This window comes from Sturnus vulgaris, chromosome 1 (assembly GCF_052056855.1).
Source record: "Sturnus vulgaris isolate bStuVul1 chromosome 1, bStuVul1.hap1, whole genome shotgun sequence".
Classification (NCBI taxonomy): Eukaryota; Metazoa; Chordata; class Aves; order Passeriformes; family Sturnidae; genus Sturnus; species Sturnus vulgaris.
In genome coordinates, this window is record NC_142243.1 from 5889949 (window position 1) to 6178287 (window position 288339).

The window sequence follows — 288339 nt, forward strand, 5'->3', positions numbered from 1 at the left end:
ATGCCCACAGCTGATAAAAGGTTCATCTACCAGCACTGAAGCTCCTGAGTATCTCACACTATTCCAGCACTAATTACATTTCATAAAGCTACCAAATATACCATAACTAACATTTATTGGCCAATGAAATGTTGCTCTAAGTTAATAATTACAGATATATGTAGACAATAAAAAGTGAAGCATCAGCCTGGACGCAGGAGGGGAGATTAAATGCTTCTGTGCTTTTACTGAGTGTTGCTGAGAGGCCAAATTTAAGACCACAGGCGACAGTACCCCAGGAAAGCCTGCAGGAATAGAGGAAAAAAACCTTAACTGGGAAATCCTGCAGGAGAGGAATATTTATTGCACCCATATCAAATTTTCCCAAACACTCTGATACTCTGGATCCCTTTTTTACTTCTGAAAAAAAAGCTCAAATAGACGTACTGAGAATTCTGCTTACACCCACAGAGAAACTCCTGCAGCCCCAACGACTGCAAGCACATAACCCCAAACTCTTTCCAGAGCACTCAGGTCTGCACAGAGTTTGTGCACGGCACAAACTTCTCTCTCCTGCATTCCCAGTGCTTCCCTGCCACCTCTACTGGTTGCATGGGGATGGGTGGTCTCCTGTCTCAGGGCAGGTTGGGAATGGAAAGCCAAGCAGAGCTGCCATTCCTCCTGTAAGAGAAGAAGATGTTAGACCTGCTGCAAATTTTGCCAGGAGCCAAACCAGCCTTCAGCAGTTCCCCAACAGAATCCAGGAGGTCACCTCCTCTCTGGTATCCCACCAAGACAAGGATGAATCTTCTTCTCAAAGCTCGTTCAGGAAAAAGCCCAGGAGTTGGAGTCTGATTGTTATATTAGTTTTCTTCACCCAGATGAATTGGAAAAAGTCTGATTAAACCAAAAGAGAAGCAAAGGGAAGAATCAGCCTCATTCTAAGTCTTTTTGTCACTTGGCTGCCAGGTCACATCTTCACTCCCATTGATTCCCATGTAGCCAATAACCAGATACTGGGGGTTTTCACCCTACAGTGCTCAGAGCTTTGTCTGAGCTGGCCTGCTTGGGTACAGATTCTCCCTCTAAGGCTCTTACTTTCTTATGTAATGAGATTAAAGCAGACTTAAAAGAGCAGTAAGGAGATGGGGAAGGTCAAAAATGCCATTTACTATAAATAAATGCTCTGTCAGTTTGAAGGCACAGCATCATCATGGTTTGGGCAAACCTTCACCTGGCTGAAGATGTAATGCTGAGCAGCTGTCACTCCTTGCAGACATGTCACTGTGGATGGGAGGGAAGGCTGGGAGCAGAGGGAGAGATCTACAGGGTACAAATAGTGTAGGATGATGCTTTCCTGCTCTAGCAGCTTTCTGCAAGTAAAGAGAGGATTTCTGAGTAGCAGACCAGGCTTGATAATTACACCTGCAGTCTTCATTGTTTTGAATAGAGAGGATGAACATTCTTACCACCTTCTATCACTAGAGAACCAACAAGTTCCAGCCAAAGGCAATTTGGATGGTGTATGCCAACATACCTGCTGCAACATACCATGGCAATTCAAACATAAAATTCATGGGCATATTCAGGCTTAAAGAGACACATCCATGAGCCTAGTGACCCAAATGAGTTTTTCAGGGACAAAAATGAACTCAGGAGAACACACAAAAAAAAATTAGATTCAAAAATATTTTGGGAACACATCTTAAGAATTATAGGAAACCACCCTATTTTCACCAACACTGTTAGAACAGCAGATTGTTCAGGCCTCTGTCTAGAGCTGCAGTGATGATGTTGAAAGGATACAAAGTGAGTTCTGAGTTCTTAAAAAACTGAACCATTGCACAATTATAATTGAACACCTACATATGCCTAATAGGAGAGATATTGGGTACATCCACACCATCAGCCTGACTGAGGCTGGGCCAAGGCTTTTTCTGCCACCTGCTTTGTGGGGGACACTCTACAGGAGAATGAATGCAAGTCTCCATCCTGGATGTGTTTCTCCTAGGTAACAGCAGGATGGTCCAGACTCAAGACAAAATAAAAACCATGTGTAACCACTCTGGGGCACAAATAAATTCCAACTGCAGAGCCAAGCAATTATGGTTGCAGGAGCAATGTGAGAGCAGATCCACCAAGTCCTCCTCTTACACTGTGTCTCAGGGTGTGCAGACAGCAATCTTCTGCCCAGTTGCACCTCATTTTTTCCCACTGTGGTCACAAGGATTGTTTTGCTTCTGTCCAACTGCCTGTCCAGAGTGAATGAAGCTACAAAACCTCAGGACTCCTGGGGAAAGGAAGACATTGGTCACTGATTTGTATTTTTCTTGCTCATAGCATGGACATGTTCATACCTTCTTGGTGGGGCAGTTCCATTATCCACAACCCACACTTCCTTCAGCAAGGAGGAGGGCACACAGGGATGATTCGTTGTGAGAAGGCTCCCATCCTTTTCAGATCCTACCCTACCACTGCTGAGGCAAGTAAAGTCCCTTCAGAGGCTTCCAGCTTAGTGCATTCTTGAATTCCCAAAGTGGCAAGATTAGAGACTGTTCCATGAGCTGAGAAATGCAACAGCATAAAGCATGACCTAATATCCAAACTAAGCTCTCCCCCCCCATTGGTTTTATCACATTACTCCTAATTAATCCCCTTTGCAGCAATTACTCTTCTTCCCTGGCATATATGATTGCTGATTGTTGCCACAGGACCAATTTCCTTTCACGTAAGGTTGGCATAAATCTATTCTATAGGAGTGTCAAAGAGTTTGAGAGGCTTTGTCTTATTTAAATTCCACGGGGAAAACATTGCAAAACTATCCAGAAGTTGCCCTATTAGCAGTGACAGAACAGAGATGTCCTGGACCAGACAAAGTCATTGTGTAAGGGAGAGGGAATCTCCAGTCCATGTGACCATGGCATCATTCCAGTGTCCTGGCATTCACTGCAGTCACTACAACCCCTACAATTTGCAGGTCATTTCAGTATCATAAATGATAAAACAAGATGTCAGGCATTGGGGAATAGCCTCCTGTGGATGTAAGCACATAACTCCCATTAATGTGAACAGGAGTTATGCACAGGCAATGTGCTGAGAATGTACTCTCTGCTCTGCAGAGCACACCCAGCAAGTCTGAGTAATCTGTGGTTGATTTTAGTTCTCTCCCCAGAGCTCCCAATGAAGGGGGAGGCATGAGAAAGCCGGTGTACAAGGCATTAGCATCAAGGCACAAGTGAAAGGACGCTCAATGGGATTATCAGTGCTTACCCAGCACAGTAATGGATGGTGTCCTATAGGAATACTTCACATTCAGGAGCCATGAGCCCAGCCTTCCTTTTCAGTGTAAATGAGGAGTAGTGGTTAAAGCAAAGGGGAACAAAACTGAGAGCAGAGGAAGAGCTTTTTTATTTCCCTTTTTGTGGCCAGGAGAGGCTGTGCTTTGCTCCTGTCTTCCATTACCTGAGGTTTAGCTACATGCTCTGAGCACTCACATCCTTTTCTGCTGACAAACCCCCCCATTCTGCTCCCTTGCTACCAATCCAACTCACCATCAGTGCTCCAAGAGGATCTGGTCTTGGAGAAACAAGAGACCCATGTGGCAAAGAAGGAGAGAACCACTGGAGATGAATCCTCACCTGTGTGGGATGAGCTGTCACAGCAGAGAATGATTGAAGCACTGAATCTACACTGGGACATTCAGGGAAATTAATTCATTTTCTGTTCACACTTTAAGTTAATTTGGATTATTTAATCCACATTAGGCTCCTTTATGCATACTCTCATTCAGAATTAGAGTGCCACTAATTCAGTTTACAAAGTAAATTAAGCTCAGCCAAATTATGCTATGTTAAACTTGAATGAGGGTCTATGAAGAGATTTAATGTGGTTTAATTACCCACTTTACATATCAAAAAATGCATAAAATAACACATTAAATGACAAAACCAGTCCCTGGAGCAGAAAGGAATGAAAGCTGGGGCTCCTCCTCCCATAAAAGGCCACTGGATGACAGTCAAATGCCTTCTCCTTGGCTTGGGATAGCTCCTCATTGAACAGGAAGAGTGGAAGCCTTTGAGCAGCTGGAATACAGAAGGTCAATTTCTTTCCCCTACCCCTTGTCATGACTGTGAGACAACTCTTCAGAGATGTGATGGATCAGTCTCCTGGATGCTGAGAATGAATTCTCTGTTTAGGATACAGACTGTGAATGTCTGCCCTGTGCATCTCCCGAGGATTTACACAGCAGGAGAAGAACATCCAGCAGCTCAGTGCTGAAGGACTGAGAAGAGACAAAGAAACCACAGCATTTCAGAAGTGAGGTAGAAGATCTCCAAGCCTTTGGCAGTGCCTATCCAGGGCTCCCAAAGAATGGTAGTGATTATGGGGAGCAGAAAAACAGCAAATATAGGAAGAAGAGAGAAAGAGAGAGAGAGAGGAAACACAATTTCTGTTTCCAAAAAAATACAAGCACAAGAATTTAAGATGTTTCTAAATATCTATGGGACACCCAGGAACACTGAGCAACACTCACATTTGGATTATTTTGCTTTTTAGATCAAATTATTTATAAACATCTGATTCACTTTGGCAGAGTGAATGGAAGAAGAGCAGTAGAGATCATACCTCAACTTCACCATTTTTTAACACTTTGTAACAAGGTACAGAAATATACTCTAGGTGAAACTGCTATTGAAGCATGCAAAATTATATGGGAAAAATGATAAATTAGTGTAATAGTAATCAGCAGCTCACTTGCAAGAAGGAGGTGCATATCAAGAAAAAATCTTCAAGGTTCTGACTGGGATGTCACATTACTCAATATTTTCCTTAACAACACAATCTTTATGTTTACATATTTACACACAACACCACGGAGGGAGGGGCTACCAGCACACACAGCTCAAAATCATCCTGGCAAATGACAGAAGAGGCCCGAAAAACCAGGATGCAAATGAGCTTTTGTCCTCAATAAATATCAGGATCAGAGAGGAACAACAACTGCATGACTACAAGCCAGCAACAACAGACTGAGGGGGGAGATCTGCAGAGAAGGACTGAAGGGTTGGGGTGGATCAGCAGCTAGATGTGAATCAACAGGGTTGTGCTGAAAACAGCAAACACCATGCTGAGGCATGCAAAGAGCACCATCATGTTTGAGATGTGTGAAGAAAGCCTTCTGCTCTGTTTGCTGCTGCTAAAGGCTTCACTGGAGAACTTTTTCATGTTTTGGTCGCTGTGTGTCAGGAGAAGTTGGATTAATGCAAGAGAGAGAGAGGAGATACAAATTTTAAATTAAAAAAAAATATATATAAAAAGAAAAGAAAACAAAATCCAAACCATTACAAGAAAGACAGATGCCATGATTTGTATAGAACAAGAACAGGGAAGACCAGAGAACAGAACATGGAAAATTAGCACCTGGCAGTGTTTGAAATTATTATCCCTGGAGTGTTTAAAAAATAATATACAAAAGGTTTTGTTTGAATTGAAGAAACATACGGACTGAGGAACTGATTAGATCACTGGTTGGGGTCTCTCAGAGTCTTTTTACACCAAGAGTTTTTGGGTTTGCTCCCATTTTGGTGGGACAATGTGACTTTGGTCAGATCACTATATTCCTCTACTTATCAATGTTCCCATATATTCTATAAATATACAGAAACAAAATTCTCATCCATTTCCAAGAAAACAAAAAAGTAACACAACTCGAAAATTTGTTTGTCATTGATCTGCCAGGATGGAGCTGACTTCCAAAAACAGGGGTTGATACTATGGATAGTGATAGTACAGATCAAGGTCCTTCAACTCATTTTGCATATCTGCAGTAATGAGAGAAGAAAGGTTTTGCAGTCTAAAGAGTGGTCTGGATTTCACCTTAAAGCCTCATTTCCTCCCAGAATGGTTGAACAAATCCAGTTCCTATAAAAATCCCACCCATTTGCAGCAAAGCAAGAACAATTTCAAGACCACAGGAGTGCAGAGCAGTCACCAAGGGTAGGCACCACTTTAACATTGGACCTACACCCGACTGTTTCTTGCTCAAAGGACAGGGAAAAAATGAGTGTAAACACAATGAAAGGGGTATTGTTTATGTGCCACCCTCATACTAGCAACCATGAACTCTGGCTGATTTTGCTTATCATCCATTAAGGGAAACAGCTATAGGTCATCTCTGTGATTACCTAACACTCAGGAGAAGCAATAAAACTCAGCTGGAGGTGTCACACTGCAGCAAAAAGTAAAGGCAGCCCAACTCTCTTTTTTGTTTTTCACTACATTACTTCAGTTAACATAGTGCACTGTTAACATTAACTCCTGGCCATATATTGCTTTATAGATAGACAATCAATACTGCAACTGAAATATGATTTTGTTAAAACATCTAGGGGGCTGTATGCATTTAGCTTTCACACTATTTTCAGAAAATGAACATCAATATAAAAATAATGAGCCTCATAAAATAAAGCCTTGTTCATATGGCTGAGCTGGCTTTTAAGAAAGAGGGCAGAGATTTATACTAAAGGCACCACAAAAGAAACAGCTTAGAACAACATTCAGCATCTCTATCAACCCCTCGAAGGACATTCAAGGCCAGCACTGAAACACAGTTTGCCTTTGCTCACTAGGGCATCCTCTGGGATGGCAACACTTGGCAGGAGAGTTGGAAACACCAGCAAGACAAAAGGGCAGCAGAGCCTTGGACAGGAATATAAAATTACCTCTATTTTCCAGATCATCATACTAAGTCATTGCCTCATTTTTTTAGTTAAGCTGATTTTGCTTACAAAATAACTCAAAAAGTTCAGGAGAGCCCAGCCTGGACACTGCAGGGCCAGCAAAGAGGAGAGGGAAGTCTGTGAGACTGCAAGGGTGCTGCAACCAGTGATGGCAAAAGAGTTCTCCTCCCCCTAAGTGAACCAGATTCTTGGGCAGTGGTAAACACTATTGTCTTATCATCTGCAATTTTGGTTTGATTTTTGCCGAGGACAAAACTAGCGAGGGTAGAGTTGGTTTTGAAATCTGAAAAAAAAGGAGTATTTTATCTTTTTGACAGACAAGTGATATAACATGAAACTTCACATGCTGCACCTCAAAAATTAAGGAATGTGGTCATGAAAGTGTGAGTGTCACATGCACAAGACAGTCTATGCTAAACTCCTTAAGACACAAGCTATACATCAAAGCCAAGAAGAATTAGGACATGTACATTGAAAGTGACATCCTCTTCTTCCCATCCTTGTAATTGTCAGGATTTCATACTACTACTTTTTTTAAATCTTTCTGAAACATTTGCAGTGAATGAAGAGGTGACAGCATTCCAGGAAGTAATGTTGAAAGGGAAGCCTGTAAAACAGCTGAATGACAGTAACCTGAATCAAATCAGATGGGGAACAGGTCCCTTTAGGATCAGATCCCTTTTAATTTATCTAAAGCAAGTCTCCCTCCATTCCATCAAGATCTTTTCAGAGGATGTCTTCATCCAGAATTGAAGGTTCCAAAATACTTTCTTAAGACATGAACAATCATCTACTCATGGCTTTCCCTTTCCACTCAGGGGAAATCCCAGGTTGAGATGTCCCCAAGGAAAAGATGATCAAATGTTCAGTTCAGTTCAGTTGTGCCATTTCCAAGTTTCACCTCCTCTAACTCTAACCAGCTAACTCTGACCAGCAGGAAGCACCACAAGAACCTCTGCTCAAGATCAAATCTGAATGGTTATCAGTCCATCAATGTTTCCCTGAGCAGCAAAACTGAGTTTAAACATGGGCCCATGCCAAAAATGAGCAGAAGAGCTTGAAGGAAACTGATCATATCTCGTATATTGTAGATGTTCACTTGAGTTTGGTTTGTCTTTTTTCTTCTTTTTATGTGGATGGCTGATACGAATTTATGGAAACTTTAATTTGTTTCACATGCAATAAGACATGCTGTGGTATTTAAAAAAACAATTAATCATCCTGGGTTTTCAATTAAGGATGTGCATAGACTGAACAACTTGCCACCCCAGCAAGGCAGGAGGAGATGATTAAAAACCTCCCGTTCTTTTCAGGTGTTGTACAGTACCAGCTGGTTTCTTCTTGCCTCAGGGAAAGTCCTTTCATCTATCACATGTTGTGTTATGGGTGGATTATGTCATATCAAAGCCAATTACCTCATGTGTTATGGAAGCTCCTGACATAATGTAACAGAAGGTTCTCTGGACGTGCAGCTCGATGCAGGAGGATGCAGATCTGTAACACCTAACAGGCACAGCATTGCCTGCACTGTGGGCTGGATTTGGGTGCCAAAACACCTCGTAGCTGCTCTCTTTCTCGTCTCCTTTGCAGCACACTCACTGCCCAGCCTCTGCATGGGCTCCAGAGCAGCTCTGAATAATCAAACATCATCCCCAAATCCATTTGGAGGGGAACTCTTAGCAGCAAAAGTCCCACTCCAAAATTTTCAATTTGCTGTTCAGGCACAAGGAGAAGCAGCGATGGGTTCAGAGATAAGGATGGAGGGAGGAAAAATGGGAGTAAGCCCAGGAGCACAGGCACAAACACCTCCTTCAGAAGGCAAGCCAAGCAACAGCCTGAAGCCTGATGAAATCTGGGAGGCTGCTCTGTCTGTTTAATATTTGTTTACATGTTTCCTTTCCTTGTTTCATTTGTCCCAGAAAGGCAAGCTCCCAGGCAAGGAATTTAATCACTGTCTTACTTAAGAGCATGTCAGGAAAAAAAAACCTCCTGAGAGGATGACAAAGTTTCTATCCTTTCCTGCTGTGAGCACAAGGAGTGGATTCTCTCTAATCCTCATTCCTGCACTGTGCTCTCCACCAGGTTCACAGGGGACCATGAAAGTGAATCTCAGCCTCTCTCTCCTTCCATAGGTCTGCCAGATCAAAATTACCTTTTCTTCCAGTCTGAAATCAGACTCTCTTCCTGTTTTTTCTCCACACAAAAAGGTGTTAACTAAGCAGGACTAAGAAGGACTAAGCAGGACTGCACAGACCTCAACCTGGTTCCAGTAGGATCCAACTCAACACTTACCTTCCATTTTTCCTCTTCAGCTCCCAGAGCTGGGTCCAGGGTGCAAGTCCCTGTCTCCTTCCTAGCTCAGAGAAGTCACTAGGTCCTGGCTAACCAATCTGCTTGTAGATTTGGGCATCACCAGAGTCTGTAGGACATCATCCTACAAACTTTGTGATCTTCATCCAAAGACTCAAGGGATCAGTTCCTGGCTTGGGTGAGTTTGCAACGGTAGGAGAGTGATACTCAAGGCAGGAGTAGGTTAGAAAAAGGCATCCACCATTCTGGAGTAATCACAGGGTACTTTATCTCCCCCCTTCTGTATTTTCCTTCAGCTCTTTGACTAATCTTATCTGAAAGGATCCTTCTGTTTTGGTCTGGAACCAGAGATAACATATTGGCTCCTTCTCATTGCCCTCACCAACGCCCATAAAGTAACTCTTATTCCCTTAAAAATTACTCAAAATTTCTTTAGGTTGTTCTGCCTGTGTAGGGAGCTGAGAAAAGAGCCCAGGGATTGGAAAATGTCATAGTTTGCCATGCAGGTTTTCCCTCCCAAGCCAGCAACCTTTGCCATTTTATGCAACCTACACATTTTATGAATTCCCCTGGGGCTGGTTCCACTTATTTGTGCAGTGCATAGCCCAACATGGTCCAATCGTTCCTGATTTATTCTGCAACATAAATATTAAGTAGTAATGTTATGACCTTTAGTTGATAACAACACCAGGATGATGAGGGTTCTGGCACAGGATGAGCAATATGTCCTGGGAGATTTTCATTATACCCTTGATATTTAAATCACTCTACAAATGGCCAGCTGAAGAAATCTGATCATTTTGAAGACCTGGACCCTTACCAAAGAAACTGAGTCTCCTTCCTCTATAACACATACCTTATACACTCATGTCCTCATGTCTTGTTCTGGCTGTTTTACAGCCACCACTGGCACAGCTCCAGGGAGGGAACTTAAGCCCCACAGAAAAGACTCAACTGTGCTGTCAAAGCCAATCTCTAATCCAGTGCTGCTGGGTAAAGTCTCACCAGGCAGAGGCTGGACTCTGCTGAGAACAGTAGAGACAGGAGAATAATAGTCTCTCTTGCTTAGTGAGTGATGTTAACATGCAAAGGTTAATAATAGAGCTTCTCCCCACAAGTAGAACAAAGACACACAAAGTTTCTGAAGTGCCTTGAGGTGTATCTTAGGTCCTATATATGATGCAAGGAAGATTTATGCACATGTTCAAGAACAATCCCTGGAAGAAGAACAGTGTAGGGAGGTTAGCATGATCATTAGCTGAGGGACAGGTAATGACTTTCTTCAACATACCTGACTCCCATTGTTGTCTACACAGGGACATGAGGAAATAGTCTGAGTGCAGAGATTCACAAGATTTACAATCCCATAAATCACATCCTCTATAGCATACATTGGTTTATTGAAGTTTTGGTATTTTTGGCCAGCAGGCTGCCAAAATGGGTGACTTTAGAGGGAAAGCTGAACTGGAGGTGGAGCACACCAAAAGCACACATAGGTTTTGGCAGGTCTAGGGATAATGGTGAGAATACAGCAAGCTCAGAAGATTTACAGATTTGGCCTGATATCCCAAACTCATCTGACCTTGCTAATCTTCTGCATTTCCACTATCACTTATGATAAAGGGGACCATGAATTAGATGGAATAGTTTTACACACCTTTCAGTCGAAAAAGGTTCTGTAATTTACGGAGTCTTTTCCCTCTAGTGGAACAGTAAGTGGCAAAACTATGGGGCCTTGACAGGTTCCATATAACATTAAAGCAAACAGTGAGATAATAGAAATCACATTTAACTGCCAATGAAGAAGAGAAAAGCCCAGCAGTTCTTATCTCAGTTTTATTGGTCCCTGTGCAATGCTGTTAGCTTTTACTGTTGTTGATACACCCAATGTCCAGTCTCATAATTTGTGCTGCATCACCCAAATGAGAACATGAGAGGAATTTAGGTGCACCTGAGGCACAGGAATTAAGGCAGATGGAGAGAGAGCATCACTGCATGCAAGCTCTTGCTGTGCATTTAGAGGTGGAGAAAAATCTAGTGATATGCTGACCTGGAAGGCAGAGTCCCTTGATCTTGATTTTGGGTACATATGTAAAAAATCCTCTGGTGAGCACTGACTGAGCCACCTCAGAGCCAGAAGCCAAAGCTGGACCATCAGGAGTGTGCTAAATAATCCTGCTGAGAAATGAGATTTGTTCGATTGGACACAGCACCACACCAAAATGCCCTTGAATGCCAGTCAGACCCCAAAGGTGCTCCAATTATTGAATCAACCTGCACATATCAGACCATGCTGTTCTGCTCGAAGGAAAAACTAAACCAGGTAAATGGGACAGGCAGAAAGAAAGAAGCAAATATATCTGCAATGGCAAGATGGTAAAGCCCTCTGTTCCTGAAGGGACACAAATACCACAGGGGCAAATGAAATAAGTTTTGAGTCCTCACATAACAAAACCAATTAAACCCACCACATTAGCAGGATGAGCAGGATATTTAGGATAAAGATAATCCTGCCCATCTGACACAGGGCTAACACATCTTCACAAGGCCATTTTTAACCTCTGCAGCAATTGGCATCGTTCAAACAGTAATCCTGCAATGGTCTCCTGAGCAGTCCCAGCTGATGGATTCATTTCCATTTAGATGCTGAAGCAGAAAAGCATCTATGAACTTCATAATCTTGATCAACTTCAGCCCAGGGAGCCAGAGACAATTGCTTCCACTCAAGCAAGAAAAACACTTGAAACACCAACATGGGGAAAACACTTAACTCTTTAAACTCCCAGCTGTCATGTTTTACACTCTCTATTTTTAGAAATGATAGGTTGAAAAGCACTTTTTACTGTAGGAACAACTGGAAGTGCTGAAGTAGTGAAACAAGAAACCTTTATTGTCATGCATATGGGACGTGGAAGAAAAACAGACAATAGCAGTGTTCACTTGACAGTCATTACAAAAAGCTCAAATAACCTCCCATGGTATGGAAATCTTTCTATGTCCCCACCTCTACTCAGATCGTGTGCCCAACTGTGTTGTGAGGTGGCACCAGCTTTAGTGCTTGCAGAAAATTCATGTGAAACCACACCATGTTTTGTATTCCATGCTGTGGATTACTTGTAGCATGGCTCATCAGCCATTATTAACAATGTGACTGAAGTTTCTGGAAACTTAATTAACTCCATACTTGGGATCCAGATGATTCTGACTTACCAGGAACTCCTCCAACCCACAGCCTTTAGCTAAACAGTCCCACTTTTTTTCATACAAATGAGAACTAAGGCAACTGTATAGCCATCCCTGAAGCCTGAATCCAGGATTAAAATCCCACCCATGCTCCTTCACCACAGGATCCTTTTCTCTGCCTGGCTCTCCTTTATCCACAGATGCTACAATCCAGCTAGTTCTGCTGGACTGTGAGACTCAATGTCCCACAATAGCATTTGGCTCAAGGATTCAGCCTTCTGGATTAGCAAAGAGCTGAGTGTGGGTGACCATACACAGACACCAGCACAGACCTGGAGTGTCATCCTTGGATAGTTTTTCTAGACACAGTTGTCAGACAAACTGTTAAAAGACTAAAAAGTCAATGTGGACAGCACCTACACACTCATTTTTGGTACTGATAAAAAGGGAGTTTGAAAATTCCCTTGAAAAGGGAGCTGTGCTGTCTCAACTCTCATTAGTGTTCAAGGCTTTGAAAATTCAAGTGAAAGTTGCAGGCATGCTTGAATAGCTGATTTCTGTCTCCAAGTTTGCACTCCAGGGTGCTTAGTTTTAGAAGTAGGTGTAGAGCTGGATTCATCACCATATGGCACTTTTGTAACATCTCAGCACCTCTTTGCCCTGCCCCTACACCCGTGACACCGTGCAACTCGTCGTCTAGAGCTGTGCCAAGACATTTGGAACAGCTCCCTACAGGTTAGCAGGAGTGTACCAGCTCTGTATTGATCACTTGTCAAATATCATGCACATGTATCTGCAGCTGGTTAAGAAGCATTTCCTCTAGAAGTCAATATTTATTCATTAACAACCTTTTAGCTGGTTAATTGAAAGTGACAGGATGCATTTTGCCTAACAGATTGCATTTTACTGAGTAATTTCTAATTTACAGTAAATATGATTGAAAATAAAACTTCATTTCTGGTATCAGTTTTAAAATGGTTTGTGCTTCCTACAATTGTACCACAGGGAATGGTTTGGATTTATTTGTGTGTGTGTGTGTGAGTGAGAGAGAAAGTGAGAGAGAGAGAGAGAGTCTTTTGAATTGCAGCAACTTAGTTGAGTTTCTCTTAATTTGGGGTATGAGAGCAAAGGGACCTTGTGGTGAAGGTGACAGCAAATTGTGTTAAGGAGTGATTAATCTGCTATTTCACCTTCTGGTCCTTTTTTAAGCAGGATTAGCTATTTTCTTTTTCCCTCTTTTCTCCCTGTGGCATCTCTTATCCATTTAAGAACCTAAGCACCTAGGGGTTAATGTGCTCCAGATAATAGTACAACAGAGATTTAGAAAACAAAAGTCAGATGCAGTGAACTCTGAACACTGCTTGTATTGTGGAAACACTTATAAATAGGCACAGAAAGGAATAGCTGGTGCAAAGAGTTTTTATTCCCTCAGTAACAAAGGCATGTGGCTTGTTACCATGCTGAGCTCCTGCCTTCCCCTCGGATCCTCTCACTCTGGCAGGTGAAGAGCATGATCCCTTTTGCTTGAAGTGAGCACTACAGAGCAGGAGAGAGACTGAAGCCTCCCAGGCTCTATTCCCAGATTCTTGTAGGGTGTGGGAGCTGCTCTGAAGAATGCCTGTGTCGGGGTACCCCCATGAACTCCATGTTATTGTCCTCCAACAAGGTTATGTGCTCCATTTCCAAATAAATGGAAAAGGAAGTGTCTCCTCTCCACCCTGTCACCTACCTTGCAATTTCATTTTCAGTTTTGGATGGCTTGTATATTGACAAACTACACCTGGTTGGATGGGGCTTTGAGGAATCTGATTTGGTGGGAGGTGACCCTGCTCATGGCAAAGGGGTTAGAACAAGATTATCTTTAAGGTCCATTCCAACCCAAACCATTCTATGATTTTATGATTCTATGAACAAGAAATTGTCCCAGCTTGAGCTCAGGAAACAAATCTGCTGAGGAGGCTGGCACCAGCCAAGAGGCTGCTCACCCTTCAGAGGGGGGCAGGGGAGTCCTGTGGCCCAATTGATCTGAAGGAACACGGCAGGGAGCAGCCCATCTACCCTAATTTAAGTATCCAAATGTCCAACTGAGACATACTCACCCTTGGCCTCATTTGCAGCCAACAGTGAGATAGGAAGTGATCTCATCCTAAAATAAGTATCTAAGAGAGGTCAGAAGAACCATCCTCTAGAAAGGGTCATTTTCCTCCAGCGAGAACATGTAAAAGGATCCTGGAGTGATTTTTCCATTGAATATAAAAAACACCCACAACTGCCAAATTTAAACTTCAGCACCACTAAACTTCGCCATTGAGAGTGTACCTAGAGCAGATGAGATGGCTCCTGCTTTTAATTGATCAATTATCCCATGGAAGTCCTTTAAACCTGAGCCTAAACCCACCAGGCAGCTCCCATGCCATGCTGAGCTGCAGAGGCAGCAGCTGCCCCCAGCTGAGGGAGGGGGCACATGAAGCTCTGATGGCAGGTAGTCAGCAGAGCAGCACAACAAAAACACTGCATTTTTTAATGGAGATATTCCTCAGAGTCAGAGCCATGCTTTTTAATCTCCGTAGCAATGGATAAATGAACTATGAAGATAATGCATGCACAACATTTAAGGACCAGGCAGAATTTGTATGCAATTCAATTAATCACTTTGTGAGGTGGGAGGGAAGATGCAATATAATTGCAACAGCCTTACATTTCAGCAGAGATTGATTAAAAATCACTTTTTTACACTCTTACTCATGCTAGGACAGCAAGCAGGGATGTACCAGGGAACTCGAGGGAGGTTGTCTATTACAGGACACCTCGTCACCTGTTTTTTGGACAGGTTTCTAGGAGTTCCCCTTCTTCCAAATGAAGAAGGTTCTGCTAAAAAATACCCTTTCATATCCCCATCACATGACCACTAATATCAGGAGTGTACCATAACAAATACCTTCAATGTGTCAGTCCTACAAAAGGGTAAAATTCTTCAAGTCAAGTTTCTTCTTCTTTATCCAGGTCCTACTAATTTTCACCATATACCCCACTGATTTTTATGGTGGATTTGTCAATAAGTGAATGATAAAAGCCAAGCTTTCTTTCTTTCTTTCTTTCTTTCTTTCTTTCTTTCTTTCTTTCTTTCTTTCTTTCTTTCTTTCTTTCTTTCTTTCTTTCTTTCTTTCTTTCTTTCTTTCTTTCTTTCTTTCTTTCTTTCTTTCTTTCTTTCTTTCTTTCTTTCTTTCTTTCTTTCTTTCTTTCTTTCTTTCTTTCTTTCTTTCTTTCTTTCTTTCTTTCTTTCTTTCTTTCTTTCTTTCTTTCTTTCTTTCTTTCTTTCTTTCTTTCTTTCTTTCTTCTTTCTTTCTTTCTTTCTCTCTTTCTTTGTCTCTTTCTCTCTCTTTTTTTTCTTTTTGCTCTTCCACAGACACCCAGAAGATACCTTCTGTAATTTTGCCAGCTCTGCCTATCCTAAGGTCAATACCCAGAGCTGTCCTGCCAGGCAGCATGGGATATATGTCAGCTTTTGGGGTTCAAAATGGGTGCCATGGGATTCTTTCCACTGTGTGAATCCTTGAGGTCAGCAAGGAAATCCTTCCCCCATCCTGGACATCCAACCTTCTCAATTCACCTCAACTTATGATCCTACCTGATGCACTGCTGAGACAGGAACAGGGAATATGTCAGCCCTTTAACCAATTTGTCAGCAGCTTTCCATGTCTTTTGCTTTGAAAATGAGAGGCTCTATTTCCACAATTTGCTTCCTGAATATCTCCCCTGAAGTCCTGGTAATGCTAAGAGCACAAGGCCCCACGTGGACCAATAACCTCACTCAAGGACACTGGTAGCTTGAATAGCTCGTCCAGTATCCTTTAGGGATCAGGAGCCCAGGAATGCCATCCGTGCAGTGTGACATTACAGAGAGGGCAGCAGTATGCTAAAACAGCACGTTGGGCTCAGTGGAGAGTAGTATTTCTGCCAAGTACCACAGCTCAGCCTGGAGACAGAGCGCTTTTGTTTTAAATCTCTCTGGCTGCACTTCCGTCGGGATGATGCAATCCTCAAAGCAAATTAGTGTACACAGGAATCTCCATTGCACTGGAATATGTCATTAGAAATAACTGGTTTTAATGATGTTTTATCAGGGCTATGACAGAGTCAGCGAGTCATCTGAATACAAGATGTAGCTCCTCTGCAGTAGCTCAGGCTGTGCCAGAAATCCAGACCCTGTGACTAGTCTTTGAGTCTTTGTTGTTCTTTAAATGTCCTCAATATGGAAGGGGAAAAGAAAGGGGGTGAGCTGGGAAAGGCTGTTCTGATTGCACACCAACTTGGGCTGAAGGTTAATATTATTTTTGCCTTGCCTATATTGGTCCCATTGTAGAAAAAAAAAAAAAACATCTTCCCAGCCTTTAAAGAGGTTTGAAGAATAGATAAGGTTTTGGGGTTTTTTTCTTGGAAATCTCTACATCTTCTCTCTCCAAGCCCTAGAGAAAAGACTAATGATAAACCACTGTTTAGGGCACAGGCTTGAACAGGGGAGAGCAGACTTCAGTTGTCACTGTCACAGATATCCTGAGTGATCTTTGGCAAGTAATTTAGGCTGGTTCTTTAAGGCTGATTTCAACAGGAGGACATGCCTGGAGACCTGAGCTTCAGCTCTTGTCTCAGCTGGTCATCTCCAAATGCCTTCTAATTCATCTGGCTGCAAAAAAAACCTACATTACAGTGCAAAAAAGTCATGTGGTGGTCCTCCCCAGGAATCTCAGCAGCCAAGTGAGAAGCAACCCCAGTGGGGATGCTCATAGCTCACACAGACTTTGAAAGAATCAGCATAAGAAAAATCTGTAGACATGTAAGTTGTCAGCTCATGAGAGAGGGTAATTCACTCTGGTTTGTGTCTCACAGACTCTCTCCAGAGTTTCTTTAAACAAGACAAACTGCTTCCCCTGCAAGCATCCAAAAAGGCTGGTTTTCCTCCTGACATTGATTAGTCTCTCTAGAGCTAGGAGAGGCACCATCATATCCAGAGGAAATTAGAGTGAGGTGGCAATGTGTTGTCAACAGAGCTGTAAGAAATTAGGAAAAACTGCCTGGGGAAAGAAGCTGACTTGTGTTTCTTCTTTGAAAGGTCATCAAGATTAGGAGTCTTGGGAAAGCTTCACTAAAGTCAGTAGAAAAAAATTACAAGTAGGGAAATGAATTTGGGCAGCAAGAAATTAAATACACAAAGAAACCTTGAACTTGATAAAAAAGGCTCCAAGAGGAAGATGCTGGTACTGCTAGCCCAGCTGCAGGGGTATGAGAACTCGGGCAAGGAAGGTCTCCATTTTGTGGAATAATGATGAGGAATAACATCTCTGTTGTGTGGCACGGCTACACAAGATTGCTTGGAAGCAGAGCTGCAGCAAGATGGTCAAGGTACAAATCATGCCAAGACCAACTCACTGATGAGCAGACACAGTGAAAGCCCCATGCTCAGACTGGTGAAAATATAAACATTTAACTTGGGAAACAACTGTCTGCACTGAATGATGAGGCAGGAGGTTGTTTAAAAGTCAGACAGAAATGCTGACTGACTTGCTCTGCTTTATCAAACAACTGAAAAAGCCAGAGGTTAGGATACTGAGCTTGTGACACCTCACAGCTCAGTACAGGGTCTTGAATGTAACCCTTGCACTTCCAAGCCAAGTGCTTTAAATGTATGACTTCTTGGCTGGCAGGGGTCAGTATCCACACATCACTTTCTTATTTTCTGTCATCCTTACCTTAAGAAACTCACTCTTCACAAGTCTCACTGAACTATATTTATTTTAGGGGAGAAATTTCTTTTGAACAATGGATATTTCCTGAGCAGTAATTTCTTTGGAAGATTCCTATTAAGATCTAATTATAACAGAAGTGGAGAAGAAACTGCATTTTCAAAGCACAGACTCACTGTGTGCTTTCAAAGAGAACTCTGGAAGACAGAAATTTCTCCAGGGTTTTCCCTGGACAAAGTGATCCAGGACACAAACCTTGGACCAATGCATCACTGCATGTTCCTAAGGGTCCATTCCAGCTGGACTTCAGCTTTGTTTCCTAAGCCTACAGTAGCTCCATTACCCTATGTGGAGCTTAAAGCAGCAAAAAACATAAGAATAGAAAATGACCTTAGGCTGTTCTGATCATTTTCTCAGGAGATTATCAGTTATAAATAGACCATCCCTACTAGGAAATACCAAAGTGGCCCTTTCTCCCCAAGAAGGACAGAAGAAGACTTTCTGCTCATCCCAGGGCAGTTCCAGGTTGGTGCAGGGTGACTGGCACTGCTGGAGCTGGATTATACCAGCCTGTGAGCCACAACCATGTGATGCTCTAAGAAAAGGCACAGGTCAGACGTCTCCTCTCTTTTCATCTTTCTGATTTCTATCACTACCTAAAAAAGAATTTGACACCAAAGAGGTGTGAGACAGCATGTCAGAGGAGAGGTTAATTTAGGACAATTTGGGGCAGATTTCTGCATATTCAGAAAAAAAAGAAAGAATAAAAAAAACTAAAAATAAAATAGTTGAACCTGGTCTGTTAAAGTTTATAGGTAGCTTTGTTCTAGCAGGAACTGTAAATCAGCCAGCACCCATGTACAGGGTGTGGAAAGCTCTGCCATCTCAACACCCTCTCCTCCACTCAGCAGGATCAAAGAGCCATGTGCTCTGTCACCTTCCATTTCCAGATCCATGTACCCAGAAATGAATGGGGCAAGCCTGGCAGAATAAACGAGAGGTCTCAACGTGCACAACAGACTTGATGCCTTCTTGTGAAGAGATGCCAGCTCTCTTCTGGGCAACTCAAATTACCTTCTCAAATGCTTTTTGCACACCATTGTCACCCATATGCATGGAAAAGGATGCCTAGGAGCACACACAATTGGGAGCAGGGAGCAGACACTAGAAGACTTTCCCTCCAGAGCTCAGGTATTGCAACATTTCTTTGGCCTGACTCCTACCTGCCCTGCACTCTCTGGCCAGCTCTTGCCTCTGTGTACGTGCAGGAAAGTTGCCAGCAGCTCCTCTATCTGCATAGCACCTTCAGCTCTGACCCAGGGCATGTACAAGGGACAGGAAGCTCCACTTTCTGTTGTTCAGGGCATTGAGAAACCCCCGCATGCAGAGCTGCGTGGCATGGTTACTTGCCAGTTTCTCCTCACAAGGCTGCTGTGTGCTACAGAGTGATTAGGGAGACAAAAGTACAGGTATCTTTGTTTCAAAAAAAGAGAACAAACAAGCAAAACTGTTTGCAAAAACTACTTTTGTCATCAAAGAGGAACATAATTAACATCCCTTTTATGTCTCACCAAATATGGAGAGTAAATGAGGACCCTCTGATCTCCAGACTTCTGTGTTTATTTCTCTATTTTGCTATTGCTGGGGGACAAAAGTTGCTTTTCCCAACAAGCAGGGCCTCTCACAATAGCAGGTAATTAGTCAGGGGGCCCGAAGGAATCGAATCTTGTCAAGGGAAACTCATTTATACAGTCAGGTGATTAAGGCACATGATTGCGGCTGAACACTGCAGTGGCCTATTGAGATACAATTGCACGCTTGTCACACGCAATCGGTAGCATTGGGAAATCACCATTTTCACACAGACATCCCCTCTCGCCTTCAGGGAACCAGAAAGTGCAGCAAATCCGTTTGTGGGGGTTGTGTGTGGTGTTTGGGGTGGGATGGGGAGCCTGGCCCTCTCCTGCTGCAGGGCAGAAATGTTGCATGGTCTGAGTGGGAAGAGGAAAGGATTTGGCAATGATGCTCCTTGTGATGGCTCTCAGAGTAATCACCATAATGTGTCTCACTTTGAGAGACCTTTTCCTGGGAAGACTGAGGGTCTGTTTATAAATATTACCTATAAATAAGTCATGCTACCCCATGTGAGCTGCCCACGAGCTATAATTAGGGCCGTGATGAATCCACATTGTTATGGACGTGCCTGACACCAAATATCAGGCCTTAAATTTCCATGAGTGCCAAATGCAAGCATGGCAGAGCAGACACCCTATCCCATTTGTTGAAAATAAATGTCTTATTTACGTTGCCCTGGTTGTAATCTCTATCCCCAAGCTGCTATTATTAACTACCACGAGTTTTCTTGCTGTGCTGCATCGGAGAGCCAAGCAGGAGACAAAGATCTTGAGGGAGGCAGGAATGTCATGGGAGAGGCAGGATTAGGAGCACGCTTTACTTAGAGAATTATTTTCAAAGCCTGTGGATGTTTAGGCCTTTATTATCTCCCTAAGAGCAGCATGGTTTCTCTCTGCCTCCAGACACCGAGGTGTAACTAGATGCTTTTGCAGCTTTAATTCCCCGTACACAGAAAGCCCAGGCAGTTTTTATGTGTTCAGAGATGACATTCTGCATGTTATATTGTGACTGATATTACTCTGTTCCCCCCCATGCTGTCCATCTCCACCACCTCTGAGCCCACCCTCCATCCAGGTTGTCCCAGCATCAATCTGGTTTCAACGCAGTCCTGCACCTCAGCTTTGCTCCAGAGAGTCTGGCAGGGAAAGAGAATGGACCCAAAACCCCATCCAGGCAGCCTGGACAAAGGAAACCCAAATTCAGCTCACCCTAAAAACCATGGGAGTGTTCAGCTTAAGTCACCTACCACTGCTGAAACAGCCAGAAGTTGGAGGACACAGGAGTGTTGTCACAGCTTGTATTGCCCATGGGTCCGAGCATTGTCTCACAATGCAGACACCAGGCCTGAGCTTTGCCCTGGGACACAAGTAAAGGTAATTTTGAGCATCCCCTAAAAGCCACCCTGAGCTTTTACCTGCTGACATTGGGAGCTGAAGCTGCAGCATCAAATGAGGAGTGAGAAATCATGCTGAAGGCACCTTCCCACCGTGTGCCAAAGAGGCTTTCCTCCGGGGTAATTTAAAACTCAGGGCTTATTATTCTTTGCTTAGGGAACCACCCCAATTAAAACAGTCTATCAACACAAGCTATGAGCTTGAATCTCTTCCATCAGGGAACATGGCATGAGTTCTTCCTTGCAAACATTGATCCCAGGGAAGCATTCCTGGCAAGGAGAGAGTACTGATAAGTAAAGTCATAAAGATGGAGAAATCCAGGGTTTGAACTTGCCTTCGCCCCTGTGTCTGCAAAACCTCTAACTGCATGCATAAGCACCTTGTTTGTGCAGGCAAATATGGGCTTAACATGCACAGCCAGGCACAATGAAGTAATTTTACAGTCAGTATGTACGTTCCAACCTCTGAAAATCTGTCCTCAAACATCCTTTAGATTCCAGAGTGCATCTGTCCAGAAGTCAAAGCAACTTTTGTATTTGCTCTTGCCATGAAAAGCCTCCTCAACAGAGATGATGCAGAACCATTTTTTGTCTTTCCCTTTCTATTTGGCTAGATTTGGAGAAGCTTAGGGCTGCAAGAGACGGCCACCCAGCATCTCTGAGCAGCCCTCCAGCACTGGGATGAAATGCTGCTCTAACACAGATGACAGATGAGTAGCTTTGAGAAGCTGACTTAAAACCTGCCTCGCCAGCCCGGGGCTCTGTCTGCTGCTGGAGGCATGCAGGTATTCCAGTGGGACGTGCAGAAATGTAGGGCATCACTGGACTGGGGTTGGCAGGTCAGGCTGAGGGCGTGGGGAAGGCTTTCTCCACAGCTCATTTTTAAAATCCCTTGTCATGCACAATCTTCCTGTAGCTGCCATAATAGGTCCCCAGAGGCCATGAGAGGTCAGGGCAGCAGGTGGGTGTTTAGGTTAAACCTATATGGCATGTTTTCATAAAGTCTGTACTTCTGCCTGTTCTCCCCTTTCCTTCCCACGGGCTTCCTCCTGCTCCCATCATCCTTCATCCTACTGCACTCACTGGAGAGGTTCAATAACTACAGCATTTATTTCCTCATCTCACCTCCTACCTTCCCAACCTCCTCAACGATTCACAGACAAAGAACCCCAAATGCAGCTCGAGCTGCCCTGAAGTAACACTGCTGAGCTAAAGGCAGCAGTCTCATGGTGGAGGCTCTCAGGCAACAAAAGCCCAGCCAGCCCTGGGGATCAGTGGGTCAGGTCATGGTTGCTGTAGTGCATCCCCACTGACTTCTGTGCAAGTCTTCAGCTTCTGTGCATGGTCTTCAATGCAAAAGTCACACAATACATGTATATTCTCCCATGCTCAAAAAGAAGAGAATGAAGAGACAGCAGATCTCATATTGATGACCAGTTATTGACCCTGAGACACTGACATCATCAGAGCATGTTATTCAGGATATTTGAGCTCCAGATAAGTAGCAAAAGGGATGGTAATAGTCCATTCTGAATTGATACAGTCTGTCTAGTCAATGCTAACTTAGAGCCAAATTCAATAAAGCTGCTTTCTTCAGCATGATTAAAGCTTACATCAGGCAAGATACTAAACACTGAGGAGTAAAACACCCAGGACACTAAGGGTAGATAAATTTGACTGTCCCGAGCTGTTACTTTGAGACACTGGGTATACTGCTCTGGATCTGCCATGGCTTCAGATCCCAGCTGAAGACCACAGTCAGACAAGGGGACAGAGTCAGGCAGCCCAGGGAAGTCCTCACCCCACTGTAGTCAGTGGCACGTGCACCATTAACACTGGTGGAGGCAGAATTTCACCCTTCTTCTACGGGTTGCACTAATTATTTACAACCAGCATTGGAAACCTCTTCATATAGATTTATTTCCTCAACTGCCAGAGTCAGAGCAATCCAGCCTGAAGCATTTAGAGATGTCTTGATATCCAGAAAGTGCAAAACACCTCTCCTGGGACAGGGCCTTTAGCAGACCCCCTAGAAATTACTAGATATCATGGACTGTATTTTCCATAACTCTGCTCAGATCAAGAACCCAATCTGCAGCAAATGGTCTGGCTCTGGAGGAAACCAGTCCATTTTTCTCCTTCCCCCATGGATCACGCAGTCTGTGCTCAAGCTGCGGCTGGTGGGAGTTTTCGCGTTTAAAAATACCCGTCCCCATCCTCTCTCACACAGGCACGGCTTGGTGTGATGATCATTTATTAAAGCTCCTCACTTGGAGGCGAGTGGCTGCTCCAGGCAGGCTGGTGATGGAGGAGTGAGCACATCAGAGCTGTCTGCAGAGCTGTGCCTGATGGGGGGGCTTCCTCTCCCTCCTGGGCTCCCATTCCTTGGAGCAGCAGCAAGAGGAACCTCACCAGGGTCCTGTGGTTGTCCTCACGTTCTCCCTCCCAGTCGTCATCTTGTTTGCTCGTGTTATTCTGCCTCTGAGTTAATGATGAGCCCTGACGTGGTTAAACACTGACCCAGACAGGGGTACTGACTACAGTGATATATTTTTACTATTTCCTTTGTACAGCGCTTCATTTACAGTGGTTCATATTATATCAGGAATCTGTTTTAAACACACTCCAGGGTCTCTTCTTCCTATTCAGTGCATCCTATTAATGCATCCTGAAAGGGATTCTCACATGCACACACTTGATGTGGTTGCTATTTTTTTCCCTTTCTTCCCTTTACCAATCTGCATCTCTCCATCCTGCCGGGGGATTAGGGCCATTGTTGCTATTTAAAACAGCTTCTCTTTGGTCTATGCTCTGAAGGCTGGATGCTGGCCTGTCACTTTCCCACCTGCTTGGATAGTCTCTGCTTGGGCCTGAAATCCCTCATTATGTCCTTCACTTCAATGACATGGATCTGCCATGGAATCAAGGCCATAAATAATAGGCATCCCGTGTGGTCCTGCCTCTGTAAGTACTAAATCAGCACAGCTTTTGAACTGATCCAGTTGGCCCACTGAAACTGAGAAATTAAGACTTTATCTTCACCAAGGTACAGAGGGTGGGCTTGGTTTCCTCTCTGACTTACAGCATCAGTCCTGAACCACATATGTACCAACAGATGCAACTCCATTGTTTGAGCCACATCTCCTCTTCCAGCTGTGCTCACCCTGCTGCAAGATCTGGCATGGGAATTCAGGGATTGAAAGCTAAGAAAACAGCAATCAAGGGAAAAGTTTAGGGCATCTTCTATATCTATATATCATACAGATATAAGATATGGGGAAGAAAACAGCTTCTGTGCAAGTTCAGCAAGTCTAAACCTCACCAGCTGTGACTCCTCTCGCATTCAGCTCCCTCCAGCCTGCACACGGAGGAGATGCAAATAGGGGCTGCCTCATCTTTATGCCACCTGAACATTAGGATGACAAGGCAAGCTCTGATTGCAAGACTAAAGCATTCCTCCATCTTTTTAGTGTTGTTGGAGCAGTTTATGAGACAGATCTGGGTGCTTGGGTCCAGCCCATTATGCTCAATGGAGCTGCATCCATTTGTAGCCGTGCTACATTTGACTCTTGTAAAACACATAGACACGGGGAATAAATGAGTTTATATAGGTCTTGGAGTTGTACACAAATGCACAATGATCTCAGATCCATCTGCTCCCCAAGGCCTGAGAGTGAAATCTGCTTCCAATCTTATGTTTTATGCTTATTGCTGTCATGCTGTTTATACCCCTGAATGCTGCACATTCTCGTTTTGTTTAACATAAACAACAACTATGCACCGTCTGCTGAAACTTTGTCAACTGCCTCGTCCTTCTGTCTGGATAATGAAAAGACAGAATCTAACAAATGCATCTTATTCTAACTGTTTGCTTCCAGACACAATGCATCAAGCCTGAAGGTAAGAAGCAAGGGAAGAAAATTAGATGGATTTGGTTTCAGTAGATGTAATTCAGCTTAGCTTCATGGAAGTCAGTAGAATAACACCAAGCAAGCATGAACCAACAACCTAGACCAGTGCTGTGCCCTTTTTAATCCCATTCCCCAGCCTGCCAGTATGCCAAGCAGAGAAGTTCACTCCTAGGTTTATAACTCCTGTACAGACATTGGATTCACCAGGAAAATGTTCACTTTTGAGAAGTTAAAGTAAGACCTACATGTAGATGTGGGGAAACCTTCCCACATCTGCAGTGTTAGACTTTACCCTGATATATCCTGCCCTCCAAAGTAGAAATACAGGATACTGTGAACCTTTAGCTATTGGATGTTTGAAGATGTGAATGCATGTGGTTTTTCTGCCCTGTGATATATCCAGTCAACACACCTGCAGTGGCCAGTACCTCTGGGGAAGCTGAAGTTTGTGTTTTTCAGAGCCTCTTTACATCCAAATGTGCCATGAGCCACCCTTTGTATTTTGCTCTGCCTAATTAGACTTAGGTGTGGAAATTCCTCCCTTAAATTTAATTTTCTTCTAAATAAATGCTCTTACGACCACAGCCAGGATTTGAGAAATGATGTGGAGGAAAAAAAACCTTGTCTGATTGTCATTTTCTCTTGGCCATCCAAACTGCAAGAATGTCAGTCCCATCCAAACAAAGTGTCATTGCTGTTGCCTCAACAAATTGACATCCAGTTCCTCGGCTGAGGCTGCAGAACTTTTTCATGAAGAGTAACAGCAAATACAGAGAACAAGAAAAGAGAGAAAGGAGAAGAGACATTGACAAACTGATTTTAAACTCACAATGTGAGCTATAGTTATAAAACATATGTATCATCTTAACTTCTGTCATGCTAACTGTGCCAAATTCACGGGGGAAAAAATATCTACTAAAAAGCTCAGCAAAGCCCCATCCAAAAATATAGAGCTTGAAAACTTTTGATTTGGCTTTTTTCCCTTTTCATAACTCACTTAGCTGTGTAGCTGCAACAAACCTAGTTGCCTAAAATGATTTCCACCCTGCATTTCTCCAGCTTCAATGGCTGAAATGAGGCAAAAGGACATGGATTTATTCAGGTCCCTTTACTTGTTTACCCACACCTTCTTTCTTGCAGGAGTTTCTCTGAAGTTGCCCTCTGTTGTCAACAACCATTCCTTAGGTCTCAGTTTCCCCCTGCTAGAGCCTGCCAATCAAGCTCTGCTGCATTTCTGAGTTTTAGCATCCCTAGCCCAAAAATCAGAGCATTTCTGTGACCAGATATTCACCTAAAGGACTTTTAAGGTGCTCCCTGGTAGCTAATCATCAGTCAAATGCACACTTCTACAGAGGCAGGGTAAGAGCAAGCAGCATATCCAGTGCCACCTCTGTGCAGGGATGTGGATTCCTGCTTTGCCAGTGCACTGCACAAACCTCTGTCTTTGGCTTGCCACAGCCTCTAGGCAGATTGCATCAGAGTTTAAAACACCCTTAATGGACAGAAAACAAACAGGAATGAGCTATCAAAGTGTTTTGCAAACTTAGAAAAACTCTGGAGTGATGGGGAAAGTAACAGCAGAAAAGAGTCATTATTACTGCTATTGATATCTACTAAATAATCAGTAGAATATAAAGCATTTACACATAGCTCTTGTCTCAGCTGTTTGATCATTTCATTTCCACTTTTGAATAAAGACAAGCTTGTTTTGCCATTTCAGCTCCTCAACCAATCCAAAACATATGCAGGGATGCCATACACACAAAATAAAACTAGCACACACATCCTCCACCAGAGACAACCCGACATTTTCAAACCTAAAAAAAAACCAAAATAAACTGTGAGTTTATCCTGAATGTGGGTGAGTTCTCATTTCACTGAGACAACTTTCTGGTGAAAACGGCTAAATAATCAGCTGGGAAACCAAAGAAATAAAGTCACTAAAAATCAGCCCACTGAAGGATTGCTGTCCCAAATTTGACATAATGCATAATTTTCCTGTGCATTTCACTGCACTAGTACATCTCTACAAGCCACATGTTCAGGGCAGGTATGGACATTTCAATAATAAGAATGATCTAGGTGAAGATGTCCCTGCTCATTGCAGGGGGGTTGGACTAGGTGACCTTTAAAAGTCCCTTGTAGCCCAAACTCTTCTATGATTCTATAAGCTGCAGGAGTAATAAAAACAAGGAGTTAAAAAAGCCATAGCAGGTCATCAGAGATATAAAACTCCTTGCTTGGAGGGATGAGGGAATGAGAAGAAAGAAAAACAAGGATTTTGTAGAAAAGTTTCTCTGTGATTAACTTGTTCTGTAACAGCAGGGTTTTTTGCATCTGCTCTGGATAAGGAGAACTGGTCAGGATGTGGGATGGGAATTAATCTGGACTGGAGGACAGTTCAGCTTGATGTCTTGTAAAAGAGAAAAGAAATGCAGCTTGAAGCCAGGAGCCTGACCCTCAGTCCTTCCGTTTCTATTTTCAGGTTTGTGTAAGACTGACCCTTATTTTGGCTAAAACCTGTGTCTGCTGAGACCACCCGGGAAGCTCGTGGTCCCTGGCACAGGACATTGGTTCAGGAGTGCAGGGACAGGCTGAGGAAAGGTTTCACACAGGATGAGCTCACCAGGCTGCCAAGGTTTCACAACAATTGGTGCTGTGCACGTTTGTGCCCCGTGCCCCAAATTTTGAGCTCAAAATCAGGAAACGATGAGGTCAGTTCCTGAGACAACACCACGGGGCTGGATAAGTGGCAAGAGCTGAGGTGATATTGTCATAAAAGCTCCTGCTGGGGGCTGTGTTTGCTGGCAGCAGCACAGTTGCATTGCTCATGTCTGGGAGTGTTGAGAATGAGAAATTTGCTGTAAGAAAAACCCAGCCAGAGCCAAGGTGCAGAAGGAAGAGAGAGGCTATAGGTCCAGTCTGGCAGCTGACCCACCTGGTGAAGACCTCAACTCAAAGCCAGAGGCCACAGAACAGAGTGTGGAATGTAATAATCAAGCCCCCACGAGACAAAAATAGAAGCATTTGTGGGGATGGATGCACTAAGACAATGCAGCTATGAAATAAAAGAGCCCAGCTCAATCTTTCCAAGGATCTTTCTTGTTCATTACAAGGAATAAGAGGCTGAGCAAGGTGAGCAGTGAGTGTGGAAGGAGGAAGGAAATGCATCGTGGGAGCCCCATGGAGTGAGCCAGAGTCAGTTTGTTACCTGGGGTGAAGCAATCGCTGGAAAGTCTCCTGTGTTTGTGGTATTTTGTCACAATGAATATTTTATTAGGCCAAGGCATGCCTGGCAGTTTGCAGACACATTCTCACTGCTCCACAGCCTCCATCGAGATGGGGGATGCCCAAGGGGGTCTCCAACCTCAGGCCACTTTTTCCACCCAGGTCACTCCTGTAGGCAGCTAAACCCTTGACCACTCCCTTAAAAACTTGACTTACAGATGAAGTACCAAGTGAGCAGCCAAAAAGAGAGTTTCCTTAAGCCTGAGCATTGCCAAGACTCAGAAATACCTTTTTTATTTTGTCTGAAACAAGGTGCCCATTCTAGCTGTGAATGTATGGGTCTAAGTATGAAGCTGGGTAAACTGCTTGCTCTTGAAGAAAACCCTTAAGAAGCTTCATCACACCAAAAAGCTCATTAATCCTTTTGATTCCACAGTGGGAAATGTGAAAACCCTGTGCAGAGGCAAGGTTAATGTCCTGCACAGCTAGATGTGGCTGTGGGGATCAAACCATCAATACTCCCAGTAATCAGAATTCAAATCTGGCCATGGAGACTGGTTTTGCCTCCAATATATTAATTCCAGCTTTTCACATTCACCAGCATTTTCAAATCAGGATCTTCAGAAACATGAGTGTCTCATTGTCCCCCTGCTGTCCTGAAACACATCCAGCCCTGAAGCACCCAGCACTGGCAAGAGCAAACAGCACACATCTGCATCCAGCAAAATGGCATCTGACAGCACCAAGGAGGCTGAGTCCTGTGCCAAGGGCAGCTCCAGCCTGGATTTCAAGACTTTGATGGGACATGAGCATTTTTCAGGCTTCCTGAGAAATTTATTCATGGCAAACACAGCAGTGCAGGATAAATAACTTCACTCTCAAGGGATCACTACCTTCAGACCAGCTCCCACAGAGGGGTAAATTTCCCTTTTACTTTCTCTTTTATCTCTCATCTCTTTTTCTCTTTTTATCACATTTTTGGTGTTAGAGGTGAAGGGAAATATCTTCTTAAGGAAAAAATGTATTAAAAATAGTCCTGATGTCGTTCTCTTGGGCTCTCATCTTTCCTGTGAGCATATATACCTCAATCATTCTGTCATTTTCATTGATCCCAACAAAAGGACAAATTAAAAACTGATCATTAACTCATGGACTCACTCAGTCCCTCTCTCAGAGAAACATTTGATTATTTATGTAAATATTCCCTTTTTTTGCCCCATCCCCCAACATGCCATTATGCCCCAGAAGTTTAAAAACAAAACCCCAAAATCTGGGGATTTTTCTTTTTTTAAACTACCTGGACTGCACCAGATCCTGTTGGAGGCCTCCCCTCAAACCACCCCATAATCACCATCCCAGTGAAGTCTCTACTTTTCCAAACACTCAGGCCTATCATGCCCCTTCATGCCAGTTTGGCTCAGTTTTGAATTCACAGCAGGTCTCTGAAGGACAAAATTAACCTTAAGACCCTTTAACATGTGTTTGCCTGTTACAGCCCATTGAGATTTAACTTATTTTTCGGTGGATGAGCCATTGGCTTGCAACCACCTCGTGCAAAACAGCTTCCCTGCAGCATTACACCAGGCAGAGAAGTTCTGAAAACTGCCTTTGCCCCAAACAATCAGCAGGGGAAGAGACCTTAGCCTAGCTGGGGCTTCAACAGATCCATGGATGTGCAATCACGATGAAACAACTCCCATAAATGTTTGCAGCAAGTGTGGATCCTGACACTGACAACAGCTCATGCTTCAAAATATCTTGCCACCTGTAGGCTAACTGCTTCCAAAGTCTTCCCTTGGCCAGCAAGGGGGAAGAAGGCTGAAGTGGGGAAAATTCCCCATTTGTTTAGCCTTGGAGGCTGCATTTGCCTGTGCACAGCCTCTCACATGCTCCAACACTCAGTCAAAATGCTGTCTGAACTCTTCCACCAATACTTCATCTGTCATCAGCTGGACTAACAAAGAGCATCTTCCCTCTCACCTCAGACCTCAAATCTCTGCTTGTCCCTCTGCTTTTGCATGGGTTTTCCAGGCAGAAATTATGGGGTATGTTAAAGACCCCAGAGCTGCAGCAGGAGGTGGTCAAATAAATGAGACAAAGTGACAGGAGAAGTCAGAAGAAGAGCAGCAAAGAGAGGCCATGGTCCATCTGAGGCCTCTCAGCCCTGTGCATTAACCACAGCAAGCCCTCCTCTTACATCTTGTTTTATCCTCTAAATGCTGGAGGCTGTTTAGTGTCCTTTTTTCTTCTTTTTTTTTCTTCTTTTTTTATTTTCTGTTCAAATATTTTACTAGCTGCACTGAAAAGACAGCTACAAACAGTAGGGGAGAATCTCTCATGGCCAGAATACAATGAAGCACATAAGTGTAGAGGATTGCTCCTTACAATGCTTCAATCAAAGATAAACATGAAAAGAGCTACCTCCTTAGAGCAAAAAACAGAGCAAGACACCATTCCCAAGGGGAGCAGTGATGTCCTTAAAAAATAAATCAGCCACCTTAGAGGTCAGAGCAATATGGGGAAGAATATTTTTTTCACCCAACATCTCACCTGAATTTCAAATCCAGGTAATTTGCTGGCAAATTGCATTTGAGAAAAACATTGGGGTAGCATTTGAGAAAAATATTGGGGTCTAGGACTCACTGCAGAAAAAGTCTCTCTTCCGAGGACCCCAAAACACTCCACAGTCCTTAAGTAAGGAAACGTCACAACACCCCTAATTACTGGCAGGGAAGCTCTTGCTCTTAAAATGATGTTGAGCCTGTTTTGGGCTGACAGAGCACTACAAGCCAACCCCTGGCACAGGGTGCTCCTCAGCCCCTGTTTCCCAGCCCAGAGCTGCTTTCCCTCTGGAACTCTTTGAGGCCACTGTGGCATCCAGCACTGGCTGTATCCCAGAGAAGTGAGCAGTCTCTTTCCCAAAAGCCAGGTACATCTGCCTTGGGTGCTTCCTGGCAAACCTCTGGAAGGCCCGAACATACCCTAAATACATAAAACATCCAATGTTATGAAATTAAGAGCCACAAAGACAAGAGCAGGCATTCTTAAATTATTAAGGCCAAAGACAAAGCTCCCTTGATGCCCTCCAAGGAACCCCATTGTCCCGTGTGGATGTTGCCAAAGCCTCCACAGCAGCACTGTGCAGCATCAGACTGACTCTCAATCCACTTCTACAAGCCCCATGAGCTCTTCCCTTCAACTGGGATCTGCATCAGCAGCCACAGGTCCCAGGGTCAGCGAGACAAAAGTCACCCTTCAGCCCTTGGGTTGGGGTGAATCTGTTCCTGGAGGGCATGGAGGGCTCCAGGAGGGGACTGCAGACCACAATCAGAGCTGCAAGAGGCTGAGATCATTGCTCCACTCGGATTTTCCAGCTAAGTTATCCAAGTGGTGAGGCACTGGCATGAGGAAAAAAGAAAAGTAAGCTTGAGATGTCCTCAAAATTAATTCGGTCTTCTTCTGCCCACCTGCAGGGAAGGAGCAGCATGTCTCACATAACTCTGCCAGAGAAACCCATGCAACATCCCAAAATATGGGAGCTTTTATTTGGTCAGGGGATAAAAGAGAAAGCATCATAATAAGGGTTAAACCCCAGGCTGAGAGGGAGTGGTACCACGTGAAAACCAGTGCAGTGTGCTGAAAGCTTCAGGATACTTTTGGAGCCCACCTTGTTCAATTGCTGCCCAGAGAAGATGGAGGGCTAATATTTACTGCCCTTTGAAAAGCTTCCCATCACCGACTGGTCCTTTTCACCATGTAAGGGCTCTGCCACCATCAGTTGTAGATGTCGAATTTTTTGACACTTACATCCAGTGCAGCTGCCCTCCAGCAGGGTCTAAACACAGGGGTTCTGCTGCTGCTTTCAGTAATTGTATTCTGGTGGGGGAATCACCATGGCAGAGGAGAGGCAGGGACAGACTGGCCAGGACAGACACTGGGGTGTGCTCAGGTGCTGCAGGTACAGCCCAGGCAGCACCAGCTCTTGGTGAAGAAAATGATGTTTTGGGGAAAAAAGGAAACAGAAACTATCAGAGATGAAGGAAGCATGAGAAATAAAACGAGTATGCATAGAGGACTGAAATCAAGCAGAGCTCCTTCCAATGGTATTCCCCTAGCACCCAGAGAGAGTCACAGTTGAGGGAAAATTGGGTGGTGGTGTCTTTCAGTGACTTATCCTTTGAGGGAGAAAATCAAATTGATGTATTTCCCAGGGAAAGGAGAAGCCTGCCATCAGCACTAGAGGAATTTGATCATAGGAGGGATAAGAGAACGCTTTTATTTTTTTACTTGATTTGAGGACATGTCTTTTCCTGACAAAGAGTAGGAGATCCTGTTGTTAAGTTACACCAAATGCTCTCCTGGAGTCCAGTAAAAGCCTTCTGCTGGCATCCATCACCTGAGTATGGGTCATTTGGGATGCATCACAGCCCAGGAGAGCTCCCTTGGCTGGGTATAGGCCAGACACATTTGGGTGCCCCATGGGACCCTTGTGCTTTACATTTTGAGTCTGAGAAGGCTCAGCCTGTGTGATTACTGGGCAGGGTTTTTTGGACAATTTGTTGTCTTTCTGTGGAAATGGAAACTTCATGTCTTGCTTCCAGAGTCAGAGCAGCCTTCACTCTTTGACACATCCCTGGTTGCCTTGGCACTTTTCTCAGAGCTCTGTCCTTGTGTGTGCTACAAATTACTGTTTATATTTCCTCTGATTTGTGTTGGACAAGGTGAGCAACACTCAGATTTCACCAAGGTGTGTAACACACTCCACTTAGCACAAGAAAACTCTGCTTTAGACAACAGCAAGAAAACATCTCGATTATATTTTCACCTGCCTCCAATTCCAGCTTTTCAAACACAAGGCAGACAGCAAAAGGTCTCTAGCAGAGGCTGGCCTGCATCAAAAACAACTCAGTTTCTACCAGCAGTGGAAGCTCCTTCTGAACCTTACTCTTTCAATATAGACAAGTAACACAACAGAAAGTTGAACCACCACTGAAACGTGGGAAAAGGACATTGAGTCTGTGGGAATGGCTGCAAAGATAATTTAGCCAAACCCCTTCTTCCCCCATGCTTCTTTACTCTCAAGATACATAGAAAGAAAGTTTAATCATATTCATGTCAGATTCATGGCTCTCATTAGATTTTTAGTAGCCCAACAGGCCAAACATGGGCAATTCTTACTCCATGGCTACAACAGAAAGATGCTGCAGGTCAGGCTGGCTTCCATGGAAGGGCTCTGCCGAGTTCGGTCCCCAAAAGGATTAAATTGCCTTTGTGCACTTTCCATGTGGATACACCCTGCTGGGATGGACGGAGACACTGGGCCAGAAGTTTTCATATTCTGCCTCGAAATCCAGTTTTGCTTAAATGGGTCCATTTTAGAGGCAACGTGGGACCGAGCACATGTCAGAGGCACATTTTTAGCAATGTCATTGTTTGCAAAGAGCACTGGGGAGGCTCAGCCACAAAACACACATTCACCCAACGTCAAGGATGCCCAACATTAAAAGCAAAAACATAAAAAGCAAAGCAGCTCCCAAAAGGCAGCAAACTCCTTTGCCTGAAGCCACCCATTGGGGCTGCTGCAGGCGGCCGGGTTCCCAAACCAGCAGAAAGGATTTTGCACGGTTCATGTGTCAGCCACGGCTCACAAAGGTCAATCAGTTTTTCAGGGGGAGCCGGAGGAGAGAGAAAACTGCAGCTGATTAGGAGGAAGGGGGGGAAGGGGAGAAGGAATCTGCGGCCGTGCCAAAACCTTTGTAAACAAACTTCGCTGCAATGTTGCAGATGAAAGAGCAGCGCCCGGCGAGCGGGATCCAGCTCCGAGGAATAAATCGGGAGCCGCTCCAGAGAAATGAAGGAAGTCACGCTGGCACAAGCGGGAGAAGAATCACCGCCTCCTGCTGCTAAACAATAGCCTTGGTTCCCCAGACACCATTCCCCATTCCCACACGGCAGCAGTGCTCTTGGGTGGCAGCACCGAGTGGCTGCGGCGTTGGAGTCCCCAAATTCCAGCCTGGGTTTGGGAAGCGAGGTTGCATCCATTGAGCCGCAGGCAGTTCAGCAGGAGGGGGATTTCCTTTGTTCCTCCTCTCACACAAATGCCCTGCACAGGCGGGGATAGGGACAGAGACAGGGAAAGGGCGGCCGTCCCGAAGGGAGGTGAGCAGCAGCACAGGCCGCGGCTCGCTGACAGCACGCTGAGCCGCCAGCCACTTCTTACACCCTTTCCAATAAATATTAGCTGGAGGGGGCTCTGCTTTTCCCACTCTCCTGCCAGCGTGGCCTCTTATTGTTTACTCTCCCCCAGCAGTCCAGGCGTTCTTGTTAATGTGCTGTGATTGAGTAGTTGGGCGAGGATGGGGTTCGGAGTCAGCTCCCGGCTCCCTTTGGAGCGCTGTTTACTCTTCGGCGGTGCCCATGGCCCGCTGAAGGCAGAGCTCCTTCCCTCACCCCTGCTGCGTCCATCTGCTTTGTCTGCCTGTTTTCCTGCTGCCACCGGCAGGCAGCTGGCCTGCGCATTTCAGCTGGCTGTTCCTAAACCCCTGGAGGAAAAAATAAAATTAACCCCGTAAAGAAGGGGGCTGGGAAGGATGGGAGGAAGGAGAGAGAGGAGCAGCTCTGCTGCTCCCCTTCCACAGCTGCCTGCAAGGACGGGCGCCAGCACAGGGCTGAGCCTCAGCTGGCATCAGGGTGCTGCTGGCACAGGTGAGGATTTGGCTGGGTTTTTTGTCTTGTTTTGCATTTTCTACCTCCAGCAGACAGCGTGCAAGTACAAGGTTTTAGCTCTTTGTGGGTCCTGATGCCCCTGTCTCATAGCAGAGGGTTTCAGACTCCATTTCTCCTGGCCTTGCTGCAGTGCTGTGGATCTCTGCTGATTTCCTGGCTGAAGACTGCCCTCAGTCACCCTGACAGCCCAGGTCAGCAGCAGGCACATTCCCCATCCTTCCCCCACAGGAGCCCAAAACAAGAACATGACAGGCAGACACCATGGAGCCAGGGCTGCTCCCACACATTGTCCCCTGCACTCTGCTGCTGTCAATGCCTTACCAAAATCCTTCACATTGGAGCAGCCAATGGTCCCTGGGAGCTCACATTTGGACTCAGGAACCCCAAAGATTTTTCAGGAGAGCTGTGACCAGAGTCAGTCAGTACAAGCCATAGGGTGGGAGTCTGTGAGAACAGAGACATCATGATTGATATTTTTTTTAAGTCTGTTTCTTCATCCCCCTGGAAACCAGACCCTTTGGAGTTCAAGTGAGGGCCAGGGTGTTGCTGTGGTTTGCAGCATCACTGGACACACCAGGGCTCTCCAGTTCCTCAAGGACTGTGCTCTGCCAGCAGCCTCAGAGGTCACCCTCTGACCCATGGGGACATTTTGTGGCAGAGCCAAGGATCACATGGAGTCACTGACTACATGCTGACCCGGCAGGGAAGGTAGGAGACATCTGGCATAAAGCTGTAGCAGTGCCTGGAGAGCCCAGTGAGGGTCCTGATATCTGAGTACCACGAGGGGCTGGGCTTTCAGCTTGTCTTTCATCAGAGCTCCTGCTACCAGAATATCCAAACCCTTTGGTCTATCCCAAAACCCTCTCAATCATGGCTCATTTCTGACATTCTGACCTGATCTGGGAAGTATTTAACCACTAAAAGGCATAGCTGATAAGCAAGCTAACATGAGAACCTGCTGGGTGCCCATAGGCAGATGCAAACACGTACCTGTGTCCAGGCTCCCACCAGGCAAACACAGCAGCTCTGGGCATAAATACACTTGTGGCACATATAGAAATCCCCACAGCACTGTCCAGCTGAGGGTTACCCAGACAGAGCTTTCCCCACATCTCCCTCCTCAAGCTCTGAGTGGCAATTGGGGCAATTCCTGGCTTGCCTTTGATCTCCCTCAGTTCTGCAGACATAAACGAGGTCTGCTCCTCTTTGCACACAACACTCCCAGCTAACAGGAAAGCAAGTGGAACCAGAAGTTAGCTACAGTTGTCAAGCCAATATCATATGCTGTGGAAACCAGCAGAAGTTGCAAATCTCCACTGAAAGCTGTAAGCCCCCTTGCACACAGACTCCTATGGATAAGTAGGTATCCAGGATCTAGCATGCCCCAGAGACCTCAGCTACTAAGTCTACTCCCTGGGGAGTCTTCAAAGCACATTTTCTTCTCCTTCACACCCTAAACCTCTGGAAGGAAGTGGTTTTAGTCCCTGCTCAGCCACACTCTGCTGCTCCAGGAGCCAGCCCTGGCAGGGGCTGTGCTTGGCACAGGTAAAGCAGATGCCAGGTGCACATCAGCAGGGAATCTCACCTCGGGATCTCACATGTGCTCACTGGAGCTGCAACCAAAACCCCCTGCAAGATGTGCTCTCCCACTCCCCACCCAGCTCTGCAGCAGCAGCTGGGAGAGCAAAGCTGCATTGCCTGTCTGGCACATATGCCCTCATATCCCTCTCTGCACGTGTGCACAGCATTTTTTAACATTAAAGAGAGACACTCCGATGCCTCCAACAGAAAATAGATACCCCTCATTGTTTGAGACTATATTCATAAAAGTCAAAGTCTCTGTAAATGATAATTTCATGGATGTTCTGCTGTTGGTCTGGCTCCATTAGAGACACTTCTTTTTCTTACCTTCATTTCCTCTCTGTTCTTCCAAGTAATAGGCTTTGCTGGTGCCGATTCCATGCTGCTGCCCCTTGAAAATAGCTGTAGGTGAGAGAGGATGAAGATGTTCACTCTCCAAAGCCTTTAACTCTACAGCAACGGGAGAAAATGCCACCTGCTACCTGATAGGGACTAATTTCCTGCTAGGAAAAATGGTTGCTAAACATCTGGCCTGACAGCTGGCTTCCAGCAGAGCTGTAGGAGGCAGCAGAATATGCTGGACTAGAGACCCTGGCCACAGTTCAGCAGTACCAGGCTGCCCACGGCGATAGCAACAACAACAAAAAACTGATTTATCTTAAGCCTCTCGTTACCAGAATCCTCTGCAAATAACATGCAGGAAGCACAACAGTGCCTGTATGCAGAGGAACACAGCACCACAATGAGGATTTTATGCAAGTCAGGACCTCAAGCAGATCTGATGGAGTTTAACCCCATCCCAATACCAGATGCAGATGCCTGGATCTTCCAATATTGCTCCATAGCTGACAAGATAACGGTCACTCATACCCTGACTGAGTGCAGTGACTCCTGACCTGAGGAGAAGGTGCCCTGAATTTTCTTTTTCTCTCCGGAGTCCTCTGAGTGCTAACAAGTTAGCAGTGTTACTGATTCCCTTCCAGGATGGGATTTGGGGTCCTACTTTCACCCCAGGCTCTATTCAGGCTGTTTCTGGGAGCCCTGGCCAGTCGTCTGATCCTAAATAGCAAAAGGCACCCAAGCAGCCCAGGATCTGTGAGCTGTGATACTGAAATAACCTAGAAAGAAAACACATCTTTTGCATTCTGGGGAGTCCACCACATTTGCAACAGTGAGTCCAAAACTTATCTATGGGAACTTTCACACAAGAGAGCTAGAAGTGGATGCTGGAATTCTTCTTTCCTGGAGGAAAGGAGAGACACTTCAGTTTTGAAATGGTGTGGAAATGTCCAGGGAGTAGAAGCACCAGCAGTGAAGGGAAAGCCTCAGGGTAGAACTATTGTGCAGGGCAGTCTGTACTTTGCAATGTGGGTTCACAATGTGGGTTGAGAAATTAATTATCTTGGATTATGAATCATTTCTGGTAAGCAGTGTGTAGCGAGGAGATACTTTAGGAGAGAGGGAAGATAAGGGAGCCCTTATCCTGGCCACAGAATAATGAGAGCAGGAGGACATCTTGGAGCTCAGCCTCCTGGTTTTGCTTCTTCTACAGCACACATCAGAACAAGAGACATAAACTCCATCCCAACTGCAGAGACTGAGCTGATTTTGCGCATTTCTTTGGCAGTTGGGTGAAACTGAATGAGCTTTTTTAGCAGTCTGACAACAGAGACTTGGCATTGTCATCATGAAGCATGAGAAAAGCCATGAGCCAGGTTTGGAAATTGTGAGATTGGCTTGAAAAGCAGAAGATCTTTTATTATTATTATTTTTGCATCTGTTTAGAAACAATGCACATTTTTTGTCTTCAGCTACAGTTCACTGAAATGTCGAGGTCTGGCTTTTAAGGAAATCTATCTTTTTCAGCCAGAAGGAATAAGAACATTTTTTTTCTCATTAGTGATTGTTGTGCTGTTGTATGACATTGAACTCCAGGCTTTGGGGTGGGGGCAGAAAGCTCTCAGTGCCTTTCACAGGGCTTGCTGTCAAATTAATCAGAGAATTGGCTGGTCATTGACATGCATATAAATGCAGGCCTGACTCGTGCTCCCACCGTGCATGTCCACTCATAGAGTTCACCTCCCATGCTGCACAACTACATGAGCCAAAAGCATCCCTTCAGCTGCCAGAACAAGAGGCAGCAGATGTAAAAATTGGGGTCTGCCTTCTCATTTGTCTTCAGCTCTCACTAGGTGAAGTTATCCCCCTGCCCACTCCAAATTTCTAAGGTTTGACTTGAGCCTTTGGACATAAGCACACAGCCAGGGTGCTCAAGTGTCAAACACTAGGTGGTAAAACCTTTCTGCTTTGATGTAAGTCCCATGGCTTAGAGTCCTCATGATGAAATGCAAAGATTTAACCCCAAACATTTATCTGCACGAGGAAAGCCTATTCCCTGATGCCTCTTCCTGCATGTCTGGTACAAGCAAGACCAGAATCAGTCCATTTATCAAAGAAATGGGCAGTTTCCCCCCAGTATTGCAGTGGAAAATGGCCATCAGTTTGCATTAAAAAGAAACCACAAACTTGGTACGAAGCACTCAGCCATGGAAACGTGCTTATGTGGCTCCCAGGATCCCTTTCTCTCCGTCAGAATTCACATGAAAAGCCCTCTCGCTGCTTTCCGTGTCAGCATTAACTCTTCCAAAATGATTGGCATCAAAGGTAGCAAACACTCCCTGCTGACAAAAGCCCCCCTCTGCCTGCCTGCAGCAGCCCCCCGCCCCACTCCCCAGCCCTGACAGGTCCCTTTGTGTCACTGTCCCACAGCAGCTGCACAGGCAACAAAGACATCAAGGCACAGGGGCTGGGGCTTGTTGGAGTTGTGGGAGGAAACACAAGCAAAGGAGAAAAGTGAGGCTGAAGGGAAGGGATCAACAGTTGGTGACTTACGAGCACGCTGGGAACACGTGAGAAGCAGCTAAAACCTAAAGGTTTTCTGCAAATGTACCTGCACAGGCATTTCTGCCTCTGATTATCCACTGCCCTGGCTTCCAACAGCACCAGAATCACTCAGCTAATTGCACTGTAAAGGTAACGGCCTATGAAATTTTTAATGGACCAGATTGCACTTATAAATTTTTTTTTCCTCTCTGTGGTTCAATATACTTCAATATCTTTTCTCTCTTCTAGCATTTGATTCAGGATAACAGTGGATTTATACAATTGCCATTCTCCTCACCATAAAGACTGAACTGCAAGATTGGTACTTATTCCAGCTGGATCCAGGCAGCTGAGGGCCACAGCTGGATGATCAGATGTTCTGAGGAACATTTGAAAACACATCCTCACCACCAAATCACCGATAGATGCGTGGAGCAATCACTTATCAGCAGTCACTGAGCTTGGGCATCCCTCTGCTGTGGCATAGCACAGGGTGAGGACAAAAGGCAGTGGTCCTTGCTCAGGAAGGCATGGCTGCTGGGCTTCTACTGCTCCTCCAGGGAAAATAGAACTGGAAAAGGGAAAAGGAGAAAATATTTGAAGAGGTAATGCCAGGGATGGAAGTAAAGCAGTATTTAAAGCAGGATGAGAGTAAAATCTAAAGGCAACGCAGACCACTGTGATAGCATGCAGTGGGGGCCAAACTCAAGAGAAGACTGCAGCATCTTTCTGTAGAGCATTTAGGTCCAAAACTGCCACATCTCAGAGCCACTGCCAGCCCCCAAAGCTGAAACAGGCTGGTGGGTGGCTGCACCCCTTGAGCAGAAATGAATTGTCCCGTGTTGATGCTGATGTCTAAGAGAGCAGGAGACATCCAGCTACAATCAGATCCTACAGACTCACTTTACCCTCCCTTGTCCTAAATCCCATGCAGTGCCACCTTCGTGGGATTGATGATATAAGCATCCATCTTCTTTGCAGGTTCATCACTCATCCACGATCCAGGCATCCCATTGCCTGAGTTGCTTGAGGGACACACTTGGGGTTCATTGCTTGCCTAATGACAAAAACTCCTGCACAAAGCACAGCCCTCAGGGTCACATGAGTACACAGACATGGCTGAAGGAGGAGAAGGAAAGGATGTGACATGTTGGAGCTCTGCGTATGGAGCAGGGGGTGCCAAGAAGCACAAGGATCTACAGATGTTTTTCATAAGACATCAAAATGAAACATCCTCTCAGCTGTTTCATTTCATTATAGTGAAATTCCTATTCCCTCAGAGATAACAAAATGGTTCATTTTCCACGCTGCCTTAAAAAATTCCTGGTTGAAAATTCCAGCTCCAGTCAGTCCTAAATATTAGCAGACAGGCTAGGAACTATCTACAGACCACAGCCCCACTGGGCTAGATCCTCCTAGAAGAGATGGAATCCCCTTAGGAGACTGTATCACATGAGAAAAAGACCATGGAGAAAGAACAAGCAGAAGAAATGGAGGAAGAAGCCCACACTCCAAAATTAACAAATACCCCAAGGTGCCATAAATAACTTGCTTTCCTGACTGAGCCCACCCTAAAAATGATCACCCATGGTCTGCACTGAGCAGATCATCATCAGATGAACAACCAGTGCTGCATAGATGCCACCCCCTCTCACGTCTGCGGAAAGTATCAATTTTAACAGTGTTAGTGGGAAGCTTTGCTTAGCATTGCTAACTCACACAAACACACACACGATTCAGATATATCCTAATAGACAGCTCTGGCCCATGACATTCCTGCAGGTCAAAATTAAAATAAAAGGCAGAGACTCGGCGTGCACCTCTGGTTAGACTGCTGGCTTGCTCAGCAGAGGCTGCCTGCAGTTAATCAGCCTTCTTTCTCCACTAACTGTCACTGCAAACAAAGGAATTAGCAGAAGGTCTTTAGGGAGCATTGAGATAATTTGGCTGGCTGAAGAAAAGAGAAAGAAAAGAAAAGCAAAACAAAATTACTGAGAAATTTACTTGCACTGACCTCTCCATAAATATTTAGATATAATCATCATTACCTTGGAGTAAATTAAGTTATAAACAGTCTCCACAATTGCACATGATGAATGCGTATCGGCATCAGAGAGCACTTTATTGCAAGTTAATGTGGAAACAGAACACCTCAATCAATCAGGATGCAGAAGAGCTGTCTGATGATATCAGCCCATCTCAACCTATTCATACAGGACACTGTATACTCGCTTACCCACACATGTCCACCCCCCCACCCCCCCCATTCTTATTATATTAACAAATGCATATGGAAGCCCAGAAGATGGTGAGATGCATGTCTGTGGAGCTGGAATAACGAGGGATGTACAGTACGTGTCCTCAGTCGTGGTGGTGGAATTATTTATATCACGGTAACATCCACGGTGGCTGAGGATACGGCCCCCCTGTGCTGAGCTCTGTGTACAAACACAGCCAAAAGCCATCTGGGGAGGATTCATCTGACTAGACACAGATATGCTCAACAGGGATGTTGAGCTAATCACCGTCAGCTCCTTTCACAGCCAGCCGAGGGAAATCGGCACTTCCCGAGCACAACTTTCCAGACCTATTTTAGACATCCAGTTTAAGAAGAGATGAATCATGCCCTGGACTCCTTCAGCTGCCTTGGCTCCGTCCCCGCAGACCCTCTGGGAGCCCCGGGTGACTGCTGCTGAAGTCAGCACTGACAATGCGGATGCCAGCTTGATGAGACGAGTCCCATCCGCTCCGACCGAGAGACTCGAGGGTTTAGGAAAAGCAGACAAACACACGGCGAAACGGAGTCACATCTCAGCTACATTTTTGGATGTGAAACCACGTAGCCTCCCAGGGCTGATGACTTCTCTGGCTGTAGAGATGGGCTGCTAAAGAGCAGAGCAGAAGGCAGAGCATGTTTCAGAGGCCTGTGCTGCTCACACCTCGCCTGCCCCTTCACTTTCAGAGTGAGAGCTGAGAGATGACAGTTCCTGAGCTTTGCCTTCCCTTCCAGCCACACAGGCTCATTCCCTGGCCCTGTCTGACCCTTCCTCTCCAGCTCCTGCCCACGCCAAGCTGGGGCAGTTGTGAGTGCAGAGAACATTATCCAGTGAGCTCTGCCACAGCACTGCCAAACAAGGACAGGCTTTAGAAATTGGCTTTTCATGTCACCTCCCCATCACACATTCTATTGCCACCTCTCAACACTCCAAATCCCACACAAGACTAATAAGGGGTTTCCATCCTGCAAAGAAGAAAGGGAGTTGGTCTAATGAGACAACTGATGATGAAAGCATTTCTCAGGAAAAGGAGCGTGATTAGAGATTATTATTAAGCCTCACAACTTCAGCAGGGTCTTCAGCAGCAAGAGGACAAAGATTTCAACTGGAGGGTGCATGTGCCTAAACCTCTTGAGAAAGTCACTGAAATAGGGCCTAACACTGCAAAGTGCTGGATTTAGGTCAATTCAAGACATCAGTGCATCATTCTGTGCCAGTGGTCTTAGGAAAAACTGGCTTCATCCAGTTTTCAGCATTTTCTCTTATGAGGAAAATTTTCATATGCATCTTCCAATCTGAACTGGGATATCCAGTTCAAGTGATGCTCAGCTTTTATCTGCCTTTACAAAACATCAGGAACAATAGACAGCTCAACAGGTGAAAAGTGCCAGACAGATAAAATAATTAAAATGCAAACCAAGTGGGCTGAGAAGATTCTTCTCGCAGGAAGGTATTTATAGCAAGAGGTGAAAGAGAGACTACATAGCACTGACTGTCTCTACGCTGTTGCAAGGCGAAATAAAAATAAATAAAAAAATTTCTCTTCTTATCCTCCTTCTTTATAGCCTAAATAGAGCAAAGTAAATGTCGTTCTGTAGCTGCCTTGTTCCCTACACTGTGGGACCTTTCAAAAAGAGGTATCACAGATGCCTTTGCTGCTTTTGCACCAGCCCTGCCAGATTCTTCTTGGGACAAGGCCCCTTCTTCTGTCAATGCCTTCCCTCAGTGCTACAACACTGCCCCTTAATCCGATAATTACCCAGCCCAGTAAATTATTGCAATTAAGCCCAGTTCCCAGCTGCAGCCGGGGACAGCCTCCCGGTGGGGCTCCCGACACAGCCCGGCAGAGCGGCCAAGCCCATTTTGCCAAACAGCATCTCATCCCTACTGAGACTTCGTCTGAAGGGAGAGAAGGAAATTGCTCAATCTTTCAGCACAAGGCCAAGATTTCTATAGATACCGAAAATCTATTGATGGGCTCAGATCAAGGGCTTTTTAATTGAGTGAAGAACGTTAATTAGTAAATTTACTGACTTCTAAACACAGCAAGACCTAGGGCTTCAAATTACCATTGTGCAAGGACAAAGCAGCTTTCAAGGTCTAGAGAGCTTTTTCCCTTTTCTGCCCTACCCTCAAACACTAGAAACTATCTCGGTTAATTGTGGAGATACATGGATGGTGCAGTGGCAATCAGACACTGCTTCTTTTTAGCTGAGAGAAGCATTCAAAGGAGTCATCAGGGATAGTTATCTCTGAAAGGTGAAGAGGTCTGAAAAAAACACAAGGTGTTGCTAGAAAACAGAAAGATCAAAGTTAAAAGCATTTGGATGGATAAAGTGGCTGCAAAGATTATTACTTCTTAATATATAAATTACTCAAATCATTCCCATTTGTCTGCCTTCATGACCATGTGAAAGAGGAGACCAAAGGCTTAAGTCCCAAGACGGTAAATCCTGAAAAATCCACCCATGTTTTTAAGTTGTAATACATGAAGCACTTTTCCTGGAAAAACTGTCTGCAGACCAGCAGCAAAGGCTTTAAAACGTGTTTGTTGTGGAATCAGAAAAAGAAGAGATCAAACCGCAGCAGCTCAGCAGAGAAGGATTGCTGGAAAAGCAGAAACTAAAAATGTAATAACGGGAAGATGCAGACGGGAGGAAACAGCTCACCAAAGGGAATGGCCTTGCCAGGGAAAGGCAGCAGAGTTTATGGCCCTGCTCTTTATTAGCTTAGGAAGTCAACGCACGCTTCTGGGGGGAAAAAAAATAGGAAAGGAAATAAAAAGGAGTTTAAGATTATTTTGATGGCTTGAGGCCAGATTCATAGCAGACCTGAGTTGTGTCTGGGGATCTCTCCTCTATTTCTAACGTTCCCTGATGTTTTCCCATGAAATGATGGCTGGGAGGCTGGCGAGCACCATGTTTATGGTGTGCCACTCTACATCCTTTCCTGTGCACCTGCCACCCCACAAGATCTATCCAGCAGCACTCAGTAAATGTCCAAACCATCCTCCACTTTCACAGTTCCTAACCCATTTTCCAGAGATGTGAGCAGCCCTTTCTCCAGCTAGTCACTGACACACTATGGCCACATTTGCCTGTCCAGAGACAACACTTTGGCCAAATTGTGGTGTCTTTGTGCAGCAGAGACAGTGCACCTTAGAAGCCAGCTGCAATTTTTGACCAGAAGTGCAAAACATGAGAAGGCTGGGAGTGTGCAAGGAGCCCAGGGAGGGAGAATAGGGGCTCAGCCAAAATGTCGCATGTACACCACCTAAACAGCTCCTTTCCTGGGAGCAACAGGATGATGTTTTGGAGAGGTTTTAGCACCCAGGGAAAGCTACAAATTACCCACCATCATTAGGCAGCTTTTGGACAAGCGCAGCAACATCCTGCTTTCCCAGTTTTCCCACATCTGGTCAGGAGAAGCCAGAATATCTTGACATGAAACTTGTGCAGGGATGTAGATACGTGGAGGCAGTGTTTCTAACTGTGTTAACATCTAACAGGATGGCAGCCTGAGAATCTGTAATGGCCTCAGACAGGGAGAAAAACTTTGCATTTCACTTCGTAGAGCAGTGACAGAGCCGGGCACTTAGAAAGATACTGCACATGTTTGCATATTTCTTTGCATGGCCACAACACATTATGCCCCTGGCCCCTGCAAGGTCAGCCTTTACAGAGCACAGTGAACAAGGTGACAGTCCCAAAGTGATACCTGTCCTACATGTAGTGCTTGCAGCCATCCATTTTTGCCTTGGCAAAGTGAAGCCCCAGGTGAGTCAAGATTCCTCCTAAGTTAGGGACAATTTTCAGCTTCTTATGGCAGGATGGCACATCACTAAGACACACAAGTTTTTTTTTTTATTTAAATCCCTCTTAATGGGGTTTATTGTGCCATACTGAAGGACGGACAGTGGTGCAGCAAAAGGTTCTGCTGGCCCACTTAGCATAACTTGGAGTTTAAATAGAGACGCAGCATTTCCTACCTCAGCTCACCGCTTCAAATCTCACCTGACTCCTGCATCATGTATGAGACATCTGTGCTGCACGCTGGTGGAACAAATCTGTCAGCACAACAAACGTGCAGGGACAAATCTACCCCTGTTCCAACAGCAACAGTGCAAACCCAGGGGACTCTTTTTGGCCTGCCAGAGTCAAATGGGACTCAGAGCAAGTAGGTCTCTATATGCACCTTGGAAGACAAATGAATGACTGAAATAGCATTAGTGGAAGCAGGAGTGCCTGTTCAGTGTGCTGAGATACACTGGCGTGGCCATGGCAGTCACACTGCATTTGGATTCAAATTACCACCAATCAGTTATGCCCTATACAAATCCATCCCTTAGTTTAAAAAAAACCCAGCAAAAACAAACCTTCTTAAAACCTATCTTGTGTTATGCCTTCAGGGCAAATTTGCTTTTATGAGCATGAATAATTCATGCATGTTCATTTATTATTAATTAATATTCCATGAACATGCATGGTTTATTCACCCAAACAAAGCACTGTGCCCCAACACTCCCTGCAGCCTGGCCTTAGCTACACACCACAGCCCAGCTGACCAAGGCTTTCAACCATTTATCACCTCTTTCTCCCTCGAATCCACCAAGAACATTTTGACCCTTCTTGCTAATCTCTGACTTTTTCCATGTACAGGGCTGGAATAGGACAATTCAGCTCTTCTGAGCTTAAGTATTGGGAGAAGATGAAAATGTGAGCAAGAGGGAGGCAAGAAGAGGAGTTTGAATTTTTTTTTTTTGGTGTGCTGTGGCAGACCATACCCATTTCCATTTTGGAGAAGCAATGTCAGGCAGGCCAGGTCATCATAGGGTCACTGGTCAGCTGGACTGTTTGGGAGGAATTATTCCTCATTCAGTGCTGTGTCACCAACAGCCACAGCAGCATTTCCCACATGGAACTGTCTTCTGACAGAGATATTTCATTGCTGATATGGCAGAGATGCCATAAGCCATATGCCCATGCCATCCACATTTTCCTGCTGTGCAGGCATTTTGCTGAGAGCACACAGGGATTGCCAGCAAAGCCAAGAAACTAATGAAAAGTCTCTTCCATTTCAATATAGATCCCCATGTGCATTGACTCTGGCACCAGTCTGCACCATGGGGGCCCAGCTGGATTTTTCTCCTCAGCATCCATCCTCTGAGGAGCCCACAGTTATTGGATTTTCTGCCAGTGCTGGATCTGCACCCCAACACATGAGCAAGGCCTGCAGAGCCAGCACGAATCATGATCCACTGCTGTCCAGAGGAATCCCTGCTGAGCCCTTCAAGCCTGGTCAGACCTGGCACTCATAACCCTCTGCAACCATCACCATCTACAGACTAGCAATCCACATTTTTATGGGGCAGGCAGAGCAGGACTACTAATGGCCTCATAAAAAATAACACCTGCAGATATCACCCCCACCACTGTCCTCATCATTGTCTCCACACCAGATCCAGGAGGACTTCAGGTGCAAGCAGACTCACTTGGGTCAAATCACCACCCAGATCTCCTTTGCCCTCCCAGACAGTGCCCACAAAACCCCCCACCAAGGGATGTTTAGTTCTTGAATCTTCACTTGATAGGAACAGCCCTGCCACAAAGCATTCCTGGAAGCTCTGATCATGTCCCAGGTCTCAAAACCACCACTACACCTGCATCCTCTGTGTTACAGCCATAAGAGTGCAGAATCAACAGCTGGATTTCCTTTATGTGGGCTAAATCATTACAATCTCTTTATATGGTCCTATGTGAGTCCTGATTTTCGAGCACAGGAATGCCGAGAGGAAATACTAAAAACCTCTGTGTTAGACACTGGAACAGCTTCAAATCAAGAGTTAGCTGAAACAAACAGAAGAGACATGATTTCAGGGTTTATTAAAAGCAGAAGTACAGCACAGAAAGAGGGAGAGGAGAAAGCTTTGCTTACAGGAGATGCTCACATGGTGCTCAGCATCATGGGGTACCATCCAGAACGATGGACAGTCCCTTGGTATTTCTGAAGTGGCATATGGAAGAAGATAGGAATTAAAAACAGCAATCTAATCAGTTTTAAATAGTGCTGGGTCCAAATCACATGTCTAAAGCATACAAACCCATCTTTGAGAGGCTGGAGCAGGGAGTGGAGAGCAGGCATGAAATACCTATTTTCCTTCCTTCTCTGTAATGGTTTGAAAAAAAGAACTGGGTCCATATTCCCCCAGTTGTGGCGTGTTTTAGACCTGGACATGAAGTGCTTGATTCTATGAATACCTCGGGCACTCTCCTATTGCCTCAGATTGTTTTACCAATAGAGATAAGTTCAGAAACACTCTGACAGTTACAGACAATTTAACACACAGGGGCTGCTCGGGGAAAAACTTAAAACTGTCATAATTCATCCTCCCCTTCCCCCGGTCCAGAAATGAAAGATTAAACCTAGGAAGATTTATTAAAGTGACATTTTAATAGAATTTTTAGACTTTCCATGTTAATAGTTTAAATATAATTGAATTCCATGAAAGGGAGGAATACAGGATGGAGCCAGTGTCCCCCAACAATAAGAATGTTTTAAACACTGGGGCATATCACTAATGCATAATTTAGCCCTATTTGCATGGCCCTTAGAACTGGGAGTAACGAAAACACAAATCTAATTAACAGAGTGAAAGAAATGCCTCCACCAGCAAACTTCATCACAAGCTTCACTACCACACACCCACCCTCTGCAAGTTACAAACATGAAACAGATGGCAAGGAGGAGGGAAAAAAAATAAAAGACATCACACATCAGCTCTTGGAGAGGAAGAGGGGGGAAAAAAAAGAGAGAGAAAGCAGAAGGAATAGGATGGATAACCATGCTACTTGACGATGCAGCAATTAACTTGCTGAGGGTGGAATAATTCTTGCAGTGCCTCTCTGGTTGAAGCACTCTCCCAACTTAGCTAAGTAGATGTACTGAGTGCAGTGGAGAGTAAACCAGTTTCCATAAATCCCAGCAGGAGTCGGTTTCACTTTATAAGATTCATGTGAAAAATTGAAAATTCAGGTTTTTCCAAATGCATCTGTAATCAGCAGGCTGAGCCCTGCAGGTCCCCAGAGGTAACTGATCACAGCACAAAGTAGGGTTTCACAATCACACAGATTCTCCACTGCATTTTCAAAGGTTAGACATTAATTCCTGATCAATACAAGGAACAGCAGGCTGCCCCCTACCCCCACTCCTAGAATTGTCTTACATTATTAACTGAGCCTTGGCTTTGTCCTGGAATTACTTAAAATCGCAACTCAGAGCTGTAAGACACAGAGTCCCTCCAGATCCAGAGCAGAGGGGGGCAAGAAAGACCTTCCCCAGTTCTTTCTTCCCCCATGCAGAGACAAATTCACCCTGTCCTAGGTCTGAGTCTGACAGTTGAAGGTAAACAAGATTTGTTGTGCTTAGCATGACACATTCAAAAATAAACACCAGAATCTGAAATGTCTCCAGGTCTAGTTGGACTCTGTAGAAACAGGTCAGTCCAAATTAATCTCTATGATCGAGTCTCCCTCCCTTAACAATGTGCCACACTTTTTTTGCTGGGTTTCTCTGTGCCATCACCATTACAGATTTCATTGACATCAAGACATCTCCCTTTAGAGCTGAAAACAAACGCAGTGTGTCCCAAGCACCAAGTTTTCCAACAGAATGAAAAACAAGGACCAAAAAAATAAAAATAAAATCCAGGCTACTCCACAGCTTTTGGTCATGGAAAATTTTCTGGTCTTTTCCAGACATGTTGGGCTGTCATTTACTTTCCATTCACGTGATAGGTGGTGGCTGCTGATTTTGGTGATGCAGTTTGACATGGGCTAGGTCAGGGGCAGGATGCAAGCTGGTCCATCAATCAGATTTAGAACCAGTTTTTGATTATTGATCATGCTGGTTCTTACCCTGTCTCTCTTTCCCTCTTGGTAACACTCCTGCAGATTTGGAGGCTTTAGCTGCTAACTATAAGAGATTCCTGGACTTCAGGCAGCATTTTGGGGAGGTTTTGGATACCTTCACAGTTAGGGAGGTTCATTAGCATGCACTCATGGTCTCATATTTTTTACTGCCTCTCTGCAGGGCTCATTTATTCCACTGAAATCAAATACAAGAATTCCCCCAAGGCATCCTTGTCAGATATGAAGTGACTGGGCTGCACAACACATTCTCTCCAGGTACTGCAGCAGGTACAGGGAGGCTTACAATGGTTTTTGGTGTCGTATCAATTCATTATCAAAGGGGAAATTGATGAATATCCACTTTTGCTGAGTTAGAACCTCCTGATGGCTAATGAGTGTGAATAAAACGTTATGCAAATTAGTGGCTGAGAAGGGAATTCAGAACTGAACTTGAATATGAAATAGGTCATTAGTACAACACATCTTTAACATCTGTTGATTGTTTCTAATGTTACATTTGTGACAAAACTGTCTGTGTTGAGATTTAGTGAGAAGAACTTAAGTCGACCTCGCACTCGTGCATGTACCCTCTGAACATTGTGCCACACTTGATGTCAGGAAGCAGGAGTGATTCTGGGCAAAAAAAAACAAAAAAAAAAACAACCAGGTTCCCACTCCTGGAGAAAAACCACAGTTTATGGCCTAGATTGCCATCTGATCACCTGCTCAGGACACCTCTGTATTATGTGTGCCTAGGTGGCTGCAGAGCATCTCATAAAATATGAATACTTCTTCCAGATACGATGGTGCTTAATGTGCATTTACTGTATGAACACTTATAGGTTTCTATTATTATTTATAAGTCTACAGTGTGAGAAGCTTTCCTCTAATGCTCAAGAAGTGACAGTTTCACTCTTGCCAAGGACAGGCAAAGAGGACACATCAAGAGAAAGGCAAACAGCAAACATTATGTGTAGACAAGGAAAACTAGATTTTCTCTAAGCTATACAGACCATCTAGATATTTAAAAGGAATTAAAATTTGAATGGATTTGAACTTTGTGTGCTTGGTAGTGTAATGTACAATTTGTGCCTTGTCCTTTTGGTACAATCCAGTTTGTCTGGGCTCGTTTAGGGCTTGGGGTTTTGTTCCAGGTTGAAGAAGGAGTGATGAAAGTCCTCAGGTAAAACAGGAAAAACTGACTTTCTTTGAAGATAAGCTGCCCCAAAGGGTCTCCAACACATTACAGGAGAGGAGTGACAAGTTAATGTTGGAGACAGTGTGTCAGTGGTCTTTAAAAATTAAAAACTAATCATGTGACAAAAAAACCCCAAAAAACAACAGTGTCAAAATAAAGGAATGAAGGAATGTTCCTCTGTGGGGAAAAGGCACTGGGATACACAGATGTACTCACGTCCCTCACCTTCCCTGGGGCAGGATGGAGACCTCCCGGGAGGGCTCCGTCTCATAGGAAATGGTGATCATTACACAGGGTGCTTTGAAATCTGGTTCTGCAAAGTAGAAACCTTCCAGTCTTGTGACATTCAAAGGGGAGATGGAAGGGGGGACAAAAAGAAGAAAATCTTTCCTACCTTCCTCCTGCTCAGTGGTTCTTCAGCTATCCATATGAAGTGGGAAAAGTGCAAGAGGGGAAAACAACCCATGTGCAAAAGCAATAAACTGTGAGCAAGGCAAGAAGTGCAGGATGCAGCAGAGTGAGTTTCAAGCCATGGCATTGGCATGAGGTTCAGTTTCTCATCTCTGGGGTGACCAGCAAACTCATCCCATCTTCAGGTACTCCACATGAGGGTATTTCTCTTTGGCCACAAATTCTGCCCATCCAACATCCATGACCTACTTTTGACAATCCTGCCAGAAGTTTCTACACAAATTCTGCATAGGACAGCAACAGGAACCCCTATTCAAATGAGGTCCATCCTCAGGAGAGGGAGCAGTAAAAAAGGTGGTTTGTTTCCTCATTATTGCTTTAAATCCAGCACTTCATTTGCAACCCCTGTTTATAAAAGAAAAAAAAAAAACAAATCCTCGTGGCAACAGATTGTCAAAGCTGACACAAGTGGCCCAGCCAAGCCATGGTCTGGAGTTTTGGTCAGCAGTAGGAGGGCAAAATACAAAGGTTACTTCTAGATGAGATGCATAACCAAGGAGAACAAAATCAGGGCATCAGTCCAAGCAAAGAACAGGCCATGCTTCTTCAGAAACAAAGGCATGGAATAGCAGGGAGAGAGGGGTACTGTCTAAAATTTCAGTGAGGATGGAGGTTATAGCACAGCTTCCTGTTGAAGGGTTCTACCCACCCCAGCCACTCTCTGTGTAGTGTCTGCACTTGCTTCTTAGGCCTGAAAAGTCACTCACTGCCTGATGTAGGAGGTTTGAAACAAGAGATTGGTGTCTCAGGATGTGCCAAAACCTGCTGTCTCACAAGACAGGGATCACAAAGCATGCCCTTTATCAGAGCAAGCCAAGGCAAAAAAGGAGCAATGCAAATACTCAGGGCTTTGAGTTCTCCAAGCAGAGAACTCACCTCATCAACATCCAGGGTGGTGATTTCAAAGACCTTGTTCTGGATCAGAGCCACCTCAATAGCAAGGGGCAAGGAAAGACATCAGGAATTTCCTGATCCAGCGTGCATTGAAACCCTCTGAACTGGAACTCAGAGCTGGTGTAAGAAATTACAAACCACAGTGGAGTAAAGAAACCTGGAAGCCTTGCAGCTTAACCTCAGCTCAGGGGCTGGAGGTGCCTAAATATCAGGATATCAAGAGTCATCAGATTTACTGAATGAGGACCCCCAGCCCTTACCCAGACACATGCCAAGCCCCTGCATCCCCCACTCATTGCCTACTCATAAGTGCTAAAATTCACCCAAGCATTTTCACCTCCCCTCTGCAAGCCACAGTGGTGGGCTACTACATTTATTATCCCATCACAATTAACCACTTCTGATTAGTTCAACTAATTACTGGGTGCTAGCAATTACTCACTGACAGGCCTCCTCAGAGTCTTTAATAGCTGTTCCCACAAGAGCAAACAGGTGAAGGCCAGAAGAAAAAAGCAAAACAACTAAACAAGGGGGAAATGAGGGAAAGAATTAAGAAATCCCTGGGCAGACCCAGGTCCTTTGAGATCCAGAGCAGCAAACAGCCCAGCTAATTAACATGCCTGTTGCATTGCCAGCATGCAGGGAAATTTTCCCTCCAGCCCTTTTTCTTGCAGAAGCTCATGGTTTGGGATTTGTCCACAATACAAGCACTAGACAGGATATGTTTGCACATTGTCGTTTCAACTCTGCAATGTCTCTCAAAAACACAAAGTCATGTCTGGGTAATTTTGTTTACAGGGTGAATTTTTGGATCCTAAACCACCAAGGGGGAGGCATTTTCTTTGTAGCTGACTGAAGACCTCTGACAACAGGAGGATTAGGGAAGACTGGAAAATATGACAAAAGGTTAGCCTTAACTGATTTGGAACACGCTTCTTTTATGGATAACAGAGGAAAAAATCCTTAGGCAGATGCTCTACATGTTGTAATAGCAACTGTGTTTTTTCTGTTTCAGACCTTGACAACAGAACTTAACAGAAAATAAGTTGTTAATGACACTCATAGAAGCAATCTTTTTATGTATTAAATTCTAAAGAATGCAGAAAAAAACATAGCTTTTTATCTGATGCTTAGAGAATGTTCTTGCTCCTATTGTCATTGGATTTTATGGGGTTTCCATAAACAGGAGAGCGTCCAAATTGTGTCTTTGTTTCCAGGTACTGCATGCTTCACCCCTGTGGCTGCAGCACCTGGAAGGTGTTTGCTTCCAGACATTCTACTCCAAACCCTTTTGAATTCAATAATACTGAGCTGACAAGCTTTAAAGGAGGATTTCAACGAGTCCATAAAGCACTTGTGTTGACTTCCAGGGGGCTTTTTAACCAGAAGCCAGTCAGCCACAGACAACATGACCACAGATCCTGAAGTATCTCAGCATCCCAGAGACAGTCTCCAAGCACAGCTGAGACCTTATCAGGAGGACTGTAATCCTGGGAAAGCTGCTGGAGAACAGACATTAAGCAGCCTGACAACAATAAGCCTGGTTCAGTGCCTTACCCCTCCCTTCCTCAAAACGTGATTTTCCAAAATGATGAATTATTGTTTTCCAAGTAATGGTTTTGCACTGGAAACACTCACTATTTCCCAAATTTCCCCTTCAGTCTGGAAAGGCTGCAGTGAACACAGGGGAAAGTATCCAACACTTTCAGCCTTGCTGTGCCACAGGTGATGATGGGGGACTGGGCATGGCTGTGTGGAGACTGGTGGAAAACATGATTCCCACAGTGGAAAAGTTTCCTGAGCACAGCACCTCGTCCCTAGGGTGTTGGGTATCTGTGTGGGGTGGGGTGAATCTCCCTCAAAGGCCACAGGTCCAGACAGGATCACCTGCAGACCACAGATGGAAGAAACACCTATCCCACATGTGCATGAAAATATTACCCAAGTGCATCTCCTGCTTAGCTGGAGAGGACAATGAGCATGGTCAGGAGACCTCTCCTGATCAACAGCATCTTGCAGGTCCTTTCCCCTTCCAAAGAAAAACAAGGCAGGGAAAAGGGGGAAGGCACAGCTGAAGTTAAATTGTGCCATAAAACTTTTTTATACAACGAACAGATTAATATCTGACTCTGCTGTAGAACTCAGTGCTAAAGGCTGCAAAACGCTGTCTGAAATGGCAATAAAAAAACAATGGTCACACAAAGCTTCCCGAGGCAGGAAGGGCCCCCAGACAGCCCCTGCCCAGCCCTGGAGTGCTGAAAAGGTGCAGGAAAGGTGTTTTGTTTCAACATGAAATCTTCCTGAAGGAAGTGTGCACTGCAGAAAGGCAAGGCACACCACAGCATCCCCTTGTACAGGAATTCCAAGAGCCCTTTGCTCATAAACCCAGCCCCAGGTTCTGCTTTCTGCACTCTCTGCTCTCAGCTCAGCCCAGGGATTCCCTCCTGTTTTGATTGTGTGGAGGTGGGAAACACATGAGATGTGTGCAGCTGGTCCCACAGCCACCTCCTGAGCTCAGCCAAGCTCTTGCATCTCCAGTTCTGCTGCATTTCTGCGGCTACATCCAAGGTATGCAACTTCCATTCTTCTGTGGTTCTGGATGAGTTTTCCAGACCTCAGGAGATTATCCTATGAGCTGCATAAGAAAAGACTTTCAACTCATGCTTTTGCTAATACATTCAGTGTTGTAAATCAGGTGAAGTTCAAGCAGCCATGAATATCTGTAAGGTTAGGTTTGATACTTCTAGTTAGCAATAATTTTTCCAGACACACGCACATAACAGTTGTTTTCCTTAGAAATCTTCACACATTTTCTTCACCTTTCTGTACTTTTCTGCCTGCTCTCTATGATTAGCGAGGACAGAACATCTCCCAAGAAGTCATTTGGAGACTTCAAGAGAGATGGAGTTCTTGGAGCAGCTCCAGTAGAGAGCCCCTACTTTGGTCAAGAGTCTGGACAATCTCTCTGATGATGGAAGGCTGAGGGAGCTGTTCAGTCTCCAGAAGAGGCAACTGAGAGAGTACCTCATAAATGTGCAACAAATACCTAAAGGCGTGCCAAGAAGATGGACCAGGCTTTTTTTGGTGGTGCCAGTAATAGGAAAAGAGCCAACAAGTGGAAACTGATACTGAGGAAGCTCCACCTGAACATGGGGAAGAGCTTCTTTACTACTCAGTGACCAAGCACTGGAACAACAGATTGACCAGAGGGAGTGTGGAGGCTTCCTCACTGGGAACCATCTGGACACAATCCTGTGCCCTGTGCTTTGGGATGACGTGGTTGAGCTGGGACATTGGACCAGATGACCACTGTGGTCCTTCCAACCTGACTTAATTCTGTGATTCTTTGGTTCTGTGGTCTTGCTCACTCTCCAAAGTACACCAAGTTTTGGTGTCCCAGGCTCAAAGATGTTTGACTATTGGACTTGATCCTAAAGATTTTTCCTACCTTATTGATTCTGATTCTATGAGCAGGGCTGGCATCCAGGAGCAGTGGGCCATGGTCTGGAAAAGGTGGGTGCAGGAATTTCCTGAGAGGCTGCTGTCAGAAAATCAACATCAGAAAGGAGCCTCTAGGAAGGGGAAAAGTCAGATCAGCTTGTCAGTCAGTGGGGAACAGCTGATGAAGACAAGGCTCCTGCCACATCTTACAGGGGCTTTATTTTTTACCTGCAAGAAGCAATTCTGGCTCCCCCACACTGAGGAGGAGGCATCTCCTACGAAGCATCTTCCACACTCCAGCAGGCAGCAAAACAGAGGTCAGGTGTGACCAGCCTTGCCAGGGCCACCAAAAACAGCCACCAGCCATCGTGGGCAGGTCAAGCAGTGCTGCACAGGGCCCAGCTTTGGGGCTGTGAGCCTGCAGAGGTGGGCTTTGTTCAGAAGGGAGATGTGCCCAAGGGAAGCCCAAATGCTCCTCTGCACCAGCCCTGAGGAGCAGGTGGCCACAGCGTGAACATCCATGCTGGTCTGGGATGTTTAATATCAAATCAAGAGGGAATTTAGGTGCTTGGGTCTGTGACTGTTTTACACAATTCTGGATGGTAAGAAAATGTAGCCCATTGGTTTTGCCTTTATGAGCAATACTTGGCTTGTGCTGTTCCTGAGCTTGTTTCCTGTGCAGTGTATTTCTTGTGCTGATAAATATTTATGCTCTGTGATTTTGATTTATACAAGGGGTTTAAATATTGTAAAGCTGGATATAACCAGCATAAAACAACATAAAACAAAGCACCAGTATCTAGAATGGGGTGAACTAAAAAGGGATGGCTCCTGCAGCAACCAAATTTTACCCCAGAAATTACCTATTCCCCTCCCAGGAGCAGCACAAATCAGCAGCATCCCCCTCTCTGCTTTACAATTGAGATTTCCAACCTGTGTGTATCAAACAGGAGAGCTGTTTGCAGTATTGCCAAGGTTACTAGAGTGAAAACATTGCAAATGGCATTTGCATGATTGTACTTTCAAATCCTAACTTGTAGCAGCAGTGCATTTTAAATGAAGGGGATTTATAACTCAAACCAGAACACTAATCATATTCTGGAGTAATAGGATTTATTTGTTGGTTGTTTGGTGGTTGTGGGGTTTTTTTAAGCTCAGAGACAACAAGCTATATTCATGAAAAGGGGGCTGGCTGGGCTTAAACCCTACTCCAACAAGATTTTGAAAGGATTAGGAAAGAAACATGAATGTGCTCCATTTTCAATATATGGTTTAGAGCCTGTGTAGTCTTTAATGCTTCCCTGCTATAAGAACATCCTAAATTGCTAAACAAGTTCAGACAATTACCATTTTAAATGTGAAACTCAGATCAGCACAAAAAAAAAGGAGTCGTCTGAGGATCAAGAATGGATGTTTAACAGCACCCAGATGTTCTCCAGCTATGAAATTCCTTACCCAAAGCACACTGGGCACATTCTGAAGCAATGCTCAGTCCTCCACCAAGGCTAGGATTTACAGCCCAATATCAAGACCAAGTAAAGCTGGAAACAGCTGTCATGTTCCCCACAACACTGGATTTCTGGGACAAGCTATTAAGGTTCTGGAGCACCTGACTTAAAGCCATGCAATATTTATGGGAGAAGGAGCTCATTTAGGCTGCAATTTAGGAGGTGCACTAAATCTCATGGCCCATATCCTTATGTGGAATAGGTGGATTAAGTCAATGTACACCACCCAAAGAGCTTGATTTTAATCTCCATGCCCTGCACACACCAGACTTACGGGAACAAAGGTGTTCCTACAGGGTTTGATGATTACCAGAAATAGCTCCAAAAAATTCCCTGGATTTTTGACAAAAAAGGAACTTTTCCAGACATTTCTGAAATATTTCTATAAAAAAAATGTTAAAGCCACCTTACAGTGTTTGTTTTAATATAAAAATTCTCAGTGGTGGGGTGTTAAGCTGCCCTGTCAGACATGGAAAACCAGGAGTGCTGTGTGGTCTGTTTCTGCAGCCATCTGAAGAGATAATAAACCTCATCTGACTACTGAGAACTTCACATAATATGTCACTTAAATTGCATGATCATATACTTGCTGGCAATTGATTTTAGGCTAGTCAAAGGGTGTCAATTTAGGCAGCTAAAACCACCACCTAAAATCTCCAGTTGTGCTTGGAAATTCCAGCCTTCTGTATATTCAGGCACACACTGATTTTATACAGTGTGTGTGTATATATATGTATAATTTCACACACACACATACATACATCTATGAATGAAAAAATTAATCTGAAATATGTCACCCCACAATCTGTCAAATAAAGCTGATATAATAAATATGTCACTTTATTTAACAACTGATGCTGAAGAGAACTAGGCAGAATGAAAGAAATGAAGACAGGGCTTAGTAGAAACACTGAGGAAGGCAGAAATTAAAGCAATCAATCACATTCTCATGGAATGTCTACACCACTCGAAATAATATTTTATTGTCTGCTATTGATTGGATGCCACTGAACAAAATTACAAACAATGAATCTGGTGTTATAAACAAGAATCACAATAAGAATAACTTATTTCAAAGCCTTGGCCGTACACTTTGTAGACTGCAGGACATCTGCTTCCTGTACCACCATAACCTGAGAGACATCCCTGCCCACTGGCTGTGGAGAGGCCAGGCTGCAAAGGTGCTGGAAAAAGGGAGCACTCCCATTTTGCCTTCCTTTGCATTTTAAGCATGAACGTTTAAAGCTTGCAAAATTCTGTAGGATTAGAGGACCCCACTAGGTAGGGGTGAACGAGAGAAGTGACCATGTTTTTTTCAAACAGTGAGATCTCAGTTTGGGAAGGAGAAGGAGAATACCTTGAATTTTATTCTGATGCAATCATAAGAAAAATTAAAGAAACTATGCTGAATCAGAGAGTAAAGTTGTGGTACCCAGCAGCCAGTCCCAGGCAATGTTTTGGAAAATGAAAGAAAATTCCTATGGGCCTTCCATCCCCAAATCTCTTGGCAGGTTCCCTGCCCTTGCTCCAGTGGGATGCTGCCACTCTGATCCATGCAGGGACAAGGGACATGGGTCAGGACACAAGCTGAGCCTGATGGAGAGAGCACAGGACATGTCACATCCTCTTGCTGCTCAGCAAGCCACAAGTTACTCATCAAACACCTTCAGTAACAGCACCAGGACAACCTGGGAAGAAAGGTGTTGTTTATGCTGAGCACTGGTCTGAAAGATTCACCTCCAGAGAGGATGAGCTGACACAGCAGTGAGAAATAGGATCCACAGCTGCCTCAAAAGCCCCTCTGAGCTTGGCTTAATGTAAGGAACACTGAATATGTGGCAGGGGGTTTTGAGTAGCTGGGAAGTCCTTTCTCACCCCTCTGAAGGTCAGAGGATGGTAAAACAGCATTATTAAAACCTCTAAAAAAATCAAATGAGATGTTTAGATAAGCCAGTCATTCCTGATACTATCCACACTCTAAAATAAAAGTGGTCAAATTTGAATGCAAAATGCTGGATAAAGGAGCAAGCAGAGAGGATGGGATAAAAGACACATCTCCCCTTCCTGCATTTTTCTGTGATGCCACTGGGTTGTCACACACTAGCCATTTACAGACACATGCAAATGGCATGAAAATACTGGGCCAAATCCATCCACAGTGGAAATTCATTAAGATCCAGCAGATCTACACAGGGTTCTAATTAGGCTTATTATGTATAACCAAACATAATTCTAATTGGCAGCTTTGATTACAACCCACATCAATTCTGCTCTAATTTACCCACATGGGCAAGAAAGAGGTAACACATAGGTCTGGCTCCAATGGTGACAGCAACAGGAGGAAGAGGCAAAGCCATCCCTTGAACTGTGCACAATGGAAAGGAATGGAGTTGGAGGTGTTCCCCACTAAAGAAACTTTTATCCTGCTGGTATGCAGGAATCAGGTTGTGTCTAATTTACCTTTTTGCAGCTTTACCTACCCAATAGTTTTCCACCCACCCCTGCAATATCCAACCTCTCTTATTAGAGATTTTATGGAGTGGAGTCCTTATAGGCATTTGGGGAGTTAAAATTCTGCTTGGAATGTGAAGAGTGTGTTTGTGCATGGGTGAGATTGCAATTCAAGGGATTTGAAGTTAATAATTATTTCCTCCCATCTGCCTCATATACTTCCCCTTCTTTTATAGACTCTACATGTCTCAAATTAGGAGACAATCTCAAGCCTACAGAGATCAGCAATTCCAGCCCCACTTTTCTGGGAAGGAGAAGTACTTGCAAGGGTCTTCCAGTTAATGTGGATGAGAGCTGTATACACTGAACACACCCATCAGCCAGTTTGGAAGGAAAAGCTGCTGTCCTCATGAATTATGGTCACTTCAGAAAGCTTGGCCTAGATCCCCACTAGGATGAGGTTGTCCTTGCAGGACAGGGACTGCTCAACAGAGTCCATAGGCAGATCCATGGATCTTGGCTAATTGATCTTGTGGATGCTTTGGGCCCAGAAAGATGATGGTCCCGGGCTGCAGAAAAGCTATGGAGGTAAAGGTACCAGTGGTTGGAAGACAAGATATAATTGATTAGTGGTGGCTCACTCCTAAACCTGCAGAGGTTTGCCCCAGGTCTGGGTCTGGCCAGCATCTTGATTTATGCCTTCAATGAAGAGTGGAGAACTTGCTTGTAAATGCCTGGTGGGATCAAGTCCTAACTGGTTAAAATTGTTCAAGAGGACAGGAGCAGAATTCAGACAGGCATCAGCCTGAAATGCATCTGAAAAGCAGCAAGAAGGAAATCCAGAGGGGTGAGTTCAACCTCCTGCCCTTGGTAGGGAGGCATCTCCAGAGCACAGGAACAACAAGAGGTGCTTGTTTATGGTCTGGGGGATAGAAAAAAGGGCCACAAAGAGCCAGCAATGAGAGCAGCATCCCATCAGAGCTATGATATATTGGCTGGAGGGGATCCACAGGGAAACACATGAACCTGCCATGGCATAATGGGCTTGGGATAACCCCCAACTTTCCTGTTGTGATTCCCTATCCAAGACCAGGGCAGCCTCTGGGCTCCCTACTGAAGACCAGGGATGCTTCCTGCTCTCAGGTCAATGCACACCCCACAATCAGACCACTTTGCTCTTTGACCACTGCTGAATTTCAAGATGCAGCTCTGTCTTTGGGACCAAGCCAGGCTGTGGAGAGGAAGACACCACATGTCCATGGCACGGTTTTGGGGGCAGCCAGTGCTGTACACCCAGTTAGCAGCAACGCTGTGTGCACACAAAGAGTATTTAGGGGGTGGAAGGAGCCTTCAAGATGCACAAAGCCAAACGTGCCCAAACGTGAGCGAGGGAAGGCAGCAGGGTGGAGGAAAGCCATCTGGCACCCTCTAGTGTGATGCTCTGAGAAAAGCTCGTCGCACCCAGCGCTGTTCCTCAGCTGTTCCTCTTTCTTTCCTCACCCCCACGCCGACCACCCGAGCCCGCAGGCTCCGTCTCATCAACCCCCGTTAATTACCATCCACTGTAGCGAGACACGAAACTCATTAGTGCGAGCTGTGATGAGCCTGGCGCGTCCCAAGACATCCGGAGCGTGTGAGCCCCATCAGAAGGAGATGCAAGCCCAGAGAGGCTTTAAAGGAGGTTTTCAAAGCTTTGGGGACCTGGCATGGCTGAGGGTAAAGAAATGCCAATGCCACCATCACTCCCAGCACCACATGTGCGGGGTTGGGCACGAAAACAGACGTGTCCCAGGGCACATGCTGGGAAATTAGAAATGTTGCTGTTGGACAGCATTAAGCTGGGAAAGAGCAGATTCAGCTGCCTGTGTGACATCTGGGGTGGGACATTTGTATTAAGAGAGTCTAAATTAAAAAAAACAAAACTGCCAAGGACAGGCCAGGGTGTCCCAGTCCAGCCTGTACCCAGCAGTGTAGGCACAGCTAGAGCCACCCAAGCACATTTCACTTTTACGATTTGGCTCTCAAGTCACTGGAAGAAAAACAACTTTCTTCCGTTCCTAATCACCTTCACCATCCTGCAGTGAACTTTTGGGTAATGTATGCTGTGTCATCAGAGCAGCACTGCTCCATGAATGGTAAACAGCCACCCATATATCTCTCAGGATGACAGTTCCCAACCAAGGAACCAACACAGAGCACAGGCAAGAGGAGACAAAACACTGAACCCAGAGAGCACCATCCCCTCTCAGGCACTGGGACCACTTCCACAAACACTCCTGGACAAAACGTCCTTCTCTCCCAGAGCTTTGAAAGCAAAAGGGTTTTGGGGTCAGGCCACGTGGCAATGTGACAGTGGTTGGTGGCCTGACCTTCAGCACCTGTGATGGTGTAGGTGGGATGTGGGTACCAGGAGCAACTGCAGCCATCAGGGACAGAACAGGGCCAAATCCCAAAAATGGCCTTTTGAGTAGTACTGCAACTATATTAATGTGAGTGTCCCTGCTGACCTTGAAGACCTGGCATGTAACCAACATTCTTGTCAGTGAAGGTCACCCCTGCCTGACACATCACTACTGGCATTTTGATGTGTTGGAGGTTTCTGTGATCTGCATAGAGTTCTGTGTTTGGTTTAGGGCCAGCTTGTCACCTCAAAACAGTTCTGTATCCTCATCCCTCATAGAATCATTTAGGCTGGAAAATACCTCTAAGATCAGCAAGCCTAAACCTCAACCCAGCACTGCCAGTTCCTCCACTGAACCATGTCCCTCAGTGCCCCATCTACACATCTTTTAAATCCCTCCCAGGATGGGGACTCCACCACTGCCCTGGGCAGCCTTTTCCAATCCTTGACAGCCCTTTCAGTAAAGAATTTTTTTACCAATATCCAATCTAAACCTCCCCTGGCACAAATTCCTCTGGTCCCCTCAAAGAGACCAACCCTTACCTCTCTAAAAGCTCATGCTCTTCCTTGTCCTGTTAGTCCAACACCAAAAGACTCTACTTGGGTAGGGGAAAACCAGGACCATGTGTCTCCTGCATCACCTCTTGCATCCTCACCACCCTCCTCTGTGTCCTGTGCTCCTCTGAACGAGGAGGATATTTCCCATGAAAACCAGCTGCCAGTAATGCAAGCCATGGATCTGGCTCAGCTCTGGGTAAAGCTGGATCCAATTTTACAAAACCCATCTCACAAGCAAGTTTATCTCATATAAATAAACAAAAAACCTGGAACGTTTGCCTGGTCCCTGAAACAAAAGGAATTTTGCTACACAGCTTAATTTTTTATTGTCAGTGTAAGGGAGCAGAAACACAAAAACAGGGGCTGAGCCAGGGTCTGTGCAAGCTCTCATAGGCTGATCAGCCAATGTATCCCCTTAATAACCTTTAAAATGCCTCTTGCTTGTCATGCTAAATTGCATGGCCATTTTATGATGTGGGCACGTATTCACAGAGCCCATCCATGGGACAGACTGATCTCAACTGATCAACATATTGAAAAAAACAGTGAGTTTCATCCTCTGCCTCCTAGGGGTGTAAGATTTCTTCTTAAAATCAACTATAATTTTCAAACCAGAGACTCACCAGAAATGATTATACTGAATTCAGCAAGCTAAAGGTATCAGAGGTGACTCAAGCCATGTTCAAGCCTTCAAAGTTATGACCAGATCACCAGCCCCCATCAGAAGCAGCAATTTTTTTGGGAGGCAGGGCAGGAGGAAAAACATTAAAATAACTCCCTTATATCAGCCCTTCCACTTGCAAAACACAGCTCCCTTGACATGTGATGCATGAATCTTTCTGGAAAACCACTGAAAGATAGTCTTGACATAGAAACTTGACAGATACAGTGCTTCAGAGGACATCACTTTGAAAACAGGTCTTGGTGGCTCTCTATCCTGCCTGCCACAGCAAGAACCTAAAGAAGAGTAGCAAACAGATAACTCCGTGTGTAAAATTGGATTGTATTTTCTAGTTATGCACTTAGAGAGATCACAAAAGAAGGAGAAATGGGGGTCCAAACCTGATACTTGATCTGTGTTAATGCAACATCACAGTGATCCACACCCACAGTTGTGCAGTAGGAGAATTAATGCAATGATACCCAAAGCAAATGGGATATCTTCACTCTTCCCCCTGCCCTCCACAAAAGTTTTGAATAAGAGCCATTAAAGGAAAGCTGGAGGGCAGGCCATTGCTCAAGGTCACTCAATGCATCTCCCTCACGGAAATTGCATCTGGCAAAGGCTTGGCCACAGGACCTGACATGGGCACAAAGGGGCTGTGCTGGTGAGAGCAGAGTGAAATCAGTGACGATGAGAGAAACTGCTTGAACTGTTGTAAAAGAGAGGTGCTGAAACCAGTGAATGGAAAGAGGAGAGGAGGGGAGAGGAGGGGAGAGGAGAGGAGGGGAGAGGAGAGGAGAGGAGAGGAGAGGAGAGGAGAGGAGAGGAGAGGAGAGGAGAGGAGAGGAGAGGAGAGGAGAGGAGAGGAGAGGAGAGGAGAGGAGAGGAGAGGAGAGGAGAGGAGAGGAGAGGAGAGGAGAGGAGAGGAGAGGAGAGGAGAGGAGAGGAGAGGAGAGGAGAGGAGAGGAGAGGAGAGGAGAGGAGAGGAGAGGAGAGGAGAGGAGAGGAGAGGAGAGGAGAAGAGAGGAGAGGAGAAGAGAAGAGAAGAGAAGAGAAGAGAAGAGAAGAGAAGAGAAGAGAAGAGAAGAGAAGAGAAGAGAAGAGAAGAGAAGAGAAGAGAAGAGAAGAGAAGAGAACTGTTTCAGTTGGAAAAGACATACAATGACCACTCAGTCCAACTCCGTGACCAGTTCAGGGCTGACCATGGAACTGTTCAAAAGCCTCTTAAACACTGACAGGCTTGGAGCATGGACAAATCTCTGGAAAGCCTGTTCCAGTGTTTGACCACCCTCTCAGTTAAGAAATGTTTTGTAATGTCCCATCTAACCTCCTCCAGTGCAGTTTTCAACCATTCCCACACAGTCACAGGATCCCAGAGAGAAGAGCTCAGTACCTCACTCTCCATTTCCCCTCCTCAGGAAGCTGTAGAGAGCAATGAGCTCTCCTCTCAGCCTCCTTTTCTCTGAACAAGACAAACCCAAAGGCCTCAGCAGATCCTCACAGGACATTCCCTCCTCTGCTTTGTTGCTCTCCTCCAGACACATTCAAAGATCCTTCAGACCCTTCTTAAATTGCAGGGCCCAGAACTGCCCACAGTGATCCAGATGAGGCCACGCCAACACTGAATAGAGCAGGACAATCACATCTTCTGGCCAGCTGGTCATGCTGTGTTTGAGGTACCACTGAATGGATTTTGTCTTTTTGGCTGTCCAGGCTCACTGCTGACTCGTAGCCCAAACAGCATCTCACTGTCCTCACCTCTCTGCAGGGACAAGAGAAGAGAGACAAGAGAGTTATTGCTCAAGCAATAACACTTATCTGTGTTTGTGCCATTAGGGAAAAAGCTTTAAATGCAGCACATTATTTCTTGGTTTCAATTACTAAAACAGAGATTTTTTTCTCAATTTCCCTATTATCTTATTCTTCTTGCTTTTTCTTTAGCCATTACTTAGTTCAACTCAAACTTACTGTTGAGTGTACTCCCATCAATGCTGGTCAACAAAGCATTTAGGCATGTGCTTAACTCAAAGCAGATAACTAAGGCACATTCAGCAAAACTCACCCATACACTTGACTTTTTTTTTTCTCTGAAAGGGGCCCTCTGTCATTTTAAAAGCTGTATTTCTTTGCAGCATAAAGTACCACAGCCACAAAAATCAATCCACTCTGCTCCATCAATGTGCATCTGTCACTCAGCTCCCAGCATGGGGTAAAGCAGAGGCACACACAGAAAACACTCACCCAGTCCCTTTCCTTTAAGAACAGCCAAGAGTAAAAAGATGCATAATGTAGCAGAATGGTTGTATTGGTGTATCAGGTTGTTGTAAACGTCAGCTGAGGTTATGTTCTTGTCTTCAGTTGCTGCTGGGTGTTGCTTCAAAGTCATTCTGAGTCACTGCTCTCCATCTTCATCTGCTGATGGGCCCCCAGGTAGTGATGGAAACATAACTTCCCTTGACATGGATAACCTCCAATAAAGGAGCGAGTTCCCTTTTGACACGCTGATTAGAATGAACGAGGGGAGGCGGAAGGGAAGAGGAAGGTGACTGCAGCTCTTGAAAAGCAAAGACAACGGGCCACATCCTGCTCCCTGAATCTGTGCCATCAGATTCGCTGCAAGTTATTTGCAAAACGGCAAGAAACTCATTAGATTGCTGCTAGGACTATTGATGGAAATGCAAATCTTTACCTACAGGACCTTATTCCACAGCAAATTAACAGCAGGCTGGGGAAAACCAAAAATCTTTAGTCTCAGAGCTGGGAGTCTGTCAGAACAAAGTATAATCTCTGTTTTTCAGATACCAGTCCAGAAAAAAAGTACAAGGTCTAACTTAATTCAGATTTTCCATTAGTTCTATCAACATTGACTTAAAATAAATTCTTCCATGCTTCCATGAGCCTGAATAAGGTGAGGATCAGAGCCTGAGAGTTCCATAAATTGGCCTGGCACAATATGAAAGTGCTGTGCTCTGAGAGATACAGCCTGGCTGGCAATTTACAAGACCAAGGGAAGTCTCCTCCGGAGTGGAGTTTTGTTTTGGCTTGACACGAGATTTTACCTGAGCCTTTAATTCTTTCTATTATCTTCCATGGGGTTTGGATTAGGCTCCTTAGTGAATTCAGCTTTGGCTGCCCAACGTGATACCTCAGGAGATCATCTAGCTGAAAAACCAGGCAGAAGGTTTCCAGGAAAAATTCTGCCCTGGTCTTTCAAGGGATCCTGCTGAGATGGCAACTGAGCCTTTGCATTGTTCCCAGCTACCTGCAAGAGGGTCACACAGCCAGGGGCTTCAGCTCTCTAAGAAACAGCATGAACACCCCCCACCTCGACCCCTCAGTAGGGCCTGTACTCGCTGTCACAAGCTCATTTTCCACAGAGAGCCAAACATTGTCATTTACACCAATAAAAAGCTGAATTCAGCACTCTTTCCATAAAACGGATCGTGAACCCTTAACACCACTTGCCTCTCCTTGGAATAATAAATTATGAGGACAAATGGCAGAATCATTATCAGTTTCAATATCCAGTCATAAATAGTCTTGTAAGAACACTCAAATGATGGTGTTTTATTGCATTAGATATCACTTGCCATTAATTACAGCATGAAACTTTTGTACTTTGATGAAAAGCATTTTAGCCAGCTCAGTTATAAATTTAAAACAGTCTTAAAACAAAAGTCACCCTAAGTTGTGGTGTGGGGTTTTTTTATCTATAGATCTGAACACAAAATAGCATTTTTGTCTTGGAATGACACAAAAGACAGGTTTTATAAAAGTTATTTTATTGCCCACTCATTCAGCTTCAGTGCTTAAAGCAAACTAACAGTAGCCATGACTATGTTTTACAATAACATTGTTGGAAGCCAGATTTCACTGCTACAGACACTTCATAGTTCAGTTGGTTTAGTGGGGATTTTCTTCCTAATGATCAAGTAGTGTCGTGAATCAACGTGATCTAGTTTCTGTTTCTGCTCTGTTTCTTTTGTTTGGATCATTTCTCCCTCCTTCTGTTGCCATAACTCACCATGCAGGACAGAATCACAGCTGGCTGTAGAGCAAGCCTGGCACCACCAGCAGCTGCTGGGTCAGTCCCCAGAAAATCTGGGATACACACAAAATCTCACAGAGAGAGAGAAATCTCACAACTTCAGCCTAAGAGCTAAATTTTCAAGCAATCGTGGTGTTTGCCTTCAAATTTCCAGTTCAGAGGGATTCAGGCTGAAGCAATTTACATTGCTGCTCCACGGCATTGATCACAATTTGCATTCGTTTGCAAAAGGGATTAAAGGGATTATCCCAACCCCACTCAGGGCATGACAACCTTGCAGCCACCACAGCCAAATTCCCCAGAGACCAGGATTCAGAGCCTCTGCTCAGGTGAACAACAGTTTATCTATTATAGCAACACCTCTGAATTCAAACAACCACACATGAGTGCACAGTCCCAAATCCAGGTGCAGTGCAGCAGTTGTACTGGATCCCATAAATGTCTCAGTCAATATGGAGAGGACACTTTGTTTTCCTTTCCCAGCCCTCTAGGAGGAAAGATGGGTTGCCCAGTATTGAAATTATTCTCATGAGACCTGGGAGACCAAGATTTGGCTCTTATCCTATCAAAGGTTCTCATTTTGCCCAGGGACACAGGAAAAACATCCAGTTTCTCAGAAGTATGGTGAGAATCTGCTCAAGTTTAAATGAGCCAAGCTTAGGAGTCAAAATCCTGTGACAGTCAATGGAGATCAGGTCCTTGCATTCTTCAGTGACTTCTTGCCCTTCCCATGCCTGGAAATGGTCCCCAAGGAGATTTGCTCTGTGACCTTCCTGGAGACAAAGGTGAAGCAGACCAGTCTGCAGTTTTCTTAGGCCCTTCTTGCTTGAGGATGACCTTGACATCAGCCTCTTGTCAGTCCCTGGGGATCTTCCATAATCACACCCACTTTCAGAGGTCACACTGAGCAGCCTTGCAGTGGCATCAACCATCTTCCTCAGCACCCTTGAACACATCCCACCTGGTCCCATGCACCCATGTTTACCCATTTTACTTCCCCAGTCCCTAAATTAATTCTCCCCTACGACAGGTGGCACCTGCCTCTCCTAAATCCTGCTACTAGGCACGAAAACAAAGAGGTTTGATAGCAGACCTTGCTAGTAATGACAAAGGCAAAGAACACCTCAGCTTTCCCCATGCCCTTTGTCACTAGGTTGGCCAACACAGTCAGCAGCAAATCAATATGTTCCCATTTTCTTTTTCCTGGTGATTTACTTATAGGAATCCTTATTCCTGCCTTTCACACCCTCACCAGTTTCATCTCACTTTTGGCTTTTTGAATTTCATCCATGTTAGAGCATATATGAGATCTGAGGACAAGTGACATTGGCCAAGACTCATCAGCACCTGTAAAAACAGATGTCATTGTTGCAACTTGACTGTTTCTTGAAAGGGCGACCATTTGCTTTTTGACACAAAAGTGAGAAATTGAAGAAAAACAGCGTAACTGCTCATTTAAGGCAGCCTGTTCTTTCCCTTCTGCTTAGCCAGTTAAAATCTCATTTGACAATCTGAGAGTTTAGCTCCCAGTGCTCTTGCTTAAAATATAACAGATGGCCTCTAATAAGTAAATTGAAAAGTGCAAATAAGGTTAAAACAATTTTTCTTTATTGAATATCATTAACTTCAAGGCTGTCCACTTTAAAATGCTAATTAAACCTCACTTCCTTTTGCAGGGTTCTAGTGAAGAAAGATTGCCGTGGGGTAAATTCCTTTTGTTTGTAGAGGACCAACCCAGCAAATGGATAGCAAACTGGGCTATTACATGTCCCAAGATTAGGAAATAGAGTTGGAAGCTTTCCATTATTTGTCCCTTCTTTACTTGTTCCTTCCACAAACACAGTCAAGAAGGAAGAGGTCAAGTGTGAAACCCTGCTCTGTCCACACAGCAAACAACAGTTTCTCTAGAGCTTACTGTTGGTCCAAACCAGTCTTCACACAGGATTTCTAACACCTTGTTACCACCCTAGAGCATGTTGTGCTGCAGGTGTGGGGCTCTGTATTCCTGGCACCAGGCACAGAGTACAAGAGGTCCTTAAGCACCTCACCCCCACCTTGCTCCTAATTTCCAGTGCAAATTTATTCCCAATCAGTATGTGTCACCTGCTCATGTGCCAACACTGTTCTTTGGCTTGAAGAGCTTTCTCCACCCCCAACCTGGAGGATTTTTACTGAATCACCCAGTAAATAATTTTTGAATAACCCAACTTCTTCGTGCTTCTAGCAAAGCAAGTTAAACTTTCAGCCTCCTCTCCTAGGACAGCCCTTCCCTTCCCCTCATCAAGGTACCAGCCTCTCCTTCACCTGTTCCAGTTTTAATTCTTCTTTCTTCAGTACAAGAGAGCAGATCTGGCTGGGTCTTACCAAAGTTCTGCATGAGGTGATGCTCCATCTCAACTGGAAAAGCATACAGGTAAAATTCAGGATAACATTCACCTTCTTCATGGCCAGGTCATACCCATGGTTTTTAGTCATCATGTAAAAAAAACTAGTATATTTTTTACCTTTCACCTCCTTTACTCCTGCTGAAGGCTGAACTCCCAGTCTGAGGCAGAGCCAAGAGGCACCAAAACTCAGCCCTCAAGGAGAGCCTCGTGTCCAACTGATGCCAAGCAGCCAGCTTTTTGGACAGCAGCCTCAGGACAGCAGCCTGTCACTGTGAGCAGGGAGCTCTGGGTGCTCCCCCTGCCTGGTGGATTTGACCCCAGCTTTGTAGGCCACCTTTGGTAGGTTGCAGGAAGCTCAGGGATGGAGAAATTTCCATGTCTGCTCTAAGCCTGAGCTGCTGTAGAGGAAAAAGTCAGGATGCATCAGGCCAGAAAAAAAGAGAGTCTCTTAGTGCCTGAGTCCCCTCACCAAGAATTCCTGGGTCCAGATGAACTCTAAACGTGATTCTCAATCATCTGGGCAAGTTAATTTACTTTGTCATTTAAAGATTCAGAGTGTAAATTACAAAATGCAGAACTTGATAGAAGTTGCCTGCCCAGTCTCACCTCAGTGATTTCTCATCCACACAATCTGGCTGAGCATTAGCATCCCTGACTTCCAACTATTCATACTATAGATAATCCAACACTGCCTGTCCAGTAAACCTGAGTTACAACAAAGTTTCTGGGCCAAGATGGAAGGGAAAAGAGCCTTGACATTTACTCTGCAGTTTATGGGAAGCCCTTGTCCCACAGAAGCTCGTGTTTCTTGCTGTGGAAGCCCATGAACAAGGAGGGTTGACAAAAGGCAGGGGCAGCTGTAGCAACACTTGTTTAACCAGTCCATTTATAAATCATGCCAAAACCATGCACAACACAGATCAAAACAAAAAATCTGTATTCACTGGACAAACAGCAAAACGAGCCTGTGCTGAAAGGTTTTTGGGAGAGTTTGCCAAACAGAATCACAGAATGGTTTGGGTAAGAGGGATCTTAAGATCATCTAGTTCCAATCCCTCTGCCATGGGCAGGGACACCTTTCACAAATGAAAAACAACAACTGTATTTTCTGAGCCAAGAATCACTCTGAGGAAAATAAAACACTTTCACAGCAAGGGAGGGCTTGAAATGCAGCTTATTTACTTATTCATTCAGTTGAGCTCTCTGATTAAGTCACATATTGGATTAGCTGCATTCAATGTCTTCTCTTTCTTCTGCTTGAAATGGTGTTCCTTCTAAGGGACAAAAATTGCAGAGACCCAAATAATTTAACTGAGAAATGGAAACTGGGAAAACATATCGTTGCCTTTCAACAACATCTTTCTTGATCAAAAGGGTGTTTCTGCTATATGCAACTGTCCTCAAGCAGGGCAGTAACCCAGCAAAGAAATTATTCCAGGAGTGACAGGGGAATGTCCCATCCTAACCCAGCAAGCTGTGACAGGCATGTGAAGAGATGCTCCCAGGTGGCATAAGCTGTGACATCAAAGTTGTGTGACTCCTTTGCCTCTCACTTGATTTCTGCAAGATGTTTTATTTTAAGATAAAAGTCCTCACCTAAGAAGTAGGTCCATTTCTGGTCCAGGTCCTTCTGTTACACAGCATGGCTTGGACTACTTTTTAAGGAGAATTCCATCTTCCAAAACACCAGTACTTATCAGACCTGGAAGGGAACTGAGGTTTCAGGAGGGTAGTGCATACATGTCAATCAGAGAGTGAATTGTGTCCTCAAACAGCAAGTTGAGCAGACCTTTGCTTTCCTGTGCAAAGCTTGTCTCAGTCTTAAGGGAGCTGTCTTCCACTGAACCAGGGTTCTGAGCTTGCAGGCATAACACCAATGCCTGAGAGAGTCCAGCCTGAAGGGATGAACACAAGCAAGGGCATGCAACTAAAGGACAAAAGAATGTGAGTAACAAAGCTCTCAGACTGTGTCTGCTGGGTACCTCCGTGCAGGTGTGTGGGGAGGCAGTCTGAGAGGAGTTGGGGAGGTCAGTCTCATGGATTTGACAGTAAAAACAGAGCAGTCCTGGAACAAGAAAGTTTTCCAGCTGTACAGTGGTAAAACTGGGGACAAATCTTGTCTCCAAAGTTGAGACAAGCTTTCAATCAAGTCTTCAGGAGTTTTGGCACAAGAAGAGAAATCGTCTTTTTCTATCCCCTTCTCCACACCACTGCCTTTCTACTCAGTAGGGAGAAACTGCTCACTCAGGAGACGAATCACCTGATCTGTTGTAGACATCTGCCACAAGGTAAGATGAACAACAGCCAGAAACTCCTCTCCCTCGTGGTCCTCTCCTTTGATTGCTGAAGGAACCCATGTGACAGCAGACAGAGATGTCTACACTGATCAGATGAATCCCACACCTGAGTGACCAGACTCGTGTTTGGCTGATGAGATGCTAAAAGGGGAACAACAACCAGACAGATGCATTACAGAGTGCTCTGCCAACAGATACCAAATAAAAGCTTCTTAAGAATGTGTCACAAATACCTGTCATCTAAAGATGTTACAGCAAAAAGCATCACACACAATTATTAATATCCCCAAAGTAGCCAGGCTGGTGATTGAACATCGTGTCTAATGGGCAGGCTGACACATCAGTGAATGAGGTAACTCAGTGAAAGACTGGAATCAGAGATCGTAGCAGTATCCACAGGCAGTGATAGCTGCTTCTTCACCCTTCCCCTCAGGGTATGTGCTTCAAGAACACTGAACCAAGTCACCGAGTTCCCACAGTGGTTGAGATGTTCCCAGAATCTGGGATTACCACAGAAACATTGTTCTGTTTGTAAAGGCCAACTTCTATAAGCAGCAGAGAAGCAAAGGAATAAGAAAAGCAAAATGACTCTTGGGGCTGGATTTCAGCAGTGTGTCAAATAAGAGAAGCTCTCAGCATCCCTTAGAAGTGGAAACAGCCAACAAGGTAAATCATCTACAAGAAAAGGTAGTTATCTGCTGCAAAAGAAGAAAAAACTGGTTCTAGGGTGTCCTGGGGTGACTTGATGATGCTTGTATCCCCAAATTGTCTGTTCTATTGGTGTTGGATATTGAGTTCTGCAGCTTTAAGACTGGTTTCAGGAGAGAAGGGGGAGAGCAGAGGTGCAGAGTTTGTTATCAGAGACTGCACTGGCTCCCCCACATCCTTCACACAGACTGTGCTGTCTGCAGTGGACAGCAGCAGAGAGCTCTCCTTTGCTTTTGGTTAGTTTTTGGATAGATGAGGCAGAGAAGTTCCTTGGATTGTGTTTTTTTCCTCTTTCTTAGAATTGTTTGAACCTGTTCTGGACTGAAAACCCAGAAGAGCACTGGGAGCTCACACCTGTAGCCCACTGAGGCCTGGCCTGGGCATTTCTCAATGCCAGAGGGACTGAGAACAGCCTGAGTGAGTCAGGCTGCAACCCCTGAAAGGGACATTCTAAATTTGTCATCTCTTCAAAGCAGCAAAAAGTTTTGTTATTTAGTATTGTTAATTTTTTGTGCTGGAGAGTGCCTTGCCTATTAAATAAACAATTTTTTTCCACTTCTCTCCGAGGAAATCTTTTCCCAAATCAGTTGGGGGTAAGGCCACCTGAATCTGCTTCCTAGAGGGACCCCATTTGAAAGTATCCTACCAAATTTGCCCTAAACTAAAACAAATACATAGGGGGAAAAATAATCAAAAAATATTATATTCTGGCAATGTAAGTCGTGATGGCTTGAAAAACAAAACCACTTGAACTAACCAACCAAAGAGGTTTGATCCAGACAGCAAAGTATGGAAGGTGAGCAGGGGTTACCCAAAGAATTCATTCAGACTTCTTTTGCCTTGCACATCACATACTGCTTTTGACCTGCACAAAATTAGCTTAAAGTAATAAAAGGTAAGATTCTTTGGTGCAGACATGATTTGTGCCCAATTTGCACAGGAGTATAAAATTTCAAGCCACATGGAATCAGGACTACAGTCACCTTCAGAGAAGCTGGTTAAGGAAATGTTTCTCACAGAACAGTGATGCCCTGGTATCAGATGAATGAATATTCTGCCAATTTTCCTTTGCCATTTGTTTGGAAATTTCAGCCCATTTTAACATGAGGGTAAAGATTTCACAAAAATCAAAATCGGAGAGGTTCTATGAAACATCATCAGCTGAGGAAAACAAAAATCCCAATTAGTCCCTTTCTCCTAAGGAGGAGGTTCTAAACTGGCCTTGCATTGATGACAACAAGACCAGACAGATTAGTTCTCTAAAATGTTGGTCTTTTTTTTTTTCCCTCAGTCCCTAACCTGCACACAGCAGTCTGGGGACCAAGGTAATAGAAATGAGGATAAAACAAATTATTTCTTCAAAGTCCTGCTTTGGCTTTTTGTGGCTTTAGATACACATCCTTCAGTGCACTGCTCTGTGATTGTGGTGGTAGCTCAACTCCAAAGGAAAAGCAAGCTGAAAAACAAACAGGTCCCCCTGGGATTGCACACGGTAGTATTCAGCTCAATTACTTATTAAAGCACCAACACAGCATAGATTTTTTTTTTTTTCAGTACATTACTTATTCAATCAGAGCTCCAACTCTCTCAGACTGATCCCTTAAGAAAAAGCAAACATCTTTCCCTGTTTGTTTCCAGCTGCATCACAAAAGACTTTAAAGACTTCAGGCTGCAAAGAAAACTGTTTGTGTTTGGGTTGTTGTACAGCAGGAGCTTGTGGGTGAATCCACTGAAGCTCTGATTGACTGGTGAGAGCACAGGGCCATCGAGCTAGGGAAGGTGCTTGGATTTTTCCATGTAACTCCATGACCCACCTCCAACCTAGAGCAGCTTTGCTTGTGCAGGACAGGAACTGCAGGAGAGACTGCAGTGAACAATCTCTTTGTGGCAATCGAGGGTTTGTATATTTTTTTACAGGAGGTGAGATCAATTTTCCATCAAGTTATCCTAGACTGGAATAATTCATCAGATATTTAAACAGAGAAGCTGAACTTTCATCTAGGCAAGATAGGAATGTCATGTTGCTCACCTTGAAGAGCAGTAAGATCCTCTGTGGAGGAGAGAGGGAATCAACTTCTATAAAATACTGAGACATAGAACCTATTGCCTTGCCTTTAGATTTCTCTTAGCTAAGCTGTTGACAAAATCACAGAATCACTGATCTTGGAAAACAGCTCCACAATCATCAAGTCCAGCTGACACCATAACACCACCTCTACTCTGGACAACCAGAGTACAATAAGGTAGACAAGCTGGAAAAAAGCCCACATGGTTTTGGAAATCAAAGGGCACCAGATCCTTCCATCACTTTTTTAAAGGGATGTGCACGAGAGCAAGAAGCCTGTATTTCCTTGGTGAACTAATGTGCATTCCTAGAAGGACAAAAATAAAAGAGTAGTAGAAGTCCTACAGCAGAATTTCTTCAAAGGACCTTTCAAGGGGGAGATTTATTGAGTCTTATTCTATCAGACACTAGTCAGTGAACATGTGCAACTTGGGTGAGCTGGAAAAAAAAAAAGAGCTTGTCTATAAATTCTTGTACTCCAGACACTGTTCCTCAGAGAACAGCCCTAATAAACCCATCACCACAGCAATACTATAATTCAGTGGTGGCTCACTCTTCGGAGCCCTGCATCTGTGTCTTTTCTCAGGGACTCCTGCAGCAAGCACACAGTGCATCAGCTGCCCTGAGGACACAGTGCTTTAATGCTAATTTGGGACATGTCAGAGAGCCCCAGCCCAGCCCAACAGACAAGGAAGTGTCTCCTCTCCCTATCCAGAGAAGAGCTCAGGCCCAGAAAGTAGTTAAATCATGCAGACAATATCCTGCTAGCACCACATAATACTTTGCTGGGAGCCAAGATATTAACTAGAAATGTTCTACAATGTGCTATGAGCTGGGAAATGTGAGTTTTAATCTTCCTCAGCAGAGTAAGAAACCTATCTTGAGCCTCCCATTTCACAAGCAAATAAAGCCAGGAAGCTACAAGAGACAATAATCATCTCACCCTGACAAAACAAATGAGCTACTCAAGAAATTGTCACCAAAACTGCACAAAGCTGAAAGAGGTAAAGAAGGCAGGATTATCAAGTGCCTTCCTTTCATCACTCTTCAGCAATAAGACCAACCCTCAGGAATCTCTGACCCAGGACACCAGGATAAATGTCAGGAGGAAGATGTTCCTTCGGGCATCAAGGGTCTGGAGAATCTCTCTTACAAGGGAAGGGTGAGAGAGCTGGGTCTGTTCAGCCTTGACACAGACCAGGCTTTCCTCAGTGGTGCCCAGCCATGGGACAGGCAGAGTGGGCAGAAATTGATGCCCAGAAAGTTCCACCTGAACATGAGGAAGAACCTCTTTATTGGGCAGTGACCAAGCAGTGGAACAGATCACTCAGAAGGGTGTGGAATCTCCCTCACTGGAGACATTCCAGAACCATCTGGACAATCCTGTGCCACGTGCTCTGGGATAACCCTCTTGGAGCAGGGATCAGATGTGGCCCCCTTCCAACCTGACCCACTCTGTGATTGTGACCTCTCCCAGCTCCTTCCCTGTGTGGTTAACTTTGACATCAAACCAGGAACCTGGCAGAACTTCAGGCTAATGATGATGGCAATGCTGCTTAAACTAGCAGGCATTGTTTAACTTGTATTAATTAGTCCTTCTGCATTTCTCTACAGCCTTGCTCAATGACAAAGCAATTGCTGACTGTGGAGGCCTGCAGGAAGTATTATATGTTTTAGCACTGTACCTTTTGGACCCAGAATAATAAGCACATAAAAGAGATAGATGTGTATTTCTAATGCCACCTTTTAAAAGCAATTGCTTAAAAGAAGCCTGCTTTAGCAACTCAGAAATGTAATTCTTGACCTTCCTGAGTAATCATGCTAATATCAGGAGAAGTTGTAATTATTCAGTTGTGAAAAAAAAGTACTGTCCGTACTCAAAAGTGAAGCACTTAAATATACAAGAGACCAAAGGAGGAATGTGAGTATTCCCTGGCCATTCCAGAGGTGAGCCATGGCAAGGGGTTCCCACTCTCAACCAAGATGGGGCAGGAACAGGAAGAGTGCTCCTGTGCCCCAAAATGTGAAGAATATGAGTTTGAGTCACCCAACTCCAGCAGGAGCACAATCCAGCTCTCAGTCAATAAAGAGATCCTCTACTCTCTACAATTCCCTGGCTTATTCCCAAGATAGATTGCAGCTTCTACAGGAAGGGAAGAAATGCTTCAGTCACTTTCATTAAACAATCTGCTTTATTCCCAGGAGAAATTTTATCCTAAGGGAAAGATACCAACTCCATAGAATGCAGTAAAGTGTTCCCACTTGCACAGGGATGTTCATTCAAATTCTGCAACTTCCACACACCTTTGCAGATCTCCTGGCTCACATTTTCTAAGATTTTCTCAGCTAGAGGTTACTTAATCTGGACTAAAACATTTGAAGTGAAACAGTAGCAACAGAGCAAGACAATCGAGCTGTTCTATTCAGGATCTCTAAGAAAGAAATTGGATATTGAGGGTGCAAGAAAAAAATTTACCTTCCTGCCCTGTTGAGAGCAGAGCACAACACAGAATTTCACAGCCATGAAAAGGAGAAGGAAAAAGAGTAACCCCAAGCTTGTGTGCAGAAGAACTAACTCTGCTTTTTGAAGCAGAAAGGAGATGTATGAAACTTCTCATGTTTGAGCTCTTATTTTCTTTTTTACAAAAATTATGTCAAGTAAAACATTGTGCAGTGGTGTCTGTACCACATAAGATCTCTGTGCTTTCCACAATCTATAAACCCCTGCCATATCATGTTTTATCACACAACAGGCTTTCCATAGTGTCATGTGACAAGAATTTCCCTTCTCAGAGGATCCCAGGGAGTCTTTAAAGACTTTAATCAGCCTCCTCCATGTATTAAAGAAAGATGGGATTAAGTCAGTGTGTTTATGCTTTCTGTGTAGGCAAAGATATAAACATCGCCAAGTTACAGATGAACAGACAGTCTCAAAACATTTAAGTAAGAGAAATTGAGGAATTAAGATACTTTGCTAGACAGGTATGCAGAGGCTGGCATGCCAAACACATGGAATCAAAGCTGGCAGAGATGAGAAGAGTGACTCACATACACAAAGAACTTGACTTTGTCACCCAGCTCTTCCAAAACAGCAAGCACAGTCTGAAAAGTACCTAAGAAAAATTGAGGCCACAAACACACAGAGCAATATGATGCTTTTTTAATCAGGTTTTCAATCACAATGTAATTTTTCCCCACCAACACACTCAAACACAGACATTTAAAAATTATTTGTCTACAAAGAGAAACAAAATGATTTAAACAGCTCCAGTAAATTCTGAGCAAATCTCTTCTGATCTTCTCCTTGGGAGCCCACTCAGCCAACATATAAATTTTGTTTGCTTCTATTTCACAAGACAAGAAGAGGCCGGGTTGTAGATAACCTTCTGTTCAAGCTCAGCATATCTTTTCAGAAGCGGACGATAGACCTAAAAAGAAAAAAAGAAATAAATATGCCTCGTTGAAAAATTAGATTTTTAAATTACACTGCAGTTAAAAAAGCATCTTCAGACATGAAAAATATGGCATCTTCACAGGTACCTGAAGGTTTGGGCTGGTTTTTCCCCAATTTGCTCATGAAAGTGCTGCAGAGTTTTTTCTCTTTAAATGTCACAGTCCTTTTTACCATCGTCTTTACAGCTTAATTTTATGACACGCACAGGTTGTTCTTATTGTGACTGCGTTCTTGCTATAAGCAGAAGTCATTACTTCCAGCAGAAGCAGCTCAGCTAAAGTCACCTCTCCCGGTGTGACATGTCCCCTCAGTAATAGCTGTGCTAATCACCCAGGCAGAACTCCTGTCCTTGCCTCCCTCCACTGCCCCAGGATGGATCACTGCCTGTGTCCCCTCCTCCTCTGCCTCGCTAATCACCCCACTGCCCCTCCAGCACAGCCAGACAGCTCCTCCTTGGCCAATGTGCTGACCAGGGCCTTCCAAAATGCTCTTCACACTCCCTCTCACACTCCTGTACCTGTTCGAGCTGCTTCTCTAGCACACATCTTTCCTATCCACAGTCTGCTCCATGGCCATGTTCCTCCCCGGGTTCACAGGGACAAATCAAATGCAGACCCAGCTTCTATCCACAACTATACCGAGTATCTGAGTAGCTTTTTTGTATTTTCCTAGCTAGAATTTTCCAGGAGTTTTTAGATACAGTATTGTTACAGCCATAAAAAGAAGAATCAAGACACAAATGCATTCAAAACCCCACACTCAGACACATCCTGCACTTTTGGATATGGGTGAGATCCATGACATGAGAAACCCTGAATTAATCTCTACTCTGGCTCCAACCAAAAATTGAACTTCACCTAGATCTTGGAGATGCACCTTCCTCCTTCTCTCCTCCCTCTGGAGTTAACTGTCCCTCTAATGAAATCACGACTGTGACAAGCCATACCAGGACAGCTTTGCACATTTGCTGGCTTGAGCACAAAGAAGGGACGGCCAGTGCAGGGTCTGGCACAGGCTCGAGCAGTCCTTAGGAGGATGCCATAAGGTCACTTCCCTGCCACAGTGAATCCTAGAGGCTGCCAGTCTGGTCTATGAGCCCTCTGCACTGACTCATAATCAGGGCAGCCTCGCTCCTGGCTCCAGGTTCAGAGAGGTTATAGAGCCATAATGAATCATCCCCAGCAAATTGAATTACTGCTCTCATCAGTAAGCAAGATCTAGCATTTCAATGCATTTTATCCTTTTCAGGACAGCCAATAACAGTGTGTACACGTATGAAAAATTCAAGAGGAAAAGGTTTCAGGTGTAAGCTATGGGGATGTAGGAGGAGACTGGCTTGTTCTTGTGCAGGTCTCTGTACAGTCCTGCAGCAGCCTCAGTGTCTGTAACAGCCACACCTTCCCAGATTAAAAAAAAAAAAAGAAATCACACAATTTTCTCATCTAGGAAATAAAAAATAGTGGGTTTTTGTTTTGTCTTTCAAACTGATAGCAAAATCAGTTTTTTATGTTTCCCTTCTCCTAAATGATAGTTTAAGCCTGACCAGTGAAAACTGGATTTCTCTCTTCATTCCCATTTCCACCCTCCACAACAGCAGGTGGAAGTGACTTAATGGACACGTTCTGAAGATGGATCTAGTTTTGATTAACTCCTTTTTAAAAACCAGATGTTACAGAAATTCAAGTTTCATTTCTACATTTCTATAGCAGATTAAGTAAATGAAGGGGTAGAAGAGAAGGAGCATCCACAGCAAGTGGAAAGAGACATCATAAAATTGTTTTTAAAAGCCATGTCACAGTGACTGAGTCTTACACTGTCTTCCACTGACCAAACAGAGAATCCTACTCACTCCTGCCTCTGAACAGACTCATTCAGTGACCCCAGGCCAGGCATTTAACATGTGTGTGCCCCAGCTCCTCTTCTCCACAGGACAGTGATACTGAGATCCTGGAGGTTTATGCAGATTTATGGGGTTAGAAAATAAAATGCACCACTATTATGAAATGTCACATTACTCAGCATGGTATTTTTAACTAACTACATGAGGGCCTGGAGGGCTCAGAGAAGTATATATACATATATCCTTTTCATGTTCCCAAAGAATATTATTGCTCCCATTTCTGGTAAATATGCACATCAGAGTAAACAAAACATTGAGCAGGCAACTATGGCTATATTGGGAGTAACAGTATTTCAAACAAAAGCAACTCTTCTATTCACTGAAGCATCTGTAATGAAGACTGGCTATTTCTTACTTCACTATTCTGTAAATTTGATAAACTCTAAGTGCTTCTCAGCAAAGATTCAGCACAGCAAAGCTGTATTGCTAAGTGAGCTCAGTCACTGAGAAAGCAGGCTCCATTACTTGCCCATCAGTATTTGTATTTGTACAAAATACACACAAGGCATTTACCAGAAGGCTGGGAAGTATTATTGTTAATACATCACTCTAAATTAAAATGTGTCAAAATAAATGAATAACCACATTTACTGACACAGTTTCTTTTCCTGTTTATTGGACTTAAGCACTTAGCTTGCTAATTGAGAAAATTCAGGCATTTGCAATAAGCTTCTCAGCCATTAATGTAAATGAATCCTGCATTATGGACCATATGAAAAAAAACTTGCAAACAAATAATTAAGAATATTTCCTGTACTCTACTCCTGTTCTTTGGGGTAAAAAGTGGCACAGCTCAGAGAGATAAGCAAAGCCTTAAATTCCTCCTCCTCAGGGAATTTGGCTGTAATACCACCAGTACATCATAGCTGATAAGTGCAGCAGTACCACAGGCTTTTCACAAGCAGCATTTTTCATGCCAGCTGAGGTTTGGGGCTGGAGCAGTGCAGCTCCCATGGAACACAGAGAATAGAAGCCAAACAGCAGCAACCCAGAGCATGTGCACTCAGGTGTGTCTGTGGAAGGTGATTCTCCACATTTGTCATGACTGAAGTGCCTCCACAGAACCTTGGGCAACTCCTCCTGTGCAATTCTGGGAGTGTCTTTCCTGAGGCAATTATATAGATGTATTTTTATAATTGAGGTCTAAAGGGAATAAAAGACTCTCAGTAATGCATAAAATCTCAAGGACATAAAATCCCTGTCTGCCATAGCCTCACATCTAATCTATCAAACTATGATATTTAACAAAAGTAATTACATGTATCAAACACAAACCTTATTATTGTCCATAATTTAATTGTCCTTGCTTAATTATGGCCTTTTCTCCAGTTTATCTTTATACCCTACTCCACAACATTGATAGTACTCTGACTGCTTCGTTTACAAACCCTAAACTTCTCTCCTGGGACAATTTGGTCACATTCTGACAGTCCCACAACTAAAGAAAATGCTAATGATAAATAATACATTATAACAGGGAAATATTTTAACCTGCCCTCTCTGAAAAATGCATTTGTACAATGCTACCTCGTTCTCTAGAACAAATGAAATGTGTTGTCCTGTTACTACATCTCACCACATTACCAGCCTATGTACTCTATAGGGCTTTCACTGTTCACATTGTCCCTGCCACCTTCTAAGAGCAAGAGCAGCTACAAATTATTACCACAAGTGACAATCCACATGGATCCTCCTATCTCCTGCAATGCTCTGTTAGCCAATCACTGGAGCAATTCAAAATTTTGAAATTACAAAGATGATGCTGATGATTAGATAATTTTAATCTACCCAAGTACATTTAATCTATCCTGAATAGATTAAAATTAATCAGTCTCTCACAAACACTTGCTACTTTTGATAGGTTCCTTTTTTTAAACCAAAGGCAAATTACTCATAGAAATTTGCCTAAGAAATCAAGAATTTCTTTATTTTTCCAATCATAGCGTTTGTTCACCTTTCTTAACAGAGAAAGAACACTCATAAAGCAGAAACAATAAAACAGTGTTCTGAAATACTCTGAAGACTTCTCCAAGGAACCACACCTGAAACAACTACACTCTTTACTTCAGATATCCATTCTGCAAGCCTATCTTAATCAGTTTAACAGGCTAAAAAATTATTGGCTACACAAATCACCTTAATCAAGCTTCTACCAATACCTACTATATTTTTGTGGTTGTATTATTACACACTTTGTATTAAATTACCAACCTAAACCAATTCTAGAAAACAACCTCCTCCCTCCAAAAGCTAACTCAACAAAATATAATTATTTTAAATCAATAAATAGGTCATTAGAATCTTCCTGGGTAATAGGGTCATTTCTATAAATCCACCCATTTTCAAGGCAATTCACCAAAGTCAAGAAAACCTGTTAGGTTTACATTTTCCCTTCCTGAATTTTTGCAAGATTAATACATCTCAGCAGAGTCAATAATGCAATCAAAAATCACACATGCAGAGGCAGTGAGCTGCTCTATGCCTTCTCCCTATAAAACCCCACAGGATAATATCACAACCAACCTGGCACTGTCACAGGCACAGGGTTTGTATAAACACAAGTGACCAACTCCCAGACAATCATGTTCTCTCTCATGTTTTATTTTTGCTTAATTAACCAACTAGTCAACCATCCCTGTTTTAATAGATGACTAAAATAGATCTGAATTCTAATGCTGAAATAACAGATTATTTCTGTCTGTTAACATATATTTATTGCTTTAGAACCTCCTGGTTATTTTTGTCGTGCTTAGTGGTTCTGATTAATTTTTTTCCTCAGGGAAGAGAGGAGGCCCCAACGAGGTGAGATGACTCTTTAATTTTTGCTACTCTGAAAAAAAAAAAGGAAGGAGGATTCATCAGATTAACCCACAGATGACTGACTTGAGCTAGTCTGGTTGAGTGAGTGACCAAGGACTATCAGCACAGTGCTTTCCACCAGAACACCTCATGACCCGTTTGGGTATTGACAGAATTAGAAACAAGCTCAGATTTATATCCCTATCCTACAAAAATACTGGGAAATCAGGTTCAGCTAAGAGACTTGGGGTCATACCCACAGAGAGGGATTCATCCTCTTTGAAATGCTCTCTGCAAGGCAGGATGGTCTGCTACAGGATAAAGTCACATTGTTGTCAGGCAAGTTGGAACTTTTGAGACTTCAGTTTCCACTAAGGACTGATTGATCGCCCACCACAAGCTCTATGTTCCCCTTCTTGTGACTTTATTCTGTTTTACCTGCCCATCAGTTTAATTGAACCAGAAGAGCTGCTTTGTGCACCCTGCCCTTGCTTTTTTGAATCACGTTCATTATCACAAATGATCCCTCAGAAATCAAAGAAACGCTTTTTGCATTTTTGGTTCCTGGAAACCCCTGCTGCGGGCACAGGCCTTGGCAATGAAGGGGAAGCTACATCAAACTGTCCCATTTGACCTCTGTCTACAGGAGGTTTTCCTCTCTCCAATGATCTAACACGTTGTCTCCAACCTATACCAGGAAGAAAGGATGAAAACCAGAGCAGATTGCTGTGTTGTGACCTGTTTTCTCTCCACCCTGCCAAGATCTAGCTGTAGCCGTCCAAAAAATGTAAAGAAGTGGTTGGGGGAATTTCACATTGGTAAGCCAGACTCTTTCAGAAGAGCTCCTCAGCAAGACAGGGCTTAACCTCAGGATGACTTTGAAGTTTATAAAAAGAACTATCATTTAAGTGAAAGGCTCTAACCTCAACAGAATGAAATTGGATGGACAGGGAGATGCAGCCCTGTGTAAAACAGAATCAAACTGACTCATTGCATTATGAATTTTTACTGCACTGTTCATGCTAACACACTGTATTACTGACAGGCCCTCTGGCTTTCTGCAGCTTCACAGCCATGAAACTAGCCAGGGAATCCACCATCAACTGCAAAATTACAAGGCAGGAAGAAAAAAGAAATGGTGTGGAATATGTAACTGTGAGAAGCTGATTTTAATGGAATGAAACTGGAAAGCTAAGCTAAGGAGCAGGAATGGTTATTCCTTTCCATGCTGTTTGGCCACTGCCTCCCTGTCATTCATTCCTATCTACTGGGGCAACAACTCTCTACTGTGGATCACTTAAAACCAATAACAAAGATGTGCAAGGAGAGCCAGGTCTAACCATGTGGAAAAGGAAAGTATTGGGAAGGAGATAATTAACTCTTTTAGCTTCCAGGCCATTTTATGCAGACAGCAAAATAGAAAAGAGGTATCTGAATTCTCCAGTGATCTCTCCAGTCAGGTTTGCTCGGCCCCTGCAGGGGTACAAGGTGCTTGCAAGGCAAGCAAGGTGAGTGACAGCTGTATTCTGTGCCCTTGAGTTTTATAGCTGAAGCAGCAGCAGGTCTCTGAGCACTCCCCACCTCCAGCCCAGCCAGGCTGGCAGCTTTTCAGCACACAGCATTTTGGGGGGGAACAGGGCAGCGATGTGAGGTTGGATCAGACACCAGGGAGCTGCTCCTGTGCTGTGCTCCCTGCAGAGAGCTTCAGCTGCAGCACACGTGGCACAGGCCACTGCTGTTAATTATTTTATCTTTTAAAATGAGGGGGGAAGGTTGAGTAAATGAGATCAGATCAATCAAGTTTAAATTATTCAATGTCTTAATATTTCTGAAGGGGACTTCTATTCGATTACTGAGCTCCTCCATCTCAGTTAATAATTAAATAATATGCTGGCAGGCACAATGCAGCATGATCATTTCTATTATTACTCATGATGATATCTGGTGCTCCTCTACACATGTAGCTGGGAGTTAGTAGTTTTGGCAGATCATTAATTTCCCAGTTTAAATAAAAGCTTTAAAACCTTGTTGCCTGTAGTTAGGCCACTTCCAAATCTCATAAATGGTAGAGTGTGTAAGGCTGTGCTGATGTAAAAAGTATTTGCACAGCTGAAGACCTTGGTGAGATTCACCTCTGTTATTTAAACATGTGTTCTCCAGGAATGTTGCTATATTGTATTGTTTATTTATTACTGTGCATTATATTTCCAAAGCTGTTGTAAACTAAAGCCTTTGGCTGGGAGTGAAACGTGCAGGGCTGCACTGGAGAGCCTGACACAATGATTCCTTCCTTGGTTTTACAAGGGCTGGAATCACATAGTTACCAACAATGACTATCCCTTCTGCTTTGTCTTTGTGGGCCATAAAGCACAAGCCTCACCTTCAGACGTGCCGAAATTCACAGGATGGGCACAGAACCAAAGACCTGTGCCTACTGCATCCTCCCAGCTGGCATGGTTTCCAAGTGGGAGCTACTAGTGATTATATACAATGTGCTGACCACTGTTTACAGACAGGAAGGATTTTTGGAGATGTTTTCCAAGAAGCCAAAAAGCACAGTCACCACCCTTTTTTCCATGATGCTTGCTGCAAACAAGTCCAGATTATTTTGTCAAGATTATCAGCTACAACCTGACTGAACTCTATCCAAATTCAACCTATTTTATAACTTTTTCTGTCCCTTAAGAGGTTTTGCTCTCTGATCATGCCTTGTTAGGAAAATTCATTCTCACAGACCAGGATGGTGGCATCAGATTATTGTATCATTACAACACCAAATATCTCTCAGAATCAAATCTCTCTTTACAACAAGGAATAAGAACTGTGTAACCAAGTGTTTCCTAAATTAATCTATTATACCAGAAGAATTAGCAAACCCCAACATTTTGAAGCAGACAGGGAATGAAGAGAAAAATGGTGTTCCCAAACTTGCTCACCTCCTCAGCCCCTGGGGTGGGTGTAACAGCCAATCTGGGCTCGGGTGCTAATTTCACAACATCAGCCAAGGACACATTCCTCTCAGCTACAAGTCCTGCAATGAGAACCACAATCCTGATCAATGCAAAAAAAACACCATGAGGGATGTGCCCTGACTCCCTAGCAAATTAATACATTATATTGATCTTCCCTGGTCAGGTCAGCATTCAGGATTGAAGGATAAATGGCAGAAGATCTTACATTCCTATGAGCTAGCCTGGGAAGTGGGGACTCTGTGATTGAGTTTTTGCCAATCACTCAATTCGTACCCTGGGGAACAGGTAAGCAGCAGAAATGCTACTCAACAATATCAGTAATTATTTATGGTTACAACAATACAGTAAACAGCAGTGAAAATACATGGAAGCAAGGGATTCAAGGACAAAATGTGACTAAACATAAAAATGAAGAGAAATGAAAACACTTTCAAGAAAATACGCCACAGATTATTAAATATATTTATGTGAAAAGAAGCAAAATAACAGGGGAGTTCTGCTATGACAGCATTTTGCTTTGTGAGCAAATCACATCATTTCAGGAGCTCCCTGCACACCTTCTAAGAACCCCAGGCTAACTGTGAAACACCCCAGATGCACATTGTAATATTATTGAAGAGCCCTTGCCATCAGTATTTCATTTATATTAGCAAGTCCTCACTTTCCCTCAATTCCTTTGCCTGGCCAAGAGTGAGGCAGCTGAAAGCATCAATCAAAAATGCCATTTAGGAACACACACAGCAAACCCCCTGGGGCTTGGCTGGCAGAGGATGTGAGCCAAGGAGTCCCTCCATCAGCACAGCATCCGAAATCCTCGCTCAAACGCTCTGTCAGCCAAGCCTCCACATCCCTCATGCCAAACTGGCAGAGGGAATACACAACTCTCACACACAAAATATCCTCACAAACTTTCACGATGGCTCCACACTTCAAAGGCATTCACAGACAAGGAATTTGCCTGCAGCATTAGGGGCTGGGAGGCTTCTGAAGCAGAAGGGAAAGTTTGAGTATAAAGGAAAACAGTTTGGAAACTCAACCCATGAGGTGCAAAAATGGTCCCATTGTGGCTTCAAATATACAGATAATCCAAGTGTTTCCACTGTCCTGCAAAAGTCTGACAGAATCCTTGTGCCTTTTCTGGAGATAAAGAGGAGAGCATGCTGTGTGCATTAAACACACCAATTCAGGTTTTGGTCATGCAATTTTCTGTGCTGTTTTCAAATGCAAGAGATCATGTAGTCTTTAGATGCTATAATGTGACAGCAGAATTTGTTTCTAAAATTAAAACTTGATTTCTTCTGATGGCTGATGTTATCTTTTCCATACTTGTTGCAATCCCATGGTCTTACATGAACTTGTAGAAAAGTTGCCCATGTCTTAAGGCCCAAATCCTAAAGATTCAAATCAGAAAAACTGAGGCTAGCTGAAGTTGACCTAAACAAGGACTTACAACTAAATAATTCAAGGAGTGTGGAAGATCTTAAAAACCACTTTAAAATACATGGATAAAAATTCATGGTTGGGATTCGAGTCTTAAATATCTGATGGCCCATCCTTAACACACATCCACATGCATTAATAGATATAAGTTAATTAACATGTAAATCCTGGGGCTTGGACTGTTGTATTAGAGTGAGTGACATAGTACAGCAAGCAAGATGACTGGTCAAGCTAAGAGTATCCCAAGATCCATGCTTTTACAAGACAAAGTGCATGGAGCCCAGGACACCTTGCATATCTTTCAATGTGATGCTTAAAAGCTGGAAGATAAATATAGGTTTAATACTGCCAGCAGCATTATAGGTCTTGTTGTCCCTGCCCTCATTGATCTTCTTTGCTAGGATCAGCCTTTTGTTTGGTTTGGCCATTTCAGCAACCCAGTTTACAGCCCAGATCACAAACTGGGGCAGCAGGCTGCACCAGCACCTTCAGCTGGGCTGTATTCTTCCACAGATGTAGCAACTCAACATGTGAAGGTCCTCAACCTTTCCTGGACAGTACCAACACTTCCCACACTCCATCCCTTGGTTGAGAAGCAGCCACCAGGCCTGGAATTACAATGTAAATTTTATTCTCTGGTCTAATCCAAGTGTACTGAGAGCAAAAATCCCTCTTTGACCTGTGTGACCTTCCAGTCAGATGTGCACAGCTTTACTCCCCCCTCATGCCCAGTAACATTAATCCCAAGGTATTAAGCAAGTGAAATTAAATTCCCTGACTGCTCACAAGCATGTCCTGGCAGCCTTACCATGGATTGCTCTGTAAGCACTTCCCAGACAAGCAGAGTTGGCCGTGTCGATGGTGAACACGGGCGCGTTGAACACGTCAGACAGGACCTGAGGAGCATCAAAGCATCCATGAAACACAAAGAAAAAAAGAAATCCTTCATCACTGCTCAAGGAAATAAGCAGCTGTCCCAAGCCCCAGCCAAACACTCAGGAAACTGTGGAAAGAAGCACTGCAGGCAACAATGAGGCATGAACTTGTCACACAACGGGATATTGGTAATTCTGAGCTACAGATGTAACTCTAGCCAGTAAATAAAGTCCCATTTCTCTCCAGATCTCTTGGTCACAAGCTCAGAGGAGCCCTGGTTCAAGCATCATCTCTCAAAAGCTCACACAATCAGCCCATGCTAAAGGCTGATGTCAGGGCAAGGAGACCTGCTCAGGAACTGGAGCTTGTTTTCTTCCATTGTGTTAAGGCTGGTTCAAGTAGGAAGGAAAGAGAGAAGAACCAGTCATGGCTCCTCAGTTCTAAACTGGGATAAAAATAAGCCTCCAGCAATACGAAGGCCTGCTAAACCTTTCTTCTTCATCTCCACCATTCCCATCCTATTAGGATCAGCAGGGAGAATGACACAGGAGCTGATTACATAGTCCCTAAATTTACCATTTTCCTGCTTTTAAGGGAACCTTAGCTATGAATATATATTGAGACACTTGGCTAGAATAATACAAATAAAATTTTACAGGCAAAGGATTGATTATGGTATCCAACAGATACTAAAGTTACTCAACTATACATCATTTTGCATTGAAATCAGCACCTCACATCCACTGAGTACATGTGCTCTTCCCCACAGTTTAAGGTTAGAAAAAAAATACAAAAGGAGGGCAATTAAGACCTATTTGTATAAGGACATAGGAGGTTCAATAACTCCTCTCCAAAAACATTGTTAGCACATGCTTTCTCTTTTGGTTTCATCACTTCTAGGACTGCAGGTGCCCCTCAGGCTGAGCAACAGGAGCAGAAAACAATTCAGATATAACCTGTGCTGAGTTTATTACTTTTGCCAAAGGGAGAAGTGTCTCACCTGACTCAAATCCATGCAATTGAGTCTAAAATAAAGCCAGAATGTCCAGCCTTCCAAACCATTTGGATTACTGCAAGGCAACCCTGATCCTGGAATTTATAACCCTGCTGTGGATGGACCCCAAGGCTTCATAAAAAATGACTAAGAAATGAAATCCATATCACTTATAGAAATATACAGGAAAATCCTTTACAAATTTAATGTACTTTCTCTGAAATTTTGTAGAGAATCTTCAAATCAAAGCCTTTGAAAATCACTGATTTTCACAATTTAAATGAAAGTGGCTGTTTGCTAACTAGAACCCAATGGAAGCCTGAGCTTATACACTTAAAACGCTCTTCTGGTAAGACAGAAGAGTCAGGATTGGCTAATTTCATTTGCAAGCAAGCATTGAGCAACACATGAGCCTCAATGCTAGAGAACAAATGAAAAATTAATCGTGGTTATCTATTAAAAAGTCCTCTGGAAATTTTAAGGTCACAGAGGTCTAGTCCCACTGCCCATCCTGCCAGCTAGTGCTACCACTTTGTTTCAATATATTCCTCATATGCATCTTCACCTCATCTCTAGTAGCCATTTCTTAAGTTTAAACTGTACAATCTTTTGGACAGCAATTTTTCGGTTTTTTGCATCTCTGAAGAGCCTCATACAATGCAGCTTTACTCCATAATGATTACTAAGAAGTGCTGTAATACTACAAATAACATTTTAACAATTTAACAAATAAAACTTTTTTACTACTATTATAAAATAAAAATTAAAGTTCATACATTTGGTAAGTCATTTGGAACTGTGGTATCTCTCACAAATAATTTAAAAATAAACTGTTAGAGGTTCTACTGGTAAAGATAATTCACTATGTTCCATGTGGTCATTAATCAAGCACCACATATGTTATAAAAAGCTTCCTGGAACTGTGGAGAAAGCTGCCCTACTAAATTTTTTTTAACAGGTTTTCCTAAGTTGTCGCCTTTGTGGTGTGAAATATAGGAGTTCCTGAACGTTGATTAATTAAATGATAGTCTTTCGTAGCCCTGGAACAAATTATCCAAAATTGACCATGATAAGGGTGGAAGCTGTTATTCTTTATGCAACTGATACGGTTTCTGAGGTTTTGATTAAATTAAAAAGAAAGATCCAATTAAGCAGTGATTGAATTAAGTGAATGACACTGTATTGATCATATTATTTTAAAGCACTTGTAATGAGTTTTAAAACTAGCTAGATTGTTATACGTGAAGAGTAGGCACCCCAGCCACCACTCTCCCAATCCCATGATTTTTCAGCTGTGTATCTTGCCAAATTACATATTTTAGGAACATTTGTTTCTCTGCTTCATTCCATAGCAAGGAGATCCTCCTGGCACCCAAACTAGAAATACAGCTTTAAAAACAAACTCATCTGTGAATGCAATCTTTCCTGATGTACCCTCAGCAGAATTAAACCTGTAAGGACCAATGTTTTAAGCAATTAACCAATCAGTTAATTTTCCAATGTCACATTCTTAGGCAAAGTAACCAAAGCAGATGAAGAGAAGTGACATCTGCAGGCAAAACATGCCAAATTTGCTGTTCCCCTATCAGCTGTACAAACAGCAACACACGTGGTTTAGATGCCTTAGCAGAAAACAGCTTTTTGCTTTTTTGCTCTTCAACCTCCATTTAAGCCAGCTCAGGTTTTGTGGAGCAGAGAATTGCCTGCAATTGTCAAAGAGAATGGTGTGCAGCTGAGGCTGGCCTCTGCTCTCTGGAGCTGATGGGAAGGGATTGGCATCCCAAAAAAACATTTCACCCTGTGTTCACTACCACCAGTAATAAGACCTGGCCCAAGATTAGGATTTGTGGTGTACATGTGTACTTCCAGGTCAGCGTTGGAGCCTGTGATTAAAAGGGAGCTTGTCAAGGCAGCCCTTGGAGCCCAGAAATCTCCTTGGATCACCCAGGAGGAGACATTTGCATTTGTTAAGTTACAATGCCATCCGTTTTCCTCTGCTCTGCAGCAGCCGGGATCTCCCCCGACTATGACAGGGTTGACAGATCGTGAGCAGACATCCCATCACAGACGGCTGGCTTTGGGCAGGATGAATCCCAATCCAGATGTCTCGCTCTGTGCTGTCACAAGCCAGGTGAGAGGCCTCTCGCCATTTGTGAGCCAGGCTTTGCCAAGTCTCAGTGGGCAGGAACAGAGAGCACACGGATCTCTGCTCTCCAGAGATGGATGAAGGATCTTACCCAGGCTGGATGTGCAGCAGCAGCAAAAGAGGAGCTTGGGAAGAGAGAGGAACGACCCTACAAAAGTGCAGCCTCCTCCCAGCAATTGATGTGATGCTAATAAGCACCACAAAGGCAGAGGGTTGAGGTTTGTATGAGGGTGTTTGTTCGTTGCTGGGTTTTCTCAGTGTTTAACACCAGCATAATTCCCCTTCAGTGTAAAGAAACCAGTGGTTTGACTTTGACCTGAACGACAGCAAAAAAAAAAATCTCAGGTATTATATACGAAATTTCTTTGTGATTTCTTTTCTGATTGATTTAAGTGATGAGACCTGGAAATCACCAGTGCTTCAGATACACACTCATAAAACCAGTCAAGTGTGAAAAAAATCTCTAAGTTCAATGTAAAATTAGCACTGGGCTAAAGGTTTTTGCACTAAATCTGAAGAAAAAGTCCAAAGAGCTGCAGCAGATTCACAATTCCATATCCACACCTTCCTGTGCAGCTGCAGTGACTTGGATTCAGTACAGCAAAATAAAAATGGAGATGTAACCGCAAGTTCAGTTCAGGATTTAATTTTCTACTTACCTGTAAGATCTTTTTATTGTGGGATGCGCCACCAGTAGCCAAAACCCTTGTTCTGGGCACTGCAATGCAAGAAAAAGTACAAATCAAACTGATAGTACATATGGTCAAGATTTGTGCTACTGAACCAAGTACAGTGAGAATAAGGAGGTGGGAGTCAGGGTTCTCTCTCTGTACCTTTAATTTACCTTCTGTAAAAAAGGAGATAACACTAATTACCCACTTTTCCAGGGCACATTAGAACATTTCCTTAGAAGAGGCAACATAAATATTGCAGATCTATTATTATTGTAGTGCTATCAATGTCAGGGAGATTTGCAAAGGAGATACAGAGTAAGAAAGGCAGTGTTATTATATTACAGCTCTGGTTTGAGGTCAGATTGGTTTGGCTCATAGCTGTATATATACAAACTGACAGATAACCTTTAAAATCAGCAGTATTTTCCAAACTTATCTCCTCATGACGTTCACAGTCAGAGTTCACTGAAACCTGGGCAATCCCTATGTGCTTGAATGACAAGGAAGTGTGTCAAAAGGCAATTAGAGATGGTCTAAATCACTTCACTAAAATTAAAAAAAAATCTGAATCTTCAACCAGTGCAAATGCACAGCTTTGGGGGAGATAACATATCCTGTGTTCTTTAGGCTTGAAGAAACCCATCCTTCCTTCTACATTCCTGAATGTCTGCCTCACCATTTATTTGTGTGCATGCTCCTCTGGAGCACGGCATGCAACAAGGCACATATCTATCCATAATCACAATTCAGCAAGGCATTACCAACATAAATAGTCCAAATGGTCTCACTGTCGTTCTTCAAAGGCTTAGAACAAAATAAATGCATAAACATTTTGATATCTTGAATTTTTTAAGAAAAACTAAACACTTAATTATCCTGATTTATGACAATAATAAGTGATACCATTATGTATACCCTCCCAAAAGGGAAACTTCACTGTAGTTATTGTTTTGTTATCTTAACTTCCTTTCTAATAAAAGCTAAAGATAATTTATTTCTCACAAGGCAATGTTGAGCAACTTACACTGATGCCCTAAATAACTTATTGTCATTTATCCTTTCAAGTATCTTAATGGCCTGAAGACAGAATTAGAAATTATCAGAAGATGCAGCTCATCACACCATTTCCAAACCCCCATCTGGGTGCTCAGGTGGAGCCCAAGACCCAGACAAAGCATTGCATGGGAGACCCTATTTTACTGATAAAATTAAATTTATTTTCCTCTTTGGAGGATATTCAGTGATGCACAAATTGGGTTTTAAAAGCCATTAGGATCTCTGTCAATGTCAGTAAACAAATAAAACAAACAGCAGAGTGATTCCTCAGGGAAAACAAGTTTCAATTATACCAACACAGAGTGACAGATTCCTGCCAAGATTATCACAACAACATAATAGCACAGAAACCAGTGAAAAATAACTAGTAAGCCTCTGTTCCTAGAAACCAAACCAAACTCTAAATTATTTGCCTGGTAGTCACAATTCTGTCTTGCTAAACCCTGTTGTGAATATAAATTCTTGCAGAACTACCACATCCAACATGAAAACACCACATTTCAGAGACAGACAGCAAGGCAGGATGAGAAACAAACACACTGGCTGCACTTCCCAGCAGCTCAAACCAAAGAATGAGTCAGGCTTGGTCTGCAGTGCCTCTGGAAAGGGGCTGAACCCACTGCTGGGCTCCCACCATCAGGGAAGGACAGTGGGCAACACAAACATGCCAAAGCCAAAGAGCAGCCACCCCTGTGAGAACAGCAAACACATCTCAGCTCAGCTGCCTCCTGCACTGCCAGCTCTCTGTCTCAGGGCTTCTGCTCCACAACTTCCCAAAAGTTTGCATTGGGAATCCAGGAATGGATGGGAGACTTACTCCTTGCTAGGTCAGAACCTTCAGGTTTTGGCTACATTATAAATTCATGCCATCACTGTAACTCAATAAGTTATCAGAAACATGGGGGTAAATTTACAGTGCATTTCCTATTTAATGCAGACCACACACAAGTAAGCATTTACCCCACTATCTGCTGAGTTAGGTGTCTTCCAAGAGGCCAAACCAGATCTCCTAAAATTGTCTAACATGCTGCTATCTGCACACCCACCTTAATCCAGACTAATTCTTTTGTAGCAAAATACGAATAATTATTTCAGCATATACTTAACCTACTTGATAAAAAAACCCTTATTTAATTTACACTGTACAATTTCTAACACTGGTTAGACAACTCACATTCTAAATTGGATCCACTCATGAGTACAAACACACACAGACACAGTAAAAGCACCCAAAAACCTATGCTGAAGCTACATGAAGGGCAAAACCATTCATTCTCCTCCTCTTTGAGTAAATAAGATGGCTCACTTCACTGAAACACATCCCAGCAGGTTAGAGCCCAGTGAGCTTCAGCCATCTCTGTGGGATGACAGACTCTGAGCTGCTGTACAGGTGGGACTGATCCACTCAGGCCACATGGAAGCAAAATCTCAGGTGAACGTGGGGCTCTGCAGCTGGCCAGAGCAGAGACAACATCATCCCTCGCTGAGTTCAGTCACTTCTTACACACAAAGATCAGCTCCCTAAAGAACTACTTGAATTTGCTGAATTCTAGATTTACTTCTTTCAGGGTCTCTCCAGCAAATGAGGAAAATACATTGATCACTGATTCCAGGGATTGTCTTCTTAATGCCAATATTGTGTGCTTTACTGAACAGTGGACATTTGCTCTGAGATGTGTAATTGGATACATCTTATAAATAAATAAAGCAAGCCCATCATTTATGTATAAAAGGCATTAACAGAGACATTGCTCATCCATCACCAGCAGTGTTCTCAGCCAGCTGTGTTTGAATCTGTCAGGAGCTACCATCCATCCCCTACAGCACTGCACAAAGAGAACTTCACAGTGTTACTAAAAAAACCTCAACAACAACTGTCGTAAACATAATTCATTAATTCAATTCTTTGACAGTTGAGAGAAACAGATTTCAAAAGATTTAAGCATATTTTAAATAAAAGCTCCCTGAATAGTACCTAACCAGCTAGTTTATTTCTTTCTTATTGAAAAACTGATTATGTTTTAGAGAGCTGATGCTGAATTTTAACCCTACCTAGAAAGTGTTTGGAGCTGCACAGGGCACAGTGCTGTTCTGCCATATGCACATTTTCTAGAGATCTGTTCTCTTCTATGGAACGTGGTGATTCATCTAACAAAATAGTTAAAATAATGGTTCCCACTGGACAGGAGGAGGGAAGAAGACCCAAGTAAAGAAGTTTATGTGGGACATCTGAGCAAAAGATATTTTCCCACACAAGGCTCAGACGGCAGCACACTCTGTGCATGTTACTATGCACAAAAAAACACTCAGTGTGCCTTCCACAGAGATCCAGCAAGACCTGAGTGATATTAAAGTTCATCTCCTGTCTCTTGCTTTCAGCCAAGATACTGCTTTTATTGAAAGGTACATAGGGAAAAGAAAAAAAATCTGTCACTGTGAATAGAGGGAAATTACAATGATACATGTTCAGCATTGTCAGTGGTCCCAAAAAGACTGCAGTCCTGCATCACTGTATATTAGTATGTAAGTGTATATAAGTGTTTGGACAATGTTCTTGGTCACATGGTGTGGCTTTTGGGGATCTCCTGTACAGGGCCAGGAGTTGGACTCGATGATCCTTGTGGGTCCCTTCCAACTGAGAGCATTCTGTGACTCTCTGATGATAAATGGAGATATTAAGAAAAATAATTATGTCAGCACACTCACACCAGTCAGAAGGGTAACACTAATAATTATCACTAAAAGTCTTCTGCCACATCATTCGTGCAGGGAGGCTGAGGTAGAAATTCAGCCTCCTGTTCCACCAGGAGAGGGTCAGATCAGACTGGTGCTGAAATTAGTGGGATGACTCCTGACCTCAGGGCTTTTGGACCTTGCTGTATTTCAGCTGGACAGAAACAGCAGGTCTGTGTCCCTGTGCCACTACAGAATTTTGCTGGTTCATGCACCTCAATCTGAAACCAAAAATTGACGTTCCATTTTGAGGCTGAAAATCCTTCAACTTTCTCATCTAAGTTTTCGGTGCTACTCAGTACCACTAGTCCTGGCTTTTACCCCAAACTCCAGGCACTCACTGACTTTCAAAACTCTTAAAAGACAATTGCAAGAACTCATCCAAACAGCTTCATAAGATCTTTCTCATCACAAGTGAATCCATAAATAAAACAGAACAATAGAACATGTATTCAAAAAGCAGCTGATTAGGCACATGAACCCATGCCAGTTATAAGCATGATTGCAAATAACTGCAATTTACAATTTGCAAGCAACAAGGAAAGCCCCTCCTTTATTTCTCTGATTAACTTCAAACACTGTAATTTTTTTTTAAGTATTTGCTAGCTTTCCATTCAACAAAACAAAAATATATGGTTATTTTGTCCCATTTATCAAATAAATATTCCAAAATCATCCTCCTCACTTATTAACTCTTCCAAAATTCATGCCCATTTTCTTTATTCATATAAAGACTCTGAAATTTAACTCCTGCTATGGTAAGAGATTTATCTTAACTACACCCTTTTAAATATGGCCTTTTATGTCCCTGAGACTTCTAGGACTGGGTCCTAAACATGAATGAGGCAAAAGTAATGGAAACTGGTTATATCCTTTTTCTCCTTTTTTTTTATTTAGACAAATTCAACTACCCAAGTAAAAGCCATTGAAAAACTATATTTTAGAAGTGTTTCTGACTTTCACTTTGAAGCATCAGCTAATTTATTACTGACAAAAGCAAGCCAGGTTTGCCATAGAGGATGGTCACTCTCTAACTGGCAAGTGAAGAAGTTTTCATATATTTTGTAACATACTTGAATTTCACTGAGGGTTGCTTGAATGCTTGTCAGGAATTTTCCAGACACAAAATTTAGTCTTACTTTTTAAATGTAGTGCCTAGGGAAGAAAAACAACTTTTACAGATAGAATTGATCATCAGCCTCTAAGGCCACTGTAGTAGAGCTACCATTAAATCAGCTGTAATTCAACAGAGGGGGGGGGAAAGCCTGGATTTTCTCATCAGCAATGATAAATATGCCTAATATTCTCAACACTTAGACTACTTACATAGATAAAGTCTCTACAATGATTAGATGGTGGGGGAGACCAGGCATGATTCTTCTTGCTCACAGTGCTGCAAGGCAAGAATAACACCACTAAAATGAGCAGAGGAGCAACAGCAAAGTTGAAACAGAGTAGGAAGAGTTTGGTAACCAAGGCTCATGTACCACTGATAGTCACAGGCCACCTTATGTTCTCAAGAAATTGTTCTTCATCAAGATGTCAAATTTGATTTTCCTAAGACCTTATTTCAATCAGGAAAAAACTTAGGATTTCAGAATCTGAAGCTTGAAGACACCAAATTACCTTATTGAAAACCATCCTAGCCTAGCTCAGCTCGGAGATTAATTTAAAATTTAATGTTGACTCAAAGCCTTTTCCTTCTTGATGGATTTGAGGAAGAAATAAAGAAAAACCATGCACATAAATTATCTCAATAGCAGTTTAAATTACTGCAGATCACCCCCCAAAAATAAAAAAAAACAAACCACAGAGCCCAAGAGGTACTACAGAGGAAACAAAATCAACTGAAGATGCAATTCAACTTCATTGACTGACTGCAGCAGAATTGTACTGCAGGGAAAACTTTGGTACATGAGTGGTAAAGACTTCTTTGGGAACAAGCAGATCAATAGTCATAACATTGTTATAACATATACATTGACATGCTCACAACAAGGCCTCTGAAATATTTGCAATTCTTGTAGAAATACTGCAGAGTTGCAATTGCTTATCAATTCACAGTGGGTTTTTTATTTATTTTTTTAGAGACAGATCTCTGCTTGACAGAATATTATGATGAAGCCTGGGACAAATTCCAAAGGTAAGGTATTAAAAACAATTTCACAACTCTGCGCTAGAGCTTATAGCAAAGGGGGGAAAAAACAGCAGATTCAGACAAATCATTTTTGTTGATAAAGGTTGAATATTTTGGAAAAATATTTCTCTGAAGCTTTTAAGGAAAGAGATGGAAGAAACAGCAGAGGGGTTGGAACTAGATGATCTTTAAGTTCACTCCCAGTCTTTCTGTGATTTTGTGAACACTTAAAATCTCTTTGGTCAACACTGAAAATTTACTGGGGGAAGTCCTCTCTTGAAGTCATTATTACTAGAAGCAATATAACGAATGAACTTTGTTATCTCTTCCTCATCTAATTTCTAGGTTCTGAATCAACTAATTAAAAAAAAAAGTAACATTTCATGAAGTAGTAAGATAAAAAGGATTAATGTACCAATGTGACTGTTTACAACAAGTTTAATTTTTTTTTTCAGCCACTCAACTTTCCTCTTTTGTTACCCAAAGTTTGGATATTATAAGAACTGTGTGTTTGGGGAAAATACTAATAACCTCAAACTATTCAGCAGTTATTCAAACATCTATAAAGTAGCCAAAGCTCCAATTAAAGGCTTAACCTAACAAAGAACAAGCTTTGATTTACCCTATGTTGCCACAATTATTCATAAGGCTCTTTGCAACACCTCTACCTTCATCTTCCACTTCAGAATTCCTGCTGTTCACCAAAGAAGCAAGAGATCTGGAACCAATGTAACAAATGAACTGATTCTCAAAAAATGCTCTGAATCAGGTGCTATCAATCTAAAAACAAAACCTAGAGGAGATGCAAATCAGGCATTTTAAATCTGGCCATCACATCCAGTTTTCCAATAACATCCCTGCAGACAGCTCCAAAATAAAAACAGATCAGAGTTGACCATTTGCTTAAATGAGATCACACAATTTCCACACAGTGATCCCAGAATCCAGATCTGTAATCACTGAACTACAGCGACCTTAGAAAGACATGGAACCTCAGCTAAAGTGACTGAGAATTTACTGTGTCTGTTTTCATGTTTAATATCTTTAAATAGTTGCACTTTTCCTGTAATTTATGTTTTTATTCTTTAAACTTTAGTCACTTGATCTTTGTGGCATTAGCCTTCCAGTTATTAAAATTAGGTTTCCCCTTCACATGTTGGCACTTTACAGACCACAATTAAATTACATCTTGTATTTCTTTTTTGGAAGCTAAGGATATTATGTTCTGCCACTCATTAAAAGGCATCATTTCAAGACCACAAACCACTGATGCTTAGTGCTGCTGGTGTAATACCATTGCCTTGCAGAAATGTCTTCACCTCTGAAACCACTGCAAAAAAAAAAAAAAAAAAAAAAAAGGCAGAGTTGGTAAGAGCACTAAAAAATGTCTGTCCCAGAAGTGTCTGACTGCATGTTGTCAGCTTGCCTATCCAGATATTTACCAGCTTATAAAAACTCCTGATAAATCACAGAGGATCTCGCACTGGAAAACTGCCTGGGAGAACATTTTGGAGGGAATGTTCCAGCTCTGAATGTCTGTAGCTCCAACATGCACATGCCCTGCAGAGCCAGGTGAGAGGAGGTCAGCTGTCCTGTGGTCCCCATCCCAGCGAGCCCAGGATTTTGGAGAGCTCTGCACTGAGCTACATTCCAGTGCCTCTGGCAACCCTGACCAACTCCTGCTGCTCAGTTCCCAGGCTAAGGTGAGACATCCATCCAGAGACAGACACGTGCAAGACATGCTCAAAAATTAGTTTTAATAAAAAGGTCACTGCTACCTTAGGCATTCTCCACTGACTAAAACCAATTTTTTTCAAATGTGCTCTGTAGGCAGCATTGCAGTACAGTATTCTGACACATGAGAAACTTGTGCTTGAAACTCAGCAAAATACACACCCTTCTATGCCTATCACAATTCTGATGTGTTTAAGTACCACATTTGGCTTTACAGATCATACATCAGTAAATAATGTTCATTACTGAGTTATTTAGGAAGACAAAAAATACAGTTTTTACCAAAGATTTGTCCTCATACACCAATACCCAGTCTTGCAAATCTTGTAAGAAAATTACATTGGCAAATCAACATATGACACCATCCATAGGAGGTTAAAATGAGAAAAGCAAGCAAGGAGATAAATGAGCCACCCAAGGTCACACAAAATCAGAAGAACAACCAAGAATAGAACAAAGGCCTCTTCAGTACTTAGATCACAAATGCATTCGATTCTGCATTAGTTAATCTGCAGACTATGAGCATCAGTAGCAAGACATGTCCACAGGAGAAAATATAATAATAATGAGCTGCAAGTTCAGCATTACCTAAAGCCACAAGATATAATTAAAAGGCACAGGGTGCAATGACCTGACCTTGAATGCCACTCAAGTGATGAGAAAAAAAGAACATGCTATCAAGTATTTTGATTCTAGAGAAACCGAAAGCACAACAAACCTGAGGGGAAAAAAACAGTGTGGAGTCTAGATTTGCAAAGCAGATCTCTACCAGATCTCAGGTCTGCTCTGCTTCCCTCCACACCAGCCTTTGTGTATTATCAACAACAGCAATAAAAGCCTCTGGAAATGCAACAAAACAGTCAAGCCCAAGCAATATTTTATTTTCGCAAAGGATAAGCGTGATAAAAAACAGAAAAGAATTCCCAAAACAAGGCAAATTGGGTGTGTTCTTTAAACATTTTTTCAAAAGAGTTATTATAACTGTTTTGTCATCCACAAATATTGCCTGTAGCCTTTCATCTCCTAGTCCAGGAAGACTGGTCTGTGTTCATTCAGTGCCTCATGAAGGATTTTTCTTCTTGATTTTCCTCTTTCATACCTCCTACTCCTCTCAATAGAAATAACCCACAGGTTGAAAAGTACTTCACAAGAATAAAATTAATTGATAGGAGAGTGAAACTGCTCACCAAACACTAGCAGAGGCAGCAGAAAATCTGTTTATTTTGTTTGTTCAGTAAGTTCCATATATCAAGAAGAGAAGAAAATAAATTGAGGCAGCAACATTTTTCTCCCTAAAAACTATACCAGACCTACTCACAGAAAAAAAAAAAAAAAAAAAAAAAAGAAATCACACTGACCTGCTCTATGTGACTGTGCTGAGTTACTTCACTCCCCTGAACTCATTCTTTCTGTACCTAAAGAACAGCACTGGGGACCACTTGTACCAGCTGGGTCTCTGAGCAGCACTAAAGCCTCCTGTTATTAATAAACCTCCTCCTTTCCAAGTGGATTATTTATAAATGAATTGTGTGACCCCTGGCAGGCACAGAATATGGTTTGTTCCCCTTTAACTGAAAAACAAAGGCTATGGAAAGATGAATAGAGAGGAGCAATTAATATTTCCTAATAATTGTCACTGTGAATGGGAGAAGTGCTACGTTTCTCAGGGTTTGTGCACAGAAAGGTTCCAGGTAACTATTCATTCACAGGGCTGGGTTCATGTAAATCAGATGTTGTTGCCAAGCAACTATAGGTGCTAAGGAATGAAATACAGTCTGCAGAAACCTAATAGCCTGGAGAGAAAAAGGACTACAATCAGAGATTTATGGCATATATAAAAGGAAAAGAGTCATTCTCCCACACACAAAGAACACAGATACTTTATTATAAATGTCCTTAGCATGTTTTTCTAAGGCATAATTAAGCAATAAAATTCCCACTACACCCCAAATCAAACAGGTAAATTTTTTTTTAATGTTCTGCTCATTAAGCTTTCTAGAAATAGATCTTGAGAAATTAGCTACCAAGACAAAAGGTAAAATTTAACCCAAAGACCTTTCTTTTGCCCAAGAAAAGTGTTAGGTATACAGACAACACTGCTACTGCCAATCAGCTTTAGACTTTACCTTCTTATGTTTTTATACCATGCTCATTAACATTGCATCTGATCATCAGAAATTCTCTTTAAGCTTATTAAGATTTTAAAATATTTTTAGCAAGTTAATTAGAATACATTAACAGAGCTCATCTGTGTTCACCCATCATGCATATTTTATTTCATTCAGGCAAATTGCTTTTAAATGAAATATTAGATCTAGGAAGGGTACACTGTTGGGTACTGAACAATACAACCCCTCAGTACAAACATACTCTCTCACACACCCTAATAGCTTCATGCCACTGAAAAGTGGGGACTTTCTGATGACAAAGGGTTTTAAAACTCCTGTTCTTATCACAAAGCCCTGCATTTTTGTTGTGCATACATGGACCTGGTGTATCATCCACCGTCCTCTCTTGCCCTCATGTTTCCATACTATAAAAGTCAAAGACTGAGTCCATTGCAATGGGAACCAAAGGTCCAGCTGAGGAGGAGGAGGAAAGAACATTTTCAGCTCCTCACTGTAACTCGAAGCCTTGTACAAATTCACGTTTGGTGGGTTTGTTGTTCTCCTGCTGATGGTGTTCAGGATATCACTTGTTCTAAAGGCAGGAGCCCAGTTGGAAGCTCAGGCTCGGTGTGGCACAGGTTTCTGACAGGCAGGGGTGCACATGGCTTTGGCACAGCTCACAAAGGATGAACCTGAAATAGCCTTTGCCTTAGCAGTCGTTGTAAATGCCTCCCTCTAATGTGCACTCAATGTCACCAAGTATAATTAAATAATCATTTCTGAGGAAAAAGGAGGCCACAAATTACCTTGGCATATATTTGGCATTCCACGTGCAGAATTTTACTCAAGTCAGGTGAAGTCCATCACTGGCCAGTGAAACTTAACTAAAATTCTACTACTACTACTACTAATAATACGTTCCTCAAGCTCCTGATATACCTTCACTCAATCCAGCCAAATAAGACATCTTTGAAATTATTACTTTATGGGCCAAATAGTTCCTATCTGAGGAAGGATGGAAAATGACAATTTCACCGACAATACTCAAGTTAAGTGGTTACTTTTAGAGATCTGCAAAAATAAAAGGATAAACAAAGTTTGCCAGCCTCATGCTTGATTCAGATTTTGCACTCTCACTGCATTTCAATTAACCTGCCACAGATTGAGAGCTGACATATTTGATTCAGATAGTAAAGAAAACACTCTTAAAAAAAACAACAGGTCTGAATCCTTTGATAAGTGATCATACAATCCATATCAAAATACACATTTAAGTCTCAGTCACCACACATTTCATGATCTGCATCATTAACACTGTCTGGTTTGAGGGATTTTGATAATCTCTTTGACAATCTATAGCAGTTCTTTATCTCCAAGGCACTGATGGCCTTTTAACCAATGATCATTATTTAGGTATGTTTTGTGCCTGTAGCCTTCCCTGAGATGTTCACCTCCATAATTCAAGAGGCTGCTCTTTTATAAGCTGCTGCCATACTCCTCATGTTTTCTCCCACTGATGAACCCCAAAATCAGGCATGTTTCATTTAGCATTTGGCTGAACACACCAGCCTCACTGACATGGGGATATTTTAAGCACAGCTGAGCAATCCTATGGAAAGTTCTTCCAAAGGCCCAGAGAAGAGAGCTGTACCAATGGATGGAATCCCTTTTCTCTGGATAAATCACTATTGATTGCACTGAGCCCAAACCCACTCTGCCATAACCTTTTCCTCCTATTTCTACATTTATTAACCGACTCACACATCAAAAGCATAAGCTGCAGTCTGCACTTGTTTCTCAAGCTTGACTAGACAGAAGTTTTATGTTTTAAGGGAATTCTCAGCCTTTGACAGCTGGAGAAGAGATTTCACCTTCCTGCCACAGAGTCCAGCAGCTGCCTTGGCTGCAGGGATCAGCTGGGATCTCTCCCCAGATCTCTCTGCATGCTGAGTAATGAGCCACACAATCCCAAAGACCTATTTGCTGGCATTAAAAAAAAAAAAATTGCCTTGGTTTATTTTGTAGCATTTAAGCAGAGACATGTCCTATCCTAAGGGAAAAAAAAAAAAAACAAACAAACCCACATAGAAATCAATATAAATTTCTAGTAGCACCCTAATTGCAAAGAGTAGGTCTTGAATGAGCAATGAAGGCAAACCAACATTTAAATGTCATTTAGAGTGACCAAAGACACTGAAATATGTTTACAATTAAGAGTATTCTCTAGATAAAGGAGGAGGTAAAGTAAAGCATGACTACCAGACAATAGTAAAATAAAATGCAATTTAGCAAAGCACATTTTGTCACTGTCCTACCCCGGTGCAAGCTCCTTGTTCCTACAATACAAACAGTGACTCATTTATCCAAGCCAGCACAATTTTAACAAATCCCTATAATATCACTGCTAGAGCTGCATCTGTAGCACAGCTATGCTCAAACACACCTGGCTCAGGATTTTAATGACAACCTGGAGCTCTCCAATGCTTTCAGAAATCTCCCTGTTAACCCAGCCTTCCCCAGAGCAGCTCAGAGTGTGTTATCCACCCCAACCCCCACCTGCCTCTGCCATCCCTCCAGAGAAGTCTCAGCTATCTTCATTAAAAATCTGAAAAACTCCTCCTGTCCATTCCCTCTCTCTCCCCTTCTCCCAAAAACACAGCATGAGGACTCAGGGCCAATTCTTTTATTTGAATTTTCTTCTGCAAAGGCCAAAATCTTCCACTACCTAAAACCCAGCCCCAGCTAAGTATGGGACATCACTGTGCTCACATGGGTGCTCAACATTTTCATTTCAAATGTAAAAGGATAAGGTTTTCCACTCTGGGTACATCCTCTGAGTACCTGAGATGTGGTTCACCAAAATCCAGCATACTCTGACTCCCTTTCACTACACCACATCCACTCCTCAAATAAAACAGCAGTCAACAAAAATGTAAAACATCTTTTCCCAATTCCTCACAGTTAACACATTAAGTGGCAATAAAGGGTGCAATGACTTTCCAAGGGCATGTACCTGTTTAATTATTCAAAAGAAAATTGACTCAGGCACCATGGTATGAAACACTAAAATATGCAAACGAAGTAAATTATGAGAGAAAGCAACAAAAGAGAAAAAAAAAAAGGATCATGGTGAGAGGAACATATGGGGGCAGATTCTGATCATCTTGTGTTTCTGAGTTTCTCTATATACATGTGTATAAGAAGGAAAGCTTGTGAAGTGACAGAGAAATTATTATTTACTCATCTCAGTACTCTGACCAGGGTTTTGAAACAATCTAACCATGCCTAGAATTTCCTAAGAGAGTGTTATTTTCACCTATATACATGAAGCAATTTCAGAAAAAGGAATGTTTACACCTTTCTAGGCAATCAAATCTTACTGCTGGGAAAACACTTGTTTCAGCACAGGCTGTATGGAATAGAAGAAAAGATGCAGGACTTGATCCGTGAGTAGATCTCATTTACTATAAATTAAGGGTCTGAAATAACTCACTAAAGTAATAAGACCAGGTTAACAGAAAGGTATCATAACACCAATTCTAGCTATTTTGTCCATAAAACATGAATATCCCATTAAAACAAAGAGCATTTGATTTTACCTTGGACCAGAGCAAATGTCTTTCCAATCAAGACATCCAGTGAATTGAATGTCTCTTGTAAGCAGGTGCTACTGTGTTATATTTTCATCCAAACTGCTGAGAATAAGCTAGAAGAAAATGACAAAGTAAATTGAACAAGAAAGTGTCTGATCTTGATGAATAATTCAATGATGCCATGCAACAAATACTGATTTTTTTTTTTCCTGGTAAAAGCAGTTTACAACTGTCCTTTGCTTAGAAAAATGACCTTCTGATGGTTATTATACTTTTGTCTTTAGGCACTGGATGACAGTCTTGGTAGTGTTCATGATTCCAGTTCACAGCTCTGCTGCTGATCTCAAAGCACTCCATTCCTGCTATACCATCTAATCCTTTTTTAATAACCTAATCCAGCTGCTGAAGAACTTAATATCAGGCACACTGGTCACTGACTGTTCTTTAAGTATTCTGGTCACTTTTCTGCAGTCCTAAAAGGCACCAGAGACCACAACCACCATTCCCATTGCCTGAGGAACTGCTTGACTGCACGGATAACAAGAGACAGAGAAAGCCATCACTGCCACAGCCAGCACAGACAGAAGGGAGCCTGGGAGTTGGACTTGTTGCAAGAAAAGGTTTTGATAAAGACATAGGAATAGGTGAACCACCATCCCCATTCCCTGAGGAGCTCCTTGACTGCCTGGATGACAATGGTGCAGACACAGAAAACCTTCACCCTGCCACAACAGAAGTCACAGGTCCAGAGCAACCATGGCCATACAGTTAAAGAAAACAGAATTCACCAGGAAAGGGCTGAGCTGGATGCCAGTCTCTGTTCCCAGATTACCAACAATTTAAAAAAGGCAAATAAGAATTCACCTGTAGCATCCAGAATAAAGACTATGTTGGAAGAGCTTCATCACTGGGGAGATGAGCTCAGCCTGATGATAAACACAGAAATCTTCCCCAGGCTGTGGTATAGCACAGCTTATTCAGGTCTTTCTGTTAGCTATTCTTCACATATCAATATTTAAAAGGGACTTATTCATTAGAAGATCATGACTGAGAAAGGCTCTTTTTGCATTTTCTCATTTATTCTTTGCTCATTGGGGTCCACATCTCTTCCCTGGTGCACAGTCTTATTATGACAAAAACATACAACAAATACAGTCTGCAGTAGGTTATCAATAGAGCCAGAAAATCAATAAAATTAAGAAAAAATTAACCCTACTAAAATCTGTCATAGTTTTGACATAACCAAGACTGTCTTAAATAAAAGTAAGGGCACAGGCACTCAGGTGGCTCTTTTCTGTCTCCTGCAATATTTCAGCATTTCTTGCTCATGAATACTCAGATTACACTTGGCAAGTTGGCAGCACTTCTTAACACCTAACAATCTAATAAAAATATGTTTTTCTCTGTGCTAGACAAATCTGCCCACCTTCAACCTCTGCTACACATAAAACAATTTATTCAAGTACCTTTACTCTGAACACAGTTAACCTTTGCAATGTACAAAAGCTTCTGTGCCTCATAAATGAACAAAGAGCTCCTAATGAACAAAAAATACTTTCCTGACTAAAAGTTAACATAAATTCTGGGAATACAAAGTATAATACTACTACCTATATATGGTACATAATACAGTATATGGCTCATGCATCTTTTTAAAGGTTTCTGGTTTCAAATTACCACTGTATACACCACAAGGATACTTCGGATTACTACAGATTTACACTGAGAATCAGAAAAAGAATGATCATGAAAAAGAAAAAGCCTGCTTGCACTAGTTAAAAAGCCAAGGGATGAATGTAAGAGGAAAACAAGATTAATTTTGTTTTCTTCATTTCAAGGTTAAACCTCAAGGAACCTTAACATCTCACACATGGCTGTAAGTTTTCAGTGCATGGTCCATGAACTCCTGGCAGCCCATAATGTAAGAGAAACACACTGGTTGCCAAGGAGACCTGAACTTACCATGCAAGAAGTCCAGTCCAATATTGAAAAATTTAGGTATCCTAGAAATTTTAAGTTTGAAAATCAATGATCAAGAGGAAAGAAAGTGGCATGAGAGCAGTTTTCATCCTCCTTTCTCCAGTTTCTTACAGGGATGAGGGATCAGAACTGGACTGAAAGACTTGAATTCACCAGTGCCACACTTCTCTGGGGAGACATTTTACATTAAAGCAAATGCTGGCTTTAGTTCTGTATTTTTAGCTGTATTTTAAATGAAAAACTGCACTGAATTTTGCAGTAACACAACTGTTGATCACACTCTGTTTTGTAACAGAAGTCCTGTCAGATATTTAGCCTTAGTTACTAAAAACTATCTTCAGGGAGAACAAACATTTCCCCTCTGGCATCCTGTCAGTCACAGCAAATCTGTAAATAAACTGTCAAACTCCATTCCAATCATTCCTGAATCTGCAAGGGAAAAAAAGTAGTAAGATTGGTGCAGCTGGTTGTAGTCCCTGTAGAGCAGGGCTGATTTCACAGCTTTAATATGGTTCACTACTTCACAGCCAGTCCAATCTGATATACAGCATGCAGAAATGAGTGACACCTTTGCTAATCATTTTCTTAAACTTATCACATGTGGAGGTAATAACAGATGCAATGACTTTTCAAGGGCATGGACTGGTTAATTTTTCAACAGCAAATCGACTCAAGTTCTGCAAAATTAAAAATCCACTAAGACACACTGTCAAGCTATCTAAATTATAGAAAATCACACAAAAAGGGAAAAAGCAAAAGTCTGGTCATAAGAAAGACAGTGTTAGACCCTCTCCTTATATAGTCTAATGCAAAGTAGGAATATAGCAGCAGCAAACAAGCCAAAAATCTAAAGAGAGGCACTGACTTCAGCAAAGGCTGACTAAAGAAAATGGGAAACCCTATGCACTATTACCTGGAACATATTAGAACCTTTGTTCTGTAATTCATAACTTATCAAATAATCCTGAAGGAGCTGGTCAAGAACTTTTTTGCCAGATACTGAAAAGTTTTTCAAGGCCACATTGGAAAATGTGCAAATGAAGAAAGATCAGAAAGACAGTAAATAAACACTATCACCTTGCTGCCTATGGACTCAGGACGTGAACCTCCTGATTTAGAGCAGGGACAGAACCTGAATTGGGATCTGCCTTATCCTGCAGAGTTTCCTTCACCATCAAGTTATACAAAGTCACACTGTCTCTCTGGATTAGTGAATATTTCATAAGAGGAAGAATAGCCCCAAGCAGAAGACAGACTGACTCAAAACCCAATAGCAAAGAGACTAGGTTTATTTGTGTTAAAGTTAGGTTCAAGACTCATTTCTGTTATCACTCAAAAAAGGGATCTCAGTCTCCTAAAGGAGATGCATCCTTCACGTTTGCTCACAAAAGCCCCCTAAAACATAACTTTAGCTATGAGACAGTTTGAACAGAAATTTTGAAAGGACATCATTTCTTATGAAACAAAACCACAATCATTTGATTGCAAATGCTCCCTCAGTCTCCCTGCTCAGAAAAGCAAACTCTTCATGCTGAAATGCACCATAGGAAAGCAAAGAGCACTCAGGTCACCATGATTGCATGAAGTTTGAAGGTGGAAAAAACTAACGTCACCCCCTTAATTAGGGATGCCATATGGTCAAGGTTTCTGCTTTCATGTTTCCTTTCTTAAGCACAAATTTTGACTGGCTGGAAAGGGAGGAGTACAAAATGCATCGAGGTTTTACCATATGGGCCCTGGTCTCCTGTGCACTACATGTGTCAAAGATCTGACATGTCAAAGACATCATGCTCACCATGCAAAGGCTACATGGCCTATCAGCTACTATTTCCTTCCACAAATTCCCAGAAGAAACCATGGGAGCCCTACCAAATATCCTCCATTTTCCTACCACACAGAAATCCAAACCATATGCTTCCAAGTTTGCAGAAGCAACAACTGCTGCTCTCCAGAACTGAGTGTCAACCTGGTTTATTCTCCTCTGCTTGTACACAAACATCTCATCCAAGCTGCAAATAACCCTCTGTGAACCTGAAAACGTCAGTGATCCAGGTCTGGACCTTTGTACATGTTGGTGTTCAGGGTCCTTAGCACAGCTTTCATCTGAGAATTAAGCACCAAAAAAAGAAATTGCTGGGTCTGAATCTCATTTCCCATTTAACAACTGAGGGAGTTGATAATCTCAGTGTAAAAATAGTCAATTCGTGCTCAGAACACCCTTAACAGCTAGGAATTATCAGCATCCTGATTTCAGATGTGAGAAAAATAGAAGATACTCATCTAGAACTAGGACTGCAGGCCAGGTCTCCTGAGGGTCAAAGCAGCACTGAAGTCACCCCACATTTTCACTGTGAACTGCAGCCATGACTCTGCTTGAAAATCAATGAGACACAAAAATCCAGCCTGTACCTTTCTTTCCATCTTCAAAAAGCAACATTATTTCAATTTCCAATAACAAAAAAAATGGTTTATTGGATTGTCCCTTCCAGTATTAAAAAAAAAAAATTACTTTGCATACAGAAGTTTCAGCCCTAGAAAAGTCCACGGTGAAATTCTGGCAGACAGCACAGCACAACACAGCAAGTCCTGACATTAAATGAACCCTGAGATAACACCTGACAAAAAGAGGACTTTAAGTAAAAAGAATGCAATTATTCCAATGGGAGTTGCTCCAGGGCACCTGTGTTAACCCCCCTGCCAAAAGTATTTTGAACTCTTTAACGGCTACAGATGATAAGAAAAGTTGTGATGAGAGAAAGTCTGTGAGGCAACACCTGCAAAGTGAAGTATTTTTAAGAAAAATGCTTCAGATACAGAGACGGAAGTAATTAAAAAGCCAAAGAAAAACGTGTGCTGCTGTCTTTGTTTTCACCCAAGCTGAACTTCCCCTGGAATTGAATCGCTGGCTCACTGGGGCAGCTGGCTGACATCCTGAGCCACCAACAGGAAAAGCTTGTCTGGGAAACCAGCACAAAACTTGGGCTTGTTTGTTTGGAAAGGAGCCCACAAGTAAACACACACACGGAGGCACAGACAGCTAGGGAATAGGACTGGGGGATAAAGGACCAAAACCCTCCATGTTGACTTGGCCTCAGTCTGATTTGCTTTCAGGAATAGCAGGTCCATGAGGCCAGGAGGGAAATCCAGAGCAGAGCAAACTCTCCATGGAACAGACCAGGTCAGGGAACATTTATATAATGAATATATTCTGTGAATGCACAGAAGCCCATGGGACCTCATGGGATACATCCCTGAATGCTGAGGCAGTTGGCTGATATGATTGTGAGACCACTCTTTTATCCTTGAAAGGTCAAGGCAATTCAGGGAGGCTCCTCAGGACTGGAGGAAAGCAAATATCACTTCTGTCTTCAATAATGGCAAAGAGGAGGACAGAGGAATTACAGGTCAGTCAGGTTCACCTTGATCCTTGGGAAGATGGAGCAAAACCTCCTGGAAACCATTTCCAAATATATGAAGGACAGACATGTGACTGGCATTAGTCAGCACAGCCTTCTAAGATGAGATGACTGGTTTGATGGGTGAGGAGAAAGCAGGGGATGTTGTTTATTTTAGCAAGCCTTTTGACACTGTCTCCCACAGGATCTTCACTGACAAGCTGAAGTACAGAGTAGATACATGGACAGTGAGGTGGACTGAAAATTGGCTGAACTGCTGGACTTAGAGGTTGTGAACAGTGGTACAAAGTCCAGCTGGAGGCAGCTCACAAGTGGTGTATCCCAAGGGCCAGCACTGGTCTGATACTGTTCAATATTAACAATCTAGGTGATGAGACAAAGTGCATCCTCAGCAAGTCTGCAGGTGACACAAAGCTGAGGGGAGTGCTGATACACAAGAGGGTTGTGCTGCCATCAGCAGGACCTCAGCAGGCTGGAGGAAGGGACCAGGAACCTCATCCAGTTGAATAAATGGAAGTGAAGAGTCCTGCAACCAGACAGGAAACACCCCATGCACCAACTGGCTGAAGATCAGCTGGGAAGCAGCTCTGCAGAAAAAGATCTGAGGATCCTGGAGAACAGCAAGGCAAACAAGATCCAGCCAGGTGTCCTTGCAGCAAAGGCAACCAACAGCATCCTGGGTGGCACTAGAAGGAACAAGAGCAGGAGGAGCTGCCCAGCACATGGGACACACATCAGCAGTGCTGGGTCCAGCCTGGGCAAGGGAGCAAGGACATGGACACATTGTAGTGAGCCCAGTGAAGGAATGTGCAGATGATTAAGGGACTTGAGCAATCTGGCATCCAAGGAAAGGCTGAGAGAGCTGGGACTGATGAACCTGGAGAAAAGAAGGAAATCTTACAGGGAATCTTATCAACAAGCATAAATACTTGATGAGAGAGTAGAGACGAGAGATTCTTCTCTGTACTACCCAGTGATAGAACAAGAGGCAAAGGGCACAAACTGAGATAGAAAAATCCTTTCAAACAAACTTTTTTTTTAATTGTACAGGTGATCAAATACTGCAGAAAGTTTCCCAGAGGGGGTCTAGAACCTCCACCCTTTGAGACAAAGGGTAGGTTTAGATCAGCTGTGAAAAGATGCTTTACTGTGAGGGTGTTAAGAAACCCTTTTTGCCCAGAAAACTTGTGAGTGCACCATCCCTGGAAGTGTTCAAGGCCAGGTTGGCTGGGACTTGGAGCAACCTGGAATAGTGGAAGGTGTCCCTGCCCATGGCAGGGGGGTGGAATGAGAGGACTCTTAAGACCCCTTCCAACCCAAACCATTCTGTGATTCAAACCCAAACTGGACACAGTCCTGGGCCATCTCCTCCAACTGGCCCTGCTCTGACTAGGTGAGCTCCAGAGATCATTTCCATCCTCTTCCACATTGTGATTTGAATTACTCTTAGTATAACACTATGTATAACTGCAAACAGTGCAAAATACCCTGAAAGGCTACTTTGCAAAATCAGTCTGGTGAGATATTATTGTACAAAGATACATTTTTCATCATCATATGCTTCAGACAAAAATACTAAGCTGCATGTAAGGATATACTTTGAAATATATAGAAACTAAATAGCTGTGGAGCAAGGAGTTAGAGCAAAACAGAAATGTGGTCATATGCCTCTAATTTAATGCATCTTCAGTAGACTTAATGAAATCAGGACAGAACAAGCTCAAGATGACAAAATTACTTAAGAAAGCACCATTATGAAGGTAATTTTTTTTGACTAGTAAGTAATGACACTCTTGAGGACATCACAGCTATTTTGGAGAGCAAAAGTTTGTAAAAGTAGCCATCTCTGCTTTGCAGGAGGCTTTGACTCCAACCAAACCAACTGATGTCAGTGGGAATTGGGTGGAACCACAGCAACACAGTGCAACTTTGCAAGCTGTGATGATCTAGTCCTAAACACTTCAGTAAGAACCAAACATGTTTAGAGCTGAAGACCTTGAAGATAGCTAATTTACATTTTGAGATAATACAGTTGAGCTAATTTTCTGTCCCCTATTATGCACAGGAAACTCTTCATAATTTTCAAGGTCCTCATACATTTCATCAGAAAAACAAGTGGTACATCCCAGCATGCATAATACTACAGTTTTTAAGTGAGTAAAAAGGACAGAATATGTATAAAGGACATGACTAAATTAATTTTCAGAACCTCCTGACTTCAAAGTGCCTGGTATTTAACACTGTGATAACTCCAGAGGGGAGAGTGGTCCATAACTTTGTAAGGAGAAACGAAAGGAAGTGCTTGGATGCTGCAGGGAGACAGACAGACGGACACACTTACTTGACACGGTCCCTAGAAGCCCTGCAGGTTCATCAGCTGTACTTGTAAGGCCTTTGAAGTGTGGCTGTTGCACAGCTTGTAAGTCCCTTCCTCTGGAGCTCAGGAGTTTGTGGTGTTATAAGCTACTTAAGCTCCTTAGTCCAGATCTAAGCAAACAGCTTGATGCACTTACAAGCTTCACTCCCTCTTATTCTGAAGATGTTAAGCTGCTTAGCTTACTGTCTTCAACTTTCAAATTCCTACAACCAAATCCTACCCATAGACCATGAATCTGCCTTTATTAGCCCAATTCTCCCCTCTGCTGAGGGTTCTGAATGCCTTTGCCAAGTCACCAGTAGAACAAAATGTTCTTTTATAGCTTAGTTCTTCCAAAATCATAGCCAACACCCGAATGCCCATTGCTTTGATTAACTACCACTCTGCATTTCCAGTGTCCACAGATCACTGTATATCAAACATATTCACTTGTTCTAACAAATCTCTATTAATAAAGTCTCTCAAATATTTCAGTGCGTATTTTTAAAAAAAACTCCGTACCACTGTAAGTCTCTCCTCACTTTTACTACAAACTCTTGTTTCAGTAGGAACTGCAGAAACTTTTGGAAGAAATTCTGCTTATACATAAAAAAAAGTTTTAATGCAAATCAAACTGGTACCAAACTACCAGCATTTACAATTAATAATCTTACAAGAGAATCCTTAAACTTAGAAGTACAGTAAGGCTGGCACAAATTGATATGATACATTTTCTAGGACTGAAATCATTAAAACTTTGTATCTATAAATGAAAGATAGGGCAGATATTAATAAATCTTAACAAGTAACCACAAAAGAGACACAATTCCATTTTAATCATAGCACAAAAATAAGCTCCTGAGCTAAGTGTGGAAGTGTTGTTATATTGACACTAGAAACGTAAAAAAATAAGATAGAAAGGCTTAAAAGGCCCGATTTTCACTGAGGATATCGATAGAAGCAACACACTGGTGAAAGGCAGGCAATCATTACATGCTGTAAAATAAAAGAACAAATTATATTGCAAAGATATAGGAAAAGCACAGCTGTGAGTGTTGCTATACACTAATGAAAACCTGAAGCCAGAGCAGACAAAGCAGTTATTTGTACCAACTTGTAACACGACCCATATGGTCTGAATGTCACATCAATACCAGGACCATACAACAGCCCCCTTGCCCAGGATGAAGGCAATGATCAAAACACCCACAAAGATCTCACAGAGTGCCTGGACAGGCAATTCAGGAACCAGGACACACTACAGTTATCTCTATATTAGGATAAACTAATAAATGTTAGGCTAAACATTATGCTCATAACTACTTTATGCTACAACTTCTCAAGAACCCCAGGAAAAAAGCCCCAAGCAACTCTTGACTAAAGGACAAAATCCATGGGTTCAGGATGTCAACAAAGGATGTTTAGAACAAATCATATGTTACCCATGCAAATTTGTGTACAAATAGAGAGCCCAATTATTATGTTACCTGTGGAAAATATAAATATTTTATACAAGCATAAACAAATTTCCAACAGGTAGTTAGATGAGGTCCTTCAAAGTTTCTTGTAGAAAGAAGGCTGCCACAGGATAAGAAAGAAAGTGGTCTCACAAAATGATGATCATCTTTTAAAAAGACAAGAAGTAGAAGTAAATGGTCAGTTTTCACAGCTGCTAGTGAAAGGTAATCTGGGAAAATGCAGAGAATTAGACAGCAAACCAAACACTGAAGAGACCTAAATTTTCACACCCAGCAGGCTCTGAAGTATTATCTTTGAGTAAAGCATGGTAAATTTTAAAAATTTCGTGAAAATACCAGGTCAATACTCAAAAAATGTGAAAAGCATGTACATTGAAAACTTTTATAAAAGGAATAAAGCCAGAAACAGCAGTATGCCACCAGTTAAATGAAAGTTAAGTCTCTGTTTGAATACTCAGTGCAGCACCACTCCTACATCTCAAAAAAGAACACAGCAGAAATGGAAACAATATAGAGAGACACAACAAGGCTGATCAAAGGTGGGACAGCTTCCAATGAAACATGAGTAAGTCCTGATTACAATTGTTCAGCCAAGAAAAGAAATGGCTAAGGGGATACCAGGAGGAGGCCAGCAGAGCACAGGAAGTCAGAGATGATAAATACAGAATAACTGTTCTGTTTCTCACAGTACAAATCCTACCAAGGTGCAAATGAAGTTATCAGGTGACATGCTTAGCATTAAAAAAAAATAGGGACATCTCACACAATGCACAGCTCAGGTGAAGCTCTCAGGTGACAAAAAACCCACATGCTTTTAACAAGCAATTAAAGAAATCATGGTGAAAAGTCCATCAAATGCTACATAAAAAGATCTGAGGTTTGGGAAGTTGCTAATCTGCAGACCAGGAGAATGTTCACGCCTGGCTTGTGTGTCAGACAATGGCCACTGTCAGAGGAAGACTTTGGCCCAGCTGGGCCTTCAGCCTGACTCAGGATAACCATTTTTGCCTTCACAAACAGCAGCAGAACTACTTCAGCTTTGAGCACTCTTGGAAGAGCCTTCCCTTAATTCTCTATTGAACAAAAGCCTGCAAATCAGGTCAAACCAGATGTGATCCAAAAGACTTTTCAGCTGGGAAGACACACCTTGAACAATTTTCCTTTCCCTATCACAAAATACATGAAAGTATTTTACATTGGGTGTTTAACAAATTCACTATAAAGCCAACAAATAAGGCACCCACAAATCTTGCAAAGATATATTTCATTCTGCTAGCCCCAAATGTCCAAGTACAGCCATTCCCTTCCTCAATGTGTTTGTTTCAAAAGTTATAAAAAGACAAAAGTCTTACAACCTTAATTACATTTATCATAATTCTGGAGATTGCAACAATCTTGACCTTTTTACCCACGTGCTAATGCAGCTTCACATTAATCTTCTCTGTTTAGCAGGAGTTATCAAATGCCATATAGCATGTAAACTACACCTTGATTGCTGAGAAAACATCTCTTTACCGAACATTATTTTGGCAGGCACTGAAGTTTCATCGACTTGAGAGGTACCTAAGCACCTTCTTGCATCAGAAATATCTAATCCTGACAGCACTGAGCCAACTGGAGCCAAAACTCTGGACTTCAACCCCAAAACTTCAGTCCATAATATCCCACCCAAAGGACGGCTGGTCGAGATGCTGCTTTGCTTTCTTCCACATGAAGGGTGTAACACAACACAGATAGAAGAGAAAGCATTCTCTGTTTGTCAGAAATAATTAAACTTGTCACTGACTTTCTGTAAAACTCAAGAGCCATCTGGGAAAAGAGCAGTATGTCTCCACATCCGTGTGAGTGACAAGGTCAGAGCACTCCTCACTTCCTTGGTTGCATCTCCATCACTGACTCTGCTCATCACGCTGTAAATTAATCCATAAAAATTTGGATGGAGTACCTACTGTAATTAGCTCTGTCCAAGGAAGGCAAAACTAGATGGGGTGGCAGCTGAGGGACCCAATAGGCTCATGGCTGCAGAGTGACAGAACTAGGTCAATACACCAGCTTTATTCAGAAGGCGGACAACATAAAATTAGCCTTGTCGTGTTACATTTCCCAGACAAGGTTGAGACCTTCAGTTAGCCAGAGCTCACTAATAAAATGTTTTATATCTATACTCCTCCCTGTGATCCTTTTTTATATATCCCATTAGGAACTCTCCTCTATCAATTTATGGACATTGTCTCACCTTTTTCTGCTGTGTACCTCAGATAAGAGCACCTCAACAAGCTGCCATTGGGCCTCCCTGAAGTTTCCTGTTCTTCAGGCTGAGCAAGCCCAGATCCTCCAGCCCCAAGGCATTTTGGTGGCTCCCCACTGCATTTGGTCCAGTTTGTCAATAAATTTCTTTTATTAAGAGGCCCCAAACCAAGCACAGCACTCCAGATGTCATCTGCTGGGCTGCTCAATAAAGGACAATAATTCTTCTCCCTCCACTGTCTGGCTGTGCTTCTGTTTGTACAGCCTGCATGTTCTCAGCCTTCCTTGCTGCAAGAACACACTGCTGGCACATTTTTGTTATACCTCCCATATCCTTTTCAGCTGAGTTTTCCCCCAGATTCCTATCAAGGCAGGGACTCTATGCATCCCAGGTGCAAGACTTGACATTTTTCCTTGTTGAATTTGATGAGGCTCCCAATGGACCATTCCTCTGTTTAACATGCAACTTACATGATTTATTCAAGTCACAAGCATGAGCTTCTCATCATCACAGCAGAGGATAAGCCTGGAGATAGAGCTGAATGTGTAAGACAGGATTAGGTGTACGCTGGATGGAGAAGTGTGTTGCACAGCTCACCTCTCTGGCCTCTTCTCATTATATCACGAGACCTCTCTCAGTGTTTATACTCACAGTGACTGATATACTGAGGGTCTGACTGCTGAAACTCCTCTGTTCTGAGAGACTCACACCCCTGTTTGAGGGATTTCTGCCAGGAATTGATAAGCACACACTGGCTCACATATGACACAACTCGGTTTTCTCAGTGGCTTTCAGGAGGAGGTGAGAAAGAGTTTGGAACCTAGGAAACTTCTTCAGAACATGCTGAAACTCAGGTAGCATCATTAGTATCAACAAGTCAATGAGATAATGATGTTTGTATTTAAATCTACTCTCACAGTAAAAACAAAAAAATGGTCAGACTGGGGATAAAGTCCATTTTTATAAAAATAGGTACATTTTCTTCTGAACGTGCTTCCTTAAGTCACAGCTGCAATTGAAGGGTAGGGAAGCTTTCACTGCTATTGGCTCCACAGAACCTATTCTGCAACTAAAGAAGAAACTGAAATTTCACCAACAATCCTGCAAAAAGTGTGTTCCCTCTTGGTTTTGCTTGCCTTCTACATTTTCTGTGAACTTCGAAAACATCTCAAAGTGGCTGTCTGAACTCACAGTGGCAAATAAAAGAATACAAGAGACCCACACAATTAAGTGTGAGAGAGAAGCTGCCACTACCCTGACAAGTCAAGAATTTAATGTATTTGTATTTATGTAAAGCCATGGATACTTATGGGTATCAACCAAATGTACCTCAAGGTAAAATAATTTCTGCCACTAAGAATAGCAGGACATCTGTGTAATTTTAAAAATGGTTTCAGAAGATTTAAAGATTGCCTTTTCACCAAAATACACATCCCTAAATAACTTCCAGGGACTGTTTAGTGAAATTATTGCTAATATTCATACACCTGGGCATTTCCTTTGCATCATTGTCAAGACTAACACATCAGATAACTGCTGTGCTTGCAACCTAGAAGCACTTGGGCATTTCATGCATGAGCAGCACCAGGTCAGGAAGAGGTTAACGTGTGGAAACACAAAATGGATTTGGCAAGAAGGAAGAAGAGGAAACAGTGCACTTCAGCAGAAGAATATGACATTTCAGCACTTGAAGATATTAAAACATCAGCTATTTTCTTTCTAGGCAACAAGGGATGTGCACCACTATATGCTCCATATCTTAGCAAACAGTGAGTGCCACAATTTTCAGAGAACATGGAAGGGAATATCAGAGTAATTTCTCAATACAGACTGGGATTTGGATGAGCTGGATTCACTAAAGATCTGGAAGTGTCCTTTTTATCTCTCAGTCACAAAAGAATTTGAAACATGGCGGGGAGGAAACAGTTATTCCCTTTCTGTTCTGTAGCTGAACCTAAATCAAGACCTGAAGTGTCAGTTTACCCTCTAGAATTTTTTGTTGCAGTTTAATTTACTTTTCCTCCAATGTAATCCTGGTGTCACCTTACTGTTTAATATTGAAAGCTATTGACAAAGAAAATGCTGATTCATGAAAGTGAGATTTTGCTCTAATGTATTCATGTGAAAACAAATGAGCCTCTACTGCTACATGGTTCTTCCTCTTGCTCACATTTCATTTCAGCCCTGATAGAATTTCAGATGGGGTGAGTGAATCCTTCAGAAAATGCTGCAGCGAGTTTTTCCTCAGCTGTGGGCAAACAAATAGAGCAGAGCACTGGAACAGCTGCCCAGGGAGGTCGTGGAGTCTCCCTGGAGACATTCCAAACCCACCTGGACACATTCCTGTGTCACCTGCTCCAGGTGACCCTGCCCTGGCAGGGGTGTTGGACTGGATGATCTCCAGAGGTCCCTTCCAACCCAAACAGTTCTGTGATTCTGTGAACAAATTTGATTTCAAAGAAAAGCCTCACATCCAGTGCAAAAATGATGCTCCTTGGAGTGTAAAAGGGCACAACCACTCACAGACTGAAGCAGAGCTGTGTCTGAACTTACAGAATCTGTTTACCTACCTTGTTCCCTATTCATACAGCACGTTCTGCTTCATGGATACATATTTGCTGAGGCTTAATCCTGATTAAGATTTATATTCTAATCCAGCACTACTCATCCTCATTATTCATAGCAGCTGCACTATTCATAACCCAGTGCTTTCATTGATACTGTTTTGCAGGAAGAAGCAGCACAGTCAAACCTTAAAGGTCAACACTAACCATGCTTCCTCTCTGCTAGTGCTTCCAGGGTTTCTCCATAACTGATTCCCATTTAACAGCATGCATTGAAAATAACCACTGTTTGCTCTGCCTGAGATCCTCATTCTTTGCAGGTTGCTGGTGCTACACCATTCAATTCAGTTCAAGTACAAGATAATGCCATTGCAACATGATCTCAGAAGGCCAGAGGATCACTCTGGAAGCCTAGTTATCCTCTCACAGCTGTGTGGCAAAAAGGCCCCTAAACCTGGAAGAAGTACCTGAAGACATCTGTGCAAGAACATATTCAAAAAATCTTCAAGAGGAATCGGCCAAGGAGCATCAGCCTCAAAACCACAAGACATCTCCTGGCAAGTAAAGATCTGTCTCAACCCAGAAACTCCTCTCTACACACCACCACTGTGAGGAGACACTCACTAGCTGCCAGCAAAACATCCTAAAGTTTTTAGCCAGCATGTCTCAGTTCTATTCCCAGCACAGATCAGGGATGACCATGGGAATGGAGTGGGGTGAACAGACTGCACTGACAGACAAAAGCATTTCAGAGATTCATTCTGCAGCCACACTCCAAGGATTTGTGCAATGAGGAGCACTGGAAGAAACCAACAAATGAAAGCATTTTTCTAATTGTATGGTAGCAGTTATTGAGCATTCAAATGCATGAAACAAAGCAACATGGCAAATATCCTTAAGGTCCTCATCATGATGCAGAAAACAGGGGATTTTTAATTCTTTCCAATAACAAAACATTATGGTTTCTTTCAATGCCTTCACAGAACCATTTTGAATGGCTCTGGATGCAGGATGATTCAGAATTCCAAGAAACTGAAACAAGAGGAAGAAGACAAACAGTATGGGAAAAGGATTGGATTTCAATATTTGGAGTACAATGGGCAAAAATTTCTCTGGTAACTGGGAAGAAGGCTCACAAAACATGCTGAGTGCTCAATGTCTTATCCTACTCTGCCACATGCTCCTAGTGTAGACATGAGCATTGCAAACCACTAAATTCCAGTATTGGAACCCCACTTCCCAAAGCCAACAAGGTTACATTAGCCATTCCCACCACATTAAGCTAAAATAGAGCAGCCACCACCACCTCACAAGTCTCTACCACATCAATTCCAACAGTTATTCTGCCAGAAAAAGGTTAAGCATGGACTGAAGCTGAATCAGTTGTACTCACATGATTATGGAGCTACTTGCACTGCTTACCTCATACACTGGGAGAAAAAAAAAAAAGAGATCTATATACAGAGAAACCAAAGCAACTGCTGCAAACATCAGCTGTCACCACTGCTCTGCCAGCATCCTGCCTGCATGGATTCCCAAATGCAACAGTGCTTTCCAGAAGGTTGAAACACAGTGATGAGGTCTCATGTTTTTTGTCTCTACACCCTGCTGTCAATGCAGAGCAGCCAGAGCAGAGACAGCTCCTCCACTTGGGCTGGACACATGCCTTGACACCACCAGAATAAATTGAACTGAGGAGCACGCTGAGCTGAAAGTATTTTTTTATCACTATACTGACAAGCTAAGAACGCTTCTGGATGGAGGCTCAACAAGACAGGCAAGTTCTTCCACAGTGTATAATAATGATTCCTCCTCTAGCAGCTTAAACAGGAGCTCTGGAGAGCACCTGAGGAGCCCCATCCCCTGATCCAGAGCCATGCAGCACCAGGATGGATGCAGAGGCACAGGCACAAGCCTGGCACAGCTCAGGAATGTTGGTCCCACCACGTGTGCCCAGCTTGCCCAGTCATGCAGCCAGACCCACCCCTGGCTATGGTGTCCTCTCTCTACATGGGACTGCCACAGGGAGGTTTGGCAGCTGGTGTGCTCCATTTCACCCTCCTGAGCTGCTTCTGAGGAAAACAGCAGCTTAAAAATGAAAAATGAGCTTTTACACAGGCGAGTACCTTGGCTCTGCACAAAGCAGGCAAGCCCAAAATGGCACACACATTTTCCCCTTTCCTCCCTGGATTTCTACTGATTCCAGTTACTGTTTTATAAATACAAAAACTATAAAAAAATATAAACCAAAGGATAAAGAACAACTTGGATCAATCCAGTTCTGATATGTGCAAGCACGCTTCATTTATTTTGGATGTTTTAATCATAGACAGAGATACATCATGTGAAACGAGCATTTTCCTTGCTAGCTACCAGTATTTAAAGTTAGCAAAACAGAAGCCACTGAACATTTATTCAGGTGAACTCATGTATGTAATGGAGTTGCCTTCAGCAACTCTCCCTCGCTCCTGGGCCTCCTGTGACTGTGCTACCTACATTTATCTTCCTCTGATGATCACAGCTGGGCAGCATTTTCCAACTTTAAACCAGAAAGCCTTGAAGCCTGCATTATACACAGTGCTAACAGCCCAAACAAAGAGGCAAAAGCAGCAAGAGGTTTATTGTAATACTGGTATTTTCCAAGCACTTATCGAACAAAGCATTTAATCTAATGTATTACACTTAATGAAGAGTCAGGAACTTGTACTGCAAATAACAGATCAGATATAATTGGAATTTGCTCCGCACCACTGGCCTACATATATCAATAAAAACAATAACCACATTGGATTTTGGGCTCACTTCATTTGCATTCCTTAATTTAGTGTTTAACTAATTTAACAATAGTAATGATTTAATTCAAATTACAATCTAAGGAAAATAATTTTAAAAAGCCATTAAAGATTTCATTAAGTTCCATCTAAATTAATATTAGCTTTCTTACTATTTTCAGTAAATGATTTTTTCTCTCACCACTGAAACAAACATGAAATTTCCGCTGTGCAGTGAAGCTTTAGACAAACCTTGTTAGATTTATTGGTATTATTTCAAGCAATTAATTAATATACATTAGAGTTATTTAGAGGAAAAGCACAAAAAAGGGCAGGAAAATGGATGAAGCTGTTTTTAAAACACTGCATTCAACTTAGGTAATTGTTCTTTGAGCCTTTTATGTGAAGCTCTTAAGTACACACCATCCATTAGATCACTTTTTTCATACTTTTGTGGCAGTGCTCCAAAGCATCAGATGCACATGATTATTAAAGGAGTTATTACTTGCAATTTACTTATAAACAGAGTTCCACACTTCCAAATAGATATGCCAGCAATTTCTTATTCTAATGTGTCATACTTAAAAACAATGGTTTCAGATGTTCACCTTCATTTCAGTGGGTACCAGGCCTTTATATTCACAAAATTAAGTACCCAATATGAGCTTTGTATCACTTTCTCTGCAGCAAAACTGTTCATTCACAGGTAACCTTAAGTCATTTAACTAGAAGTGCACTTAATTTGAAGAGATTAGTCAAGCAGCTCTTCACTTGTACATTTGTATTGCCATTATAATTAGACCTACTTCAAAATAACAAAGTTCATTTTTGACCAGAATAAACACAGGGAAAAAAAAAGATCAAGAGCACCTTAAGTGAAGAGAATGGATGCTTTTGAAAACATCCTTCAAAATCCCTCTGGCTCTGTGACCAGTGACCACTCCAGTGCTACTCACAGGGGCTGCTGCCACACAAGATAAAATACACAATATTTACAATATTTCTGTGCGTTTTAAGCTGGCCACCAAGAAAATGGCTACGTGCAGATAAATTCTGACATCTCCCCTGCTCAGTAAGAGACAGTGGCAATGGAAAGGGAAGCTGAGCTGAGTGACCCAATCCTGGAAACACAAAGAAGGCAGCCAGGGATGTGCTGAACCGAGTCCCCAGGAGCCTTCCCTCAGCACATGGATACCTCCAGGATACAAAGCCCTCTACCAACAAAGCCCATATTTGAAATGCAACAAAAGTGATACTAAGCTGGTTAAAGTAAAACATAAGAATGCCCTGAGGGAAGCTGCTAAATCATGGAATACCTTGGCAAGACAGACAAGTACACTGAAACTTTGGCTACTAACTTTAGAAACTGAAGGCGTTTAGTTAGTGTTACTGCAAAAGTAGAAATAGACAAGAGTTACATTTCAGAAAAATGCAGCCAATTTTTACAACCAAGAGATAATTGAACTTTCATCCACAAGAACATCTGAAAATGTCTAATAAATATGCATTTCAGAAGAATCCACAGAAATAGGTACAACCAGAGGTGAAACATTAAATGCTAAGCCACACTTTAGGAACATTTCAAATAAATATAAGTGCAGTTATCTGCATTAAAGGTATCCTCTAAATTCACTTTGAGACACTGTGAAAAATAAAACCATAACAAACCCATCCTTTGCTTGCATGTATATACATACTCCTATTTTTAATTTCAAATTTCCAGCTTTCAAAGATTTCTTGACATTTCTTAATAATCTTCAGATATTGTCAAATGGAACACAAATACTTTAAAACCAACAGAAGTGGTAGAGAAGTGGCCGTTTTTAAACTCACTTTCTACTTGAGTAGTAATTGATGTACAGTGCTCAGCAGGTACTCCTGAGTTTAGTTTTACTTTATCTGATGCTGTACAATCACTCTAACTGCAGTCAGAAAAAGAAAACTTCAGATTCAAGCAAACTTTCTTTGTGGCCTTTTATCCATTCTTTGGATTTTCCAGCTAGGAAAGTTATAGCACTGACAAGCTGGAGGTCACTGCAAGACACTGTCAAGTCCAGCCTTTTGAACATCAAAGAGAAAAATTATATCACTGTCCAGAAGCTGGGATCAGGAATTTCATGTCACCCATCACGTCATCAAGGGACTTAATTCTGTGGATGTGCTAATCTCACTCTTCCACACACCCAGTTTTCTTCCTTGGGTTGGTCCTGTCACTGATCCTGAATTCCAGACTCCAAGTGAAAAGTTAACACGTTTCTGTTCTTACCCCAGACAGACAACTGGAGAAGTATACACAATGCACTTGAAGATTGTTTTTCATTAACTTTCCACCTTGTGCCACCTTTACACATGGGCTAAACTGAGGCTGTGAAAGTTTTGGGGCTGAGACCTGTCATTTTACACGCCCCACACACACCTGTGCTAGTGCATAAGTTAGACACACCACATACAAGTTAAATAAAATTATAGTTTAAAGAATACCTTTCATGTGTGTTCTTGAAAACCATAGGCCAGAAATAAAAAAAAAAAAGTTTCCCCAAATTAATTCCTCATGTCTGAAGAGAATTCAAATTATGCAACTAGAAAGCAAAATAACTCTTGTCCACAACTATGTGAACTTTACTTGGGTCTTACTTAAACAAGAAATGTGGGAGGTGGTTGGTTATTTTTTTTCTTGAGATAAACTGGGTATGCGCTGAGTACCTGTCCTCTGGAAATCAAAGTCTTGGATGGAAACAAATCTTTAGATATCCAAAATGGTTTTTAATATTTAGGGAGTAATGTCTTTTTAAGTAAGGGAAAACTGCCTTGCCTAATTTAATGCAGCAAACAATCACAGCTAAAAATCACTGCATGTGCAGGTAAATGGAGGAAGCAGGGAAAGGATGACTTTTCTAGTGCTAACACTGAAAAACTCAGGTGTGGGTTGATGCAGCTGAAAGCATTAAGACAGTGCTCAGGAGTGAGGCACAATCTGAGATGAGTAAAAGAAGCTGAATAACCTTAAGCAAGAAAAAAATACAAGGAAAAACAGCTGGAAGGACTAGGGAAGTCTTGGGAGAGCTGATTAGAGTTCATTAACAGGACTGTCACATTTGAGCAACAAAAATGAAAATACAGGAACACACCAGGAGAAAGATTTTAAAGTAATAAATATGTAGCATTTCACTTAAGTGTCAACTAAATTAAACATAGCATTTTACAAGCAGAATGATTGTGAAAACAGGGCTTTATTTACAGGGATACCAGAAGCTGCTATGGGTGTAAATGATTACTACACAGCGATTTCATATAGCTGTGAATCAGATGAACTTCCTAGCAATGGCATTTCTTAGAGATTCCCATGTGTACAAGATAGAATGGACAATGCTCATCTTTTAAACTCACTCTTCTATAACATAAATGATCTCTTTAGACCAGAGCACCTAATTTTGGGGGGGGGGGGGGAATCTTGTTCTTAAAACTGCCAGTGCTAAAGAATTCACTATACCACTGTCAATTGCTGCAGTTTGATTTCAGTTTCTGTTAAAAATCTGCACCTTCCTTGTCATTTGAGGTTTGCCTGCTTTCAGCTTCCAGTTATTGAACCATAATGTTTCTGTCTGTAAGGCTCAAGAGTCCTATACTATCAAGTTTCCTTTCCCCAAGAAGGTACTTATAGGCTGCAGTCATGTCATTCCCTTGCTAATCTAATTGGATTTAAAACTGTAGATCAGTCTCAAAAAACAAGCAATAAAAGGAGATTTAGTAGATAACCCAAGCGATCTCCAGGTCCCCCAGCTTCCAGAGATCCACAAAGCTCTAACAAACCCAGCAAACTGACAGCTCGACTATTTTTCTGAGTACTGCCTGAACTGTACCTCCACTGACAGAGCCATAAACAATCTCTCCTAACATCAGGGCACAGGAATGGAACCATTTACATACTTAGTCTTTTGCTGACCAAACATTAAAAGTAATTGTTCAAACAACGACAACATTTTATCATTGTGTCAGAAAAGAAAGACAGATAGTACCCTTTCCAATCTTTTTATTAACTCTTCAGATTTTCTGTCTTCATTGTGTTTCCTGTATATGTATGACAACAATAAAGCAAAATAAAAGCAAGACAATAGCCACTGCATGAAAAATTCTAGAGCACGTAAGCAGCTTCCTCATAGCACATGAGGTCATTTCCTTCAGAGACATCTTATCTAACCCTTTAAAAAATTAGTAAAACTAATACTTTACTCTCCTGAGCCAAGTAATAATAAAAAGCCATTTTTTGTGAAATACTTGGTCAGGGAATTGGTAATGAGCTAACCAACCTTTCCAGATCACTGGCTTAAAACCAAGCCTTGCTTGATCGTGCCTTGAAGGCTCAGCTACATGATAAAAGCCTGATGCTCAGTGAAAAATAAAAGGGGATAGAGTCAAGTTCTTGGCAAGCTATTGCCCATCTCACACTGGCACTCTTATCAGCCAGAAGTTTCATCAGAAAATACAAATATCCTCTGCAGCAGAATGACTGGCTCATCTGGGAGGAAGAGATCCTGCCTCTGATGAATTTCAAAGTACTTCTTGTGCCAACACTCCTCCCTCAAAAATATAGGTTTAAGATGCAATGGCAAGGCATTTCTGAGGTCTGTTTGTTCTGCATGCCAAGCAGCACACTCTGCCCCATCTCTGTTCCACATGTTTCAATCTGGCTGTTATTCACTATTGTTTCAAGAAGAAAACTTCAACTTGTCACTGTCCTCTAATAATTTTTAAACTGTTTTCACAAGCTTGCTGAAGCAAAAGGCCCCTAACAAAGCCAGCACCCTCATGCTGCTGAAACACCATCAGCACTCTCAGCAGCAAACAGCAAGAGACAAAGCACGAAGCCAACACAACATTTTAGTATTGATTTCTCTAAGAAATTTAAATCCCGCAGGGCATCAACATCAATTTAATCTGTATGCAACTACAAAATGGCCTCAGTCCCAGTGTTCCTTATTTCAGCCAAAACACTGCTACAACTGGAGTAAACACACTCAGCAGTGCAGGCAAAGGCTGACAGAACAAGTATCCCCACGTTCCAAATAATTCACAAGAGTTTTGGAGAGCACAATTAAAAATACCAGACAGTCAAAGACAAGCAGCAGGAAAATCTGTCTCACAGCCAGACACAAAGGCATCCCTGGAGCATCCTGAGGAGCAGGGACATCCAGCCCTGCTCAGCAGGAAAGCCACTCCATCCTCCAATGAACCCAACACTTTGTTGTGAAGTAACAGCCTCACATCTCACCTTTGGGTTTCTGTGCCTCCACGTGACAACAGGAACAATGAGACAAAACTGCTCCATGTTGTACTAACTGAGAGTTTGGAACAGGCTCCCCCGGGAAGAGGTGGAGTCACTACCCCTGGAAGTGTTCAAATAACACGTAGGTGTGGCATTTCATGACATGTCTTAGTGGGCATGGTGGTGTTAGGTCAAATGTTGGATGTGATGATCTCTGAGGTCTTTTCCAACCTTAATGATTACTTGATTCTGTTTTCTGAGCATCCCTGACTCCATCAGACTGCCTTCCCTGCAGGCAAAGAGCCACACATTACTGCTACCTCCAGCCTGCTGACAAGAGCATCAGAAGAAAACACCACCTGAAGAAAAAGAAAATTTGTCACCTTGGAGTTTGCCCTCATTTAATCTTAAGCTGAGGTCTTCAGAAATGTAAGTCCCTCCTCTAATCACTGAGAAATCAGGCCCAGCATGCTCTTACATTCCTCTTTTTCTTCTTAGCACTGCAGGACCACTATTTTTTTTCATGAATGCACCCCATTGAAAAATCAGCTCATCCTTAGACCAATGCAAAGCCCCAGGCACGTCAGTGTCACCCTAGCTCAGCACTTAAGCACCAATACAATCACTAGAATTCAAGGCACCAACGTTATTTGTGAGTGATGGATTTATGTATGCAAGAAACTATAAATTACACAAACACGGGGTTTTATGGACAAAGCCTGCACTTGTAAAATTTGGCACCTCCTATCTACCTGCCCCTGCTGATGACACTTAGGTGGCAGAATCAGATTTCTAAAGATATAAAGGTGTCAGAACAGCACATTGGGCGAGTGGAGTATGGTGAACTCACTGATAGGTACAAAAATATGAAGACAAAGTCCTGTCCAGAGTTAACAGCTTCAACACAGACCCCACCCCAGATAATCAGCCTTCCTACATGGCAGCATTTATTAACTGCTGTTGCAGTCCCACAAAAGCTTACTTAACACACCTGACTCAACATGTATTGATTCATGGCTCAGATTACCATTGACATGAAGGTTCCTACACTCTAGAGCAGAATGTAATTTAAATATCTATTGACTACATGTGTGATCAGCACAGAACCTGTGTGCTGTTTTCCTTCAGCATATGTAACATACATCATGGCATATTTACTTCACCTATCACTAAGGGTGGGGGATGGATTTTGCTCCCAAAATTAATCAGTTCTGTGTGTCTTCACCAGGACAGCTTCACTAGGTCCAAGCAAGGATCATGGCCACATTCTCCAGTCAGTGTCAAAATTAGGATGAACTTTAGGATTGCTTGGTCGGGAATAGAAGCAACTCTGAAGTGCTCATCAAGATTGAGGTATACACTGGCAGATGAGTCTGTAGCACTGACAGCTTTACAGCTGCTCTGATCACCTGTGTCACTGAGCTGCAGACACTCATTTCTCCACAAAGTTACCATGGTTTTGACTTCAGAGAGCCCCCTAACCATGCAGCAAGACCGGTTCTAAGTTCAGCCTCTGAACTCCAGTTGTGAGCTTGGCTTTCCAAGGGGGATGGCTACAGGCAATAAAAGGAAGTGAAAAAATAGGTGTTTATGATACAATCAAAATTCAGGAAAATAAAGGCAGAACAGCAAACCTTCACCTTATCTTCACGAATCTCTGAATGGGAGGATGTAAACAACAGGGACAGACCAAACTTCACTTGTTTGTTTCTAGATTCAACACTCAGTCCACCCCTTAAGCACATAAGCAAAACAGGATACAGGGTGTTACTGAATGATTTCCTCTGAAACCTGATTGAGAAAGATTAGAGCAATTAGAACAGAGTGACACACACTTTGAAAGCCCTTAAATCACAATTAATATAAGGTTTAACCTTTCTCCTAAGGATCATCTGGCGACTGTGAACCATTTTCAGAACAAGGCTGACACGTCCCAGCCTCGGAGACAAAATTCATGAGACAGAATCCCCTGCCCTCTGCTGGCACCAAGGCTGCACTGAAATCTGAGCTCATGTCACAGGCAGCACAAACAGCACCCGAGGAGCTGTTCTAAGGGGCACTTTAAACTATTATTTGTAATTTATATCAGATCTATAATGTGCTGGACACATCCTACTGAGAACAAATAAAAAGCTCTTTCAGCATCACCGCACTCCTTCCCACAGCACCAGCTAGACTGAGGGTTCAAAAAACTGCTCCTTGAAAGATAATATATTCATTAACTGGAAGCTAATTCTAAGGGATTATCTAATGTTTGTCATGTTCACAGTGCATAACCAAGAACTCTATACAGCAGGTTTTTATTTCTTTATTTTTACAACATGCTCTCTCACGTACTCTGTTGCTTTTCTGATTACAGCCATCCAAAACTGCATTTGGCCCAGGAACAGAGAGGCAGGTTCACAGCTGCCAAAATCATTTTCCAGCACCTTGGTTCCAGAGCTAGGCAAATTCTTAGCCAGGTTTCTGACTCATATGCACCACTGTGACAGCACCACACAAACCTCAGGGCACCCCAGCAAGGCATTTGTTGTGACTGACCATGTCACATACATTTCTCTTACACATTGATTTAATAGGTACCATCATAGAACCTTCCAGATCTTGTGAGCACTTTTTACTGTATTCTCCCATTGGTGCAAACAACAGCAAAAGAAAAAAAAAAAAAAAAAAAAGCCAAGATTTACTCTGCTGTGATTATATTTCTGAATGTAAATCAGCTTGATTCCTGGAAATATCAAAGTAAATCCCCCATGTAGGCAAGGCCTGAAAGGAATTGAATAAACACAAGGGTCCTGACTGCATATTTAATCCAAAAAATAAATAAGCTTTTAAATCACATTAAAAGGAAGAAAGAAAAAAAATGCAGCCTGAAAAACAGCAGCTATTAAACTAGAGAAAATCTGGCACTGCTGGAGTGATTCCCACAATGCTCATTCGTACCCTGAGAACACACCCTGTTTTCAGAGCTGTCACACAACAAATGCAGATGTGAGCCTGCCATCACTACACAAACAGAGTATGACATTTAAATAATACCACTAAGGAGAAGTGGGAGATGCACACAGCCCACACTATGAACAGCAGTTCTTTTTTAAAGCAACTCATCTGTTAAGTTACCAAATAGCTAAAAGACCCTAGGGATGCAACAAAACAAAAATATATAATATTCCAAGGAATCCATGGGAATATAATCCACTCAACACCTATCTCCTTTTCATTGTAGGCATCGATAACATTTAAAAAAAAACCACTAATGAAGAATTCTTAAAGCTTATTAAGCCATATCCTAAAATTACTTGGATTTTTGGCTGTCCTATTCAGCCTTAGTTAACTTACAGATAATTTATCCCCATTTGTTCCTGTGTCAGGATTGTCTGATATCTCAAATAGTTTTTCTCACACTCTGATGCTTGTCTAACCCCTGACATTTACAGAGTGCAGAAATGTCCTCAGCCATGAGCTTTCTAGGCTATATAAGCCAAGATTTTGGTGCAGCAAAATCTAAGAATGAAGGATAAACAGGTATTTTAAATACAGTCTATTTGAAACCCTGCCTGTCTCCATAAATTACCTCCACAAATAAATACAGTTTCAACTCCATAAGAAAATATATAACACAAAAACCTTTACAGCGTAAATTTATGAGGTGGTGCTGTCAAGCCTTGTGATTTGTTCCAGAATCTCTGCATTTTCTCAACTTTCAGTTCCTGGAGTTCTCTCTTAAAAATAAACAATGAAAATATTCTGTCCTTCATGATTATTGATAAAAGCCTGGGGGCAGGAGTCAAGCAATGACTTGAGAAAGAGGTCAGGATGTAAATAAAAATAATATTTTTTTTTAAATAAAATATTTATTAAAAATCCTCCAGATGAGTTAATTCATTACGTTTAAGATACCACTGGCTGATACACTGACAGAAAACATCAATAAAAATCTCACAGGCTTGCCTGTATTATTTTTGCAGAATTGTACACCTAGTAATGATCTGAACCCACTTCTCTAGGTAAAATACTGGCTGGCTTTGCTGTTCCAATGTACTAAAAACTATTAATATCATAAATTCGAGGAAGCCAGATCTTTGGTTTCTTAAATCACAAGACAGAGAAAGGGCTTCTGCCTTAATTAACAGAAAGATGAGGTAAAGAGGTATGTGACCAGCTCATGGCAGAACTGAGAACTGAACATGGATTTCAGATTTTCTGAGTTACAATCTTGTGCTTCAGGCAGAAGGCTGGTCTTCTTTTCCCTTAACAAGCTATCAAAGGCCAAACTCTTATTTAAAAATGGACAATGCAGCTCAGAAACAATGAAACAGCAAGAATACTGGAAAAAGAAGTCTTCTTAAAGTTAAACCTCCTTGGTCCTAATGTTCATCTGCAAAAACTTGCACTCACCACCACCAATAATTTTTCGGAGAGACAAAATTCAGAATTCATACCAGTTTCTGCACCCATCAGGCAGGACAGGAATCACAGCACTGATATTACTGCCTTTGGCCTCTGGTGCCATTGGCTCCCATCATACTTACAGACTTTATATCCCAGCTTTTCAGCATGAATCCTCTTGGCCATGAACTGCCCTTCAATCAATGCTCGTATTTCTACCTCCTTTGGAAATCTTGAAACCTGTACCAAAGAGGGAATGAATTAACACCCCCTTACCCAGCACACAATGCCAAGCTGCAGAGTGGTTAAAAGCACAACACAGGTTTATAGGTGATTATCTTTTCCCAGCTTTTCACTCATACACACAAGATGGATCTAAAGATTCATGACAGAGAACACAACCCATACCCTCAATGCTGTTGGCAAATACATCCAACTTTAAGTTGATGCACAATGGAAAGAAGTTTAGGGCAAGTTGTATACTTTTTCCTAAGCATTTCCTATCACCAAGAGCTGCACAGGAAGAAATGCCTCAAAAATACAAAATTAAAGCAATTATATAAAATTCAGATGAATTAAGCAATGTCACAGACATTTAAATCTATTTTTGTCTGCCTAAAAGTAAAACCATGTAATCTTTTGATTAAGTTATTTAGTTTCTATCTATAACTTTTTTTCTGTCCTTTCATCAACAAGACAGGCAACAGAAGCAGGAGAATATTGAACTGCAAACAAATAGAAGGAATCCTTCACATGAAGTTGAGTCTCTCCATGCACTGCAGTAAGTGCCTACATTTGTGTAACAGCTAGAAGTGATTAAGCATTCATTTAGCAGCCAACACTTAAGAGAGTAGAGCTGCACTGCAAACACCAGATAGCATCAATCTGTGTTCATCTACGTGAGGTCTAATCGACTGGGAGTCATGATTGATCAAAGACATCTCCTGGGTTTCAGCACCACCCACAAAGCCAGGCATTTAAACATCTACTCCTCAAAAAAAAAAAAAAAAACAAACAACTAATAACTTCCCATAACTTAATTTCTATTTCATTTCTCTTGGACTTGAGTCTGTGCTTAATTACACACCACTATGTGGCTTGTAGGTTACTCCAAGTCATGCAGGACAGCAAAATGAGGTCTTCAGTTCACACACATATAGACAAAATATTAGAGCCCAAAGGTTCAACACACCCTTATCTATGTGTCCAAAACTTAAAAAGCAGGGACTAAGTACTCAGGAAGCTTAAAGTTAATCCTGTCTCAAAGATAGTATTGGTTTCAGTAAATCCCCATTTTCCAGTAAAGAAGGTACATCATTAAAAACACCATATAAATTCTAGTTCATACATTGCTCTGTAGATGCTTTCAAGCTTCAGACCAAATACTTCCTTATGAAAGTTATCCCAGAGACTTGCATCAGTAAACGAAACTTGAAAGCAGATATTTCAGACAGAAAGAAAAAAAAATATATATAATGGCAAAGATTAGAAGCCTTAACAGCTATCCTTCAAAGTTTGAGACATTAACCAGATTATTACTACCTTTTGGTTGTCTCTGTTGAATCTGTGAACCCCAACTGCTTCAGGAGTAATTTCCATCACATCAAAGTAGAAACCTGCATCAATGAACATTAAAGAGGGTCATGTTTGCTCCCAGGCCCAAAGTTGGAATCTTATTTCTGCACACAGCTAAAATGATAATAGATGTTTATCATGTATTTGGACATACTAGTCACCACACAGCCTGTTTCTTTACTAATTTCAGTCCTCATGTCAACTTCTTAACGTTGTGAGCCATGTGGTGAGATTCTTGGGGCTCTCCTGTGCTGAGCCAGGAGTTGGACTTTAATAATCCCTGTGGGCTCCTTCCAACTCAGGATATTCTGTAATTGTATGATTCTCTCACTTTATGAAATGTGGATCTTAACTACACTAAATGTCATAAATACCAAGCCTACAAAAGAGGATACTTGCAAATGTATGTATTGTGGTGGCTGTAACACAGATAACACATAACACATACTAGAAATAGTCTGAGTAGGTCATATGCAAGGGTGAAAGAAGAGGAAAAAAAAAACAGACACAGAAAAAATGGCAAATTGGTAAGAAGAGTACAGGAATATTGGAACATTTCATACCCTGGGTTTGATTTCATGAGCTTATTAGAGAACATCAGATATTTTAAGTCACGAAGCAGAGCTGGTCTCTGAATAGTTTTGATGAGATCTGAGGAAATGCTGTAATGCTTTGTAGAGAGCTAGACAAAGATTTCTTTGGGTTGGTCAGAAAAGATATTCAAGAAAGGAGACCAGAAAAAATGAGGACAGAAAAACTGAGCAGAATAGCTAAGAAACTAAGGAGAGAGTTTCTGAGTTTCTAACCTTGGAACAAAACTGCTCTGCCCTATCAGACCTGTGATTACTGGCAAAATAAAACCCAAAATAACAGAGTGCTTTAGCACACATAACCCTGCTGGTTAAACATTCTGCAGAGTTGCCAGGGTGTCACAGGTCTGCAGGCCCTGTCAGGGGAAGCACATCCCAAAATTCCAATTATGACCTCCAAACCTCAGCAGAGGCACCTCCCCACACAACAGGGAGCACAAGGAGCAAGGAATAAAAGGGGAGGTATTTACCCAGCTATGCCTTTTCTTTGCTTCCCCCAAGCACTCAAGTTATGGAGATTACTGCATTGTTACAGATATACCCAGAGGTTATTCTAGTATATAGGTTATTGAGGATTAATTCCTTGAAACACCCTTATTATAGAGGAGTGAGATATTCAAGTGAATATACTATAACACAAACTTGAAAACTTTAAGGCACTATCCTGGTTCAGTAACAATATTTTCATCAACTTCCAATTTTTTTAATATTGTCTAAACTGGCTGACTTTGGGGTTTTAGAATAATTTCTTCCCATTTTCTAAAACAGTAGAATTGATTTGTCTTTTAGTGAAAAAGAGATTCCTGGTCATTTTAATACCCCACAGAGACTGGATTTGACAGACAACATAACAGAGCTTCTAAAAATGAAAAATCTAATCTCATAGTGTCAAGAGGCTCTATCTTAAATTCACTTTGCTAAGAAGTGAAGTCTTCTATAGCTTAAATATCTACATTTTAAAACTTTGCTTGCTATAATTTTTACGTTAATTTTACCCATATCAACTCACACCTGAGATGATGGTGATGATTTCAAACCCTGCTCTGCAACTGGTCCAATTTTAATCTTGATTAGACATGTGCTCACTTTCCAACAGCTTATTTCAGAGCTACATATTAGACTTGTAAAATGTTAAACTGTGGGAAAGAAAATAATGTAAAACATCAAAACCATGGGTTTAACAGCATGTTTTAAATATTTCCATCATTGTAGTTTTGTTATATTTCATTCACTAACCATAACATGGGGGAAAAACAGATGAAATGATTCTATGACACGTATTGGGGGAAATGCAGGGAATCTGGGCATCCCTTGACATCATTTCTTTGTACACATGCATGAACAAGATTCTAGAGCAATGACTGAGAAAGAAATAAAATGGAGCTACTTAATTCAATTGGTTTGAATCTTCAGAAAAACTTTCATTAAAGCTTCCTTCAGAAATTACTGGTTTTAAGCATTCTACAGCTAAGATGTTACTGACATCCTTCCAACAACCAAAGGAGATCCATAAATACAATTTTCTTAGTCAGTGAACATTGAAGTGAAACAGTGTGATGACACTTAGACTGTCAACAGAGCATTTCCAAGTACACATCAGGAATTTCTCTTGCTCTAGTTAACTTAATTCTTGACCTTTATGATGACCCAAGGAAAAAGCAGGTACAACATCCACTGCAGTGTGTGTCTAAGCAAAACCTCAAAGTCCCAGCCCTGCTAAGGTTCATACCCAAGTTTCCACTGTTTCCAGCAACAGTTGAGGATAGGGCTTTGGAGAATTCATCCCAGGAGCCTGAGGCACAGTCATCTCTGATCTTCTCTCTCATCAGAGACCCATTCTTAAAACTGAAACACACAAACACACCATATGCATTTTCTAAAACGTTTAGCTCCAGATTTTTTAAAGCATTTTGTTCCTTTACTTGATGTTGTTTAGTTTCTCAGCTGAATAAAGCTGGGAAAGGTAAAAGATGTAATCACTTCATTATGGAAAGAGATAGAGAAGGAAGAACAAGATAAAACAACTTTTACAGGAGGTGCTGGGGAACAGTGCAGAGCTGGGGGTGTACATCCCTCAGTGAGTGGGGTTAGATCCAGGCTAGCTCTGAACAGCTGAGACATCTCAGAGAAGTGTCCTGCCACCACTCACTCTGAGATGACTGCAAGGAGCAGCAGGAGTGTCTCCACCTTGTATTTATGATTTCAGGAACGTGGTACCTGTATGGAACCAGCTCGGGTCCAACAAGACTTATGATGAGGTCTAGCTCTGTGCCAGCATCTGGCAAAGGAAACAAACCATGCAGTAAAGTATGCATCTCTTTTTTTTTTATGGTCTTTGCACACTTCATGCTGTCACCTTTCTGTATATCACATTCCTGCAAAATACTGCATCACTGGACTTGTATCCAGGGGAAAGCAGCTTGAGAACTCTCCAGCACAGAGTTATCAGAGCAACTCAGCAGGAGAGGCACAGAAATATCAGGAATAAGGGCAAGGAAATCATTGAACTTGCTCAGTAGCACCAGCTGAAGTTATTAGAGTTTTCTATACAAATACCCTGTCTGGTTGCTCAGGCATTCTTTTTCTACTGACAGTCCCCTATTAACTCTAATATTCTAGAAATAAAGAGGCCTTGATGCCAAAGGGGCAGTGTCAGCTCAGAAATGACTACACAGGAGGAACAGGAAGGATTAACTCAGCACTGCCAAGGCCACCACCAAACCACATGTTAAACTGCAGTGAAAGAACAGCAGTGTAACATTTATTCAGAAAAATGCCTCAGTATCTGCTTTCCTATTATGAACAGGTTGTTGATACAGCTCTTTTACACAGCAAAATAAAGAAAACATTGGGTAGAAGAAAAACTCAAATGTAAATTAAAAGCAAACAAACAAAAAAAACCACACAAAACAAAACCAAACCTGCTGGGAAATCACAAAACAAAACTCAGTAACTTGTAATTGACATCATGTTTTTGAACTTAACTTAGTGAACATTGTTCCCACTGTCATCTATTACTGTACAAGTGGGATTCAACCCTACAGGCTCCAGGGCAGACTTGAGCTTTGCTGAAGTTCTCAGTTGCAACCATCTACAATCCAGGGGATTTCAACACAAAATTTATCTGCATATTACTTGCAAATATTTGCCAAAACACTAGGACCTGGATTGGAAGTTTTAATCCAGAGTACAGTGGTTCAGTGAGGGCAAACACAGCTCCAGAACACCTTTCCACCTACTTGGCTGGCAAGGAGCCAGACAGCTCCCAAATCACAGCAGCCAAAAGCTACCATAAGGATGATCATCTCAGCTGGGTTTCTTGATATCTCAGTATTTTCCTCAAGCACAGCCCTAATACATCCCTGAACAGCACTGAAGATGCTCCTCCCTAAAGGGAATCTTCACCTACTCCATTATGACCTCGCTGGGCCACTAGAGGAGCACAGAAGTTACCCAGCCTGGTCAGGCTTCACACATTTCACATTCTAGCTCAGCAGATTTGTTATTCCTGTACATTAAATGCATTACCTGAGATGCACAGTGAACTCTCTCCGTACGCTGAAATAATTTCAGCTTTTATTGCCATGAGAATTTATCCTCCACAACTCTGCAGTTTCAGTTCCTCAAATTAAACAATAGGAATGCTATAACGTTGATGGAAATGTTTCAGCAGTAGATTGCCATATACCGTAGAGAATGCTGAATGTTCTATTCATTATCATTTCACAAAAGAAATAAAAAGCACTAACACAGAGAAAGAAATATATGTTATCGATCCCAGATGTAAAAAAATAAATGATATTACCATAACAGTGCCATATATGTTTGAGAATCAACAGGATTGCAGAGGATATGACCTTCTAAGGCAGGAGTTGGCTCTTGGATCCACAGGAACAATGTGTCACTTGTGCCAAGGCTAATCTGGAGAGGGAAAAAAGTAATTGAAGTCTTATCACAATGTGCATGGAAAGCAATACAGAAATTAAATTAAAACCATTTGTTATTACCACTAATTGTTTTTAAATTACACATTAAGTCAATTGGATTCGTGTTGAAGCTAACTCTGACTTAGGCTGTCATGCCAGTGAAATGCATACTAGATGGAGACTTAGGTTTTAATGTTTGGAGTATTAGTTAAAAATAGTCACAAGAGTTTACTTAAAATCTTTCAGGCAGCTTACAGATTGATAGAAATAGAACAAACATAAATCCAATAAGCAGCAAATCAACACTAGCAGGTATATTTAACTGGCAACCTGCAGTTATTTACATTTCAAATATTTCAAGCACCCAAGGACGTGGACAGTTTTCAGGAGAGTGTTTTGACTTACTGCAATGTCTCCTTCTTGAAGTCTCATCCCTGCCAGTGATGCTGAAAGCAAAAAGAATACCAGGTACAAAGGTGGCTCTGTGACTCAATTACAGCCTGTTGTCTGAGACATCATAGGACATTGTAAACCCCATCTCAAAAGTACAATGTAAATGGCAAATATGCTCCTGATGGCCTTGGGCTATACACCATAAAAAATGGGCAAAGTTTTTGGGTGACTCTTAATGAAATCAAAATGCTTAAGACAATACACTACAGAATAGCATGATTTTTCTAATGACTTATGTATTCAGGTTTTATATACAGGATCCTTGATTAACAACACATTTTAAAACACTTCCATCAGATAAATCACATTTATTGGACTACATTGAATTTGGGCCTTTAGAAGAAAAAATTGGACTTTTGGAAAATGCAGAATTTACCCAACTCCCAGAATAAGAATGTATATATCATGCTGAAGCTTCTATCATGATTCAAACCTGCATAAGCTACTACAATATGGAAAGTATTTTATTTCCACAGTCTTGAGAAACACAAACATTTGCTTTACACTGAAACAGTCTCCAGGGTTCAAAAAACTGACCATAAATTAACACCTTCCCTTGTGCTGAGATCTATCAGTCTGACAAAAGGACAGCTCTAATGCTTAGAGAAAGCCAACAAGGTCCATCTTCATCTTTTTGCTTGAAAATATACAGGAGCATCTTTTAAATACATATTTTCTAAGAAAAAAATGTTAGTAGTTCATAGCAGGGATAGTTTCTCATAGGCAGACAAACAAAAACTGAAATTATCAAGGAGAAAATGTATTCACTTGGCAAAAGAGAATAAATTTTTCATACACAGCCTACCCAAGATATCTCTATCTCAGAAGAATTGGTGATGGAAGGGTGTTGGAAAGAGGAATTAATGCCTGATAATTGAAGGCCAATATTCTTTCATTTTATAGGCAGCATCAGAGAGTCAGTAAGATAGATTTAGAAATTCAGTACATACATAATCATATCCACTGAATCTTGCACAGGTAATCATCTTACCTGGATTGTCTCCTGTAAATGCTACTACTTTACAGTCTGGGCTAAACCCATAACGCTGAGTATAATATGGAGAAATGGGCCCCTAAGGAAAGAAAGAGAGGGAAAAAAGCTCAAAAAAATGGAATGTAATCTTGCAATATATGACAATGTATTGTAACATAGAACTGAAAAACCCTAGAGCAGCTACAAGAATCATTTTTGAATATTTAAGGTATAAATGAATATTTAAAAAAATTTTTAATGCACTTTTTTCATTGTAGTTGTTGAGAACCTCACAGGAATACCCTCAGATTAGATTTGAAAACAGGCTAGTAAATAGCAGCATTTTAGCTTTGGGTCTTTCTTCAGTTATTCACATCAAGTAACAAACACATCTATCTGTTTTGCACATAAACATGAATATTAATAGCCAGAAATTAAAAATTCAATGCAAACATAAGAGAAAACACAACATTAATATACATCACAGCACCAAACACTGGAATATGACCCCCTATTATTTTAGAGGTCAAGAGCCATATTCTTTTAAGCCATAGAGAAAAAAAAAAACCAGAAGAAAACTACCATAAACACCAGGACATCTATAAGGATTTTTTTACATGTTCCTCTCCATTACAGATGAGCAGAGATTTCAGAGGGCTCGGGTGATGGGTATCTCCACTGCCTCACATGTGCACAGCTAAAGAATAGCTGGTTTTGTGCTGGATAGTAAGACTAAAGTCATTTACTCAGGGATGTAAGGCTTGATTTGATTTCACCATTATGCTACATGAACTGAGGAGCTTTAAATATCCCAAATTATTCACAAAGATTACCTCATTAACTACACAAACAGCTTAAAACAAGATCTCTGTTGAGAAATGCAAATGCTGGGTTCTGTTTCTGCAGCAATAAACACCCGTGCACAGCTCTGCAGTGACCAGCTGCTCTGGGACATGGGAGAGGACCCCAAAAAACTCTTATCATCAGAGCATCTACTAAAAAGCCTCTCACACAACCCAGGGCATGCAAGACTCCAAGGAGAGCAAAGCTATGATGGGTGCCAGTTTCCAAAGATATCTGTATTTTCTTTGAAAAACACCTTCACAACACAGCTGGAAATATCAAACCAGCAGCGTTGCACACACAAATACACCCCAAATGCCATCAGCAGAACCCCCAGCAAAGCCCCAGCTGTTGCTTACAACTCTCCTGGCCAGGCACATACCAGGACTGAGTGGGATGGTACAGGACATCCTAGCCTCTCCTCTAATCCAGGGGCACAAGCATCAAGGCAGGACTTTGACCATGCCTTTTCCCAAATCTGCAGCAAGTTCATTCCAGAACCTACAAGACAGATCAAAAGAGGAAGTGCATAGGATTAAGCAAAGACCAGAATATTTACAGATTTATGTTTACATTTAAAGAGAACAGTTTCAGCTCTTCCAAGAAGAAAGGACACTGATAACTTAGCCTCTGGAGAGCTTTCACCTGCAAAAGTAGCAGAAAATGCTTCTCTGATGTACAACACTCTAGGTAATTCAGTCATTCACAAATTATGAGTAAGACAAGAATATCAATGCCTTCCCATCAACTCCCCCCCAAATCTTCCACCTTAGACAAGGACTTTACACACGTAACTAAAAGTGATGGAGCAATGTCCCTTGAAGATGTGTCATACTCAGCAGAGACCTAAAAGTGAAGAAATTCCCCTCTTGGTGGAATGGCTTTACATTACTCCTACCTTTGAGCAGAGTATTCCATAAGCATCTAAATCCACACTGACTAATCTACCTTCATATCAATGTTTCCCTTTTCAATTTTTCAAACAAATCCTCGAATCCTGACGATAATTGGGTATCCAGTTTTGAAAATCAAAACCATGACTTTCAGGAATGGTGAGCAGCCCAACTGAAATCTGCAACACCTGCACTTGTGCAAACCTCATAAACCCAGATTCTGTGAAGTGATTGACAGGATGCAAAAAACGTAAATAACTGATTTGGTTACCTGTTTCCTCACTAGATCTGAGAAAGTCCTTTGCAGGTCTGTTTTGGTTTCTCACTGCTCTTTTCTGACTGTTTTATTGCTGGTTTAAAAGCTAATTGAAGTTGGTTGAAAAGTTAATTGAAGTTGGTTAGTGGCCAACTCCGTATAACATACTGAGCACTCCACACCCCTGGCTTATGATTCTAAGATGCCTTTAATTGAACATTTCATTAGACTTGAAAATCTGTATGTATTTCTGGTTAGTGCTGCTCAGGGACATAGTAGTCTTATTCTAGATTAATATCAATTTCATTTCAAAGACTATTTGGCCCACAACTTATTTCTCTCAGAAACACAGCCACATCCTCAGATGAGCACAGTGAAAAACCTGTGATTTCTGTTCAGTACATTTTTAAGCTTTTTAAATCGTAAAAATGGTGAGGTTGATGCCACATGCAGTACCTATGGAATAAGACTTTGCTTGCAGTGCTGGGATGCAGAGGAAGAAAAGGATTGAAGCCCCATCTCAGACAGCACATCACAAGGCTCCAGCAGTGCTTCTACTCTGAGAAAGAGCCTTCAACACACTCCACACACACTGTGCTGCTGGTTACACAAGCACAAATGAGCCCAACCCAATAACTCCCAGCAGACTTTTTCATACAGGCTTAAAAATGGGTTTAATAGCATTTTTCAACAAACTTTCTCTTTATCAGTACAATCCTAAGCACCACCAGCATGGTCTGGACCTAGTGCTCCACATGGTGTTGCAAACAGAAAGTGCTGCACACTTGAGCTGAGACACTGGAATAACCCAAGCCAAACAGCAGGATATTTGGATTATACTTAACAAAAAAAAATAGTTGTAACTTAGTAATAAAAATAATTTTGTACTTAATAACAAAGAAATAATTTTATCCAAATCAATCTCATTTCAGGCAAATTAAACAGATTTGAAATATTTGGCCTGTTATGAAACAGCAGGAATCTGACAGAGCACAAAGTGCAACAACCCTCCCACTGGCAAAGATTCCTTTTCTGCCATCAAAATCACTACTACAGACCTAGAAGAGGAAAGATGGCACGATTTACTCCAGTCTCAGTTCCCTAGGAGAAATCACTCAAACCCAGCCATCCCCTCCTCCCCAGGGTAAACTGTGTCCTGACAAGGTAAACTCAGCCCAGAGTCACCACCTGCACTTTTCAGAGGTAGAGGGTGTGAGCAGCCACGTGTTCCATGCTTTCTACAAGGAAATACACTAATCTATCAACTTTCCTGGAAAAGTCCATGATTTAAAAGGCCAAGAACTTCCTCGCTAAACTAAAGTGGTGAGGAACAGAATCTGTAAATAAATAGGAATTTTCTACAGACAGGTTAGCTGTTTTTTCTGGTTTTGTTTTTAATCCTTCTTTGTCCACACCCCACAAGCCTAGAGAAACACTTCACTAGAACCCTCCAATGCAATTTTACAAGAAATTAGGGCAGCCTTCAATCTTTCCTGCATAAAGCCTCTAATCTTTCTAACTGAATGTTTACATTATACAGAAACAACACTTCAGTTTATTGACTGGTAGATGCAGTGGCACAAAGACTTTCAAATGCCCTGAGTAAAAGAGTGGGGAAGCAATTTGCCACAACCTCAGAAATTCATTTAAAATGCAAAACAACTGTTTTAGAAGAACTATTCATCTGCTGGGCTGGATTCATCCTATCCAGCTGTGGGCATGGCAGTCTCTAGTCAGTGGAAAATAAAAAACAGAGCTGAAAGCACCTCTGATTTTACAAGGAGTGATGCACACCGAGTTCCTAACTCCAGCCCCTCTGCTCATGATCTACATCACCAAGTTTAACATACAAAATCAGGAATAATCTGAGCAGTAAGGGGAGAAAACCAAAACAAACAAAAATCAAAGGCAGACCCACCATCATCAGTGGAGGTCAACAGCCAAGGCCATGGCACAGTAACAACTGAGGAAAGGGTCAAAACACAGATTAATAGATTCCCATATTCCACTGCAAACATCACTGACTTTTGGCACAGAATGACCAGGAGCAAGTCAGGACTCGTTAATATTTACTACAAATACAAAAGTGTGAGTGCTTGAACGCTTGGGGGGGGGAAAGGGAAGAATACAAACACTTTCATTACAATGACCCAACAATGCAGACTAACTGGTTTTATTAATCAACAAAGTAAAGATCAATATTTGCATATGTTCATAAGCAGTTAAGTGCATCTGTCTCTGCATTACAACTCTCTGGTTGCCTTTTCAGTGAGCTAAAGCCATGAGAAGTTTAACTGCTGACCCCACACAAGCTACAGGAGGAGTAAATTCAGCCCACCACACTCCTTTTGAAAAGGCTTCAGTCCAACACATCCTTTTTTGACAGAACAACAAAAAAAGTATGCTAAGCTACAATTTGCCTAAGGCTCTTAGAAAAGCATTTCAAAAGATAAAGCTCCTCTAGGTCAAGAGCTGAAGTGCTGTTCTTTAAGGTGTCTTCTAAAACAAACAATGCCCCAAGTGTTCAACTTCTTCAGGTCCCAGATGTATCTTACTTTTAACATCTGCACAATATAAATAAAAATCATTCTTCATTCTACTAGAAGGTAATTTCATTTTCTTTAAATCAATCACTCACAGTGCTCAGCCATTCACAAGTGATTTGAACCTTAAAAGATTGGACCTTCAAGATGAAAAGGAAAAAATCCTGAAACTGAATAGCACATTTCCCACAATAACCTGCAAATTTAGAGAGATAACTTATTGTGTAGAGCTAAACAATTTGACAGGGTCTTTTAAAGACGACATGACCTGAAGTTAAACCTACAGAAATGAAGAATAGGTCTATTATCTGAATACTATTTTGAAAGATGCATTTTAAACTACAATACACAGGTGCTAAGTAAAAGATCAAGTGAATTGCAAGAAATTGTAAATGACAAGAAAGCAAGTTTTTTGGCTGCATCCAAATAACTACTGCATCCACTATACTTATATTTTATTACTGGAATTAGAATCCTCTCCTTATATTAAGAAAGGCATAAATGAAGCAAAATATAGCTTACAATGCCAAAAAATCCTTTGTGTTGTAAAGAGAATTGTAACATCCTGCTTAGTTCTCTTATCTTTTTTCACACAAAGATTTAATAATCTTACATGCTCTGAAGAGCACATAACATTTATTCAGGTTCTGTAAATATCCATAGGTGTAACAGGACAGGCTCTCCTGGAGCTGTTTGAAAAATGTGACTCATTTTCTAAGAAAATTTTCCAAATATGGAAATTTTAATTTTATTTGCTTTAAAATATTTTGTTTTCCAGCAGCTTTTCATGTTCTGAAATTGGAGAAGCATGGCTTTCCTCCACTTGTTTCCAAGAAATGTAAAGTAATATTATCAAAAAATAAAAAAAAATAAATAAAAAAAAACCTGGAGATATTTTTAATGCTTATAAGCATTTGAATCAAAATTAACACTTCACTTTCATTGAAAAATAAATCAAGATGTTTCTTTATCAGAAAAAGCACCTAAAGATCTCACTATCTCTCTTTGAAATACAGTAGGTGGCTGAGCAGGTCAAGTGCTCAGTATTTGGCCCTGATGAGGAGCAAAGTACAAATCTCCAAAGGGTTTTTGTTGCCAATAACACACAAAAAAAATAAAATAGGGTGAAATACTTGGCTTAAAGGACAGGACCAGAAAACAGATATAATAATGTCACAAGTGTTATGAAATAAGCATGGATTGCCTTGTAATTCCTAAGGTCTCGAGTATAACTGGAAGCTCTGATAGCAACTAAGTTGTCCATTAGCTAAAATTGAGGTGTCTGGTCTTTTCCTGTAAGATTTAATGGAATAACAAAGGAGAAAATATGAATTGGTCTTAACACATGGGTGTCAACCACATCTCTATAATGCAAAAATTCCATAGAGAGCCTACTTATCTAACCTTTCAGCTCTGAAATATATCTTCTTAGTTTCAGAGCAGAAATCAGAAATGCTTTTTAGAAATAACAGAGCTCCCAGGAAAATGCTTTCCTTTGTAATTGCCATTTAAAATTGTCATTTAAAAGCTGGATAACTCAGATAGCACAGAAAAGAGAAACAGTCTTGTCACTTTTTTGTATTTGTTATGATGAATAGAGAGATATGGAAGATTTTTTTTAACTGGTTTTAGTACATTTTGCTTTATTTATGCTTTTTTCCCTGGTTCATTTTGAAAATATACTTCTGTTGTAGATCCATACTCCTGCTAGGGGAAAAAAAAAAAATCATCACTATATACATCATGTTCACATCCTGTGCACTTCTGAGCTAAACCAGCAAATTTGAAGGAAAAATATCAGAACTCTGAAGTTTAAGATTCCACAACTTTCTGATCGTCCATCACTTCTTTCTACATCACAAAATAATAAGAAAAGCTATAATTACATTTAATAATAATTTCTGTGGATCTGTAGATTTGATAGAAGTGGGAATCAGTATGATGGGGATAGATAAACATAGCAAACAAACTGAAAGGAGTAACATAGTTTAAAATCTAATATACTTGTCATTAAAACTAAAAGATTGAAAACAAATACCAGAGACCTTGTCACCCATCTGTGTAATGAGGGGATGGGAAGGAAAATTTCCTGTTAAGCTGTTACTATGAAAAAATCCCACACTTACCATCACTGTAATCAATGGGTGCATAAGTTCCTAGGAAAAGGGAAGCTGCAAAGCTACTGACCAAAGAAATTCTCTGCAAAAAAAGGAGTGAGAAATAATGAGTCACATCAGCATTCACTTCAAAGAAATTAAGTGCAAAGCAAAGTAATTGGAAGCAAAGTAAATGTTAATGGATGCCTAAGGTTAGGCCCAGAAAGCACACAAAAATACACCTAGAAGGATTATTCAGTTCTGACCATCTCAGTAATACAGCACATATCAATGCAAAAGTAACCCCATGATAAAAGCTGTTAATAGCTCTGCCTTCTGAAACATGCAAAACACACCTAGCATGTTAGCATACTCTGTGTTAGCATGGATCCACAACCTCAGTCTAGCACAGAATCTCATTTCCAAAGAAAAACACTTTCTAAGGGAAAAAGAAAAAACCAAACCCACACACAAGTGAAAAAAAAACCACCACAAAACCACCTGTGTCCCGACGACAGGGGAAATGCTCAGAACCGTGCTCTGCCCCACCCACAGCCCAGGTCTGTAAGCTTTTAGAAGCTCTGGCAAAGCTCTGTGGGCACCTTTAGCACCTCTGCACGACCCTTTGCCTTCCTTCCAGCTGAGACCCCAGACCTCCCCAGGAGTTACTCCCAGGAACCTGCAATAATCAGCTTTGAACTGAGCCACTGCCTGCAGCTCTGCCTCAGGGCATGCTCCAGCTGCATGAAACCCAGCTGGAGGGCTGGCCAAAAAATGTCCCAGATGACACAAGACACTGATCCAGCATGAACCTGCTTCCTCTTCACATCTGCTGTGTGACCTGCCAGGTTAACCAGCCACCACCAGGCTCTCTACATGATCCAGCATTGTCTGTTCCCAAAAAGCTGGCACAAAAGCAGACAAATTCCTCATTCTGTGCTGTGACTTGCTCAGAAATACGGTTATCACCCAATAACTAAACAGAATCAAACCTCTACTGGTGGAGTGAGCCAGAAATGACAGGCTTTTTATTAATGATCACAAAACCTCTGCTTCACACAGCATTCAAGGGTAGCCTATAGCCAGAGCTCTAAGAGGTGGTTGTAATAGCCAGGAAATTTAATGATGCACTTGCTCTTCGTGCATCTCTCCCCAAGAATATATCACATTGTGCTCAGATAACAAAGGCCTACCTTCCACGGTGCCCCAGTGGGCACTAGCTGCCTGAAATGGAAGGAAAAAAAGGATGAAGTTAAACTGTGAATCAGCCAGCCAGTTTAGCAAGCTGACCTACAGAAGCAAAAACATCCACCTTCCACATGTCATTGAGACTGCCAAGCTGTTAAGTGCTCCTTGAGGGTCCCCAAGAGCAGCTCTGGCACAGAGATATTTTGTGCTTGAACACCTCTTGCATAAGCTTCATTGCTAAAAGTTGCCATCAGTTCAAACAGCCCTCAAAGTCTGAAATTGGTCTGACCAATTCATAGTTCCAGAGACCCACTTCCCCCCTTAATATAGCTTTCTCTAAATTTAGTCTTAAGCTTATGATCAGACTGTAGTGTTCTGTTTCATTTCATACCTACTGGTTATAATGAGAATGCAAAAGAAAAGGAAAAAAAAAATTAAGTGTACTCCAGCAAAATAGAGTCAGCTTTGCAACTCACTTTCTCATGAAATTAAACTGTTTCATACAGGAGTGAGATAAAAAAAAGTAAATTAAAGAAAATTAATGCTATCAAGAACTGAAGTAATGGAAAACCAGGTCTTCCTTACTTCCATTTGTAAAAATGAGGTCTATGTTTCTCCTTTTCCAGTCAGTCACACTTCTCAAATATGATGGACAGTGGATTAGCCACTTCACCCACCAGTTCCCTCAGGACCCATGGAAGCATCTCATGAGGTCCCATGGACTTGGGCAGCTTCAGATTCCTTAGATGGCCTTGAACTTCATCTTGTCCTGCACTGGGGGGTCCTTCATTGTCCCAGTCCCTGCCTTTACCTGTTGTGACTCAGGTGATGTGGCTGCAACTCTTGCCAGGCTAAGGCAAAAAAAGTCCTTGAGTACCTGGCCTTCTTCACAGCATGGGTGACCAGGTCTCCCATTTTCTTTTGGGGAGAACCTTCTTTTTAAGTCTTCCTTTTATCACCAACATACCTATAAATGCTTTTCTTGCTGCCCTTGATGTCCCTGACCAGATTTAATTCTATCAGGGCTTTAGTTTCCCCAACCTGATCCCTGACTGCTCAGACAAGCTCTCTGCATTCCTGCCAGGCTACTGCCTTTATTTCCACCTTCTGTAGGCTTCCTTTTTGTGTCTGAGTTTGTCCAGGAGCAATTTGTTCATCCACAGAGGCCTCCTGATGATTTTGCCTGACTTAATCTTAGTTGGGATGCATCACTTCAGAGCTTGAAGGAGGTGACCCTTGAATATTAACCAGTTGAGAAGAGCCTGTGACCTTCCATTCCAACATTCCAGGAGGGGTCTCATGTCTCCATGATGCCAGAAGGATCAGAACCCTCTAACTCCTGTTTATTCCCCATGCCACGTGTGCTTGCCCAGACAATCTGGTCTGCTAATGAAAGTGACTTTATTGGCTGTTTTGTCCTCCAGGTGCTCTCCTGCTGACCTGCCATACCTCTCCAGGTTCTGGGTATGTCTCTTTCTGTACTGGCACCAAACTGGCAGGAGTGGGATGGACTGAGGTTCTCCTCCCCCAACAACTTCAGCTTAAAGGTCTATTCACTAGCTTGAGAAATACAACACTCAAAGCAGAACTGATATCTGATTTTTATCTGCCTAACTACTAATAATTTAACAAAATTTTGAAACCGAAAAAAAAAAAAAAAAATCAGTTTTCATCTTAAATTCAAACAAGAATCAGAATAATCTTTAGGAGAAAGGTCTGCAAAAACATCTGGACAAAATTAATTTTAAAATATTTTCAACCATGTTTTCAAAAAAGAATTGAAGTTAAGCCAACCTCAGTTTGCTTGTAGACCTCGGGATTCTGGCTGTAAATCTTTGCTATCTGGTTTCCTGTAAAACGCTGGAAAAGAAATGCAAATGCTTAAAAACACAAACCCTAAATGGAGTCAATAATCATTAACTCTGTGTGATGAGTTCAGAACATTGCACTTTGGATATTTAATTTGCCTGATGCATGATGAAAGTCAGTGCACAGCAGGCAATCTGCACTAAACAGGGTATAACACATAGTCTCATTATGAGAATTTTGTTCACCTTTTGAAAAAAGGCATGTGGAAAAGCATTACTATCCATAATTTACATTTCAGAAATGACAGTTCAATGGAATGAATCACACTTATTCTCTACACAGGAACCAGCACAATTCAAATGCTGCCTTCAAATCCTTGAAAAGGTTTAAGCTATACAATCTATGTACCTGCCTGTGAGGCAGGTGAATTGAAATTAAAGCAGGAAGTTTCATACTCAAAGCAGAAACTCCAGCACAGGCTAAAAACTGCTGTAAGAGTATTTTTTCATCCATTTATTATGTCAAATAATAAAAAAAACCTTCTAGCACTGAAACCTTAACATTTAACAAGTAAAAAATAAACTGTTAGTGGTACATAAAGTCTGATTTCAACATCAGCTATAAACTTAGCATGATGAATCAGAAACAGAAATATCAGTTTGGGAGGTTAAAGCCTTATTTTTATTCAACCAAGAGTATGAGTAGCCAGGTGCTGAGATGCCTGGAGGGCAGCCCTGCTCCCACTCCATAACTCATTGTCACAGTTACAAGGAAGGAAAAGTCAGCAAAAGGAGACAAGTGACAATGTACCTCTGACAGTGTCCCATACTTCTGAAACAGTTCTTAGGTCAATAGCTGCTTGTTAGCCTCCAGGGAAAATTAAAAGGTCAATCTTTTACTTGCAGAAGTAACCTAGAGCATGATCCACAAATAAATGGATGGATTTACCCTAAATAAACCTGTATCACAAACTGGGTTTCCATGCCAATAGAAATGTGGGATGGAAATAGCTACACAAGATGCTCCCAGGGAAAAACCAGGCCCTGAGACTTCAAGCATGGCCACCAAACACTGTATTTGGTGACCACTGACCAAATGCTCACTCCAACTGCCTTCTGCAGCAAAATTTCCAACATTTTGTTCATTTCACTGTAAAATTCCCATATCTTTCTCCTTGAGACTAATGCAAAGCACAGTACAGTTGGAGTTTCTTCAAAAGCTCTGTCTTTCACAGTCAATGGCTGATGGTTGCCTGCTGCAGCTCCCTGTGTTGACAATTCCCAGCAGAATCCTGTGACAGAAACAATTCTTTCTCCCCATGCATCCCTTACCTCATAGGCTCGAGAGCCAGTGACCCTTGCCAGGTGCTGGGCTCCCCCCATGGCTTTCTCCAGCTCTCTGCACTGGGAGGTTGTGCTGGAATCCATCCAGATGGGACTGTCACTGACTGAAAAACAGCCCTGTCATGAAGAACATCCTTGATTAGGAAGCCTGATCTCTGAGAACTCCCTGCTAGAGTAATAAAAATACAGCAGCCATACATATCAGCCCACAGCTCAGTTTTCTGCTGTGCCTTCTGCCCTTCTCTCAGCAATTACAGGAAACAGATATTGGGTAAAACGTTGGCCAGTGATGAAAAGTTCAACCCAAACTTTGCATCAGAGGGAAGCAACATTCTTTTTCTGCTGCCACTTCATAGACCCTGCAGCATGATATCTCAGTCCACCTTCTGGTAGCCAAAACCCCAGCCCCTTTCAGAACTCCTCTGCAAACCATCAGATTATCTTCCCACAGCTCTGCCAATATATTTCTCTTTAATGCATGGCATAACCACGTGGAAATACAACTGAGGCTTAATATGCATTCATTCCAGAATTTTAGTGCCATTTCCATGAGTTTTGAACAGATGAGAGTTACAAAACAAATGATTTAACACATCAGTTACACTAAAGCCTCCCTTTCAACATATATCTGTCCTTTCTGACCCTAGAGTAAAGAGAGAAGGGTCTTCCAGAGGAAAGTGGAGTCCTCTCAATTTTTCTTTTTAAATAAAAGCTTGTCAAGTCTTTGTTCAAAGCTCACCAATCACACATGTACAAAATGTTGAGGTTCAACAAGGAACTTGGTTAGGATTTTAAGTCCACACAACATTACACTTATGTCCTTTCAGAGGTAAGAGTAAACTGGTCTTTTTTAAATATATTTATTTTCTTATTAAATCACTTGCACATCCTGCAAGGAAACTCAGGTACAGTGGTCTTCTTCACCCCAATTTTTTTTTGTTAATATAAATATATTAAAAATGTAAAATACTTACAGGTTGTTTACAAAAATATTACATTTTCTAGAAGAACAAAGAGGCTGTTAGTCTGATACAGAAAGATTCTGGGACACCCACTAGCACCTGTAAGCTTTTAAAGTAGAACATACTATCATTCAGGAGAAAATGAAATGCCAAAAGCCCTGCAACTGAAGGAATAACTACCACACTTCATTTATGCTGCAGGGGTTTGCAGCCCAGCCAAACAAGAGGAAGAAAAGCAAAGTGTAAGGATCAGAAAAAGGACAGTGTAGCCCTCCCTTCAGAGATTTTGTGCACCTTACCTTTAGTGATTGATGTAAAGGCAGTTCAGATGATGCATTCTTTAAAATCTGGATGCTTCCTTTTTTCCAGTACACACTCCCATGTTGCTGTAGGAAATACAGAAACAGGAGCTGGAGATGCCCTTCCAAATTTCAAAGTAATATATATCCTGATCTTAAACTCTAAGGAGCAAGAGAATTTTCTCCAATCTAGGACCAAAAAATGGCCCATCTCAAATCAAGGGTCTCATTAAAAACTCTTCTGTAACACTGAGCAGACCAGACACTAAACCAGAACACTATTTTGAATACAGAATTTTCTAGTGGGAACAATTATTGTACTGCTAATGGCATTAGATAATTATTTGAGGGTTCTTTGAGCTATAACCAGGGCTCCACAGTCAAGATTTATTTCTGTGCTATTTCAGCAAAGCCCCTTGTTCCATCAGTTACAACCCTGCTCCCCCTTGCTGGAAGGGGACAAAATAAAGGGAATATGGGCAGTCTGGAAATGCACTCCTTTTTTCCACTTGAGTAAGGTGGGGTTACTTGGCAGTCCCCAACCTGTGCTCCACTGAAGAATTCATAACAGAGCCTTGCTACCAGCTCTGATTTTCAGACACTTTGTTCAGATTTTCAACTGCAATCAATGAAACATGGAGATAAAAGCAAGGGTTTTGATTAATTAGTCCCAGATACATCAAGATGAATAACCTAAACCTCACACGTCAAAATTAGCTACTGCTTAGGTGCTGTCCTCACCCTGAATATCATCCGTGCAAGTTATAAAAGCTTCTGTTGATTCATTGAAGTACTAGGAGAGGACTGGCTAACTGACTAAATGTCAGGGTGGGTGTTATAAATCTCAAAAAAAAAAAAAAAAAAAGGCATTATGCACTACAGGCTAAATCACAGCAGCATTTTTGTAATTTTGGCATCATTTGGGTTTCATTGTTTCTGTGCTGATCTGTGTCCCAGACAACAAAAAACTGCTCAGGGGGTGTTACTGTGCTTTTAGCAAACTGTTCTCCTCGCTGTTTTTTCTACCCCATTTTCCACAAGCACCTGGATCAGCTGAAATTCAAAATGAACAAAGAATTAAAACAGTGTGAAGCCAAGCAGTTCTGCACTGATCTAAACAATTGCACTGCAAACCTCATCCTCCACTCCCACTATCTTCTAGTGACTGTTGTGTGCTTCCAGCGTCCTATTCCCCTGAGGGGCATCTGTGGATGCTTACGTAGAACTTTAGATCTTATTTTATGCCATTACACTCTTCTGCCATACAAGTGTTTAAATTTATCACTCTACCTTATATACTATCAAAGAAATACAGTAAAATTGAACTTTTCTGTATAAACCAACCTGGCCAGCACCAGACAAAGCTCTGACTTGAGAGAAGTTAAAGCCTGAAGACTTCATCTTTTCCAAGATCATATCCAGAGCCTACAACAACAAACAGAATCAGGAATGATGGTAACGAGCTATCAAATTATGCATACTCACAATCTGGAATTAAACAGTAAATTCATGTCATCACTGATAAGAGTTCATTGGCAGATAATGAAAAATTAGCTAATGACTATGGACGTCTCAAAAATCTGCATAAATTAATTTATTAAGTGAGAGTCCATAAAAGAAAATTTGAGTCACACAGTGGAAAAATAAGATCTTTAAAGCTGAATCACAAAGATCTGTTCTTTGAATCCTAAATAAGAGGCAAAAATTAAAGAATTCCAATTCATTTAAAAAGCACCTTTAGAGTGCTAGACACAAAGCAAGATTATCTTTTTCTGTTCTTACTTTTGAAAAATCTATGAAATCTTAATAGGTACATCCAGCACTCATCCTACAAGACATTGGGTAACCTCAATTCCAGTGCCCTCAGTGTCAATAAATTGACAGATTCTTCAACAGAAGGATAACTCAAGTGATTTTAGCATTTCAAGCACTGTAGTGGTTTTGGTAACCTGGGTAAATTTTATTCTTGACATATTCTCCTGAAGTTTAAAACCAAAAATGAATCTATCTTTAAATAGTTTAATTTAGATCAGCATTTCCCAGACTCTCTTGAAAAATGGACCACTGCAAGACATCCAAAGAAACATCATATATACCTATATCATCATATAATTAATTTAATAATTACAGCAGTTCCTCTTCATTTTGATTCAAAAAACCAACTGCAAGCAAATTTACCAAACCTTTGTCAGCTGCTGTGGATTACCAACTGGGGGTTCTGTGACCTTTCAAATATTTTAACTATCCAAATCCCTCTAGTAAGACAAATTTACATAGTACCATAGTAAGTGTTGCAGAATCTGCACAGAAGTAAGACAGGCCTTATTTTAAAATAGAAAAAATGTTATACTTCAAAATAATCAGTCAAAGTTACTGGGAACCAGTGAATAAATTGCCCTTTCACCACTCACCAGTTGCAACACCAATTGGCAAGCAAAGCTTATTCTTAAGCAAAATAGTTTAAACAACCTGGGTGCTACAAAAACGGATTTAAACAAGGCAAAGTGACAGCTGCCCCATTTGTATGTGAGAGAGAAAAAGAGTCTTTTTTTCAAATTAAGAAAGTCAGGAAGGAATTTCTCATACATAGAATGCTGTAATAGTAGAGAGTGAAGAAACAAACAAAAAACCTATCGAAATGTTAGCAATTTCTACTGTGTTTGTTGATAGCATTACTATTTGCATACCAAAGACACAGAATAAGACTTCAAAGAAACAGAATGTAAGCAAAAGCACTCTATCGATTTGAGTGATGGGTTTCACTATTTCTCACTATAAACTTTTATTTCTGTAACAGCAAGGAAAAAGTTGATCCATATGAAGTTTTGTTCATACCTTGACCCACATAAGCACTGGTGAAGTGACTGTCAGTCTGTCACTGTGAATATAGACTCCACCTTGAGTCCTAAAGAAAAACAGGATTTTTATCTCAGTAAATTCAGCAATTTTTTTTCTCTGCCAAGCAGAGTTCTTCAAGTTTATTAATGACCAAAAAGCATTTGCAATGCTTTTAAGTTAAGAGCAAGGATCAGTGTTTGAAACATGAAAAGGAAAAGCCAGCTCCTAGGAGGTGACATGTTTGACCCAATTGCAAAGTAAGTGATTTTCAAGGAAAGGTCCTGATCCTGAAGTAAGATCTGTTATAGAATCCATTGCTGATATTGCTCATTGGCTCCATGTAATTCAGTTATTTCTGTCACAATTAGTGACTTGAACCTCAAAAATGAGGTTTAATTTTTGTAGTTAAACCATCAAGTAAATAAATATATTTTATTGAAACTTGTGACTGGAGGACGACATTTGTCAATTCTAGTCTATTGTTTAAGTAAGCAAATACTGTCATCCTACATCTTCAAACTGAATTTATCTCCAAATGCCTTCCCTTCATGCAATCTACATGCTGTTCTGAGAGCATCCCACCCAGTCATGGCCACAAAGCTGAAGTTCCAAAATAAAAAGAATGGCTTATTTATGCACAATACTTTGGGGTATATTTTCCTAATTTATTTCCTGTTGGGAGCTCTTGTTATAGTCACATGCAAGGAAGGAAGAGCATACACTACCCTTGCAGAGAGGGAAACATGAACATGGCATGACTTTTTCTACATCTCCATATATATCAGTGAGACCAAATAGGGCAACAGTCCCCTCATCCCAATCTCCAAAGCTTTAAATTATATTATCCAAGTATAATATAAGATATAAAAAGTCTTACTTAAATTCCGGAAGGTCCTTATCAAAATGAACATTATCCTCATAAATGACCCTCAGTTGTTCATCAATAGCAATGACTTTCAACTAGAAGATATAAAACAGGAAGTTAACAGAATCTAGCAATAATTGAATGGCAGTGATGACTCATTTATAATCATTTACTTCCCACAGACAGAATTAAAAAAAAAAAAAACCACCCTAATCCATACAACTCACTGAAAGTATGGCATAATTTTACACTAAACAAGTTATTATGTGAATTTCCAGCATGCCATCTATTCAGCAACATGCGGGTTTATTTATATTTTCTTTCTCCTGTAATGCACAAGATCGGGCTACAGGCATGTACTAAAGAACAGCAAATACATTATTACCAGGTTCATAGCTTGCATCACTGCAGCCAGCTTTTCCAATTCCTCCAAAGAACATAGTATCTTAAAGATGTCATACACCTTCTCTTTTTTGCCTCCTCTTACCCATGAGCCTTACAGACCCTTTAGGGTACCTCGAACACCTTTCCTGCTCCCAGATGGTGAGCAAATCAAACTCTGCCCATTTGGCAAAGCTCAGAAAACTACATAGGTGTATTTTGAGCTACTGCAACAGAAAGCAACATCCCCAGCTCCATAAAGCAGAGCCTTATTGTAAGCACAAATTAGAAAGGTACCACAACCTTTCCTCATCTATCTTCACTTAAGTTCACCTAGTTCTGAAGAAAGACAGCAACAGCTGAGAAGAAAAGCAAGAAGAAGTTCACATTCCGTGCCTTTTTCAACCAGGGGGAGAGTGCAAACTGCTGCTAAAGTAACTGATTAAAAAAAAAAATCTACAAAGACTATCATCTCAAGGAGCTGCATTCAAATAACAAGGCCATCCCCATTTTTACCATAGCAGTGTAGAGCCATTATCTATGCCCTGGCACAACTCATTACCAACTTGCACTAGCTTAAAAATGGCTCTGACCCACTGCAGCCTAATTGGCTCTCTGCTTGCAGCATGTCCCTGTAAAATCACTTGATCAACCTAACCTGGATGTGTCTTTTCAAGCTCCCAAACTTCAGCACAACCATAATGGTGATTTATGCTCAAACACCTATTTTTAACATATTCAGGCCTCTGCACAACTTGGGCAGAGTTTCTATTTGCAGTGCAGCAGTACCCAGCTCTGCCAACAAATCACAATTTCAAGCAGAAAACTGAGCATCCAGAAGTCTTAATTCACACAAGGGAAGCTGGGTTTGGGTGCAAATCCCAGCTCCTAGAGCAGCAGGGTCTTGATACATATAGAGAAGGGCCACAGGATTCTTCTGTTGCCAGTGCTCCTTCCTCACACAGGGCACCCACTGATGATAGACTCACAACTGACACAAGCATCAGTCCTCTTTTTATCCTACAGTAAAACTTTCATACCTTCTCTCTGTAAACTTCCCAGGAGCAGCACAACACAACACTGACTTCTCTCCTTCAACCAGCCAGCTGCTTCCTAGCCTTTACATATCATGTAAAGTCTTCCTCCTCACAGCATGGACAGCAAACTCCAACTGCCTAACTCACTCTTTTATCATACCCATCCTTATTGGGCATAGCTGTGACTCATTAAGGGCAAGGCTGTTTCCACTCTTGGGTAATTAGTACAGCAGTTATTCATCAGGGGCGAGATTGCCTGCAGTGCTATCTCTATTCTCTTACAATCCATTCTCCCACACTGCTCTCCAGGATTTAGCCCATCCCTAGCAGGATAGGGAAGCAGGATACATTCGGACATACAACCCACTGCTTCAGGTGGGGCAAACAGAAAGGGATGAAGGTGAAGGGTATGTGTGAACAACCATGTACGTGCACCGTGTGCAGGCCATGGACATCTTAAAACACACAAACTGCTCAGAATTATTACGGCCATAAGCAAAAACACAGGAAGTTCCACTTCAAAATGAGGAAGAACTTTGTTACATTGACTGCGGCAGAACGCTGGAACAGGATGCCCAAGGGAGGACGTGGAATCTCTCTCTCTCTCTCTGGAGACATTCCAAACCCCCCTGAACATATTCCTGTGTCACCTGCTCCAGGTGACCCTGCCTTGGCAGGAGGTTTGAACTGGATGATCTCCAGAGGTCCCTTCCGCAGTCTCACAGAATCGCTCAGGCTGGAGGGACCATAGCGGATCATCCGGTCCAACCTGCCTGCTTTACTAGGCTCGTCCCTAAGCACACGGCACATGATTCAGTGCAGACATCTACTGATTATCTCCAGTGACAGAGACTCCACAACCTCTCTGGGCAACCAAGGATTGTGAGATTCCGTGAATAGTTTGGCATCAGCCGTGCTGAGCTGCAGCGGGTGCGAGCCCCGGGCAGGGAGCACCGCCCCGCTCCCCCAGTGCCGGGGCCAGCGAGCAGCCCCGCACGGCGGAGAGCGGGGAGGAAGGAGCGGGGAGGGGACGGAAGCGGCCAGCAGAAGGAAGGCCTGGCCCCGATCTTGCTCGGCAGCCGCGGTGGCGGCGGGGAGCGCCGAGCTCATCCCGCCGGGGCAGCTCCCCTTCTGCCGGGCCCCGGCTCGGAGCCGTCCCGGGCAGCGCAGCGCCCGGAGCGGCCCCGGCCCCGCCGCCCGGCCGGGGGACAGGAGGGGAGAGGAGGGGAAGGGAGGGGCGGGAGAGGCGGCGCGGTACCTGCTGCGTGCTGAAATCCCAGCCCAGGTAGCAGGGAGCGGCCATGGCACGGCACGGCACGGCCCTCAGCCGGGAGCCGGGGCAGGCACCGGGAAGGGGGTGGCTCTGCTGGCCCGGCCTCCCCGGGCAGGAGCCGCCGGCCCGGCCCAGCGTTAATGAGTGCTCAGGGAGAGGGGCGAACCCTCCATGCCTCGCACGGAGGGGCCGGGGACAGCTCGGGGGGTGATGCGGTGCTGGACCCAGGCCGTGGTGGGGCGATGCTGCGCTGGGATTGTCCCGTTCCCCCATTCACGCAGCGGGGCCAGGTGATGCTGAGCCTTCATCCCAGTCCGCGCAAAGAACAGAGCTGGGTGGTAACCCACAAAAGCCTGGTGCACTTTACACTGCGTATACATTTTAACAAAGGCGTCAGCTTTTCTTGGTTACAAATTACGTGACTTGTCCCTGCATTTGAGCCTGGGGTCCGTTTTGAGTAGGCGGTCCATGAGTTGATGGTCGCGATTACCCACTTCTGTAATCACTTTTCCCTCAATTGCTGCTCAGTTCTGCTGAATTCACTCTTGGTGGCTCTTGTCCAGCCCATTCATCTTGGGACTGTCTTCCCTTTTCCTTAAAACAACAGATTAGCCAAGCATACAGAATTCACAATGCAGTTGTTTAATCATAACTGTCCAGCTACATTTACTGGTTAGCAACTAAAAAAATAACACCTGCAAAGTTTGACACAAACCCTTGTTCAAATCTTCAGGGGCTTGGGATCAAGACGATGGGATGGTGGGTCACGCTGTGCCAGGGTGAGCATGGATAAGCACCCATACACAGGGATCCCCAGCAACAGCACCCAGGCCAGCGAGAGAACACCAGAGCTGCCATGCAGGAACCATCCAGGAACCAGAACCAAATCAAAACCAGCAACATCAAGCCACAGTCCCAAGGCATTAATTAAATTTTAATATCCCATTACTGCGATTAATATCCCACAGCCCTGTTGTGGTATCATACTCTAATCAGCACAAACACACTATTAAAAATATTCCATTAAAAAAACACAGTATTGTTACTTTGGCTGAAGTATTGTTTTCTAGTTTGCCTTTTTTCACTTTTTGCATTATCTGCCATAGCATGTGACAAGCAAAGTGGTATTCCTTAATCAAAAGAAGACTCATCTAAAATACACTTCCATTCTGCAATCAAGAAAGTATCTCAGCAGAGCCTTAATGAAGTCAAATAGGTTTTGCATGCCCAGGATCTTAAACTATTTTTACAGTACAAACACTTAATTTGAGATAGCTCAGTTGGTCAGAGCATGGTGCTAATAATGCCAAGGTTGTGGCCTTGATCCCTGTATGGGCCATTCACTTAAGAGTAGGACTGGATGATCCATGTGGGTCTCTTCCAACTCAGAACATTCTGTGATTCTGATTATAAAATATTATGAAATTTTGTCATAGACTGAACATTTAAAAATATATCCAGTGATTTCTCAAAGCCCTAACACCCACAGGTTTAAACTTTCAATATTTCTAGTTATTGTTGTGAAAAACAACCTTTAGAACAATGGCCAGCATGTAGTGGTGGAATTTGCTTGCCTATGAAGAGCTCATGCTGGATGAACCTGCCCTGAACAAAGGTCTCACTTAACCAGAGGCCGTGAAGGAAATAATGTTTCTGAAATGTTACCAAGAACTGTTTCCTCGGTGTAATTTATACCAGAAAACAAAGGATCAAATAACACACAGGGGCTGGGTTTTTTATTAATGCAGAATGTGGCTGGTGAGCCAGAGAGGAGAGGTTTGCTCAGCCCTTTCATTGGCTGCATAGTCCCTGTAAACAATAACATTCAAAGGCTGAGGCTTGAAGTGTTGCAATTTTCAAAAGATTTGGAAAAGCGAAAAGAAACTGAAGTCTGCAAGTCTGAATGTAAGAACGAGGAATGACTTCTGAAAACGAGAAAGTAGTGGATTTTAATTCTTTTAAAGTAGGTATTGGCTAATAGAAAGGGAACCACGGTTTATAAATAAAAAGAGCAATCTTGTGAGGATGTAAGAATCAGTTATATTCTTCAGCAATCAGGTCAGAATACTCTCAAAAAACAAGAAATTGCTTGACTTAAACAGCACAGAAAAGCTGGAGCCGGAATAACCTGCCTTTTATTATCAATCTCCTTAATTAGGAACAAGGGTCCAAGACAAGTCAGGAGGAAAATCCACTGTTGCTATTTACACTGCTCATGTTTCTCAAAAGAAAGTAAGGAAGCTTGGAGGATCAGTGCCTTGCCCAGTCCCTCTGTTGCCCATCTTTTCATCAAGGCAGCATTGTCTCAAATTTATTGTTTGAGTCTGGAAAATGTGCATTGCTGCTGTTCTTTCTGGACTCAAATTCATGCTTACAGATACTGCCATAGCCTCCAAAAATGTTTCCTGAAAGCAAAGAATGTTTAGCTGTGCATTTATCAGTGAAGTTGCATTCATGTACTAGTGATGTTTTAGCACTGACAAATCCCAAATTTCCAGAGGGGATGGACAAAATGCCGTTTATAATTGAAATGTCACCACTGCAGATTAACAGCTTGAGGCAAAGCACAGATTAATCACTCAAGACACATGGAGCAGAGTAAAGGGAAAAGCAAGTTTGTTCCCCTTTTCCTATTAACCAGTTTCTGACCTGATGGAGAAGCAACACTTCCATGCTTTCCTAGGCCCCTGGCTGTTTAGATAAGTTACAACTAGGACGTCAATTAAAGCTATTTTTTCTTACCCCACTGTCAAGTTAACTGCAACTGCACATTTCTATCAATTCATTGCAAAACATAAATTAACTGTATTCCACATTCCTACATACTGAGATTTTTCACTTTTTATTCTTCCTTCCAGTATCAAAACCTGCCTCTGATCTCAGCTGCTCTCTGATATGGACTTAGATTTAACTGCACTCTTCAGCTTTGCACAGGGGAACTCCTTCGAAAACAGTGATAGCCTAAATTCGAGGCTTCATTATCATCACATCATCTGAGACATGTCAAGCTAGAGAGCAGATAGACCAGACCTGTGCTATAAATTAGGGTGACTGTATTGACAGCAGTCCAGCTAACCTGATTTTTACCAGCTACATAATTTAATGGGATGTGGAAGGACTCACACTTTCACAGGAAGCCCATGGGCAACTACAAAGCTAACAATCCTCCTGCTCCCAGAAGTAGAATTTGGGCAGCTAACTAGTTATTTTAAGTAGCAGGGCTGCCAAGTGTTTCTAAGCCCCAAACAGGTATTCCATATTGGTGGAATAGCATAGGTAGGCCCAGCAGAAGTAATGGGACAGGTAAGAGTCACTGCAAATAGAGACTTAAATTATGAACATGCAATAACCACAGCAGCCCATGTTAGCACAGGCATTGTTAAGTCTGCCGGCATAATTATCCTCTTCCCAATAAGAAATCTTGTGGCTCTTTAATTAGCCTCAGAAACATTAAACAGTACCTGGGTGAGATGCAAGCCAGCCTTTTTGCCAAGTAACCCCAGTCACGGGCACTGCTGCTCATGAGGTGGGAGATGTTTACAATGTTAAGCTCCAAGTAACACAACAGTAACACATTAACACATCACTTTAAAAAAAGAAATAGTCTCAGCCTGAGCACTAGACCTACCTGCTAGAACAATACCTGAACAATGGCAATGTTCAAAAGGTCATTCCCTTTCTACTTGGCATTGCAAGTACTCTTATCATAAAATCTCCAGCAATGTTTAACCAGGTACTGAGAATATAAAATACCACAGTACCATAAATTAAAATATGAAGTTTCTGTTCTTTTTATTGAGATAACACCAAAAGTGTTTTTCTTTCCTTAAATGTGCGCTTATCTGTTGAAGTTATTTTTGCACATGATCTTGTGGTAGGTAACCATTATATTTGTCCATACCTCCAGATGGAGTGGAAAGTCTCATTTGTTCACTCTGTAAGAATCAGAGCTTGATGTTTAAAAACAATGGACTGAGTCGGCTGGTTTTTTTACTGACTATGAACACCTGAATGTGAGAAAGGGCTTTGCTGCTGTGCAGGCTGCCCAGAGTGGTTGTGTAGCTTTGGAGTCTCCCTCACTGGAGACATTCCAGGACCATCTGAACACAATTCTGTGCAATGTGCCCTAAGACAACCCTTGGCCAGGGATGTTGGCCCAAACCACCCACTGTGATGCCTTCCAGCCTGACCCTCTCTGTGATTCTATGGAGGCATGTACAAAGATCCAGCAAAATCCCTGTGAAGGAGTTTCACAAGAGGAAGCCCGGAGCACAGTTGTTGCATAGAGACTAAAAATGTAGATGATTTAAGTATAGTAATTACTCCACAAACTTACTGGCTGATTTAATTTTTTGACATGTGCATATTCAATATGCCAGGTGTGGTACTGCATTAACCAGTTAAGGCCCTTTAGAGAGAACTCATCAGGAATTGATGCAGGATTCCACATAAAAGCACACACAGGCATACAAATAATGGGTACAAGAAAAGAACTTAAAGATGGCTCAACTACACAATCTCGACAATACCATCAGTTTCATGGGTATTGGCAAATTTGCAGCTTTTATTTGATCATGTACATAAAATCCTCCAATTTCACTTCTATTGAATTCAGCAGAAGATGTTTTGACTTCAGTGGGTACTGAATCCGGCACTGTGGAATTGTATCTGCTTTTATATACTCTAGTTTTACAGATGTAATTTCCTTGACTCAATTAGGCTACCAGTGATTATGAAGTGCAGTACAAAGTCCTCATGAGATTTCTGCATGGAAGCAAAGTAAAGAATGCTTCTGAATAACAAATTATTTTAAGATACTTTCCTCCTCTGCACAGACTTCAAGTTCACGTTCATTCTCACAATAGTAACAATACTTAACCATCCTCTTTGGAGGACTATCCTAACTACAGCCATTTGCACGGCTTATTAAAGTTAGCTTATGCACCCAGCAGAGTTTCTTGAAGATGAATACCAAAGTGGTTTGTGTTCTAGTGCTCAAAAGCAAATATCTCAGAAGTAAGATGGTGTCATCCAGATAAAACTTTTCATTAACAACAGATTAACCAGTTCTTTCATGCTGTACTTGAATCTTATCAAACTTCACTTACAGATAAGTACATCCTACTGATTAAAAGCAATCAAAGATAAACTCATTCCTACTCAAACAATGCCTGAATTAGAAATTAATAAGGGACAAACCTTGCTCTTTTCAGCACCATCCTGCAAGGACCAAAAATCTTCTTGCAATCAAGAGTGAGTCAAAATCCTGTAGTTTTTAGGTGGAAAAATCAAGGCAGAAAAGTTATATAGCTTATACAATCTGTTTTAGATCCTGCTTGAAAGTCTCACAGAATTCCTATACGCCTATTATGTTCCTGGGAGAACAAATAACCACAGGGTGTTGTCACCTCCCAGAACTGTAGCCTTCATAACTCCATGGATAGGAAACAGTCAGAAAAGTAGTTGTTATAGAAGAGAAGGAGGCCAGGGGAACTATGAGGGAAGATGTCAAAAGTTCATTTGTTTAAAATCTCTAACTGGTAAATATGTTCAGTTTCCTCTTAGACTTGCCTCTGCACATTGTCACTTCTAGAAGGGAATTCCAGAAGTTCTTGGTGGGCAAGGATAGCAGAGCTGTAAAATTAACAGTTCCTGACCCTGGGTTTTGGAGGCTGATTGTTTGTCTAGGAGAGATTCCAGTCCTATCAATGAGGCAACCAACAGAGGGAGCAGCCTTCTAACAAAGTACATTTCAGCATTTGATTTTACTTTTTGTAGCAACTAACACTCCAAAGGAATTATTTAATCCTCAACAAATCAAGACAGAAGAACAGAGGTTTTTAAATGCTGCTTATGTCAGGCACAAAAAACACATACAGAACATCTGCTGCATTTAACTCCTCACGAACAGCACAACTGAATTTGACATGCAGGAATAGTTACTTCTGTTTGACCACATTTACCATCCACAAAAAGAAAAAAAAAAACAAAAAAGAATGTGTTTCTGCCTAGGAGACCGGATAGCACCAAACTCCTGACACCTGCAAAGCCAGATGAAGGAGCACTAAATGATAGAGTCACAGGATACCATGTTGGAAGGGACCTCAGTGATCAGCTGCTCCAACCTTTTTGGCAAAAGCATGTAAAGCACAAAATATTTGGTATGAAAACCTCAGTGCTAACTTGGTGTGCTTGATTTAAGCCTTTAGAGACACCCAGGCAGAGGGCATGACCAAAGATATTTGGTATACGCCTACCTATACACACACACTAACTCATTATATTTACCTAAAGGCACAAGGAATAAAATGAGTATTTAGAATCCTGTCAAGGAAATGTGAAGATTGACTACATGCAACCCAAGCTCCCCAAACCTTCAGAGGGACCTGAAGGGCAGCTGGTCCCTTCCTTTGACATATTTGAACCTTTAGGTCTGAAAGCACAGGAAAGATAAGATCAGAGGAAACATCTCAAGATCATTTTGAAAACTTCCATCATAGGATCCTTCACCCCATTAGCAAGGACACGAAGAGAGCACCAGAAATAATCTTGCACCATCAGAAAATCCTGTGCTCTACTCACAACACGCTGTAACAGGGCATGCTTTAAGGTTGTGCTTTCAAACAATAGAAATGTGTGTGCTCTTATCAAAAATCTCACTAAAAAGTAAACAGTTACTATTGATTCTACTAATACTGTCTGGAATCCAAATAATAGCAGCCACCTTGTTTTCATCTTCTTTTGGGTTATTACATTTTCTAACAATAAAATAGTCACTTTCTTCCACTTCAAGACTGCACTTAAATAAAAATTTAAAAAGCACTATAGAAAGCTAGAGAAAGGGGATTATCCAGTAACGTTGATTTTCCTTCTCGGTGCCAGTTAAAATCTACAGACATTTGCATTCTGTCTTTTTAACCTCCATGAACAGTGCTGAGCAAGTCTATAATTCAGCACACGAATACCATGAATAATATACCTCTGGTCTCAGGTGTGCAGTAAAACCCAGTGTTACAGGAAGTGCATTCAGTCAGTTAACCATTATGAGCATTTTTAATTATCTTTAAATCAACAATTATTCCTAAAAGGTCCTCAAACAATTTTTAATAAAAAACTAATTTACTACACACAAATTAATTAGTACGAGATAAAATTAGTTGCATCTTTTTAAATTAGATTTTGCAACCAAGGTCAAGTGCAGTAAACATCTACTTCAGGTTCTAAAAGCCACAGCTTTTGGACAATGAAGTAGTCTCAATTTTTTTTGCCTCGAGGAAATGAAGAATTGGTTCCATTGTGATGGAAGAAAAGACTTAAGGGAAATAGGGTACTTCAGTGGATAATCAAGTGAAAACCACTCAGATGATGTTTTGATCAGGAATTTGTTCAATTAAAAAAAGAACAACTTTTGACACAAAACTAATCATGACAATAAATTTTCAGAACCTATAATGGCAGTGCTAGAAAATGCCTTGGCTGCTTATACTCCTCAGCAACCTAGAGCAACCTAAATGGAGATCTCTAACATTTCAGGCAGAGACAGTCACTCCACTCCAATAGTGCCACCTGCTGCGTGCTGGGAAAGTGTACAGGGCTCCGGAGCTCCAGGTAACTCAATTTAAAGATTGATTGACTGATTTGAAAAGAGATCACATGGCATGCATGTGTGACGATAGGAATTTATTTTTATTTATTAGTAATACCTAAGCAGGCAATACCTAAAAGGAAGTTGTTCCACTGTCTTGTAAGAACAGAACCTGGGGGTGATCTGTTTTCAAGTCTATCCCAGTGGCATAATAAGGATTAGCTACATCAGCTCACTACACATCACAATTAACCTCATGTACTTTCTGATGTCATGCAGATTAGAGCTGGAATTCATTTGATTAACCATATCCTGGTTGCAAATTATTCACAAAAAATACCCACACATGTATATATATATGTGTGTGTTTGTGTATATATATAGAGACAGAGATATGCCTTGATGGCAAAGTGAACCTGCACAAACACACATACACAAACCCATACACGCCTCCAGAAACGGATTCAATCACATCTCAAATCCTGTGTGCAGTTTTGGGCCTGTCATGACAAGAAAGACATTGCTGGAGCGTGTCCAGAGAAGAGCTGGGAATGGGCCTGAAGCGCAAATCTGATGAGGAGCAGCTGATGGAGCTGTGGTGGCTGAGTCTGGAGAAAAAGAGACTCAGGAGGAACATTCTCCTTCCCTACAACCCCTGACAGGAGGTCATAGTGAGGTGGGGGTCGGTCTTTTCTCCTGGGAACAAGTGGCAGGATGAGAGGAAATGGCCTCACATTGCACCAGGAGAGGTTCAGATTGGATTTTAGGGACAATTTTTCATGGAAAGGGTTATAAAGCATGGAAACAGGCTGCCCAGGGAAGTGGTGGAGTCACCATCCCCAGAAGTATTCAAAAAGCACTTGGGGAATGGCACCTGAGAGTATGGTTTAATGGTGAACGTGGTGGTGCTGGCTTGACTTGCTGATCTCAAAGGTTTCTCCCAGCTTTAACAATTCTATGATGACTGTTCACAAGTTTTCCCTGAAAAGCAAACAAAGTGCAATGTATATGGGATTGGCTGAGCTAATCCTGTTCGCAGTTCCTCCACTCTGCTGTACCACCTGGACTCATTCCCTTTGTTTCACTGGCCATCTGGCTCCTTTTCCTGGTTTGTGGTTCTGATGCTTACCCCTGCAACTGCTTGGGAGGGGAATGACTTGTATAAACCATTCATGTGACTGCATGTGATGGGTTTTCTGTGATCCAGAGGGAATGGCAGAGCACAAACAATTAATAATAATTTCTGATCAGATACAAACTCATTACGTGTTAAATGCTCTTCTAATGAGAAGCGAAGCTCACATCTCTGAAGGCAGAGCCTGTGTTTCAGGTTTAAGGATGTTATCCCAGTAATTCCTCCTGCCACACACAGGCAGGCTGCACAAGTCACTTTCACAGGAGGTCAGAGAGTCAAACAGTGTGACTGGAATTTTAAAAAGGTTGGGCAACTTTTATGACCATTAATAATGTTTGTATTGAATGCCAGCTCAGATTGTAATGAGGTTAATTAAATATCCTGTCCCAATGTATAAACCAACTGCCTGAAGGTCCAGAGGCAGACTCCATGTGAAAACAGATCAGAACACTGGACAAATAAGGCAATTGAGGCACTGCTTGCTAGACAGAACCATGTGTTTGTCACGGCTGAAGGCTGAGTATCAAGGTAGATCTAACAAAGCCACAGTGCATCAGAACAATTCTAACATGATACATGCTTTTTCTGAGGTAGAGAGAAGCCAACTTCAAGAGTATCCACAGTGTCTGACAGAGTATTGTGTTTACTGTTCCCTCCCTGGCTAAGGCAGGAAAGCACTGCAGCTGAGGTCGGTAACACAACTGTAAGACACAAGCATATTGGGAAGGCAGGAGTAATTATTAACAAGTCAGCTACAGCAGATTTACACATGTGAGCCTGCTGAGCCTTCCCAGAACTCTGCACTGTGCATCTAGAGTCTTGTCACCTGCAGACACAGAACTTCCAAGGGGATTCCCAAGATCTGCAGGATTTCAGCCTGGTTCAGTCAATCATTTATGATGCAACCCAAGGAACAGGAAGGAGCAGGTGAACTGTCTGAGCTCAGGCAATTGGGAAGCTCCAGCGTGCTCAACAGTCCCAGCAAAGACAACGGCTGCAACATTTCAAGCTCCTGCCAAAAGCCTCTTCTGAAATCATCATGCACATCAGCAGATTTCTGCAACAAAATGCATGCCAGCCTGCAACAAACTGAATTTTACCCTTCTCCCAAATAGGAAGGAGCCCAAAATTTCTGAAGCAGCAAAGAGGCTTGGTTTATATGTCTTAAAATGAAGATATTCAGTAATACCTAAAGCTTAGTCAAAAGCTTGACTAAAACATAAAATAGCAAAGTAGTCTTCCTAATTATACAGGTCAACCTGCTTGATGTTGAGGATTTACTACTTTTATTAGGTACTGATTGTGACTACATAATCTTCAAAATCTTTATAACTTTTAAAATCAACTAATATAGTCTCTGCTCATTTCTGTTGTTGTTCAATGGGTCTTAGTAAATGGCATCTTTTTCTCATATATAAATTTTATAATAACATACTGTTTCTTTCCAACTACCCCCAGTATTTTGTCAGAAAACAAAACTTGGATGATACCATCTAACAACACACCTTCCTTACCAGAGTGTAACACATCTTTCTGTCCTCACCATGTGTGCACAAAGGGAATGTAACCATTTCAGCTACACAGATGTAACTGTAGCAGCACAACTGGTTTTTATAGAGATTTAACAGCTTGCCTGGTGAAAAGAAGGTTGTGTGGAGATCTCATTGCAACCTTCCAGTATCTGAAGGGAGCTTATAGGGAAGCTGGAGAGGGACTCTTCATCAGGATTTGTAGTGACAGGACAAGAAGTAATGGGTACAAATTGATAGAGGGGAAGTTTAGGCTGAATATTAGGAAGAAATTCTTTACTGTTAGGGTGGTGAGAATGGGAACAGGTTGCCCAGGGAGGCTGTGGATTCCTTAACCCTGGCAGTGTTAAAGGCCAGGTTGGACAATTCCTTGAGCAACCTCATCTAGTGGGAAGTGTCCCAGCCCATGGCAGGGGGAGTTGGGACAAGATGGTCTTTAAGGTCCCTTTCAACACTTAACATTCCATGATTCTATGAACTTCTCTCATGCCACAAACCTGTGCAAGTTTTCATAAGTGACTGGTTATTACCAATCTAACAGCTGTGGTTTATGCCCTTCTAGACACAAACTTTTCTCAGCCAGAAAAATAAAACATCTCCTCACAAGGTGTCTTGAAAAGAGACCAATGGATAAATAAAAGCCTATTGTCAAAGTGATAGGAGTGGTATCCATTTCTAAGAGAAACTCCCATTTTCTTTCACTCGAGGCAACTTCAAACCATTAATCTTCCCTACAATTCCATGGACTTTAACTCAGTGGGTTAGAGCATGGTGCTAATAGCACCAAGGTTTTGGGGTTGATCCCTGTATGGACCATTCACTTCAGATTTTGAGGGTCCCTCACAACTCAGGATACTCTGTGATTCTGTGACTTCTGTTGTGCTTGATGGAGGATTCCACATCTGGAGATGTTTGCACAGACCCAACTGAGCCAGCACAGGAGATTCACGGTTCTAAGCGTATCACAGGACTTGAAGCCCACAAAACCGGGAAAAAAAAACCATCGTGGAACCCTCTGCTATTTCCTCCGGCCAGACATCCCACTGTCCATTGTGACAGTGGCAGTGGCAGTGACAGGGACAGTTCCATCGGAACTGCCGTGCCCGCAGCCCCGCCCCGGCCGCTCCGGACCCTTCGCCCCAAGGACAGCGGCTCTCGCCTTGTTCCCGGGAAGGAGCTCAGGAGCAGCCGCCTGCATCCCTGAGCATCCCCCGGAGGCTGTGCCCATCCCGTGGAGTGCAGGTGGGTGCCCGGGGTTGCTGCGGGGTGATCCCGGCTCAGGGGGATGCACAGGATGCTGTCTTGGTGCCTCCGCTGCCCCAGCCACGAGGGACGTGTCAGAGCTGTGCCCAGTGCCTTTCCTCCTTGACTTTAGGAAAAATTAATGCTGCTTTATAAGCCTGCATTTATTAGCCAACCATTCCGACAATTCTCTGCCCCTCCCATCAACAGTTTGGCTTTCAAGCCTTATTTCTCTACTTGATTAATGGCACACAAAAGGCAAATTGTCTGTAGAGGAATGACATTTTACTTACAAAAACCTGAGTCTTGCATTCGAAGTGGCTCTTAGGAAACACCCCCTGACTGTTTACTCAAGTTAGTTTTGAGATAGTTTCAAGCCTCATTTCTCTACTTGGTTTATGCCACACAAAAGGTAAATTGTCTGTAGAGGATGACATTTTAGTTACAAAACCGCAGTCTTGCATTCCAAGTAGTTCTTAGGAAATACCCCTGACTGTTTACTCTAGTTAGATTTGAGATAGTCCTTTTAAAGCCTTACCAAAAATGTGTCACTACATGAAAAGGAGCAGATGCACAATTGCATTAAAAATACAGTTTAACTGCTCTTTTTTTATTTTCATAGTACTGTCTTGGGCCTTTGATGGACCTATTTCAGGGACAAAAAGTTGCAGTTCACAGCCTAGGCAAAGCTTTATACTTTGCCTGATATGATCAAAAGCCACATGTTTCTCAAATTTTTGCCTCATTATGAGATAATACTGTCAACATTAAGTTTTAAAACTTACCTTACTATGCATTTTAAGAGTTTTCTAAGCTCTCATTAACAAAATTATTATTTCTCTAGTTTATTTCATTTTATAGAACAGCAGAAGTCCTGAATGAGTCAGAGTAAGGCGTTCCTATCTCCAGCCTCCCAATTCCAAGTGTTGCAGGCCCGTTTTTTTTTTTTTTGACTCTGCACCCAGGCCTGAATACTTTTAACATATTATTTGAGAGGCAACAATAAGCACAAAAGTATGAAAGCTTAATAAATCCTCCCCTTCCATCCCACTGCCCAAGAAGCCTCAGCAAGAATGTAACTGAAAATTAAGGAAGGGAGAGTGGAGGGGGGGAAAGATACAAAATACACAGGAAAAAAAGAAATATATTTCCCAGGTGGAACTCCTGGCTTGGGGATGCCTCCACAACAGCAGGCCTTTAAGAATTAGCATTGCTACATAAACCAGTACTACCCAGCCTTTTCTGCACTTGGCTGTGTTCAACGAGGGTTTTGTAGTTCACTGTTTTTTTTGGCAAAGGTTCACATGCTCACAACCTTAAGTAAACATTAAATCCAGTTATGCAGTCCTGATCGTGAACTCTTGTATGCAGGAGCTCCGGGCACCGGGCATGAAAACAACCTGAGTGACATCCACAGCTTCAGTGCAGACCAGGCAACTGCTGACACAAGGCTCCGTGCTTGGAAGAAAGTTATTCCTTCACTTAGGAAGAGTTCAGATGCTTTGTACTTGACTTGCTTCTTTTTTTTTTTTTTTGCCAGCACAATGAAGGAAATGTCCTGCTTCTGCTTGACTTTTTCTTCCTTGTTGGAACAGATGGTGAAGGCTTGCAAATACGTGACTGGTATTTTTTCAGTGACTCATAGCTCAGAGCCACAGGTTTCAGAGGGTGATAAGAAGCTCACCAAGATGGATGTAAGCGTACTTGAGGAGCAGTATGACCATATAAAACAGAAGCAAAAACTGCAACCACACATTATTGTATATAAAACAGGTACGCTTATATTTGTAGGAATAAAAAGGCATATGTAATGTAAAGGTTATTTCTTTAAATCTTTAATAACACCTAGTTTGTTCTTTTTGTGTTCAGCTTCAATAGAGGTAGAAGGAAATTCCTTTTCTGTCATTTTGGGGTTTTATTCGTTTTGCTGAAATGTTGTTTTATATTTATATCAATAAGCTTCATGTCAGTGCAATATTATTACGTATTTGAAACAGATGAACATATCTAAGGTAAGGTTTTACAGGTTTTATATCATTGAAATAAAGTTCTAAACATAAATAGTAACTTTTACAGTAACCATGCTCTTCATGTCTATGATAAGTGTATTTGTGTAACGTATTCTGTAATATTTCTGCTCTCTTGAATGCTTCCATGAAAACTAGCAATTCTGGACCATCTTTCTCTTTTTCTCTTCTCTATCTGTGTAAAGAAAGACCATGGGAAGCAACAGCAAGTACCAAATAACTAGTACAAGTTGGGGTTTTGTTGAAAAATAACTTCAATTAAAAGTCATAGTGGGTAACCAAGATACAAGCCTCAAATAAAAAGTCCTGTTTCGAAAGTATTTTCAGTGCATATTGCTTGGAAAGTGCATACATAGAAAAACAAATAAGAATATGTAATATTCTTACAAAAATAAAATGTTATATTCTTATAAAATAAGAATATGTATCACTCATGTACCTGCCATGTCAAGCAGATTTTATATAAGAAACTTATAATTATTCTGAAGTTTTTAGTTAGACTACTGCTGACAATACCATTCTGATACATTAGCTTTCCAAGTTAAAGTGTTATTGAGAATACTGAGACAACTAATTAAGTTGTCTTCTGAATTTAATTTTAATATAAAACCCATCCTTCATTCATCTCTCATATTATAATTTCGCTCAACAAGTGTAGAACTTAGGTTATTTCATTCTTTACATTTTTCTCTGCATTTTTCAGCAGTTCTAGCATTTGTCTCTGTCAGACTTCATGATCAAAACAATCAGAAAAAAGCATGCAATTATGAACTATGCAACAGATTTGCTTATTCAATATTCTTTCATCCAAATGTTTTGAAATTTTCATATTAAAAGTATTAAAATTGTGAGGAATAAATATATATATATATACAAGCTTATTTTATCAGGTATCAGAAAGCAGCTAACTTGAGGACAAAACAGCCCATTTAATCAGTTTTAGCAAAAAAGTTAGTCCAAGAAAGGGAGCAGAAGCCTTTATTCAGATTGATTCAAATGAAGTTTCAGATATAATGAATGTAATCAGAGTAGATTTTTTGCAAGGTCATTTGAAGATTAAAATATGTAAGAAAGTAAAACTGCACAGTTTCTGGGGCTAAAAAATCCACATACAGATATTTTTATACACATGCACATTCCCCAAAACATTCACAAAACCACATAACCTGCTACACAGAACTTCTATCTTCAAACAAACTGTTGAAAGAATTCATGTCACTGTTAGCAGCAGTCAGAATTTGGACATTTTTTGTTATGCTGAGTTCTCAAGGTCCTAAAAGTTTATCTTCTGCATTCCTGTGGAAGGTGGGAAAACCTGTTACATGGCTCAGCACTTTGCACCTGTTGCATGCATCAGTTTTCAGGAATATATGGAGCAGAAATTAACATTGCCATATCAGGACTGCCCTACACTATCCCAGAATCCCAGGTAAAATTTAGAGAGTAAAATTATGGCTGTGCCGGGAAAGGGGTGACAACAACAGCACCACCACAAACCCCAGCCATGCACACAAACCTCAAAGGCCAGACACAAACCCTGATAGAAGGAGAGCACCTTCAGTCCCTCGTGATCCTAAAAGTCCCTGCCCAAGGTCTTTGTTCTTATCAGTAAAACCCTGCTTTGCTCCTGCCTGGCAGAGAAGCTGTCCTTCCATGTAACCACAGGGATTCTGAGCACTGTAGGTTTGTTGCACCACAATGGTAATCCCAAGTCTTCCACAGGATTTTTACCTTTGTATGTCACTTCCTGTCTGCAGGAGTCATGAAAATGTGGACCTTTAAACAGAACTTATGACTCTCTAACTTCTCTATTTTTTTGACAGAGGGGTTACTAACCAAGAAATCACCTGAAGACAGCTTTGTTCTGTTTCTTTCCCAATACACACAGCTACATTCATGCTTCTGCCCACTCCTGATTATTTGAGAACAAAGACCATGACAAGATTTGAAAGGCGCCAGATAGGGGCTAATACAGCAGTGTATTCATTATTTATTGGCTAAGAAGCTGAAAAACAGTATTTACTTTAGGAATTAAGTGGGAGTATTCAGCACATGCAGTCACAACAGAATAAATACCGGGGCTCTGACTGCAGAAATCTCTTCCAAGTATTTCCCAAGCTAACTTGAGATAAGATTAACTTTTGCCACTCCAGAACCTTAAAAATATCTATTAATGATGACAGCATATGGGCAGATGGTAAACAATTCTGCAACACAACTATAATACACAATTTACATGGAGGGGGAAAAAAAGACAGTTAAACAGAGAGTTCTGTATAATTGCAGCTTTCTTGAGAAGTTTGGACAGTGCTGGAGGTGTGTTAATTCAGCACCCAGTGGTTCAGGACTATCGCATTTCTAACCAAGGTCATTGCTCAATTTTGTGTGCTGCACCTGTAGCCAAGCAAGGAATCAAATCAACCTTGAACTCAAAACCAGTGCACACTATTAAAATTGGACTAGATTTGTCACTCTGAACTTTCCGATCAGCTCAAGACAGATCATAATTATTCTGATGACCAGTTCATAAGGTTCTAGATGTTCTGATGTTGCCTATCAACATCAGCACAGCAAAAAGCACAGATAACACCACAAGAACATGCAAAGTTGCTTCAGTCAGTCTCTCAGTTCTGTTCTCTCTTGGTTTTTCTCTCACATACAGAGAATAAGCCCTGATTTTCACAGCTTGGTGCTACACTGTGCTGCTCTGCAGAACACACAGGGCTCTGATTTGCACGTGGACCTTCTTGTAGCCAGCCAAGCTCAGCTTCATTTCTTGGATGAGGTCCACTCAAAACTTCGATTCTTACTGTTGCATGGTAGAGAACTGTGTTCTTATCTCTCTGAGTGGAGTCACCCTAAGAAATTCTGTTAACACACCTCGCTGTACAGATGGATGCACAAACACACCTGTATCTCAAAGCTCTGCACGTGCCTCAGGCTCCTTTCTCTCGGTAACATGGCACAAGAACCCATGTGGCCTGACATGGTTCTCCCTCCCAGCCACACTGCAAAACAGCTCCTATCAGATCAACCCTTCATGGCCAAGGAGCAGAAAAAGTTCTGTGGTATTGTGCTGGGGTTGTTGTTTCAGCAGTGGGAGCCAAAGGCAGCAGTGAAAGCCCTTAGCAAAATCCATGTTGTTCAGGTTCCTGTACTGCCAGTAAATCAGCTGGGTCTGACATCTCCTGACACTTATTTGTAAAGATGACACAAAAGGCAGCTTTGAAGCAGAGGTTGTGCTGTTGGGTTTCTGTGCAGGCAGCATTCTACTCAAACTAGCTTCATTTCAAATTCAGGGTTACAATCCTTTTAAAACGGTTGTTCAGAGACACTCAAAATATAATCAGCACTCTTCTATGTCTACTTTTCTCCCTTTAATGTGTTTCAGAGCTTATACTGCAACACTATAAGTCAACCCTGCAATAAGGCCAGCATTCTGCACAACTCCTACCTTAAACTTTATTTATACCAACTGAAGTATATTTCCTTAGTGTCAATGGATTATCTTTAGTGTAACAGATCAGTTTCTGTTCATTTTCAAGACACAGAAAACCAGTCATGTCCAGCAATTTGGTGACTGCTACATGCAAGTGAAGTAGCATTAGAATTTCTGACCCTAATATCTTAAACATTTTTAACAGTAACTTTCATAGCTATAGCTTTAGAAATTAACCTACAGGGGTAGAAGAATTTTTAAAAAGGAGACCAGAATCTCTCCAACTGTATACTCTATACCTTTCACAGAGGAAGCAGATTCCTCTAAGTTATCATTCAGATAACACTAGTGTAATAAGCTATTTACACAATTTATACTGACTGGAATAGTAAAATTGTAGTAAAATATTAAAATACAAGGCTATAATGTTAATGATCCCTCATTAAGAAAAAATAAGACATTCATAACTTATTTCATCTGGAAATAATCACAATATTATTAAGTTGTGATACAAACTTCAAACAGTATCAAACAGAACATTTTTGTCTTTCAAATTACAGCACTTGCCAACACACTGAGCAAGTCCCTACTCACCTTAAGAAGTTTTGCTTACAAGCAATTAATTACTGAAAGTCGATTCTCAATCTGTGCTGTTAATGAATCTTAGAGTACCAGTTAGATCAATATTGTCTTGATAAATTTCCATTTTCATTTGACTAAAACTAGGATACCATTTATGACCTCAGAACTGCAAAAGCAAGTATGAAGTAGTTCTACTCTGTAGCCTGGCATCAAAAGAACTTGCACTACCCTCAGCCACTGAAAGAAAGAGCATAGCTAAAATTCATGTTAAAGCTTTTCAGATGGGTTTAGGGTGTAGAAATCATACCCTTGATTTTTGACACCATAGCAACGTGTATAAATGCATTTCTCCTGCAGGTGGACATGAATCTGCTCTGCCAGAATCAATTATCAACCCTGTTCTAATTAATAAGAAAGTTAAAAGATCAAAGTCATATAGAGGAGACGCCCCTGTCAGAAAAGTCACACTGGAGACGATCAGCGGTGGCGACTCAGAAGACGACTTGCTGTGGCGCATCCACCTGGGAACTCACCGCCTAGGACAGGCCCCTGGACAAGGAGATTCCTGCAATCCTTCCCAGTGCAACAGCCCACCATGGAGTTTTGACAACCAGAGACTGATTTCCAAGGGGAATGGCACACCACAGACCAAGGAACATGAAGGAGCAGGTGAACTCTCTGAGCTCAGGCAACTGGGAAGCTCCAGCGTGCTCAACAGCCTCAGCAAAGACAACGGCTGCAACATTTCAAGCTCCTGCCAAAAGCCTCCTCTGAAATCAGCCACTGCAGCACTTTGGGCACATCAGCAGATTTCTGCCACAAAATGCATGCCAGCCTGCAACAAACTGAACTTTTACCCTTTCCCAAATAGGAAAGGACCTAGAATTTCTGAAGCAGCAAGAAGGCTTGGGTTATATGTCTCACAATGAGGACATTCAGTAATACCTAAAACTTAGTCCAAAACTTGACTAAAACTTAAAATAGCAAAGCAGTCTTTCTAATTACACAGATCAACCTGCTTAGGTCTACTACTTTTATTAGCCACAGAAGATTCTGACTATATAATCTTTAATACCTTTATAATTCTTAACATATGATTTCATCATTCACTTTCAAGATATTCAAGATAATTTATGATGTATTTTTTTAATCAATTAATAAAACATCTGCTCATTTCTATTGTTGTAATGAGACTTAGTAAACATAATTCCTTTCTCATACATAAATTTTATCCTAATATATATTTGGTTCCCATCTATCCCCAGTGTTTCATTAGAAAACTAATGAGTTCTCCCCTTCTGCAAGATCTTTAGAGGAAGAAGACTCTCTCTTGCAGGAGCTTTTCAATGTCACAAACAGCATCTATTTATCACCCACTTCTGGCTGCAAGTGTTCAGACAGGTCTCTTTTTCAAAAGTAAGCTTCACAAAAATTGGAGGTGGGAAATGTCTCCCCATTTCATAATGGGTAGCCATGGGATATCATAGTAACTGGTTTTTTTCTTCACAGTAGTTCGGTATTTAAAGAATGATTAAGAAAAAAAAAAGATAAAGCATAGAAATACCTAATAGGTATAACAGGGAAAAATAGTAGATAACAATTAGTCCACATGAAACAAGAAATTACCTGGAAGGAAACACTTCAAAAACTTCATTATCCTTTGATTGCTTTAGGTATCTTAATTAAACACGGACCTTGAAAACCTTGGTTTTAAAGTCAGTGCAGGTTTATGCATGGACTAAGTAACTAACTCCTTTGTAAAGTCTTTCATACAAACACTTTGTCCTGTCCTCAGGCTTCTCTAGAATATTACTGTGCCTTGTACTGACTGGAACTAATTTAGAAAAGGCGTTTTTCCTTTGGAGAATCTTTCAGTTTAATTTCCAAGGACATTATGAAAGAGCATTCTCATTAGTTCATAAGTTTTCATTTGTTAGTGGAGTAGTTTCAGTTATGAGAAAAGTTGCTATACTAACATTTCAAGAGACTGGAATATTGCACACACACAATTGTCTAATGAGAAAATGATGGGTTTTTTTCCTAAAGTAGCTGTAGTGAGAATGAAACAGAAAAATAAGAAAAAAGCCTAAAACTTCAAATACTAGAGAGTCCCACTTCTGAAGGGCACCTGATCTGCAAAACCTTTCCTGTTAACTTCTTCATGTTTGGCCATCATGTGCAGGAGCTTTCATCACTATTACTACAGATGTAGCCAAGTTTCAAGTACTGAAACTTGCCATAAAGCAAGTTTACTCAGAGTTTACCAGTAGGCAACTGACTGATTTATGCACATGGAGGAACGTGGAATCCTGAAATTCTAGTTCAGTGTCTTGTTCACAAGCCCATGATCCCTCTGAGGTTCCCATTTCCAAAGCTGGAACGGGACGCTCATGGTTTGCCTGACTTCCTAACGAAAATGTTAGGTCATTCCTGCATTCTAGAATAAATCATATTGCTGAGCAATTATTTCAGTCACACATAAATAAAATAGAGTAAAATAGAATGAAATCCCTTTGCTGCTGGGACAGCATGCTGCAGGTCAAATGAAAGAATTAGCCCACATGAGTTACTTGTAACTGGTGTTACCCATTAAAAGAAAAGTTTATGTCTTTTACAGGCACCAAAAACATTCCAGGAACAAGCCCCAGCCCCCTGAGGACCTAAAATACAAAACACAGTATTGAGCAGCCCATGTTGTACAGCCAAATCCCTGAAGCCTCACACCCTGCTCCCATTTCAGGACATTTTGGGTACTAGAAGTGACACTGCCTCAACCTGAGGTGGTGTTTAGCACCAGGTTTTCCACACCCCTCATGTATTTCTCCAGCCCAGTCTCTGAACCCAGGTTAATTTTTGACAGTCCCACAACCAGGCAAGACCGTGCTCAGTCCCACTGATGGAGAAATACAAACTCCCACACTAAATTTCACCAGCAACACTGCTAGCCTCAAAAAATATAGAAAAAAACCCCAACCTGCACACTTCTGCCTCATACACACAGGGGTGGCAGATGAGGGGTGGCTGCAGAACACTCAGCCCTAACCCAGCCCCAGCCTCTCCTGGAGGGACAGTCCCTCAGGCAGCCTTGGGGACCCCCACCACGTCCCAGGGATGTGGAGCAGAAGCTCCTGCCTTTATCACAGAACTGAATTCATTAACCAGGGTGCAACAAGACAACAATTACATGACTGAGAGAGACATTATTTATTTCAGAGTTGTACAAGCGTTGGTGTTGGTGGTCTTCACAAATCAAGCGCACCCTCTATCAAAACTTCTTGCTATTTATACATTTTAGCAAACAAAGCCATTATTGTTCATCTGCTACAAGTTAGATAGTTCTTTTCTTAATTAGTATTCTATCTTCTACTGGTTAATTATTCTCTTGCTTCTTATGCTAATAAGCACTTTCTCATCTTTTAGGTCTGTGGATTCCTTGGGTAAGTAGTTGTGATGTGTCCCTGTCAGAATTACCTTTTACCCAGTTGGAGCTGATTTCAGCAGTTACTGAGTCGGTTTTATTTCTTTCTTCCTTATCTTGGGAGCTCTGCCAAATGTCCTTGTGGCCTGTAAATTCTGCATTCTTTGTGTCCACTATCAGTAGTAACTCTTTCTTCCCAAGTTTTGTTAACCTTCCCCAAGGTCCGAGATCATTGAAACATGTCAAGCCCTAAACCTTAACGTGGCAATTCTACCAGCAATTAATTTAATTTTCTAACATCTGGACATCACTTAGAACTTGTAAGTTGCTGTTTCATGGGTTGTATCTCACAGAACCACAGAATGGGTCTGGTTGGAAGGGTCACAGCAGTCATCTGGTCCCATCTCCCTGCTCCAGCAGAGCCAGCCTACAGCACATGGCACAGGATTGTGTCCAGATGGTTCTGGAATATCTCCAGTGAAGGAAACTTCTCAGAATCTCTGGGCAATCTGTTGCAGTGGTTGGTCACTGCTCAGGGAAGAAGTTTTTCCTCATATTCAGATGGAATTTCCTGTGTATCAGTTTCTGCCTGTTGGCTTTTGTCCTGTTGCTGGGCACCACCAAGAAGAGCCTGGTCCATGCTCTGGGCACCCCTCTTTAGGCACTTACACACATTGATGAGGTAAATAAACCTCCTCAGGGACAGGACAAGAGGACAGGGCCTTAAGCAGTGCCAGGGGAGCTTTTGGTTGGGTATTTGGAGAAATGTTTCTATGGAAAGGAAGATGAGCAGTGGAACGGGCAGCTCAGGGAGGCTGTGGAGTCACCGTCCATGGGAGATGTTTAAGGAAAGCCGGGACATGCCTGATTGACATGGCAGTGTTCCGGCATACGCCACACTCGATGGCCTCAGAGCTCTTTTCCAGCCTAACTGCCGCCGTGATTCTGCCATTCCTTTATTTTTCACTAGGCTCGGAAGCACGCAGACACCAGGGCGCACAGCACAGCCGGGCTGAGGGGAGCTCCGAGACGCCGCTCGTCGGGCAGCGAGGGCAGGGCGCGGCCATGGCGAGCGGGGCGCGGCTTCGCGCACGTCACTCCCGTCTCCCCGGGCCTTCCGGGCTGCCGTAGGAGCCGCTCCTGCTCCTCTCCCTCAGGGACCGCGGCCCTCGCCTCCCTCCCTCCCTCCCTCGAAGCACCTCAGGCAGCAGCCGCGTCGGCCCCCGAGCTTCCCCCGGCGGCGGCTGTGCCGAGCCCGCGGGGCGCAGGTGGGTGCCCGGGGCCGGGGCTGTGCTGGCAGCGCCGCGGTGCCAGCGGGGGCCGGCGGTGCCCTGGCTCGGGAGGTGCTGGATGTGCTGCCGGGGAGGGATGAGGATGCCCGGACACCCCGGGATGGGGTGCAGGGATGGGGCTGCCGTCCCTGTGGGTTTGCTCACGGCGCTGCCTCGGTGCTTCCCCTCCGCCAGCTGCGCAGAAGTGTGTCAGAGCTGTGCTTGCCTCCTTTTTAGGGAAAATTGATGTGTCCTGCTTTATTATCAAACCATTCTGGCAATCCCCTGTTCCTTCCGTCAGCAATTTGCCTTTTGAACCTGCTGCATCTTAAGTCACGCATCTAACTTCTCTGCTTGTTTTATTTCACGTATAAGGCAAACTGGCCTTAGAGGGTGACATTTTATTTACAAAAGCTGAGTCTTGCATTCAGAGTGTTTCTGAGGAAATACCTCCGTTGTTTACTCAAATGAGTTTTGAGAAAGTCCCTTTATACTCATATCGAAAGTGAAATTGTATCAGGAGCACTTGTGGCGTTTCATGGCTGATGGAAGAGTAAGTCACAAATGTTTTTGCTATGGATTCTAAGGCCATTTAGTGATGGTGTGATAGAATTTATTATAAATGTTAGAAATGTTACATATAAAATCATAAGGTTTGTGTTTGTGAAAGCAGAAGTTTATTTTTTTAAATAGAGGTTTTGTAATAATGAGTTTGATTGGAGACTACAGTGGTGTTTTCTGTTTTGATAGCTTAATTAGAAATCACAAACTTACTAAGCTATAGTATTGATAAACAGATGAATGACCAATTTATAAATGTCACCTGTACTTCCAGTTCTTAGTCTTAAGAATAGATTGGAATTTTAAATTTTATCTGAGTCACCCAAAACCATGAGTAACTTTTTTTGTAAATGTTAAGTAGAATTAAGTCTATAAATGGGTCTTCAGCATAACTTAAAAGTGGGAAAATGATGGTTACAGACTATTCATAAGAATTCCCTGGTGTGTTTTGGTAAAGGGGGAAAGCTACATTAATAGCTACAGTGCAGTGTTTTGAAAAGTAAGTGATTTTGTCACTTTTAGCTTTGTAAATGCCATTGTTTGCCTTGGCTCTAAAATAATACCAGCCACATCTCAGCAGGAAAAAGAATGTGTGTTTGTCTCTGCTAGTTTTGACAGACACTGTGCAAATTGCAGCCATCCAACTGGAAGGGTTATTAAACCATCCACTTACCCAGTTCATCCCTCTGACTCGTGTTTAGAGGAGATTGTTGTCAGTGCAGCTTCCAGGGAATTCTTTGTAGCTCAGTAAAGCTGGCCTTGAGGTAAGGCTGACCAGTAAACTTACCACATATTGGATATTTGCCTACTTTCTTTTCCCCCTCATAAAGTGTTTTTCTGAGCCAGGAGCAGTTTTTGAAACTGGAGGAACTTTTCCCTTTTTCTCCTGAGAACTGTGTGCCAATAAACAAGGATGAAAGATGGAAACCACTCTGAAAGGAAAGTGAAACTGATTAATTGAATTTCATGGCCACCTTAGTACATGTATGCCACCATTTTAAATGCTTTTCTGTACAATTTAAAGGACATTTTCCATGTGATTCCCAGTGTCCAAGAGCCACAACTCTCCCATGCTTTATCATGCACCTAGAATTTGGTTTTTTCTGTTGAGATCTGTGCACCCACCTTTCCTTGCCCTCTGTGTGCCTTCTCTGCTTTTTGGGGTGTTTGTTTTTTTTCTCAGGGACATGCTGGTTAACTCAGAGTTTCCTACTCTGTCCAAGCTGAATCAGAAGTGGTGAATTGAGCAGCTGCATCCAACAACTGAATTGTCAATTTTGATGTATTGATACTTTCTGCAATCCTTGTTCACGTGAGGGGATAGGAAGAGGTTTAATTTGTCTTAAAATGGCAGAGCTTTTGTAATTTATCCCTACTCCAATCCAAATTTCACCCTCTTTTCAATGACTTTTTCCCCCCCATTTTTTGTCATAGTTTGGCCTCAGTTTCTTCTCTCCACCAAAATGCATGGAATGCCTTTAATACTCATAATTTATTGCAGAATTCCAAAATGTCACTTAGACTTCTTGAAAAGCAGAATATCTTACTACAGGAAAGCTATATATTAAAGGATTGTTTATTTTTCTCTCTTTTCCCTTCCAACCATGCTTTTATTTTAAAAGAATGGCACAAAAGAAGTATTTGATAGCAAAACTGACAAGCTGCTTAAGAGAGGACAAAATTCAGTTATGGAAACCACCATATACAAATGAAAAAAAAGAAGCTGGTGAAGAGATGAAGGTAAATATTTTCTCTGAGTTGATGTCATACATCTTCCATGTCATACTGCTGGTGCATTTTCCCACTTTTTCCCCTCGTTTTCACAGGAGCTTGTACAAAAGTATTCATCCAAGCTGAAAATCAATGAGAATGATACAGAGAATATGCTTGAAGAAATACGGTGTAAAGCAATTGAGCGTGGGACAGGAAATGAGAATTTTAAAGTGACTGGGATTGCAAGACTTGATATATACCTGCCTCGTAGAAAAGTGAGTACCACTGCAGAAGAGTCTGCATAAGTAGCTTTAATTTGAGGTTTGAGTTCTAGATCTGTGTCTATGCAGATATTTTCACTATAACTTTTTCAGGTGTTTTGTGTGAGTGATCTAAGTCAGGTATATAAAAAATGAGGAGTAGGAAATTGCATATTTATTTTCCCAGGTATAGGGAACTGTCATGGCAAAGGAATATATAGTATTGAGGAGTTGAGTAATTTTTCCCTTTAGGATTTAATGGCAAATAATCTTTCAATTAAGAAAAGTAAATGAGATTTAAATGTCTGTTTCAATTTGATTCCTTCTCTAGTAACTGCTTGCATTAGCAATAAAGAACAGATGCATTTTTTCAGCTGTGGAATACCTAAAGTTGATTCAGCATATTAATGTCACTTGAACTTGGAAATGAGAAGCAGGATTTTCTGTTGTGATGATACTCACCTGTTCCCTTCGTAGAATTGTAGAGCCACAGAATCATCAAGGTGGGAAAAGACCTCCAAAATCATCGAGTCCAGTCTTTACCAACCACCCTGTCAACTGAACCATGGCACTCAGTGCCTCTTCCAGTTGTTTTTTGAACACTTCCAGGGATTGAGATTCCACCACCTCCCTGGGCAGCCCATTCCACTGCTCAGCCTTCTAGAGCAGACTCCTAAAAAGCTTCTCCAACAGAGAACTGAATTAAGTTTTGCCCTTCTAAAGTCATGTTTCAACTTCTATTTTCACGTATAAAATACTCCTGTAGTGCAAAATAATTACCTGGGCTAAAGGGTAGAGAGTTTTAAGTGATTGCCATGCAGTTGAAACAACCAAATAGTTTCATAATTCTGCTTTATAGTGCTGCTGGGCAAATAGGGGAATGAATTAATTTAAAATTCCAGTTTATCAAATCTGGGACCAGAGACACTAATAGGAATTAATCATAACTTAGCCAGTCACAGGTGAGTGGCATAATTGCAAAACACAGTTAAGATTGGAGGTGCATAATTAAATTATTTTAAATTGTTAAATTAATTTAAATTGTTTGGTTCTTAATGTAGATTTATTTTATTCTGAATATTCTGCTGTTATAATGCTTATTTTTAGCACTATAGCAACTACAGAACTGGAAATTACTACTATGTATGTCCAGCCATAACCCTCTAAATATGATTGTTATTTGGAAAAGAAATGTTATTGTAGAACAGTAAATTAAGAAAATGTCCAAAGTATCTTGATATTATGCTTTTCCTTCCCTCTTTCTTTTCCCCATCCACTATAATTACTACAGAGCAGGAAAATCCCACTGGAAACCAGTCTGTTCATCACAGGCAAAGAGCTCAGATCCCAGTAAGTGCAATCACCCTTTGTGCTTCTCTCATGAGACACCCCCTGTCATAGAGCAGGATGTATTTTAAAAAATGCAAACAAACCCTTTTTTTTCTTTTTTTTTTTTTTGCTTGATTTAAGCTTTTTCTTAGTATGTATTCTCTGAACAGGATGTCCAGTGTCCCTGTAGGGCAGTTCTTCATGGGAACAGCTGTGGTTCAACATATGGAAAAACAGGAAGAAGATAGTTTTGTATAAATCCCCAGCAAGTACCAGTGTTCCAAATCTGTAATCAGGCAGATCCTCTGAGCAGTGAACATTACCTTCTCTTTCTTTTGTGGTTTTTAAGCCTAAAAAAAATCAGATTCTTTTCTGTTTTGCTTTTTCTGGTTTTGTATCCCAGGTTTTCTCTATAGAGTACATAAAGCTCTCTGATGATGTTATTTTACTTCTAGCAACCTTTTGTAGCAAAAATTTTAAGCCATTTATAAGCACTAGTTTTTAGGTTTTATTGCTTTTTTAACAACAATATTGTATAACCTTACAAATTTATGTTCATGGATGGAATTATTTATTTCACAGGATAGCACAGGAATATGCATTACAAGAAAATGCTGTCAAAATAATTATTAATAAGAAGCAGCTTGATCTGGGTATGTATCTCCAGTTAAAGAGACTTTTATGACTTTTTTTAGTTTTCTGATTCTCAGGAGAAAAATTGCCTTGCAACTCTATTAATTTCAGAAATTTCAAAAAAACAACTGTTATATTTGTCATGTTCTGCTTTACAGGAAATGTATTAAATTATAATAACCCAAATTCTTAAACAGAATTAGATCAATTGAAGGAATACTATAATGAATGTAGAAAATCCCTTTTTCTAGTCCTGAAACACTGGAAATGCAGAAGAGGAGAAACTCTAAATTTCTTCAAAAACCTTATTTCTTAGTAGCAGTTTCAAAGGCTTTTTGTAATGCTTTACCTATGCTCAACCTGTCAGACGTGTGTGAAGTGATGATACAGCTTTTTCTTTGCTGTTGGCCCTGGAATATATCAGAATTAGAACCACAGGACTGAAAGAAGGATTCAGTTCCTATTTCCTCTGTCCTGCACTCTTGTGGTGTATGATCCTGGACATGTTTTTATTGCAGTTTTTGCCTGAAGATCAATAAACTGAAATAGAAATAATGGTATTTTTTAATGTTTTGGAAAAAAAAAAAAAAAAACAAGGAAAGAAAAATACCAGTCACTTCAAAAGCACTTTTAAGATGCAAGTCTGATTCTTAATTTTGCTGACTAGGTCAGTAATTTTTAGGGGCTTTGGCTGAGTTCTCAAGTCTTGCAATTTCACTAGTTCAGTAGTTGCATTGTATTAATCACACTCTGTTTTGCAGGTAAAACCCTTGAAGACCAGGGTGTCACACACAATGCAAAAGTGATGGTGCTTCAACTGGAACAGAGTGATGAGGAAACCAAAAGAAAAGTTCAGGAGGAAGAGCTTCAGTGTAAGAAAGAAAAAGAAATAAATGACAAGATGCAAAGAACTAAGAAAGGTTTGGAAATTCTAGCAGAGAGAGGTAAGTGGGCTTGTTGGCTTGGGGGAGAGGTGGGTGTTCATTAATTTTTGTGTATCATAAATCACATTCTTAGAGACCTTTCAACATGGAAGAGTGCCTATACCATGGCTGAATATCAGTTCACACTTTTTTAGGTTTCTGCCTACTTGAAAACTGGATTTTAAGTTGGCTGAAACTTTTTTCCCCACCCTTTTTACACAACTAGAATGCTACAAAAAACTTTGGCACATCGAGAAGGATATAATATGAATCAACTGTTTAATTGGCACTTGGCAGTTAAGGGACTGATGACTTGTGAGAAGCTTTATATTTATTGTAGACAAAAGCACAGTGGCATAATGTGTTTTAGGTCACTAAACACTTTTTTTTTTGTAGTTTAGCTATGGCTGTGTGTAACCATGGTTTCATTGTGCAGAGCAGCTCAGTTGTCACTGTCATGTGCAACACGGCTGTTGTGTTCTCATTCCCTTGGATGTTGATTCCTGGCAACTGTGGATTAAGTTAAAGAGATATAGTTAATTTAACAGTAATAATTCTTCAAAATGAGGTTATGTTTGTGAAATGCAGTGCTTGATGGTGAGTTTAAATCACTTCTCTATTCTATTGTTTCACAATTCCACAAGCAAGGAACTCTAAAGCTGAGCAGGTAACGAATTCCTGCCAAATGCCAGAACACCCAAACAAAGCTTCAAGGCTGGTGACTTTTGGTCACAATATCAGATTTTGAACACGACAGAAGTGCTTGCTTTTTTTGGACTTAGGGGGTAGTTTAGACCTCAGATTCTGAATCCTGAGTTGGGTCTCTTTATGGTTTTTGCCACTGTCAGTTACAGACAATGCCAGAGTAAAGAGGAGAGTCTGTTGTAATGGGCTCCCAGGCTGAAGGTTCTGTGAAAAGTGTAGTAAGGGTTTGACAATCCTTTTGTTTCACTTGACAGAAACTGCAGGGCAGAAGCTTTTAATCTCAACTCTTCTTTAACTGTCTTTTGTCTACAAAAAGTCATCTTTTCATTGTAAATCGAATGGAAGTGAAAATAAAATTGGTAGTTTGATAACAAGCATTAAAGATGTGAGAAAGGAAAATACTGAGCTGTATTTTTTCCAGCTTTATCAACTGTGTTCAGTTGTGTTTTAAGTACTCTGTGCTTGAGTTGATAAATCATTTCAAATGCTATGCAAAATGCAGATGTTTTGTCTTCTGCAATAAAACCTTTATCAGTCAAAGAACTTTCAATATTGTGTCTAAATTTCTGCATGCACAAGGCCTTTTCCACAGTGAGCTTTCTAGAAGTTCCTCATATTTACCTGGCCAGAGCCACTGTTGATTGGCATATCCAGAAAAACACACATGCAGCCTTTATATGTAATTCTGATTTTTTTTTTCATTTGCATTTTTGTTTAACAACATACTTATTAAAATAATCTTATGGCAGCAGAGCTGCTCACTTGAATATGGTGTTTAAAATTTAAACTTTTTTATATTTTTCAGAAGAGTACTTGGATCCAGACTCTGTCCCATATCTAGATATAGCTAATCAGACTGGAAGGTCAATTCAGATTCCTCCTCAAGCTAAAAAAGTAGGTGAAAGTATCTTACAATGCCACTAAGGTAGCTCTTTAAAGCTTAATCTGTGAAATATTTAAAATATGGGATTGAAATACAGCCAGACTTTCTGGGGATTTAAAACTGGGCCCACTAGATGTTTGTTTAATGCAAATAATTTTGAAATATAATTGCAGTAGAACTCTATAGTGGGGAATATTTCAGTCATCTGGACACAAGCTGTGATTGCTGATCTCATTGCAGGTCTAATCTTGCACTGACCCCTGTGTGGTCCATATCTTACTTTGGAGTTTAAGACAGACTTTAATTTTGTTGATCTTAGTGCCTATTATAAATATTAGGTGTCCTAGAAAGGCATGAAAGTAACTTGTTCCTTATTTCCATTTGGAAGGTTGATGAGTCACTCTAAATTTGACTCTGTTAAAAAAGAGTCTGTTTTTAGATATTTTTCACTGTCCCCTTTCAAACTTCAATTTGTTCATAATTCAAGAAATTGTCACATTCTCCACTGAAAATACCTTCGGCTGAGTGCAAGTATTGAGGTACAGAAGGAGTGACACACCTGATGTTGGCCACTGAAGCAGAAGAATAGTGAGAGGTGCTGCCTTTCAGGATTATTAGATTTTCTGACGATAAATAAAATTTTTACAAATACTTGGAATTATACCCAGTAACAAAAATGTGAAGAAATGAGCCAGTGTGTTCCAACTGCTGCTCCAGCCTCTCCTGAGTCCTGCTGTGATTCCTGCATCACCTGGAGTCTCTGGGAGATGGGGATGAAACTGTCCATTCTCACAGTGCATGCTGTTCTGATGAAATGTTGAACATAAAGTATCCAGTGTTCAAGTGAATGAGATTTCATCAGTATTGATCAAGGATCAGAGGAAATACTGCAGGTTGTTTCTATCCACAATTATTATTACATTTTCGTTTGTTATACTGCAGGAGTATTTTCCTGACACATTCAAATTTTAATTTTCAGTTCTGAGGTTTTTCAGGAGGTGAACTTTTAGGTTTTGCAAGATAACTGTGATAGCAAAACAAAACAAGTCTGGTGCTGTTAGGAAGTGCAGCACCCAGAAAAATGCTGAGCTTTGCATCACTCACCATTGAAAATCTCTCTGGGGTTGCATACTTAAAGTAAGCTTGGTGCAGCATTTCATGTGCCAGTAACATCCATTGCTTTTAACTAGGCAATATCTGACATTATCAGGTGGGAGAAAAGTGTGAAGCAGTGTGAAATACCAGTTCTGTAAGACCAGTGCTACAGTATTTTTCTAGGAAGAGCAAGGACTCTGATGGATTACCTGGATATTTCCTTTTAGCTCTTTGAGACTTTTGGCTGCACCTCCACAAATCAATCTGTTTTTCTAGGCACTTGTGTTGGCAATGGGTTACCACGAGAAGGGCAGAGCATTAATGAAGAAGAAAGAATATGAAATAGCACTTCCATATTTGTTGGATGCTGATAAACACTTCTGGTAAGAACATTTTGAGTCCTTGTGTCTCCCTTTACTGTCAGCCCATAAAGGAACAGCACAGCCTCTGCCTGTGCATATAAATCAGGGCCAGTTTTGCCTGGGATTGCTTCACACCCCCTCTTGCAGATGGGAAACAGCAGATAAAACTCTGACTTGCAGTGACAGGTGGCTTCATGTAGAACAGCTGAAACAGATACTGCCACTGGGCAAGTTAATCTTTCATAACAACATAAACAGAAACTGTCAATATTCATGTACCAGGTTATAAATTGCATTAGCTTGAGAGACATTCATGGATATTCGTTTGCAGTTGCTCCTGTGAAGTAATAATTTCTTGTAAAAGGTGGAGCAGATAGCTGAGGTCAGTAGCCATATCAGGGCTTCTGCAAGTAAATTAGTTTCCTATCAGCTGTCAGAGCCCTAAATTGCTCTTCTGAGACCCCAAAAGTAATACTGTCCCTGTCTGTTTCTCATTTGTGTGGGCGTGCAAGGAGACTGGCACTGTCCTCAGCATATTCACGTGCACAGAGGCAGTTTCTCAGTCATCCCAAAGATTACACAGGGTTTAATTCCATTATGCTTTTAGAGATGCCATATTAAACAGTAGCCACAGCTCATTTTGTTACTGTAATGCTTTAAGGTGTGACCTTGGCATCAGTCCTGTGTGTCAGGGAATGGACTGGGGGAATCAGCATTTTGATTCCTGTTCCCCTGGCATCAGTTTGATGCCTCAGATACAAAGAGTTCGTTTTCTCCAACATGAGTCTGCACACTTCTAATGTTGTTTTATGGATGTTAAAAAGTGGTGGGGGGGACATGACAAAAAAAAAAAAACCCTCTCCGAAAAAAAATAAAAATTGTTTTATTTTCCAGTGAGTGTAGCACAGAGCTGCTGAACACGGTTGATAATTATGCAGTGCTGCAGCTGGACATAGTGTGGTGCTACTTCCGTCTGGAGCAGCTGGACTGCCTGGATGATGCAGAGAAGAAGCTGTCTACAGCACAGAGATGCTTCCAGAGGTGCTATGGGGAAAACCACGAAAGGCTTATTGACATCAAAGTATGCTGGGTTTGATTTAATTAGGGTGGGATTTTTTCTACATGCATTCAGTTACTGTTCAAGTATTGCAAGACTGGCTTTTAGAAGCTTTAAGTTTTCCTGTGTATCGTTAGCCTGTCATCTGGTTCTGTAATTGTCAGCACAGGGAAAACATTGGGTCTGGCAAAAAGGTCATGGAAAACCTGTATTTATATGCACAGACATCATCAGGGGTTTAGGTGTGGTGCTTTATCTGCACACTGAGTGTCACAAAGCCCTGACTGTGTCTTCTCTAAATGTGTAGTGTTCTATTCATAATGAACTGGTGTTCTACCACATGCTTCTACCTACATGATCCCCCCTCCTTCTTTAAACAATTCCCTAGGGAAGCTATGGTCGTGAGAAGGTTTTATTTCTACGGCTTTACCTCCTTCAAGGGATTGGGCACTACCACAGTGGCAGAGAAAAGGAGGCTGCAGAGTACATTCAGAAGGTAAGACACCTTTAGGTGAAACTGGAGTCCTTCCCTCCAGCCCCTCCGTTTGGGTTCCATCTTGCACCTGTTCTTTGCTTACTCAAAGAAACAGGAAGGCATTTTTCGTTTGTATTAACAGTGTAAGTGGTGTCATTTTGTTCTTCCCATATCCAGGCGTCGTCTTTGTACGGAGAGCTGTCCATAGATCCTGATAAAGTGGATCGCCTGTCACTCCTGGGATTCTCGGAACAGGAAGCTCGCCTTGCCCTGCGAGCATGCCACGGGAATGTGGAGCATGCTGCCAACCTAATCACCAACAGGAGAGAGGTAAGGGCAGTGAAAGCATTAAATCACAGATCACCTGAGCTGGGGTGTCCATGAGATGTGTGTTGTGTGACCAGAGCAGTGTGGTGCCAGGTTAAGGACTTGAATTATCCCGCTCCAGCACTGTTGGTCTAGCTGACAGTTGGACATGTTGGTACAAGTTTGAAACCAAAACTTAATGCACTAACAAGGGAAGCTCTGTCCCAAAACAGATGGAACGAGCGTGCCAAAGACCTGTGGTTGTACTACAGAGGCACATGAGAAGGCTTTGCACCAGTGTTTGCTACTCAGCAGTGATATGGGAGTAAACCACCAGGACCAAGCTGTCACTCCCAGGCTTGGCTGCCCCCTATTGTGGCTTTTTTTTTTTTTTTTTGGTGCTAGAGTGAGTGAAGACAGTGCTGTCCAGATCTGAAGTGATGTTTGGTAAGCTGAGGAGGCACTTCTAGACTTCAGACATTGAAGTGTGGACAGAAAAGCCAACTGGCTGAGGGAAGGCTGAACAGAATTCCCTGGCTCCCTGCCCACTTCTGACTGTCTGTCCTTGGCAAGTCTTGTCTTGTGGGCCCATCTGCCAAACGGGTTTGTCACTTACCACACAGGGCCTGGAATAGCTGTGATGGCACCAGATCCGATCTGCAGAGCGGAAATGGGGCGACAGGGCTGGCTCATGGAAATGCAGCTTTATTTAGGAACGAGTGTCTGGCAGCACAGTCTGTATTTACAAAAAAAAAAAAAAAGCCTCTTCCTCAAGAGATTCAAACTTGAAGCAAAAAAAACCAAGAAACCCTACATGCACAGGCTATGTGTTAAAGCATTCCCATGCACAGTGAGCTTTGCAGTGTCTGTGCTCTTGCAGGAAAAGGCACAGATCAGGAGGGAGGAGAGAGCTAAAAGGCGGCGGCGACTGGAAGACATCAATACCCTGAAAAGTATGGGCTACCCAGAGAGAGCTGCTCAGGTGGCTCTTCAAAAGACACAAGGAAACCTCGACCAAGCCTTTAAGGTAAGTGATTTTTCAGTAGAAGTAGTGTTTTACAAAAGAAATTTGGTTGGGGGTTTATTTTTACTGTTTAGCAGATTCATTTTTTAGTTCATAGCTACCTTTTCTGAACTGTAATGACTGAACTTGCACTTCTTGACCCAATAAATCAGGTATTACTTAAGTTGGTTGAAGTTTGCTTATATCGTCAGTTGGGCTGCATACACAACCATGTTGAGGACTGTAGCTCTGTTGCACTATTCTGATCTCTGTCTGTTTTCTTGCAGTTTATTCTTGACAATCCTGAGTTACTCTTGGAAGATGATGATGATGATTCTGTGTCCATGGACCAGTTTCAGGTTTCCCAAGAAAGTATTGAGCAAGTAAGCTAGACCACTTGCTTTCTTGTGAGTTGATTGTCTTGTTTCTGAGTTCTGCTTGCAAAGACAGCAAATCTTCCTTAAGTAAAGCTGTACAAATACTCTTTGACCCATGTCACAGGCTGTCACACTCCAGGGTCTGGCATCCACTCCTCATGGTGAAGTCACTTGGGCTAACATGTAATTCGTGTGTACTTCCTGCCCATTGCACCAACCTGCCATGCCTGGATGTGGAGGGAGAGTATGTGCACCGTAATGCTCTGTCCCAAAAAATGCAGCAAATAAGAAATTTATTCAAGTCTCTAAACTCTGCAGTACACAAGGGAAAGACTTGGAATGTGTATTTCTCATGGCAGGCTGTCTGACAAGCTCGTCAGTAGTTAGAGTGGCTGTGTAATTGATGTCAGGCAAGAAAACTGTGTTGCCTAGGAAAAGTAAATAGCACATGCACCCCCCTGATACATTAGAGTCCTTTGAAGTTTCCTTTTGAAAACAGAAAAATAATTGGTCTGGTACTAGACAAGAGGCTCTTGATCCTGCTCAACATCCCCATGCCTTTAATAGGTCACTGCCCTGTTGTTAACTGTTCCAGTAAACCAGAGTCAGAGTCCTGGAATTCCTGGCATGCAGTACTTTTCTCTGTGTGAGAGGATGACTGTCAGATTCCTGTCAGACCCTGGTGTCAGATGAGCTTGGATTTCCCCAGAATTTCTGTATTAATTCCTTTTTCCCCCTCCTGCAGCTGACGTACATGGGTTTCAGCCGTGAGTCGGCAGAGCAAGCTTTAAAGGTCTTTAAAGGGAACATCCACGTGGCTTCCCAAACCCTTGCTCATTATGGGGGAGTTCTTCCCCCTTCACTGCTGCTGTCTTCAGAAGGGTCCAGTCCATCAGAGGAATCCACTTCTTCCAAAGACCTGCTCACAGAGTCTGCAGGTGAGAATGTTGCATCCAGCAGGGTGGGAAGGGAAGGCAAGGCTGTGTTGGCTTTTGTAGGAAATAGTTAAGCCATTTCTGCTGAAATAGTGACATAGGGCTCCAGTAATGCCTCAGGCTGTTTTTATTGGGAACACAGTTACAGGAAGGCAGCTGTTGTTCCCTGCAGTGACAGCCACAAAGGGACCCGAGGAGACAGGTACCAGCTGCAGGCAGGTGCAGCCCAGGAGAAAAGGTGACACTCAGGGTGTCCTGGGCAGGGCTAAGGAGTTTATTCCAGATCCGTGCTCTGCAGGTGGCTGACCTGCCTCCAGACTCCTTCATCGTGTCCCTTGCAGGATAGAACCATAATCAATAATTTTCCACTTAACAAAGAAGAAACTTGCACATAGTTTTTCCCTCTATATTTGTCAGAGCTGTAGTGATCCCTGCTGTATAATTAAAGGCTTTCCTACGCCACATTTAAATAATAAGGACAAATGGCCATCCTGCCTGGTCCTTTGCAGAGTAATTTTAAGAGGTGGCTGTGCAGGGAGGGGCTGGCAGAGCAGCCATGCTGGTGAAACAGGGTGAGCACCAACTTCTTTCAATAGTGAATTCACTGCTGCTGCTTTTTATTGGAAGGTTCCTCTAGTTCACCAACAGATGAAGACATGGAGACTGATGCAGTCAATGAAATCCTAGAGGATATTCCTGAACATGAAGAGGATTATCTGGATTTAACACTCGAGGAAGAGGAACAGATAATTCATGAATACTTATCCTATATACAAGTACCGCAGCACTAAATCCCATTAAATCTACTTCAGTTATATGTATTTACCTTGTCAAATTGAGTTTGGATTATAAATGCACCTTCAGCTTATCTCTTATTAAGGGCCTTGAATTTCGTTAAAGTATAGTTGAAATACTTAATTCCTGCTTATTTGTAACTCTGCTTAAAGCCTACATTTGTGATACATTGTAATTTATTGTCATAGAAAAATAGAAACATTTATTTTCAGAAGAAAATTTAATAGAACTAAAGTATATTTTTATTGTTAAATAAGTTAACTCAGTAGAGAAGCATTTCTATACCATTTTAAAATACCAGCTTTAAAAGAAAAACATGAGTTTGTAAATGAGAAACCTTAGCTCATGAGGCTGTAGAGGTGTATCAGCTTCCCAACTTTTCTTCTGAAAGATTTCTAACAGAAGTTAATGTATCTGTTGTGCATGGGTTTATACCGTGTTCTGCTTGTCCCTTCCTGCAGGTGTTACACAGGCAATAAAGGTAACTGTGCTGCTTCTGCCTTCGGTGAGAGACCTCTGTGCTTTGTTAAAACTTTGGGAACTGCCTGGCAGGGCCCCGTCCTGGGTCTGGGGGAAGCGATGTACTGGAATTTCCTTTTATAACTAAATAGCCACTTTCCCCAAGCAGCTCCATTTAACCTCTGCAGGTGTGTGGCTTTAGGTTGATGGATTTCCAGGGGATTACAGGATTTTCTGCAGTCAGCTGTTGAACAGAGCTTGGTTCAGAAGCTGTCTCAGTAGTTGTGTCCAGCTCCAGCATTCTGAAGAAGCGTTTGGGGATTTCTGTGGTTTTATAACATCCCATTTCCTGCCGTGTAAGCGCTCCTGCGCGCCGGGAACAGACATTCCTCTGCCTGGCAGCTTTGCTCGGACGTGCTTTATTCGTTTTCCATGACTGCACGCTCTCGGCAGAGGGAGCCCAGGCCCCGTCTGGAGCCGGTGGGAGCAGGGAAGCGGCCGCGCTCTCCACTTCCAGCCAGAACATCAACGCTCCGTGTGGTGACAGCGTCTCCTTAGCCGGCACTTACCGGCCGGGAAATGAGGGCGTGAACTCCCTGCGCTGCAGGGAGCAGGGCCGGGGCTGCGGAATGACTGCTCAGCTCCAGCGCAGAGACTGAACGGGCTGCAGCACAGCAATGGGTTTTACAGCCATTCCCTCAGCCAAACACAGCAAAAAGCAGGCAGTGATTACACCGTTAAGGAATTGTTTGTATTTCGTTCTTCCCTATCAAGGCAAGTGCTATAAAAATTGATTGGCTTTGTATCTCTGCCCTGCAAGCTGAAGGATTTCCAAAGCCAGCAGTATGAGTTTCTGAGGGAAAACCAGCCCCAGCACCCATTATATCCTGTTTCTTTACAGGCCAGCACTGAGGAACCCCTGGACAAAATGCAGAGCAAAAACAGAATAGAGAAAAGAGTTTAGAATTGAAAATATACAAGTCATGGATGCAGTTACAACAAGAAAGAGGTGGAAATACTAATTTACTCCTCCCTTCCCAAACCTGGCATCCTGGCATTGGCTGCCAGCCCCTGGGCATGCACTGAAGGCAGCATTGAGCTGCACATGCAGCAATGCTCTTTGAAGTGGCTTGCACAGTAAACTGGAAGCAAGAACTTCAGAAGGGAAGGTTTGTCCTTGGGGAATTTAAAATTAGCATCATAACATGCAGTGCTTGTCAGAGCGGCCATTCATCAATGATGTAACTCTGCCAGCACAGTTGTAAGTGATCAGTAGAGCAGGAGCCATTGGCTGAAAGCTGTAAGTTAATTTTGACCGTGCATTTGGAGGCACTGAGATATGTTTAGCAACAGGCCGAAGTGGTAATGACTCATTAATTCCATTTTTTGAGATCTCTCTCTGCTGACTGCCTGTGCAGCTGCTGTGTGCCCAGTTTGGCTCTTGTGTCATATACTGTGTGTGAAGTTTAAAACACAGAATACAGCCCAGGTGGTCTGGGGAGCACCATCCAGCTCCTAAATGCCTCCTACTTAGTGTTGTCCTCAGAAGGAAAATACAAACTGTCATCTGCATGGCAAGCCAGCACCAGCTTAGTGACATGTGCCACTGAGCCCTAATGCCCAGCCTGAGAGGTTTGCAGTGAAATTAAGTCTGCACAATGCAGATGACCTCCCAAATTAGTCTCTTGGTAGCCATTTCATATAATTTAAATGCTGTTTCCTACTAGATCTGGAAACCTGCCAAGTCAGAACTACCAAAGCTGCTCAGCAGGAGAGGAGAGCAGGGTCTGTGCTGGGCCTGACCCACTGACACAGTGCTATGGGTCAGAACAGGAGGCTTTGGTGCCACCAGGGCAGTGCTGAGTCAGGGCTTGTAGCTCTTTGTAATCCCTGCTTTTCCTTAAGTCCATGCTTTTGTGTCTGGTCCCTTCTTCCCCTGGTAGGGGAACTAAACTTTGGCACTTTGGTTTCTGGTGAGAGGCAGGACAGCTCCACACACACCCAACTCCAACCCCAGCATTGAGGGAAAGGTAAGAAATGTTTCCAAAAGTGTATGTGGAGGTTTTTCCCCCTATTCCATCCATTCTTCACTGCTCTGCTTCTGCAGCCAGGTCACACCCCCCCATCTATGAGACAAAAATAAGAACTAGACGGCCAGTTGTCTGGAGATGCCACATGTTTATTAATCCATTCTAAAAAAGGATTACAGCATTTTTATCTTGCTGTAGTACAGAATAAATAAAGCCATAAAAAATAAAAACATGTGCTTAGATAGTTTTGTACTGGTTCTACAAAGAGCTATATCTGCAAATAGAAAAATATAAGAACCCTTGTTAATTCATGGCTCAGTGGTTATCAGAGAAGGATGAACCTGGAAAAAGACTGGGAAAACTCTTGAGTTTGACTGCTTATCCAATGCTACTGGCAACCTAGCACAGCTTTGGGAGAAGGAAAGACAACACAAGGTCAGCAAATAGCTGACCTTGGTACCAAAGGGCTGAGGTGTAGTTTATATTTTGTGGTTTATGTTTTGTTAAAAAAAGATTAATTTCTGTCCTATTACTCCCAGCTTCCTAGAGAGATGTCCAGTCTGTTTTAAACTCCTGCTGCAGAGCCAAACCCTCCTGCATTGGTCTTGTCAGCCAACGACTGACTCGAAGGTCAGCTGTGAAGATGGAATTCAAGGACACCTTTCACTGCCATACTGGGCTGAACAGGGGCCATGGGAGTGGGCAACAGGAACGGGAAAACATCTCATTAGACACTGGGCAGCCAGAGGTGAAACACCTCTGTGCCCCAGGGACTGATGCCAGCAGTGGTAAGGAAAGTTCCTAACTGCACACACACAGTGGTACGTCACCTGAACCACACTGCCTCCCCTCCCAACCCCAGAGCTGCTCAGCTGAGTCATCACAGCCACAGGATCTGACCTGAGTCCATCTGGCAGCCACAGAGAATCCTGGCTCCTCACACAGAGGTTCAGGCAAAGCCATTTCCCATCTCTTTCCAAGTTCTGGTTTACATGGACACAGTGGTGCAGAAAATAAAAGGTTCAGCTTTGGTCCCTTACATAAAACCTGCTCTGGACAGTCACATCAGTTCAACAGCCTCGTGTTCCCCATTCTCCTGCTGTACCATGCAGCCAACTTTATTGTTGAAGAGACGAGACAGACTCCCCTTCTGGGAGCTCCTGCCCTGCACAGATCTCTCCTTCTTCAAGCGCCGCTTGTTTCTCTTGCATATCCCGCGGATGTCCCAAATGCGCAGCGTGCCATCGTGGGAAGCTGTGTAGAGCAGCTCGTTGTGGATCTGGAACAACAGGGTCACACTTAATACCGAGCCATAGGGCTCAGAATCAGCACAATCAAACTGTCAGAAATCAGAGCAAACACAGCTTGATCCCAACACTTAAGGCCTGAGCTCCTTGCAAGAGCCAGTGTAAATTATCACAAAAGCTGCTGAAGTGGGATGAGACATTACCAAGTCAGGACTCATTTCCCAGCCACTTCACAGACATAAACAGCAAGAGTTATTAATAACCCAGACCCTCTAGAAAAGCAGTGGAGAGCTAAACCCAGTCAGAACAGGCTGTGGCTGGGAATTTCTGCACTGTTTTCAGACTGCTGGTTTTGATGTGGAGCTTTAGGAGGCACCAAAATCATCATCAGTGGGCAGTGGGAGGTTCAGGAATGCTTCCTTTCTCACTTCCTTTCTTCCTTTGCACTAATTATAGGTACAATTCCTCCTTCAAACTCCATTGTTCTTCAAAACCTGCAGTAATTTAACCTGGATTCACTGCTGTGGTTTCATTTCCTTTATGAACCTTTTGCTGCTCTAGGTAATGTTTCCAATCGTCCTTGTCCTGCCCTGGAAGCCAGACATCAGTCTTGGTGATCTTCCTGTTCCTGTATCAGTCTGTCCACCCTGTGGGTACCCTGTGGGGGCCCTGTGCTGTGACAGTGAGCATCTCCCTGCCTTACATGAAGTACCACACAAGCACCACACCCCTCATCCAGACTCTTTATTATACTTTTATTTTACTGTTATTGTACTTAAGATCATCTTAAGGTTGCCACTTCTCAGTCCTCTCTTTTCATGGGTTTTTCTGCTCCTGTACAGTTGGAAATTAAGTTACAAAGAAGAATATAAAGCCAAGGTTTGATCTTGTCAACACTCAGGGCTGCCCAGGGTGATTCTATCAGGTACTCCCTAAACACATCCAGGTGCCTGCCTGCTACACAGCAACTGCCCAGGACCAGGAGTTTGCAGTTTAAGATCATTCAGCCACTTACTAATTCAGATCAATATACAAGAGGAAACTGTATTTATAACTTCATGTGCTTGGGATCAACTCCAAAAGGAATTTTATCTGCTCTCTTTTTCTTTGGACTGTCAGCCTGCCAGAATTACCAACGTCTCACATTGTGAATGAAAATCTTCATCCTGCACACAGCTTATTTACACTGAGATCCCAGTGCAGGCAGATGCAGATCCTTAGAGTGGCTGCCCCATCTGTGGAAGTGTTCAAGGCCAGGTTGGAAGGGGCATTGAGTAACCTGGTCGAGTGGAAGGTGTCACTTCCCATGGCAGGAGGGTTTGGAATGAGGTCCCTTCCTATGCAAACCCCTCTATGATTCCATGGTCTGTGTGTGGCCACCAAGGATTACTAATTCCTCCTGTTTTAACTATTAAATGCCAGTCTCACTAGAGCCTAGACAATATGCAAACAACATTAACTTTCAGTTTTAAACCAGTGGCAGAAATTCCTCCATTTGCCTGGCAGGATGTGGGTCAGATATCACTACTGAGCTGCTTCAGATGGTTCAGGGATGCCATGCCCCAGGTGGTTTGGGGGACGATGCTATAATTATTCTGCCTGCATAAGGCAGAAACCTCTTTTCCCCTTAGAGCACTGCAAACACTTATCATTAGTGTCCTGTAATGGAAAGGGTCTCATGAGGCTGGAGTCCATTCTGTGCCCCACACAGCATCAGTTCATCTGTCTCAGTTCTCGTGGCTGCTCATCCAACCTGACCTGAAAAAACCCTGATCCCAGACACGAGGCTGTCCCCGGGGACTCCTTCCATGGTTTCACTTATCCTTATTATTATTAACAAGCTTTTCTAAAATTATATACAGAATATTCAAGTCTTATGCTAGAACAACATCCAATCCAAGACACACAGAACAGTCAGCCACACCAGTTCCCACAAAACAAATGAGGAAGCAATGCAAAGGAAGAAACCCCACTAGGAAACTCCTTCCTGACCTGAATACAGTTGATGATGAACTTGTGTCCTCGGAAGATCTTCTGCAGGACTCCACTCCTGGAATTGAAAGCTCTTGCACAGGCATCACCACTTCCTGTGAACACTGACACACAACCACACGGCACAGCCAGATGTGAGCAGCCACATGAGGACAGTTCATACACGTTCAAAAATGTACCTAAAACCAGCTCCCAGGGGGGCATGACATATCATTTTGATTCTCTCCTCACACAAACCAGATCATTTTCATTTTGCTGACCCCAGCATGCTTGTTTTGTGTTTTTTGAAACATTGATTTAAACCTGCGGTTCCTACACACACCAGCATTTCACTCTACACATGTTTCAAGTATCTATTTCTGCTCTTCTCTTCCACAGCTACTTCCCTGCCTAAACATGCCTCAATAATTCTAAGCAGGCAATTTATCTCAAGTCTGGTTTTAAGGATTTCTACTCAATCTTTCATTTGTTTTACCAGAGTTATTTACAGCTTTCCATTTAGTACTCCAGTGTTTCCATCACTTCTGCTGCTGCAAGAGGGGCAGGGCTGGGGTAACTAAATTGAGCATGACCAGGAATTTTGGCTATTCATCAGGTTTCCTTGGAGTACCTTCTTTACATGTTCAAAGAACAATTTCCCAACACTTCAGGATCTTCACATCAGATCTCCAGACTGCTGCATCCAGAAACTGTAAGGCAGTGTTAATATTTAGATTTTGTACTTAGCAATACGCCCAAAAAGGAGCCCATTCGTGTGCTTTAAAAGTTACAAAATCTCTTGATAAACCCTTTCCTTCAGTTAATCCAAACTCATCAAATTTATCTAGAGATAAATATTTCAGAACTGCAAAAAGCAATATATTCACTGCTCCCTGCATTTCATGTCTTTGTAAAAGCCACTAGCATGGGAAGATTTTTACAAAACTGGAGTGCCTGAAGCCAATAGATTCGTTCTCTTTTGGGAGAAGTCAGGAACTGAATCTCGAAAGAGAGGTGAAAAACTTATCATGGTTGTAAATTCAGGACTACAATAACAGATGAGAGAACAGACTATGTACTGCCATGAGCTTTTTAAATTCAAATGAAACAGCAGGGAACTGGGCACCTCCTGGGTGCATCTCCAAGAAACATCTGGATGTGGAAAATCAATGTCACTTTATATGGGCCACTATAATTCAATTTCCAGCAGAGTCCTGAAAAAGCATCATGTCCTACTCTGCAAATGAGTAACAACAAAGTAAAGCAGGGAACAGGTACTGATTTCTTCCCAGTGAATGGAAATCACTAAATTCTGTTACAGATATGCAGAGAGTAGGAACCAATTAAGAGCTGTTTTCACCATACAGCTGCCAGTTTACTTCATCTGTTGCTATCAGAACTTTGCTTTTGACAGACATCCTTTATGTCTTTTGAAATGTCACTCTGGATTTAGGAAGTCTCTCTCCACCTCTGAATTTCAAAGAAGAGCTGTTGATCTAACCCAGATTTAGCATTTAAATACATACTTATATATACCACCTGTGAAATAAACAGCAACAACAAAATAAAATTAATTTTCATTTTTTACTTAATTTTCATAGACCCTTGGGAGAGCAGTTTTGAAATGTTCCCCTGGAGCTTTTGCAACATGAAAAAAATATAAACCACATTAAATTTCAAATGGCTGTGCACATACTTTAAGAGAAAAATAATCAACATATCATTAAATAAACTAGTTTGAGAACCAGCTGTAATATTCCCCATGCTATTAATTACACAAGCAGAGTGAGGAAAGCCACAGGAAACATATTCTGATGATTTAATACGTAGTTTTCACATCTTTCTGGACTCCCTGTATACTATAAAGTGATTTTGGAAACAGACATGTATTTTTCCTCTCTTTCTTCTACTCTGTTTTCTTATTTAGACCACAAACTCTTTGGGGCAATGAGCCTTTGGGCACTGATCAGAGAGAAAGCAGCAGAATTAAGATCTTCTAACAGAAAATTACTTCTTTGCTGAGATGTTTTTTCATGTTCTTGCACTGGTAGAAATATGACATAACAAACATAATTTAAATAATATTCTCCACATTTTTGAGAGACTGATCTGTTTTGAGTTCTGATCTGTCCCAGGTGAACAGATGATAGAATTTTAAGCTACACTAGTTCCAACACTAGTATCCAGTTAACGTGTCTTTATAATTCTAATTCTAACAAAATTATTACATACTGTGGAAATAAGTGATGAATGCACCACAATAATGCAAGCAATCATAGTATACAAACTAATTCTTAAGAGTATATTTCCTCTTTCATTAATTAAAGTGCATATAATGCATTCAAACCAGTTCCTAATATTTTTCCACAACTTTTTTTCCTACCCTTCAAGTGGAACAATTCGATACTCCCTGTTTGACACTTTTAGTATTTTTGCATTTGATTTAAAACAAGATCTTAAATAACTCTGTGAACTCTTCTATCACACTGTCAGGATATTCTTCACAGGTCTGACTAAATGCAGCAATATTGTCTGCATTTTAATTAAAAAAAAAGAGTGTTGTGGAAAAATAATGTATGTGTATGGCAGGGCCAGGGTGGTAGAATGAGGGGGAAGAGAGAGAAAGCTGCAGAGCTGATGGGGGTGGCATCAGATAATGAAACTTTTGTTTTGAGACAAAACTTTATTTTCTTTACCATTTGGTCAAGTCTCTACAGGCTGCATGAAGAGTAGGATCAACACTGAAAAAATGCAGCTCTGGAGGTCTCATTAATGAAGGAGAAAATCTCTGTCTCCCACCCAGACACCAATGTTCTTAACAGCATCAGTTTAGCACAGATAGCTCGCCTATGTCTAGTCTTGACAAAATCAATGTTTTGGTTTGTGTCTTTATAATTAAAAGGGGGAAAACACACACACAAAATCATCAGTACTTTGTCTACCAGTAATCATCCCAGATTACAATTTCTGGTTCATTTCCCTTGCTCTCCCTGCCTGCATCTTAGAGCAATAATAACTCGAAGGTGCAGTGTAGGTTCAGACCTTTTCCCTTCCATTTCAGCCTTCCAGCCAATTGTGGAAGCTGAAATCAGCAGAAATTATAAACTTCAGGTAGAGGAGAATGGGGTAATTCTGCCATGTAGGTGAGGAGAACTGAAATAACCACAAATTATAAAGAAATATTTTACTGGAGAAAAGCAGTGATGTGGGACTCATGCTGAAAGGAAGACCAAAACAAGGTTTCCTGACTAAAATTCTACCTTTGGGCCTGGTTACATGCTAAGTTTCCAAACATAATTAAGAAATCAGTTCAGTTACTGGGTTATAAATGTAGTCAGGCAAGCATGGTGCCAGACAACTGCTACTAAACTGTGCAGGTACAACTCTGCTAACATGCACCATCTTGCATCTGTCAGCCATTTATCACCATCACACTGAGGAGCTGCCAAAAGACAGAACAAGGCCCAGATAGCAACCACTATCTCATGTGGTGCGCTCACTTTAAAGCTGAAGTGCAGAAATCAAAATCATGAAAGTGCTGTGGATGTCAGGGTTAGCTTAAGACAGCCATGGCCATCTCCTTCAGGCCAGGAGAGGAGAGAAGGAGAGTTCTTTTTTGGGAAGCAAATGAAGGTACATCAAGTCAAACACCAGAGGCAGGATGACACAGAGAGAAGTTCACTGATAAAAAACAGAGGTGCTGTCTGGCAACCCAAACCCAGACATGCAGAAGGAAAGCCAGCACAGAGAGGGATTTAAAGAGGGAGGCTTGATGGTCAGAATATACTGTTATGTCAGCAATACATACTGATGCACAGAAACCACTGTAAACAGAAGGACTGAAAGTAGGAGAGCTGAGTCCTCAGCATTAGTAAGGCAAGCACTGCTTGGCTACTGGAGGAAAGTGATTTGGGGAACCAATCCATGAATGATGACAGGTAACAGGAAAAGAACTTGTGAAAAATGAGCCTAGGAGAGGGTCAGAGCCCAAACAGGAAGCCTAACAGAAAGTGACCATCTGAGGTGTGATTCTGGTTTAGGACAGGGCATTACACAGAGCCTGCAAGGCAGCAGAGAGAGGACAGGGCTGTGTGTCCAGCAGCAGCACTTCTGTCCTCAGCACTCAGCAGAAGCAGGTGACAGACACTAGACTAGTGAGGTTAAACCACAGCTACACAAACGACCTCCAGACAGCTCAGCATTTAAGCCACTTCCCTTGGTAACAGAAACAAAACTGCCCTTCATTTGTGAGAAGAGGTTGGTGGAAAATGGAGGGGAGGCCTAAGCTTCCCACATGGAGTGGTGCAGCAGTTTGGTATTGGACGTAAACATGCTGGAGTTGGAAAAAAAGTGACAACTTCACAAGCGTTCAAAATTATCCTCCATTAACAACCTTCAGTCAAAGACAAACATTGAAAAGGAGACTGGAGGGGGCTGGAGAACACAGGAAAGGCAACTTACAGATGCCAGCGTGGTATTTCAAAGTGCTGACGCTGTGTTTGTGAGCCTTGTAGGTCTGGATCCGCTCCCCAGTGTCTACAAACCAGCACTTCACTGTCCTGTCTGCACTCCCCGAGTACAGGTGACGATTCACCAGCTGAGGGGAGAGAAAAACGCATCAGCAATGGCCTCTCAGGCACCTTTGTGAAAGAACTGCACTGAAGGGACCCATCCCAAGCCACATTTTCCAACTCAGAGAGCAACAAGCTGTGCCTTAAAACAGAGGATGGTGAGCAAATCAGCCTTGAGTTCTTCACGGTCGCATCTCCCATTGACTTCGGGGTCTTAAAAAGAGCCCCCAGCTTTCAGAACATAAAAGCTTAGCCCATGTGCTTGTGATGGATTCCAGAGAGCTTAACAATGCTAACCCTACATCCATTATCAGTTATATTACTAAACCTCAAAAAAAACCCCCCAGCATTGTTGTTTCTGCAAAGCATATCTGACAAGAACTCTTACTAGATTAAGTTTTAATTACAAAAAAATTCAGAACAATTCTGAGTATCAAATTTTTTTTTTAAAAAAAGGTCAATTAAAATTAAAATCTTACACACCATAAACCAGGGTTTATGTTTAGTATGATCACTCTGCACAAGGCCAGTATTCAGAAACACTAATACTTCCTTGAAACTGTTCTGTATCTGCATTTCCACAAGTCTTTTTAGAGTCTTATTGAATGATTAAGTCGCTATCCTGACACAGGTCTTTAAACATCTTCAGGCAGATTGTTTTCTGCTGTGTGTTACCCTTGACTGCACCAGTCATCCTGCACATTGTGAGAACTCACTGGTGGGGAGGATGGAGTTTGTTCTACATAGACAGGACAGAGAATGACAAAAGGAAGGACTGCAGCTGGGGAACAGAGAGAAAATAACTGACCTGTGCAAGACTGGAAAACCAACCAGATCACAGTAAATAAACTATACAAAGACTATAAGCTCAGCAAGGAAAAAATTCCATAGTGCATAGAAAAATCTGGCATTCTCTGTCTGCGTAAAGGCATCAAAGTGAAGTTTCTCACAGACATTGTTATGTAGAGCCCAACTCCTTCTGAAAGCAGCCAGTCACTCCAACTCCCAGCTGTGGCTCTAGGTAAGATTTATGGACTTGCAGCAACCTCTGTATCAGAGGGATGGAGAGAGAGGAGGGAGAACCCTGACACCCCACCAGGAAGTGGAATTTACCCAAGGAGTAATGAATGGAACCTTGTCCACCAGACACACATATCAGAAGGTTTGAATGACCAGCAGTGCAAAAACCCCTGCTGCTTCTCTGGTATCTCCGGGAAACCAGCAAATGACAAATCAACTTGTGGCTTGCTCATAGAGCCCTTTTAAGGGCTGGTTTTCCTGATCACCTTAGATTTGGCCCCCACTCTTTGCACACTCTATATCTGTAAGTTTGGAATGTTCATGCTCTTCCATGTCTGCTCCCAATCCAAGCAGGAATGACCCCATTCCCAAAAGGCATCAGAAGTGAGCTTTGTACAAAACAATGTTGTGCTGTGTTACAACAGGAAACAAAAGGTATTTTAAGATAAGAAGCACTGCAGTGATGGGACTGTGATAATCCACACAAGAAATGTGGGCACGCAGACCAAGAGGCTCCCTGGCCACAGCTCCCAGCAGCTCAGCTAGAGCAGGACATGCCACACTTCCTCCCAGCAGAACCTGGCCCATGGGAGAGATTTCATAGCTGAACGCCAGGAGCTTGTAAAGCACAAACCACTGCAAAAAGCCAGCACTACTTTGAAATGTCACTTCCTATTATTTTTAAGCTGTTTTAGCAATAGCATTAATGCTACATCTCCACGAGAACACAGAATGAATGGCCAGCAGCACTAACAAAACCAAGAACCACAAGTTAGCCTGAGGAAGGACTTTTACATTTCAGTCTCTCCCTAAATAGGCACGAGGAGCATTGTCATGTGCACCTGCTAAATGGAAGAAGATGCTTTGAGTTGCAATCCTGCTGCGTGGTTTGTGGCCGAGTTGTTGCATTTCTCTTTTAGATGTCTTGCTAGCAGCATCAACCCGCCCACTGAGCAAGGAAAAACACTAAATTATAACCTCCTGCAGGTAAATGCCACTCTGCATTAATGGTACATTAGGTTATGCAGCTTCGTTCCTACATTTAAGTGGGTGTATCAATGAACAGGAGAGCTGCAGCTTGCCTAGATTTGTTAATTTGTTAGATACAAAAATGTTTTAAGTTATATAGACTTACTCAGGTATTTAGAGCATCAGGATTTTAAAAGCCTTAGAATCATAGAATGGTTTGCATTGGAAGGGACCTCAAAGATCATCTCCTTCAAAACCCCCCTGTCCTGGGCAGGGACACCTTCCACTATCCCAGGTTACTCCAAGCCCCATCCCACCTGGCCTTGGACACTTTCAGGGATGGGGCAGCCACAGCTTCTCTGGGCAATCTGTGCCAGTGCCTCAGCACCGCCACAGGAAATCATTTCTTCCTAACCTAAATCTACTCTCTTTTAGTTTAAAACCCATCACTCCACATCCTTGTCCCAAGTCCCTCTCCAGCTCTCTTGGAGCTCCTTTAGGCACTGGAAGGAGCTCTAAGGTCTTCCTGGAGCCTTCTCTCCTCCAGGCTGAACAAACCCAATTCTCTGTGCTCATCTCCATAGCAGAGGTGCTCCATCCCTCTTCATCATCTTCACAACCTCCTCTGGACATGCTCCAACAAACCCATGTCTTTCCTGTGCTGAAGACTCTAGAGCTGGATGCAGCACTGCAGATGGGGTCTCACAAGAGAAGAACAGAGAAGAAGAATCACCTCCCTTGAGGTGAACCCTGCCCACACCGGTTTTGCTGCAGTCCTGGACAGGGTTGGCTTTCCAGTGTTTGAGATCTGGTGAGGTGGTCAGCACACCAACCATCTCAATTAAATTCAAAGCTTCTGTGCTGCCACATGAAACACTTCCATGCACCTTCCTTCCCCTCAGCAATTTAAGCAGGTGAGCACAGTAGCACAGGATTCTCAGTCTTGCATGGGAAAGGAAATATTAACAGGTGATACAATCTATCACCTGCCACAGACTGAGCTTGCAGCACAGCCAACAGCAAAACCCAGGGCAGGCTCTGACTGTCACACAGCCCCTCATTCCCATGGCATCTTTATAATAAACAGCATGACATGAAGAAAGCCTTCAAGAGCTCTCATCTCAGGCTGAAGTTGCAAATCAGATCTGCCTTTAGCCATATGATAGGCATCATCTAAATTGGTTCACATCTCCACAGCTAAGGACAGCCCCCTTACAGTCACTGTGGTCTAGGGCACAATTCCTCTCATCCTGAGGCACATCTGAAACAGACCATGCCTTAAACCTCACTATTTCTCCCACCCAACAAGGACAACCTTCTCAGCTGTGGCCAGAACAATTTAGGTGGAACTCCTTCACTTGACTAAAGACAAGTCTAGCTTACAACTCCAGCCTAAACTGCAACACTTCAGATATCTGCATGTAAACTGTACTTAAAATAATAATCATTGTCATTTACTGTTTCCCCAGTGAAAGCACCTGACAAGCTGGCCCCACACTCTGTGGTTTCAAAATGTTTAGCAGCCACAGTTACATATTCCAATCTGTGTCTGCCCAGAGAAGACGTGACATTTCTAAAGCTGTATTTTCCTTGGCTGGCTTTTGAGCACTTGGTTCACTTGGGCCAGCTGCCCAAAAAAGCTCCTTACCACAGAAAACTATGGCCAGGAAAAGACACCTGCAGCAGAGTGGATGACACAGAACAGATTTGCAGCTCAGATACCAATGGGCTGAGTGGACATTTCAAAGCCATGTAGCTTCAAAAACATTAAAAAACTGACAACAGTTTGATGGCCAGTTCTAAAGCCTCAGCCAGACAGCAGAAAAAAAATCACTGCATTTTAATATATGCAATTCTGGATTGTTAATTTGTCTCATGGCTCTGAGAGATTTTGCTTTGAACCAGATGAAACATATGAATGAAGGAAATTTGTCTTAATCCTCGATCCAAAGTACTGGAGATATAACTATTCCTTGAAAAAGTTCAGTCAAACTGCTTGTGAGTTGCAGAGTAATAACAGTAGCAAAAAACAAGTTGTAAACGCTTTAGTAGTTACAGGTCTCATTAATAAGAAAAAACCTTGGTTGTAGCCCCACAAACACACAAGAATTTTAATAAAGAACAAATTATCACATCCAGGGTTGGTCTCTCAAGACAATCACAACCCTATTGCTTCACAAGCTTGGCTGAACTGCATAAATGCAGCAGTTTAAGACAATTTCTACCTGTAAAAATGCCAAAAAATATCTGCAAAAGAGCTCTTTAGCAGATATTTCAACCTTATAGGAATGGACTTTGCCCTCCCAATTAACCTTTGCTATGAGAAGCAATTTTTAGAGAGCCAATGAGAGGCAATTGATTCTCCAAAGAGAATTGGACACATCCTTTTGCTGAGGGTCACTGCACTCAGACTGGCCTCCCTGAACTTCAGGATGAGTTCACATGAGCAACCACATACCCCATACCAGTTTATTCTTCTCATGGGGGTCAGTGTTCCTACAAGCCGGAATTTGGGTCTTCTGCTCACAGCCACTTCTAAGTCAAAAATCACCAAGCTGGACCAATCTCAAATTACAACTATGCAAGCCTTGGGCCAGTTAAGAGTTTCAGGATCTCATTCAAACCACATCCATTTTAACAAGCTAACAAACTCCCTGTGGGCAATAAATTGTTGGTTTTTTCTTTTTTTTTTTTTTTCCTGAGAATCCATCTAGAATGAGCTCTCTGGGCTGGCTGTTAAGAGAATGTTTTTCAACTTTTATACTGCAGTTCAAAGTGATGGCCCCACGTTTCATTCTTACAGGTGTTGTACACCTTCACATTCTGCTCATACATGTCTTCATCTTCTGATGCAACAAATACAAACAAAAATTACAAAAAATACGTGCACTTAATTTAACTGGCATGGCAAGAAAAGATTTCTATCCCTGTGATCACAACAGTTAAGCACATAAACAGTGTTCAGGCAATGGCTTTGTTCAAAGCATTCTTTTCTTCTAGTCAGCTTTAAAAGGCAACTGAAGGGAATGGTCCAAACAAAGGAACTTTTGCAGGAAGACCAGAAGCAAGTCCTTGCCCACTCATGTTCATGGTCTTCAAAAGGGAGTTTTCTTGCAAGAATGTTTGCTGTAGGATCCAAGCTAAATTCCAAGCTGGATCATTTCTCTCTGCCAGCTTTTGGCAGCACGATTTTGATAAATACTCAGAGGCAGAACAATCAGTAAAGGACAAAGCAATCCTTGTGAACAGTTTGCAAAGCTACTTAGGAGAGACATTTAGAAAAACATACACAAGTAAATATTTAAATCAGGGTTATTCAGCCTATTGCAGGCAATCACATTAACGAAAATGCATATTTGATTATTAATTGCAAATATTGGTCTTTAGCCAGGCCTGAAATTTTAAGTGGAAGAATGAGCATGAGCTATGTTATTACACTCAGCCCACCCTGGCTTTTTCCCATCACTTCCTATAAAATCTCATTATTGGCTCTTATATGAAGAGGGAGCTCCCAAAACAGCTGCTCTACTTAGTCTGCCAAGCTATCAACACACTGCAGGAGGAGAGTGAAGAATTCTGGCTGCTCCACTGCGAGTTACCTTGCCTGACTGGGAAAGTCAAGTAATCAATGCTGCCAAAGCACCTAACATGGACACAATTCCCACAGCAGATAGAAAGTCTCCCAGCGAAACCTCTCTCAGCACAATTTAAATGGTGATAGGAGAAGTGGCATTATCACAAGCTGCAGCACTCCTTTGGCAGCAGAGCACATGCAGTGGGTTCAGCTGGTCACCCTCACCAGACTGAGCCCTGGACAGCAGGATGAGCCTGAGGAAAATGAACAGCTCAACCTCATCACTCCCCTGTCCAAAATCACCAAGGACAGGGGACAAGGGAAAGCCCAAAGCTCACCAACACTTTCTGTTCTGCCATGCTAGATGAGAGTTGCTTCCAGGCTCCTCTACATGCACTGCCTGGCAACAACACCTTAAAGAATCTCAGAGCAACTGAACGTTCAAACTCTGAACGTGTCTGTGGCATGACCCCTCTGCTTTCCACACACCAGCACTGCAGGAAGCAGGGTGGAAAACATGGGTGTGCTCTATGGCTATCTACCCAGACAACTCCTTCAAGAAGCTCCAGGAATTTCCATTCACTGCTACAGCAACACTATTGGTGTTTACTGGAAAGTAATGGGAGATGACTGGAACAGGCCAGACCTAATTAGCAGCAGTTCAGAATATCCTGGGGCATTCCCGTTAATAACAGCTTTTTAAAGTTGGGGAAAATATGGTCTCAATATCCAAATTTTTCCTGATCTGTGTCCAGGATGAGAAATCACACTGAGCATTTCTCGAACTTTTTGAAAGGTCATCCTCCCTTAGGGATCTTTATTTGAATAAATAAAATGAAAAGCAATCTTTATTTTTCTTTCCCTTTTTTTCTCCCCACACAAGCATTGTACCACCCAGAGAACAGGTAGCTGCCTTCAATTGCTGGTACCAACTTAGCTCCTCCAGGACAGCAGAGTGAAAATCTGATGCAATTAGCAGCTCACTGCTGCACTGTGAATTACTGTCAACAATTAAAACTTCTGGCTACTGTGAGCAACTCACAACTACCTCCCAGTCCTTTCTTACCCAGGGTTTGAAAAATAACATCCCAACTCACAGATTCCAACACTGTCACTAGGAAGCCTGAAGCAAAAAAGGCTTCTCGAGAACAAAACAAAAATAATAATAAAAAAAAACACCTCTATTCAGGAAATTTCCTTTTTGTTGAAACATCTTTGTATGGATTCTGGTGATTGACCCCTTTCTAAAAGAATGAAAATACCATGTGGGCTGTGCTGAGTGGCAGCCAAGTGGAACAGAAGGGATAGTGTTGAACCCAGAAAGGCAGAGGGAGGAATTAGGAAAGATCGACAGCCTAAAGCTATTCAACAGCAGTGACTGCTTAAGCTGGGATAAGTCTGAGATGCCTGGACACTAAATGCTCTCTGTGGGGGCTGTTTGTACCTCAGCTGGATCCTCCCAGCCCCAAACATTAACTAGTGATGAGAGAAGCGAGGGGCTACCAGTCACTCAAGAAGATTTGGCCAGGACTGTTGCCAACACAGCCTTGGCAGCAGCAGTAGTCCTGTGTACTCTGAATTGTTCAGGTTTTCCAAATAGATGTATTGGTTTTGCTTTTCTTCTCCCCTACAAGAAGTTCTGTTTGTTTAAAGCCATTGCTTAACTCTGTGCTCACAGGCATTGCTCATTCCTGAGCATTCAAAGGGCGTAATTGAATTTCCCAGGCTTCTGGGAGAGGGTCAAGCCAGCTTTGTGTAACAATTTTAGCAAGAACCCAATTAAATTAAAGCAAGCTCTGTTGTTGCCAATCTGTGCTTTGGAGAAGGGTTACAATTAAACAACAAAACATAGCGTGACACTAAGGACAGCAACAGATTTACTTCAGCATCCTCAGAGTACATTACCACAATATCATAAAAACAAGATTTAACACTGAGAATTTACCCAAGCAAGATAAACATTACTCCAGGGCAATATGATATTGTGTGGATTTTGTTTTGTTTTTTTTGTTTCTAAAAGTGAAGGAAAACAGAATTCCTCCAGTATTCCCAGGTTTTTAGTCTGCTAGTGTCAAGTGTGACTAACTTATTTAGAAACAAAGGCAACTTTATTATTGAACAGCTATTAAAGATACATCCTGTAGACTCTGTAAGGGAAAAATACGTATGGACAACAAAATAAACAGGGAGAGCAGGGAGAAAAACTACTGTCATTAACTTCAGTCAGACAGATCCACATATAAACATTTATGCTGACCTGAAACTGAGTGACAGACTATCATGTACTCTCTTTAAATACACTATCAGCATTTTCTGGTGAATAATGAGCATACAGGATAAGTGCTTGTGCTATAGTTCCCCTCTTGCTTCATCTGTCTGACCTCCTCCTCTCCCCTGCAACCTTAACAAAGCTGGCAGCATTCAACAAAAACCACTGCAAACAGAAAAACAGAGTATAGTTTTTCAGATCATGTTACATTTTTTCCCCTCTCTCCTCCATAATTTCCTGATTTCTCTCCCCCATGCTCTGCTTCTCTTTTCAATTTTCCTTGCCTCTTTTCTTGTCTTGGCCATCTGTTTCTCCCTTTCTTTTCTCACATCTTGTCTGTGTGGTCTTCAATGTAGGATTTCTTTCAGCTTTATGCTTTCAAATTATGTTTTGCCCACAGTTTTGTGTTGAGCTTTGGGTTGGGTTTTTTGAAGTTACCTGATTCACTCAGTGTTTTCTCCTCCCCTTTTAAAATTACCTGACCCTGTGTTACTTGCTCAGGTTATTTTCTTCAAAGTCTGGTGAGCCTGACTACACAATCCCACTCAGATTAACAGTGCTCTCAGCACACCTATTAATGAGTTCCATGACCTAGTGGAATTTAAATAGATATTGAGCTAGAAGTTAGATCACTAGAAGCTAAGAGGAGATTACTAAGGGTTATAGAGAAAGAGGGTATGTCTCAAGATCAGAGAACACTATTACTTTGTTATTACATTAGTATTTAAGCTCATCATTTATAACCTGTCTCAGAGGAGCTTCTTTATGAATGAAAAGGCAACTGAGACCCACGAGTTAAGACACAGACATCTAAAGGCTCTTGAGGAAGTCTCTGCCCTTACCTCTAGGCAAATAACTGATCCTTGGTGCTCTTTGAAGACTTTCAGCTGCTCTCCAGTGACAATATTCCAGGTCCTGATGGTGTAATCCGTGCTGCCAGAGAACAGCTCCCTGTTTGGTGCATCAAGTATAAGGCATAAAACGGCCCCAGTGTGTCCCAGCAGGGTCTGGTAGCAGCGCCCGCTGGACACCCACCAGACCTTCACAGTGCAGTCCGTGCTCCCTGTCACCAGCAGGTCCCTGCTCACTTTCTCCTCCTCCTCCTCTTCCTCCTCCTCTTCTTCCAGCACATCCCTGGAGGAATAGTGAGCTAGAGTCAGGACACAGTTCCGATGGCCCCGGAATTCCTGGATTTGTTTCTCCTTGTCCACGCTCCAGCAGCGGGCTGTCCTGTCATAGGAGCCACTGAAGAGATAGTCTTTAGCAACCAGGATTCTGCAAAAAATGAAGTTTGTGTATATGAACTGTATTGCTCTTTTTACATAACCATCTTTTGTCACAATTTCAGTGCCAAGTACCCCAAAGTATGAAACAGCAGCATGAACATAATAACATATTTGGCATTTTTAAAAATCAAACACTTCTCTGTTTCTACTTATAAAATTGAGATCACTCATTCAGGTACATTGATGCAGACGTTTTTACATTATAGCATTGTAAGTTTGTGTATTTTGTTTTGCTAAAATTCCTTCCAGCAAGGAATATGAACTTTCATAAATTATATATAATACCTAGAAGTTTGTTTTGTTGTTTGGTTTGCATTTGTTGGAGTTTTATTTTAATTAGCTAATTCTTGGTAATTATTCATTGATACAGCTTTATAAAAAATTATTTAAAAACAGAACTGTGATAAAAACTTGGAATCAAAACAACAACAAAGCAACAAAACAATATTCCAGGAATCTGAACTGTAACTGACAGTGTGCAAAATAACCATCTTTCCATCATCAAGTAAGGAGAGTGCAAAAAAAAAAAAATACACTAAATTTCACTTAGCTCAGGATTTCAAAAAAGGTAAAGCAAGAGCATCCCACTTATTACATAACTGGAGAGCAAACCAAAGATTACACTTCAGGAATTCAACTTCCTGGGCCTTCAAAATAATGAGTTGTAGCTGCACAAACAGTAACAGAAAAAACTCTACAGTTCATATTTCAAAACCAGAGATAGGAAACATCCATAACCTGCCTTCTTTGTCAGCTGAGCTTGGCCCTCTGGAACCTTTCAAACAGGCAACAAAGTCAAATGAATGGGGAACACATTTCCCATTTGCTGATTCAAGCAAAAATCAGGCCTGTGCCAAAACACAGAACCAGCCTTCCTAACTATTTACAGAATCTCACTACACATCATATGTGTTTTGAGTTTAGAAAGGAACTAAAAAGCCCACACACCCACCAGAAAAGAAATGTTAAAAAAATATCAATCTTTGACTGCTCTCTTTGCCATTAATTAAATCCAGTCCAACTATTAATAGGCACTTTAAATGGAAAGGCCAATCAGCCACACACAGTTTATTATTAAACTTCATCTGCCCAAACAGGAATAATAATTACAGAAAAATCCCTGACTTTATCCCTCTTGCTGACACAAAAGCTCGACAGGATGTTTTTAAACCTATTTATCAGAAGCATCTGTTATCAATTGGATAATTTCTTCTGGAATTTCATTCCTAGCCCTGGATTCCATTCCCCTGCTGTGTGCCTTTCATTTCTCTGCTATCTTTGTCAGCAGTGTTGCTAGAAAAACTAATCATTGCAGCACAGAACACGAACTCAGGGGTTTACACAGCCCCTTTTATGAGTGCAGTAAAGGGGAAGTGCAGTGAAATGATAAAGTGCGTGATACCAGATGACAGGAACACGAGGGGAGAGCCCCACCTGTTGACAATTGATGTGTGGCCTCGGTAAATGGCCAAGCACTGCCCGGTCACCACGTCCCACTTGCGAATGGTGTGGTCAGCGCTGCACGTGAAGGCAGCCTCGTTCTCCAAGTGGCAAAAGGTGATGTAGCTTTCATGTCCTAGGAACAACAAAAGAAATCAGTCACTGTGCATGCAGGAAGCACAGACGAGCCCACCTCTTCACGTTAATCAAAAGAAAAATGCAAACAAATGTGCCTAAACGCCGGTTTTAAATGCACCACCATGCTCTTTATGTTTAAAGATTTGTGTAAAACACAACTGTTCCAAGTCACAGCAGAAAACTTCACTGTTATCAGGATTAAGTGAAAGAGTAAAACAGTACAGTTCCACCAATCAGGTAAATCAAACGGTATTGTAAAAATGTAATGAGATAGATTAACATCAATATAATAAAACTCAGACCAATGAAATTTGAAACCAGTAAAAAGCTAGCTTATTTTTTCAACTACAATAAGCTTTTGCTTCCTTCTTCTGAAAGCAGGGAGAAAAAGACTGCATTTCAACCCAGCCCATTAATTGTCAGGACACAAATAGTCATAAATCAAAGCATGAAACTCTGAAAAAATGACCTGAGACTTACCAACAAGTTTGATTTCATTGTCCAGGCAGAATGAAAAGCAAACAAAAAAACATACCAAGTAAATAGTCAGCCAATACTTTCCCCCCATGACTAAACGCCACAATTTTCTAAGTATCAGTATACCTTTAAGAAAATAAAGGGAGGGAGGGAGGATTAGAGCACAATTGTTTACACAATATTCAGAGTACATGAGGATTCTACAGTTACAATAAAAACAGAGACAACCCCTGCTCTAAAAATGTTACACTGACAAACAAGGCAATACCAAAAAAGAGGAATCAATATTACCACCTCAAGCGTTTCTTGGTGCTTAGCAAGATGTGTCATTTTTCTATTGTAACATAAAATGCACCACATGTAAAAATCACCTTAGGATTCAAGTCCCAGCTTCATCCAAGATCTCTTGTGTGAAATTGTTGTCATTTATCTAATCATTGGACTGCTATTACCTTGCAATCTTCTGTTTTAACATTTAGACTGTAAGCTTTCAGGAGCAGAACTGTTTCTACTTAAGTCACTATTACAAAGAGTGACAGTTATGGCTGAAGTTGGTATGCCCTACCGTGACTTAAATACTACTCTTTGAAGAAAAAAAAGGGAAAAAAAATGAAAGAAGAACAATTTTGATAAAAGAGAGACAGATGGAAAAACATATGAAAAAAACAGAATGTTATAAAATAAAAAGATAGTAAAAAAACTGAGGGAAAGCAGACTGCCCAGTAAAACACTCTTTCACTGACTGCAAAAAACAGATTTCACTACAATTCCTGAAGTTCAAAAGCCTTGCTGTAGTTCAAAAGCAAACCAGAATCTATGTTACAAACATATGGCTTGTTTCCTCTAAAACAAATTTGTCAGATGCCAAAATTTAAACAGATAACCAGGGCTATAAGCAAAACTACACTCATTCTCCCATATTTCTGAAATTTTTTGCAAAGCAGCCTGAATGGATCAGGTTTCAGTCACTGGGATTTTTCTCACAGCATCATGTAATCCAGCTCTGAGATCAAAACAGCATCTTGGTTACTGCACCAGTCTTCCAGGCAGATTTTAACCATCAGTAATGCTCGACCCACACACAAGGTGCCAAAACCCCATGTGGCAGACAAGGTCTGGTGCTGGTCTGGCCAAAAGCAGCCACCACACAAGACTGCTGGTTGTGCTGTGGTGGAGCTTAAAACTGCATTAGAGATACAGATTTATCAGTAATTATAGCTTGTAAAATTAAAATTGACACGACAACTGCGTGTGTGCATAAGTATAAAATACACACAATTATTTGATTCGACTGGCAGTTCACAAACCACCCAACCCAACCTTCTTCAGAGTTTACCCCAAACACTGGCAGTACTGGCAGATTCCATAATAATGAATGCTATCCAATACATTTCTCTTTCTAGTTAAAAGTTAATTAGTGGTTTAAAGGGATTTTTAAGCCTAAAGCAAATGCAGCAAGTTTTCCAGAAGCTAGAACCATGGCAGGATGTGGGGTAAAAAGACAATACTCCATAGTGAAGAACAAGCAAGCAAACAACAAGGAAAGCACAGCAATGTGACGACTTCTTTGGAAGGAAAAAAAAAAAACATTAGAAATTCCAAATTTAACAGCTTTACTTTTTTTCTGTATAAAAAGAGCATGATTGGGAATGCAAACACTTTTAGCCCATATCTAGACTCGTTTCATGACTTCACTGTCTACAGCGAAAAAAAAGGTTTTTTTCTTTTCAATTACTGACATGCCAGTCTAAGGACAATAATTTTTTTTAAGACGCAAAATTAATTTAAATTGAAAAAGCCCAGTAATTAACATTTCTGTGCATCAAATGAGGAGGGAAAACAAAAGTAACCTATTTAGCAAGGTTCCCTTCCAGACTTCTGGGTCAAGAGGTTCTAAATAAAGACCACCTGGAAAAGAGATGATTAAAAGGACCAAAAAAGAGAAAAAAATAGGAAAAAAAAAAAAAAAGGCTTTTTTCACAGTGTAAAACAGGGCTTCCAGAAAGTAACATTAAGTTAACAACTTTGCACACCCTGAGATAAAAGGATCCGTGCATTCAGCAGAGCTGGTAACCCGTTTTGGGCTGAAACAGCTCCTGCTTAACGCTGCTGTAATACACATCCAAACAAAACAAGGATGATTTTGTCTGCCCGGCAGGGACTGAAAGAGACCAGAGCACGCTGTGTGGCCTGTGCCGTGCTCAGCCCCCGGGGCCAGGCGAGGAGCAGCTGCCGTACCTTGGAAGTGCCCGTGGCACTGGCTGTCGGCCGTGCTCCAGAGCCGCGCCGTGCCGTCCTCGCTGCCCGTCAGCAGCCGCTGCCCGTCGGGGCTCAGGCTCAGCCAGTTGATGCCGCCCTGGTGATCCGTGCAGACCTTCACGGCCGAGCCGCTGTTCCCCATCCCGGAGCAGATCACGGGCGCTTTGCAGCTTCCACACCGCGCTCCGCACCTCCGGCTGTGCTCCACAGAGCGATCTCTGCCATTACCTCAACCCCGAATCATCAGCAGGGCAGTCCAGGCTCCTGCACAGGGACACAAAGGGGGAACGGGAGAGCGCGTTCAATCATCTCATCTCCCCGTGGCTGCATCCCTTCCCCAGCCAGGGTGAGCTGAAACCACTGAGCGCCCGTTTCCCGCAGGATCCGAAGCCTCACGGTGGTAGATGGGGGCACACGCTGCCCGCTGTGCCCTCTCCACGGGCATCGGGGCACATCCAGCCCTTTCCTTGGGGAAACTGAGCCCGGGCGGTGGTACCGCTACCTGCTGCCCTCGCCGAGCCTGCTGCTTTTTAAGCAATCTTAGGGCTGACTTTAGACACGCTGAGGAGACAACGCCTCCGAGAGGGGAGCCCGGGCTCAGGCGGCCCCCACCGCCCCGGGCTGCCGCCATCCCTCCCGCACGGCCCCTCAGCATCTCGGCACTCACCGTCCCGGGCACGGCTCCGGCGGACCGATCCCCTCCGGGCAGGGGGAGCCTCCTCCTGCCGGCTCACCGGAGCCACCGCCGGCCCGAGCGCGGGGTCCCCCCGGCCGCTGCCGCCTCCGCCCTGCGGGGAGGCGGGAAGGGCTCCCGCCGAGCCCCCTCAGCCCACCCCGGGGCGGGCCCTCACCCCCCGCCCCGGCCCTGCCTCCATTACCTCCTGCTCCACGTTCGAGCTTCTTCCCCCGCCTCGCCACAGCCTCCTCGTCCGCACAGCTCCCCCAGCTCTTCGCCTCGTCCTCCGCTCCAGACAGAGGTGCCCGGCAGCGCTGCCCCTCCGGGACGGCCTCCGGGGCAGCGGCCTCCCCTCCTCCCCGGGGCTGCAGCCGCCCCTGCCGCAGCTCGCTCTCCCCGCGGGGCGGGAGGGTCTCTCCTGGCCGGGGTCTCGTTCAGAACCGCACCGCAGCCGGAGCAGCCCGACAGCAGCCCCGCAACCTCGGCGGAGCGCCCGGGCTCGTCCCGGGGGAGGCAGCGCTCCCTGCGGCGCCTTCGTCTCTCAGGACGCCCGGGGGCACCGGCATTTCCTCCCCGGCCCTCCCGGGGGGACGCAGAGGCTTGTGCTGGGAGCTGGGTTGAGGGAAGCCATCGCCTTTTGTTCCTCTTCTCGCCCCTCTCCCCGGGCGAGCTCCTGCCACGTTTCGCCTCAGCAGCCCCCCCACAGGAGCCCCAAACCCGCAGTATCGCTTTGCCCCGACACGAAGCTTTTGGGGCTCTTTGTTACCAGTGCAGCCCCTTGCCCATCCACCCCCTGCGCACCCTGGGCTCTGACAACACGGGCTGAAGGGTTCTGTCCCACCGTGCTGTAATTAAATGTAGGAAGGATAAATCCCCTGGGCAAAGTAATGTGGAGAGGCCGACAGCTCCCAGCAAGGTCCGGTGTGGATTCCCCCCACCATAAGAAAAGGGAGCTGCTGCTAATTTGCAGTTAAAAACATGCTGGCAGGGGTAGGATAAATCACAAAACTTACTATCCTAGCTTCTGCCCCATTTCACCAGCAAAGCACCTTTTTGTTTCAAATCTGCAGCCCACGGCTCCATTTCACATTGTTGGTGCAGTATCGGGGTTCAGCAGGCACTCACTGACATTGAATGAGGCTCCAGCCCTGCTCTGGCATGGGGTGCCCCAGCGTGTGGGCCGGACAGAAATGTGTGAGTTCAATGGATAATTCCTGGGATGGGTTATTTTGCACAGTGTATTCAATGGATAATTCCTGGGATGTGTTATTTTGCACAGCACGTTCTGGCAGAGGCCAAACAGCACTAACATGTCACACCCAATGTAAACAACGAGGTGATCCCGATTCAGCTGCCAGTTGTAGCCATGCAGCCACGGAGAAACTTGCCAGACGGAGCTGTCGGGCAACAAATTCGGGTTTTGTGAAGGTCAGGTTGAGCCCTGTGGCTTATGGTCCCCAGCCAGCTCTTTTCTGAAGACAAACGTTTCCACACAACCCTTGTGCATTCAAGAAATGACTGAGAAGTTCTGGTGTTAGATGTGAATTCTGTATTTCTTCCCTCTGAAAATCACATTATCCGTGGAAAGATATTTTTTTGGACATGGAGGCCTGGGAATCGGCTGCTCTCAGGGAGTGTCCCTCACCATCTGCTCGTACATCTGTCAAATCCACTCACAAACCGCTGCCCAGAGTCCTTGCTTGGGAAACTGTAGGATAGATTAGCACTCCTTTTTATTTTCCTGTGTTTCTGTGGTGTGAATAAAAGGAAAAACTCTGAGAGAAAGGATATTTTGTTAAGTTTGAAGCAGGTCTGCATATTTTAAACCCACACAGTTTAAATCTCAAGGGGAGGCTGAGCTAGAGGGGAAACCCTTGGCCACAGCTCAGCCATGCATCAGCTGTGGGAGCAGAGGGTGTGCTGTTCCTCCCCTTGCTCTTTTTAAAGCCTTTTCAAGGTTTCTTATTATTATTTCAAATTAATATTTCCCTCCTGTGGTGACTAATGAAAACATCTGAGCTTTTGAATATTTTCATGAATATTTATTCATTTTCTTGAGGGCTTTTTGAATCTTTTTTTCATTTGGTTTTATCTGACTGAATTTTAGGTAAGTTTTCTTTATTGTATTTGTGTTCTTGTGGTGGGGTTTTAATTGTAGGACAATGAAGAAAGTAAAAGAAAGTTACCTGCTGCTTGATTTTGCTCCTCAGGACCCAAATCCTCCTTCTTCCAGACAGATGTGTACATACACAGATGCATGAACTGCTCCTATAACATCCAGATAGTGAAAAAACCTTAAGAAAGCTTCTAGGTGTTTATGGCTGGATTCATAATACATGATTTACAGGATCCTATGGCTATTTCTAAATTGGGAGCCAAGTTGAGAGTCTTCAGGCTGTCATCAGAAGTAAAGGAAGGATGCAGAGTTTAGAACAGCTACACTGTCTTTTGAAAGGGGAGAGGAATGCCTGTGCGCCCTTCACCATGGGCTATGACAGAGATCCAACAGCAGGAGATTCCAAGTTCTCTGCAATTAAGTAAAACAAACTGAAAATTCTATGTTCAAATCATATCTTCATTCCACCAAAGGTTCAACCTGTTCTCACATCTCTGACCCAATAACAGCGCAGTACAGGATGACACTTTAGTTCCCACACACATAAGACAGTAATAATCAGGTGCAAAATCCTCCGTGAACAACTTCATCCCAAATTATCTGTGCTTAGACTCACTTGCCAGACCTTCAGAAACACCACGCAGGCTCCCAGGCCTTAGAAATTACTAAGTCAGTATTTACATCACTATCTGCACTGATATAAATGCTGAAGAACATTTCCCTTGAAAATATTCCAGTAATGCTGCAAATGCTTCCAATAATGTTATTGCTGTTGTTTGTGGGGGAAAGAACACAGGCAACTCCTCCATGTCCACCTCCCCCTCCTGGGGCCCTGGGTATCTGGATGGGTTGCAATGGTCTTTGATGGACAACAAAGGCTCTTTGTTCTGCCGAAGAAGCAGAGCCAATAACGCCCCAAAGAAGTCAGCACAGAGAGCTCACCAAAAACAAAAGAATAAAGTGTGCAGCAATGCAAATTATCTTTCTTAGAGAATTAACCCCTTCCATCATCCCAGCCCCTCCTCCTTCTCTAAAGAAAGGCCTTTCCAGCTGCCAGTGTCTTTTCTCTTTAATCTATTGCTCTGCTTCAGCCTGTCAGCCTCAATCACTTTCAAAATTGCTAATAATTAAGTATTACCTCTTCCTTCACTTCAGAAAATTTCAAAACCCAACTAACTCTATTAAAACTACTGTCAGGGGCCTGAAAGATTTATAGTGGCACATTCGCATGGACATCAAGCCTTGGTTGTTTTTTTTTATTCGACCACATCATTATAGTCAATGAGAATGACAAACAAAAGCATGTTACGTGGTGTCTCCAGAGGCAAGCTCCTTCACTGAGCAAACTACTCTAAGAAAATTTCCCTCGTAAAGTTAAATTTGATTTAAAAATCAATCCAGTTACACTGGTACAATGTAAATAAAATTTAACCTTAAATAGATTTAAATGTAGTTTCTACTGGTTTGATTTAATCCAAAATATTATCAACATCTAAGTGACTTCACTTTGCACTAAAGGTTGACATTGGTGAAGGCAAATTAAGTTCACATAGGTTAAATTATCACCAAGGAGCAGATATTGCCCTACTCTGAAATGAGGATGGAGGAGCAGACTGCTGACTTTCAGACTGCAGATGCCCGGCTGAACTCAGCATTGCAGCTCCTTCTGCAACTGGCCTCTTTTACAGGCAATACAGTTCTTTCCTTCCCTCGTCTGAGTGTGAATTCTTTGCAGCTTAAAATGCCCCAGGGTGCTCAGAAATCTAGTTTGAGTATAAACATTTAGCAAATTCCCCTACAGGACTAAAGATGCTTGGACTCTGTCACTTACACTAGATTCTCCTGTAATTATATGTAATATTCTTTTGGTTTTTAACCAGATCTGAAACTGTATTTCCAAAACATTTCTTTCCGAAAATACTTGGTTTTATGAGTTTCCTAACAAGAACACCCATCTGCAAAACCCATGTACATCCCTGCTGCCCACTGCTGCTTCACCTGGGTGCCCCTAATCAATGCCAGGAATCTGAAAGACTGGGATCTGGAGAATCAACTGGTACCCAATGACCTAATGAATTGTTAGGTGACATTAATGTTGCACAAATGGGCTCTTAGTAGCTGACTCCAGTGTCAGGCCCTGGTAGCAATGGGAATTTAGCTGTGAACTTGGAGTACGTGGAGAGAGGATTGCATTAACTTTCTGCTGTGATGAAGCAATGGCTTAAAAGCACTGCTGCAAAGGCATCTTATCTCCCTGGCTAAGAAAGCAGCTGCAATTTCCTAGAAATTTTTAAGCTGTGACATGCTAGGAAGTGTAAGATCTCACGGCAGCTGTTTCAAAGATCACTGTAAATAGGTTTCTCCCCACACAGTCTATAGATGACAAGGCCCTTCCATCATGTCACGGCATAGTGGGAACTTTACTGAATAATTCAAAATCACAAATATTTACAAAATTACAAAATAATAGTCAAAAGCTCATTTTACTCTGTTCCCTACTTCGATGGGAGCCCTGCTGTTCCTTCCAGACGGTAAATTGGCCTCTTGCCCAGAACATATATCTCTTATGACAGGCTCCTTAAGGACCAAATCTAAATGGAAGCCAAAAGAAATATATCTTACTAAGTGACACAAGGGTAACTTTCTGAGTCTGATTCTGAGCCCATTTTAACTGCTTTTGCACAGATACAACTCTGCTGGCTTTAACTGCATTAATCCAGATCTGTACTGATGCAAGCAAAGAGCCCCAGTGCCTTTGACATTGGTACAAAAACAAATTTCCAAAAATGCTGAAGCTGCAGCCAGTGACCCAGGCAGTATTTTAACAATTGCATTCACATCTGGCCTCTGGAAGATTTCTCAGTTGTTTGTCTGCCTCGTTATTAGCAGAGCCAAACCTTGGGCAAGGGGGGAGCAGTCACGATCTCTTACACCTCATTGTTGCTAAGAAAGTTATAGGAACAACTGATACCAAACCCACTGACCACAGAACAATTTTCTTCAGCCTTGACTGAGCTTTGTATAAGGCTTTCAGGACCAGACTGTCTCTGCTTCTGACACAGCTGCCACAAGAAGTGCACAGCTCTTCCAGGAGTCTGAGAAAGGCGGGGAAGGTCTTAGATGGGTGTAGCTGATGGTGGGAGTAAGTTAGTGCCATTCCAAGGGATGCCAAAGCTTCTGCCCCACTCTGTGCAGAGCATGTTTAGAGCCAATGCTGTTCTTGATTTTCTCCACCAAATATGAGAGTGGTCCTTGGTAAAGGGAATGACACCAGGGTGAACATTCAGCCCACCATGAGGTTTACAAGAACTTTCAAAGCTTGAACTGCTCAGCTCTAGTATCTCAAGCTGGATTCATACCGAAAATATTCTCGTGATGCACCTATTCTTTTTTGGCACTTCATGTTCTTTTGTGCATTTCTCACCTCACATGATACATGACTTTGCCTTCTCAAATACTCTCACTCTTAGGACTGGATTTTAATTCTGCCTTATGTAGCATAGATTTGCTCAGGGAAACTGTGCTGTAACAGCCTCCACCTCTGTTTGTGTGGGTTAGTGGGCTCGGTCTGTCACTCATGTTCCTCTTGCACTGAACAGAACTGGGGCAGCATTGGGCCCACTGTGCCAGTGCCTGGCAAAATCCAATGGATATCAGTGGCACAATCCAAGTGCAAAACCCAGATAGTGGCTGATGTTGTATTGAGGAGGGACATAAAGGAAGCCTGATGCCACGCACTGATGCTCAGCATTACAAATCAGGTGTCAGGATGGCACCTCTCTACTGGATAATAGCCCACATATCTCCTGGTGAATAAATCTTTCTTTGTGTTTGCTCTCCTTTTTATCTCTCCCTTGAGTTCCCAGTAGTGTTTATCCCACTCTTGTTTTGGAAGGCACCCTAACTGGACTCCTCTCCTGCTGAGAGGAGAAATTGCAATTTAGCTGGTCTGTAACCGTCTGTTTCCATTCATTCCTGAGGTTTTCCAGCTGCCCACGAAAACAATGCACTGATACACTCTGTGCAAACTTGAACCACGTCCAGAACAAAGGGCTAGGTGGGGCTGGGAGATTCGGGGAGTGTTCTTTGTTCTGGAAAATGGAGCAGATACTGGCATGACATGGTCAGAAAGATGATGGTGGAGGAGCAATCTGCTGATACCCCAACCTACACATGGCCCAGTGCCAGACTTTGGGCTCAAGCATCCAGCTCCTCCCTGAGCAAGTGTCAGGAGTACCAAACTCAGGCATCTAAGCACTGAGAGGAAAAACAACTGAATTCCAAGGGGTCTGATGCTGCACTTTCACGGATGTAGAGTAGACAGATTTCATCATAAAGGTTGTAATATTTGATTTTTCAGTTATACTCTCTCTGTCTCCTTTTATCTTCCCTTCCTTTTCACAAAGAGGCATAAAGTGAGTAATAAAAATTGCTAACAGCAGAACTTCATGATTTATACCACCAGATCTCAGGCAGAACTCCCTGTTGAGTTTGAGGGAATGGCCTGATTAAACACTGATGCCACAATATGGTCTGTCTTAGCAACAACACTCACAAGTGAAATTCATCGAGGATATAAACCATGACATTTAAAATGCCTATTGGGTTAAACTTGACCAAAAAAAAAAAAGTACTGGTTGTGTGTTACTCTGGAAAATAAAAGCAATTGCCGTGCCGCTTTATGGAATATTGTGTGTGAATCACTGAAGCTATTAAGTCTTCTGCTGCTTTTTTCCTGGCCTCAAGAGGTTAACTTCTTCTCAAAGCCATTCTCTGGGGGGAAAATAAGAACCACGTGCGTGTGCCACAGAGCTGTGTCTGGTCTGGGGATGCGGGTGATCCGGATTTTGTGTTGTTTGCCTGAGAGACCCACTGGAGAGAATAATGAGGGGGTTCAAAAGAGGAATATTCTTCCTGCCAGAAGTGGTCGTTTAACTAGGCCTACACTTATTTGTTGGGGGAGATTACTCACAGGGTCACCTGGCAAAAATGACTGGAAGTTAGGAAAGAAAGGGCTTCCTGCCAACTATTTAAGAGAAAGAGAGAGAAATGGAGAAGAAACAAGAGAAAGAGCAGTGAGTTGGCTGCAGGGAAAGGGACATTTTGTGACTCAGAGAAGAAGCCAAGAACTAAGGCTGTGAAGGGAGAGAGAGAGGGCCCTGGGCTCCTTAGAAGGCTTGGTGTTATTCTGGTGGCATTCAAGAATAAATTGGCACAGAGAAAAGTCACAGGCACTTACACATGGCTTGTGAAGCCCCTGCAGCAGAGGTGGAGCTCTGGGAAAGGGTGAGCAAACAGCACCAGGATGCCCTGGGGCTCAGCCTTGGTTCTGGAGATGTAGGGCAGCTGGGCTCCCCCATTCCACCTCCAAAGAGGGACAAAGGGAGCCTGTGTAAGGAAACCAAGGCCAGGAGGCTCAGCCAACTCACTCATGGGTTGTTAGTTTTCCACTGTGCCCAAAGGGGTGTTTTGGGAAGCTGCTTCTGAGATACCCCCATAAATCTCAGCCTGGACTGTTGTCACACCAGCAGGGACCTTCTGGGGGTCTGAGGCAGGATGGACTCACACAGAATTTGCCCTTGATCATGGCAACAAAAGAAGCTGCTGCAAGGCAGCAGCGATGCACCCACTGAGATCCAAGGACAAAGGAAATACACAGACCCAGCACAGTTCCCTGCTGCTTACACCACTTCAACAAAACATCTGCTCACCCAGAATAAAACCCCTTCCCCTGTTCTAAGCAGATCAGCTCCCCCTGAAATAGCAATAGGAGCTGCTGCATCTGCTCACACCATGGCCAGGCTTCAGCCCCAGGAGGATGAAGCCTTAGTTCAATCAGGCTGAGCTGCCTGCTTTATCTTACACTCTCTTGTGAGTAACTTTTCTTATTACACCTCTTTACACAAGCACCAAACCTCAAGCAGGCAGAAAAGCCGTCCAAAATGCAGAAGAATTATGACAGAGGCTCCAGCATCATGGGGTTTTGAAAAGGTTATTCATTTAGCAAAGAAGAAACTGTGCAAATCAAACTCTCTGGCAGCATTTGTGTGATAATAATCATGCTGATAAGTGTTCAAGCCTCAGGATATTCTGGGAAAGGCACTAGGACCAGGAAATAATCACCTCCTGCTTTTGGAAGGCAGCTGAGGGCTCTTCCTGTTCTGCTCTGTGAGTGATCCATCTCCTCTCACAGATATGTTCATTTTGGATGCAATTGCTCAAAATATGCATTACTTATGGTCATGCAGATATATACAAAGGGGACCAGCAGTTGTGCTGTTAACCCTTGGGTTCCCTGTTAGGCTGAGTCAAACAATGACAAAAACATTCAGAGCCCAGTTCTACAACTGATTTCAATTAAGTCAAATCAGTTGTATTAGCTAAGGTTATTAACTTAGGGAATATACTTTTCCTCTCTCCACTCTAAATTTGCTTTGGTGTCCATTACTCTTTGTTAATGAGGAAGGTGCTTCCTACTCTGATTTTTGTGTTGGTGAAGGAAAAGAGAAGCTGATTAGACAAATGGCCTTGATTCACTTCCATGACTTAAATCTGACATATTGTTTTCATCTAATCAGCACTCTACAAGGGTGTCAGCAAATATCTGATGTTTAAGGCATGGAGATGGATTCTCAGTGAGTTGCAAAGGCACAGAAGTGACAGAAGAAAATAATTAGGACAGAGGAAATGCTATTTACCTCGGTCGACTGTTCTGGGACTTTCCTCCACCCCTTCTCCAAGCATGAATTTCACAACTAAACCACTGAAAAGATAAAAACAATAGCTACTTTCCAGAGGCTCTACTGAAATATGCAGCCTTGGAGCACTTGAACAGGAAGGGAAATGTGAAGAGTGACTTTTAACCATCTAGGAACATGTGCACACTGGGGGCCAGCTATTCAGCTGCAGTAAATTGGTGCAGTCATGCTAAATAAATGTGATTGAACTATCTGGCTTGCTTGATGAGCCAGTTCTGCACCAGGCTCCTAAAGCAGCCGGTGTCCCTCTGGGACAGGCTGCAGGAGCCAAGGCACAGCTCTGGGCCTGCCCTAATTCACACTAATTGCACCCGACTGCCTTCGGTGCTGGGTAATCTCCCTGTGCTGCCAGGAAATCAGAGCGGCCCCATCACTGCTGCACCCAGCAGAAGACAAGAACAGCAAAGGACTGGGACTGACAACTCCTGACACGGTTTTGGGTCTTTTCCATACAAGCTAAAATGCTCTGCTGTGTCTTTCAAGAGGTGATTTGAACCTAAATGGAAAAATCACTGATTTTAATGTTTTTGTTATTGTTGTTGTTACTGTTATTCATACTATTGTTATTCTGTCTTGCTTGGGAGATGTTGGGGAAGGAACAGCTCCTGCAATAAACCAGTGCAAAGCTTTGAGAAGCTGGTAAGCTCTGTCCTCCCTTGGAGCTTCCATCATCTTGACAGCAAGTTCATGCTGAGGAATCAAATACCAAATTAAAAGAAAAAGAAATATGAAAAGAAAGAAAAAAAGAACTAGAACAAGGGAAACTCTGTCTGGTACTTCTTTCCAGCCAAAGAACCCTTTAATAGCAAACTATTAGACAAATCCCAGGCCCGGGGGGGGTTGTTACAGAGATTTTGGATTCCTACCAGAATTTTTTTATGTTTCCAAACCTGTATTTTCTGAATGTGGCTGAAAAGAAGAATCATTCAATATAAGCAGAAATATTTCCAGTGTCATGGAAGGCCCTGGTTCTGAGGGGATGTGCAATGTTTAATTGTCAAGGGAGCAGGCTATTAAATATAATTTATTAATGAGTTTTAAGAAGAGAAGTCTGAAACCTTTGAAATTATGATTGTCAACTCTACAGAGAGACCTGAACAAAAATGATAAATTCCAGAAGTCAAAATGGAGTTTGCCTGGGTTTTTTCCTCTCTTTTTAGAAGGGAGATGACAAATAAATTTGGCCCCAATCCTCAGTGAAAAAAAAAAGGCTCTATTATTTTCAGAAGAATCATTTTGAAGGGCAAGTCAATAATAGCAGGACTCACACAAATAAAACCTTTGAAATCCTACTATTATCATCATTATTATTATTATTACTACTACTACTACTATTATTATTGGTTCATATGACTCAAATGTTATTGTTTTCTTCTTGCATTACCAGCCAAGAAAACCAAAGACAACCGTATAAAGTTTTGCAAATCTCAGCAGTTTTAATTCCCACTTACATTGCCGGAGCAGCTGTTGTGCTCTCAGAGTTTAGCAGGTCAGCTTCGTGTGTGGAGTGGCCCACACTGTGCTTTGTCTTCCTGAAAACTTGATTTAAGAGCAGGATTTATGTACAGCCTGCCCTTTAGAACTAAAGGAAGCTCATAGTTTTAGGTGTATTTTCATGTTCAGAGGACTCAGTGGTGTGCTGGTACCTTATGGCTTCTGTAGCACTGGTTCATGTGCATGTAAGGGATTGGTTTTAGTCCCTTTAGTTTTTTCTTTTCAGCAAAGTATGCAAGGAACGGGTCTGTCCCATGAACAGTCTTTTGCTATTTCTCTCTAAGCTGTTGGTTTCCAACAGCACAAAAAACCCCAAGGGTAAGGTCAGCTGAAACCACAGAGTTTTGCCCATCTGTGAGTCAGGATCATTCACCCACCTCCTCACCACCACGATCACAGGGCAGCAATGTCAAAGCTTAAAAGCACCTCCCCCAAAACATGAACAAACCTGTGCTGACCATGAGCCTTGCCCTGTGGTGTCTTGCAGGGAAGGAGTTGCACTGCTCACTGACCCCATCACAGATGATGAGCAGCACTGGTGGCCACCAAGAAATACTTACATGAGAAAACAGCTTAGTTTATATCAAGCTAAACAAACTGAGTGGCAGCATACCAGAACTGCTGCAATGAGTTAACCAAATATTTTTTAAATTGCATTTTTTCCATGGAATAGCAGAGATTGATCCTTCACCATCCCAAACTCCCTAGCAGGAGCACATGAAACCCTTCTGGCTGAGAGGCAGCATTCAATGCTTTTTGGACTGTGTGAGTGCAGGTGTGAATGCCTACAGGACATGTGGATTTACTGCAATCCACTAGAGACCATCATATTCAAAGAAGGAATTTACATTAGCAATTTCTGTCCCATTTCATGTTTACTTCACGGACAATTTGACTGAATACACTGGTACATTCTTCCATATGTTGGCATGCTTAAACCAGGACAGCTTGACTTGATTACAAACTGTCTCATTCTGAATCATGTAAAAATGGTCAGGTGTCCATGGAAAATGTGGTACACCCATTTGCTCTTACTTCAGTGCTCCCATTGCTCCATGGAAAATTAATATTTGGGGTTTTTCTGTCCTTTTCCACTCTTTTCCATGTGCGTTTACTGGTCAGAGCTACCAGTAAATACGGGAACATCTCAAATTGTGTGGGATGTTATTGCACCTCCTCTGCTAACTGAAGGATGACTCTTGGAAGAAAAAAAGGACACCAAGCTGCATGAGCCTTAGCTGCTGAAGGTTGATTTAATTGAGTTTAACCTCTCCAATAAACCAGATTATTTATAATTAAAACCCCAAACAAATCACCATTTGCAATCTTGAGGATGCTGACCACATTATGCAGATATTATCTGGTTTAGGACTTATTAACGCTATCAGATTTACTCCTAGACAAGAGTTTGAGAGCATGGATAGTAAAAATTTCAAGGCCAAATATGTTTTCACCCAAGTTAATTTTCCTTTACAACATTGAAGAAAATGTGTAAAGAAAAGAAAGTGAAAACCAAACTAGATGGAGCATGGGAGCCAGAAAATCTGTCAATGGTGCTGAGTATCAAAGAATCACAGAATGGGTGAGGCTGGAAGGAATCACTGGAGGTCATCTGGTCCAACTTTCCTGCTCAAGCAGGGTCCCCTGGAGCACATTATTCAGGACTGTGTCCAAAGAGCTTTTGAATATCTCCAGGGAAGGAGGCTCCACAACCTCCCTGGGCAACCTCTTCCAGAGCCCAGTCCCTGTGTTCTCTCTACATTTTTACCCTGCCATTGCTTAGGCTCTAACAGTGACCAGGGCTCTCCTACTGATACCAGACTTCAGAGAAACTTTTTGAAGCTCTTAATTTCCTTTCTGCACTCAGTTAAAGAGGTCACTGTTGAGCCAGACTTTCTACTTAAAGAAGTAATAAAACAGCTCTAGCAGACACCAAGGAGTGAATTCATTTCTACCAGGTCCCAGAGAGATGTCTCTGGAGGAGGAGAGAAAAAAGCACAGGAAGGTGTGAGCGTGGGGCAGCCTCAATAGCAGGATAGCACCTCTTGGATTCCCCAGGGGAGAGGGGTGGCTGTGCAGCCCTTTCTCCTGTAAGCAGTGAGGAGAGATTCATTTGAACATAACAGCATCACACATGTGAATCAGTAGGCAGTTCCTTCCTTACCTTCATGATATGTATGTGTACCGAGTAGTATAGCAAGGCAAAAACACTGCAGTTCCTCAGATATCTTCCAAGGATTCATTTGAAAGAGATATTCCATCAAATTTGCACATTATCCAGCTACAAAGAAAGGACATTCGTGTGTGCAGGCATTCTGGCAGGAGCTATTTGCTTTAGGGCCAGATGTAATTCAAAGTTATTCTCAATATTACACTGCAGCAGCTTAGCCAAGCACAGTAATGCTGATTATTAGGGTTTTCCTGGTTTTCCAGATGGAGCTGATTTCATGTAGTTCTCTCTCTTGTAATTAATGACTTGTCCCTTTTGTTCATTTGAATCTTTGTTTCATCTTTGGCATTTTGTGGAATAGTTTCCAATTTCCTTAATCCATTGCATGCCTCCTCGGTTCACGTAGCAGAGCTCATTCAGCCATACAGTTTAATGATGTGCAGCTCAAACCTCTGCTGCACAATCTCACATCCACTTCACATCGAGTTGGCATTTTTGTCATTTATATTTTATACGCTATAAACTCACAAATCATACCATTTCATACTAGAGCAATGTCAATAATCTCTGGGATTTTTTTTAGGGGAAAAAACCACCAACGAGCCACTAGCAAGCATATGGGATCTGTACGTTCTGTCCTTTAAACAAGTGCAGATTTAGCAAGGAGGGGGAGGGAAAAGGAAAAGAACGAGAGCCACATCCCCCCACTGCCAACGCAATGCATGTTCCTGCAGCATCAGTGTTTGGATTAGGCCCATGGCCACCCTACTTAGGTTTCAAATAAGCAAAAAATAGATGGAATTCAATTCCCCGCTGCCAGTTTTTAGCAAGATTAAGCTTGTGCACACAGAGGAATTTTTTAAATAGTCTTCGCATGGGACCAGCTCTTTGCATTGAGAGTGTGCTCATAAATGGGATATCAGATGTCAATAAATTATGAGTGTTTACTCTGCAGGCATATTACAGACTTGTGTAAAATGTGCTATAGGTAGCTAAACACTCACTGGTTACAAACAGGGTTCCACACAACAGCACAGATTAACTAGGCTGCATTTTTTGTACTTTTAACTCCCAGCACAAGGCATGGCTCAGTCCAGGGCTGGAATCCTAAGTATACTTCCACAATTTAAGCAGCAAATATTAATCTACTAGAGCATATAAACAAATAATTAGTTTGAAGTGTGTAGATGAAGTGGGCTTGCACACAGTGGCTGGATGCTGGAGTCAGCCTGTACAGCTGTGTGTACGTGCACAGTCCCACGCTTCCACTGAGGACAGACAGGGATGCCAGTGGGTCCCTCTAAGGCTGCTCTGCACGGAGGGGAGCTGAACCACTGGGAGCCATGCAGCAGAATATCTGTGACATTACAGATATTGTAATATATTATAGATATCACAGCTCTGACCCCAACATCGGTGGGACAGTCACCTCCCCTGGCTGTGCACACCAAGTGTTGAGAAACCCAGATGTGAGGGTGTCCGGACTTATGCTGTTGCTACCAGGGGAATGGGGTGGGTGGTTGTTCTCTATTTTCTTTTGTTTTCTTTTGTCCTCCAAATACTTGGAGCATCTGGAGCTCCAGTTATTGTATATTTTAAAGCCTTTGTTTCTTTATCCTTCATGCTGCACCGTGACATTGAACGTGTTTCAAATGAATGAAAAGCTCATCACAATTCGATGCTTGTCTTTCTCTGGGACCACTTTGGGGTTTTCTTAACAGATTAATGTCCAGAAGGTCACAACAGAGAGCACTGCATATGACTGAATATTAACTTTTAATAGAGTGCATTTTGCTCAGGAGCTGATTACAGTCTCCATGAGGCAAGAGCAACGCTAATCCTGGAAGGACTCCTAAAATCTTTCATAAGCTGCATCTAATTAAAAGAAAATGAAGTACGCAAAAGTTGATGCACGAGTTGTACATTTGTGCATCCCACTCAATGAATGAATCATTTCCCTGCCTTCTCTGACACAGAAATACCTTGCAACCCATTAAAGATCTTAAATATTTTTACAGCTCTAATGGACCACATCACCACAAGCCACCCAGGACATGGCCACTGAAGTCCAGAGCTGAGCTGGTGTAACTACAAGCGCTTCTGTGATGATTTGCATGGAGGAAACATCCATGAACAGGCTGTCTACAAGAGGACATGATTGTCTGTATCACTGCTAAGGCAGACATCACCCAAACTGCTGTTAAATTCACAAGGTGGAATTATTTTTGCATTCCCATATCCCCTCATAACACATAGACAGCATATGTGCAGCTGGGGCAAATCTCAATCGATGCAACTCTAACAATGGTGTCGCTTCATCGCAGGAACAGCTCATGTCCTCACACAGGCCCAGCTGTCACCACTCACCCCAGTGCTGGGAGTGGTAGGGAGCCACAGGGAGCCAAGATTCAAGTGGAAAATGAATGACAAGGTGGGTGAGTGTGAGCTGGTGGAATGGCAGGCGGATCCAGTGTCAGACTGGGATGCAGCACGGGACCAACCAGCCCCTGGCAGAGAGCACAGTCCTGCTCCTCCCCATCGCTCAGGGAAGGGCAGATTCCCATTGCAGACCTGCAAAGCACAGCAGCCCTGAAGGCACACACGCCTCTGCTCCAGTGTGCTGGGGACCTGTCAGCCTCACTCATGTCCTTTCAGAGGGCTGGGGCTGGGGTTAGATCAGCAGCCTTCTCACTGGATTAACACAGAGCTTTGCAGCTCTGCCGGCACCATGCCTGCGCCTGTCAGGATCTATCAGACAGCCAAGGCTTAACAGCTAATAGAGTAACAGAGTGAAGAGAATAAAATCACCCTTTTCTGAAATAGCCAGAAACACCCTAGCTAATGCTGAATACAGCCTATGATTTTACAGAAGGGAAGCTACTGCACTATTGGGGGCTGCATGCCAGGGGAAGCACTGAAGCTACAGTGGATGGTCCTGAAGGGGCAGAGTGGTTCCCATCCCAACTGCCAGCCATGGAATGGGGTTCAGAGGCATCAAAACAACTGGGATGGACCAGGGGAAGAAAGATGAGAAGAGGGTTGTGAAATAAACGGCAGTGCAGTGGCAGTTTGCTTTTGCTGCTGATCCCTCAAAATGTCATTATTATCTGAAGGGTTGAGGGAACAAAGAGAAGGTTGCTCAGGTTTTGTGCCTTCAGACTTGGGGTTTTTTTTAATATATATTTTTAATGTGTACTGATCTAAAGTTAGTTACTCAGGATGAATGGTTGCTTTGACCTTTTTATCAAGACCAGCATGTCATGCTCAGACAGACCCCACAAGTCGCTCAGCTCCTGCTATGATCCTCATGTGTGTCTCACATGGCCTCCAGTGGTGCTGTGCCTGCACTCCCCACCCATGTGTGCATCAACGTGACCCCCTCCAGGCATCAGGAGTCAGCTGGGGCCATCACATGGTGGCCCCGGTCAGGGCAGAGGGAACATGTGTCAGACCACAAGCACCACGGCAGGCATGTTCCTAGATCTGCTTGTCACCCCACCAGTTCTGGCTCATCCTCTCATATCCTCCTTATAAACCACTGCAGAATAATAAAGCAAATTCATAGCACGTAAATCAAGCTCAGAAAGATTATGAGCCTCTTCTCTCTTGAACCCATGTTAGTTATGGGGAAAAAAGTGCTTAGAGCCAAGAGGGGGTGTTTACCAATTTATTCCAGGGGTCAGCAAGTAGGGAGGAGGGTGATGCTCAGTCTCAGCAGGCCATGGCTGGCGGGGTGGAAGCTCAGCTAGAAGTAGTTGACGACTCTCCTGATGGACTGGACGCTGGCACTGCGCGCCTGCCACTCGTTGAAGTTGCTGAACTCGCCGCGCTCCACCACGTACATGCGGCCTCGGTAGTTGGGCTCCTCGTACAGCACCCACCTGGGCACAAAGGGAGGGTCACCTGGGTCCCACCACTGCCCTGCTGCCAAGTGCCTGCTCCACGGGGCTGTGTTCAGGCACTGCTGTGCTCAAACCACCAGCGCCTGATTCCCAGTCCCATCCCCACGCAGAAATGCTCCTGGTGGAGCTCCCTGTGGGTGCTGCTCCTCGCTCCCTCCAGCACGGCCTGGCAAATACCCACAGCCAGACTGGACCTTGCCTTTGGGAGATGTTTTGGGTTACACCAGCAATAAAGCCTGGGCCCAAGGGCTCCCTGCTTCACATTACTGTAGGAATGGATCTCTCTGAGCTTCACCATGTGCAACAGAAACAATTTAATAACATTTGATAGTGCTAAAGAAGGACATGAGTCCCCTCACCCCCTGCATAAACCCCTTTCAGGGACTGTAAACAAAAACATGCAATGGTTGATGGATGTTCTGCCTCTTTGAATTGATTCATTAGCTATGTTGGGAACCATATTTAGTAATTTCTCTCTGTTAGTAATTCTTAATGGCCTCTTTGATATTTCCATCAGAGAGCAAGGCTTGGCTTGGTTATCTTTATCTCTACATCCAAAGTTAAGGACAACTTTCCCTTGGAATGAAGCCAGATGGATACACCATTCAATAACCTTGGTAACTTTGGTATGCCTGACTTCTCCCTCTTGCTTGGCTACATTGTTCTGCATGGCCCTGGCTTGTGACATGTCTTTCTCCATTTGAAGGTCAAGTCAGGAGCAATTCTGATGGTCAATGTCCTGGTTTAGGACAATTTTGCTGCTTTTCTCTCCCTTCACTTCACGTGATCCTACTGTGGCCACAAGTGTCACCCCTGTCCTCTATTTGAGTCTCCCATGCTTCTTAACCAAATTTTGCATTGCTCTGACAGTTTTACAGACAGGTTTCCACCCTGTCATTGCTGAGCTGCTCATCTCTGCCTCTTTCCACTCATCCCCATATTTTTAAAGATTTTATGAGGATCTCTGCTGCTTTTCCCATCTATTTTACTTAGCAATGACAGCAAAGCAGAAATGTAATCCTCCAAAGCATTTGGTTTCTATGGTCTGTCTTTGCAGGAATTCAGCTGGGACATTGGGGTTGGGACCTACTGTATGTGGGATTTCCAGGGAGAAATTTCTTCAAATACTGGAGGGGTCAGAGACTGCTGGGCCTTAAGGATCAGACAACAGCTGGTGAACTCAGATCAGTTCTAACCCAAAGCAAAAAGTTGGAGGCTTAGGAAAAAAGTTGTTTATAAAATCAGCCACCCACGGCTGATTTGAAAACAAGAAAAGTTTGGAGTATTTATCCAAGGCACCTTACAGATTCCTTGACAATCTTGTTTTGTGTTTCTGAGAGGACAAGAGGTGGGACTGTGGTGGTCCCTTCTCCACATCCCTGTGCAGGAGCAGGACCAGCACGTGGATACCAGCATGGAATACTGTGCCTTGGATTTGTGAAAGAGCATCCTGTAGTGTCAGAGCCCTGTGCATGGCATCGCTGACACACGGTTCTTACAAACAACCAACCTCATTCTCTGGCACTTGTTGCAGCCAGTTTATATCCAAACTGGAATTACAAAGTCGTCCTCAGCATTTTCCTTTGATGCTCACTTTGCAGCACATGGGGAAGGCTGCCCACTGCTCACCTGTGAGTGTAGTGTACCCCCACCACATGTCCCGGTGTGCAGCAACAGAGAGTGTCATCAGCTTAATTAACAACCATTTATAACATTTTCCTCTTCTTTCTTTTCAGCTCTTCTGCTCTAGGACATCTTTCAACAACAGGTGGATCCTGAGGAATAGAGCAAGGGGAAGAGCAGCCCCTCACAACCACTGTCTTTCCCAGGATTTTTTTCCAGACACATGCTTGATGTGTCTGCAACATTACATGGAGGGAATGGGATAGGCTTTGGTGTAGGTAGAAGCAGACTCAGTGACCTGGTGTGGTGATAAGAACCCCCACTGGCTTGTCTCTCTGCTTAGGGAAAGGCTAGAGAAAGCCAAAATCCAAAGGAATAAAAGGAATAGCAGAAAGATGGGAGTGAAGTGTGTTGGCAGTGCAAGGTGATGAGTGAAGGACTGTATGGCTTACTTAGCTGTTCCTTTATTGCCTAAAATTTACGTTCTCTGAGACCATCAGTGAGAGGGGAAATCAAGTCAGTCAGGAGCCCAGAAAACAACAAAAAAGAGATGATCCTGTCCTCAAGCCCAGCATGGGAGAGCTGATCCAGGCACATAGCACACAGCCCTCAAACATCTCAGTGCTGTGTTTCATTAGCACATAATCCCAAAGGACATGGGAATAAAATGCTCATGGAACCAACTCAAAGTCTATAAGCCAAAACTGACTGCTCAAACTGAAAAATGAGGAGGAGAATGCTGTATCATCAGCCTGAAGCAAGCAGAAGGGTTTCAGTGGAGCTCAAAGTCACTCATTCTCCATGTAGGACATGAGCAGTACCATGGGCAGGTATCACCATTGCTGAGAAATATGTGATGTTCATTGGGCAGCAGCATTTGGGTACCTGTTCTGCATTATATTACACAACCTGACTGCAGAACAGCTATCAAACACTCCTGAATGCTTCAACAGAATAAATGGTTGGTCTAGTTCCTTCAAGTTATTCCGCTGTAGTGTAGAAAAGCTCTTTTTGGGGTATTCTCTCCTAGACAGCAAAACAAATTCAGTTTTTTACAATTGTTATTTCTAGGCCGTCCTCTGCGGAGTGGCTGAGGCACAAAGGAGGACAAGAACCACACATCTTCATCTAAAATCAGATGATACCATATGTGATACTGGAGCTGGCTCTGCCCGTGGGACGGGCGAAGCCACTCACCACAAACCTGCAACAGCTCCCGAGGAGGCGGTGACACCTCAAAACTGCTCTGAAATAGCAATTCATTGCCAGCATGGTTTAAACAGCTTTACCATCACCCATTCTGGCTGTGTGGGGTAGCATTTGCCCACCTCAGAAGGGCAGCAGGGAAGGTGCTGGATCCCCTCAGGCTCACTGCACCATGCCAAAGGCAGACGTTTGTCTCCATTCCCGTGTTTCCAGATGATCCATCATCACTTCCCGCGGGCATGGCCACCTCCACAAAGCTCAGGCAGCAACTTTTTATCAGCACATGACACCATCCATGGATTTTGAAATGGAAACAAATGTTTCTGTATCCAACAGATGTCGCGTTGTGGGAATTGAGGGTGAAAATCACAGAGCGAGACTGTGGCTGAAACTCCCTTTGTCTCCACTGACTCCATCTCCTCTGCTCCCCAAACAGCCAAGGATGAGTCCTGGGACAGCTTTTCCAGGTTATGCCCAGCACCACCTCCACCTCTGGAGGCACCTGGGTTTAGATGGTCCATCCAGAGGAGAAAAGTGGTGCTTTCTCTCTCTGCTCTCCCCTCTCTGCAGTGGTACCTCATCTTTCCCTCCCTCCTCCTGCAGGCCAGGACAGCAGGTCCCTCTGCATTGTCCTGCCTTTTAATTGCCTTTACAGATCTTTCCAAGCATGTCCAACACTGATCTTCCCAGGATCTGAATGTAATGCTACAAACCTCAGCAAGTTTCCTCACCACACTCCTCTCTATGCTTTATTTTTTTCCAATTTTTTCTCACTATTCATAGATCTTGAGAAGCCCTGTAATGTTAACAAAAACAATCCAGACTCCCATGTGAGGGACAGCAAGCTTTGTGTCCTTTATATATTTTGTAGGGGAGGGAGGAAATCAATCTGAAAAATTCAAGTGCTTGAAAGTTTCTGGGCAGCTTCCCAATTTCTCTGGCTCTGCTACAGGGACCCAAGCAGTAAATTGGCCCTAAAGCTCTTGCCAGAGTACTCACAGGCTCCCTCTTAGCTTTGTAGTGTTGGTACTCAAATGCTCAGCACTTACAGGGTCCCTGGTGGGCTCCAGCCATTTCTTCTCATCAGGAGTGGGTAGCTCTGCTCCTTAATGAACTGCCATTGCCTAATCAAAAGCCTGGATTTTTGGAAGAGGATTTTTGGATCTAAAAGGATCCTGCAGGACACTTGCTGCTGTCAGGACGTTTTGAGCTTGGATGGCAACAACCTTTCCCTATTCTTAGGAAAAAAATGGACACAAAGGCCCCAGCATCTCACACCAGGTGTCTGTGAGGTGCACAAAATCCAGTCCAGGACAGGTGGAAAACAACGTGTCTGTGCTCCCTCCTCTGAAGGGGCTTCCCTCTGCCCCAGGGCCTCCCCCCAGCCACCCTTTGCCTGGCTCTGGGAAAGTCTTTTGGCATTCCCAAGCTCCCAGCATGCTTGCAGCGAAAACAAAATTGTCAGACAGAGAAAAGGGGAGACAGACAGATAACCTGTGTGACAGTAAGAGGAAAAAAAAAACACAAAAGGACCAAGACCATTGAGAAAATACAAACTGCCACCAAACATCAAGGAAAAGGCGAAATTGACATTCTGCCCAGGCCCCCAGGAGCATTTGCAGAAGCAGGAGGGTGGGGCTGAGCCTCAGTCTGGCTGTCACCACCGCTGTTAGCCCCATCTTTCAGAGGCAGGATTTAATGTAAAGAGTAGGTGCTGCTGACTCAATTTTGCCATCATAGGAAAAAGTGTGGTGAAGCCACTTGCAAAGCAAAAGCCCTGACCTGCATCACCAGGAGCTATCCATCCGACCTCCCTGAGAGCTTCAGCATGGATTTGAAAGAGGTGTGGAAGGCAGGAAGGAAGGCAGGAAGGAGATGGTTTTAGGCTTCTCGTTTCATACACCTTAAAAAGGTGTCTCAGACTTCTTGTGCTTAGCTGCCACCCTCCGAAAGTCAAACACCTTTGAAGCAGCTCTCAGTGGGCAGGCACCAACATTCACCTTTAACAATTGGCTTAACAAACACTTTTAGGCTTTCTCCAAGTGCTCCCAGCACTGACAAGGTTTTCCATGGGGGAGGAGTGTCTGCAGCCCCTGTCCCCTGCAGTGCCCAGGGCAGGGAGCACGGCAGTGGCTGATGCCAGGACATGTGGAATTACTTACGCGCCATCGCCGTACACTTTGAGGGCATTGATGCAGGTCTTGTCCCAGCCTTGTCCCTGCAGGAAGGAGCAATCTTCTGTCAGCTCCAGGCTGGGACCCCTAAAATGGCTCCCCTCGAATATTTCGATCCTGTAATGCTCGCCGTGCTGGGGACAAAGGGATTGGAGTCAACAGCAACACCAAAAAAGTGCAACAGACTATTTCTCCAGCTTTTATAAGACAAAGAGGGAGACAGAAGGGTGCTTTGGAAGGGGAATGTGAAGAGCAGTCCAAGACCACTGGTGCCAGCATGAACAGAGCACGCACAAACTCGTGCTGCCTCCCAGCACACCAGTCATGAAAGCAGCCAAAAATCCCTCGTCCCTGTGCTCAGCTGCACCTTCCTGTGCTGCTGTCCACTTGCAAACACATCGTGGGGTGCCAGTGCTCAGGCACACACAGCCCGTCGGACACCTGCAGATCCCCCCCACCAGCCCACAAGCCTTCCATCCCAAACGCAGCATCAGCTGCAGCCTCGATGCTCTGCACACTCAAACATGAAAAAAGAAACATATCCTGAGTGTACAAAGATGTTGGACTATTCCCCTAAACTAATTCATATTGCCTCCAGTTTAATGCATAGCTGCTGTTTCTGGTGACAGATACTGTGCCTTTCTTTTAGGAAAATAAAAACGGGGGACAAAAGGAAACTTTCCCAGCATCATTGTTGCTGCGTGAGCCCGACAGTCACACGACACAAATTACTCTGGGGAGATCTCTGCAGGCTGTGGCAGAGCTATGTGGGACAGAGCGAGCTCAAAGGATATTTTTAAGCCAAATTCAAAGAATACCTAAATGCATTTTTCAAACAAACAACGTCAGCGCACAAGAAGGCCGGGCTGCAATGCCAAACCCCACAGCAGGCAGCCACCGGCAGCAGCCAAGCGGATACCGTGCCTGAGCAAACATTCCTCCGGGAATCTGCGCTGCACAGATGCCTCAAAGCCCTTGCTGGCATCTCACAGGGAAAATCTCAGGCCAGGAAAGGAGGAGCACATCCTTGTGCTGGCCAGGGTCCAGGGCCTGGCCAGAGCATCCTTCCACGTATGGATCATGGAGGTGCTTTGGGAATGACATTACAGACCTGATGCAGACCTGCTGCTGTGCCAAAAGTATCTTCAGGGCCAGTGAGAAATCCAACCAGCTCCAGCTGGGCTCATCATTGCCCCAAGGCCTTCAGTCATAGGAGAATCAATGGAAAGACCCCACCCATATTCGTCTCTCTTTGTTACTTTTTAATCTCCCCATTTAAACCTTCCTCTGGACAGTGCTTTAAAAGCTTGATAAGGGGAAGGGAAAATAATGGATTTAGTTTAGGATTACCAGGGTCAGAGGGTGGTTTGCAACAGCAGAGAAATCAATTAAAATTTGCTAGGAGCAGCCCTACGGTTTTGTTGGAAAGCCCTCAGGCTGCTGTTTCCCCCTTTGGGTGTGTGGGGAGATGGAGCTGCTGCAGCTCAAAATTGCCTTGGGCAATGAATCTCCTTCTGAATTCCCCCACAAATATCTCATAGCAGCTTACATTTAAAGGAAAAGCACATGGTACCAGCAGGACCTTGCCATCTCATCTGGAAAACATGGGACTATCTCATCCTGTTAAAGGCACTGTGTTTCATGGTGGGAGGAAGATGTGTCTTCCTCCTGTCTGGGGACACAGGAAACTCTCGGCTTTGTGGCCTGCACAGACTGCTCTGAACAGGGACAAACCCACCCAGGAAACTCTTTCCTGCTCAATGGGTCACCCTACTTCAAAAAGAACACAAATTTTTATGGCACTTATTTGCGGGGCTCCTGTGACCAGGACAAACTAAACCCAACAGTGCTCCAGCTGGGGGAGCCAACACCAGCAGCATCCCACTCACCATCCCGATGGGCCGGCACGAGCCCAGGTGGTCGCTGCGCCCATTCCAGCGGTAGAAATCAGGATACTCGCCGTGCTCCAGGATGTACTGCTGCCCTCGGAAATCAGGGTGGTCAAAGCAGACCCAAGCTCCACTCTGGACACAGATGGAGTTAACCCGGTTGAGGAAACCTTGGTCCTGGAAGCTGTTGCAGCTGCCACAGACGTCCAGCTTCCTGCCTGTGAAGCATCTGCCTTCATAGAAAGTGATCTGGGGGGAGGAGAAAGGGCCTGCAGTGAAGAGCAGGGACACGGCCACACTCCCATTCCAAGCAGATGGGAATCTCTTTCAGATGTATCATTTCAGGGTGGTTTGGGTTATTTTAGCTGCTTTCCAGCAAAAGGAGCACGGCATCACTGGCTTTTCTTCCTAAGAAGTGTATTTGTTTTTCTGGGAAAGCAGTGGTCCCGCATTTATGACACTTCTCGCTGCCTCGTGCTCGCTCACACATATTTCCAGCGGGAATGTTTAAACAGGAAATTCAGCTCCCGAAACGCAGCTCCTTCTGCCGCACCCTCCCCATCCCTGCTACCAAATGTGCTCCCGGGATCACCATTCACGCCACGTCTGCCGGCTCTATTATCCTCATCAACTCCTTCCACCCGGAGGATGCTCGGGCTATCCAGCCCCAGGCTGAAAGGGAAGCAGTTGGGTCGTTACTTACTTTTCCTGAGTATTGAGACATTTTCTGCTGGCTGTTATCCAAGACCAAGAGCAGGAGCCAGAGCAGAACGGCGATGGACAGATGATTGGACACCCCACTATATAGGGGCTGTCGGGGGGGGGCCGGGCCGGGGCTGGTGTCGCCAGGGCTTTTTAACAAAGCCGCGGGAACCGGGGGCTTTGCACTTTCCTGCTTCGTAGGCAGAACCGCCGGTAACGGGGCCTGCTGAGTCCGGGCTTTTGATTTTGGGCAGATGATCTGACAAAAGATTTGCTTGGCAGGGCTTTGGTCGATTAGCAGTGCACATTTACTGCTCCTTTTTGGAGGACTTCTTTTTTTTTAACGTTTTTGACCTTTTTTTGGTCTTTATTTCTATTTCTTGTTTCTACCTCCTCCCTCCATTTCCCCTTATTTTTCTTTTTTCTCCGTCCTTTTTTTTTCCCCCCTCAGAACAGATAACAAGTAAATAAGGAAACAGCAGCATCTCTAAGCATGGCATGTAATTTCTCTATGTCAGGTTTGCTTTTTCCCAGCTTCTTCCCACCTATTGCAGTGTGGCAGCCAAGAGGGTGTCCTTGAAGACTCCTCACCAACAAACATTGTACTCCATCTGTCAAACCAATGGTTTCTCATTCAATCTTTGAACATCTCTAAATGGCACCTCCAAAAGCCAAGGACCTGATTCCCTCCAGAGCGCAAAGGTTGGGCTCACAAACCCACTGATGTTACTCATGAGCATTTTTCTCAGGAATGTTTTGATCTTCCAGCATTGAAGCCCTGACTCACAGCTGTAAGTCAGGATTAGAGGGACTTTTGGACCGTAAAGTTACCAAATGTGGTGGTTTGTAAAGATTTCCAGAAATTTGTACCTGCCGAGACCCGGGCAGCCTCCTTTGAAACTGACCTGTGTTTCACAAAGAGACATAAACTTTCTCATTGGCGTAACAATGTGTCGATATTAAAAATCAGGCACTGATTGGTCTCTGTCAGGTTCAAAGGAGGCTGTCCGGGTCTCGGCAGCTGCAAATTTCACGGAGTCTTTACAAACCACCACACCGTATTAAAGTAACTTACATTGTAGCTATATGGGACCATAAAATGGTCTGTGTTATAAGAATATTCAGAGATTTTAACTGTCATATTCCCAGGACAAATATCAAAGGAAACTACCAGCCCATAAGCCCCATCAGTTTATACTAAGGAGCCAGGCTAGGAAGAGGTTAAGGCAGATGCATGGGGGTGCCCCGTGGGCCAGCACGCAGAGACGTACCAAGGGGCCACGTTAAAAGGAGATTTTCTTTTATGCTTTTTAATAGCTCTGGAAGAGACTTCTCACACAGCTCCTGCTCATTGAATCCTCCTCTTTACTCACTGGGCCCCCATCACCTCCCCTTGCTGCCGCATCTCTCCCTGGACCATCAGGCACACGCTTCAAATCCGAACCCTAAACCCTCCTTTCTTGGCAGGTCGTTCCCATCCTCACACGTGCCAGAAGCCCGGCTGGGCAGCCCCACTCTGCTGCCTCGGCTCACTGCTTCATCTCGAGATTAAACACTGCTTCGGGAGAAAGGATGTCATCATTGCAGCTCAAACGTGTGCCACCCTTTCAATTAAGATGTTAAAGTTAATAAGCGCGTGTGCAGACACACGTAGGCTGAGCTGGAGGATGTCGCTGGCTGGGATGTGCTGGAGGAGGAAGGAGGGAGGTGTCATTTTGTGCTGGGAGAGGAAACACATCCTCCAGCTGATGCAGGCAAACCTGCCCTGGCATCACAGGAACACGGTTCACACGTATGTGTTGTGCTGTGAGGCAGGAAACAATGAAAAAAACTTATCTAATTTAAAAAACAACCTTGCCCAAAACCTCTTTGAAATGCTGGTGCTAATTTTAAGGTGTTAAATTAATCACCAGATGGTGCAGGGGAAAGTAACAGCATGCAGAAAGTCCCACTTGGAAGAGCTGCAGCCAAGACGGGGGACATTAGTGGTTGTTCCCAAGAACCAGCCATTCCCTGTGGCCTGGCAGTCAGTGCCCTGGGAGGGAAGGAGAAGTGTCCCTCTTCTGAGTCATGGCTGGGAGCATGAGGACAGTGGGATGGCACTGTCACTGGCATTGGGACCCAACTGTCCACCCACTGGGGTCATAGCTCATGTGCTCTTTGCACTGGCCAAAGTTGGGTGCCTGGAGAGGAAGACCCGTGGAATCCATGGCAAACTGCCCCAAAGCACCCAGGAAAGCCTGGTTTCCTCTGGCTCTGTCTCATGAGGGGATTTTCCTGTTTCCCTTAAGGTGTGACATTTCATTCAATGTGCAAGAGCTTGATGAATCTGAAACTTGTGACCAGCTGTCAGATTTCTTAGAAATTGTCCAACAGGTTCAAAAGCTATTTCAGAAGAGATGGAAAGAGGTTGTGGCAATTTTATCCTCATTTCTTTGAGAAACCACATTAAAGATATGAAATAAGAAAGGACCCATCTCTAGAAAAAAAGGAAAATGACGGGGGAAAAAGAATATGGAAGAATGACAAATGATAATTCCTGGACAAGCCCCCTTAATTCCTTGCCAAAGATGGAAAGGCTGCCAATGGAAGAGAGAAAAGAGCAGCCTAAGGAGCCTGTGGCCACTAACAGCATTTCAGGCAAGTGATGCTGGGGCTGACCTTGCCTCCTGCTCGTGCCCAGGTGCATCTGATCATGAGTCCCACTGCAAAAGGGTTGTGGGCAGCTTCCTTCCTCTGTGGCTACTTAAAGGATGAAACATTGAAAATTGACTTGTTAATTTGAGTATTTGGCTTTAACAGTCAAAACCCAAAACTCTGAGATTCTTTTGTGGGTTTGGTTTAGAGGGAGGAACTGGGTTTGATGCCCACAAAGGCAGCTCCAGGCTGTGCTATCCCTGCTGGCCTTTGCTGCCACAAGGCTGGGGAGTGAAGTGGTGAGAGACAATTTGCTCTCCAAATTGTCCAGGCCAGAGCCAGGGGAGCTGAGCAGGGTGTGACTCCTGGAGGTGAATCTTTGGGAGTGACCTCATTTATGTGAACAGGAATATTCCATGTCAGAGGCTTAGCAGGATTAGCACTGTGCTCAGAGGTACCTCCTACAGCTGGTACAGCCCCACACAAGTAACCATTAATGGAGCAGCAGCCAAGGAGTTGTTCCACATCCTCTGAGAGGGCCACACTTCAGCTTCTGGAGGAGCCTGCAATATTTGCAAAGCAGTGTAAGACCTGGCATGGAAAATCCCTAGCTCAAGGCTTTCAAAACACCACCTTGCTTTGAAAAGCTCATGGATTTTTCACATACCTCAGGATGAGATACTTTGAGCTCATTAAATACGAAACAACCACAGGTCTTGCTCCTTACCATGGAAAAAGTTTTGTCTTGCTGCTGGAAATGATGAGCACATCCTGTGGGCCTCCTCAGAGCAGCAACAGACCTGAGTGAGAAACCATCTCATGACTCAAAGGAGAGTTTCTGGGTGAAATACACGTTGCTTGTTGAAGACCTGGCCCACCTCAGACCAGCTGCCAAAAGCACCAATTTCTGCTGGTGATTAACCCACTCTCTGTACCTGCATGCACCACATGCTGCCTCCCAGAGCTGCCAGGAAGACTGGGTACATTGACTGCAGAACATCTCTGCAAAACATTCAGCCCACACCCTCTTTGGCAGAATACATCACCTGTTGCTGGAAATGGGAATCAGCTGCCAGGCAATGGTTTTGAGTTCAGTGTGTTGCCTTCAGCATGGATGCACTATGACACAAAAATCTCTGGAATATCTCTACCAAGGGTGGCCATCCCACACCCTGATCCACCACCCATCCCATGTCAGCAACACCTCGTGTTGCCCACGGGGGGTAAAGACTCCAAAAAACCTCCTCAGACTCAGCAAACCCTGCCACAGAATGATGGATTTGGCCAGGTTCCTGCTAGGAAAAACAGCTCCTCACCTTGGAGAGGGGATCTGCTGGTTACATTTAACCAATTACAGTCTTGTTTTCAGTAATATTCTGTCCAGGGATCATCACACACCTCAGCATCTGACTGAGATGGGACTTGGACTTCATTTTGGAAAGCGTCAGAAAGCCTGGGGGGTGAAATCCTTTCAGTTTTCATTGTATTTCAAAGAAGTAAAAGTTCCAGTAGGGAAACAGGATATCCAAGGAAAAGCTGGATGCTAAGGACACCCATCATCCAGACCCATTTAGCCACATTTCTGAATACTCAGAATAGTTGAAAGGATCTGTGCAAACATTTCCAGTCCCCCTCCCCATTTATTAAAGGGGGAGCAATTTTGACCTTATTAGATGAAGTTGTGAAGATGAGTCAGTATTAGCAAAATGCTCTGAAGATGAGCAGTCCTGATTACATAAGGGCTAATTAGAAGCTGTTGATTTCTCCTTCTGGAGAGGCTCAGCAGTGTTAATTGGCAGAGTAAGCCCAGCAAGCCTGGGCACATCGTCAACACCTGCACTGTGCTCACACAGCACCTGGGACATCTGCACCTCATCCAGATATGACAGCACAGCTACTGCAGACACACAGGGACAATGAAAACACTTTTCCAGCTTTTTCCTTCTCCAGCATGGACTCACCAACCCTTTACAGAAGCTGGGAAGAAGCATTACAAAGAAGGCTCCACAGCCCCAGAGCTGACTCCCCAAACTCCCTGTTATGGAGTTAACCAGGCAGGGACAAACTTTGTTAGGCATGGAAATAACAGGGGAAAAAGGCTCATGTATCCATTTAGCACCTGCAGTCCATCCTCCCCTGCTGAGCTCACCTGCCCCTCTGCCTTACTCATCCTCAGCATTTCCAGGCATGGCAGGCTGGGAGCTGGGCAGCTGAAGTTCCAGGACTCAGGATTATTCACACAGCAAAGTGAGGAGCTGGACAGGGGCACAAGCAAGCCAGGTCGTTGTAAATCCACACAGGTCAATGAGAACTTAACATGACTTAAAACTATTTAATGTTCACATAACCACTGAATGGCTGGGATCAACAGGGAGCCCTGGAGGACACCTGGCTCAACCCCTGTTCAAGCAGGGTCATCCAGAGCTGATTGCTGAGGACCATGTCCAAGTGGCTTTTGAGTATGTCCAAGCTGGGAAACTGGTGGACTGTGCTCAACCTCACAGTGAAAAAGTTTTGCTCATTTCCTCAACAAGAAAAGGCTCTTTGCACTTTCACCTTTGCAAATGACCATCCCTTAAGAATAAGGTTATTAAAGTCTACATAATTCTTTTCCTAGAATTATAATTCTTTCCTAGCCTGGATCAGAGAACCTATACAAGGCTGTATAAATTCATTAACTCCAGGAAAGCAGCAGTTTGCTACAAAGCAGTGTTTTGTTTCTGTACATAACAGGACTTCCACAATTGCCGACCCCACCCTCCAGGGCTCCCAAGGTGAAGAACCCAACCTGTGCCAGCTCAGTACAAGGAAGCACAAGGCTGCCCCAGCCTCTGTTAGACTCCAGCTGCTGAAGGTGCCATCCTGAGAAGGCAAGTGAAATCTCTGCATAGCCAAGGATGAGGAGGAATTCACTGACCACACTTGACTACACTTTTCAGCAGAACTGCAAGACTATTGCACATGGCTGGTCTTTAGATCTTATTAGCAGAGAAAGGCTTGGATGAGTGGAATAATTTCCATTTTTTACTGGATGAAGCAGAAAAAGGAAGAAGGGAACAACATATGTGGATGAGCTCAAATCTTCAGCTATTATGGAAAATGCAAGAGCAGTACACATCTCTCAGTGCTTGGAATTGTTTGGGCTGAAAAGGACCCAAAAGCCCATCCAGTTCCAACCCCCCTACCACAGGCAGGTTCACCTTCTGCTAGACCAGGATGCTCAGAGCCCCATCTAGCCTGGCTCTGTGGAGCATCCATAAACTCTGAGCAGCCTGTTCCAGTGTATCACTGCCCTTAAGAATTTCTTCCTATTAATTATTCTAAATCTAGTCTCCTGCAATTTGAAGCCATTTCCCCTTGTCCTATCAATACATGGCCATCAATTTCAAGTCTCAGAAACTCCCACCACCAATCATTGAGAAAATCTGCACTTGCCTTTAAGCCCTTCTGGAAAGCCTTACCACTGGAAGGCAGGACCTCAGTTATCTCAGACTGTTAAATTGCACATGGCCTCATGCATCACCTTTAAAACTCCTAGCAGCTGGCACACCTCAAGAAACAATGCAGCAGCTATTATGGGGGTTAGACTGATGCCAGTACACCTGCAACCAGGGTTTGACCAAAAAAATGGAGCAGATGTGGTCACTGAGGTTTGTGTTACTCCAGAATTTCCACCCTGTGACGCAGAACATGATGTTGTGTCCATGATGCAACACCACAGCCTTGGGTCATGCAACAGCTCAGCAACCCCAGGGATCAGGCACTGAAGGATCACCCTGAACTGACACACCCCGTGCTCTGCTCCTCAGGCCATGATCTGTATGCTCAGCCATTCCACTGCCAGCCAAGCGACCCTCACTCCAATGCTGCACGTTCCTGGGCAGGGAACAGCCCCGGCTCAGTCTGGTTCCAAAATCAAAGCAGGGACTCATTTCCCTGAATGAGCTCTCTGCTGAACTCCAGCAATCCATCATGCATAACAATCACCCAGCCACTCAACCTGTGCTTGGCACAAAGCGTGAGAATTCATGAAAAATGGGTTTTCAGAAACATTAGGAAATATCCTAAGTGGAGAAAAAGGGCAATTATTTTTTTTTTTACCAGTTACTCTTATGACCAAAGAAAATACCAAGCTTTCAACCACACTGTTGAGAGGTTAGACCATTTTGTATATCACATGAGGAAACAACTGCACAAAGAATATAAAGGAATACAATGCTTCATTTGTATCTTTTAGCACAGACTGGAAGGTAAAAGCTAATTCTGGTTGCAAAACCACTCCAACTTTCTTCCTATGTACTCCTGTAAGAAATTAAGTTTTCAAATGAACACAAAAATGCAGGTGAAACACTTCACTTAATTAGCTGTTCCCCAAGTCAGCCTTGTTTATTTTTACTGTTTTGGGTTTTGTTCTGCTTTTCAATACAAAGTAGGTCAACTGCAAGTTGAAAGTAGTTTGTTTCCAGACTTGAGAGATTATGACTTGCTAAGCCTCCAGTCCAAAAGCCAAAGAAAAGCTTGGAGCTGGTCAGAGAAAGCTGTGCAGGCACCCTGAACTGTGCATGGCCAGGTGGCAGGAGGCCGCTCACCTCTACCAGAGCTACCCAGGAGCACAGGAATTCAACAACAAACAGCCCACACCGATTTGTTCAGGACGTGCAATTTATTTTAAATGACATTTTTGTTCTCTTAACAAGTCTACGCTTGTGACCTGGATAAATCCACTCCATCCTGACAGCACTCCCAGTCACAAGTCCGCGTGAACAGTCCGTAGCGCAGGGACTCGGGGCGGCTCTGCGCACCCTTTACTCAACGCTTACAGAGGAAAAACACAGAGCAGGTTCTGACTGGAACCCAGGACTTCCCTTCCAAATAAAGCTGGCACTTGTCTCTCCTTCCCGTGACCGGGCACAAAGCAAAGCAGAGCTGCTTGGCCAGCCTGGAGTTCCAGTAGCAAAAACGTTTGGGATCATTCGCAAACAATTTCCCGAGCAATAGTCAAACAATCCATTGGCTCCAAGGATCTCACGTCTCCTCTTAAGGTCAGCAGGTGAACATTTTTCACAAAAAAAAAAGAAAAAAAGTTGATATGGAGTAATCAACGAAAAATTATAAACAGAACATTTAAGGTTTGCAGCTATTTTATTTACAAGTATACATTTAACACAAAGAAACACTGATATCCAAGCCTAGTTAATAGTAGTGTAACAATATGCATCATTTTGATGATTATTCTAACCAACAAACTACACTGAAAAATTAATGCCAGTAAAATTCTTGGTCATAATATTAAGAAATACAATATATAAATTGAAAATATGATTGCTTAAAATTTGAAAATGGAAGTGAAGCCATTTGCACAGGAGTCAGAGTTTAACATAATCTGAAGGGAAAGGCTCCAAACCAACTGTTTATCTTTCAGGTTAACAGAAGAAAAAAAAATTGAAAAAAAAGGAAAAAAAAAAAAAAAAAAAAGAAGCATAGTTTATCCTTAAAGATAATGGGCAGTTTTGCTTCTTCAGGTAGAATGTATTCCCAGTGTTTTCAGGTTCTGCAGTGGAATTACATTACTGAGCATGAAGACTTCCCTTGTGAAGCTGCCCCATCGATTTTTTCTGCCTCCAAAATTATCCTCTTAAAAACATCAACGGCAGTCTGCAAAGAGAGAGCACACCATTAGGAGAGAAGCCAGGACTGCCCACTTACTGAAAGAATAACTAAAAAAACGTTAGCAGTTTTACCAACTACATCAGCAGATAACACACATCCAATGCCTATTCTGAAAGTGAGGAGGGCAAACACAGTCATTTTAGTTTCAAAGGGAAGTGCAAACCCCCATCCACAGCAACCCTTGGCAGGGAGGGCAGGCACAAACTGAGCCAGACTCACAACAGAGCTAATAACTGTAATCACCTTACTTTGCATGGTGAGCCTGCCCTGACTGACTGACTGAAGGTCTGGATGCTGTGCTGCTCTGGAGAATAAACCAATGTGTTTGTTCTCAGTAATCTTTAAGATAACGAATAATTACAGAAGGCAGCGTATTTTTCAGCTCTCAACACTGACTTTGCACCACTCAGTATGAGGGGTGACTTTATTATTCTTGATTTTCTCATTGTCCCTATCAGTATGACCAGCATTAGACATGGTGCAAGGACACAAGGGGAAAGCACGAGTTGACCTGTCACTAATATTAGGGAATATCCTTTGATAAGCCCTCCTGAGAGAAAAGGGGTTACATTTTAAATAGTCTGAACTGCTTGGCTAGAGCTTCAGATTGTGAATCTTCAGCTTGGAAATGGTCTCCTGACCATCCCAGACTGCCATTTGATCCAACTTCTGGCCATCCACTTCAGGAATTCCAAGCACAGGAAAGCATATTTATTATATAAAAGCAGTCATGCTAGAAAAGAGGATAAAAAGGGGGTTTTGTTGGTTTTAATCAGCAGGCTGTAGAGCACCCTGTGATTTATGGCCACATATTCTGATTTAACAGATGTTTTTCCACCTCCATAAGATGTAATTCTTAACTGGATGTCTTCCAAATTAATCTCATTGACTGAAGCCCCACAGCAATCTCAACGAGATTAGACTTAATGTTAAAGTTTCCCACATTTATACTGTTTGTGCACAGTACGATCTCTGGAACTATTTAAAGTACTTTACCAGCTGGAAAATAAGAGTATTCCTCCATAAAATGGAGTTTCCTGCAATCCCAACAGAACCTGACAGAAGAGGCTCATTAGTTCAGTAATGATACAACACACTTCCTGGGCAAATTAAGATTTTAGGAGAACCATGGCCAGGACTGAAGTTGCTATCAAACTGCTTCCACTACTGAAGAGTTTTCCTTAATCAAAACATGGTGAAGCACTGATTTACAAATATACTGCACCACTGTTTCCTTAGAGTCAAAATTTTCAATGGTTTCATTTTAATACACAAGTTCTTTTTGCCCACGTTTCACAGCACCCATTAAAAAAACCTCCACAACTTACTCTGTCAACCAAAAAGCTGCACATTCCCTGTCAAAGACATGCTGTTTGAAGCACTAAGATGTAGGAGTTCACAGAGTTTGTTAATTCATTTCACAGAAAATATGCAATTCACTGGAAGGTTTAATGACTGTCCTACAGTGAACGCCTTGGAATTTGTAATTCAGCTCAAACATGCTGAAGAGTTTTAGACTGAGCCTTTAAGCAACACAGGAAGATGTTTTGTGACAAGGAATAAAGGATGTAGCCAGCCTTTATATGCATCTGCCTCCATATGGTCCAATTATGAAATGTGGGTCACACCTAGCCCACAGGAAGCCATCTGGCTTTTCCCTCTTTCTCCCAGAGCAAACGAAAGAGATGCCAGCCTGGGCAACACCTGCTGCCCACAGAGCCCAGCACTGAGCAGGGGACACCAGAGGCTCAGCTGCTGCTGCTGCAGATGGGTGAGCAGGACAGGCAGCTCAGGAGGCAGAGTCCCTGTATGGGCAGGGAGTCGGGAATGTGCTGCCAGCAGGCAGCAGGAAGGTGTAACCACCCAAATCCAGCCCACAGTGCCAGAGTTACCCTTTGGCAACTCTTTTATTATGTCCAAGAGGAAACTCTCAGCTGTTCACACGACTGATTTATCCTAGCACAGAACTGGGCACAGGAATTTGAACAATAGCCAGGTGAAAGAGGGCTTTTCCCCCCCCTCCTCTGCCAGTCCAAACATGTCAGATCCCTGGATTCCAAAGAATTTACTAAGCAGTGCATCTTCTGAGCTCCAAGATTAAGGTGCCCTTGAAAAAAGAAGCACAACCAAGGAATTGATTTTTAAGAGAACTCCATTTGGGTAAAAAGCAAATTACTCTGCTACTTCCTTGCTCCTTTTGCAATTGATCCAATGCATTTTGCATAACTGCATGAGCACAATCTAGTTGCTTCTTCCAGTAGAAGTTGGCTTCCAGCTTCACCTGTGTTGAAGATCACTTTGGATTATGGCTGTATTTCCAAGAGTGATTTTACTGCATTGGGATTAAGATGAAGCACTCTACTACTGCCTAGGTGACACTACCTAGGGAATTCCACAAGAAAGGACTGGAAGTTCCTGAAGTTAGCCAAAGCAGTTCAACACGTCTGGTAATAATTAAGCAGCTTGAGAAGACATGACAGTAACAGCCCAGCAGTCTTTTCCATTAAGTGTCAGGATTGCCTTCCCAAAGCCCAGGGATTTCCCTTGATGACTGATGTGCTGGTGATCTGCAGGCTCCTCCCAAAGTCCTACCAGGCCACCCATGTCTGGAGGAGCTGGCACATACTCAAGTCTATCTGACCTTGAGAACTCCTGCCAGCCACTATCATTCATCACCACTGCAGCTTTAATCTTTGCCTCTCTCACTTTCCATCTACTCCAAGTCATGCTACTTCTGGGACATGTTATCATTTGATAACTCTTGGCAGAATAGGCATAGTTTGTTTAAGTTAATCTATGGAACTATTTTAATTGCCCAGTATAATTGGGTTATGATCCTTGCACTCTCACAGTTATTCCAAAAAGGATTTTTTGGGGGGCTGGGGGAGCAAAACAGGAAATTAGAAAAGGGGGAAAGAGCCTTTGCTATCAGGGACACCCCCTCTCCTCACCACTGTGAAGAACATAACGTACACAACCAATCTCACTCAGACCAGCACTTCAGAAATTGCCACACTTCTGCTCCAAATCCTCCAAATCCAGATGGGCTTGGTTTCAGAGAGAATTAACAGATATACCCTCAGTCAAGAAGCTTTGAATTCTGCTCAAGTTCCAAATCCCTCATCCAGTTTAGTTCATGCCTTAAGCACAAACTAGCTTTCTGTTAAGCAAACAGCTGAAACATTTTGGAAGGAGTTTGAAATTAATCTGGATAGTCAAGTTACATTTGCTGTACCAAGTCAGTACAGGTGATTATTTGGATGAGCCTCAATGCAAAAAGTGCCAACAGACTTCTTTTTCCAATAAAGTTGGCTTACATAAAATGAACACTCAGTGCCAGGAAAATGACAACACAGCTTGTTACAAAGTGCAAAACAAACCCTTTTTCCACCCCCCAGACCAGACACAGAATAAGAGAAGATGCCTTGTGTTGACAGAAGTCTATGTATCAGCTCTTTTGATTCTGTCAGATTGGGATTTGGAGGAGAAAACCCAAATAGGCTCAGAAGTGCTCCTGGGTCCAATTCACAGGGAGGGATGTTACAATGCCTGGTGTCTCCTCTTCCCACAGCTCCAGACTCCACACTTGGCTCTCAAAACTCAATCTTCCACCTCTTCAGAGCTGGAGATGTATGAGAAGACTGAGGCAGCTGTGCCAGTGTTGGGCTCCTCCACACTTTATTCCACACATCCCAAGCCTCCCAAGGAAACATGCCAGAGCCCCTGAAGGATGGTCACATGCTGCAGGCATCCATCTCAGAACTGACATCTGATCTGCCAGACTTCTGAAGATGGACAAATTTACCAAGTGTATTGTATAGCAGCCTGTTTAATTGGTCCCTTTGGATTTAACAGCAGGAATTGTGCTCAGGCACCTGCCTCTACCAACCTGCTGCTAAAGCCAGAGGGACAGAATTTACAGTGACCTGTGATCACTATTCTGAAGGATCCTGCAGAAAGGAAGACCTTTGACAGCCAGAATGCACAGGATGTCTGAATCTTTTCGGTAGGATTTGTACAGGACTGTCCAGGACTTTGAATATCTGATATGTAACTGACATTTTGATTTCCCTGAAGGGTACCACGTTTGATGTATACAATTCAGCTGGCAGCTTAACTTAATACAGGAGTACAAATACACGGCAGTACAGGGGACTTTGTCAGTGCAGCAAATTAACACACAGGACATACCAAGCATCCTACAAAGCTTGTGGCTTCTTTACATAAGTAAACATGACTTTTTTCTTCTTGGTTCAAGAAGAATAAAAACTCCAGAGAAGATATCAGTAGGACATTCTTCTGCTGAATATGAGTTGCTGTGGTGTTACACATAGTGAACATATGCCAAATGAAAAAGAGCACAGGCAACAGCTTTGTCTAATCCAGAAGTATTAAGTTATTTAAAAGAAAGGGGTGGGGAAAAAAGATCAGACATTTTTAACCGGTTTATTCTTTACACTGTCAATTTAATTTCCTTTGGTATGCATTTGAAGCTCTCCAGCATACAGAGAAGATACTGAGAAATTTCATGCTTCCATCATGCCCAGTTTTGACAAGGTCAATGCAAGTCTTAGCCAGAAACAGAAATACTGATAAACTAACTCCAAGTGTTCCATATCTGGTGGCAAAAAATAATCCATGTTTTTCTTTCAGGGAAAAATCCAACTTTACATAAGTAACTTGTAGAACTGTTGACCGTAAACATCGGACAAAATGATTATTCCTCCATTAGAGAGACTGAGCCTGCCTAGAACCTTAAAACACAAGGTTTTAAATTTAAAATTTTCAGGAAATCTTTACAAACCACCACAATCCTCTTATACCAACTCACTGCTCTGCCAGCAATGACTCCTGTTTAGGGTAACAGACTTTGCTCCACCCACCCCGTGGATGTGAGTTTTAATTTGTCACAAAGTACTCTGATATGTTCAGTGAAGCTGAACTTTCAGTTCTTCACTTCCTCCTCCCATTGACAGTTGCAGGGAAAAACTTGTGTACATAAATCTGAGTGCAGACAGCCATTCTGCTTCCATCTACACAAAATATCTGTACAGTGCATGCAAATATTTCAGCCTCCTTTATTTAGTGAAACCCTGAGTCATTCATTACACTGCAATTTGAATAAAGTGACTCTTAAATCCATTACCTGATTTTCTTTAGCAGAAGATTCCAAGAAAGCTGCGTTCCAGGATTCTGCTAAAGCTTTCCCTTCTTCATAGCTGATCACCCTGATCAGAGAAAGAAAAATATGTTTCTTATAACTTGCAGAAGAATTGGAATCTGATATGTCAAGAAATACCTCAGAGTACTGAAGCACTTAAGTGCATTGTAATAGGAATGTCTTGTGAAGTCTGATCCAAAGCATTTGCTTTTGGCTGCTGTCAAATGCACTTCTGGGCCAGGTAAAACTGTTTTGTGACCCAGAAGAGCAGCTGTCCCAAAGTATTGCTTTGTTTTCATAATCTGTAATATCATCTGGTATTGCTGCTGTGTCAAATACACTTCTGTTACTTACTTGGAAAAAAACCCAGGGTGTTAAATGACTGTCCCTGGAACCTCTCAGCAAAAATCAACATTACAACAGAAGTTCATGGTTCGTAGTTCACATTCTGGACACAACTCCTTTGCCAGTAACTTATTTTAACCTACAATTTGATTTGAGCTCTGGAAAGTCAAGAACAAACCCATTGCATTGCAGCCACAGGAATGTGAGCTGCTGCCTTGCATTTCCCACATTCTGGAGTTCACATACCGTTCCATATGCAGGTCTTTTTTATTTCCAACCAGCATAATGGGTATTCTGTGAAAGAAAGTTCAGAACTTCAGAACAGTTACAGTATACTGAACAAAGCACTAGCAACATGCCTGCAATGAAATGAGATGAAAGTGTCACTACTTACTGGACTTTTCCCACCATATCCAATAACTTGCCATGGATAACTTTTATCACTTCAAAACTGCAAAATAAAGGGATGAAGTCACACATGCACTCTGATGTTTATCCTCAATACCCAATACACAAGCAATTAAATGCATATGTAGGTTGTGTTTAAAACTTAACTCTATGTATGCACAACTACACAGATGCTGGAAGGCTTACCCGTTTGTGTAACAACAGCAAACTGGCCCCAGCAGCAGCAGAGACCAGCCTGAGCCTACCCTTACAGCCTCCCCAGTTATGGTATTTGCAGAAATAAATAACATTACCCAGGACTGATGCATCTAACATAGAATCACCCCAAGTCCCTCCCCACCTCTCATCTGGTTTGTATCTGCAGTGAGAAATTTAACTGCAGCAGTCCAACAATTCTGGATGAGTATGTTAAATTAAAGCAAATTGGAAGAAAAAGTAATTAGTTTGGCAAGCTCCATCTTAAAAGAACACTTTGTTTTAACAAACATTTAGTTCATACATAATTATTAAGTTTCATTTATGTAAGAACCAAAAGGAGGCAAAATTCCAATTTTCTAAGGAAAGTGAGTAAACTGATCTGCAAAATGGCACTGAAACAATGATTCTTCAAATACTCTTTTTGTCTGTTCCCCTACCATACAGGTGAAGTTTGGATGACACGACGTAAGAAGAAGTACTGTAGAATATCGAGTCAAAAACCTTATTAACAAAATCCACTGCACTTGACATTCAGTACTTTCGAGAACAAGCTATGAAGGGGGTTAAAGAGCAGATGTTGCACTCCTCTGGTTACACTATGGAAAAAATGCTGGTACATGCAGTGCACAACTTGGACTTAAGAGAGGCATAGGCTCAGGGATGAGACACGCAACCAGACAACAGAAAAGACAGAAAAGAGACCAAAACTTTTCCAGTTTCCAAGGTTGTTAACTACAGGCAGTGTCTTGACTTGCACTGCATTTCAATTAGAATTGAAACTCTTAAAAATAGCACAGCACTCAAACTCATTTCCAGCTCAGAGCAATCAAAGACCTGGTGCCTAAAAAAAAGCCATTCAAAAGCAGTAAAACCTCTCACTTCTAGAACAGTAAACGCTACCACATTTAAGATGGATTTTCTGTCAAGGAGGTCAATTTGTCTGACTCCAGCAATAATATTTGAGACTGTGTGGAACACAATGCTTCTCCATGCTCAACTAATAGTTTCAGTGTATCCTATCAAGAAAATGAGTTCTTTGTAAACAGAAGCATGACTTAGTCTGGCACAAATTGCTATTGGTAACTCAAGCAGGATACTACAGATTATACTGTGGAAAATGTGGAATCAATGAAAAATGTGGAATCAGAAAGGACTTTAGGGACACAAGGTCCTTATGCTGAAAGAGTATCAGTGAAATTCTAGTCTTGAGAACTTGTCTTGGACGCTCATAATTATTAAGAAGAGTTGAATGGAGCTTGGCTGTGACAGTCAAGAGGCATCGCTACACAGAACTACGTGACCCTGCAAACTGGAAGAATAAAAATGCTACCAAAAAAAACCATCTGCTACAGACCACAAAACTGCCACCCTATCCACAGGCTAACTGAATCCCTAGGATAGTACAATCACTGTTCCCTTTCCCCTATTAGATGTGTTGTTTCCAGGTGAGCCAGAATAACACCACACAGCAGCACAGCACTCTGGTGAGTCCTTGCCTGAGGCTCTTGTGTACAATGCTGCCAGGTGCTCTTCAACCTGGGATCTCCACTGCCCCTCTTTGGGTACATATCTGCTTGTCTAAGATTGCTCACAAAGTTCCTTTTTTAGTGAAAATACTACAAATAAAAAGCTGATCCTTGTTAACAGACCATGGTGGAAACCACAGGAGAAGTGCTATTTAAACTCCAACACAAGTCTGACACAGAAACAAGTTGCTAAGAACTGCCAGGAATGAAACTGGCTTGGCCAATTAATGTTCTAGAAAGCTTTCCAAATTAATAATGTTGAAAGGAGCAAGGACAAAAAGGAGCAAGGACTGACCAATCCAAAAATAGTACCACTACGTCAAGCTGTGAAACTGTGAGATTTGGAGACTGAAAAAGGTCCCTTCCAGCTCTGTCAAGCAAATGGGTTGCAGCAAACAGCTCAATGTGTGAAACACAAAAAAACCCATTACTAGCTGTCAGATAAATGTGTTACACAAAATCATGGAACCTAGCAAGATACAAAATTGGAATTTAATTAAGATGAACTAGAGCAAAAGCTTTCCAGTAACCTTGCTGCTGAGAGCCTGGGAATATGAAAAATATAGGGTATTAACTTTCATTCAAGTCCTATTTAAACTTCCCACTGGAGGTTAGCAGGGAAGCTGATGACTTTAAAAAAAGCATTTCTATTAAGTCTGCTTAAGTCAAAGCTCTTGCCCAGCTGGATCAATATTTGGATCAATATACACACTAGAACTAACAGAAGTCAGGACAGATGATGACTGTGATCTCATTGCCTGGGCAAGTCATCAAAGCTACCAGAGTACTTTGGAAGATCTTTCCTATCACCTAAACACTGTCTTGATACAAAACATAAGGAATTGAACAAGACAAGACCATGGACACTTTGACATTTTAAGGAAGAAACAACAACAATAAAAACTTGGAATAAACTGATCAAGATTAAATAGTGATGAAAAGACTTTTGACCTACAGCCTTAACCTAGTCTGTCCTGTTTGTATTTTTACCATAACTTGATTTAACTGATTGAATGCTATCACAGAAAACATGTTCATTTCTTCACCTGGTGAGCGCAACACATCATGAGGCAACAAATGGAGTGGCTGAGAAAGAATATGTCCTTTAGTTGCCAAACAGGGAACAGCACAGGTTGCAGAATCCTCTGAGTGATGTACAGTGGTTTCAGTCAAAGGCACTTCTGTCCTCACAGCACCCATTTATCAGTGAACTTTTTTGTATTTGCTTTAGGAGTGGAGCATTGTCTACTTAAGGCAGAGAATACTAACTCCTATTTCATACAAGTTACCGAGGACCAACACTGAATCTCTCACTAAAAAGCCCAGACCCAGAGTTTGGTAGTTTAGTATCACTAGACACACATAAAAGCCCAACATGTGCTTGCCCTTCTCTACTTCAGAACTGAAGATGAAAGCCAAGAATGAAGAACTGTGAAATCTGTTCAACATTAAAGACCTTGCAAGCAGCAGTTTATAACCAGACTGTATCTTCCCTTTGAGAAGGAAAAAGAGCCAACAGAGAAGTTGCTTTACCTGTATTTTATGATAGTCTTTCAAAGAGCTTGAAATGACCAGTTTTATTTGATTCAGAGGAAAACATATGAAACACTTCAGCACTTGTAAAAAGCCCATCCGCTGTCTTTAAAGTAGAAGGGAAGCATCAACTTCTCTTGTACTTGATGAGACTGAAAGCTCTAAGATCTTAACCACTTTCCTCAAACAAAACATTTCAGAAAATATTCAGCTGACCTAATAAAGATGCTGTACAATATTAGAAAATCAACACCTGTTCAAGGATAAGCAGTATTTAAACAAAGCAAGATGACCAGAGGAAGAGAGGAAATAACAGAAGATGGCAAAGCCACACAAAGGCTGATGCATCATGCATGACTCCAGGTACAATGGACTCTGGACAGGGAACAGCAAGGACAAGAGGGATAGTCTGGGACAACCTTCAGGGAGGATTATTCGATGCAGCATGCCAAGAGATGGTCTACAGTCAAAAAGTCATCTATTGCTGTTTATATGAATATTTCTATGGTTAATCAGGACAATTCAATACAAGAAGAATCGCACTACTGTAATAAGCTACCAAGACTGAAGGAATGATCTAGCAACTAATTGGATACTTCACATAAATGTACAGTGCCCTTCAGATTCCAATTTACATCTGCCTTTGTATCTGATGCAAGAGCAATGAACTCTACTTATTTCTGAAATGATCCTTTGTACTTTTACTTACACCTCAAAACAATGTAGTTTAACACTGCCCCATTTCTTACATGGTACCTTCCACATTAGTCTGCAAAGTGTCTATGACATTTGGGTCTGAGGGGACATTTCTGAAAGAAGATTAATATTCACTCTTACTATACTTCTAAGGGAGAGAGATTAACTGAAATAATCACACAGAATATAGCAGAGGCAGGAGCTAAACCCAGAAAACATTTAAAGAGAAGAACACAAACAGATTTTATTACCTTTTTATTGACGTGACTGAATAAACAAGAATGTAGCCATTGATGTCTATGGAGTACGTCTGAGGAAATATGGAGTATTCATCCTGTGGAAAGAATATTGCATTTAAAATTAAGGGTGCCACAGTTCAGACGTTGATGCCATCAGATCACCATGAGGTAAGTTGGCCACATCTCTAAGACATTTTGTATAGGTAGTACTTTCAGAATTTTTTCATCAAAATGTCACATGTGGCATCTTTACCAAACCAAGAGAAAGTTAAAAGTCCATCTGTACACTCTACAATTTAATCTACAGCTCTTATGGTACATTCCCTCTACGATTACAGATGAGCTGAAGCTCTTCCCAATCCTTTTATCCTGCTTAATTATCTGTTTGTATAAGTATAAAACATCCATTCTGTCCCACCACTAATTAGCAATTATGCCTCTTATCTTGCTGGTGATACATTTCAAAATCTTAATTTCAACAGCTGATGATAGGATCTAGCCGTTTGTAATTTCAAGTGACACTGATCACATCTAAATTACCTAAGGAATCTGGTAGGAAGTGAATAATTGTGGCTTACTAACTAATGCTTATCAAATGCAAAAAATACAGTTGCTTTATGACAACTATAAGTTTACATTATAGGACAAGTGTTTACATAAATAAAAAAAACCAGACAAAACCATCAGAAATTTACTCAGTGAATTTATTACCCCTGTAGAAAAGGGACTGACCAAACAGGCAAAAAAACCAGACTGACATATTGCAGGAAATGCAACACAAATACTATGAATCCAACGTTAAAAGCCTGTTCCAACAGATATTCCCAGGAAACATTTCCATTTTGACAAGGGCCATACTTCCTAATGTATGTGTTCTCAAATTGTTAAACCTATGCTTTTGACGATGTTAATTTTAGCTGAAGATCAAATAACCTCTCTGTTATTGTCATGGCTGAACAGATGGAGCAGTGCAATCACACAGCTTAAATCTAGACATCCAAAAGGAATCAAACTTCCCTCACTGGCAGAAGAGGAAAAACTCTTTATAAATCAACTTCACAGATCCAGCCAAAAAAAGTTTGAAAGAATAACACTTGGCAAAAGCTGCCCTCATCTGCCTTTATTGCTACACACTGAGGGCAGTCCTCCCCCATCTTCTCTGAAATGCCAAAGTGCCACTCCAGTTGGATGTGAAATCCCAAAGTCAACACAGAAGGGATCTGAGCTAAGTCTGTGTAAAAAAGGTGAAAGTGCAACTCTGTAGTGGCTTGACTTTACCTGGAATTTCCCAGGCCTACTCCAGCTGGAATTTGGTGTTAGGTAAGATTTCCTTTTACACCCCTCTTCTGTGACCCTGTATCAAGAGCCCTATTGAACTGAACTGCACAAGGCTCAGCAAATAACCAGGAAAGTAAAGAGGCACAGGACAGATAAGGAATACCAAGAAAAATAAGTGCCAAAATCTCAACTGTTCCTAATTCACTACTTTATTTTTAGCTTGATAGGAGATGGAAGGAAAGCTGCTATACTCACTGCAATTTATGGGTCAAATTAAGAAATCTGTCAAGTGATAAAGCAATGTTGCTACAACTTTTCAAGCCATAGCCAGGTTTTCAAAAGTATGTAACAAATCTGCAATACAATTCTTGCTGTGCTGTATACACACGAGGACTCCCTGTGGGCCATTAAGCAAGACAGACTTGAGAAAGAAATCTGTCCAAGCCACACCTCCCATCACCCAACATCATCTCTCCCCTCCAACCCTGTGCGCCAGAAATCAAAGTTCAAATAGTTCCATGAAGAATTAAATCTGAAAATAACCACAGGCTGGGAAAGAAGCTATTTAGGTTCCACAATACTGTATAACATTAAATCAATCCTCAGCAATAGAGGTATGTTACTGGTGAGTCACACTGCCTTCCCAGAAGGCAATTTCCTCCTCAAAGAGGAATTTTTCTTTTATCACTAGGCTACACAATCGGAGCTGTAATACAAGTGCACTTACAATGGCACTGAGTGACACCAATGGAGCTCATTCTGCTGCTCACACTCCTCAGCCTGCCCCTCTCTCACCCTCTCCTCTGCAGAGCATTCCCCATCCAGCCATCCTGCACTGGGACATGTGGTCAGTGTTGTGCTCACACACCTCTGAGTGATCACACATGTTCTGATGAGCACCAAGGCCTGACACCATATAAATACAGCATGGCTATTCCCCAGTCACACAGCTCTCTTCCAAGAAAGCAATCAAACATACCTAGAAAGTTACAGCCCCTCTGAACAGTCTCCCAGCTATGAGCGGTCATCCTGCAGCTTTAAAGCTGTAAGTACTGGCAGCGTATTTTATAACACTAACATTGTTTAACACTACTCATAGCTTGGAAAAACCCAAAGGCATAGTATGAGATCACAGAAGGCAAGAGAATGTAAGCAAAAAAAAAAAAAAAAAAAAAAAGGGTAAAAATACAGGGGTTTAGTGGTCCCTGATGAGGTTTTTTTTCCTAATATAGAGTCTCTCAAAAGACACAGTTCTCTCGTGCACGGGTTCAGGCAAGCAGCACCATGTAATGAAAACCTGTACCTGTAAATAATGAACACCTGCACTTCCCAAAGCTCCCCAGCACACACAGGACACGTGCTACCTCTCTCCTCACTCCCTGTCATTAGGCGGAGCTCATATGCACACGTGAACCATCACGTTAAAATGCAGACAAACTGCAGCAGTTTATTGGTACCACCTACATGAATCTGTCTGCTCCCCATGACTGCTCCATGGATACAAGTCATGGTGGTGTAGCTGGAGCAGACAAATACAAAAAAAACCATGAAAAATTTCCCCATGATTTACTGAAGTGCCATTTTTCATCTAAAGCAAGACCACTCATTTATTCTGTAAATATCACACAAGCTACTGATGAACTTTTGGGACATCAGCGTTAAGGTAGTTTCCTCTTCCCTTTTTTAGGGAATTCACTAGATTCACTCATTCAATAGATAGGGGAAAAAATAATAACAACCCTGTAACAAAACACAAACCAAAGCCTTTAAATAAACACTACAGAGAAAGTTCTTTAGCGACTAAACAAGAAGACAGGATCATTTTTAAGTTAACTTTCACCTCTGAATGCACAGTCACTACCAACTTAGCTCAACACGAGTATGAGTACCTGTCACTGTAACTTGTAGGATTCAAAGAAAGATAACTTACCTGGCCAGCAGTGTCAACCAGCTGAAGATGATATTCTTGGCCATTTACTGTGATCAGTTTTGTAAAAGCTAGAACAAGAAATACATAAACAGGTGAGAACTACACACAAGGAAGAGATCAGAAGTCATTCATCTGTGCTATCATCAGCCAAGGCATGAAGAAAAAGAACTCCAGTTACAGGTTTTTAAGTAGAAGTAAGAGACTAACAAGGTATTGTACTTTTAACTGGTCTATTGCAGATAGCAAAACTCAGAAATTTAATTTAAGATTTCAAATTTCAGATGATTCTCACACTGGATGAGCCAGCTTCTTTGCTTTTTTAAAAGGAAAGAGGGAATAAGAGGAATAAAAAAGGGGATTTACATGCATTTCTACAAGATCCAGACAACCGTAATTTGTGGTAACACAAGACACTTAAATTCAATTGGCATCAAAGCTAAGTTTGAACTTATTATAGGATCTTTTCCTAGGTTTCCAAGCAGTTTAGCAAGATCAGTTTCCTAAATGTAAATACCATGAAGTAAGTGATCTGGACTAAAAAAAGGAAAAATCTTTAGAGGCTAAAACACACAGAACTTGTGATTATATTAAACCTAAATGATGACAATTAGCTAAGTTCACCATGTTGCTTTCACATTTGCTGTAGCTACCAGCCCAAGCAATCCCCAGTCACAAAGTACATTCAGTCCCTAAAAGTGATGAGAATTGCTGCTCGTCCTTGGATTCATGAAATGCCAACGCGCTGTGAGCCGAGGAATCTGTGTTTGAGTTATGCAACTGCAAAAGCAAACAGTGTCACAGCTCTTGCAGGAATAATGTCCCAACTGGAGCACTCAAGCCTGACTCTGGAGGTCTCGTGTACCCTTCAATACACACTCCAGAAACCACTGCTGGACAGTACTGACACACTGAGTAAAGTCTGTGTTATCCTCTAGTTGGGGTGGCTTTCCCAGCTAGTAACAGTCCTCAGAAACCTCATCTGCCACTGCAGTGATGAGCAAGGAAACAGAGTCAGATGGACAGGTCACTTAGGTGAGCTGAGCTGGCCAACAGCTTCTCAAAGCTGCACAGCTGAATGCCCCTGACCCCACTGTGCACTCCTTGCCCACGCCTCAAGTAGATGGAGTTGGCCAACTTTCCTCCTCCCAGCCAAAGCTCGTCCCTCTGTCAAGTCCCCACAATGTGAGCATTATCTTGAACAAGTGGGCTGAAATAGCTGAAACTGGAGGTTTCAACCCACCTCATAAATCCAATCCTCAAAAAAAAGGAGCAATTCAAGCAGTAAAGCCAAGCTAACAGTGTCTAAATCAACAGTGTTTCCATTACAAAATCAGCAAATGACATTTGAAATGGAGCCCAAAGAGAGCTCCTGCCTTACCCTGCTTTAGCACATGTGCTGCCCTCAAATCAATCTGGATGCTGTTGTTACTGCTGCACTAAAGTTTTAGGTTATGAAACACAGATCCATGACAGCTCTTAGCCTTGGATGAATGCTGTGATGGGGACAAACTGTTTGAACAGATGTTAGAAGGCAGCATTGCTATATACAATATCACTGCTTGGAATCAGAGAAAACAGACTCCTCTGCAGATACACTGCATTTACAGGTGTGTGCAAGTAACAGCCTCTCCAGTCTCTTGACACTTCACACACACATCAAAGCACTCTGCAGTCACAGGAGCTTCAAGGGCATCATGAAGTTAATATTTAAAAAGGGAAAGACAGCAGTTTTTTCAGACTATTCTAGAAGCCTAGAAGAGACCCAGCAACGATGCCATCATCATCATTACTGAAAGTGGAGTGTGACAGAGACAGGAGAAGGTAAACAGCGAAGGAGTCACCACGGCCTGGTGAGGAGAGCTGTTAGTGCAGTGCAGAGCCTTGCAGCACTAAGCACAGCCCACTGTGTGAAGACAAATCTGCTTCAATGAAGTCACAACTAATGACTTCTGTTTCTTTGCTGAAGCTTTTTAAAAACATTCCTGGTTAAGAATTTAAGTTTGTGAAAAGCCTGGTCCCCTTGATCCAGCCAAAGTGTTCACTTCCAATTCCATCACCCACAATCCTGGGACTTCTGCTGTGCTTGTAAACAAGACAAACAACAACACAATCCCTGCACAATTTGGCTTTTCCTGGTAGGCCAAAGACACTTTTCAGTAGATCTGACCTGATATTAAATCATTATGTAAGCATCTCCAAAACACTGCTCATCAACTGGAACATGGATTTTGGAACAGGACATTCTTACACCTTGCAACACAACTCCAGTGATCATCACTACCTGAAGATCAAGTACATTGCAATTAGACCAGCATGAATGAAATGATTTGCATGTGCAACTCAAAGACAGCTGCTGTGGAAACAAGCCATTATAATAAAAAAAGAACCCCAGAGCAGTAATAGGCAAAGAAATGCAGGTCTTTAAATCAACAGTGATACTGAAGAAAGGTACAAGAGTGCTGTAACATCACTGCCATAATATGGCTGGTAGCTAAATACAGCCACCTCACAAGAGCTCCTCGGTTAACACCTCCTGCATCCCTTTCCACCCACCTGCATTCCAAAGTCAATGCCTGCCACTAATCTAGCAGGACATCTTTCACAACACTGAGATGTGTAATGCAACAGAGCTATTTTTAGTTTTCCTCAGAAGCCTCACTTGCACCCCTTAGAAGGCTGCTCACCAGCAGCTCCTGAGAAGCACAGTTCACCTTCCAGTGCAGCTGCCAAGGCATGTGTAGAGGTTTAGCCTTCAAGATTTTCTGTCAAACTCATTTAAACCTATAGGTGCCCCCTCCACAACTAGTAGGGGTCCTCCAGACCCCTGCCCCTTTCTAATATGCTTCTACTTACATTTGTATTAAAAAACACGGGATGGAGGTAGAATGCATTTGGGAAGATGCTCCTTTGTCCTTAGGGAGCTAGTGAGGCTATTTAGGGGAAAAAGGAAGACCTGAGAGCTGTGAAATAGTGCTAGAAAGCCCTCTAAAACTGCAACAAAAATCAAAAAGCAGCCAAGCAGGCTTTGGAGGACACATTTGAGACCTGGGCAGTCAAGTCATCTTACTTGTAACACAAGACATCCCTGCAAAGATGATGTGGGTGGAGTTAAATGCACATCTTCATTACCTGTTCCTTCTGACCTATTTGAGTTTCAAATACAGGTCCTAGTTTTCATTCCTGTAAAATTGTTGCATTCTAATTTGCACGGGTTTGCTGATCTGCCTGCAGAGCCCCATCCAGCCCAGCGTCCACACGGACTCCCTGCACACACTCCTGTTCTCCAAGGATCTTTCTTCTCTTTCCAACATCCCTGCAAGTAGTAGTTCCACTTGTTTCTCAGCCTGGCTGTCTCGAGAACAGCCACCTATTGAGATGTCACTCCTGTTCGGACATTCAGACAGGGAAAGTCTCTTTGCAGAAGCAATTATCTCTCACCTCCACTGCTGCCACAAAAGGATACACGTTACTCTTCCTGACACACAAGTTTAGCAGAAGCAACTGAATTCAGCATGCTCCTCAACTGAAATACTTTTCTGGTGCTAATGTAATACAAACAAAGGAAAATGTAGCAGGGAAGCTGGCCTAACCTTCACAAACACTAAGCAAAATCTGATTTTCTCTTTATCACTTCCAAAGGCAGAGATTTTCACACTTCAAACCTGAAATTTCTACAATATTAGGTCTTAATCCTATTGCTCAAGGCTTATAAATTACACAAATTGTTCCTCTAGGAGCTTGACTTCAGCTTGCCTTACATACAATTTAGCTTTGCAGTCAATATTTTGTGCAAGTTTTATTATTTGAAGACAAAAATGATAAAGATTGCACGACCAGCACTACTGCATCTTCCTACCCTTTCTTCACTGCTGGTAGAATACTATAACAGATTATCAACAACAATTTTCTGGAGACAAAACAGAAATCACATAGGCTGGACTATCCTTTCCCATGTATTCTTTTCATTTCCAAGTTTTGTTACATGTGTAGACCCAACTACCAGATTAAACTGTAAAGGTTCTACAACTTATTGTAATGCCCTGGAAAAATGCAACATTCTCCAACACTGTCCCCAGTATAAGAACCTGAACTTTTCAACCCTTTTTGCCAATACTGTCCACCAAATGTGAAATCACGAGCTAGGAAAAGTCTAAGAGCTGATCACGTACTTTGCATCTTATGACCCTACACAGAATCAGAAACACAGCTGGGAGTGTCCAAAGACTTCACTGAACAAAGATTCATATTCAGAAAAAAAACCCTAATGTATTAGATCTTAAGTCAAAAGAATTATTTTATACTTAATCCATCAAAACTGGTTTCACAGCTGTCTTAAAACAATTTTCAGAAAGGTTTAAATTTTAGTGTTAAATTAGAATGTATTCTCTTCTTTGTTCTTCACAGAAGCATTTTTAAAACACCATCTCTATCAGGCCTTCTGGGGCTTAAAGATGGGACAAATTTCCCACTGTTTTGAACCCCAGGGTATAACTTTTATCTTTTCAACCTTTTACTTCCCAGCAACATTTTCTGATGACAGAAGGACTGTTCAATTCTCTGCCTTTCAAAAAGCCAATTCCTCCAGCCATGCCACAGTTCACAAGACTTACACCAAATGAATAATGTTGTTTGTTTTGCAAACAAGAAAGAAATCAAGTGAAAAGTTAAGGCTTTTCAAGATCCCTCTCCCACCAAGTCTTCATGGCCAGGACATGCTCAGTGCTTAGAGCTCAGATCAAGCAAACAGTGCAGACTAAGAGAGTCAAATAAGAGCAAAATTCACCTACAGTGTATTTTTGTATTGTTCAGAAATGCTGAAGTTGTGAGACACACAACTACAGAGTTACAAACACCAGCTACAGGCAAAGGATGAAACAAGACAAGTCTTGTACCAACGTGTCACAATCCTAAAACAAGGCACAGACTCCGTATTTTGTAGAGACTTTGACTCAGTGTCTCTCAATTTTTATTCATTCACATGTATCTGCATAAAACTAAAAGATTAAATAATTAGCACTTATGGCACAGACAGTGAAAAATAACCTGCCCCAAGTGACATTAAGATTTAAAAGACAGAAACTTAAACCCCAGTATTTTGCTAGCAGCTTTAATTCAAGACATACCTGACTTATAAGTCAAACAAAGTAAAAAAGGATGATGGAAAGTGTTAGCATTAATGACATCTGTGTAAGAGTTAACATCCAGACCAAAGGCCAAATTATACACTCTGACTTGCTAAAGCAAATTAAGAGTTTCTCAAAAAGCAGCATCTGAATTTTAGTTATAAGCAATAAAATAGTCCCAAGTAAAATATCCTGATAGCTACTGATTTGTAATTATATACCACATATATATATATTCAAAAGAACCCTTGTTCTGCTGATTGCTTCATTCAAACTTCCAGAGTATCACATAGGCTTAACATCCTAGTGCAGAAGTTCAAAATACTAAAAGCGTGTGCTACACCATTGCATTTCAGAAGTCATTAAAATACAAGAACCCCAGGGCTACGATCATTAAACCACTTTTATTTGCCACACGACTAAAGTAAACCAACATGATCAAGTTACTCAGCCCAGCACTGCAGTTGTTCAAGTACTTTATGGGCACTGCTAGCTCAGAAAGAGGTGGCTGGATTGCAATGAATGCCAGGTAACCTCTGAAATGACTTTTTGCTCTTGGCAGCATTTGTAGCATCAGTGTCTTTACTCACCTGCTATGCCAGCTACTCACAAAGGTACTAGAATTATTTTTAAAGAAACTGCTAAGAGAAAAAACAGCACTTAAGAAGTCAAATATCCAGAATTTGAAGCTGATTGTGTACCAGCCTTGCATCCAGCTGCTGGAAAGGAGTAATTGAAAAGATTATTATGTTATCATAGCCACATAGTCTACCTTCTAAGGCAGTAGTTTAATCCTGATGGGTATTGCTGGTTTACTGTTCATCTGGATATACTGATCCTATGTGACACTCTGGAATACTTCTATTTGGTGGCACATTTTCGTAATGTGTGATGTAAGGAATTTAAAGTGCCCCAAGTACATCAGGGGAAGCAGATGCTCAACAACACATACAAAATACAAGGGGTTCATTTTAGCCAAATTCATTAGGTGTCCCTTCATTTAGTGTTAAAAGTTCAGCTGTTTGGAGAAATATGGACACTGATTTCCATGCTGCAACACTGTAGCACTGGTTTAAAAGAATAAAAAAACCCATCTGTGGTAATTAATAGACTTGAATGTTAATATGTAAATATCCACATAAGTAATATGTATTACCCCAATGGCTTCTGAGAAAAGTTTGGCAGAGGAGGTTGGCAGTTTTTTACTTACTGTTCTCTATGGTTGGATCATATGAATCAACAAACTGTCCTTCCACAAACTGGATCGTCAGTGAAGATTTTCCTGTAAAGCAAAGGAAAGAAAAATCTCGAATGAAACTAAGTCTTCAGGTTGTTATCACTTCACTGCTTACTAGTAGATACACCAATTTTCTATCTATCCAGGATGAGCTCTGTGTGGCTCATTTAAACTATCTATACATGACAACTGACCTATTTTTAATTTTAGTGCCTATTTCTAGTAACTAGGTCTCCTGAACATATAAAAAGCAGTGCAAAAGCTACTCGGCATGTGTTCTGCTTTTGTTTTAAACAGGGCATAATTTAAATTACTCCTCCACTTTAAAACAAATCTAAAAGCAGCACAATCCTCATAGAAATAAATTTAACAAACTGATATACTTGGAACATTTTCCTGTCAAGAAGCAAGTAAAATTCAAAATAACTTTCGGTAACCACAGAGAAAACTTGAATAGAATTAGCCAAATTTGGTTTTACTAGGAGACTGGACAGATTTCCCATGACAAAAGGATGATCTCAAAATTCTTGAGACCAATAGACTCTCCTATTAATCCTCCTACTGCCACACCACAACAGGCCAGTGGATCCTGTATTTTAAGCAGTGACTGAGGCGGCATAATTGGATTTTTCTTTAAAGCAATTTAACTGCTACTTTAGCAGATAACATTCCCCATTTCACTTAAAGAGTAATGCAAAGCACTGAACTTAGTATCAGACTGAAAAAATGAGAATTCGTTTAGTCTTGAAAGATTTTACAAGATGGTAAATCACATACATTGACCATAAAAAGCACCTTTAAAGCTCTGCAACTGAAGACTTCTCAAAGCATTACTGAAGCCTTAACACAATTTCCATTACAGCACATCATCTGCATTTGGGAATCTCCTAGATCCTATTACATTATGTTTACTGGACAAATACCCTCTTACAAAGATTGCCAAGTGCATTAGCTGCTTTTGGACATGAACATATTCTTCATGCTTCTTTATACTCTTTTCATCGTCAAGAAGCACAAACAAAATACTACCTCAAGTTAAAATTTTGACTCAAAACAACCCGACTCAGAGGAAACCTCTCAATGACCTCTTAAGTAACCAACATTGTGGTGGAAAGATACAGTATCATTGTTTTCAAGAATAAATTGCTTTGGGTAAAAACTGCTCACTTTCAGTACTCAGAAAATGTTCTTTCCTAAGCATTCCTTCAGGAGATATAAAAAAAAGTTTTCTATTTCATTCTCTGTCATGCTTACCCCTTTGCTGCCTCCTATCAATCATGACAGTTTATTCAAGAAACAATGCTAAAAAAATTTCCAGACAAACCCCACGAAGACCAACCATCACCAAGATTTTATTGAGTTGCTTTTTCTAAAATCAAGTTCTTAAGACACCATTTTCTGGTCTTATCTAACACAACTGAAGGTGTCATGCTCACAGTGCAGAAGTTGACAGAGGACATCACACTTGAAACTGTTGCTCCAGCAAGGCACACACAACCGATTCCCAAATCACTCTAATAAAGTCAGATTAAGGATTGAAACTGTGCCTCCCAGGAACTTTCTGAAACTGTGTATTTTGGACACCATTTAGAAAGTGAGCAAACTTACAAGCTATTTCTCCTTTAGCTATAAACTTATGAAGTTGCTACCCCAGAGTTCATGCTCCCAGATTCTTTGCCAATACCAGCACATTAAGCACTCCATTTAAAAATAAAAGGTTAACTACCCCCTATATTAGGCTGTTAGATCTTCAAGATAAGACAGCTTAGTTCAGTAAAGATCATCATTGAACTTTTTAGCTCCTAAGAAGGATTCTGCACTAACTGAAAGATTTGACTGCTGCGGTCTGCCTGTGCTATTCTAGAAACTGAATAGCAGAAAGAAGTCGGAGCCAACAGAAAATGCTGCATTTCACACCCAGCTGTATTAATTACTGCTTTCCTCCTAACAGTGAGACAGGAGGAAACAGACAAAACCAGTGTTCCAACACTCTCCTCCTAAATTCCTCCAAGCTTTATAACAAGCCTTGCAGTGTGTTTGTGATCACAAGAGGAAGCCTGCTGTCTTCCATGCGGCACAGGGAAACTCTCCAGTCCGGAACTCAGCACCCACCCCCTCGGGGAAGTGCAGGCAACTGTATCCCACTAAATCAAGGCTTGGATGGACATGAGAAATCTAAATCCTGAGTCAACACCCTGCCCTGTGTCTCAGCCCATGAGCAAGCAGCAGGCAGAACCCTGTGACCAACAGCTTGGCTTGAACTTTGTCCTACAGGTTTTATTCCAGGCCTTTGACCTATGCTCGTAGACAGAGCAGAAAATCAAGTTGACAATTTAGCTCCTATCTGCTCTTGCCCCAGAAAGAGCAGGCAAGGCTTTCAGCAAGGATTGCAACACCAACGCAGCGTCCGAGAGGCCAAGGGACCGCACGCAACCGCGCCGGCCGCTGTGCGAGCTCCGAATCGCAGCGAACACACGGCTGGGCTGGATGGATGGATGGGCAGGCACCACGGGCACACTGCAGCCTCAACAGCACCAGACAGCCTGACACCGGCAGCAAAGGCTTGATTAGCTGATTACTCAAGGGTGCACACCTCAAAGAGGCACAGCTCTAATGTGCCCTCGCGTCTGGAACACGGACATACATTTTTGCAGTTTGCTAAGCAACATATGCACTGTATTTGAGTTTTAGGAAAATAAACATCCGCTGAGACCAAAAGAAGAAGTGATACGAGCTGAAGCAAGGCTGGAAGCTGGGTGCAGAGCCTTGCTACAGTAACTCAAAGCACCACATACTCCATGGCAGAGTTGTAAGCAAAATCCTCCAAGTTCACTGACTTTCCCACTCAGGGCAGAAGGGGAAGGGCTGCAAGAAATGGGTTTCATGAGTGTTTAGAATACAAGTCCCAGGTGGCTAAAAATTCAGCTCAAGTTGTCCAGAAGTATCCAAAGTGTATTTGCATACACAATTCATTATTTATGGTATTATGTGAGAGTGGTAAAGAAAAGAGCTTTCCACTGTCAAAACAGAAAAGGAGCAGATTTTCAGACAGAAAGCCAGTTCAAAAACTAAAGCTGTTGTGTTTCTGTTCATACTACTTGCACCATAAAGCAGAACATCCCATAAACACTCCAACTAGTGCAATCACAGCACATCAGTTTCAAATGCCATTGCAATTGTCAAGGCAAAACAATTGCCAAATCGTGTTTTACTCATCCTTTTACTACTTGGACAAGAGCTGTGGTATTTATAATCTAGCCTTAAAATTCAAGCTTTACAACACTAGGCAGGTTACCAAGCAGATGAGTAACGGAGCCTGGGTGGGCTAGGGGACAGCTGGACTCCCCAAACAGGTCATGCCCCTCTGCTGTGCACCACCACCTGCCTGCTGTCCCCACCTCACACCCTGTTCTCCTTGCAACCGGCATGGGGAAAGCCCAGATTAAACTCTCGTCGGCAGCCGACTTCTCCCCAAAACCCAGGAGAGACAAAAATGATGCAACCACGCAGTGAGCAAGTCAAACAACAGCTCCACAAGCAGGGCATTGTGCAAGCGGGGCTGCACAGCTGCCCTCGGACGTGGCACGACCACACTGACAGCCACAGTGCAGCTTATCTCAACAGGAAGGGTTTCTCAATCCTAGAAACTGCCCACACAAGCCAGCAGTAAACAGTTTGTCCTGCTCAAGAACAACAGCTACTGAAGAGCTGCAGTTCTGTGGGCAGTGTAGATTAAGAGTTTCTTTAACCCATCTTTTGCTATTAGAATACACGATTATGTAGTTTACATCATCATTAAACATTTAACAGCTGACAGCATCTCATCTATTCCTACCACAGGCCTAGCACCTTACTTTCGCTAGTCTCTAGACTAACTTATTAACTAGACTTACCTAGTTAGTCTCCTTAGACTCTCCCTAAGTCTACCCAGTCTTGCCTACAGAACAAACTACTTTAGGCTTTGTCACAAAATGCACTCAACAGATCTCATAATGAAATGTCAGTCACGTCAAATTAGGTAACTCTGGCTGCACACTCAACTTACTGCACTGCACAGAGATGAAGTTTTCATACCAGAAGATACACTTGTTTTAACTTGAATGTTGGGATCTTTATCTTCTTTAATTCACAATACCAAGATGCACAAAATGGAGACACTGGCATTTCCACAGTGCACATTATCTATTCATCCTCAGAGCGGGACTGAATGACTTCCTGGAGCCAATGGAGGTTGACTGGATAACAAAGAGGATTACAGCATCCCTCTTTGACAAAGATCTTCTCACAAGATCGCAGACTATCTCAGAACCCATCACCAGCTCATCATTCATCTCAGGCCACATCGTTAGCAACTTTCTATGGTTAATTAAGATACCTCCCCAGGTAATAATTATGGCTGTGTAGTTGCTGTTTTGCTGACCACTGCTTTGTATTTGGAGAATTAATTTAATGACTATAAAAATTATACATCTGGGTCAATAAAGAATTCTCTTTCTAAATCTCAGGAGACAGCAATACAATGAGTAGTTTGTGTTTTAATCAGATGCAACTAAATTCTACTATTGGACTTTTAATTGTGAGGAATTATACAGACATCTATGTTCAGCTGTAGTTTTCTATGTTTTTGTAGTGATTTGCTCACGATGTCAGCATTACAGTAATAGGATTAAAAAATTATTTTCTGATGCTTAGAGACAAAACTCTTCCTCAATTCCTGCAAAAAGCTCAATTCCTGCACTTGCTCATGATATTCATGCTTGATTTGGAACACAGAGTAGTGGCACTCCTCTCAACATGCTCTGAGCTTTCCGGAGGAAAGACTAAAGGTTGTAGTTCTGCAAGAGTGAAAGTTGGAGGACCTCAAAGACACATCTTTTGGTAATGTCATAAAGAGCCTCAAACACTGCAGAACCCTTTATGACAAAACAAAAAGCAAAAGAGCTTCTCAGGACAACAAAAGCTCTTCTTTAACTTCTTTGGAACTCTGTCTCATTGCTACAACTGTTCCCTGCCTTCTCTTGTTCTATTTTTTAATTATCATAAAAGGAAATATGTTTGAAGTCCGAGGCAAGGTTTTGTAGTAAGAATTTTCTGCACATGATGGTAACACCAAGAGCAGGAGCCTGCTGGGAGATGCTGGTTTCCCTTCCTTCTGCATTGCACAATCTTCTTGAGGTTTATCGAAGGTATTCCTCTGCAAGTCAGAGGAAATCTGAGAGCAGTCGTTTAAAAACAAAGCCACATGGCTTCCTTTATTTTCTTCAGATATCAAAGCAATCAGTCACACTCACAGAAGTACTTGCAGGCCCTTGCTAGGTCGGCAGGAATGAGCCTTCTGAGCATAAGCCAAGAGTCCTAATGCTATCTAGATCATATTTCCTGTAAAGAAAGCAAGAAGAGAGCACGTGCTTTATTCCCTGATATTTAGCAGCAGGCTTGTTCCATCCTACAGCAGCGCTCATGCCTCAGTGCTCACTTAAACTATGTTGCAATGCATTACATGTCCAAGCAAGTATGTAGAGAAAAATTCCACTGCATTCCTGCAACAGCTTATACTTCCAGGCAGTCCATTTTGTCTCCAATAACGTCAGTAACCACAGCAAAGGATTGTCAAAAGAAATCTTTTAGTTATTTTAGCACAAAGTCCAGTTACTTGTGCTTGTTACCCTTGCTGGCAGAAAAGCACAGGGCTGCAGCTTACCTCCTTTTTCCTTTTTAGTAAGTTAAATGAATTTTAATTCCATGTGTTTACTGGCAGTTGTCAAAGATAGGAAAAGCTGTTACAAAGCTTAAAAAAACCAAAACAAAACCAAAAACAATCTCTGTGGCATATACCTCACCTGGCCACGGAATGCATGCATACCTGACTGCATCCAAGATGCTTTAAATAGGTCAGGGGAGCTGCATCCTGGTGTTCCTTAACTGCAAAGGAAATTCAGACATTCATACCCCAGACAGCCAACCTGTATTTTCTCAGATAAAAACCATCCTCTGTACTCCCTTCAGACTTCCTGCAGAAACCGTGCATCCCTGCAGCACCTTCCCACAGCACAAGGCCTAAAATATTTCAGGTGGCAGCAGAAATTCAATGGCATCAGTAAGTGGGCGGTGAGCAACTGAGTTGTGCATCATTTGTATATTCTTTCACCATTACTATCATTTACCTTTCCTTTTCTGTCCCACTGAACTGTCTTCATCCCAATTCTATTTCATCTTTTTCCCCAACTATGCCCCCATCCCACTCTGGGTAGTGAATGAATGGCTGTGTGGTGTTCAGCTGCCCAATGGGTTAAACTGTAACAGCTTTTAAAGGGACGTTTATTAAGCTTAAAGATCAGACCCTAACATTCCAGTTTATGACACGCCTAAAGGTAAAGAGCCTGAAATTTGTACTGACTTCCTCCCCAAAGGGACAAAATTCAACTTCTACTGCTGGGTAGAATCCAAGTCCTTTCTCCCTATACACACACTTCAAGCAGCTCATTAGGTGTTTGAATAAACTTGACCTTTCCTTGGATCACCGGGTATGTACAACATGAAATTAAATGTCTTTGAAAGATCCTTTTAGGAACTGCAATTGTCTCATCATTAAATCAGTTTTAAACGCTACGTCATTAGAAATAACACATCTCTCTTGCTTTAATGCATTCCACACAGTCCCCTTTTCTATCTTCAAGGTTTTAATTTCCACACAAGGAATCAAATTCCGGTCACTTCTTTCTTGTGGCTAAAGATTTCTGGGTGCACAACCTGAACTGCCTTTCTTTCTTCAAGTGGATCCAGCTGCAGTCACAGCACCAGCTCTCCAGCCTCTGCACAGACACTGCCTGTTAAACTTTCAAGTTCCATTAGCAAACATGATAAACTCTCCTTCCACAAATCTCACTTGCATTTTCAGACCAGTAATAGAGAAAGAGAAGCCTTACCAAGAAATACCTCAGCTCCACTGACATGCAGGCCTTCCCGTAAAAGGACCTTGAGGACTGGAGCCATAGGATTCACAGTTGCCAACACTGTGACCTGGCCACCATACATCAATCACTGTTTACAGCCACAAGTCTCTGAAAATGCCACTAAACCTTTCCTGGCATCATTTAAAAACACAAGTCTAGGAACATGACCCTGCATATTGTAGCACCAAGCAATACCAAAAGCAGCTGAAATGTGTGAGGAATAGACCATCTTGGCAGTACTACTGAAATGCATATGACCAGAGGGCCTCAGGATCTTCTAGAAATTGCAAGAACAATAGCAAGAGATTCATTCCTCTTTTCCTTGTTGTAGGATGGCAGAAGGCAAGTAAGTACCTGACAAAATCCTGACTGGATAGTAATGGTAATATTCCCTCTCTTGGTAACATCATCTAATCAAATCATGTGATACAGCACATTATGTAACTACTGCTAAGAAGTTTCAGCCTTACTCTGAGGGGACCACTGAGCTCTCCACCAACTGTAGCAAAAGCTGGAAGATACAACAGATTTGTGCCTACGAGGGCAGGCTACTTGTACAACATATTATAAAAATACATAAATTGAACTACATGATAACCACTAGAAGATCTTGGCAACAACAGACAGCTCCACTCTGCAGCAGTGTGTAATGAGGTGGTCAATGTTTCAGGCTCTGTGTCACCACTGACGGTCCAAGGTCTGACGAACCCAATGCCAGCAATGTACGTGGCCAATAAACCCTGACACTCATGGACAGCTGCTACCAGCACCCAACATCAGCACACAGCACCATTCACCTGCTATTCCTACACTGGGGGAAGTCCCCAAGGCTGCATGAAACATAAGGCACTGCAGTACCAACCCTGACAACACCAAAATCTCTTAGCACAGAACAGGGAAGGATCTTTGTGGATATGAGTTGTGTTGACTCCTTCCTCCTCCAGCAGAGCAAGACATGGTCACATCTCTGTCCACAACTGGTAGATACTGAGAGTTTTGATTAATGTTCGTATTGTTGAGCCTTGACCACTTCTGTGCTAACCCAGTGGATCTCTAAACAACCACACCAATACAAAAACCACTGTGTGTTTGAACTGTTCCTTCCTCTACACAACTCTCTCCCCACCACCAGGTTCTGATCACTTCTTGTTGTTACTGTTATCTCTTCTCCATTTCAGCTCTAGATCTCTGAATTAACTGCATAGGCACCTTCCATGTCACTTCTGCTGATGACGGGAAGCCCCTCCCTTCTATTTATCAGGGTTGAAGAAAGCCACAATCTGTTAAATGCCATCTTCACAGCCTTGCACTTTACCCAGCTGGAGTTAGTCATCAACCCCTCCCCATCAACGCTGGCTGCAAGCCTCCTGCATTTACACACTCACCCATCTACCCAGGAGTAGCTGCTGAATACAGAGGACAATCTGTCAACGGTAAGGAAGGTTTAAAATAATAATATACCAAAATCTCTGTCTGACACACATGGGTAAAACAGCAGGGCAAAAACAAGACTCCAGGGTAAGAATAACACCATGCAGAATACCAGAAGAATCATTAGAGCCCCCAACCTTAGAAATAGTAAGGGAATTTAAGCCAAAGATCTGTCAGATACGACATGACATAGCTGATTTTGCCACAGGGCAGAGAAGATAGAATAGGTAACCCTTGTTTGCTATATCTTACTATCAAGTTGTTGCCTGCCATGACAGCCAGCTGGCTTTCTTACCTTCCTAACAAGCATGTATCCATCTGCTGGCTCAAAAGGTACTTCAAATTAAGAGGTTTTGGATAAGAATCATACTTTCCTATTCTCAGTTTCCTTATTATGTAGTACTAAAATGTCACTATACAAAACTCTGACCTTTGCAGGGAAGAAAAAACACAGAACAAATACAACCCCCCCCCCCACCACTGCCATCTCACTCCCATCCTCCCTCAATCACCCAAAAGTATCCCAAGGGGATAAATGAGGATGACACCTGCAACTTGAAAATAAATTATCTTTCCATTTTTTCACAAGTCAGGCATCTTCCAGCCAGTCTAGCCCCAGCACCTGAGGAAGCCCTTAGTAATATAAACTGGATTCTTCACTTCCCAGTGCTCCACTAGCACAACCACACAGCTTGGACAGGCAGCTGAGCACTGAACTACAGCTTAAGCCAACCTAAAGTCAGGCCATGCTTCAGGAAACACAGAAGAACATTCCATTTGTCTGCTGCACTGGTTTTCTGTCTGCACATCAACCCATCAGTTCTGCAAGTTTCACATTAGCTCCTCCTCTGTCCTAACACCACACTTGGGGATGAGTGTGATAAAAATGTGCAGTTGTAGCAGGACAAGTAGCAAAAAGGTTTAGGTGCCCTAAGACTCCTCTACACTCTGTATAAGGAACAAGATTTTGAAACACTCAGACAACTTATTCTTCCTACACTACCTTCCAACTGAACCATTTTTTTACTTGAGTTTAGCAACCTCAAAAAGTTTATGAAGAGTTTTGATGTTTTTTTCTCAAAATATGAAGGTTGAAACAACACAACCAACACAACCAACACCTTCCTTTAGAATTTATTCACCAGGGTCAAACCATACAAAAGAAGCAAACACCATCCAAGAAAGCAATGAAGAACTAGGTACTTCAGCACACTAAGAAACATGGTGCTTGTTTATATGCACGTTTGAAAGCAAAAACTTCCAGTTCTAATTAAAAAATGCTAATTTTGAAAGAGATTTCAGAAGACCAAAAATTTGTTATTGATGGAATAACAAGCCCTGAAGCAAAATACACTTTACTGCATTAATGTCAAGTGCTTGATTGTTTTGACAGCTTGTAGGACAGATTTAATGGAGTTTTCCTACATATTATGCATCCCAGCTCTTTTGCATACAGCAAGAGTACCTTTAAAGGAGGTCATACATATTGAATGAAGTTTTGGCAATACAATCTGACAAGTTGTTGAAGCTAGACAGATGTATCCCACTAACTCTGGAGACAATGTTGTCAAGAGACACTTTCACATCCTAATTTTGTATTACACTTGCACATATTTACATCCACACACTGAGGACCACTTATATATTCCATCTTTTTCCAAATTAAAATTAATTTAACCCCATACCCTAGAGAAGACAAATAACTAGGTTTGGCACAGATGATGTACTGGTTCCTATAATCTAAAATACCCAAGAACACTGACAACCATCCTAGAAATACTGACTCTTCAAACTTTGAGATTTTAGTGTCATATTAAAAAAGAGTGTTGAAAGAAAAACTGTCTGCTTAAAGCATAATATATCAGGGAATTGTGATTTCTGCAGCTGATACCTATTTAACATGGGAAGACCACAACTTTTGTGAATCAATCCTTCAAGTGTCACACAGGGTCTTTCATTCCTTAAAAGCCCTTCAGGAGTCAAGTACTTAGTCTTATGCCTCATAAATTTTGGCCATTAGCCACAAACTCCTGATGATTCCACCCAAATCAAACTGCAGTACATTTCCTCCTTGTGTTCTAGCTTCAAGTTCTCTAACTCACATAAGAAGTCCCATAAGAAATTCTAGTAGACTTCCCCTTTTGCAGGAGCCCCCAAGTTTCAAGCTGGTCTTTTGCTTGTCCTAACTTCATCATGTGGAATATTGTGCTTGATAATCCAAAATTTGCATTTTCAGAACCTGTGTCATCTGTTTGTATCAATGCCTCATTCACCACTGTCTCATCCAGCACCCTTCATATAGCTATTCTTAAAATGTACATGCCCAACAATCAATGTGTGTATGGTAAACCGAGGAAGAACCAAAATATTTCAACAATTAAGTAGCTGTGATTCATCCCTATGCTTCATGTGCTGATAAACACAACCAAAGGAGGAATCAACCAGGTTGAGGAGCCAACCCGTATTTGCAAGTAACAGATACTTTGTAGAGTATCCTACCAAAGCCAGAAGACCAGGCTGAAAAGCAACACAGTTTGGATTTGTTTCCACTGGCTTTCTAGGTAGGAAGGAAATGAGTGACCCCGAATGCATTTCACTTCCTTGGACAGGTTGTAGTCAAGTGGGAGTCACTCTCATCTCCCAAGTAGCAATCAATAGGACAAGAGAAAACAGTTGTGCCAGGAGAGGTTTAGATTAGATAGTAGGAAAAATTTCTTCACAGAAAGCGTTGTCAACCATTGGAACAGGCTGTCCAGGGAACCAGTTGAGTCACTGGCCCTGGAGGTATTTAAAAGATGTGTAGATATGGTTTAGTGGTGGACCTGGCAGTGCTGGGTTAAGGGTTGGATTCCATGTTCTTAGAGGTCTTTTCCTGCAGCTCTGGCTTTGATCCACTGCAACATCTCTACTAGCAGTGTTTCCAGAATATTCCAGATTGCAACACTTGAGGCATCATCTGAGTTTGAAGACTTCTGGAACAAGGTTCAGGTTTACCTCAGGTCAAGCACTTTTTTCCTCAATTCCGCATTAACTGATTAGATTTGACTACAGAAGGTTATTTAAACAAGAACCTTGAAAAACTCGATTTCTCCATGGTTCCCTAGCACACATCTCACCACCTGCACAAGGCCACCTTTTTCCATCAAGAGAACGAGTCCAGCTCAGAAGTTCCACTGCTGAAAGTTGACCAAAAGGTATCCATGCCCATCTCAGGTGGTACAGGAAAACACTTACAGATGTGGTTCCAATGACAAGTCTGACTGAAGAAAAGTCTGCACAGTCACAAAGTCTGCACAGTCACCACCCTCCCCTAAAAGCCTGTGCTCCTGACCCCATTCTTCCTGTCAGGGCTGTACTCACTGAGCCCACCAGCTGAAGGATACAAAAACTTTCCCTGCTGGTTGCCTTATTTTTCAAATAAATCAATTCCCTGAGCTGGTGGACAGCCTTCCATCACACCAGTGCCAGCACCTGGGTGGGGGTAGCAAGGTCCAACTTTCAGCTACAGTGCAGGATTAGCTCAACTTGGGCCAAGATGTGCCCCACCCTACAGAGTTCATTTGCATCTCCCTTCATTACGTGGCAATTAAAAAAGAAGGTGGCTTGGACGTTTATTGAGAAAAGCTGCACCTGAAAGCCTGTTTCAGCACTTTGTTCAAAAATCGCCTCAGTTTACTTCCTTGTGACAAGGTCAATTCAAGTAACTTTACCCGACAGAAGATTCAATTCAGTGTCCACTGTACTTTGTATTTCTCAAAAAAGGAAATGCAACCTGTAATGGTCCATATTAATATGCTTTTAGTAAACTTAATATATCTGAAATCTTGTTAGAAGGTCTGCTAGGCAACACAAAACATAGATTTTGTTCATACTTCCCTTTTTCCCTATCCCATATATCCTCATTTACAGGAGAGCTGTCTTCAATGGGCAGGAACCACACTGAACACCAACGTCCAGACCAGGATTGGAAGAGAGAAATTTTAAGGAACAACCAAAACTCAGGAAGCAGGTTTTCCTTTCTCATATTATCAAAATCACAACAAATCTGCCATCCATTTCAAATACAGACCTTGGAAAACAAAAGGGAACCTCTCAAATCCTTAAGGAGACCAATTCACGGCTGACAAGGGCCGCTTCGTGTTTTTACGCACCGTGCTTCATGTCTGCAGCTTCTGATTTAGGAAAATTTGAGATGACACCAGCCAATTGACTCATGCAGGATTCACAGAGCCTGAGTGCATTATGAACATCCCACAGAGAAGCTGTTTCGATTTTGGATGGAATACACTATTAAGCTGAGCAGTTTTTAAAGCACGCCCTTGGATGTCACCTTCAGGAGAGCCACAGGAAGTTAATCATAATGGCATTTATCACTTTTTAGCCTGCTCTTCTAATCCCGGCTGCGTGGTCACGCCGAGTTTCCGCAGCAGCCTGTACTGCAGAGGTGGCTGCCTGAGCCAGAGCCTACACTTAAGGCAATGTAGTATATACAAATGAAGAGATCCAATTTTATGTAGCTTATAAATTACAGGATCTACATTACACTTGGCTTTTCCTGTCGATGTTAACTTCAAGTTGTGTAATCAAACACCACAACACCCCCATATATACAAGCAAAACGTGCAAGTGTTACCATTGACATATCAGAGTAGGCAATTTAAGAGTTAATCCTGGAGCAGCGTCCTCAAATAACCCTACGGTGGCTTGATATTACAGCTGAACATGCTGCCTCTAGTGCTTCCAGCTATTGCTATCAAATGCTCTGTAGCAACTTTCCCTGCTGTAGCCACTATCGCAGCCACTAACACCGAAATGCAATTAAAGCTGGCGTTTCCAGCCTTATCCCAGTCCCCTGGGAGCTGCAACCTTTCCTCCTCGCAGCATTGCCGCACCCTGGCAGAGCCAACTGCGGCCCTGGCAAGGGAAGGGCTGTGGAAGTCATCTTGGCACTTTACAAGGGACTCAGGAAAATGTTAACCTTACATATCAGCTGGCTCACAAACCGCTCAATTTTCCTGTTAAATCTCAGGCTTCCCCATGTTGCGGACACAGCCGATTGTGTAAACCAAATTACAGCACACGACAGCGGTAATTTCTCCATTCCTCCTCTGTTGACATTTACACGGGCAATTTATCGCCTGCTAAAATTACCACTTCCCCCATCCAATCCCCGGGGATCCCTGCTCGGGGCGGAACGCTGCTGTGCGAGCAGATGCCATCTTTCAGACACGAACAGCAAAGCCTCAGCTCCATTTTACACTGCAAACCTCCTAATATTCAAACAACTCGCCTTTTCAAACTACGTTTTGCCGTAACAATTATTTTTACTATTTACAGGTCCACGTTGAAGGTACTGCTTTTTCTGCTCTTCTTGCTTTTCAAGCAAGGTGGATAAGGGAGAGGCTTTTTTTTTTAGCTTAATACAATCATCTGCAAGCCTTTCCATCCAAATCTAACCCTGACAGATCATTTTGTTCCATCACAGGTTTTTTTTTAATACCTGCATGCCAGAGTCAGACCATGACTACTTCTGCCTGCAGCATGGTCTGCTCTACACCTACACACACGAAACAAGTTGATTTATTTATCTGGGAAAGAAAAAAGGTATGTCCCCTATTATTAACTGGATTTTCCCCTCAGAGCCATAAACTGCCCAGGAGAGCATTTTCAAATGACCAGTCCAAACACGTAAAATTCAGAAAGAGGATTCCTGTTTCTGCAAGTACATCTGTAAAACCAGCAGCACAACTTATACCAACAGCAGAAAAGAAATCAGGCTGAAATAAAGACTGAAGCAGTTGATCCAAACAACACCTTCATGCTTATCTTAAATCCAACCGTTCAATATAATACAGAGAATCCCAGTAATAAGGTACAAGATGATCTAAGAAACCTCTTCTTTCATACAGGCATTTGTGGTTTGAATTTGCATATATGTTCTATAAACAGAAAGAGAATGAAACTGAGCACAAAGCGTTTTTGGCGACTCTAGCCTGCTTTTTAGAGTGACTGTTACTTTGAAAAGATTCAGAAAATCTTAGTCCTGTTTGATTTATTTCCAAGCAAATCAATTATTTCCAATTATATTTAGGATATTAAATTATGACTGAAATACAAGTATGAAGTATGCCTTACTAAAAAGGCAGTAACTTTATAAAATTTTATGCCTCATCACGCATAAGACAGATTTCTTCCAGAATCAAATCTCAAGTAGCTGAGACCACTTTGGTCACTTCCCAGCTAACAGTAATGGAAGTCAAGTTCCTCTGCTGTGAAACTCAGATCTTGGGATAAAATCCATTCGATTTCTACTCAGAACCTTGCTGAGACAAGCACACTTACATAATGGAATCTAACTTTCTTAAACCAATATAAGCCTGAGCAAAACCCAACAGAGACATTCTTGCATGATTTTGTCTCATGTCATGCCAAAACCTGCATGCTATATCCACAGATAATCGGTCTTCCTCACCAAAAAACAACTCCTGAAGCTCCTGGCAAATGTCTGCATCTCAGAAAGTATGACTGCCTGGGAATTCACGAGGCTTCCACTGTGATCTCTCCCATCAGAAAAGAATAAGAGTTTCACATATGAAAGGCTTGATGGTGGTGTTGAAAGATAGAGGGAGTGTATTCAAACAAGCAGACTCCTGAATTTTCTATTCTGAGAACTATTATACCAGAATACCACTTCCAACCTCTAGTTTACCTGACAACAGCACTGGAATAAGATTAAAATTTAATGCAAGTAAAATAAACAAAGCCTTAGCACGAATCCAGCACAATTTTCAGACTGTTTCACAAATCCTCATGGACAGCGTGGCGACCCTTCCCTGTACACACTTGTAACCTGAGAGATCCACGGGGTTGTTGAATCATCAGCTGTAGGGAAAAGCTCACTGCTTTTTTATCATCAAAACCTGGTTATTTCAACACCTAACTGAGAGAGACATGGGAAAAAGAGCTCCCCATTTTATGACAGCTTCATCTCAAACACTGTAGTTACAGGGGGAGCACCCAACTTCTCAGAGCAGGTCACCTAAGCATTTAGGCCAACCTATAAAACCGCAAGCATTTTACAACTCACCAGAGTTAGCCTCCCTAATTCCAGGGTCAAGATTAATGTTAATGGCAAAACAATGCCATTTCCTAATTACAAAAGGAAATGTAGAAAGCATTTCCTTCCAGTTCTTCAGATTCTGGAATTATTCCCCACTTTAATGAGCATTACCTCCATACAATGCAGCATTTCCTTCAAAAGAAACATACTTCCTTTCTTACCACCCAAACACTTGTCCTAAAAAATAAAGATTATATCCTTTCTTACCCAGGGCTCAAGTGATGTTCTTGCCATCATAATACAAAGTAAGACTTAACCAGAAGTTTCCCTAAAGCCAAACTCATTCCCCATTCTCCCATACTTCAGGGGGCATATTTGGGGAAGTAGAGGACAGTCTAAATCTCACAGGTTCCTGCTTTTCTAACAGCTTTACAAGGTGGAAGTAAGACCTCAACGGCCCATTTCTACTGCTTGAACTTTTAACTATTTGCCAAGAAATTTAATGACAATGAAAGGAAAATTCCAATAAATCAGATTTCCTCCCCTTAATACTATGTTCATACAACTTGTAGCTCTCCTAATAAAATTGATCTTGTCCTATCAAGCCCAATTCCACACTAGTCCCAAAAAACTTTAGTTGAAGAAGTTCAGCAGTAGGTCTTAACACTTAGGTAACTTTTTGGCCATGCTTTGCACAACTACTATCACCCACATCACCAACCAAACATTATACTACTTCTCTATTTCTCTTCAACCGGTCCCCCTCCCTACTAGTATCTGATTTTTTTGACTGGTGCTTGTCAACGTCAAAAGATGTAGGACCAAAGCTCAACAGTACACCCAGTCCCCATCAGACTTCCAAAGGACAGAATTTCAAGCATTCCCCCTTCCCACTTACAGTGCCCATTGCTTTGCTCCCACCAGTGCTCAAAGAAGAGAGAAAACATAACACAAGACAATGAACAGACTGCAACAAGTGATGTCATACAGACTGTGCAAACTGATCAATCTACTGCTCACTGTTTTGTTTAAGGACTGGACAAATTCATCATCCTTTTAACACTAACCTGGCTGCAGCTATGCAAGAAAAAGCTCCCCTTATTTAGCCTTTTTTTTTTTTATATTTTAAAAAGCTTTTTTAAAGGGTTCTTTATTCAGTGTGTCATGTAAGACAAATTACTGATAGAGTCACTACTTTCAACGTAAAAATCCCTTTTAAATCAGAGTAGTATCTCTCCATAGCATCTTTTTTTTTTCCAACCGCACATTATCTTCCACATTGATCTGTGCTTTTAAGTTTGATCGATTAGCACCGGCTGTACTACATCTTGTTCCCCTCTGCTTCAAGAACCCGCATGCTGAAACATCTGAAACCGCTCTCCATCAAAGACAGTGAATGCAGGCGAAAAGATCACACCTTTTGTACGGAACAAAACCCTCTATCAGCTGCCATGGACTCGTGCTGGACGCTTCCAGGAAGTTCGTCCCGGTGGATGAGCCCGTGCTGGATTGTCCCAGCAGCGCCGTGCTGGGGACAGCCCGGAGCCGACGCGGCCCCTGGGGATCAGCTGCGCTGCTGCTGCCGCACCAACACCTCCACCGGGCAAAACCAGGCCAGGCACGGGCAACAGACCCACCCCAGCCTGGCCTCCCCAGCATTTCAAACTGGCTCTAAACCACACAATCACCGAGGCCGGAAAAGTGCTCCGAGGTCAACCAGGGACCAACATCACCGTATCAACCGTGTCACCGAGTGCCACGTCCAGTCTTTGCTTAAACAGCTCCAGGGACTCCACCACCTCCCTGGGCTGCCCATTCCAGTGTCTAATCACTCTTCCTGAAAATAAATTCTCTCTAGTGTCCAACCTAAGCCTCCCCTGGCGCAGCTTACAACCATGTCCTCTTGTCCTATCGCTGGTTGCCCGAGAGCACAGCTCGACCCGCACCCTCCTGTCAGGGACTTGTGGAGGGCCATGAGGCCTCTCCTGAGCCTCTCCTTCTCCGGGCTGAGCTCCCTCAGCCGCTCCCCACAGCCCCGTGCTAGAGACCCTTCCCCAGCTCCGCTGCCCTTCTCCGCGCTCGCTCCGTACGGAGCGCTGGAGGGAGCCGGACCCCAGCATCTCTAAGCCCTAAGGCGGGGCAGGACCCCTCTCCCCAGCTCCCCCCGATCCCGCCTTTCGAGGTTGCGTTCGGGGCGTGTGGGGGGGGTGAAACTTCCTATTAAGGGCACGGCGGCCGCGGGCCCGCAGCTCTGCGGCGCCGCCATGGCGGGGCCCTCCCTCGCTCCCTCCCTCGGGCCGCGGCTGCGCGCTCGGGGCGGCGGGAAGCGCCGCTGCCTCCGCTGCACCTGCCGCCGCCGCCGCCGCCGTCGCGGGGGAGGGCGATGCAGCGGCACCCGGGGCACCCCGCCCGCACCCCCGCCACGACACCCGCGCCGCGCTCACCCACGCTCCGGTAGCCCAGGATCGCGATCTTGCGGGACTTGGACGGCGGCATCTTCTCCCCCGCCCGGCCCCGAACCACATCAAGGGCGGCGGCTGCGGCGGAGGGCGGCGGCGGGCGGCTGTGGGGGCGCGGGGCGCGGCGCCAGCGACATGCGGGGGGCGCGGGGGGAGCGACGGCGGCCGGAGCGCGCTCGGGACGCGCGGCGCTGGCAGCGGCGGGGCCGCACCACGTGACCGCCGCCGCCGCGCGCCGGCCCCGCGTACGCACCTGCGCGTCACAGGAAAAAACTCCCTGCGTCACCCCCGCCCGGCGCGCGCGCCCCCCCCCCCTCCCCCGGTTCCCGCTCGCCGATTGGCCGGCGCGGCGGCGGCGGCGGCCGGGGATTGGCCGGAGAGCGGCAACGGCCGCGTTCGAAGGGGAGGTGGGCGGGGCCGGGCGGGCAAGGGCGAGCGGGGACGCGGGGAGGGAAAAGGCGGGGGGGGGGGGGGGGGGGGGGGTGCCAGGCGCGCGCCAAGGCCCCCGCGCGCGTGCGCGCGCAGCGTGCGGCGGTTGATGCGTCCCGCGCGCGCGGCCCGGCCCCGGCCCCCTCCCCAAGCTCCGT

The 288339-nt window shown here is 42.6% G+C and overlaps 6 protein-coding genes across 11 annotated transcripts; 2 read left to right on the plus strand and 4 right to left on the minus strand.

The window, feature by feature from the left end:
- Window positions 1-77728: 77728 nt before the first annotated feature.
- XYLB (xylulokinase) lies at window positions 77729-157953 on the minus strand. The gene is made up of 19 exons (XM_014873705.2): window positions 157794-157953; window positions 155130-155212; window positions 154250-154319; window positions 152759-152839; window positions 151415-151501; window positions 150142-150270; window positions 148796-148861; window positions 145844-145916; window positions 140408-140526; window positions 139201-139282; window positions 138162-138202; window positions 137636-137751; window positions 135560-135675; window positions 133208-133281; window positions 131809-131905; window positions 91825-91883; window positions 87958-88045; window positions 85674-85768; window positions 77729-78012 (listed from the first exon to the last, which is right to left on the minus strand). The coding sequence occupies exons 1-19, from the start codon at window positions 157836-157838 to the stop codon at window positions 77929-77931; spliced, it is 1605 nt and encodes a 534-aa protein (XP_014729191.2). The 5' UTR covers window positions 157839-157953; the 3' UTR covers window positions 77729-77928.
- A 12648-nt stretch (window positions 157954-170601) lies between these two features.
- C1H9orf152 (chromosome 1 C9orf152 homolog) lies at window positions 170602-176524 on the plus strand. The gene is made up of 2 exons (XM_014873768.2): window positions 170602-171072; window positions 175705-176524. The coding sequence occupies exons 1-2, from the start codon at window positions 170844-170846 to the stop codon at window positions 176274-176276; spliced, it is 801 nt and encodes a 266-aa protein (XP_014729254.2). The 5' UTR covers window positions 170602-170843; the 3' UTR covers window positions 176277-176524.
- Window positions 176525-179715: 3191 nt separating this feature from the next.
- On the plus strand, window positions 179716-193948 carry NUB1 (negative regulator of ubiquitin like proteins 1). 2 transcript variants are annotated; one of them, XM_014873737.2, is made up of 15 exons: window positions 179716-180033; window positions 182220-182337; window positions 182424-182585; window positions 183862-183920; window positions 184482-184552; window positions 185294-185476; window positions 186966-187054; window positions 188415-188521; window positions 189395-189581; window positions 189946-190053; window positions 190210-190362; window positions 191219-191365; window positions 191629-191724; window positions 192464-192656; window positions 193281-193948. In XM_014873737.2, exons 2-15 carry the CDS (start codon window positions 182221-182223, stop codon window positions 193442-193444), a joined length of 1836 nt encoding a protein of 611 aa, XP_014729223.1. In that variant the 5' UTR covers window positions 179716-180033; window position 182220; the 3' UTR covers window positions 193445-193948. The 2 variants fall into 2 exon arrangements, with proteins under 2 accessions (XP_014729223.1, XP_014729222.1); XM_014873736.2 differs by lacking the exon at window positions 179716-180033 and adding an exon at window positions 180336-180589.
- Window positions 193949-196065: 2117 nt separating this feature from the next.
- On the minus strand, window positions 196066-217914 carry WDR86 (WD repeat domain 86). Of its 4 annotated transcripts, none has more exons than XM_088157799.1 (7): window positions 217826-217914; window positions 217138-217422; window positions 214279-214420; window positions 212401-212833; window positions 203617-203752; window positions 199177-199280; window positions 196066-197216 (listed from the first exon to the last, which is right to left on the minus strand). In XM_088157799.1, exons 2-7 carry the CDS (start codon window positions 217298-217300, stop codon window positions 196998-197000), a joined length of 1197 nt encoding a protein of 398 aa, XP_088013925.1. In that variant the 5' UTR covers window positions 217301-217422; window positions 217826-217914; the 3' UTR covers window positions 196066-196997. The 4 variants fall into 4 exon arrangements, with proteins under 4 accessions (XP_088013925.1, XP_088013962.1, XP_088013935.1 ...); XM_088157836.1 differs by lacking the exon at window positions 217826-217914 and having other exon boundaries at window positions 212401-212509; window positions 212594-212833; window positions 217138-217417; XM_088157809.1 differs by lacking the exons at window positions 217138-217422; window positions 217826-217914 and adding an exon at window positions 214903-215179 and having other exon boundaries at window positions 212401-212509; window positions 212594-212833.
- A 16111-nt stretch (window positions 217915-234025) lies between these two features.
- CRYGN (crystallin gamma N) lies at window positions 234026-243273 on the minus strand. The gene is made up of 5 exons (XM_088154873.1): window positions 243242-243273; window positions 241655-241838; window positions 241167-241490; window positions 239266-239411; window positions 234026-234253 (listed from the first exon to the last, which is right to left on the minus strand). The coding sequence occupies exons 1-5, from the start codon at window positions 243271-243273 to the stop codon at window positions 234118-234120; spliced, it is 822 nt and encodes a 273-aa protein (XP_088010999.1). The 3' UTR covers window positions 234026-234117.
- Window positions 243274-249149: 5876 nt separating this feature from the next.
- On the minus strand, window positions 249150-287795 carry RHEB (Ras homolog, mTORC1 binding). Of its 2 annotated transcripts, XM_014873703.2 has the most exons (8): window positions 287738-287795; window positions 269823-269894; window positions 263490-263557; window positions 260294-260376; window positions 256076-256132; window positions 255928-255975; window positions 255322-255403; window positions 249150-250160 (listed from the first exon to the last, which is right to left on the minus strand). In XM_014873703.2, exons 1-8 carry the CDS (start codon window positions 287787-287789, stop codon window positions 250068-250070), a joined length of 555 nt encoding a protein of 184 aa, XP_014729189.1. In that variant the 5' UTR covers window positions 287790-287795; the 3' UTR covers window positions 249150-250067. The 2 variants fall into 2 exon arrangements, with proteins under 2 accessions (XP_014729189.1, XP_088014019.1); XM_088157893.1 differs by lacking the exon at window positions 256076-256132.
- Between the last annotated feature and the right edge of the window lie 544 nt (window positions 287796-288339).

What these genes read in the sequence shown, in the direction of transcription:
- XYLB (XM_014873705.2), bottom strand. Translation starts at nt 157,838, where the DNA reads ATGGCCGCTCCCTGCTACCTGGGCTGGGATTTCAGCACGCAGCAG. An exon ending in CTGGCTCTCGAGCCTATGAG is followed by an intron (nt 148,862 to 150,141) that starts GTAAGGGATGCA and finishes TTTCTTTTCCAG; the next exon opens with CGTTTTACAGGAAACCAGAT. An exon ending in ACCCATTGATTACAGTGATG is followed by an intron (nt 140,527 to 145,843) that starts GTAAGTGTGGGA and finishes TCTGTCTTGTAG; the next exon opens with GTTCTGGAATGAACTTGCTG.
- C1H9orf152 (XM_014873768.2), top strand. Translation starts at nt 170,844, where the DNA reads ATGAAGGAAATGTCCTGCTTCTGCTTGACTTTTTCTTCCTTGTTGGAA. An exon ending in CATTATTGTATATAAAACAG is followed by an intron (nt 171,073 to 175,704) that starts GTACGCTTATAT and finishes TTTCTCCTGCAG; the next exon opens with GTGGACATGAATCTGCTCTG.
- NUB1 (XM_014873736.2), top strand. An exon ending in TATACCTGCCTCGTAGAAAA is followed by an intron (nt 182,586 to 183,861) that starts GTGAGTACCACT and finishes TAATTACTACAG; the next exon opens with AGCAGGAAAATCCCACTGGA. An exon ending in GGCAAAGAGCTCAGATCCCA is followed by an intron (nt 183,921 to 184,481) that starts GTAAGTGCAATC and finishes TTTATTTCACAG; the next exon opens with GATAGCACAGGAATATGCAT.
- WDR86 (XM_088157796.1), bottom strand. Translation starts at nt 215,092, where the DNA reads ATGTACTCTGAATATTGTGTAAACAATTGTGCTCTAATCCTCCCTCCC. An exon ending in GATCAGTTATTTGCCTAGAG is followed by an intron (nt 203,753 to 212,400) that starts GTAAGGGCAGAG and finishes CTCTCCCCTCAG; the next exon opens with CTGGTGAATCGTCACCTGTA. An exon ending in GAAATACCACGCTGGCATCT is followed by an intron (nt 199,281 to 203,616) that starts GTAAGTTGCCTT and finishes GTTGTGTGTCAG; the next exon opens with TGTTCACAGGAAGTGGTGAT.
- CRYGN (XM_088154873.1), bottom strand. Translation starts at nt 243,273, where the DNA reads ATGCGGCAGCAAGGGGAGGTGATGGGGGCCCA. An exon ending in AACATTCCCGCTGGAAATAT is followed by an intron (nt 241,491 to 241,654) that starts GTGTGAGCGAGC and finishes TACATCTGAAAG; the next exon opens with AGATTCCCATCTGCTTGGAA. An exon ending in CGTGCCGGCCCATCGGGATG is followed by an intron (nt 239,412 to 241,166) that starts GTGAGTGGGATG and finishes CTTTGTCCCCAG; the next exon opens with CACGGCGAGCATTACAGGAT.
- RHEB (XM_014873703.2), bottom strand. Translation starts at nt 287,789, where the DNA reads ATGCCGCCGTCCAAGTCCCGCAAGATCGCGATCCTGGGCTACCGGAGC. An exon ending in TGATCCAACCATAGAGAACA is followed by an intron (nt 263,558 to 269,822) that starts GTAAGTAAAAAA and finishes TTCTTGTTCTAG; the next exon opens with CTTTTACAAAACTGATCACA. An exon ending in TGGTTGACACTGCTGGCCAG is followed by an intron (nt 260,377 to 263,489) that starts GTAAGTTATCTT and finishes TTCTTTCCACAG; the next exon opens with GATGAATACTCCATATTTCC.